The 288,358-nt window shown below is 36.3% G+C and overlaps 1 protein-coding gene across 2 annotated transcripts; it reads left to right on the forward strand.

The window, feature by feature from the left end:
* Positions 1–5,317: 5,317 nt before the first annotated feature.
* On the forward strand, positions 5,318–220,115 carry SPOCK3 (SPARC (osteonectin), cwcv and kazal like domains proteoglycan 3). Of its 2 annotated transcripts, none has more exons than XM_074822872.1 (11): positions 5,318–5,438; positions 6,033–6,206; positions 83,622–83,667; positions 100,115–100,229; positions 136,488–136,614; positions 157,078–157,192; positions 197,797–197,916; positions 208,974–209,195; positions 215,902–215,964; positions 217,201–217,338; positions 218,381–220,115. In XM_074822872.1, exons 2-11 carry the CDS (start codon positions 6,033–6,035, stop codon positions 218,551–218,553), a joined length of 1,293 nt encoding a protein of 430 aa, XP_074678973.1. In that variant the 5' UTR covers positions 5,318–5,438; the 3' UTR covers positions 218,554–220,115. The 2 variants fall into 2 exon arrangements, with proteins under 2 accessions (XP_074678973.1, XP_074678972.1); XM_074822871.1 differs by lacking the exon at positions 5,318–5,438 and adding an exon at positions 5,778–5,858.
* Positions 220,116–288,358: the final 68,243 nt, after the last annotated feature.

Consider the following 288,358-nt stretch of genomic DNA (forward strand, 5'->3'; position numbering starts at 1 on the left):
TTAAAAGCTTTGGATGAAGAACCCAAACTCCATGAAATTCTCCTGGCTTTGAAGGCTTGAGTTCCAGGATTTATCTATATGAACTCCTGTTGCATCTGCTGTGATCGTTGAGGCTATATAGAATGGCAAAAAGATTATATGAGATGTCAGGCAGAGATGTCACACCAGTAAGATGTTCCCTCTTTCAGTTCTAAGCTTGTGAGGACTTTGCTCAGACCTGTCTTGAGATGGTCTTCTGCCCCTGATCTTGGACAAGCCCATTCATCAATGCCTTATTCTGAAGGGTATATAAACTGTCGATAAGCATTGACGGATGTGTGGTTAATGCTGATCACATGAGCTCCCATGCTCTCTGGATCTTTGTGGTTTCTGGCTTTTTGACAGTAGTTGTGTCAGCAGAGATCCACAGATGTTTAGCAATCTAATCATATTCATGAAGAATGAGAACTATGAGCACCTTGAAGCATTTATGCCACAGGAAAAATATTAAGGATTAAATTGCAATAATAGCAGAAGAATAGGGAAAGTCATAGAAGACCAAATATATTAAATCTTGAAGTCTGCAGTGGCCTGAAGTAGAAGATGAAAGTCAAGGAAGATTATGAAAGATGAATATTTCAAAGCAGTTCAAGACACAAGTACAAAAGCCAAGGGGAAGCTGAGATGCAACTAGCAAAAGACATCAAGGTTAATGAGAAATCATTATGAACATAGTATGTATTAGAATAAAGAGGGTAAAAGAAAGGGAATTGGCCTGTTGTGGAGAGAGAATGTAGTAAGCAGAGAAATGGAAGAAACAATCATTTAAAACCCATGTACCAATGGCATGTAAGTGGTTAACTCAGCTATCACAGCAATGACAACAAAAAGCAAGGGCTTCAATAAGACTTTATAACAACTCGAACAACTCCATTTTGTAATTTTTGTAAAAATATGATTGTTTTTATCATCTTATGAACTCTGCCCCTGCATATATACAAAATGGTTTGAAAGGATCTGTCCTGGTTTAACCAGGATAGGGTTAAGTTTCTCCAGCAGTGGGGGGGGAGCTCTAGCCAGGTTATTCAGATACCATGCGGACATCACATCCTGGCGCGTCACATTCCTGGCACAGGAGCGCGGGGCGCGTGGTTTTATACATCTGCTCCTCTCACTCCTGTATTGGTAGATATACTTTGCTCTGTTCATTGTTATCACTGTTATTCTTATTGTTGCTGTTTGTTGTGTTGCTGTTGCTCTTTGTATTAAACCTGTCCTTATCTCAGTTTCGGGGCCTTGTATTTCACTCCCTTTGTGGGGGAGGGGCAGCGGCCGCATGGTCTCAGACCCCAGCAGGGGCTAAACCATTACAGGATCTCAGAATTGTTAGTAGTGGCTTTTGAGAAACTGTAGTGGGGTACCAGATGGCTAAAAAAGCAAATTAAAAGGGTCTTTTAAAAAAGGGACCTTCAAAAGAGTGGGTTGGAAAAGCGTCAGAAAATGAAACTCCTGTTGTCCTACTCCCAATTTCTAGAAAATAGAGTGACAGGTAATTCACTACACTATTTCTAAGTGGAAGATACCAAAAAGGTACATAGCAGCCAACACGTATTTGACACAACAAATCATATCAAGCCAAAATAATTTCTGTTTATGAGGTAACCCTTCTGCTCTGTTCAACAGTGAAAAGGCATAAACAAGGTATTCTAGGGCTCTAGGCACTGACGATGAAAAAAACGGTAGCCTGATCTGAAAGATTCAACATGATAATAGATAAAGTGATCGGAGGTCTCAAAACCATGGTGTAACATTAAAAGAATAGGGTAAAAATATGGTAATAATATCACAGGAAGGAAACATGGAATGGGGTTACAGTAGTTTACAATATGGAAAAGACTGCTGAACGAAGATAGTCATTTGTTCTTTGTGGTTTTGGTGAATTCTTATAAGCTTAAATTGCAACAAGAAAAGCTTGTTTCAGGTATTGGAAACCTCTTTTGAAGTTGGACTGGTAAAAATCACTGACATAGATTAGTGTGGAGTTTCCATCACTGACAGACTCCACTGATGGTGGCTCTGTGGTCTAAAAATAGTTTTAGATTGACATCTGTCAGGAGTATATCTGCCAATGTATATCTGGTTTTGCTTGTGGGCAATGGGATAGCTAGTTGTTCCCTCGGGATTCCCTTCAGCATAATTTTTAAAAATTATTTTAACTGCAAGCCTGTGTTATTATATTTGAATAAACTTCATGCTTTAGTGCCTTAAATGAACACATGCTTCATTTGCAGGAAGCAGGTAAAGCACTTCTGAGACACTGCGTTCAGAGCATAAATTTCTTTGTATTTCCTAGTTATTTCTCAGCACGTCCTATATCATTAACCTATACATACAAAACTTTTCTTTCAATATATCTCTTGGCACATCTATTACATATTCCAACACCCTTTTATATAACATAGATGTGTATACAAAATACATATTCACATGTATACTTTTTTCATCTCTCCATCCTTTTCCTTATGCAACATCCATAATGTTTAAGACAATCATGTAACCTTCTACAACTATACTTACCAGTTACACCATCTTCTTTGCTATCTCCATGTAGGGTCCATCAGCTAGTCAGAGGTAAAGTAACCTGAATAGTTAAGATTTTAAACTAGTAAGTCTTAATATTTGAAAAATCTATATTGCTGAAAACATGGGAAATATATCATATTTTGAAATTGAGAAGACAATTTTTTATTAATAACAGCAATGGTTTTTAACCAGATAGTGATAAAAAGAGATAGTTTCTAAACTCTCAGTTTAATATTATGTACCTGTTACCATTAGTATTATTTTCTTATCACTACTGCAAGTACTCCATTCCCTGTCACATTTTACAGATGCTATTGTTAGACACATCTGTATGTAACAATACTGATACATTTTCTGAGAAATGTATGTACATTTAAAATAAAGGGAAGAACAATTCTCAAGATACATAAATTTAATCTTTGAAAAGCAGTGAAACTATTGAGGAAAAAAAGAAAATTTCTTAGTTTTGTATCCTCAAAATGCCATTTCAATCAAGTATCATTTTTTGTGTGCTTGAATAAATGGAATTACCAACTTGTGTAAAGTCCTTGATCAGAATGAGGCTCTTAAACCAATTATGTGGAGATCAGAGTGCTTGAAATTATAAGGAATACATTTAGAATTATTAAAGGCTTCAAATAGCTTGGTTCAGGCAAAATTACATATAATTGATCATTTAGTATGTGTTGTCAGTAGAAACTGCATTCATAGGTGTGGAAGATGACTTTTTAGATAAATCGCAGTGCAACTTTTGTAAAATCCAAACCATATCAAAGCTTACTTTTCTAAGGATTTTTACAAAACGCAAATCCCAGTCACTTTTACTCCTCTTCGGAAAGATGCACCATAAGTGCTGAATAATATTATCTGGATAAAAGTGTGAAACACACATCAAGCAAAAGCAAAATAGATTACCTTGATTGCTAGGTAAGTGAAACCACAAATTTGGGGATTGGGATGCTTTTAAAAAAGTTTAAATAAGTTATTCTTTAAAAAAAATAGCTTTATAGTGAAATTTGTTCTTTGCCAAAGGGCAAAGTGATTTGTAGGAAATTAACATTAAGACTGACAAATACAAACTGGATTGTCAGAGAATGATTGTAGAAAGGACTGACTCTATAACCCGCCCTGAGAATAACATGACTGTTTTATTGATTCTTATTTAGCCTCTGTGCAGTCTCTCTATCCCTTTGCTTTGAATTTTATGATTCATTTATTACAGAATATAATATTCTGGATAGGTAGCATTTTCTGAGCCAGGCACATAAATCCTAATCTGGCAATCATCCTCTGTATCTGTCAGACTGGTGACAAGATTCTCATTGATTTTAGTGATACAGGTTTAAGAACAAAATGGCATGTATTATGTAGTGTAAGATGCAGGTTAGTGGATTTAATTTATACTTCACTGTCTGTAGTTACAGTTTATGACCAAACTCAAAACTTGCTAAGATCAGTCGCCATCTCATACTCACTTATCTTTTTGCATGAAGTGGCATTTTTCCGCCTATCAGATCTGAGAATCTCTGGAAGGACTTGGCCCTAGTTTAAAATTTGAAAGTAACTCTCAATTTTTACCATGGAAAATACTTTCAGATACTACACTAGGAGTGTTGTGTTCTCTTAACATACTTAGCAACCTTGTGGTGGGTTAGCCTTGGCTTCCACCCAGCTGCTCGCAGCCCCCCCACCAGTAGGTCTGGGGGAGAAAATAGAAGGAACAGGAATGAGAAAGCTCATGCATTAAAAGCAGGGATATTGCTTACCGATCACTGTTGCAGACAAAACAGACTTGACTTTGAGAAGAATAATTTATTGCCAATTCAATTAAAAATGTAATTGTTGATGTGGGTAGTGGGAAACAAGACACATGTTAAAACAACACCTTTTCTCCCCACTTTCCCAGGCTTAACTTCACTCCAGCCTCCTCTCCCTGACCAGCACAGGGGGAGTTGAGTCAGTATGTAACGGTTTCTCTTCTCCTTCCTTCTCACACTTTTCCTCTGCTCTGGCATGGCTTCTGCATGGGCTGCAGTCCTTCAGGAGAACGTGCTCTGGTGTGGGCTCGCCACAGTTACATCCATTTGCTCCAGCATGGGTTTTCCGGGGGCTGCAGTGCTCTGCCATGGAGCACCTCCTCCTCTCTCTGACCTTGGTGTTCCCCCTTGTTTCTTACTCTTTCAGTTCCCATCTCCTCCTGCCACACAGCATTTTCTGCCCTTTCTTAGCTATGCTTTCACAGAGGCACCAGCAGCTTTGCTGACGGGCTCAGCTGTGGCCCGCAGTGCCTCCGCTGTGGAGCTGGCAGGAGCCAGCTGTCCCCAACGTGGGGCAGCCCCATACCTCTCCCCACAGAGGCCACCCCTGCAGTCCCTGTCCCGCTCCCCCTACCAAAACCTCGTGACATGCAGCCAGTACAAACCTAAAAAGCAGAGTGTTACTCGAGTCGAGGGAATAAAACTAACATTACAAAATTAGATGAATTAGGTCAACATGATGGCAGACAGAATTCAAAAGAAATATGGAGTCAGCTATGCTGGAAAAGTAATTGAACTATTTATACACCTTGCTCATTTCTAAATTAAATTTAACTAATTCGGGAAAGAAACCGGATGTCCCTGAAGGCTTTGAGTTAACATACAGCTGCAGTTCAAAAGACGAAAAGCCAGAAAGAGGGGGAAGAGTGCATGATTCTTACAACAGGGAGTAACACGGGCGGCATTACAACGCCAGCATGTACCTAAATCAGCATTCAGAGGCGACGTGACAGCTTTGTGTGTCTCCTTTCTCCTAAGGCACTGGAACTTTTATCTTGAAATTACGGGGAGTTTTGAGAGCTCGTACTCGCCTAAGGATTTTCGCAGACCTGACTGGAGGTACGAGGCGCCAACGCAGCTGTAGAAGAGTCCCAGCGGCTTTCGCCCCCACCTGGAGGTGCTGGCGGCGCAGGAGGGGGGCGACGAAGGTGGCCCGTGTCACCGGTCCCAGAACCGTTCCCGGTGGAGGCAGGGGGGCGGAGGCCGAGCCCCGGCACAGCCCTGCGATGCTCACCTGCGGGCAGGGGCTCCCGGGGAGAAAGCGCCCCCCCCCCCCCTCCGGGACCGTGAGCCCCGACGCCGCGTCGCCGCCGGCTGCGCGCGGAGCGGCACGGGGGCGGGGCGGGGCGAGGGGCGGGCGGAGCGCGCGGCGCGGCGCGGGGAGCGGGGCGGCCGGCTGCAGACGGCGGCGCGTGCGGGGAGGGAGCGGGCCGCCTTTCCGGCCGCGGCGAGGAGCGCGGTTGCGGGGCTTGCGGCAAGGTGACGGGCTGGGCGGCCTCCCCTTCCTCCCCACTCCCTCCGCACCCCCTGCCCCTCCCGGTGGGGTTGAGGGGGCCCGCTGTGGGCGAGTGTCCCGCTCCCCCGCCGGCAGCCCCCGGCTGGGGTTCGGCTCTGGCGTGGGTAACCCCCCTGCTCGTGTCTCCTCTCGCCCAGATGCTGAGGGCAGCAGCCTTCGTGTGCGTGTGTGCAGCAGCCTGGTGCAGCCCGGCGCTGGCAGCGGCGGCCGGGGGCAGACCGGACAGCGGCAATTTTCTGGACGATAAACAATGGCTCACGACCATCTCCCAGTACGACAAGGAGGTCGGGCAGTGGAACAAATTCCGAGACGTAAGTTCAACCCTTCCACCCTGCAAGCCGGCAGCCGCGCCCGGCCCGCTCCCCCAGCAGCCCCGCGGCTGGCGGGCTGGCTCCCGTCGCCGAGGGCATCCCGTGGGCGGCCAGGGCTGGGGTGCCGCCTCAACTATCCCCGGAATTTAGATTTTTATTTCGATTCCCGGTGGCACCTCAGCGGCAGGAGGGAGGTCCCACCGGGTAGTTCCCGGTGCGCTGCCGCCGCTGAGCGGCGAGGACTGCCCGGTGTGCCCCGGGCCGTGCTGGGCGCCCGGCCCGCACCTCGGGAGCTGCTTTCCGCCCCGCGGGTCGCCAGCCGTTAAAAGGTGGCGGCGGTGGAGCGGGGAGGGGGTGTGTGTGTGTTGCGTTTGTCCTTCCTCCTCCCCGTTTCCCGCCCCGCGGCGGGAGCGGCGGTGGGGGCGCGCACTGCCGCCGTTGGGCCCCGCTCCACGCCGAAGCGGGGCCGAGGCCGGCGCGGGGGGCTGGGGGGGGGCGGGCAGGGGGCTCGCCGCCTCGCCGTTCTGCGAGTGCCGCCCGCGGCTGAGCCTCCCCGCGCCGCCTGGAAGCCGGGCGGGACCCCCCGCTCTCACCTTGGCGCTGTCGGAAGTGCCAGGAGGGCGGGCGGGGAGAGGAGGGGGCTGCGCACACCCCCCGCGTTGGAGCGCGGATCGCGGCAGGGAATTCCGCTAAATAAGGCGGTAAGTTGTATAAAGGGTGCGTCCAGAGCGCCAGGCGCGGAGTACGTGAACACCAGACCCAGTCTGACCCGAATCTCGTCGCTTACGAAACCTGCTGCTGTAAGGTAGCTCCCGTCCTCCACAGTGCTTCGCTTTTGCGCTTAGTTGGTTCTCTGTTGCAAGTTGAGTAAAACCCAATCAGTTTTCAAAAGTCCTTCATATCTCTTCAAATGAAAACCGTTTTCACTGATCCTGCATTCTTGCATTCTTTGGTGTCGCTTTTAAAAATCTGAATCCCAAGCATGCAGAATAGTTTTCAGCGTTCTGTGTTGCTTACTGGATTTGATTTGGTGTAAAGCATTGGTTTGGTCTGCAACTTCAGAGTCAACAGGTTTCTTGTGCTACAGCTTGCCGGTGGCTGTGGTTTGCTGTAGCAAACTGAACTAAATGTCTCCAAGAAGTCTCTTTTATGTTTCTGAGAGCTGTAGCATACTTGTGATGCATATGTTTTCTAGCTTTATGTATATGTTGCATGTGGGATGCAAACTTGGCTATTTATGTCTAGTAACTAGAAAAGAAGAGCTACTGTTAGAGTTGTGGGAGAACTTCTTTCCCCAATAGTTTATATTAAACAGCATAATTTTAGCGTTTGAAGACCCTTGAACTAGTGTTCAGATTTTTTTGTTTGTTTTGAATATCTTAAAAGCTTACATCCATGTGAAGAAAACCTCTTTGGTGTACTGTACTTTGGGACCTGTGGTTTTGGAAAAAAAATACGCAGTGCTATATAAATGTTTTAGGATGAAAGGCTGCTGCTAGAAAACTCCAAAATGAGTACATCGGTTATGTTTTATAGTTGAGCAAAGTCATTTATGTAAGGACTGCCCTGCAAGGCTGAAGAAGCTAAGTGCTCTCTAATGCCTGTCTCCTGGGTGCCCACTGACATATACTGTAATGCTGGATATTAGCCAGATAATTTATTCTGTGACAAGTAGGTGTCCCCAAGGGTTTTAAGAGTGACTGCTTTGAGGAAGTACTGCATACTGATTCTTCTGAGGCAATTTACAAATATGCTGGCTTATTTGTTTTACGCAGTTTATGTTTTATAAGGCTGGTACTTCTGTGAGGATTATGCTTTTTTTTTTTTTGTGCAGAATGCTTCCATACTATTGATTAGTATTCGATCTGGAATATTTATGGATGGTCCTAAAACTTCACAAGGCTCTCCTTTTAAAGCATGGATGATTTTCAGTAACTCATAAGATATGATTGTAAAAAAATTAAAAATTATGAGTTAACTTACCTGCACAAGAATGCATTAGAAAAATAACTTTTAAGAGGCACCGATCAATTATCATCCTTAAATATAGCACGGTGGAGAAATTTTATTAACATCCTACAGTTCTGTATAATTGGTAAATTTACTTGTATGACTGTAATTTGTTGGGTTTGAAATTGTGATTAGCAATTTAATTAGTGATTCAGATGTTGCCTCCTGTAAGGGAACAGCACAACTGCATTTTAAACATATGCAGGGGTAACTGTCTTGCAGAGTTAAAATCAAAATAAAGGTATGCAAGGCCTGTGTTTGTAATTTAATTCTCTGGTCAGAGAGTAGCCTATTTTTTGTGAGCTTTAAATACCCTACAGATGTAAGGGTGAGATGGAATTCTGGTGTGAAAAGAAGTATTTAAAGGCTTAACTTAAGACTTAACTGACAGGACTGATTAATGTGGAAGATAAAAACCCTGACTTCTGGCTCATTGGCTCAGTTTCTTAGAGTTTCAGATCACAGCGAGAAAGAACGCAGTCATTCAGAAAGGGAACTCTTAAAAAACCTGATTAACCAGGATATGATCTTTTTTTTACCCCCGCCCCCAAACCAAACCCCCAAACCCCAAGCCTAGCTCTCTTAACATCCTCTAAAATGTCAGATTTGTCAGTAAAGATTATTAACATAATAATATTAGCTAGGATCTTTTCAGTACTTTGTACAGGCAAAACGGTTAACTGGCTCTTCAATTCTCTTGAAAGATCCTGATCATTCTGACAGATCTGTTGAAAATAATGAAATAGGTCCAGGCAAGAACTGTGACTTAATGTGGAGCAGTGGGAAGCTAGGTGCATGTTAGAGACTATCTTCTCACATCTTTTTCTTGTGCAAAAATTGAGAATGGGCTCTTTCTTAAATACGGGACTTTCCATCTTAAAGATGGGGGAGGGAAGTGTATTCTAAATATGTCAAATATCAACTCCCTTAACTTGTATATGAGAGTCAAACACTTTGGGTACTTTTAGCCTGTAGTAGCTCAGAAGGAAGAGTGTTTAACCCAGTCTTAGTGCTGCTGCAGTCTAGTTGCTCAGTAGCTGCAGCTCCTATGTCTCTCACTGAAGTAAGTCTCAGGGTTGATGTGTTTATTAAGGTTTTTCAAGCTGCCTGGTTAGGTTGCTTCAGCAGCCAATGGTGTCATGATGCTGGGATGTCCTAGCCTGTGTGTACATATTCTTTATTTATTCATGCTTGGGAATTGATGTTCTTTAGTAGATGCTAAGTTAAGGGAATCTTCTTTCTTCATATTTTGTTTTATTTATAGTGCTTTGTGCTAATGCTCTTGTCTATGATGGTTGTACCAGGCATTTGATAAAATTTATCTATAAACCGCAGTTCATCCAAGATGAAGATTATTCCTTTTAAAAAATGTAATCGGTTAATGGCATTACATTTATACTCTCCTACTTAGAACATCCTAAATCCTATGTATCAAACCTTCATTACTCATAATGCTGTAAATCTGTGGAGGAAAACAAAATATAGGAGTAATTCTTTATTCTCTTTATGACTTGATATCAAATAATGGTATTATTTTTAATGCTAGAACAAAACACGATGGCTTTGTCATTTATAATCACTATGTCTTTTTATGTGGTCTTTGCAGCCAGTTAGACAAAATTTCACACAACAGTAATTGTCTGTTTATTGCTATCTGAAAGCCTTTTGGAAACTTTAATTTTTATTTCTGTAAACTTATTTTAGTCGTTGGTATTTGCAAACAGTGTCCTGTCCATTTGTGTACATTAAAAGGACTGTATAATAAATGTATTTCATATGGTAAATTTTACTTGACGCTTAAGGAGAGTTATTTATGATTTAACTTGCTTGTTAGTGATTTTTACTTTTTCTTTTCAAAGAGATCATAATTTAAGTAATTCCTGTATTTGCAAATTTAAGGTGCATCAGGAACTCTGTAGTGAAAGATACTTTTAGTATATAAATAAACTCTGCACAACTCAGCTATGGTGTAGTATTGTAGAGAAATAATATGATCATTTGATCAGTGTGATCAGTTGCATCATCCCACAGTGTTACTATCACCCTACCATATTAATACAGGTATCAGAGGTAAAGAAGGTAGAACAAAGTTCAAGTATCAGACCTTAAAACCTATCAGCTATGAAGGGAAATTTTGCACTGGTAATACTACCTGTTACTCTGCTTCACTGTGAAGGGTTCTTACATTGACTGTCAAATAATACTTGCCTTCTAAAATGTTTGGCAAGTTTGGGCAGTTCATGTTGGCCTCCCAAATGAGTCTTTTGAAGATATTTAAAGAATTCGTGTTTTCAACATTAGAGAAATCTAAACCTCTGTGTTTGGAAAGGAGATGAATCAAATACTAGGTCTCTATACCAGTTCAATTATTGCCAGCATTCATTATTCTTTTGTTTGGAGGTTTAAGGCTTCTCAAAAACACCCTCTGCACCCCAACTAAGCTCCCCACCAACTATACACCTGGTGTTTCTTTACTGTTGTGAGCAGAACATCTCTGTCCAGCTATACATCCACACAGCTGCATCTCTGTGTAATTAAGAAAGCCAAAGGCTGTTTTAAAAAGGATTCATCACAAGTTTTTTTTTGCACTTTGTGTGATGACTGTGTAAATGTTTGGAAGGTTCTCATGTTCCCAGAGTGGAGTACTGATATCCTTATTAAGAGGAGAAGGACTTCTGCTAAACAAGTTTTTTGCAGTGGGCCAGAATCCCTCCTAGTTTATGGAGCAACATGAATGTACTTTAAAGAAGTCAGTATTTAGGATTGGCTAGTGCAGCGCTTATCAGTCTTTCTGTACTAATGTTAACTCATTAGCTGAGAAAATAGGTCCAGTAGGCTTATTTGTCCTGTACTTTTTATGGTTCAGCCTAAATAAAACATACCTCTTTCCTTATTAGTGTGTAGGGCAGCTCTTTTACTCATTCATATGTTTTGCTAGAAAGTTACGATTATGACATCAGGAACAAATGGAATTGCAGAACAGGAAAGGTGAAATTCATTATGTTCTCAGCCTAAGTTAAAGCAAGAACTTTCTAATAAGTTACTTTTTCAATTAGGGCACTGAATCTGTTTTCCATGTGCCAGTTTGTTACTTGAAACTTGTTATTAGCTATTATAAAGTGGTATTGGTCTTCCTCTTTTTTTCATGACTTATTTTGTATGATCTTAAACTGCATGATTAAACTGCAACAGGGGAGGTTCAGACTGGACATTAGGAAAAAAATTTTCACAGAAAGAGTGGTCAGACAGTGGAACAGGCTGCCCAGGGAGGTGGTGGAGTCACTATCCCTGGATGTGTTTAAGGGTCGTTTGGATGAGATGTTGGGGTATGTGGTGGTGTAGGGGAGAACTTGTAGAGTAGGGCTGATGATTGGACTCGATGATCCCAGGGGTCTTTTCTGACCTGAATGATTCTGTAATTCTGTGTGATCTTAGTTTTATTAATAGGGTGAAAGGGAAAAAATTTTGAAACCTAGGAGATCTGATAGAATGAGTATTTTGTACCTATAGCTATAATTGTTACCTTTGAAATGAAACTAAGACTTAACCAGTGTTTTTTAAACTGTGAAATATAGGAAAAATTTATGAATTTGCATTAATTCTTATTAATTAAGGAAATTTAAGAAGCTATTTAGTTATTCAGCACTTCTAAATTATAATTTAGGAAATTATAATGGGAAGGAGTAATGGAAATCTTAAATTTTCATTTCTTCTGTATTGTAGAAAAAGGCTTCTGATTTTTTTTATGTGCTTTTAGTTTGTTCTCAAGTATGGATTCCTTTTTCCTTTCATCTGATTACTTTTCCTCTGGTCTGTTTTTGCTGCTTGTTTCTAGTGGCAAGTGTTTTTCATCTGCAAAGGCAGAGTCTACTAATCTCAAACTATTGTTAACATTGAACTCTTAACTGTCTCTTGGAAGGCATTAGTTTGAAAGCTCTTTATATAGCTAATGTTTAGGAATTAAGTAAACTGTAATGTGCTTTTCCTTAGATTGCCCTTGTAATCTAAAGTAAAGCTGATAACATTGTTGCATCTTATCTTTATCTCCTTTCTCTGAAGAATAATCTTTATTTTATTTGCTGTAGGTTGTTTAGTGGATATGGATACCCAGTCTTCTCTTGTCTTACCATTAAATCTTATTGGGATTGACTCTAGCCATCTGTGCTTATTACAGTGTAGTATAAATAGCTTTGTAATACACTAATAGATGGTAACAGTAACAGAAACTGCAAAGGCTGTCTTGGTTTTACAATCAGAAAGGAAAGATGTCTGGAGCAAGAGGTATATTATAAGGAGAAGCTGAATGTAGAACCAATGGAAAAAAAAATCGATGGTGTTAGGCTAAAAACATGGATATTCTAATTCCACTCATATTCCATTGGTTCTACATTCACCATCTATCAGTAGAGATGGACTTCATAATCATTGAAGCATTTGAAGTAACTAGCTGCAGAAGGGAGACGTAATAGCCTGTCTTAATGTGTTTGCAAGTCTTGGCCTGTTTTTAAGCATATCTCTTTCCTCTAAATAGGCATTTAAGTTTAAATAGTTGTGTGTTGTGTCTGTGTTGTCCCATCCTGTCAGTGTCCTGTTCTGCCTTCCCCCCCCCAAGATACGCTGAATGAAATAAGGAAAACTTTGGCCAGCTGGTTATTTTTTCAGGACCTAGCTTTTCAAGTTTTCAAGCATAACAAAACTTACTCTAACCAAGGGATTTCCTATCAGTACATGAAAAGTACTTGTTTGTAAAATAGCTTAAGTTTTGCTTTGTGGACTTTTTTCTAATGCAGACCTCTAAAAGTTTTGACATTGATTTTGCAGTGGTGTTTTTCCTATTGTGTATTTGTCTTAATCTGACATATTTGAATATATTAGTAACCACAGATGAACAGCTGCTTTTTCTACAGCTGATGTTAAGTCTCACTTTGAATATGCTCAATGCTAAAAATCTGCCTTGTTTCTATTAGAAACAAATATTGAGACAATGGTAGTAAATGCTAACATACGACATCATATTAAAAGTTCTTGTAATTTTCATATTTCTTGAAATTTAATTTCTGAAAGAGGGAAGTTTGTGGCTAGTAATATCAGTGTTTGAAGTTTCACTGGGTGTTGTTACTTAATGTGAATGATCTTTAGTTATTTGTCAGGTTTTTTTAAAAAAATTATTTTTCACTTTTGCTTTCCCATGTCACTTCATTTCACAGTAGTGAAAATTACTGTAGGAATTAATGATTTACCTAAGAAATGTGGTGCAGTGCTTGGACAGGACACAAGGAGAGAGCCAGTATGAAATTCTAACTTACAACAAAGCTTTCACGTTACAATGAGGATGTGATTTCGTTGCTCAGTTATAATCTTCACAAAATGGGTTTAAAAGATGTGTATCATCCAAACTTTCTGGTATTTTGCCACTTTTAATAATTGGGGAGGAGTGGCTGGAAAGCTGCCAGAGAGGGACCTGGGGGTGCTGATTGACAGCTGGCTGAACATGAGCCAGCAGTGTGCCCAGGTGGCCAAGAAGGCCAATGGTATCCTGGCTTGTATCAGAAATAGCGTGGCCAGCAGGGACAGGGAAGTGATCTTACCCCTGGACTCGGCACTGGTGAGGCCACACCTTGATGACTGTGTTGAGTTTTGGGCCCCTCACTACAAAAAGGACATTGAATTACTCGAGCGTGTCCAGAGAAGGGCAACGAAGCTGGTGAAGGGTCTGGAGCACATGTCGTACGAGGAGTGGCTGAGGGAACTGGGGTTGTTTAGTCTGGAGAAGAGGAGGCTGAGGGGAGACCTCATCACCCTCTACAACTACCTGAAAGGAGGTTGCAGAGAGCTGGGGATGAGTCTCTTTAACCAAGTAATAAGCGATAGGACAAGAGGTAATGGCCTCAAGTTGCACTAGGGAAGGTTTAGACTGGATATTAGGAAGTATTTCTTTACAGAACAGGTTGTTAGGTGTTGGAATGGGCTGCCCAGGGCAGTGGTGGAGTCCCCATCCCTGGAGGTGTTTAAGAGTTGGGCTGACATAGCACTTAGGGGTATGGTGTAGTTGAGAACGGTCAGTGTTAGGTTAATGGTTGGACTAGGTGATCTTCAAGGTCTTTTCCAACCTAGATGATTCTGTGATTCTGTAATAGGCTGTTACTAAAGACTATCCAATGCTTGACATTTTTCTGCAGGAAATTCTTATGAACTAGGTTTTTATTTTCTCAAGTGATGTGTAATCGTTGGCTCAAAGGAGACTGTCAGTTTGCAGCTTGTTCAGCATCTCTCTAAAAATGTCTGCAAGTCATCAAATAACTCTGTGTAGTGCACTTAACAGTGAGGCCTGCGTACAGCTGAAAACAAACTCCTTTGACATTTTTGAGCTTGCATTGATGATGAAATTCATTCCAGTTGTCAAATCTGTGTAACATAACAATGAGAAGTCCGGAACTTGGTCCTTGGTATATGCTTCTGAGTATGAAAAATGATCTGTGTGCTTCTGAGTATGAAAAATGACCAGTGTTTTAACAACTATTTATTAAAATAGAGGGAAGTTATTAATATGAAGACTGTGGGAGATATATATATATATAATGATGCATGTATCTTTAAGGATTTGATGGTACTTGTGTTGGTGACTGAAACATCAGTTCAGCAGAAAACCCAAACAATGATTCTTACAAGCAGAATCAATTGGCCAATACATAAAGCAGCAATGCCAGGAATCCATTGTATAAAGTGCCCTTCCAGCCTTTTGCAGATGAGTAAGTTAACCAGTTTGGTCAGATTTAGGAAGCCCACGTGAAACTCTGAGAACTCTTTGTATTCATAAAATTCAGAGCCAAAATAGACCATTGGATTTGATAATATGCTTGCCTGTGCATAGTGGTTCATTAAATTTTTTGCTGACAGATTGTATTAAACCTAAAAATTCTGGGCAAAAGCATTTCAGGTTTCAGGAGGCTGTGTTGTGTGCTACTGGCACAGATTAAGATAAAGATTTGGTCTCTAAGGCCTTCAGTGTGAGGGAATTAATTAGCTGCAATATTCCCACATGATCTCGGCATCAAATTTATGCTGTTTTGTAAAAGAATAAGGAAGAATACCATTTAAGTTCATATTAATCTGATCTGGGAGTGTTTCCTTCTTTGGCCCAAATGTGACTAGGACTGTTGCTTGACTAATCTTTCTTATACTAATTTGCTGTTTAAAAGGGATTCTGTTCTGCCACCTTCATAGCATTTTCTTGTGTGTAGTCAATAATTGTGGCCAATTACTTTTATGCAAAAAATCACAGATGATGTTGGAATACAAGCCAATTCAAATCCTAAGGAAGATGGAGAAATGGCTTCTGAATTTCCATTAAGATATTCACTGAGATATATATTCGTTGTCTTAATCTGGAGTGTAAATTTTTAAATGTACTGAGGATTAGGTAGGCAGTCTTGTTTCCAACACCCAGGAACGGAAAGCATGAACATGAAGAGCTCAGTGGGTTCATATGTTCCAAAGCCAGCAAATGGCTATCGAATTGCATAGTGTACTACAAATAGTGTGCAATATTTCTTACATGAACTGAATTAAAGCACACTAAGTGCATGCCTGTTTTTCTAAATCTTAATAAATCTAGCATTTCTCTCCTAAACTGTTAAGCCGTTTAATTTTTCATCCATGTTCTTATTTTGTTTTAAAGATGAATGTATCTAACTTTACTCATGAATTCATGGTAGGCAGTTACAAGGTCCTGGTTTGGTGAACTCTGGTACTTGAGGCATGAACGGACAGAATTTCTTTACACTAGTAAGAAAAAAGACTCAGTTATGTTAGGAAAACAGGCAATTGGTTCTACATGTGATGTGATATTCATGGCCTTTTCAAAAGAAAATATCCTCTCAAAGAATGCAGGGATGTATGGCCCAAACTTCATTGGGATTACTGTAAGTAACAGCTTAACAAAGTGTAACATGATGATGAATCATGGGATTTGCTTTGAGATATACAGGTATAGCCTCATAAAGATGGAGGAGGGATATTCAGCAGTAGACTTAACTATGTAGTTTTGTACTGCTGAATAAACTAATACAGGCGTGTGAAACCTCAAAACATTTAGATGTTCTTCACAAGGACTGAATGTGTATTTATAAACTAGATAATACACAACCTTCATCTTCAGGGACCTCTGTGCCTGGATTGGACAAAAGCTACCATACCTTTCTGTCTCTGCTTACTTTTTACGTATGCTGAATGTTAATGTTTACAATTCCTCCTTTTTTTCCTGCATAAGAATGATAGTTTCTTAGGGCATATGAAACTCTCACTTTTTTCCTCAAGGTTTTCTAGATGTGGATTGCAGCATAGCTTCTATAAGTTAAAGACATGAGTAACATTTTTCCCCCAAAGGTTTTAAAGTACTAATGTCACGGAGTATTTAATGTTCATCACATTGAAAAGTTGAGCTGTTGTGTTTTTTATAATAAATATGAATGCATGCCATGTGCATGTGTACACAATCACAGACTGATATCTCAGATCAATAACAATTTAAAGAGATTTTACTCTGTCCATCTCTCATGCTGGGGAACAAAATACCTCAGAATATTAGAAATATTTCATAGGTCCAACCTCATCATGTCTGCAGATCTTATCTTACCATCAGATTTGCTATCCCATTGATTGCAGATCATTTTTGGGTATATACTGTGTGTGACACGGATTTAACAGTATTTGTGGTGTGCAGAAGAAAATAATTCTGAATTCATATCTCAAATATGCGAGGCAGTTGTCTACAATAGTTGCAGTTCATTGTCTGTAAGAAATACCTAATTTTTTACATATCTTTATCACATAAGAACAAGACAAGTATGACTAAATATGTCTAGAGATTTTCAGAAAATGTGTTGAACTCCAGTTTCCCCAAGAAAGGTAGGAGCAAGTATCAAAAATTTTTTTAATAAAATTTGTGAAGTTATTCTGTGAAGCAAAACTGAAGTTAGAATATAATAGTGCTTGTCTGGTTGTAAAATGCGATAGTATCTTACATTTAAAAAAAATCTTTCTTGTCAAAATGATATTCCTTTAGTTCAAAAGTCAGGGAATCTTGAGAATTTTTTTACAAAGTGTTGGACTGTGACTTTCCAGACAGTTTGAGTGTAGTTGGACTATTCAACAGCATGAATGTTAGGAAACTTTCTTAAAATGTTGCAAGTTACTGTCAAACATTAATAATAATAAAAAGTTTAGCTTATTAATATCTGTAGAATACTGTTTTTTTCAGATATTTCTGCTTTTTAATCTTTATTCTAATGAAGATAAAGGTTAGTAATTTGCACATGCTCAATTCCCACATATATAGATCCTACTCTTGCTTAGTTTTATCAGAAAAAAAATTTCTTACTGAATAAATGTACTGGTTGAAGTTAAATTTCTATAGGTGTGAAATTATACACATTATTTATACAACAGATTTAAAATGTATCCATGTTCATCATTTACTTATACTGTAATAAACCAAAATTAAGCTTGAAAATCAAGTAGATGTACTTACAGATTTGACAACTGAATTTTTCAGTTGCTTAACTTAGGTAGCTTTAGCCAACAGCTTGCTCGTTAGACCAAAAAACCTGCCAAGAGTAATCAAGCATAGGGATGAAACAAAAGACATTGTGATTTACCATTTTATGCTTGGTGTTTATCAAGAAAAGTGCTTGATAGAAGGAAAAAGGAAAAGAAAAAAACAACTTCATAATGCTGAATTAATTATCACAAAATTTTTAAAACCTCAGTGTTGTGTAGTCAACTAACACTGTAATGCCTGAATTATTATAGGAATTCTTTCAAATAGTGTATTTTTAAGGGGTTTTGGAAGAGCTGAAGCACTTCTGCTGAAGTTTTTTTTTTTTTCTACCTTTATCAAACCTTCATTGTGGATTTCACTGGAGTAATGTGAGATTGGATCTCATTCCAGTTTGTGGTCTTTCCTTGTCTAATCAAGGTCACTGAGAATATGTTCACTGATGTTTGCAAGAGATGGAGTAAATCTTTAATTTTTCCAGTCTACTTATCAGAAATCATTACTTGAACATGTAAGTCTACAAAACAGACTTCTGAATATATTTTGCATCTTTGAAAAATGGAAAGAAAGCATACTTGAACTGGAGAACATCCAGTGATAACTTCTTTTCATTAGAAAGGCCTATCTAGTTGTCTGAAGTAGAATACATATCAAGATTGTTGTGTGTTTATTTCCTTTTTTTTTTTCTTTTTGCTTTATTATGTATAAGGGTATTCCTAATTTGGTGCTACTTCTTGGAGCACAGTGAAAACATTGTTTATTTCCTTAAGCTACTGGATTTGATTTGGGATACTATTTCTCTTTTTAAATGAGTTATTTTCCTGAATAAGTTGTTACTTTTTTTTTTGTTCTGTTCCCTCCCCCCCCCCCCCCCCCCCAATTTGTGAAAACAATCTTTCAGTTTCACTGACCTGAATCAAAATATTTCATTTTGTCCAGTTCATCTGAGAGGTGTTCTGTTTGTGTATTTATAGTCTGTGTCTGATTCATTTGCTGCATTGCTTCATGGAGTTGTAGGTAGGTGCCTCTGTGCTGCCTTCCATGCCAGGCTTCTACGATGAATTGCATATTGTATGATGCACTCTGCTTTTCCCTCTAGCTGAATCCCATGTTGCACTGTGAAAAACAGTGCAGAGATTCAGTTAAGTAAGAGGGTGGCAATTATTAAGTAGAAAAAAAGATCAGACAAGCATAAGAAAGCTGTGCAGTGTGTAGCAAGACAATATTACTGAGTCAAGATTTTCATCCTGTATTGGAAAGGCCATTTATATAGATAATAATACTACTAAAAACTAAAGCTGAATAAGATAGTTTGTGAGAGGTATTAAAACATCTGCTGCATGGCTCAATTCTGTGGGAAATTATAAAAGTTTATGGCAAAGCTAAGCACTGGATGGATTTACCTAGTATTTGTTTCTTTTATTGGAAACTGCATTTTATTTTATTTTTCTTTCTTACCCTCCCCCAGGATCTGATGCTGGAGTAGATTGATCTTCTAATATAGTAATTCTTAGATGTCTAAAGTAAGGTGCAAATTTATAGGCAGTGCTTTATCTTGATTTTACAAGTATATGGTGTTTCTTTTTGTGTCAGAAATCTCACATGAGCAAACTGCAATGTACCAAGAAACCAGGGATCTAGAGCAAACAAAAATCTGGTTTAAGTAAGATATACCATAGTATAATGCAAGCTAACTGTTTTGAAATCTGTAGTTTATTCTTTATTCTTATTATGGTATATCCTGCTTTCTTCAGTTGTCTTAAGAGTTTTGAAGTTCTGTTACCCCTGTCTCAGCTTTCTTTTCTTAAAAGGTTACTGGGTCACTTGATGTTCCCAACTTTTGTATTTTTCCCCATCTTTGTTCAGAAATCTGTTAATCTATTTGTTACTTCCCTCTTCTGCCTAGGCAGCACAGAGATTGTGTTGTATATGAAATATTTAATATTTTAATATTAAATATTAATATTTTCTCGAAACCCCAAACATTTAACATCATTTTCCTTTCATGAGGTTTTATTGCCATTATGTCAACTATAGGGATTTGTAGCATGTACGTTCTTTGTATGGAGATTTCTTTGATACTGGTCACGCTGATAAATGTCCCTGTCTATCCAGCTTCTACACCACGTTCAAGTCCCTGGTCATTCCCATAAACATTTCAGTGGCAGTGTCCTTGCTCAGAAGCTCCAGACAAGAACCAGTGATTTTATAGCTTCTTTACACCAGTTGAAATTATTTTTCTGTTTCTGGTGTGAAGGAACTGGAAAAACAGGGGTGAAGAAGAACCACTTTCTCTTTCAGCCTGGATCTAAATATTCAAGATCTCTTCTCTTTTAATCAGTTAAATGTATGAGACTGTAAACTCTGAAGGCCAACAGCACCAACCATTGAACAATTTGGGGGATAGTAAGCACGTAACTTCCCTGTGTTTTTTGAATGTAGATGAGTAGAAAGCTGCTCAGTGTAGTTGCATTGTATCAGAAGTAGAACTTCTTATCTAATGTGGCAAAACTTGAGTTTGCAGATCAGAATTCCAGATCTTATCATCATTTATACCATGAATTTGGAAGAATTTTTAATCATTCTGTTTGAGATTGAAACTTTTAGAGTTCAGTTGGGAGTATTTTTGTCCTTTCTGACAGTGGACTGTATGAGTCTGTAAGTCTTCCTTCTTGCATTCTGGAAGTTTTAAGTTTCTTAAAGAAGGACTTGAGTGAAAGGTGTGTTTGCTTAAGTTAAATATCTATAGCAAAAATCTGTTTTATTTGTGTATTCCATGGAATTTGACTGTGACTCTTAGATAACGCTTTCTGCTTTCCAAAATACAGTTACTGTTGTATTTTTATGTTTTTCATTTAGGAGTTATGATGTGCCTTATTTCTATTACAAACCAGGGCAATTCGGCAGGGAAAACATCCTGAAGACATTGTAGGTTGTTCACTGGGAAAAGGGTTTAAGAAATGATCCAGTTATATGCGATTAAGAGGAGGTTAAGGGCTTCACTTCAACGTCATAAAATTAGTTAAGGACCTGATACTGTAATTTAGCTGTGCATTGCTGCTCCGAGTCATTTTTGGCTTGAGCTGTTAGGAACAGGTAGTTGTAATGACTGACTGGTATCTCTGCTGCTGTGTAGACTTCTAGGATGGGAGAATCCCGAAATCTTTTTCAAACACTGTGTATTAGCTTTCTAAGAAAAGTTTGAGAAACTATGTGAAGTCTTATTGAATAACAGAATACTCTTGAGAGTTTTAGTTGCTAAATATAAAATAGTATTACCCCCACCCCAGTAACCTTTGCTTTGTAGTTAAAAATAGGTAACACAAATATGAAAGAATTATTCCATGTTGTCCTTTGATTTATTGTTTCTCTCCTAGTTTAATGTCCATATTCAGTTTATGTTGTTTCCCCTCTATTTCATTTCTTACACACAGCAATTAAATCAGCACTCTAGGGAGAAAACTTAAGAATAATTTAGAGGGTTCTTAAAAATCACAGTTCTATCATCACATGAAAAGAACAGAGTATTGGGTCATGATTTCTTGTGAGACTGGAACAGCATGATTTGTGACAATATATTTATCCAAAGTCATCTTATCTTATTGGTGTCTAGTTACCCTAGCTAGACAACCTACTATATGTGCTTATTTGGAAAGGTGGAATTTACTGGTTCTTTTTCTATATCAGATTCCTGGTTTATTTCTAGAAGTCCATCCTTTACTACATTAGAAAAATAACTTGCTTATTTCCTTAAAATCTTAGTCATGTGATGAAAATAAGATGAAGAGTGCCAAGTCTTAGTTTTCACGATGATCATTAATATTTGAACATGCAAGTTTACTGCATCCTTAACTAGGAATGATGGGATGGCCTAGCAGACTGATCTGTTGATACAGCATTTAAACATACTCATTTTTAGTCCAGTGCCATTGATCAACGTGATTGACATCCATCTTAGAGTGGGGGTCTGACACTGGGTTTCTAAGTTGAACCAAACTGACAGTGTAGTCATGCTTAGTTACTAATGGGATTGTAGATATTTCAGCATGATGAATTTGAATTTCTCATGTCCTGCGTGTTCTGTGCTCTGTCCAGCAAAAGAGTTGAGGCCTGTGGTTAATGTAAGCCTTATGAGTAGGCTTCCTTTGCAATCACTTGCTATGTTTCAGTTAAGTGAGACTCTTAGTTTGTGTTAAGATCATTCCTATCTGGCCAGTTTCTTTTTCTGCTGTTCATTAGAATAGTTTTTTAATAGGTATAATTGTTGAGTTTGTTTGCTTTTGATATAGATAATGCTATTATTGGAGGGTTTGAAATTTATTTCTCACTAAATATTTTTCCCATAAAGCTTTTTAATAAAATTAACTTGATTTAAAATAGATGGCATTTAGTGGAAAAAAAGTTATGGATACAACTTTTCCACTTGAAGAAAGTATGAGAATTTCTGTGAATTGTTATATATCGTATTGGAGAAAGATATGCTACAGTGTTATTAGGGGCTTTGTTGCTTTGCTAAGCACTTTCCCTGAGACCTTGATTGCAAAATATGAAATATGGAAGCAAGAATGAAGGTAATATTACATAGGCTACCAGGGATGAAACAAAATTACTAACAGGAAAATTAAAAGTTTTTGTTGCTTTTCCCTGAGTTTAGAAGTTATTTTCTCCTTACAGCCAAAGGTTCTTTTATTGTGTATTCTACTAAGTACCAAAAATGGGGTTTGGTGCTGCCACCATTTAAAGTAAGGTATGTAAAGTCTGAAGCTTTGTTCTTCTATGTTGACTAAAATCCCATTTTTTAAAAAATGTATGACTAATGATTAGTAGACCTCTCTGGAACATGTAATGACTTAAGTACATTCAGAAAGAAGTAATGTGAAGACAGAAGTTTTATTATGCCTTACATTCATTTAAATATTCAAAAAGTGAGGAATTCGGTTGGATTATTTGTATTTTGTGTTTGATAAATTTCTTAAATAGCAAAACACAAATATCAGTCTCCATTAATTTTAGAGCAGAAAGAAAGCAAAAGTTGGGGGCATTAATTTTGGGGGGTCAAACAAGCTGTGCCATTATATTTTGGTGGGAGAAAAGATGGATTTATTGCTCTACCCGTCCCATTATGCTACTATTATGATATGATTTTTTGATGCATTTGTCTGAGGTCAGCTTCTTTTTACAAGCATTTAAAAGAAATGTTTGCATTTCTTCTTTTGACTTTTAACAGATGTTTCTGTATTGAAAACCAACAATTTTTATCCATAAATGTTAGTTGTGTGGGAAATTAGATATTAAATTTAACGGACCCAACACCAATATTCAGAATTAAGTTTTTATCCTGATTCTGCAGTAACTCCAGGTTTTTCTGTACTGCTTGGTGTGTGTGTAGTATTTTTACTGTGTAAAACAATCTTGATACAAGAAGATTACTTCAACACTTCAGAAAGTGAAACTCTACTACTTGGGAAAGATTAATTGTGACAGCAGTTTCTTTGTCTAGTTCACATTTTAGACACAAAAAAAAAATACTATAAACTGTCAAACTATTTAAAAAGTAGTGACTGAAATTTTTTGGTTCTTATTTTAGAAAATGTTACTATCAGTGCTTTTGTGGACCAATGAAACTTGCAAACTTCTTTTAAATTAAGTTTCTCATTACTGTATAAGTATCCAAAACATAGAATTTGTGGAGGGATCTGCTGTGCAGGAGCAAGTAATACTACTGCCGGTTAATATCAGATCAGGTGTGTAGAAAACTGTAGATTAATTTCTAGATAGTTATTTGCAGGTATAACTATCCTTTCAGTAAAGCTGAAAGGAAGATTGGGTTTAAATTTAAGATGTCACTCAGTTTCTTCAACTTCAGCTACGTATCCCATCTTTTTAGTGTACTTTTTTGTGCCTGGAAATCCTGTTATTTCCTTTATGTCTGGACACACTCCGCCCATCCCAGCCCATGGCTTACCTCCTCTAAAGTTAAACATGTCTGCAATACACAAGTTGACAGTTTATTTTGCACCCTAGCTTGCAGAACATGGATTTTAGAACTGGCATTATTGTGAATCTACTTCTGTAAATGTGTTTTTGTTGTAGATCTTTCACAATAACTTACTAAAGAATAAGCAATAACTAATCAAGTACAGCAGAAATCAAGGGCATGACCTCAATTTTTTATATCCTAAGGGCATGCTTACTATATGAGGTATAATATGAAGATTATGAGCTATGGGCCAGGTTTCCTTTAGTGACCAAATCCCGTATTTTTTGTGCTTTCATTGCGACTACTCTGAAGACACTCTTCTGAACTAGATTTGTGTGTTTTTTGACTTCCCTGGGAAAGTTTTGTGTTGGTAAAAAATTGTTTTAGATTCTGTAGGACTATTGATAAATTCAGCAGAAGATAAAAGTAACTTTAAATTGAACACATGTAGAAAGCAATTGTTTTTGAGATGGAAAATAACCTTATCCAGTGGGGTTTCTGTATAGTTCTTTTATTATTTTAAGAAAAAGGCGATTTGGACTTTTTTGTGTGTGAAATGATGAATTAGTTTCATCAGATCTCATGATTTACACTGAAATATTTGAAACTGTAAACAGTCAATTTGTCTTCATTAAGGCTTTTTTTTTTTTTTTAGGAAATGAAGGGACAACTATTTGAGAAACTTGGTATGGAAAATTGGATGCTCAAAGGCTTGTAGTATTAAGTATTGCACACCACCATCTGGGGGGAAAAAAAAAAATCAGTGTTTATATGTGAAAGGTTCTCATGGGTTGTGGTGAATTCAAGGTAGAACTCTGACCTAGGAATGAAAATGATGTACGCTATCAGACTGTTGAAAAAACAATGTAAAATATGATGAAAACTCTTGAATGAAAACTAGATTTATGATATATTGCTGTTTACAATGCAGTGGTATTATTCACTCCCAGTTCTTAAAGTTGTTTAGCAATGCTAACATTTATTTGTAGTCTATGCGCTTCTTTGTTGTTTCTGTCAGTATGTATTCTTCCCTCGCTGCCCCTATATCACTGATTTAGTGTGAAAGCATACAACATGATACTGCAGTGTGGTTTCAAAATAGACATATTTCTTGATGGATTTGGTGATTGACTATATGTAGAGGTATATGTAGTTCTTATGCTTGTATTTAAAAAGAAACCCTCAACAAAACAATGAAAAAAGAAACTGCTGCATATAACTAAATTTTCTGGTTAGTAAGTTAGTATTAATGGATTTGTTTGGTGAATACTTCTTTAGCATACATAGTGTAATTAAAGGGAGAAAGTATGCTTACTATTTGCTTTCCATTTTTAAGGGTAATTTCACGTGCTCTACATTTTCGTATACTTTCCCATTTGTTTTTATTGCTTCACTACCACGTTTTTCATATTGTCGTGTCTTGTGATTACTTTCCTGTTGCTTTATTAGGTAACTAATGGAACAAAGGCAGCTGAGAGGTTCTCTAGGGGAAACAGCAAAATAAAATGTTGATAACTATGCAACATAAGCACTAAAAGGATATTCTCAGTGATGTCAAAAATTATAGCAACAGTATGGTAATTTCTTCATAACTGGATTTTTAAAGTCAGTATTATGTGTTTTAGATTTATTTAGGAGCAAAACAGCAGGACAAATATGTGGCTGTTTGCAGCAGGAGCAGGGTATTTTTTTGTGTCTATATATGCACATGGTGGATTTTTTTTTGGCATAGAAGTCCTTTGACTATTAACTATAGGATTGAGACATTAAAATTATTCTCTTTTTTTAGACTGCAAGAAAAACCAGATGAGACCAGATGTTCATTTTACTTTTTCTTTAATTCTAATTACAGAGCTAAGCTTGAGGAAAAGATGTTCTAGGTTCTTTTTATTGGATGCCTTGCCATATATGGTATGGCATAGATTAAGTTTGTAGGAAAATTAAAAGCTTTTTGATTTTTTTTTTTTTTTAATTTCCTCTTGCAGGTAAAATTTCCATTATAAGTTGTTATAATTTTACTTTAAAAGGACTCTTGCAAAAATACAGACTTGTTAAACTTTTGGTCAGAAATAGAAGTTTTCCATTTCAGTTGGGAAGGTTAGAAAAATTCAAATCAGTTTGTGATAAATGGGCAGCATATCATCCTTGCCATCTCAGTTTTAGTGAGCATAGAGAGAAGCTTGGAATTTTCTCCCCAAATTAAAATGGAAGATCTTCCTACAATTCTTTGTCATTTGTTGAAAGAAGTATTTGTTACCAGGACATCAGTCACTCCTGTGGGTATTAATTTCTACTGAGCACTTTTTCTAGCAGTGATGGAAATAAGTCTTTGAGTTTTATCTTGAAGAGTGGTACGAGCTACTGATCCAGGTCATATTTTGCTGAAGTCATGAATAATATGCTGAATTGATTCCTGATTACAAAATTGCTATCAATAGCCAACACGTGTATATGAACAATAGTGTAGAATACGTAGGGATGGAGAGCAAACTGCGATGTTGTAGCTATTCCTTCTGATATCTGCCTGTGGAGAGACTTAAGATGCATCCACATGACAAAATGTTCTCGAGATACATGTAACAAGTGAGGATGTGGAAGTAATAGTAGTAATATAGAAATAGTATAGCTCTAGTAATGCAGGGCATTAAGCAAGCAAATTTATCCTGTTTCTGAGTAAAGCCTACAAAAAGCAATATACAAGCAATATAAAAGCAATCACTTTTATTGATTTTGGTATTTGAATTTGGTGTGCAGAGATGATTTGAATATATATGTGTGGTACTTTGAACAAAATGTATGGTTATACAACAAAGTACTTAAGTGCCTTTGTATGGAGTAGCTTAATACAAAACTCATTTTTACTAATTCCAGTTGAAAAGATATTGCAGAATAGTTAGTGGTCTTGCTTGTACACAGCAGTTAGTTCATTGAGCTTATTTTTGAACAACAGCCACTGAAAAAATTTACGTGTTATGGCTAGCAGGATATGTATTACTGTTGTTTTTTGAAACAAAAAAAGTTCAGTGGCAATGTTATAAAAGTAAATTGCTGATGTGCTCTGATTTGGAGGCAACTGAAAATCACTGCTCTTATCAAAAAGGTTCCAAATATATTTAGTTTATGAATTGTTAAACCTGAAACTTGAAAAAATATTTCTGTTGTTGGTGTGCCTAATTTCCTGACTTGGTAACTGAATTTTAATGCAAACTAAGAAGACAAAATATTAGTTTTTAAAAAAAACATATTTGAGACACTTCAGAAGTTTTGCTTTCTCCTTCAGTAATACTTCAGAGCTGTCCAGATGCTTATGAGTGCCAGAGAAAGACCCCATGGAGATCGATGGCTCTGTTTACAAATAATATTTGTAAATCAACTATATAGCTATAGGATTTCTGATATTTCATCTGAGACTCAATTCAGGACCCCAAAGGTTTAGAAGTGACTATTTTTTGATTTTCAGAGTACATGTTTTCTTTGATTCCTCTTGTTGTAGCAACTGCAGTAGGTATGAGAGAAGGAGAGCATCCTTGGTTTATGGGGGAAATTCTTTAGGCATTTTTTTCAGCCATGGTTAACCTCAACTCTTAACGAAAGAAGTAAGATCAAAGAAGAATTAAATTGAGAGAGGAAAATAAGAGTATACACTGAAAATTCTAGAATAGAGGGGAGAGATGGGGTTTTTCCTTGTCTATTTCTGACAGTGATTGAAGAGAGGAGAAAATTTCAAACAAACTGAGTGAAAACATTGAGATGTTTGTCCATTCCTGTGTACGCATATAATATATAAGTAATTTGCCTGTTTAGCAGCAAAATGAGAGAAGCCTCTTCCTATCAATGTGTTGCTTCAGGGTTCTCAAAGATAAACCAGCCTTTGGGAAATAAAGATATGGGCTCAAATGCCTTTTAGAGGTGTAATTTAATTTACTTTACCCTAGTACATCTTCCCTTTTCCTGTAAGGACAGAGTAGGAGCTCGACCCTGAAGTACCAAAATAAAAGATCATACTCATGTGGGAAAGTACGTGATTGATATTGGATATTGATATCACTGTTCCATGACAGCTTTATGATTATGAGAGTATTTAAGACAAGCTTAAAATTTTTAAAGTGTTTTTATAATAGTCTTGACAGAATTGATATTAAAATAGGAGTTAATATTACAGTAGCCTTTCTACTTTGTTAACTGTGTTTCTGTACATTAGACTATTTTCTGCTTTTCATTGTGAGACTATCTGGAAATGGAGGAATTATTAGACATTTATCTTAAGCCTTTCAACTTTGATTAATGTGACAGTTGGAGAGGGAGAAATTTTGCAAAAATTTTCATCTCCTGAAAGGTCATCCCTTTTCCACATAATTTGAGTTATAATTAAAAGCAAGAGTTGTTTAAAAGGGGAGTGAGCTTAATGGATACTACACTTGATTAAAAGGGCAAATCTGCTATGAGTACAAATTCTGCTTCCCAAGTGTTTGGGTTTCCTTCCCCAGAGATCTTTCTCCTTTTTCCCTGGCTTGCATGAGCCTTTTAAAACTTTGTGTGAGTTTCTTTTTCCCTCCATCCTAATCATTAAGAATACAGTCCGAGTAAATTGCCAGCATGATCATCAGAGGAATGAAAAGCCTTTAAGCTCCATAGATGACCACGTTGGTTTTGCTAACTGGCTGTTAGCATCTCTGCCTTAAATCAGAAAGGGTAGTGTGTGCAAGGTCTAGCCCCAGTATCCTGGTCTAATAACTGTGCACATTATTGCAGCTGCAGATAGTAAATACTTGACTTGCTTCTGCTATACCAAGATATGAAATTTGCTAGGGAATGATTTGCCCAATATTGCTGTCTTTCCCAGTTTGTGTTTCTTTCCCATTTCCCTCCCCATCTCTTGAATGTTTTTTCTTGTCATTTACTTGATCACATATGGCAACAGTCAGTTGGCCAAAATACTTCCATGTGTGTAATTTTCCAGCACTGAATAATCAATCCTAGGTAGGATTGCTTAGGGTCAGTTCCACTGTAGATAGGTACTTATGGCACTAGTATTTGTTGCCTTTCTTCATAGCTATGAACATAGTCTTCATGGAGGAGTTTTGCTTTAATCTAAATGATAAGTACCTCACAACTTCATTGCATTTCTCTATGCTAGGAGGGCAAAAAGCATCCTGTGATAGGGCAAGAAGAGATTTTAATTTTTATTTCAGAACAGTTTTGGTAGTAGGAATATAAATGAAGAAAAAAGCCGCTATTTTCTGCAACCCATCATCCCTCCTTCTAAGCTCTACAAAATCTACTTTTGTCATATTTTGTATCTTTGCCATTGGGATACAAAGTCTTTAGAACCTGAGAAAACCCAAAGAACCAGGTCATGAAAAGTTTTGATAATGAGAACGCTGTTTCTCAAGGATGTCAGGATATTGTGCAGTTCCTCATGGCTAGATATATCTATCACCCTGAAAATTAGGTAGCTAGTAGTGGAAAAACGTTAAGGAGAGACCTGCTTTGTACAGTTCATGTATTTTCATGTATTCATTTTTCTGTGAAAATTATTATTGGGCAAGAAATAAAATTAGAATATGACTTCCATGGCTTGTGTTGGACTAGGAAGGCCATTCAATGCCAGGACACTTAACATGGTTCCTTAAACAATCAGAAATATCTTTCCCCTTATTTCCCTTACCTAATTTCTGTCATTATGTTTCTGCTATTTTTCTTCAAGTCTTCCAAATTATGAAAGTTATTTTCACTAAGACTTGAAGCTAGACATGTAAATTGTCTTTCCTTAGTAGTAGTAGAGAATGTAAATTAGATATTGCCATATTATAAGTGGAGATACTGATTCCTTTTGCCTAGAAAAATGGTATCAGCATTAAAAAAAGTTAGGAATTTTTGTTTAATGGAAAAAAGGAAACGTAAATGAACTATTTTTCTTGCTTGTAGAAAGCTAATTCTGATGGAGGTTGAATTAACTACAATAGCAATGTATTGCTGCTTTTTGTTTGGCTGCTTAATGTTACAGCCTAAAACTACTGTGTAGATTTTAAATGGCACAGTGCTGCGTCTGGAAGAGAAAAAAGTACCAAGGAAGAGCTCCCCCCTGCCCTGGAATAGCCACATTTGTAAAAGTTCAGTTATCTTTGAGTAAATTTTGCAAAACAAAGAAAACTTGTTCATTATCCTAGGTAAAGCATTATTGGGTTTGTGTGTCTTGTGATAATCAGCGTTTCTTTGCTTAACTGAGTAACTATTGGGAAGTGAAACTGAAGTATTCAGAAGGTAAAGCTGAGACTCATCTTGCCTAACTGTAATAGTTTAGAAGTTTAACATAAGCTTATTTTCTTCAGGCTTCCTCTATGGTAAGTGGAGACAGATGTCTGCTTTAAACAGCTTTTTGCTGTAATTTTGTGTATGATGGATCACCCTTTCAAAGTGTTCACCTTTTTCTGTCAGGAAGGCTAGTTCTCCTGGATGCTCCCTACAGATGAAAACAGCTAGCTTTTTAAATGACTAAAATTAGATACAATTAGCCTGTATTAGACCAAGACCCAAATTATAGGTGTTTTGTACAAGTGGATGGAAAGACAATTCTTTTTTCTTCTGTACATTGAGTCTGTGATAGAAGAAAGTGTAGAACCTGCATGATAAAGAGTTGCTTTATATATAAAGTATTTTAGTTTTTTTCAGTGAAGCGTTATACTGCTAAAAAAAAATTTAAAAAAATTTAGCCCTGATATGTATAGTTATTATGTAGTTAGCGGACCTTTCTCTAAAACCTATTATTCCAAACATCTACGGAAGCCTGGAAATTAATTATTTTGTCTCAACATTCTTCTGCTTCCAATCAGGTTTAAGATTATTCCTGAAGAATAAGATAGACTTTGAGTTATTCCCTACAGGGACTTTTCAGGATTTTTATTTCTTTTCTATCCTTTAATTTCAGTAAAATTGTTGATGAATAAATACCCTTTTATGAGCACACCTATGTTTGAGAGGATATATCTCAATATTAATCAATATTAATTATTTCTCAGATTTTTCACAGAAGTGACTGATTTTCAGATTAGCTTGTTTAAATGTGAAATATTGCAGTGTATTTTCTCTATGATGCAGGACTGATAAAGAGCATGACCTGAAATTCTTGGAAGTGTTTTGAGTACCATGGTGCGCTGTGGGTTGGACCTTGAAGGCAAAAGTGCTGATTAATGCACACAGTAGGTATGAATGTCTCGTAACACATTTTTGCCCTGCCCTGCCTGCGATATGGTACAGTACTTTCTCTGGAGTAGGTGTAGGCATATATATTTTGTCAAGAATTCTGTTTTTGTAGTACTGATGCAGTCTGCAGAGCAGGTGTTGCTTTCTTCAGGGAGATACAGAAAGAACATTCTTATGTGTGGTATAGGTTGTTAAGGAAGTGTAGCTGTATAGCTGTGAATTGCTCTTCTGTCACTCAACTAACCACAACCATTTATTTTCAACAGTGTCAGGGAGAACCTTCAAAAGCTGCTGATCACAGTAACGAATTGAAGGATCAGTAGTAAATTCTGTAGGAAAAAAGGAAATGAAAGCAGATGAGGTCAATGTTTAAAGAAACCCAACTTCATAAATGAAGTGAAAATGACACAAATATGATGTATAATATACAGATACATCTGTGCATAGGAGAAATGTTAATCAAAAAAGGGGAAAAAACTGAAATCAAGAAATAAAGCAAACGAAACAGCTTTGTGTATACTAGATGTCATACTCTGGTTATCTAGGGATGCATTATATAGTGTTTATGCAGTTGCTACTGTACATACAAAGAAAAATCGTGAAACCTTTAAGCTTTGCACTGCAACTATTTGTTTTTGAGCCTGAAGTAAAAAGAGAATTGCACAATGTATTAAAAGCCTGTGTAGAGATAAAAGCTTGGGATTTTACCCCAAAATGCCAAAAACATTGAAAAAATGGATGTGATGACTTTTCAGCATGTTTTCTGACATGAAACAGCTTTCACTATAAACGTATTGTTTGTTTTTTTTTTTTTTCCTTGTCCTACATAGCCTTAGCCTGAGAGGCAATGAGAGTTCAAAGTAAAAGTATTCTGAATGTAGGGTCTTACCTAAGGGACTTTGTTTTAGAAAGGGGGGTGGGGATGAAGGTGAGGACATAGGGCTAAGAAAGGATTTTGGTGGTGTATTAGCACCTGAAACATCCTGACTAAAGGCATTCTTTCTCCTTTAGCCAAAAGAGAAGAGGCAGGTCTCTGTCAGTAGGTGTTTACAAGTATTTCTTTCATAAACGTTCACTGATGGAATTTATTTTTCTAGCTGGTCAAGAAGTATTTTATTATGGACTATAAGAACTCTTTTCAGCCTATAAAATTAGAGTGATTTTGGGCCACAGGATACACTCAGGAAAACATTCTGGAAAGAAGACTCAAAAGTAGACTGTTTTATATGAATGGGCTATGTAAAATACTTTTAAAAAGTCGTTTGAGTGTATTAAAGGGAACCTTTATTTAATGGAGTAAAGTGAGCAAAGAAATTGTGAGCAGCTGGGAATAAGTGCTGGTTTTGAATAGAGAGTAATGCTTTTAAAAATTCTTGAGAATTAAAAATGCTGGTCTGTGTTGTGCAGAGGAATTAAGATAATGATGACATGATCATTGCTTTCACATTTAAAAGCAAAGGATAACTGGTACTGTACACTGGAAGGGAACATTAGAGTTTACTTTTTTTTTCTTCAGTGTTCCTTTAGATAAGCTACATATCTTCTATTTTTTGAGTGTTATAGCAAACTTTTCAAAAAAATCTTACTGGGATATGAAGTGTTGATTCTAGATCCCAATCCTTCAGTCTATATGAAGTTCAGTTAAAGTTAATGCTCTTCCCAGTTTGTTTTCTCATGCTCTTGGAACATGCAGGTTTAGTCCCATCTTGCTATTTTTCTCACTGAAACTGGAATAAAATGTGGTATTTGTATTGGGGTATTTCCTTCAGAAACTGTATTTTGTTTAAACCCTCCAGTGCAGTTTCACAGTAGTAATTTAAAAGAATTAAAGCTGCAGTAGTCCTTACAGAGAATAGTTAATCCACCCTAACAGGGAATCAGTTCTTGTGTGTATACATTGTTCTGATGTCATATGGCAAAGCAGTTTTACTGCAAAGTAGTTTTAAGTCTGGCTCCCTTTTAGTCAAACTGAAAGTACCTTAGGCCTTAGACTTGTGACTTCACCTATATTGTGGTAGCCTAAAGATGAGTTCTCTAATTTCTGGCAGGTCCTGAGCTCTTTTTGCAGAGTTCTAGTCACACAGAGCTGTGACCATGTGGTAGTAGATGTTTTATTTCTCCTCCTGGAAGTATATTTTGTCAACTGAACCTAAATATTCTCTAATGCCTTTGAAAGTAATGAACTGTTGTTCTGAAGAGCCCTGGCAGTCCTTTTTATCTAGAGTGCTCCTATCCTCTAATAGTAAATCTGGAAAAGAAAGATTACTTTAGACAGGAAGCCTTCATCTCGATTTGTATATGGAACGATACGTAACTGTCTTTAGGAGTTCCTGGTGTGTGTTTTCACTGGTTTGGAGGAAAAAGGTGTATTTTGTATCCTCATTAGAACTCAGTGTCCTTAGAGCCTAGAATCTGGTATGGTTATTTCACTAATCTGGAAAGTTTTGTTGAAATTAAGTTACTTAATACTGTTTTGCTTTCTTTTTGCCTTTCTAGAGAGCCTTTCTCTTGTTAGCTTAAGACAATATAATTATACAGAAAGTATGTTAATGACTGGGGTGTTATGAAACTATTACAGGACAGCCTTAAATTTCTAAACGATCATAAACAGGAATAATTCTCTAGTTATTTTAGGCTTAATTACTCTTTGGTAAGTACAGAATTAAATTATTTATCTTTTCAGTAAATGTTTTAATTGTTGTTTCTTGTAAAGGAGAGAGGCATTCTAAAAGCTAGAAACAAGAAATATCTTCAATTTTACTGACACAAATTGTAAATTTAACAATTAAGGTGGTAGTGTACACATCTTTATTATTTACATTGCATTTCGTTGTGTTGAAATTTATGGTATGAAAATAATCCTGATGTACACACAGGTCTTACTGTTTGAAGAAAGAGCTTGCTGGCATTAGTAGCTTTGTTTATTGGTAAATTTGCTGTATTTACTTTTTGGTAACAGAATTAAGAGTGCTCTGGCTGTGAGTGTATTTCTTTTTTATACTGTCTTAAAGCACTTTGGAGAAGTTTTCTGGGAAGAAGAAACTTCTGAAATTTATGAGCTAAAAGCCTATCAACCTTCTGTCTGTTTTTATCAAATTTATAGGAAACTGCACTCATCTTGAAACTATAATCAGTATTGTTAAGATGAACTCCAGTACTACTTTCGTGTCTCATGTCAGTGGCCTGTTACTTACTCTAGATTATTGCAGAAGAATCTGAATTCTAGAGAAAAGGACAGTTTGCTTTTGACTATGTCTGTGGGTATGATTTTCTTGAAAAGTGTATATCTATTCAAGAAGAAAATGTGATTTTTTTTTTTTTTAAGAACATCACAAAGTCCTATAGAAAGGAAGGAAGGAAAACAGTGCTTAATTTCTCCTGAAAGGAGGGAAATAGATGGACAATTTCAGAAGGTAGTTTAAAAAACAAGTTACTCTGATGCCAGAATTAATGTCACTGGTAAAGAAACCTTGAATCAGGACCAGTAAAATGGCTTCTCCACTGACAACCACTGATCTTTATATTACAGAATTCTGTGAAGAGAAACCAGGCAGATATTCTTAGGTGTCTTTTTCTCCTCTCTTCCTTTTCAGTAGCTTATATTTCTGGCAAGCATTTGACTTGCAATCTTGTTTGCATGTAATAAAGATATACCTGGTAAAGGAAGGCTTTGTGTAACTTGTGTATCCAAACATCTGTTGTTCTGTGACAAAAGGCTGTCCGTTTACTCCACCATATAGTCAAGTATCAAAACTACTCAAGATAGAAATGCAGAAGCCACAAATGCACAATGCTGTCATTTCAAAATGGTACAAAGGCACTTCAAAGCAGCAAATAATACTACAGACTTTATCAGCGTTGCATCACTTCTTTCCTCCATAAACTCCTTTACTACACAAATCAAAATAATTGTGTATTTGACAAAAGTGATATAAGGCAAAAGATGCTACTTAGCTCCAATATAGTTAAAATGACTGCGACTAAAGATGATAATTATTTCATCATTCCACCCACAATTCCCTAATTCATCTATAAAATGTATTCAGAAAAAACCTTGTAATTTTGGCACTATTCTCATTGCAGGCTGTTTTAAACTAAGTAGTTGGCTCAGGTGCAATAGTATGTCTTATGCGTAAGTCACTGGAAATCTTGTTATTTTGTTCACTTAATTGCACATAAAAGTCCTTTTCCTTGGCTATATTATACAGGCTACAACAAGCAAGTAGTTAGAATTGTTGTTTTAGCTGATGGGCAGTCATTAGAGGGTAACATATATTCTCATCTTGCTTTTGGTCTTTCCAAAAGCTCAGGCAGCTGCTTCTGTGCATTTATTTAGTGTATGAGGTAGAATTGTCAGTTTCTTGAATGTTTGCAATCAGAATATTTTTCTTGAATGTGACGATAATGGGGCTGCAGGTTTGCCTAGAATCTTCATTGGGATAAACTGTTAATGTCAATGTTTTGTGCTGAAAATGCAGCCTTTATTTGCCAACTCTTGAAGTCTTGAGTCCTTTCAAATTTTCCTATACTTGAAACTCTTTGTTCAAAAGAAAGCCCCTTTGAGAATCTACCAAGCTAATTGATTTCAAAAAAGGGTGACAGTAGTGCTGGATTTGATGAGGAGTATACAGTTCATGCATGTATTTGTTTCAGACCATTGCAATTGGGGAGAAGAAAATGAAAAGGAATTATTCTTTTTGTAAACAACTTGGTGTCCTATTGCATGCTGATCAACTTGATGTGTTGTTCAGAATCACAGAGAATCACATATTCTCAAATAATGCTCATCTGAGTGTCTATCTAGAATGAAAATTGTGAAATTTTTCGTGTGGTATTTCTGTGCAGCACAGTCAGACCTGATCGCCTACAGAGTTATGAAAGGGCTTCTCATTTGTCAATTCAGTAGCCACTGTTTATTTTGGGTTTGTTCTGTTCTGCTATGAGTTTCTTCATCAAACTCTACCAAGAAATGTTCCCAAATACTCTACTGAATCAAATGCTCTACACTTGGAGGTGTGTAGTGGCAACAGTCTGCTTTTGACTGGTAGTTATCATCTCTACAGTTTCACAAGTGCTTTTGAGAAACTCTGGTAACTTTCTCTGGAGTTCTCTGCATTTATCCTCTGATTTGCTGAAGTCTAGAGGCATAAATCAGCCTGTTATTTCTGTCCTCCAAAACTGTCTGTTCTCCTTCTGCACCTTTTTCTTTGTCCAGGATGTTAAAGAAGTTAACATTATTTTAGTTTTTAAAATAGCTTAAATCTGGCCAAAGTCTGGATCTGTACCAGTGGTTTGGTAGACACTCATAGGTATGTAGCCAGAAACTGCAGGAGGAATACCAAGTTAACAGCTACAGTTGTGTGCTAAAACATATATGAGGGATTAGATGAAGAACTGAGAAAGTAATTGTAACATACCCTACCGCCTTTTAATTATACTGATGCCAATGTGCATTCTTGTTCTCTCTCCTAAAAGTAGCCAAGGTTGGAATTGGCCACCAGAGGGCAAACTAAACGTACATGCTCCCCTTTTCTATATGTTCTTGAAAATCAGCTACAGTTGTTCATGCCAATATAATTTGCTTTTTCTGGACAGTAATTGCAAATATTTTTTCAAAAAAATCTTCTTTTTCACTGAAGAGGTTGTATTGTCTTGGTTTATTTTGTGGCAACAATAACCTGAAATACCAACTCTGAAACAGCAAGTAGCTGTTCAGTAGAAATTATATAAAACATGAACAAACTAGTTATACATCTTACTGCTGGATGGGTTTTGATGCCACCTGTAAGCAGAAGATAGTCTGTGAATCTTTAGATTCTCCTCACTATCTGGAATAGTAGTAAACAGTGTGAGGCTGTCAAAGAGGCTATTCTGTATACAACAGGAAGTTTTTAGTCATCTAAGATAGGGAAAGGGACTTCAGAGCAGTTTATTCCAGATACTAAACACTGGCATTCAAAGGGAAGTTCCCATATGTTTGAAACAAGATAAAATTTTGGTGTTCTGTAATTCAAAATAGTTCCAGGAGTTTCCTTTTACACTTGAATAGAACTTTGTTATTTACATACCCTTCAGATCAAAACAAAATTTTAGGAAAGTTTTGGCTGAGGCATATACTGAATTGGTTCTCAGTTTGCTTATGAAAGATGACACATCTCAATGTTTATATATTTTTTTTTTTTAGGTCAGTAAAACTAGAGAGAGAATATATTTCTTTAAAGAATTATGTACCAAATTAATATGTATTAAGAATAAATAAAAAATCCACTCTGAAATAACCTTTTAACTGTTGAACAAGAGGAGAATGGGTTATAGTCATTGAATTTAGTAGCTTAAATTGAGATTATCTTCTGTCATTGTGTACTGATAGATTTATTTTAATTTGGCTTTCCTTTGAAGAATATCTTTCATATTTGATACAATCTTCTGGCTGTCAAATCAAATAATATATGTAATGAAATGCCTTTCTGTTGAAATGGAATGTTACAGTGACTTAATTTGGTGTCAGTTTACATGCTGATTTTAGAATATAGTTGAGTGTACTTTCTTCCTAGTGTTTATCAATACCAATCTATGATTTGGTATGTTTCTGATTGAGTTCAGGATTCTTGGCCATGGTTACTTTTATTTCATCAAAACTTCAATATGGCCTGCATCAAACTACTGTGAAGGTAGATGAGGTATTGCAGGATAGAAAGAAATGCTTTGACAGCTTCTATACTGAGTATGTTCGATTTGCAGAAATTTTGGATTTATTAACCCTCGTGAATTTTAGCTCTCTTTGCAAGAGAATGATTAACATGGCCAATATGTTTATCATAAAATTTATCTGTCATTCTTTGTCAACATTTCTAAATTTATCTCTTGTATTTGTTCTTTGGGATTCATGTCCTTGCAGAAATTTTGGACTGGGATCATTTAGAATTGCTCATTTTATAATGAGTCTGCTTAACAGTTGGAAAATGATCCTGACAGAGTAAATTAAGTATTTGACAACTTTCAAGTGGATGTGTTTTGTAGACATTATGTTGTAACATAATTATGTTCCTGTTCTGTCTGGTAGAGAGAGACTTTGAACTTCTACATCTGTATATGCGTACCTGCTAAAATGAATTAAAGGACCATTTTCTTTAGTGGCAGTTTGATACATTTTCCACAACATCTTGCCCATATCCATTACACATCACAAAGCTTTTTTTTTTGAAATAGAGATTGGGCAAGATGAACATGTCATTGTGTGGAGCTGTGTCCCTGAGTCATTAAAAAATCCAAGAAAACAAACAAAAGACTAGAAGTTACCTTAAAACAAAAAAATGGCAAGCTTCACACATTTGTTTCATAAAGAAAATATGTACATTCTCATACATACAGAATTGATTCTAAGGCTACTTCAGACGCAGTTTTTTTGCATTTCCTTTTTATCACGTGACTCCAGAGGTTAGATGCTGTTCTGGAGCAGTTCAATTCAATGCTGAAGGAAGAAACAATCTCTGAAGTCTGTGGAAGAGGAGGCCCATGATGTCAGCAAGCACAGAGAAGTTATCTTAATAGCAGATTCTTTTAGAAATTGCATTGCAGCTTATAAGGTGGAAATCAAAACATCCAGTGTTGTTATTCAGGATTTAGTTACTCTGATAAAAATACTGATTATTCACTTATGTTTATTCCACTTAACAGCTCTAGAGAAAGTGTGTGTGTTAAACTCCGTGTAAGTGAGAAAGCGTGGCTGACTGTTCTTAAGGGAAAGCATATCCTATAAGCAGAATAACTCCTCTTTTATTGGTGGCTCCAGTTTTCAGTAGGTGGGGTTGGAAGCTAGAAAAGTAAATGAAGGGAATTTTTTGTTTGGAAATTCAAGCTTTTCAGAAACAATTTTTACATAATGACATTTCCCTACCTTTTACTTTCCAAAGACTCTTGTAAAATACTCATCTGTTTCTCATCTTTATGATTTAAAGACTCATTTCAATATTTTTTTGCTTTTTCAACAGAAGTTTGTTATCTCAGAACAAAATTTGGTTGGATTTGAAGAAGATTCACCTGAAGATAATCCAGAATTAACTGTTGTGTACTCATAGGTTCTGATCCAGTCTGATTTAAAAAAAAACAAACAACAAAAAAACCCAAAGTGAAAAAACCCTAGTAAATGCTCCCAAGTAAGTAGGAAATGGAAGTAAGTCCTTCCAAGTTTTTGATACGCAGTGACTCATAAAGGCTGCTATTTGTCTGACTTCTCTTTTGCTTTAGAATTGAAACACAGTAAGCATGAGAAGAGTCAAAACCTCTTGTTATTTAGGTCAGTTGCTCTAAAGATGAGGCATACAACAATATTTATTCCTTTTTATTTCAAAGCAAATGAGCACATGAAGATACTCTGTATTCAATATATACACTTATTTTTTAAAACTTTGAATATCTTGTTTTAATATGAATTTTCGGCAGCATTCTTTCAGAATTTCTATTAAATTGCCATGAAATCCCCCCGAGCTGTTCTGTAGCATGCAGCCTTGCATTATAGGAAAGAATTGACTATGTTACAGTTGGAACAATGGCCTGCATTACTCTTCATAACTTTGTAATAGTAATGTGGGAGATAAAATTTCTAATTTTGTATTAAGGCATTATAAAATTAAGTAAAAAATATTCAGTCCGATTATATTACTATTTCATTTTTTAAAACTGAAACAGTGTTTTTTGAATGTGCAATTGAAAGAGGCATACCTGTGCTGTTACACAAGATTCTTTCCTGAATGAATATTGAAACATGGATTAGAATTAATTGAGAAATTGTTGTATTCATATCATTGCTACCAACTCCTGTCCTTTTTGAACTCTCATCTGTATTAATAATAAACATTTCTTTCCCCTCTCACTTTTCCCTTGAACAGATATAGGAATATCTATTCCAAATGACTCCTAGAGAGGAAAAGTATTTTGGAAGGTAACTGCGAAAATAGGAATCTGATGGATTTCTTAGTGTATTACTTGCGTTTCATGAACAGAGCACAGTGAACAACTCCAAGGGAGGTGATTCATAATGTATCAACTGAATTATTGAGATGAATGACTTCCCCGAAAATGTTCTGTTCATATATCAACAAAGGGATTTCCAGATGCATCAGAAAAACTGACATAGATGGCTTTCATTTCTCTGCTTTTTCTGTTCCAAATAGAAGTTCTTGCTGCTGCTGCATGAGATAAGTAGGTGATGGTTCAAGAATGGAACATTGGAAAGAAAAAAAAATGGCTCTACAATATTTGTATTCCTTATGACTACTCTTATATTAAGTCAAAACTGCATTATATATGGTGTTGACAACTTGAACCTTAATGACTTAGGAGGCATGTTTTTTTCTCTGTGGTAGTGTTTTTTTAAAAACCTAGTATTTTTAGATAATCCTAACCAATTTATTATTCTGTCATTATGAACGTATGTTGTGTATATATAACTGTGATACAGCATTTTTGCAATTTTGCTTGTTTAACAAACTGTCTTTTACTTTCAAGGTTTTTTATTATTATTGTTCTAGTAATGTGCAGTTAGTGAATTATAGACTGCACCTTAAAAGTAATTATTGCAGCAAGAAGAGTCTGCGTCTACTTTCTAATTGTTTTTTGCTGGTTAATGCAATCAAATTTGTAGTTACACCATTCAGCTTTTTGTGTCTCTTCTCTAGGGTCTTTTAAGTGGATTGTTCTATAAATAAACCAGTTGGTCTATTTGATCTTGTAAATACTGTGGGGATTTAAAATTTAAGGTCTTCTAGAGGAGAAAACCCAATTCCTTCACTGATAGACAAACCCACACATGTGTAAAGTTGCCTATTGCTTTTTATGATGTTAGCTGTTATCAGTCTGGCTTGTAATTATTCCACATTTGAATTGAATTTGGAGTTTTTTGGGAGTCACTTGATAACCATCGCAGCTTCTGATAAAACATAATTGGTCCTGATCCTTCTGCAGAATAGTATCTAAAGTAACTATATCAATGTCTCTGGAATATTTTCTACAAATGTAACTGAGAGAAAATAAGCAAGACCAATTTTTCCTTAAGTTGTGCAAGAATAAGGTTGCTTGGAACCACGATGTTCAAAGCCATATATCAAACATTAGATATATATGTAACACATAGATTCTGATAAGATTCTATGTAAATGTCTGGATTTTAGTTCACTCCTTCAGCTTTGCTCTCATAATCAAATAAGAAGCTTTAAAGAGTAGGTAAAGTGTATGACATATATGTGATATTGAAGAGCTCTGAAAGAATAGCAGTACAAGAAATCAAGCTTGGAAAATGGCGTTGTGATGACATATTCGTGATGTAAAGCTGTTTACCTACGTATGTTTAAAGTGAAAGGTATGTTAGGCAGACAACAATTGACCAAAGTTAAGAAATATAGAGTACAACTGAGTTACCTAAGCACAGACATCGAGTTTCAGTTTAGATGATATAAATCATTGTCTGCTCTCCACCTGCTGGTTCAGGAGTACAGATTGCCTTTAAATGTTGTCATACACAACAGCCCCATGCAGGTGTGTAGAACGTCCTAGGTAACACAGTGTTTAGGCAGCTGCATCCCACCTCAAGACCCAATATGAACTTTTTTATAAGGTAAGCAACAGGTGAGAAGTATGAAAAGCATTTTTTAATTTGCAGTGTGAAATCTGACTATCATTTGTGCTTCTGAAAGCAATACCAAATAGAGAGACTGAGTTAGCCTTACACAGTCTTTAGTACCTTTTCTTTGAAACATTCTGACTGATTTGACTGCACTGTTGAGTAATAAAGAGTAAGTATTTGGACCAGTTTGTAACCTTCATCGGTCAGTTACCAAGTTTATGGAAGCACTTAATAGCAATCAAGTTTCCCTTACACACCAAAATGTTATCCATGGTATGAAGCAAATTATAAATCTCAGGTTATTGTTTTGTCTTGTCTATGAAAATTATCCTGTTTTATCAATCAACTCTTGCTTGTCAAGATTGCTGTTAGAATACGGTGCTTAGTTCTGGTGCCCATATCACAGTTGAACAAGTTTGTACTGTGACCCCTATCCTCCCATTTAAACTTTCACTTTTGAATATATTTGGGAATAGCTATCCTGTTTGAATTGAAATGTATTTCTTCTTCATAGATTTGTGGCTTTGTGTGAAACTTGTTTGGAACATACACTTTGTTTGCAGAAGGCAAGCCAGTGATGAACAGCTGTAGAGATGTTAAGCTACCCATTGGCTTGCCTTTTGTGTTATTTCTTTCTTTCTTTCATTTTGGCTATATTCTTTTCTTACTATTTTTTAGTATAGAAGTATTGAAAAGATAAAAATTGTATATGGTCAGGAACCTAATGCTCATAACATCCTACCAGAAATAAATCTCATACATACATAGTAACAACTTATTTGTATGAAATTTGTTGGAACATCGCACAAGTCAAGTTCAATGTCCATGTAGCCCAGCAGTCTATGTTTGATAGTTGCCAATAACAGGCATCTAAAATAGCAGATAAAAGCAGAGAATCAGTTACAGATCCTTCCTCAGATTGCTTTTCCACCCTCTTACAAATATTAATTTATTTTCTGAAAATCCGTATTGGTATGGTATCTTTCTATACTTCTGTAGTGTGATACAGCTGTCTCCTTTTTTGTGTTCTGTTTTGCTTTTCATTGCTGTAGTTGCAGCCTTGAATGCAATTTACTGTTTTTATTTCATATTCCAATCCTTGTCTCATGGAAGTATTTTACAAATTAAGAACAGAAGTCCACATAACTTAATTACATGAACCATATCTAGTCCATCGAATATAACCAGGAGCTGACTTGACTATCTGGTTAAAATAGATCATATCATAGAATCATAGAATGGTTTGGGTTGGAAGGGACCTTAAAGATCATCTAGTTCCAACCCCCTGCCATGGGCAGGGACACCTTCCACTAGACCAGGTTGCTTGGAGCCCTGTCCAGCCTGGCCTTGAATGTTTCCAGGGAGGGGGCATCTACCACCTTCCTGGGCAACCTATTCCAGTGTCTCACCACCCTCACAGTAAAGAATTTCTTTCTAATATTTAATCTGAATTTTCCCTCTTTCAGTTTAAAACTGTTACCCCTCATCCTCTCACTACAGTCCCTGATAAAGAGTCCCTCCCCATCTTTCCTGTAGGCCCCCTTTAAGTGCTGGAAGGCCACTATAAGGTCTCCCCATAAGCTTCTCTTCTCCAGGCTGAACAACCCCAACTCTCTCAGCCTGTCCTCGTAGGGGAGGTGCTCCAGCCTCTCGATCATCTTCATGGTCCTCCTCTGGTGCCACTTAAGGGCGTCCATGTCTGTCTTACGTTGGAGGCCTCAGAGCTGGACACAGTAGTCCAGGTGGGCGTCTCACGAGAGCAGAGTAGAGGGGGAGAATCACCTCTCTCAACCTGCTGTCCACACTTCTCTTGATGCAGCCCAGGATACGGTTGGCTTTCTGGGTTGCAAGCGCACATTGCTAGCTCATAGTAATTTTTTAATCCATTACTACCCCCAAGTACTTCTCCACAGGGCTGCTCTCAATCCACTCATCACACAGCCTGTATTTGTGCTTGGGATTGCCCTGACCCAGGTGCAGGACCTTGCACTTGGCCTGGTTGAACTCCATGATGTTTGCATGGGCCCACCTCTCAAGCCTGTCCACGTCCATCTGGATGGCATCCCTTCTCTCCAGCATGTTGACTGCACCACACAGCTTGGTGTCGTTGGCAAACTTGCTGAGGGTGCGCTCAATCCCGCTGTCCATGTTGCCAGCAAAGATGTTAAACAGGGCTGGTCCCAACACCGACCTCCGAGGAATGCCACTTGTCACTGCTCTCCACTTGGACATTGAGCCATTGGCCGCAACTCTTCAAGTGCAACTGTTCGGCAGACTCCTTATCCGCTGAGTGGTCCATCTGTCAAATCCATGTCTCCAATTTAGAGACAAGGATGTTGTGTTGGACAGTGTCAAATGATTTTCACAAGTTTAAGTAGATGATGTTAGTTGCTCTATCTTGTTACAAGTAACAACGTGTCTTACTACTTTTGAATAGAAGGGATTTCACCAGCTATGACTACGTGATTTGGCTTCTACCTAAAGAAAGATCAAAAATTATATTGGATACTTTTGTCTTTGAATTTTCAACAGTAAATCAACAAACATTTCCATCCAATAATGAAGAGAAAACATATTTAGAGTTATATTTTCAGCTTAAATTACTTTAAAGATTGCTCCTGCTTTCCTTAAGTTTCACAGAATCATCTAGGTTGGAAAAGACCTTCAAGGTCACCTAGTCCAACCATTAACCTAACACTGACAGTTCCCAACTACACCATATCCTTAAGTGCTATGTCAACCCGACTCTTAAACACCTCCAGGGATGGGGACTCCACCACTGCCCTGGGCAGCCCATTCCAACGCCTAACAACCCATTCTGTGAAGAAATACTTTCTAATACCCAGTCTAAACCTTCCCTGGTGCACCTTGAGGCCATTCCCTCTTGTTCTATCGCTTACTACTTCGTTAAAGAGGCTCATCCCCATCTCTCTGCAACCTCCTTTCAGGTAGTTGTAGAGGGCAATGAGTCTCCCCTCAACCTCCTCTCCTCCAGACTAAACACCCTCAGTTCCCTCAGCCGCTCCTCATAAGGCATGTGTTCCAGACCGTTCACCACATGCCCTGACCATATAGTTCTCCTTTTTTCCTCTTCATCAGTTATTTTTGATTTTCTAGCACTTGATTTGTATCTGAGGCTGTCAGTGATCCTTTTTCCTACCTTTGAAAACTTAAAAAAAAATTAGTCGTCTTTTCCTCTTATGCTAAAGGGATTTTTAACTGTTATGAATGGCTGTGGGTTTACCGCTATTTGGAAATCAGTGATGTTCTTAAATCTCAGTTGTCACTTACATTGCTTGTTTGGTCTTTGCTGTGTACCAGTAAAACAAATCCAACAATTCTGATCAAGCTACAATCAGTTCTGCATTTTTTTCTTTACCTCTGGTTAACAACTGTTTAGTTTGTTAGATGCAGCACTTTCAAATTAGGAAGTTATCATCTATGATACTTAGAAATTCTAAGGTGTTTACATTTTAGCAGTGCTGTTTTTCATCAGATTATTAGATAAGAAAAAGAATAAACCAGTAATTTATCACAGAATTTAACTGAGTACTATAGTTCTTAATTTCTTACTCTCCTATCATTCTATATTGTATATAGAATATATAGATACAGAATATATTCTATGTTTCTATATTTTCCATATATTCTATATTCTGTCCTCTAATCTTTGACCTTTAGTAATGTATAATATGGTACATATTTTCAGGGTAAACTTGATAGTCATGTTGAACTTAGCTCTCATTAGGTAGTATTGTGGTACTTTAATTGCCTTTTTTTTTTTTTTTTTGAGGAAATCTCTTTTCAGAGAAACAAACCTGTGGATTGTGGTAGTCATGACTGAATTTACAGTTTACTGGCTATATTTAGGCATTTTTTTATAAGGTAGGCTCTTTTATGCTTTTTCTTGGCATCAAGCTTATTAGAGTGAGCGGGTGCATTGCTGTTACAATGAACAGGAGAGACATGCAACAATTCAGGTTGGAAAGACAATTATCTCTAGAAATACATTGTGACAGGAGCTGGTTCATTGTATTTATAGGCAAATTTCACTCTTTATCACAAGACTTTGAGTTGAAATCATTGTATACAGTGATTTATATTTTTAAGCCATGTACTCTGGCTAAGTATTGTTTGTTCTCTTCACAGATCACTGATCTTCATAAAAATTAAAAAGTAATATTAAATTTTCTAGTAATGTAAGGAACAGTCAATAAAGAAAGCAAGGAGAAAAATTTCAAAATTAATAAACTAGAAGTCTGATAGTTAAATGGCCTATTAAATTCATTGTAGAGGAATCTAAAATAATGAGGCTATTGACAAAAATAATGAATTGACAAAACTTTAGTAGATATAATGGGCCCTCAGTGGCCATATGCTACAAAACAGTGAGTTTGTGAAATGTGGAAAGGTGGTGGATGAAAGTCTTAAACTTCGCAATAGTGCCTTGTGTCTTCAGTTTTGGAACACATAGACTTCCGATAGGAGACAACAAACAATTTTAATATTGTGCGGATCAGCTGTAAGGTTACAAAATCAGTATTCTCCACTTTTGCTCCTTTGTTTTTCTTTCTCAAGAACAACATTAAATAATTGAAGCAAAGGGCAGCACAAAGTTTTCAGTAACTCCAGTGTAATTCAGAAGATGAGTACATGAAGTATTTTTTGGAATGTGGTGTTCAAGAATTTTGAGTTTATAGCTCATTTAGGTTTGCTGTGGAGGTAATTGAAGCTAATATTGCGGAGCTGTGTCAGTTAACGAGGAAAAAAAGGTAGGGGATATAATTTGGCAATCGGTGGTGGCAAAACAGAATGTGTAGGCATGTGCCAGAGCTGTGCTACTTTTGAGTGAGCATGTGCATGTTTTTAGATTGATAATGTTGTGTTATATTTTTATCTAGTACAAAAATGTTTGCATTTCATATACGTATGTATATCTAAATCAATAAAGCTACATTAATAGTAAACAGTGAGCTAATCTTAAAATTCAGTCATTGAAGTAAACTGTTACTTGTCGTATACTTTGACAGTACGTTTGAGTTTTATTGAGGTCTATAGAGCTTATGTGGATCTCCTGTCAGTGAGGAATCTTTAAAAGGAATCATCAAGTATTCTTCGTTACTTGAACCTTACACCCCTAAAAGTTCACTAAGAGTCAGTTTCTCTTTTCGGGCTGAATGTTGCATCTAGCTACGGCATCTTCCAATTTCAAGGTTTCTGTGTGGTCGCAGGCTGAAGATCGTTGTTTTTTCTCTCAAATGTCAGAGGAGGTATTCTTTACCTCCAGCAGACCTGTGTGGTTATGGTGTTGTGTCTTCCCCCTGCCATCTCTTTCCCTTGCTGCTACTTTCACCTACCGATATACAAAAGATAAATGTTTGTAGGGCAAAGGCGTCTTTGTATGTGAATTATCTTCTTCCTCATCCTAGTTCCCTCAGTTCATGTAATTGACCATAGAGACTGTGTAGGTAATTAGGTTGTGGTGTAATAACCTGTGTATGATAGCACTGTAGCATCAAAAAAAGATTTAAACTAGAAAGAATTCAGTTTGTGATCCCCTCTTCCTTTATGATGTATGCTGGATTTGGGATTATGGATATTTTAGTTTAGATGCATTCTGTACTCTAAAGAAACACGTGACTTAAGTTTGAAGAAAATAAATCATCTTCATAAATATTGTTAGGAAGAAAATGCACATTGTACCTACCCATGCAATAATTACCTCTATTTGAAATTGACAGGCTGATGATGTGCACTGATAGCAGTATACAGATAGTAGACTTGCACCTTCCAAACATGGACTTGGAGAATGGAGTGATGCATGCTAGTAACCTTAATTTTTCTTCTATTGTCAAGTTAGATAATGCCAGAAAAATAAGCAAACAGTATTAAGTCTGGAAGCAAATGTTTAACAGCTGTAGCGGCTTTACTGATGTCCCTGTGTGGTGTGTTGACCTCAGTCAGCAACTAAACCTCCACCAGCTCCTTGTTCACTCCTGTGTGGGCCCTCCTTTCCCCATCAGCAGGATTTGGGAGAGAACAGGAATACCGAAAGCAAATGAAAAACTTGGATCAAGATAAAGATAGTTCACTAAGTGAAGTAAAAAAAAAAAAAGAGAAAAGAACTGATACAAAACCAATCACTCACCATCTCCCACAAAGTGGCCTGATGCCCAGCCAGTCTCTGAGCACCAGCCACCTTGGAAAGACTCTCTCCTGGTTTTTATTGCTGACCATGATGTTATGTGGCATGGAATATCACTTTGCTCACAGCTGTCCCCCCTCCTATCCACTTGCCTACCTCTAGCCAACTTGCAGGGACAGCAGAGTGAGAAACAGAAGGCTTTAGTTTTGGATTAGTTCTGGGACTAACTGATGCTGTATGAGCACTGTTCAGCAATGGCTAAAACACTGGTGTGTTTCCAACACTGTTTTGGTCATAAATCTAAAGATGATGATGCTATGATGAAAAGGAACTACATCCTAGCCAGACTCAGTACCCCCATGTTGCCAGTTCATATCTTGCATGGCTTCCATCAAAGCTAACTAAAATTTCTGAAGTTTTGAGTACTTTTTTTCTGTCTTGCCAGAGTTCTGCCTCTTCCTTGCTTCTTCCATGTTTGCTTCCACTACTATCCTGCTATGAAGCCTGCTGTGAGAGACAAGACCTTCGCATAATTTCCCTTCATTCTGTCTATAAGAGCACTTTTCAAACTTTGATTTGCTGCTGTAATCATACATTGCTAATAAATGGTTGAAGTCAGAGGTAGCCACTTCTTCCAGAGTCCAGTTTAGCTTCTAATGTAGAAGCATTACATGAATTAGTGGTGAATTACTCCCCCACATGTATTCCTCTGTTAAAAGGACAATTACCCACTTCATCAGTGTTGACCGAGTTGAGTACTTTCTTAGTCTTCTGTCCCACTCAGTTTGCATTACTGTTTTTTTTTTTCTTCTTTCACTATGTGTTCTGTCCTTTTGACCAAAACAGCTGGAGTCATAAGTCATAAGATAGCTTATTTAATTTTGTATGTACTTAAATACCTGTGTAAAACTTGTTTATGATGAACTTAATTATAGTTTCATCTTTAAAAATTATTATTGTCTTTTCCCCAATGCAAAATAAGCACTTTGATTTGGCAAACAGACAAAACAAATGATGACTCAGACATTTTGGAGTCCTAATGAGCCAAACTATCTAAGAAATACTATGAAATGTGTTATTTCTTTATGGAAACTTGGTGAATTCTTGAAATTGTTGAATTGAGAATGGTTGACATAATTCTTCATGGGGTTTTGAAATTATGCCATTGGTATGCATGAAGATTTTAGTAAGTTTCAGGTGGTTTTTTTTTTTTGAAAAGTAAGATGTATCAGCGTGTAGCATGTGTGCTGTCAGATGTTCACACTCGTTAGTGCACCTCAGAGTATAAGAGGGAACTTTTGTCTTTTGGTGTACTTGGCAGATTCATGCTTTACATGAACTTTGGTGTTACAGAAGTTGTGCTATGAAACATTCACTGTAATGGATAACATGTTGCAGAGTCATGTGCCTGACCAGCTTCATGAATTCATCCTTATCATGTATTTATGTATTAAGTGTACTATGTACCCTGATTCTCTGCCAAGGATCCTTTTAGTATTGCAATATGGAAGGCTTTATCCTTTTTCATTGTTACTTGTGATTCTTGTGTACTATTGATCAATTTTTTTTCTTGGTTGCTGTTTGTCAGTGAACTGAAAACACTGGAGACCTAAGGCTTTTGTTTATAATGGCCACAATGCTGTTGAAGTTACATTTAAGCATTCTTTTGCATTTACTCTTTCCTTTCTCCTGGTTGTAACCTTGTGGGATAATTCCATGGAATAAAGGAGAGAGCACAAAACAGTGGAACCACTTATTCCTATAAATGAAGTTTCTGCTTAATTTTGTTGAGAAGGATTTCTTCTGCAAGTTAGTCCAGTTAGTATACATCCAAAATTCAGGTGATGAGTTACAGAATGTTACCACTACTAACAGGAGCCAGCTGACAAAAAAAAAAAAAAAAGTTAAACTATGTTAGCAACTATTAGAAAACAATAGAAAACAAATTAGAAGATATTGTTTAGGTCCTGTCTAATTCTGGGGGGCACATGGTGTCTACTGTCATTCCCCCTCTGCCCACCCCCAAGATATAGTAGAGAAATATTAAAAAGATCAAAAGAAGTGATAAACAGTATGGAAAAGAGCAGATTTTCATAAGCTGCTTAATACTTTAGGACTCTCCTGTATAGAGAAGGAATGGTGATGAAGGAATATTGCTTTGCTTTTTTTTTTCTAAAGACCTCTATCTGTCTGTCTTATAAAGAGTGTAGCTATCTGTTCTTGGCTTCAATTGGAGATGGAACCTGGGTTATATGGTTCCATGGAGCAGGGGTTAGTTGCCTAAATACAATGTCATATTTGAAAACAGAAACATGTCTGTTAATGGAAGTATTTAAATGCACAGGAAATCTAATGGAATGAATACAAAATGCATTAATTTGAAATTTAAAAGCAAAGACAGTAGAATAATTTTGACAAAGAAAATGGGAAAGGTCCGTGTGGCATAAAGTAATGGAGACATTAGTGGGTTCTCAGTCTTGACGGGGACCATGCATTTTGAGAAAAGAGGTACTTTTCATTGAATTTGTGCACAGCTTCACAGGAGAAACCCTTAGGGTCACACGGACACTGAAAAATTTGTTTTCCATGGCTTATGCCAGCCCTAGAAAACATACAAGCCATGTGAATTCTTTAGGTAATACAATTTCAATGTCAATACTAATGATCAAAAAGAATTCTGAAAAACAGGTGGTGATATCATGACATGTTTTTGAAATGTGTTGTTAAATTCATTATTTTATAATAACAATCACCCTCTGTGGAAACATGATCTGTTTCCAGTTCATTAAAACCAAAATAAACGTGTAGTTTGTAATGTAATTTTCCTTGCCACTTGCTGAAAAATCAAGATTGCAATTAAAAACCGGACAAAAGAACCCAACAAAAAGCCAGCAAACAATACTAAGAAAAAAACACTTGTAATTTTTCCTTTAGCTTTTATTGTCTTCACTTACTTTCATGCTGGTTTTCCTATTTTGTTAAGTTTAAAAAAACTAATCTGCAGATCAGTAAGGACAACTATTACCTCCATTAATGAAATGGGATTCATTAGCCCTGTTACGAGAAGTTCCAGTCTCTCATATTTATCCCTCTACTTTCTATGAATAGAACTGTTGTGGTAGGTTTTAGTAATTGAGAAAGAGTGGAATCTTAAGTATGGAGTATCACTGCTGCAACATGGAACTCACTTTTCTTTGGGGAACTGTTGAAAAAAACAGCTGGTGACTGATAAGGGTAAGGAGGACTCTTTTTGTGATTTCACATTGCTTTGTCCTTATGAAGATCTCAGTATCCTTCAGGACTCTCATAATATGGTGTGAGTAGGGTTTGATGTGATTTCTTTTGTTTTTCTATCACTAATGGAGTTTTTAGACTCTGTTTTGGCTTTTAGTTTCTGATTCTGATTATTTTTATCATTATTAGTTTCTGATGATCATTTTCTTTTTTCTGGGGAAGTATGACCAGAGGAGTGGACATTGCACTGGTCCTATAAACCCTGTTGCTGTTATTGATTGTACAAAATATCTAAGAGAAAAACAGAAATATCCTGGAGAAAGACTCTTCCAGGAAACATTGTTCTTGGCAGATAATTCATCATGGCAGAACTAAATTTGAGTGCACTGTCAAAAACTGGGTCTGAACGATGAGCATTGAAGCTCATTGCAGAGGGATGAAAGGACTGGTATTTGGCATAAATTATATAGGTTGCCTAAAGAACTAACTTCTTCCTGGTACACTTGCTTTGAAATAGATGCAATAACTGAATGAGTAATAGGCTTTGCCAGTCAAAGCGTGCACATTTTGTCCTTGTATGAATTATATGGCCAGATTCGGAGGAAATTTGACCCAAGGCCTAAAATGCTTGAAACTTTCAGGTGTGAGAGTAAGCTGAATTCACAAAAGAGAAGTTGGCTGGCAGAGGAGCTGAGCATGTGGAGTGTATGACTGTTTTGTTGGGCAGTCATTTCAGTGATACCAAATACATCCTAAGCCTGTTTGTAGCTGCAACAAATCTGCAGTGTTTTGTTGGGGTGGTTTTTTTGTGGGTGGATTGGTTTGTTTTGTTGTGTGGTTTGGTTGGTTTTTTTTTTCTTTGAGTTCTTTGGTGTGGGTTTTTTTTTTGTAGATTGTAGAGGAAATATATCAAACTATAGTTTTATAATAATAAAGATGCATATTGTTTTGTGGTTTTTTTTTAAAGTAGTTTTTGTTCCTTTTAATTTGAATGAGCTTGGGCCATATATGGCCATAATTTCTCCTTTCCTTCTCAGTATGCTCTTTGAGGATTTTATGGAAATAATAGGCTGCAAATCCTGTAATATTTTGGCATCTTGATTCATATCTGCTTGATGGTGTATGTAGGAGAGCTGTTGCTTAAAGTTGCCTCATAATGGAGATGGAGTGGGAGTAGAGTGTTTAAGACTCTGTTGGATGACTTATTTAGAATCATAGAATCATTGAAAAAGATCCTTAAGATCATCAAATCCAACCAGAAAAACATTATTTTTGAATTATTCTGATCCTTCTCTGGTAAAGCTGGAATAAAACAGTTCTGAGTCAGGTCAGTGGAATTTGAAATATGCATTTTTATGGTACATGCAAAGATAAGCAGCATTATGTTTACAAAGTCTTACTTTCTTTGAACTTGCATAGTGCCATCCATGTGGTTTATAAAGTGTCTCAGGTTAGAAAAAAACCTGATGAATAAACAAAAATGAGTACTGAAAATGAGGAAAACTTAGGTAGCAGTAAAGTGTCTAAAGTTAGAAAAAAGCTGATGAATTTAAAAAAAAAAAGGTACTGAGAATAAGGGGGTCTTAGGTAACAGAACAGGATGTCTTCCATGTAGTGAATGATACACTGACATAAAAGAAATACGGCAAACGAGTTTTTTTCATTCAGTTGAACCTGAAAAAAGTTCCTTCTTCATGTATTTAGCAAGGATTTGTTTGACTAAGGCAGCAGGAGCTGGGCATGATACAGAAAGGAATTTTACAGTGGGCTCTGCGTTAGTAGTGCCCTTAGCAATGTTAGTTTGACTTCCTGGAGTACAAGGATTGATACTGCTAATTTTTTAAAACCCTTTCTAATGTAACCGAATGTTTTCATCTTGAGGTACACTGAATATAACTTGTGATTTACTTTAGAATGTCTATCCAAATTTTGTTTTGTCAAATTATTTTGTCAAGTATTTCTAATAATGTAAACTTCTAAAAAACTTGCCAGTCTCTAATTTTCCATATGCTGTTCCTGAAATATAGCAAGTAGACCAACAGAGAATGTTCAAGGAATGGGAAGCAATGATCTTGATTTATAATTTTAAGGCCAGAAAAAAAAATTAAATCAGTATTTACTTACTCTAATTTCCTGTGTTACATAGGCCAAGTAATTTCACTACTAATCCCTGAAAAAATAAATAATTCCTAAATAATACTCTCAGTCTAACATACAGATATCAGGCCGATCTGTAGAATATGAAAGTTACAAAGTCAAGCATTCGGAAATTACTAAACACTTAAAACTTTCAACCTGATACCTGAACTGGCCCTTTTGTTGATATGCAGTATGATACACGCTGTAACTGCATGCTCATCTGTGGGAGACATCGGCCTGTCAGCCCTGCACAGCCTCTGAATCAACAGCTAGGCTTTGATGAGAAACAGGCCTTGGGAAAAAGATAAGAAACTGCTGAGTTGTGCCAAGGTGGCAGGGAAAAGCAATGGACAGCGGCGACACTGAACTGTGGAAAAGTACTGAACTGTGAGAAGTTACCGCCGTGTGAACAGCACGTGAACAAGAAGTTGATTGGTCTGCACAGCACGTGTTAGAGTGGTCTTATGCTGATAGGAGAAAAGGTTGATAACTGTCTAATTGCTGATTTGCTAATTATGAAGTAAGAGCTTTGGCGAGAGCATAAGTATGTACTATTAGAAAAATGAACGGCTTTGCTTGATAAAATTCTCATAGAGTTGTGCAAGTCTGATATCCTCCCACAACACTCATGTCTTCTTCCTGTTAAGTGAAAGGGATTACTGTGAACTGTTGATGAACCATGCTTGTCTTTTGAAGGACTTTGGGTCATTATACTTGTGTTTCAGTCCTGTTTCAGAGTACAGAACAAGTACTGAATAAGGCATAGAACTGCAGGACGAAAAAGGAAGGACTTCTGGCGAAGGTAGTTGATACTTGAAGTCATGAAACATCTTGAAGCATCTCGTTTCTATGTTTATTTCTTTATAAGCATCTCACTTTCTGAATAGTCAAGCTTTCTAACTTTAAGGAAGTAGTAATGTTCTGAGTGTAACTTAAGTTAATTGAAGTAAATGTTTTGCACAAAACCAGCTATTAAATGTTCCATGAAACAGAAGTGATGGATGTAGCATTGTCATGTCTAATGGAACATACACTTGGTTCTCATACCTGAAGAGAATGTTACATTCAGAAGCCAGACTCAAAGATTTTTTTGAGGAAGGTCCCAAATGGGCTTTGTGTCTGTGAAACTCGAAGAAAGATTGCATATCCCCAGAGTGAGTATACCTGGAAATCGGTTTAAATTCTTAAACCTGATGCTACTTTAAAATACAAGGCAACTGATTAATGTAGTATGTTTTGCTGCAGAATAAACTGCAGAGACTAAACGTAAAGTTCCAATAAAGTTTGTTTCTTGCAGGTTGTCATAGTGAGTTACGGAATTAAAAATCCAACTGAACATGGCCCTGAGCAACCTGTTTTGGTTGACCCTGCTTTGAAGCATGGGTGGAACTAGACAGTCATCAGAGGTTCCTGCCAGCTTGAACTTTTCTTTCTCAGATTCTGTGAAATGCAGATTCTGATAGTTCCCTGAATGAACAGATGAATCTATCAGCCATTATTTTCAAGTTTACATTTTACAGTAGGCTGTTGATAAACCCTGGCATGTCTTCTGTGTTTAGGTTTTGGGTAGTTTGTGAGGGTTTTATTGGTATGTTGTGTTTGGATTTGTTTGGTTGGTTGTTTTTTTGTTGTTGGTTTGTTTGTTGTTTTTGTTAGCAAAGGCATTTTGGCATATCCCAGCTACAGGGATAGGATGCGCGCACACACACACACACAACTGTTTGTATTGTTCTACAAGAATCTTTGATTGTAAAGAATAAGAAAATATACTTTCGGTTCTGTCCAGTGTTCGTTTCTTGCAGACTGAGGTTGTTTAAGATGAAGTAATGCCATCCTCATTTTTATTCAGGATTATATGTAGATATTTTGGTTCCCATGGTAGTTTGTTCTTTTGTTTTTGTAGGACTTGAATACTGTGTTTCTTCATTGTCTTGTCTTTGTATTTCTTCTGGCCGTTCTGTTTCTGTGTATTTAGTGAAATCTTATAGCTGAAAAATACGTACTGTATATGTCATGTAACAATGCAATTCAAGTTGTGGCAAGCACAGTTTATTTCTGATATGTCTTTTGTTATCTATATAGCATCAATTTATACTTTCAGAAAAATAGCATGAAACCTAATATATTTTGATTAAACTGCACGTTATTATATGACTAGAAATATGTGGTAGTAATGCACCAGTTTAAAAAGTTTCAAGTAAAAATGTGGTATTTTCTTCTGAAGAGAGGTTATAGAATAGCTGATTTAACCTTACCTACAAAGCAGCATTTGCTCCTTATGCTTAAAATTATTTTCCTTTAGATGATGACAGTTGTTCATGATTTAATATGAGCCTTAATATGCTTATTCAGCTTCATTTTCATATTCTTCAATTCTCATAGAAAAATGGTTTTTAGTTAAATATAATGCTTACAAACTAAAATGCAGCTTTTTTTAAAACAAATAAAACATGACATGACCAGTGTAGAGGGACATAAAAAAATATTTTTTCTTGAATTGCTGTTAGTAATCTTGCTAATATATGAGGTACACAGATATACACACACATAACAAAACTCTTAGTCTGACATGTTTTGCTGTGGAATTAAATAAACAGATTGAAAGAAAAGCTTCTTTGTGTAAGCGTAATGAAGACATGTATGGATTTCAGTACGTAATTCTTAATAGAACTTCAGTGGTTTTGGTATACTTCTAAAAAATAATTGGCTTAATACCTTATAAGCAGGTAGATAACAAAGGAGTTTCTTAAATTGTATGTATGTTGTACTGGGTCTGGCTGAGCCGGGATTGGTTTTCCCCTGTAGCAGCCCTCATGGTGCTGTGTTTTATGCTGGGAGCTGGCAGGGTGTTGATAGCACACTGGTGTTGTGGCTACTGCTGAGTAGTGCTTACACAGCACCAAGGCTCTTTCTGACATTTCCCCCCGCAGTGGGACGGGGTGGGCAAGATCTTGGGAGGGGACACAACCAGGACAGCTGACCTGAACTGACCAAAGGGATATTCCAGACCATATGACGTCTGCTCAGTATAAAGCTGGGAAAAAGGAGGAAGGGGGTGGGGTCACCTTTGGTCCTCCGAGGCAACCACTACGTGTATTGGAGCCCTGCTTCCTGAGAAGGCCCGACGTCGCCTGCTGATGGGAAGTAGAGAATAAATCGGTTTTCTTTTTGCTTCTGCGCGCGGACCTTTGCTTCGCTTTGCTTATATTAAAACTGCTGTTGTTTTACCCACAAGGGTTGTGGTTTTTTTTTTTTTTTTTTTCCTATCTTATTTTCTTTCCTCTCTTTGCCCTGTTGAGAAAAAAGGGGGAAGAGGTGGGAAGTGATAGAGCGACTTGGTGGGTACCTGGCATTTAGCCAAGGTCAAACCACCACATATGTGCACATACATGTTAAGCCATTAAACTGTTTAGCAAATATGGTAGTTTTCATTGGCCATTTTAGACACAGTCTCTACTTCCTATTGAAAAACAAAGCATGCCATTATAAAATTTATATGAAATATTATTTCAAAATATGTTCCTTATTTGTAATGTAAGTATTGCAGTGCTTTAGTGAAGAATTGTTTCTTGCTGTTGTCAATATTATAGAGAAGAATTCCTCAATATTTAACTTTTTTGGGTGAATTTGGAGAACTCAGTGAAAAGTACTTGTCCAAATTCAGATATTTGTAAATACTCCAGGAGTAGTCAATATTTCAGTGTAAGTAGGAAAGCTGCAATGAGGCTAATGATACGGATAGTGGGAGGATAGGAACTGAAAAGCACTTTTCCCCATATGTTCTTTAGAATTTGGAACTGAACACTGTAGCTCTGAGATAATAAATTCCTTAATATCAGCCAAAGCTCTTCAGATACTAAATCCATATGCAGATACGCTTACAAATAGAGGGGGTGGTATTGTTTCTTCTTCCTTCTTCATTGTAAGCCAAAGCAAATAAGGTCCAGTCTCTTACTCTGTGTTGCCTTCTGAAAATTTAAAGATGGCTTAGTATAAAGGGGCTGGGGGTGAAATGCCAAAGGAGTGTTAGCAGTAAAGGAGTCTCCTCGGCCGGGCATCATAGTTGATTTCAAATATATTGCTCTCCACTTTCAAGGGAACCATAGAAATGGGATCTGGAAGGTGACAAGAGAACTGAAGTTTGCAAATGGATGCAGCTATTGGTTCTGACATGGCTGCAAGCAGTGCTGTCAAGCCAGAAAGGACAACTAAATACTTACTTTCCTTTATTGAATAGATTTCATCATAAAAGGCAATCAAGACCTTTCCATGGATTTAGTAGAAATCTGTAATAAAGATGTAGTTAGCATCATAGAACAGTTCTCCTCTTAGTCTTGCTCTTTGAACTAAGTATTACCATTGGAGTAAGATACTTCAGCAAGATAGATGGTCAGTTTTGCCCAACATATTTTGGAAAATAAGAAAAGGCATTAATATGTTTGAAAGTATTTATTTCATAGAATTATAGAATGGTTTGGGTTGGAAGGGTCCTTAAAAGGTTATCCAGTCCAACCCTCCTGCAGTGAGCACGGACAACTTCCACTAGATCAGGTTGCTCAAAGCCGTCTCCAACCTGACCTTGAATGTTTCCAGGGATGGAGCATCTATAGCATCTACCTGTTCCAGTGTTTCACCACCCTCATTGTAAAAAATTTGTTCCTTATATCTAGTCTGAATCTATCTTCTTTAAAACCATTATCCCTTGTCCTATTGCTACAGATGTATTTGTTGTGCTTCTGTATTTCATAGGTCATTTTATTATTAGCTAAGCAAGAACAATCAATAGCTATCATACAAAAATACCGCACCTTAAAGTACTTTATTAAAAAAAATCCTTGGACAATGATCTTGAAAATGTATGTGTGGCTGGAAATCAGGCTTATCAGTGCTGATATACTGTAACAACTCAGAAATTGGCAGTATATTAATGGGCTCAGCTTCAGTATTCAATCTGTGCTGTAGAACAACAGCTAGCTTGAGTATATTCTAGGGCCTGACAGGCAGAAAATAGATTTTATTTTTTTGTAATCTATAAATTATAGTCAAAAGATAACAAATTTATAGATTGTGATCTGCGTTTATGCACTGTGTATTTTTTAACCCAATGCTTGGAAATCTGTTGTAATACCAAATGTCCAGTGTAATAGAATAAAAATCCATGGACTTACTTACTTTTGCCTATTGTCTCTTAAGAAATGTTTATAACATACTTGAAAAGTGTTTGCATGAGAAGAGGATGAGAAATGGGTTGGTTCAGCCTTGAAAAGTAAAGGCAGATCTTGGTGCTGTTTTCAACTGCCTGTTGTGATAGTATAGAGAAGATGGGAGCCAGCCTGTTTTCCTCATTGATACACAGGAACAGAATTAGAGGAAAAGGACATGTTACAACGTGGGAATAACAATTAAGTAAAAGGAAAAAATTTCTTATGAAAGTGGACAAACACTGGAATGGGTTGCTCAGACCGGGAGTTGGAATATTTGTTCCTAGAGATACTCAGAGCTTGACTGGGCATGACTCTGAGCAGCCTGTTCTAATTGGACATGTTTTAAGCAAGGGTTAGACTAAATGACCTCCAGAGATCATTTCCAACCTAGATTATTTTTTGTTATAATGAAAATTAGTATCAGAGACTCTGTTATACTTATGAAGTATAACTTATAAGGAATCTATAAAATCTTGGTTCACTAAACAGTTTGTGAAAGCATTTTGTGTAATTTGTGAATGCAAATTGGAAGCTTTTAAGTATTAGATCTGGTGCTGTTCTGCTGAGGAAATTTACATGATGTTCTGTCCTTTCCTAATTCAAAATGTATACAATTATCCATTATTTCCTAGCTTGTTGACTAGCAGAGTATAGGAAATATTTGAGGGCGAATGATACAATAGATAATGCATTTTCTTTTGGGATATAATGCAAATGATATATAATTATAGAAGTTAAGTTGCAGAACATTTTTTAGAAAAATGATGTGTATTTATGTGTACATCACACACATAGATACAGGGACTGTTTTACAAACTCATAAATTGTTGCTAAGTGTCACTATCAAACCTAGGAAACTTGCTTTTAGTCTCTAGTTAAAAAGATATGGAGCATAGTGTAGACAAATGGTTATATCTTACAAAAGTAGTTTTCTGTTCATGCCATTTGGGAACAGTAAGTATTGTTTTTTTAAATTTTTGTGGTAAACCTATAATTTTCATAAATCACAGTTTCGTCTTGATTCTTAACTATGATTGCCAAGAAAAACTCATTGAAAAAAAATTTGTTTTCACTTCTAGGTTTCTGTTTTAATTTTTGTTCAGGACATTTTAGTTCAAGTTTCCTTATCTGTTATGGCCTGTCTTACTGTCTCCCTTTATCTGTATGCACAGTGGTTTTGGTATAGTAATTTCCCTGTCTCATGAGAGTAAAGATATCTGCGTGTGTGTGTTGATGGTAATAGCAAAGAGTAGACTATGTCTACCTCTTTTCTTATATCAGTATGTTTTTGTTAGGACTTCTCCGGCAGGGCAGCTTAGAGACATAGTTTTCCTTTGAGCCTATTAACTGTTTTATCTTTGCTTTGCAGCTGAGATTTTTAAATTTAATTTTTTCAGATCATAGTGACATGGGGAAAGGAAAACACAATCTCAGGCCCAGGATTTTTTTGAGGGGGGCTGGTGGAGTGTCATCTGCTTTTGGATCTAACAGCGTTGTTGAAGCATTTCTCTTGAAACCTGAGAGAGATGCTGTTGTGGTTTAAATCCAGCCGGCAGCCAAACACCATGCAGCTGCTCACTCATCCTCCCCTACCCCTGGGGAATGGGGGAGAGGGTTGGAGGGATAAGGAGATTTGTAGGTTGAGATAAAAACAATAATTAAAATAAAATAATAACAATAATAGTAATAATAGAAAATGCAAACGAGTAATGTACAATGTGATTGCTCACCACACCCTGACTGATGCCCAGCCTGTTCCTGGCTAGTGATCCCAGAGAAGAGAGAATCCTGAAACCACAATCCTGGAAGCCAGAGTGAGCTTCCCGATCAACCCTTATCTATATACTGAGCATGACATGATATGCTATGGAATATTCCATTGGCCAGTTCGGGTCTATTGTTTGGCTGTGCTCCCTCCCAGCTTCTTGTGTACCTGTGCACTAGCAGGACGTGTTGAAAAGGCCTTCATTTTCTAGCAACTACTAAAAACACTAGTACTTGATCACCGTTCTTCTCATATCAGAACCCATACTGAATACAAAACACAGCACAATTCTAACTACTAAGAAGGAAAAAAAAAAAAGCGCTATCCCAGCTGAAGCCAGGACAGATGCTACAGTAAAGGATTTGGGAGAATGTATTGTGTTCATGGACACTATGATTTTCCTACAATACTTTAAGGTTTATAGAGAAAACAGGTGTCTGAATACAGAGGCTTGGACTAAGGCTTCAGATCCTAACTGGCCTCATAGTCCAAAGCAGAGAGGTTCTCTGAAGTATTTCGTGGAGAACTTTGTTGTTTCAGTGCAGTAGGTCATAGCTGTGGACCTGGAAAACATTTTCTTCTTTGCTTTTATCACCACAGGAAACTACAGCTGATCCTGGCAAAATTATGAGTAGTTGAAAATGGGAACTCAGTCTGTCTTTAAAGTATCACTGAAAAGAAATGAACTCAAATGTTAATGTACTCAAGTGGCCTTTCAGGCTGTTGTTTTCAGCAGAAGGAAGGTGGCACATATAGGGCATTAGAGATAATAAATGAGCCTTCAGCTATGATTACGATTTTACATATAAAGTGCATTATTACTGAACATTTCCAGTAGACTGAAGAAGGGAGTTGGAATCTAGTCTTAAATGTTAACTATAGTTCTTGTTAGCATTGAATTCACTGCAAAGATTTGGTATGTTGTTTTGTTTTCATTTTGTAACTAGCACATCAACAGCCATGACATTCTGCTGCTGTTTGTTTGTCCCCGTAACTTAAGACAACCTGACATATAGAGCTTGTAGGTAGATGCACAGTAAAGGCACTAAGGATTTGATCCCCAGTCTTGATATGTAACTGTGTTTTATTGCAGAACTTCAGTGACAGAGAAAGGGAATATTCACAGTATAGAGATTAGTTTTATGGTAGATCAAGATTTTCTAAAATGCCATTAGCATTACATCTGTTGCATTGAGCCATCATTTGCTACAAGTATAGCTCATTTTACTACTAAAGTCCTTCTGGTTTTAGTTGTTATGTTTTTTCAGTCTATGTAATAGCTGCAAAACCTGTGCTCTTTACAGGATAAATCAGAATCAAATATTAATGTCTACTTTTCAAGGAAAGGTCAAAGGCAAAGAGGACACACAGACTGAGAAAGTCTGATTCTTCTTCCACTTATATAATGTACCTCTTTTCGATCAAAGTAGAATGAAACTAATATAATGAGTTATCTGTGATGTTTTCTTTGCAGTCTCCAATTTCACTATTTGGAAATGGGAGGTCACAGCTGTTTTCTGCTAGAGCAGTCTCCTCTGTGCCAAGCTTTACTTGGGCAGGGAATCCAGGTTTGTACTGGCAGACTCAGTGGCAGACACACATGATATCTTGTTGAACTTGGTATGCCATATTTAATAAACCTTGGTTATAAAACTACATTTCCATAGTGACATCACTGTAAAATGGAAAGAAGAGAATGTGTTTAGTTAGTCATATGATTTAATGCCAGTTGTCTTTTAATAAGATTGTGCTACTTGGAATTTCCTAATTAAATAAATCCTGAATACAAATGGTCTGTATTAAATAAAAAGTAGTGGTAAAAAGTACCCACCCTATTTCTGCTATTAAAAGATCAGTAATTTTTTTTGGTGTGTGTTACAGTTTCAGATAGTATAAAAAATGAAACTAGATACATGCTGGATATGTGCAAACCAGCATTTTAACAAATTGTAATTAGCTGTACTTTCAAAGTCTTTTCCTGCATATATTAGGTGTGACTCTCCATTCATACTCTTTTTTTTTTTTTTTTTTTTTTTTTTTTTACCTAATAGTGATTAAACTAATGGTAAAGCCTGGTCCCAAGGTGAGGAAAATCTTTGGAAAAGCTTTTATTGGCTTATGTGGATTTCGGGTCAAGTCTATGGGGAAATGTTCCTGAAAGCTAGGCTTAGAAACCTGGAATAGTAAAATGAAAAATGGCATGAGGTAATTTTCGAGAATTTTTCAGTGTAATGCTTTGGAAGTTCTTGCAGGAATAGAATAGAGGTGAGTATATAGACTGGGGTTTATAGATACTATAAAAAGCATATTTAATTTGATTTTTATATCCTTTTAGATCAGTTTGGGCTTTTATCAAAAGTAAGCTTCGGTAAAGTACTACAGAAAATTTCTGAACAGAAGAGACAGCACTGTTTGGTGAGGAAGAGTAGGCAGTGGTGATTTTTTTCATTCTCAGTAGAGCACTGCATCAGGACTTACTTCAGAAACTAAGACAGTGAAAGAAAGTAGGAAGAGGCTGAAGTTCACAAATTGCCTTCTATTTGGAAAGATCCCAAAATACATTGCACTGCTGTACAAACGATTAACATTTGGTAACACTGAAATTAATCTAATTCTGGGGCAGGATATAGCAGATTTTAGTGCTCAGCAATATAATTCTATTTTAATGCAAATTGAAGGCTCTCACTGTTTTTGAAGCATAGGGAAATCTCAAGAATGCAGAATGTAATTTCCTAATTGGACACTAAAAAGGCTAATATTTTTTTGTGTGTGTGTGGAAAGAGTCATGTCAGTTGTAATTACAGCTGCCAGGAATTTAGTCAAAGGAAAATAGTTGAGTCTTCAGTATTAAGTCCTATAGAAGAAAAAATGCTTCTAGCAGCACAGTCCTTTCTAATACACTGCTTCTCCATGAGTTCAGCACTGACTTTGTGTGTCATGTACTGAAGCATCAGCAGGGTTTCCTGCAGCAACTGGGATTATCCTTTGTCAGTCATCCTGGAAAGGTCTGAATCTGCTCGATTTGAGATTAAAGGCAATAATAACCTGACATAAGACCTGAGGGACTGAGATAACAGAATGCTCTTGTGGATTGTAAAGGAGGAGGATGTTAGGGGTGCGGTAAGGTTGTGAAAGTAGGACAATGTAATTTCTTTAACTGTTGACTAACCAGTTGTGTTGATTCTGGTGTTTTATTGTAATAATTTTAAGGTGTTAGCAGAAATTTGATATTGGAAGTTTGCAGGTAAGAACGAAGCTTTGTGATAAACCTAGCTTTTCATTTCCATGTGAATAAGCTAATCTGTTAGTAGAATCAATGAATGGGATTTAGGCATTTGAAAATTTACCATGTTTTACTGAAGTCAGTGAAAACAATCCCGCTGATGTCCTTGAGGTATGGAGAAACCCTAAAGGCTGTAGGATTTTACAGATTTACTCTGTAATGATTTTGGCATAGTGATACCCAGGGCACTTACTGATTTGGCCAGGGGGCTCACTGAATTCTCCTTCTCTCTAGCCCCCATCTTGTAATTCTCCTTCCACTGTGTACCTCTTGATTTGAGTAGTTACATTTCTCCTCTTCAACTCCACCTAAATTAGCACTGTTTCTATTATGAGATGTGTGTGTAGTTTTCTGCTCCTATATAGGATCTATGGAATTAATTATAAACATCAAACAAATCAGGTTTTTGGATAAGAATTTGTAAGTGAGACTATTAGACAGTAATTTAGACAACAGTAGTTACTGTGGTGTTAAAAGTTCCCAGTAGAAGCCATTGCATTTTATTGGAATAAAATTGGCTAGATTATAGTGCTGTGATAAACAGACTGAAAATTATGCCAGAAAAATTGGTATTTCAGAAAATTTCTTGATCCCAGTAATCTTTGGGATCTTTGGATCTGTGGTGGTCCTCGTTGGTGAGTTCTCTGCGGGGACACCAAAGTTCCCAGGCATCTGATTTTAGATAATCAGCATAAGGTTGCAGCTCTTATGCAAAAATTCAGCAGGAAAGCAAAGAATATGGGAAAGAAACATAATGCAAGATTATGAAAAACGAATGTGGTGGGTTGACCCTGGCTGGACACCAGGTGCCCACCAAAGCTGTTCCATCACTCCTCCACCTCAACTGGATGGGGGGGAGAATATATAATGAAAGGCTCATGCGTCAAGATAAGGACAGGGAGAGAGGATTCACCAATTACCGTCACAGGCAAAACAGACTCAATTTGGGGAAAAATTAGTTTAATTTATTACCAATCAAATCAGAGTAGGATAATGAGATGTAAAACCCAATCTTAAAAACACCTTCCCCCCACCCCTCTCTCTTCCTGGGCATAACTTCCCTCTCAATTTTCTCTACCTCCTCCCCCCCACAGCACAGGGGGATGGTGAATGGTAGTTGCAGTTAGTTCATCACACATTCTGGGTTGCTCCTTCCTCCTCAGGGGGAGGAGTGCTCACACTCTTCTCCTGCTCCTGTGTGGGGTCCCTCCCACAAGAGACTGTCCTCCACAAACTTCTCCAACGTGAGTCCTTCCCATTGGCTATAGCTCTTCATGAACTGCTCCAGTGTAGGTCCCTTCCACAGGGTGCAGTACTTCAGGAACAGACTGTTCCATCGTGGGTCCCCCATGAGATCACAAGTTCTGCCAGAAAACCTGCTCCAGCATGGGCTCCTCTCTCTATGGGTCCACAGGTCCTGCCCTGAGCCTGCTCCAGCACAGGCTTTCCATGGGTCACAGCCTCTTTCAGGCATCTTCCTGCTCAGGCATGGGGACCTCCACGGGCTGCAGGTGGATGCTCCACCCTTAACCTCCGTGGGTGCAGGGGCACAGCCTGCCTCTCCATGGGCTGCACCATGGGCTGCAGGGGAATCTCTGCTCTGGTGCCTGGAGCACCTCCTTCCCTCCTTCTTCACTGACCTTGGTGTCTGCAGAGTTGTTTCTCTCACATATTCTCACTCCTCTGTCTGGCTGCAATTGCCCATGTTCTTTTTCCTCTCTTCTCAAATATGTTATCCCAGAGGTGCTACCACCGTTGCTGATGGGTTCGGCCTTGGTGGGTCCATCTTGGAGCTGGCTGGCATTGGCTCTGTTGGACATAAGGGAAGCTTCTAGGAGCTTCTCACAGAAGCCACCCCTGCTACCAAAACCTTGCCACACAAACCCCATACAACAAAGAATGGGATAATATGTCAAAAGGCTGAAATAAGCAAAAAGTACTTTTTAAAGAAAAAAAAAGCTGAAAAATTTCAAGGAAAAATTCAAAAGAGGAGGAGTGTTAGGATAGAGAACGATTAGTAAATGAAATGTGGAGAATATGATAGTGTCCCTTAGTGCAAATTGCAAGATGCTGCTGAAGCAGTGATACTAGCCAATAGGCTTTTTTCATTCAAAAAACTGGATTCTATTCTCAAGTTCAGGATAATTTTTCCACCATCAGTCTTATCCCAACACAGGAAAAGAGACTTTCTTTACTCATGCTGGGTCTTTGCTGACATTTCTCACTGTAGAACTTTGTCCTGTTCTACATTCAGGATGTGTGTAGTCAGAGAGAATCTATACCAGCATTCAGGGAACCATTTAGGAATGGGCTGCTGCTTGCTCCTCATTTTGCTGTTCTACAAAGGGTGCATCATGAAGGATCTTATGGCACCGCTGGCCAAAGTTGATTGGAGTTTTCCATATAAAGCAGGAACTTCATGTTATACTGCATATGAAGATGTGATATATTATTTCAGAATAATGCAGTCGCTAATGATCTACAAGAAATGGGTCAGTTAGTTCGAGTTAAAGTTAAATTGCATGTAAGAATAATTCCTTTAAGAAATTCAGCACTTGATGACATACTGGTCCATTATCCTAGATGAGTCTAATAAAAGTATAATGCAGGTATTTCAAATTTTTTTTGTGCTTAAAATTCAGTAGATTCCTTCACTGAGTTGTCTTTGAACACTTTTCTTTCTTTCTTTAAGCTTCATCAGTTAAAGTTACTTCTTTAGGGGCTGACAAATAGTGTTCTCTTACAGAGACCTGCATGTTGAGTTACTCTTTTTCTGAATAGCTGCTGTTATTTGCAATGAGAATGAAGCCAGTCTTTGCTCTTAACAAAAATGACTAATGGCTCTATTTTCTTTAGAAACAGTGAAAGATAGCCATTTTGGAGGAGAACAATTCTTCATTACTTTCCCTAAAGAAGACTGTTCTTATGCAGCAGAATTGACAGATAACATTTAGTGATTAAAAACAGTTGTAAAAAGTATATGGTACCAAAGTTTGTTTTTGTACATATTATCACCTCTGCTTAATAGAGAAGTTAAGGATGAAGTTAAGGGTAGGACCTATATATGCATATAGGAGAAAGAGACAGCTGAGCAAGCGAGGAAAAGAAAATGAAGGTAAAATGTATATAAATAAGCAGAAAAATGGAAGTGCAGAAAGGATATCTGTCTAGCACATGTACATGCCTAAGAGAGTAGGACTGTAGGAGCTGACTTACAGAAACTTTTTTAGGGCTATTTCCAAGCATTTGGACTGGAAATGGGGCTAGATCAGCTGCTCTGAAAATGAATGGGAAGGAGGGGAAGGCAAGCGTGTCATACAACAAAGATTGCATGTTATACCTGGAAATATTAATAGAGGAAGCTGAACCTGTCTGAGCCCCCTTTCTGCCACCACCTCTGCTGTTAGGAAACCTACACCTGCCATTCCAAAGACAGAGGAAGGCCACTGTGTCTCAGCTGATGTGGGTTCTGCTGATGCACAGTGGGTGGGGTGTTTTGTTGACTCCATGTTTCAGTGGAACATACCCAGATTTTCTTGGTAAGTATTTTATGAAAATATTTATTAAAATAGTTTTAATACATTTTTGTAGTTTTAGGATACAAAGTGTCATAGGCAGTATTACTTCATGTGAGAATATCTTATTTTCTTTTTTGTGACATTTTTCATATATGAATGGAATGAGCTGCCCAGGGAGGTGGTGGAGTCCCCATCCCTGGAGGTGTTTAAGGGTAGGGTCGACATAGCGCTTAGGGATATGGTGTAGTTGGGAACTGTCAATGTTAGGTTAATGGTTGGACTAGGTGATCTTCAAGGTCCTTTCCAACCTAGATGATTCTGTGATTCTGTGAATTTTGCACATATGGTTAGGATATCCAAACAACCTTAACTCTCAGTAACACTTGCATGGTGGGTGGAGCTAGGGAAGAGAACATCAGCAATTTCTTTAAAATTAATTGACCTTTATTTGGATATCAAGATTTTATAAACCCTTGCTCACTTCCGTGTCAGTAGTATTCAGCCTAAAATTCTTGTCATGTTTATAGACCTGGTATCACCATACTGTATTTTATTTGAAACTATGGAAAGTCTTTCATGTTATCTCCATTTTAGCATAGCTTTTGTCAAGGGAAAAAGTAATTAGAATGTACAGTGTTCTCAACATTTTTTTTTATTTGATATTTGCAAGTAGAATGAAGAAAAATGTCACAAGAAAAGTGTTCCTTAAGGGATGAGTAAAAAGCACTTAAATTAAGGTCATGCTAGAACTAACGTTTGAGAAATTGGAACATCAGAAAGCTTTTTGAGATGGAAACCTCTGCTGATTTATCTCAAAAGTATCATAGTACTATATTAATCTCTGTTAATGAACACAATTTTTCTTGGAAAGAAAACATTAGTTCTGATTAGGCAAGGTTCAGAGTAGGTGAAATAATTAGTGGTATTTTGTATTTTAGACCTAATTTTCACTTTAAATATAGGTTGAATGAGCCCACACCTTTCTGGTTCTTGTTACAGACTGGCTCATTCTTGAAAAGAAGTTTGTAGTGAAGTACATATCCTAAGGAGATTAGCTAAAACCTGTATTTCTTATTAAGCACAAGGGACATTGGGCTTGCAAATATTTTTCTAAGAAATAAATGCTGACTTGGTTTTCTTTAAACAAACAAACAAAGACATACCTGTGAAATTCCTTTCATCTGTAGAGTAACTGTTTCTTTCCTGTGAGGCAACTGTTCTTCTCCAAATGTATCTGATAATAGAACCCAATTCAAGTATGTATTACTCGCTGAAATATTTTTATTTTCGCAAGCCACATGATACGTTACTGTTACTCTACTAAATAACATATGAAATCTGTATGTACTTTATCTATTGTGTTCTGCAAGTTGCTAAATTTGTGCTTCTCTAATGTTGGCCAGAAGTGTGGGATTTTTTTTGTATCCCGCAAATCAAAAGGGATGACTGACTTATTTAAAACATAGTTCTTTTTTTCTTATCAACATTATTTTCTCTTGTCTGTATACTTGTTCTGTAATCAAGTTTAAACTATATGACACCTTATTTACTTTCCTTAATTGAAGATGCACATTGATGATTGTATTTTCAGAGTACTCTGAAATCTACTCATGAAACTGCTACTGTTTTTAGAAATTAAAACAACTCAGCTATCGTAATACCAGCATGATATCTATAGTATGTGTACAGATACAATTTTACAAGTAATTAATATAAAGCTAAATATACATAAAAATTTAAAAGTGATGTAATACTTGAGACAAGTTATATCATCCTTGCAAATACCTTTGATTATGTTAGGATCCTGCATAGAAGGTACTAAAATAAACAGTGATTTTTTTACTACTTCTAAACTTCACAATGTGTATGTTCTCATTTGGATAAAGTAAGTGTTTTGAATGAAGGTTAGCTTCTTGCAGCAGCAGGGAATATTGGGAAGGGGAGCAAAGCGCAGCTTTAGAAAGTAGGGGAAAAAAAAAGTCACCTAGGTGATGAACACACTCTCAAGGAAAGGATGCTAATTGTATCCACTAAGTAATAACATCAAAATTGAAGTGGGACTGAATGACACCTAACTTCATAACTATATGTGTGTATAAACACACATATGCATATGTACGTGTGAATACAAGTTACCCTAGATTTCAATGAGGGTAAAAGTAATTCAGTCTGGGGGTTATGAGGAACACCACTAAGCTTACACAGGTCTGAGGAGTTCCCCCATTCTCTTCAAATTTCAGTCTACTAATCTGCCACTCATCATTCTGTGCTGCAAAAGTAGTCCTTTGCCGCAATTCCATGTTCACCAACTTGCTCCCGTATAGTTTTCATTTGAAGACTGACCCTCAGTCCAGTTTCTGTGTCTCACCCGTCACTACAAATGGCTTGGGAATTCCCAAGTAACAGAAGCTAGCAAACACAGTCTTGAAAGAAGTTGTTAACACTGCTAAAACGGCAGCTGAAAACCTGTTTGGTCTCAAGGAATCCCACCTTATCAAAAGACTTCCTTTGACTCTGGCAGTTGGATAGCCCATAACATGTATCATGCCTTTTACAACTACCCTGAAGTAGAATTACTTTATATAGTTAAGATACAAAAAAGCATCTAAGCTGCAGACTCTAGAAGCTAATCAGCCTCTTCCTAGCTCCAATAAGCAAATCATGTGCTGCTTACTAACTTGATGTTAGAAGTGGCAAAGACTGAAGAAAACTCCGAAGTCTCTCCCTCCACCCCTCACTTGTGCCCAAACAACACTTTTCTGAGCACCATTTTAGGAGTAAAATCTTCAAGAAGGTGCCAGCCTGAAAACTCACTGCTATTGGACAGAGAAAGCATGTGACTTTTTATTGTCAGAGAGTGTTGTTTATAGTAAAAAATTATACTGTTTTTTCCCCCCCTGCACACTAGTTCAATCCTATATAATTTTAGCAAGCCTGAGGTGCAGAGAGGGCTCTCCAGTCATCCAGACTCAGTGTTTTCCCATGCTTCCGGATTAAGTGAACTATGACAGTAACCTGCACCCTCACAGGAGATCTTGTATAAAAAAAAGAGTTTATAATAGTTCACGAATATATATACACACACACACTCACACATTTAGCGTAGGGTTTTGGAATCACACATGTACTATCTCAAATCCTTCATTACCATTTTGATTTTTTTCCTTTTGTTCTTGGAGATAATTGACACTTATTTTATCTAAGCTTGATAAGACTTCTCTTGGAATTTCTTTAAGTTACCAGTATATGCAAAAGTGTAATCAACATCAAATACTGTCACTTAGTTCTTGCACAGTTTTGTATCACAGTATCTTTACTGGTTAGGAGTTGAATTTATTTTTTCTTCTTTTGATATGGCTGTAACTGCTATTGTTTCATTGGTACAGTTAAATAGGGCTTTAAATCAAGATAGTATCTCTTTTCTGCAGGTTAATGACATATCTATAAAAGGATTCAATGAAAACATATCAGAGATTTGAATGACTTTTATTGTTCTTGAAAAAGTGTTATAGTTTTGTGTGTCACAGGTGTACATTATTTTAAATACTTCGTTGTGCAAGTTCTTAGCTTGTTATGCACAATTTAGAAATGATGATAAGGGCATATAACTGCCTGAATAGTTCACAATGCTGAGGTCATGTAAAGGCTATAATTCAAAATGTAAGAGAAATTGGATAACATTTTAATGTGTTGCATCTGAATTGCAACCAAGCCTCAAGGATGGGATACTGTTATAAGCAGTTGGGATATATACTTCACTTTAATGATCATATTCTACAGTGTAGTGCTACACATCCACAATCAGTTTTGTATTCCCAGTTCTGAAGTCTGGTGCCAGTGCAACTAATTGTTGCTTGCTATTGAAAGACATCTTAGCCTGTGTCAATTATGGGTAATTCTATACATGTTCAGCTTTCCTTCTAAAACCAGTTCTACCTGACTCTTGCTTTGAATTTCTTTAGTGATCAGTAACTGGTCATTTTTGATTTTATTTTATAGTCTTTGATATAATTCTGTGCATGTACTTTGAAGGCATCTTGTATTATTGTCATCTTGTTCTTTTGGGGGCCCTGTTACAATCTCCTGTTTTTCTTCAACAGCCTTCAAGTTGTGTTTTTTTGATAACAGAACTAATGTTTATTGACACAGCTTAGTCATGTGTGTAGCCTTGTTCTAGTATCTGTAATTATTTCACTCTACAAAAGTAATGCTCTATTAGAAGATGCATCTATATGTTGATTTATAGATACTTAGAGGTGTCACAGGTGTAATGCTTTAGTAACGACTTTTTAATTATGGTGATATCACTGATAGGTTATTAGAATTGCTTAACAAATGGGAATTGTTAAATTTTATTCAGCTTTTATGGACTTTTGTTTTTAAAACAATTTCAGTCTCTTTCACTATTAAATTGGCTGTGTGTTGCTTTTTCACTCTGTCATAAGCATATAAATGTACTTAGTTTTTCAGATGTATCTAACCAGTGCCAGTCAATTTCCTTGAGTGCGAAATATTGTCCTATGATAGTCTTACAGTTTACTGTGATATGTCTAAACCAGAATGTTGAAGATGTAAAGTTAGCTCAAACTTCTACTACTTCTGTTCCAGAACTGACTCCTGTGAGTATTGGAAAAGCACTCTATTGAGTTGCTTTTCAGACGAGCATAAGAAAACGTTTGCAGAGAGAAGGAAGCAAAAGAGTTTTGTTTTTTCTTTGCTGCCTGCTTGTGTTTACTGTTTTGCAGTAAAAACAAACAAATAATAACCAGGAGCTTTATGCTTGAGATCTACGTGTCAAGGTCAGTTCTTCAGTATAGCACAGAGTTGCATGCCTTGGAGGCAGCCTTGCTCTTCTCCTTAGAATTCAAAGGAATTTGGGATTTGAGCTGGTGGACTTAATAATATAAATGATTGGAGGGAATAGGCTTTAGGGGGATCTTAATGCTGACACTGATTATTGATATAGCTATAGGTGTTAACCCGTTTTTCAGCTTCTTTAGGGCATTCCTTCTCCTTGATGCATTTAATCTTCTGGGTCACCTGGGAACCATAGCTGTTACTGATTTGAGTATAGTTGTTGCTCACCGTGTTAAACCTTGTTTCATGACCCATTACACGGGACCTACTCCTCCCTGTTCTGGCCTTTTTTTTTGGTAACACCATTCTGCTTCTCAGAGAAAAATTACTTTTCAGCCCTGAAGAAAAACACTCAGAATTTAGTCCTATGCTAATGAAATACATATGACTCTATATGAGTGGGTAAGATTTGGAAGAATAAATGTGTGTATGTCAATTTTTCTACTTCATGCTCAGAGTACAAGATCTGTTGGCTTACTTGAGCCTTACAGCCCAAGATAAGGCTTACTCATTTCTAGTGATTTTTGTCCCACTCACTAGTGAGGGAGGGACCATAGAAGGAAAGACTAGTTTTTCCCTATAAGCACAAACACAGAAGACATTTTTGAGAGTTAAAGCAGTAAAGCTGAGACTTTACTGCCTGCAAAGCTCTTTTATTTTTTTAAAGAGTTCAATTACTGCCAAGTATTTTTTTTTTGTAATTTTTTTTGTTCAGCTGCTGCATATTATCTTTTGTCTGTCAACTTTCCTCAGTCCAGCTAAGGCAGATAACCCCAAACAACAGTCTTCAATGCAGTACTTTCAGACACACAGAGCCAAGGCCTTCTGATCTTTGAGAAATATCTAATATAATGGTATATGGCCTTGATTTGGGTGCTGCAGCAATAAAAAAAAAAATAATTTCTCAACATTATAACATTTCAATCTATCTTTTAAATGTTTCTCTGTGAACCTTTTTCTCTTTGGACTGTAACTATCAGCCTTGTGAACTGTTGACAAGATGCAGTTGACTAGCAATTGCAGATATGCAGTTCCAGCAGAATTGGCTCGCTCTTTTGGTTACCCTTCAGTCTGAGCTCTAATAATTCATTAGAACTGAGGAGATAGCCTTTTTCATTCTGTTCTATGGTTATCAGTATGTTCGGTATGTTTTACTAATGACTTTTTTTATTCTTTGTATTGGAGAATGCTATATCTTTTTTCACTTACAGAATGAGACCAAAGAACTGTTTCTTGTCACTGGGAATGCTTTATTTCATATAATTAAATCCATAGATTAACCCACCATGAAGCACAGATTAGGTTCCATCAAGGAGAACAGGTTGTTCCTCATGAACACATACTGACAAGACAATTTTGAGGGAGCATTTAAATTTTCATTAATATTTTTAAAAGATAGGAATAGCAAAAAATTAGTGGTAAAAATAATACTGGTCTGTGAACAAATTAGGGATTATGAGGTGCTGATAAATAGTTTGTTTTGAAAAAGTCAGTATCAACAGAACTATGTACAATTAGTTCTGAGTTGGGGAAAATGTATATGCATCACCAATATATAATTAAATGCCTATGTTTAATATAGAAAAATATTTAAGTATATATCTCTCACCTATATGAAACCAATTTTGAGTTGAGAAAAGTACATTTCCTACCCCATTATTTCTTATGTTGTCTGCTACTGACTTCTGGGTTTGTGCCAAACTGATGGAGCAAAAGATTTTAGTAAGATATGGAATGACTGTAGAAGGGAGTCACAGAAGATACAGGAAACTGGTTTAAGACTTTCCCAGCACATCCCAAGGAAGCTTGCAGGATCATTTTCCAGTTACCGATTTTGTAGCTAAATAACTGCTTATGTTGAAAAATGCTTCGCATGCCGTCAGCATAAAAGGTAATTCCTAACATCTTTCTCAGTCTTGTGGTGAAGTTTTGAACACTTCCATATATTAGCTCTATTTCTCATTTAAAGTATGTAATGGTTTTATGTGAACCAGTAATATTTTCAGTCTAATGGTTTGTTATTTTGTCTGTGGTGAGTGCTTAGGAAAATTTGTGTGTCTACCTCTATTACTATGAAAGACTGACCAAAGGCATATGGTAACTGATTCAAGTCATTCATCCAGACATATAATGTATTTTGTACGCTTTACTACTAGATTTGTAAATTCCTCACAACTTAGTGGCAGGCTACGTAAATTTATGAGCTACAAACTGCTGCATTACAAGTAAATGAGATTTCCCTTAGAGGACAAAGATAGCAATAATATCCCAAGAGAAAGTAATTAAAATGGGTTTCTTTCTGCATTTTGAATCACAAGTATTTAATTGGTTATCTCAGTGTTCATACCTTTCTCTCTTTAAGAAAAAGAAGCATTTGCAAACAATGAAAAATGTTTACGTTCTGGAAATCTGTAAAGCAGCACATACATGACTCAGCATTGGTTTCACATTACATAGTCTGATTTGCGATTTCTAAGCGCTGTTAAAGGGAGAAGAAACAATATGAAAGACAATCTAACTTAGTTTGTCCTTAAGTATGGGACCTTATTTCATGTAGGACTTGGACACAGTTTACCAACTACTTTAAGTATGTACTTGTCCAGACAACCTAATACTATTCAGTTACCTTTTGCATGCATATATCAACTTCTGGGATATTGAAATGGAATTCACTCATTTTGGCACTTGAGTAAGGCACTTGAGTAACTGACCTCTGCCCTAGCATTTAAGGATGTGCAGTGGTCTGCAGACAGGGCTGCACAGCTTCACCTCAGATAAAACAGATACCAAACAGGGTGGGGGAAACACTAGCCTTTGCTTTCTAAGTTCTGTGAAAAGGTGTAAAACATTGCAAATAAGAAATTTTCGAACAGTGCTTAGTTGTTTTTAATTTATTAGCCACGATGGAAGCACTGGGACCTGAGCAAGTGTAGTGGCAAAAGTTAAAAATTAGCATGAGATGTATCAGTTATCTCATTATCTGCTAGAGTGATTGGGTAATTTCTTACAAGTTATTTGCTAGAAGACAAAATGTTTTCCCTAAAAAATTAGAGAAGGTATTTGACATTTAAACAAGATATGTCAGAGTATGGGCCTGTAGGATACCTAAGGTAGTATTTCTCAATAACAAGAATGAGATAATTTAAGGATTATAAAGGTATGTTAACTACTAAAATCCAGCTATGGTACATCAGTAACCAAAATTTATTGTCAGGTATTTGATCTTGTTGAAATGAATTTAGTTATCTCGCTAAAATTCACTGTACACTTGCATATACTGTTTTTTTTCTTTATCTCTTCAGTTAATTAAACTACCTTCTTAAGCTTTTATCTAGGAACTTCCATGAGCATTTAATTATGTTCCCTTATACATCTTACAAACCTATTCTTGCCTAACAGCATCAGTAAAACATTTTAATGGCATGTGTCAGAAGATACAGCATTTCTTTGTGTATTATTAATTGTTTGTATAAAAATGATTAAATACAGTGGCAATAAAAAGTGTATTTTAAAAATGTCCATACTGTTTTCATTGTAGTGACTCCTTTTTCTACAGTTTTTTATTTTTGTTTAACTCAGCATTCACGAGGTTTGCTGATTCATACGATGTTTTTAAGCTTCTATATTACTGACCATATCTGTAAGTTCCATAATTGCCATAGGGCCACTAGGAGCAAGGGGGCATAAAAACTGCATTGAACTTGATGCATTTTTTCAGCACATTTAGGACATAACTCTTGAGAAATCTTGAATCAAAGAATAGTTTGCTTACATTATGAGTAGCTTTAACAAAAATAACATCTACTAGGGTGTACTTGTATAATGATTGAATTTCAGAGCATATTCATATATATGCATATAGATTTGTTTCATATTATTTTAACAATAGGTATTTTTGTCATTTTACTGTCTTCACTGCCTATGGATCTACCCAATTTGCAATGTTCCATTCCCACCACTACCACCCCCACCCCCCCACACCCCAATCTCGTACAAGCCACATAGGTTTGACTATAATAAATACATGTAAAGATAATCATCCAGTGTTAATATTCACAAAGAACATTGACTGAATATCTCTATCACTGGTTTAATTACAGAGTCTGAAGAGTAGCTTATGTCTTCACAGATTCTAAGTTCAGGTATTTGTTGATTTTTCAGAAGTCCTCAACTTGTTTAAAAGAGATATTTTTCTCAACAAAAATAATCATACAGATCATCTAAAAATAGGTCATATTTCTTTCAGCATAGCTTTCTTTCACTTCTTGAAATCTGTTCAGCACTCTTCTTAAACTGAGACCAGTAATTTTAACTTCTCCCTTCTATTGTGTTACAAATATATTGTCCTTAGTAGACCTGTGGTTTTCCTTCCATCCCATTTTCTGTTGCCACATCTGTTCTTATTTGCTTTGTAATGATAATTATGCTGTAATGTCTCTCATAATTTTTTGTATTCCTTAATTTCTTCCATTTTGGACTGTTTTCACACTACGGTGTTCTCTGTCTCCATGGCAATGAGAGGTAGACCAGAACATTGTTCTGAGCCTTGGCATAAGAGACTACTTGTTGTGAAAATTATACCAGAATCCTGTCTCTGTGACTGGCATGATATGGCAGACCTCATGATTATCTTTGTAATAAATTTTCTCCAGACTGAAAAACAAAAAAGCATCAGCAGCAGAAGTATAGTATCTGTTTTGTAACTTATTTCAGATTTTTCATCTTGACATGCTAAAAATACAAAAACTTTGAGCTTCTTGAAAGAAAGCTAATGAGTAGCACTTTTCTTTTATCTTGCTGTCCGCAGATCTAGTTGAAAAAATGTTTTTAGAAATTGAGTAAGGGCCAAGGCGTTTGCAAATACCTTTCTTAGACACTAACTAGACCCTTAAAAGCTACAGTTTGTCTTTGTGCTCTCTGTGTCCTTTGCATCCTGAACACAACAATTTTATTAGCTGCATTATACCAAAAAAAAAAAAAAAAAAAAAGGTGAGGGGGCAAGAGGAGGAAAAAAAAGGCAGACAAGTTACATGAGCTGCTGTCATTTGTGGAACAGAGCGACTCTTCTGAACAGGCATGTGGAAGTCCCACAGATGGCCTTCTACTTCATGTGTTAATCTGTTTTCATCTCTCCTCTCAGCTCTGTTACAGCTCCTGTAGTCTAACAAACCTGTTTTAAGGCTCTCCTCACAAGTTGAATCTTGACAGCATAAAAGGAGGTGCATGGCCAAAACTTTTTGTATGTGTTTGTAGTAAAAAGATGGGGTTTTTTTTTAATTCATGATGAGAAATACGAGATTCACTTTTAAAGAAACAATGTTTTGTATTTTATTGGGATTTAGAAGCTTATAATGTTTGTACTTTGATATTAATTCATTTTCAAAAAAAGTTTTTCAGCATTTTCTCAGCATTTCTGAATAGAATCTTTAGCAAGCATTTGGTATTTCTTGGCAAATGATTTCAACACTGTGCTATTCAAACCTGCTGTCAGTAATGCTGCTAGTACCAAATAGACAGCCTCCACAGAAATCTTACTGAATGAGATCTGTGAAACAGCGAGAGCTGAAAAGTAGTGGCTCTTAGCCCAGCCTCATGAATGGTACTAGAAGCGTGAGGCAAAGAAAGGGAGCGGGATAAACAGAGAGTGTGGGGAGCTGAGTGCCAGAGTTGCTGGAAGCAGCTGTTGATTTTAACTGTGCTTTGCCAGCCCCGTGAGTACAGGCCTCTGTGGGGTGGTGTGGCCCAGGAGTCTGAAGCAGCAGAGGAAGCTGACATGAGCCTCTCTGGAGGCTGACACTGAACAACAAACTGGCATCGTTTCACTCCAGCACTCAAGGAGGCTGGGTGCTGAACAACTAGGAAGGGAGTTTTGTAGCAGGGCTCAATCTTGCCTACAGGTGTTAGGTCCTTCACTACTAGAGGAACAGGTGTTACCTCTGTGGTGGTTCATTATTTTGAAGTTTATTTTTTCATATTGGTTCTTTGACTTACTAAGCTGATCTCTAAGATTATCTGATTCCCAGAGGTACTGGATGTGAAGTGCCTTTATCTGTGTCTGAGGTGCTTTATGCACTGAACTACTTCTGCTGGTTTTGGCTAAACTAACTGTATTTCTAATGGAAGACTTAATCTGGGGAAAAGGAGTCAAATCTGACAGTAGTCACCTTTCTCTCACCTAGCCTATAAAAATCTTCTAGACTTTGTTTTTTCTTATTTCTCAAGTAAGTAATGAATCTGATTGGTTTTTCTTTAAACCTTGATTTACTAAAGAAGGGTTCCTGCTCTGTGCTTCTTTGGAAAGGAGTCCTCAAAGGTGGCTTCATGGGAAGCATAAGAGGTATCTCAGCTGGTGAGAAGCGGATCTGGTTGAAAAGAAAGTATAGAGCCAAAAAATGCGCTAGGCAAACAGTCCTCGCCCTCCTAGAACTAGTTCTGTTCCTAGTTATACTGCAGGTCCTTAGCTATGTGGCGTCCATAAGATACGTGCATATCGTCCTACAGATTAAGCAACCTATTGAATACATCTGGGACAATTAGTAAAAAATGTGCTCAGGAGCATGTGGTCCATCCAGACTTCCTGCCCTCACAGATTTTCTGAGACACATAAGATGCTGCAGTAGTAAATATGGTGTTGGGGAGTGTGGTAGCTACCTTATTCTCTTGAGTGCACTAGGCTGCAGTTAACTGGCTAAACTAATGCTCCACATTTATATAACAGTGCTTACATGACTTATGATAGATCAGATGTCTATGCAGGTCAGCAGAGATGAAAAGCAGCACCTGGTAGGCAGGCAGGTATCCACATGCTGCTGAAGAGCATGTCTGTATCCTGGATGAGGATTCCAGACTGGCTTAGATTTCAGGTTGAAGAATTTCCCAGTACAGAAGCATCATGCATTTTTATGGTGCAACTTATACTTCTCCAGTTATGGCTTATGTTTTGGGATAGTACTCTCCTTAGATGAGGTTGGAGTATCTTAATTATTCTGTGTATGCTGCCTGTGGCCCTCATCTATTTGGGGAAACTGCAGTGTTTAGGAGTGGTAGATTTTCCATATGATGGAAGCTTTGATCGTGTCTTACCTTTTTATTGCTGTAACACTTCTCATGTGACCGGCAATTTAAGACTTTACAGGGTAACGGCAGTCTTGCTGATGTTAGACTGAACGTCCTGGAGCAAAATATAAGTGGAAAAAAAAAATAATCTGCACACTGTTGGTGCTAACTTTCTTTTTCCAGCACTGGAAAGAGATTGGGACAGAGGTATCAGGTGACAACGCTACCACAGCTCTTTCAGTGAGACTTAGAATATAAATATGTGTTACGTAGTCACTGGGAAGGTTGATGCAGATGAGTCAAACCCTGTGCTATTGGAGAGGTGCAGAGATGTGAAAGGGAGATACTTGGTGAGCTCAAGTCTGCTGCAGAACTGAGCTTGAGGCAAGTGGAGGGCTGCTGTGTGGGACTGTTGGCTCATTGAAATGGAGTCTGAAAATAGCATAGCTACCAAATATCAAGGACCTAGCCTAAAAGACATAAAGAGCTTTCAGATCAGATGAGAAGCAGATGTATGTACTTGAGATGCAGATATAAGAAATGGAATAGAAAAACCATTAAGAACTCCTTGAAATGAAAAACAGCAAAATAGTCTCACAGCTAATGGCAGCAAGGAAAAAATCCGAATCCGATACTGTAGCTTTTAAGTTATATTAGGGAACATGCGCAGCCTGAAAGACTTTGGTTTCAAAATTGTCAAAATATGATTTCATGCCCATCTACAAATTGGAGTATGTAGCTGCTCTTTGATAAAAACAAACCGTTATATAGGAATAGGGAGGCCAGCAGTAAAATGTAATTTTTGCATTATGCTAAGTTGTATAAAATTTGAGTGGAATTTTGTATGGGTAGAATTTCGTTTGGTGTTGAATGAAATTCAGGAAATCTTGTATCTTTCCTGGTTTTGTAATTGGCAGAAGTATTGTTTCTTGAAAAGGCATTATACGTGAAACAGTACCTCACATTAAACAGTTGCCTATCAGACTTTTCCCTAAATTGGTAGTTTGTAAGTCACACAATTAATAATATCTCGGCTGTACAACCTGTGCTGTAGCAGTGATGTTACACGTGTATAAAATATGAATTCAGAAAACTGCTTCAATTTCAGTGGATTCTCTGACATAAATCAGCTTTGGTTTTAATATATAGGTTTTTAATGCATAGGCCATACTAGAGATAAAATGTGAACATGAAACAAGGGCTGGATTTGCTTTATCCATTTTTTCAGGTCAATCTTGGTCTGAAAATATTTGTGAGGAAGCTGCCCTCCTTGCTCAAAGACACCTGTTGTTGTTGGAGTCAGATTCATCATATCTACCATGTATCTTTAGCAATATAGATTTCTGAGGGATAATAATTCAAGTGATGTCAGCAATGTATTGCAGCATCTACAGAACATGTTGCAGAGGAGAGATCAATAAAATGATGTAACAAATGCTCTACACAAGAAAGAAAATTAATAGGATCGTATTTTTGTATCCCTATTGAAAACTGAAAACTTCTGTTGCATAACTACATTTTCAGATACGATTTTTTTTTTCTAGTGAGCTTTCTTCTCTTTTACTGTACTTAAAGGGATATTTGTTAGAACTCATGTAGTAACTGCTTTTTTAAGAATGAGAAGAGTTCATACAGAAGAATATAGAAAATACAGAAAATACCTTTTTTGTTTGTTTGTTTTTAAAGCTTTTCTGATTAAGCTGGTTTTGGTAATTCTGAATACTTTTCTTTAGGCTGTCAGATTTTCAGTCTACATACATGAAATTTTTTTAAGGTAAGCCATTTTCAGAAGAAATAAAAAATACTTATCAGTCTCAAACTGCATATGTAATTGTAGCATGAACTTCAATTCTTAGAAACTCTTCATCACTATGACCCTGATTGAGGATAATGCTTAAACATGCATAATTTTAAGGTATGGATATTAAACTCATTGAAATCCGTCATATGTGGCTATTAGAAGCGATTTATGTGTCTTTTACACAGAGAGAGGCTTGAAAGAATTACTGACATTTCAAGTAGTTTCAACTAGAGCAGTAAGGATGAATTTTTTATTTAAAATGTGTGGATACCTTTAGCTAGAAAATGTTGAAAAGTTGGTATGGTTACTGTGACAAATTTGTGACTTTATTCTGTATACTTTCACAACCTGCCCTTTAACATGCTCAGGACAAAGGCAAGGAAGCTTCTGAAGAAAATCAGAAGTCATAGGCTCTGTCCTGAGACATTGTCTTTTGCATTTATAGATTGTTAAAGCATACTTTGACTAGAGACGCTGTGATGCTACTCAACCTTCACTGTAAACTGTGTATTTGTTCATTCTGGTTTTAATTTTATATTAAAATTATGAAAAATGAGACTTTGTAAATTATACAACATTTTAATATTCTGAAGAGGATGTTGAACATTATAATAACCAAACTCGTATTGACTGATAATCAGGAAAGGTCTGAATGTAACAGGAAGCCAGGTTCTTCAAGCGGTAGGTTAAATAGCTTTAGGAATATTTGTAAAATTGTGGAACTGCAATGTATTGAAGCAATTTCTTTACTTACTCTGTGAATCAATTAACTATTTTATTTTGGTTTTAGAGGCACATAAAGATTTTGTTTAACATATCCAATAATGGACTTTAACAGGTATAGGTATATATGGTATATGGGTATATATATTTTGGATTTAAGATAGAAAATTCCATGCAAATCATACCAAATTAATTCATTACCTTAAATGCAACACCATCCAAACCATAGTACAATTCAAAGAAACAAAACCAGACATAATGAGAAGAATACAGAACAAAATAGTGTTATCGTGTTGTATATAGATACATAGTGCTGCTTCATCTTGAATGCTCTCCACAGTTCTAGTCATACCATAGCAAAAAAAATAGACTTGGAAAAGATTCAGAGAAGGGTATAGAGTGGCTTTGTAGACAGAAGTAAGTCAGCTAAGGCTCTTATTTCTAGAAATGCCTGAGGGATGTTATATTTGGGATCTGTGAAGTTGTCTGCAGTATAGAGATGAACAAGAATTGATTTATTGTCTGGTTGGTTTGAGGCCAACTTGAGAACATGTAATTTATACAAACTCCACTTCTACGTTCTTCCTTAAGCCTAATGCAGGATGCTTTGCCTTAGGGATTTTGGTCTCACCCAAGACTGCTCTTCCGTTCTAACATGTTGCCTTATGTTCTAGTTATTCTAACTTTTCACCATTTTAATAATAAACATATTGTCCAAATAGGCTCACTGTAGGTAAACATTACTGATTTAGTAGAAATGAAAAGAGAATCTATCACTTTTATGTTTTTTCAAGAATTGAAAGTTTTGGCAGTGTGATTTATGGAACAGCATTGGATTAAAGCTGGCTCAAACCTGATCAGAACACTACTGTAAGAGTAGCATCTCCATAGTTACTATAAGGAGGGATATAAATGGAAAATACAATTATAATTGTAATTTCTGCTTATCTCTTGCATGTTTTTTTTAAATCATTTGATATGCATGTCTGTATTTATTTACGTTCCAAAAATATTAATTAAAAGGGCAAATAATGTACAGTGATTCACAGATTGTTAATCTGTGCAGCATCAAACTAAAGGAATGCATAAGTGTTGGTACAGAACTATGGTTCTATTGTGCACTTCCAGATTCTGCTCATTTCTTCCTCTTCCAAAGCATGCATTGCCATAACAACATTTTTACTAATAAAACTTCATCAGTGAAATATAGTTTAGGCTGCAACCACTTTTTTTTCTGTTGAACTATTAAACTGTTGAACTATTAAAACCCAAAGAGTGTTTTATTTCTGTAAAGATGAGCTTGATGCTTGACCATTTTTGAGATTATGTGTCTTTGACAACTGTATGAGACTCACATTTTCCTAGTAGTTCAATTTTTTGTGAATTGAGGTTTCTTTATGGTGGTCTTGGTGATCTTTTAGCAAGTGGGATGGAACTGGTGGATGTGACAATACACCCACTTCAGTTTGTGAACCTGGATTTATGGAGATATTAAAATGTTAGGTACAGTCTTTTTAATGTTTTGTTTTAGAGAATAGTGAGTTAAATTAAGTCATAGTAAATAATTCTAGTCATTTTTCTGCTCCATCTATTATCTGAGGTGTGGGGATCAATTTATTTACATGTCTCAGCTATGAATTTGTAAGTTATTAACAAATTTACTAAAATCTTGAAAACTACTTAAGTTTTTCTTTCTTGAAATTGTAGCCTAATACAGCTGATGACATAATTAGGAGGTTATTTTATGTTTAGGAAGATGATTTATAGAAAATGGAGTATTTAATATTTAATATTTAATGACAGATCTTACTGATGCAGTTGAAAACTACATAGCAGAATATTTATTTTTCTAAAATTCATGTATCATTCTTTAAAATGTAGTTATTTTATTGGTGACTACTTTGGAGCTTTGATTTTGAAAAATCATTAATGGAAAGTGTAATGAAGTTTTTCAGTACCTTAGAACTTAAAGTACTGGACAATTGCTGTAACATTTTAAAAGCAGTGTTAAAAACGTTACCTGTGTAAGTACTGTGAGAAATACTTTTTTCTAGTTTAAATACTAGTAAAGTAACGTTGTTTGAATAGCATTTTTACTTAATGAGTGCAAATGGCCTCTGAATGACACTGTTTTATTCTGTATGAGTAATTTGTCCCATTATGATGACTGTAATATTTTTCTCATTTGTTTTTTACTGCTTGCCTTTTCTAGGAAGTAGAGGTTGGTATACATCTTCTGTCTTTAATGATTCTGTGAATTGTTCAAGTATACATTGATTTGTTACATTTTACTAAAAGTAAGTTGTTTCTCCCTCTCCAGGATGATTATTTTCGTACGTGGAGTCCGGGTAAACCATTTGATCAAGGTAAGATTCTGCTACTAGTTATTTGTATGGGATAAAATTTAAGTATTTATAATCATCATTTTATATCTGTGATTTTTACAAACTTTTTATTGATTAGAGGCAGAGATGGGAGCATTAGGAATCTCCAGGGTAGCTTAAAGTTTCCCTCATATAAGCAAGTTCATGGGGTTTGGGAGGTTTAGTTTAATTTTATTTATATATTTAACTTTAGCACTGTTGTGTTTTCAGTAGGACATTTGAAGAAAAACAGGCGTGCAATCTGATATTTGTTTTTGCAGTTAAAAAAATGACATTAAAATGTTGAAAGTATTTTATATATGGCTGATAAGATCTAGAAAAAACAGTTCTGGAAGTCTCTGTCATGTTCAAGTGATCTGTCTTGAGGCAAAACACAGATGGAGCTTTGAGAATGCTACAGTAGAACAGTTTGAGCCTTAGAGAAGTTTGAGCAAACGCAACAAATTTGTGCATTAAATATTCCCTCCTCGGGCATTGGAACTTAATACTTACTGTCAATATAATACACCTCATGGATGTTGTTTCAAAGTGTATGACTACTCTTGTGAAACTACTGAGAATCTTGATACTTTTTTTTTTTTTTAATTGCTACAAGGAGAGCTTCAGAGACTGTCTTTTCTGATAATACCAATGGCACAAATGCAATAAAGAAACAGTGTAGGGGCTTGTACACAACAGACTGAGATAAAATTACGTTGCAAAAATAATGTTTATTCAATTTAAACAACTTTCTCCATAATGGATACTACCTTTTAATGGAGATTTATAATGAATTGTGTTTTACAACCACATCTCTTAGAGATGGACTTTCCACCAAGTTCTATGCCTTTGTCACTTTAATTCAGGATTACTGTAATAAGCCTGTGAAAGGGAATGCCTTAATTTCTCTAAATGAATGCACCTGGCTTGTTTTAGCAGTTTGTGGGAGAGAGAAGTAGAGGGAGGGGAAAAAAGTCACAGTTATGTTATCACTACTCTCTGAATTGTGGTGATTTTCTGCGGGTTTGGTGGAAATTTGTAAACATTAATTTAGATCCATGGCAGCCTGAATATTTTAGAACCTTCCAATTTCACAGACCATGCGTCTCTCCTCATTATATACTAATATATTAGGAAAACGTACTTGACTTTAGTCTTCTGACTTCTCAGAGAAAAAGATTCCTTTCTTTTGGTGAAGTACTTCATCAAAGAAGCAGGCTTATCACTTCACTACAAAGTACCTTTAGTCTATTCCTTTTTTTTTTTTTTTTTGTTTTTGATAGAGGGGCATAGTCTGCAAATACGTTTTTAGTATGAGAACTGGAATAGGTTACACTTTAATTAAGGACTTTTTGGTGCAAAATCTTTCATCAGAAGACATTGAATTGAATACAGTCTAGTTCTGCTCATGTTTTTTTGTTATCGCATACTTGATATGTTTTGGGTTTGGTTTTTTTTGTTGTTTTTTGTTTTTAATTGGTTGCTATTTTTTCAGAAGATACACTGAAATACTATTTTTTCCCAACAGATTTACACTTTTATACACTCTGGCTTGTTCTATTACCCTGAGTTCTTTGGGGATCCTGATACTAATGTTTGTAGAATACTTTTCTGAGTTTACAAACAACCCAACTAAGAAAACAATGTTAAGGTTATCTGTCCTACCTTGTTTGCAAAATGAATTGTGTATTGGGTAGTGAATATTTTAAAAGCATGCCTACAGAGTTTTCATATCCTTGTTAACTGAAAATTAACATTAAAAGAGTGAAATGCATTTGGTGAGTAGTTTTATCTACATTTTACTGTGTAATTTATAGCTGAAAAACAAGTAATGCTACTTTTTCATAATAAAAACTACACTGAAGTTTTATTATTTAAAAATATTCCTAGTGTCTTAATTTGTCAGTCTATCATTTAAAGACTATCAAGTATTTTTACCTGCCATGCACTGCTTTTCAGTTTTCCTGCAATAACTACTACAGTCTTTGTATTGAATTTAGCAATGATATTGAAATGAGCTGTATGTGAATGGATTTAATTTCTCAATAATTAAACGTTTTCTAGACTCTGACATACAGATATTCTTTATTAATCAGAGGCTGGCGTGCTGTTGTTATGTTTTTGAAAGTCTGTAAATAACATTACTGACTAGATCTGGGAGATACACTAAAAGATATAAGAAGGTTTCCCAGTCAAAATCTTTCTCTCCATATTTGCAAAACTGTCTTCCTCTTACTTTTGGGTATAATGTGAAATGATTTTTTGAAACATAGCAAAATACTCCTGAGAATAAAATATAGCTATGGAAGTACCATGTACTTGTTCGTACATTCAGGTCTCTCTCATCAGATGGGAAAAGTGATCATGTGTGATATTTTGTGGGAAGATCCATTCATACTTTAAAAGCGTGCCAACCTTGCAAATGTCGACTCCTTAGGAGCGAATGTAATGTTCATGATTTACTGAAGAAATCAGATCTTTTATGATTCCCTCTGTTTGGGGAAATATAATAAAAGACATACAGCACATTTGTTTTTTCTCTCGTATTATTTAATGAGATAGGAAAAAGTGAGAGTTGGTAGACTATGAAAACTAAGGTTTAGGTTTACATTCTGATAGTCTCTGTAAGTGTTGTTCTAGGGCTGTGCCGTAAGCACTGCACCAGTGCCATTCCTCTTCAGTTGTGTACCACTTCACTACTAAGTTTAAAAGAGATCAGGTTTAACTGTTAATTAGCTCTTCACCTCAGTAACCATATGTGTAGACTTACGGGGGCTTGCATTTTTTTCTTTTTCTTTCACCAAAGTGAACTATTCAAAACAATAAACAGGGACATCGTGAATGACTGACAGTGGAGTCCTGTGATCTGTTAGGGCTTGTTGCCAGCCAAGCAGTCTGTGTTAGAGAATCTTTCCAAGGGTTTCCCCTTCAACCTTCTGTTAATGCCATTCTGGTTTGTGCAGCAGCTTCTCTTACAAGTGAGAGCATTTCATGAAATGTGTTCTCCCAAATGAAAACATGAAACTCTTAAGTGAAGCACAAATTTTTAAAATGTAGAGATAAACTTGCAGTAAGAGACTAAAATTGCTCACTAAAGGTGGTGTTTAAACAGGAGCAGTAACAACTTCCCATGTCTGTTGTGTTAAAGTTTGTAATAATACTCCTGAAGATGCAGGCAGATAGGTTCTTTGAGGAGAGAAATAAATAATATCCTTAATTTATCAGTGTTTTATTTATTTTCATTTGTTTTATCAATATTTGGCTTTTCAGAAACTTACTTATAAATTTGTGAAAGTACGGAATAAGCAAGAAATCTTTTTTGCATTAAAAGATCTGAAGTCCAGGTCTACTAGCCTGGATATTTTTTTCTATTTATTATGAAAATAATGGATTATAGGAATTACTAGTGCTTTTACAGATTTTTTTTTTTTTTCTGATTTAAATTATAGCAGCTTTACATGATAAAATTACAAATAGATATTTGAAGTTCCAAAATCTATATATGAACAAAATATGAAGACCTTTAAACTGTATAAACCCCAGCTAACTAATAGAGGTGGTGGTGGAATATTTAGCTGTATGTCTGTGTTTTTAAATCGTTAGTTATCATTTTAAAAAATACTGTCTGTTACACCCCTTTGTCTTTTAGGCTGTGGCATAGGGACCTGGTACACATGTAACTCCTTGCCGATATCATTAGTAGTCAGACAAATGGGTTCTTGTTTACATTTATTATTTTGTGTATCTGTGTTCTGCTCGAAATCAGCAATATATGGGGACCTTTTTAAAATTATTTTTAGCCAACATATTAAACATATTAATTTGCAGGTAGTATTTTTGAGGAACCAGTGCTTGCAATATAGGCGTATCTTTGAGGTCTACACATAGTTATTATTTTCTTAAGATTTATATGATTATTAAAGCCTTTTCTGATATTTTCATAGATTTACTGTATATGGATAATATATATTTTTTCAATATGCATCCTTAATCTGAACCCAAATCTTAATGCTAATATTTTGTTGTGATATTTGAAAAATCTGGTTCAAGGAGTCAATAGTTGTGCATATGATAGTAAAATGAGTGCCTAATAGAGTCTTAATTTACTCTTCTATACTTGGTGTATTTTGAAAGGCATTCTTATGTTAATATGATTAAGCATGTCCAAATTGCTCAGGTAGACAGATCTGTGTAGTTTCATTGGTAATAATGGTTAGAGAGTGGTTATATGGAAATAGATGTCTAAACATTCCAGGACACTAGCCCTTACTATGAAAATGTATAGTGATATTTACTCCTGGGCTGCAAAATCTAAGTTATTTTAAAAGATGGAAAAATACTATGACTTGCATTGCAATCCACCAGTGCCATTCCTTAAAGCAACATCTGACATTTGTCCAAACAGTACTTGTTCCCATTGAAGTCTTATTTGCTTATATACATATAAGATAGAAAAATGTATTTAAATAGCTGTATATGATATATATGTACAAACATAATGTTTATGTATTTCTATAAATATCACAATGTAAATTCTTAATAAACAGTCATGTGAGGCAGGTGTTACTGTTGGAATAAATCTGAATGTTCTATTAATCGTAATTAGTTACTGCCAAAAGGCAGGTTTTGTCCTTTACATGGTGTTAGAAACAAGCAATTATGATGTTTGTGTTTTGGACTATTCCAAGTTGAATATTTTAGTAGCTTTAATGTATGTTTTATCATTGTTTTCTCAAATTTAAAAAAAACCCCAACACAGAACTTATTAATACATTTTCCTCAGATACCACTTTTACATCACACAAAAATATTCAGGATACTTTTGGTACATTTTATTTTTAGACTACAGATGGTAGCAGAGCTTGGAGGTTGAAGCTATTGTATAAAATTGCATACACAAAGATACTGGCATAATTTTTTAAAGTGGAAGGGGTGTTTTCCCTTGCTCAATAGAATTACCTTGGAGGAACAGTGAAGTATTTTCATGTAATGGGAAAAATATGAAATGACATTCCCATGGAGGATGAACACCCTGAAGGAATCGTTGGTTTGTAGAGATATTTATAACATTTCTTGTAGACCATTCCACTGAATTATTTTTGGCTTTTATAGTATCAGGTTATATTAGATGTCTGTTTACAGCAGAAATATTGTAGATACCATTTTACAGCAGAAATAGATTTTGAAACAATTTCAAACACTTATATTTTAGTTGAGTCTTTGCCTTTTAGCTCTGTTTCATCTGCCTAGTTCTGCAATAATTTGGGTAACTAAGGATATGCAAATACATGCAAACACACCTCTAATTTGTGAATACGTTTATACGTTTGTACTGTGAACTGAAACCCACTTAGAGTCATATTCAATGAAATGATTTGATTCACTCATTTGCAAGCCCTGGGAAGTCATAAGGGAGTTTAATGAAGATCCATTAGTTGAAGACTGTGAAAACAGTTATGTAGATTTAACTTTGCTACATTTGATACGTGCACTCATGATCTAGTTTTTATAGCAAAACTATTGATGTTTTTAAACTAGAAACATATATCCATCACTTTCAAGATAAATTGCAGTACCTTGCAATTAAAATGTATCACATATCACTTTAAATATAGTCTTAATAGTAAAAAAGCATGAAGTATTTTTAACATCTTTCCATTCTGTTATTTTTGAAATTCATAGTGTCCTCCTACAAAGACACCACTTCTTTATCTCAGCCAACATTTTCATCTGGTGAACAGTTTCCAGCTTCAGGTATTTAGGTATGTTTAGGATTCCTGTTCACCAAGAAAATACGCCAAATCCTGTGTTAAACTGATTCCAACCTGCTTTTCATTACTTTCAGCCATCACTTGCCTCAAAAGATACTTTGTAGATGTCTGAGGAATGCTTTAATGGTGCTTTTTGTTCATTATCTGATGCTGTGCTTTAGTGGTTCTTTTACTATTTCTCTTCCATAAATTTCTCTACTGTGGTAACACCATGAAAGTTTGCAATCTTGACTCCTAATGCAGGTTCATGGGGTAGTACACATCTACTTTTCTAGTTATGGATCTCTGATTGTTTCAGTATTTATTTCTGTAGAATCATTGAATGGATTCTAAATTCTTACAGCTATTTTAAGAAAGGCTATATAAAGGATTTTTAGTGAGGCTAAATCCAGCCCATAATATGAGATGTTGCTTGCCTCCAGTAGCAGTTTAACCCCTTGTTCCTGCTTCCCTGCCACCCCTGCTTTATGCCCTGATGATGGGTGTCTGTAGATAGTTTTAAACTAACATTTCATTCATATAAATGTCTTCATGGATGGAAACAAATAGATAGCCGCATGTATTGAAATACAGATCCTGTGAGATGGATATATACATATAGAGAGAGAGATTCGGTGAGATGGAGAGGTACAACCTTAAAAATTTCAAAACAGGACTTAACTAAAACTGCAAAAAATATCTGTAGGTCAGATAAAAGATGAATACTGGTCCTATAGAAAATACTTGTGGTAATAATAAACGCAGGTTGTTAGTAAAATGCTCACTGGTATTCATTAGACACTTTTTTGAATTTATCTGCTAATACAAAAAAATAAATCTAAGCTGTCAAATTGTTGTATTGAGTCATGGTTCCTTCTGGAGAGAGACCAGGTTTGGCTGTGGAACACCCTGTCTGAAGTACTGCGTGCTCTGCTGCTCTGAAGTCGCCTTATTTGACTTCTTATCTCCAGTTTTCCTTCCAAGCTGCTCTCCACTCCATCCTGTCCGTGTACAGTGAATACACAACTTCTTCCTTTTCTGTGCTACGTCGGGTGTGATAGCTATGAGTCAGGACACAGGTGCATACTCAAAAGCGACTAAAATTGTAGATTTTTTTATTACAAGCTAGTAACTGGAGAACACCTGTAGTTCTGTATTTCCAAACTACAGGCTTCTCTCAGTCTGGAGACTAGAAGCGTTTCATGCAAACATGAATGTAGTGATCCAAGAGAAACCCTGGAAGGTGAATTTTTAATTGAGTAGATCCAATTTCTTTACATTTACAATTTTACAGAAGATAAACTCTTACGTTTTGGTTTGGTATATTTGTGGTTGTTAGCTTGTAACAGTGGAATATCTTTAAATACTAGAAAACTGAAGCATTTGAGATTTGCCTTTAATTTCAGTATTTTAAGCTCAAATAACTTCTCATAGATGGTTTGTCTGAGCCCAAATGTATACAAAAAACTTAAAAATTAATGTGCCCTCTATATTGTGATGCAGGATGTGATTTCAACTTTTGTAACTTCTTTACAGAATGCATTTTATGTGGGGATCTTAATTCAGTTTTATCACAAGTACTTTTCCTGATTCTTTTTGTTATGCTAGGCTTCTTCAAAATACATATATATATATATGATATATTAGATACTTTATATGAATAGTCTACTGGATTATCTTTTAGTTGGTTTAAAAAATTTAAAAGTTGAAGTGGATTACAGTAAAAAAAATTTCGATTAAAATGCCCTCTTTAACATAAAAATACATAATTAAATACAGAAATTGACCAGTTCTCCAAGAGACTGGAATAATTAAAATACATCTTATAGCATGTTGTTTTGCAAAACTAATCATCTTGGCAAATGAGATAATATGTGGGATAAGTTTCAAGAAGATACCTTTCTACTGTTACAGATATACAGCCGTTTCTTTCCCCTGATTGAGCTGGAGAACCCAGAAGTCAGTTTTGACGCAGCCAGCATGTTTCTAAATTATGATTTAGTGTATTTAGGAAAAGATAATATAAAGCTTAACTGTTTTCTAGTGATACATTATGATTGTGAACTTTCAGGTAGTCTTAAGGTGTTATTTCTTTCTACCAAATAAAGGAAGTGGACATTATGATTTAAAAAAAAAGAAGTGCTTCACTAAAGCTGCTGAAATGTTAAAGGATGTCAGCCAAGTATGCATGTGTGTTTCTACTAGTCATAGCTGTTTGGATATTTTTGCAGAAAATTTGAGAATTTCTTATTCTGTGTAGAAGAAACTGGATATAATTGTCCTAATTTTGTTGTCAGTTACACCAGTCTGAATCCAAAGTAACTCCGTTCTTTAGCAATTTAAGTAAATAGGAGCTTTTCTGAATTTGCACAGCTATAAGCAAGGGTGGCATTTGACTTTCACTTTGTGGACTTTCTCATTTACATCAACTTTTGAGCTATGGGTAAGCTATTCTCCTATAAACTTTGAAGGAATACCCAAAAGAGAGAACACAAAATTGTGGGAATGTTTTTGAAGCAGAGCTCACAGATATTTGTGAGGGGGAGAATTGTATATAATTTAGAAATTACAAAGCCATTACTGCTAACCATTGAAAAAGAAAAATGTAGTCAGTTCAGGCTGTGAGCCTGGGCAAAGATTGTCAAAGGTAACTAGGGATTTTGGGGACTCTTGAGGTCCAGAAGAGTGTCTGGTTTTTGTTTTGTTTTAGTTTTATTTTTGGTGGGGGTCTTTGTTTTGTTTTTTAAACAGTATTAACAATCATAGGAGTAGGCTGCTCAAATGTCTTTTGAAAGTCTGAAGGTAAGCACTCAGTGTTTGAGAAATTTGGAGTCAGTAATTTTTCTTAAAATCTTGATAGGAAAGTTTTAGATTTCATATTTCTCCCACTTACACAGCCATACTCACACCCTTGCCCGAAACCTGAATAAATAAGTAGGGTTAAGTATAACCTTTGTTCAGGTAAAAACCTCTGTTAGGAAAACTACAGCCTATGGTAGTGTAATAGCTGTTAATTTCTAAAGACTTCAAATGAGAGTTTAATAGTAAATATATCAAAACATTTAATAAGCATCAGTATATGAAGAGTTGCAACATCTCTGTTTCATAGATGAGAAATCTAAGGCACATTGGTTACTCCAGTGCTGAAAGATGTTGGGTGCATTCGTTGGATGTTGCAAAGAACACAGTTTGAATTTGAGATGAGGCATGTAGGCCAGAAATGTGGAACTTGAGAAGAAGTGGTCCCAAGAGATTGTCTTTTTGATGATTTTAGAGATTTAGAAAATAGAAATTTATAAGAAAATTAGGAGATCCTTAAATAATATACCAGTTATTTGGCAATCAGCAGTAAGCAGTTCTGTTTAAAAAAACCCAAGTGAGACACGGATGCTTACTAGCTGTTTTACACACCTTTAGTCATGCAGGTACGTGCACCCACACAGACATATTTTTATGGTTTAAATTATCTTTCCTAGCTGTTCATCCTGGAATCTGCCCTCTTGAAAAACTTGCTCTCCCTTCATATCATATTGTTGAGGTTGCTGAGAATAAAGTTTCTCAGTTGGAGACTACACTAGAAAAGAAGCTGTTGGTGGAACGTGTCCTATGCAGTTTCCCTTCTCCAGGACACACATACCTACTCTTCTGTGAGCTAGAATGGGGAGGGTGGATTAGGACATATAAATAAGGTTTCTGCATGAGTGGCTAAAAATGTGTGGCTCAATGAAGATGATTGTTTTAAAGTGAGTGGAGAAAGAATGAGTGAAGTATTTTGAAATTGTGAAAAAGATGTCAAGCTTTAGTGGGCTTGTTCCAGAGGAAGAACAGAGACTGCCAGCTTTTATTTTATTTTTTTGATCAATTATTTTAACTTATGTTAACAGTATCCAGAATAGCAGTACCATATTATGAATCAAGTATAAATGCATTTTTATGTACATTTTTTTGAAACTTCAATTGCAGCCATGAGCAAAAAGGAAATATGGCAGTGCTTTATTTTATGTCAGATGGTTCTGACTCATTATTAGATGTTTCTTTGCTTATCAGAACTTTATCTAGCATAACTTCAACCTTTGAAGGGCGACTTGACTCAGTGCTAATGTTCCAGAGCTTAGTAATATAAAATGCTAGAACAGCGATGCATCTGAACAGAAACCTGGTAAGAGGCTTTACACAATGTTCCCTAATACATCAGTATGGAGATTTCTGAGCACTCACAAGAGTAGGTATTTCTAGAGTATAAGCAACCTCCATGCTTCATTATTGAAGCATTTGCTCACCAGTCAGAAACTAGACTTCTAGACAGCTCATGACATTCAGGGGTTTGAATCTAAACTCCTAATTACTTGCTTGGCCACCTACAGAAAAACCTTATCTCTGTTCTTCTTACTGAAGTTGTAGATCCATGTGGCCAGATAGAACAAATATACAAGAAGATGCCTCTTGTGAACATCCAGCTGTAGCTACCCATTCTGCTTTTCATGTTATGTAGTGAATCTTAAATGGCAAATACAGTCCCTGGGAGAAGAAACAAAAATTAGAGATTCTTGTTTTTCAGAACATCCCTATCCAGGTTACTGAGTTAGGCTATTTCTTGTTGATTCTCTTATTTTTGTTCATGAATCTCAGATTGTTAGCTGCACAATGATTCGTTTTCTTGGTGAAGTTAAAAGGTGTTTATTCTCAGTAGATATGTCGTGTAGCAAGACATGGATGTTTTACTATGAATCTACAGCAGTGTAGATTGAAACCATCTGTGCCTGAGGAGGGCCTATATACACGGATGCAAATTTTGGATGCTGATCACTATGCAATTTAGGCAAAAAGTAACCACTATCACTGTTAACTGTAATTAAACATTTATCTGGATTTCATGTTAGCTGACAGTATCCACTGTTTATTAGCGCTACCTTGCTCTCCTCCCTACTGTTTCTGGAAATTGTGGTGCTGGAATTCAGCTCATCACTCTAGAACTGACACATTTCCTAGTGAGAAATTCTGTATTAGGAGGTGAGAAATCACCATCTTTCAAAACAGAGAAGGAAAGACACTGGTGGTCTTTAGATGTCTTCAGGAATTGTGTGTTTTATCAAAGCAGGCAATATGAGTTATTGCCTTCTAGGTGTCTGTCTGCCTAGAGTTGTAACCTAGGCATTTGACCTAATTGTTAATATTTTAGTTAGAACTTTTAGATAATTTATATTTTTCTTAACCCATTGTCAAATGTGAAAACTTTATAGGCAAAGAAGTCAGACATACCTTTTAAACTAGAGGAATTAAACCGCTCATGGAATACTCAAAACATAGTTTAAGTCTTGGTAAGTGTAGTAAAGCAAAATATCTAGCTGGTTCTTACTTTGCACATCAGAAATGAATCACAAAACTTTGGCGCAGGGAAATAGAATTTAAGTCTGAAAAATTTGTGCTTAACGTTTTTTCCCCTTTCATTTTACTGGGAATGGAAAATCAGGAATATGTCAGAATGCACTCAGCAGGTTGTGAAATAATGTTACTTTACTGTGGTTTCTGCCACAGAGATGATTCCTATGTTATGTCTTGCTAATCTTGATTTCCTGTTATATTCCCAATAACAATGATGTTCTGGCTAATGTCAGTTTCCGTGAGTGCTAGCTGTAAATTGACTTAAAGAAGAGATGATGAGAAGCTTTGCTGGATTGCTCTTCCAAATTTGAATTATAAATAAATAGATCCATTAGTAATAATTGAATCAATTTTTGAATATTAATTGCTTCCTTAACATGTGAGAATAACAAATCCATATCCATCTATAAAAGTTACCAAGTGATCCTAATTCTGTTCCATAATTTTTCAGCAGAGAGCAAATTATTTTTCATTTACAATATTAGTTCTTAGAGAAATAGTAGATGTTGCAAACCATTTCATACTTTTGTGACAATTATATGTTTCTGCTTGTTGAAATTTAATTAACATGACATTTGGTATTATTTTAAGCAAATATATGGACAAATGTAGGCATATAGGCAAATAACCTGTAGCACGCACACTTTTCAAATAGTAGGAGCTAAATAAAGCTGAATATTATCAAATTAATAAAGCTAAGATCAGACCTGCATCTCTAGAAGCTGGTTGTATCTGATTTTCTGGGAAGTCAGCTGATTCATTATAGCCACTAATAAAGAAATTATTTCTGGCAAGTCTTAAATAAACATATTGCTCATGTCTAGAGTCTCCTCACCATAGTGGAAACCATCACCTATTTTTAATGACAATATAATTGTACTGTACAATCTACATTTTCACTTCAATTATGAAAAAAAAAATGCCTCTAGCCATCATAATTATGAAGATATTTTAGTAAATGTGAATTGGATAACAACTCAGATTGATGTCTGTTTCATGCTGAAGAAAATATCTGAGAGATACATAAATGGCTCCACAGTGGGAACTTGTCACGTGTGATATTTTTAGTGTGAACATTGTGCTGTTTCATAGCTGCTTATTTTAGCAGAAACAGAAAGGAATATGTGTTGTCAGAACAAGTCTGCATACTCTGAGCTGGGGTAAAGCAGGCACATTTTGTCAGGGATTGCTGAAAGATGCAGTGAAGAATTAAAGACTCAATGGCATGTATTTCCTGAGTTAACTGTTACATGCTTACATGAAATCAATGGTACTTTTCCTGGAATAAATTTATGCATTTTCATAGTAATTTAAGATATTTAGGATGACTTGATGTAGAGAGTGGACATAGTCAGGTATGTCCCTGCATTGTAAGGAGAGTCCAGTTCTTCCCCAGCATGAAGAACTTCAGACTATGGTTTTGGAAAACGTTTTTCTTGTGGTTTAGCCTTCACTTTCCATGAAAATTGTCCATTTATCTGTTCCAAATATGAAGTAAAACAGGTGTAAAAAAAAAGGCAAGCCATTTACATGTTTTCATAAATACCTAATTTTTTTTTAGTCCTTTCAAAGCTGGGAAGATCACTAATGCAACCCATAAGTTTACCATTTTTAAAAAGCAGATTAATAATTAAGAATGTGAGATTGTGCAAAATAGACTCATAAAATTTAGATGAAAGGGAAAGGCTTACACTGCTTTCCACAGTTTCTAGCAACATTTCTTTCTGTATTTTATCCTCTGGCTTGATAAGATACAGTGTCAGTCCAGGCAGACATGACCCTTCAGGTAGCTGACTTCTTCACATTCCAGAAATGTGTATTTTTGTATCAGTTGTTTGTTTGGTCTCTCCCTTGCTGTTGTAAGATACTGCAACTTTTCAAAAAATTTGTCCAAGGACATACACTCTTCTGTGACTTGTGCATCACTAAAACTGGTTCAGTAACTAATAAATTTTTGCAATGTATTGGAAAAAGTGTAACCATGTATCACACGTAAGATGAGGAAAAAAAGACCTCTGTAGGGGGTTCATAGCTGACAGAGAACAAGAAGTCCAGCAGGTCACTGAATGTAATGTGAGTTAACGTCAATGGCAAGACTGTGAGTGTTGAATGTGCCTTTGAATCTCAAGATGGTCTTGTGGGTTTGGCACTCACGACTCTGCTGGCTTACTCTGCTTACATAGTAGCTCCTGTACTAACACAGTCCCATAGCCATTCTTGCTGTATAATAAGTGTGTATCACATCTCAGGTGATGAAGAGTTCCATGCAGGACATGGTAACTACAGAGTCAGCAAATACTGGAAGATTACACTGCTACTCTAAGGTTTGGATATACTCTAGAACTGAGTATGTGTCCTGACTTCCAGTCCAAGTGGTGTGTGTAAACCTTTGGTAGGAGAGGACCCAGTCTAGCCCAGGAAATGGTTCACTTTGGAAATATCCAAACCAGTTCTCTTACTCAGACTCTCCTGTCAACCGTTAGCTATAAATACCTCTGAGAAGTTAATGAACTCACTGGTATATTCTTCAATGTCTAGTTGGTATAGATGGTGTCAAAAATCACTTGAAATTCTTCATTTCACTGCCACTGAACAGAGCTGCCAGTAACAATGCCAAAAAGATATGTTATGGCTTGCTAAATTTTGATGGAATTGTCAAGACACACCTTCAGATTCCCAAGAACTTGGGAAAAGAAATAATCATTTCAATAGGAATGAAAAATTACACAATCTCTTCCATTCACCCCCTTTCCTGAAATACATTTTCTACTTGATACTGAACTCGGCATCCTTATGTGATTCCAAATTTCTCTTGCTTGTGTATTTTTGTTCCATAACCTATTCAGTTTCTGAAGATTTGCCAATACCATATTCCAGTATTGCTACCTTAGTGACTCCACCAGGGAGCATTCTGGAAGAGGTACTTGGACCAGTACATTAAGTGATAATCTGTTCATGCTTACTAGGGGCTGACATTACATTTTGCCCGACTTTAAGCAGAGAAAGTATTTGACATGGATTCTAAAATCTTAAGTATGTTGGAGAAGGATGCTGAATACACTCTTGTTAATTTTGACTCCAACTCTGTTATCCTAGTTCAGTCATTTTTTGCTGCACTTGCTTCCCATTTGTTTAGAGTTGTAATCAGACTTACTTTGGATGACTCATTGTGGTTTTATGGCTGGTTTGCTGTAGAAATAAAAATACCTGGAAGACGAATGCATCTTTGCATATGTCTTATGCTGTAATTAATAAAATATTTATTTTCTGCTTGAAGTATTATTATATTAATGATTCCATCACTTTTCTGCTTTGTTGGTAATATGATGTATATATTTTGTACAGCTGAATATATTGTTAAGAAGGAAATAAAACTGAAAAAGTCACGGTTTAGACTATATTTAGTCATACTTAGCACCATAAAGTCATGTGTCACAACGGCGGCTTAATTATCAGCCTGGTTCTTGTTTCCTGGGTAGATGGTTAGTCAGGCTTATGTTGATATCATCTTGCAATTTAAATAGAGGTGTGGTTAAAAGTTTGCTTTTGATCATGAAGAACAGAAGAAACATAGCTTTACTTTCAGAAAATATGTATGCAAATATATATTTTATAAGCAAATGTGAAAAATGGGGGAAGAACATTTCTGAAATACTACAGAAGAGTGGACAGTAATATGCTAAAGTGAAGATGAACACTGGAAAACTGAATTCTATTTGTTCATATCTTGCTTGCTGGATTTTACAATTTAGGATTTTCAATACTGTGTCTTCAAGCTGGGCTTTGATATTTAACTTACTAGGGTGGGTTGTTTGGTGGTTTTTGGTGGTGTGGTTTTTTTTCTTTTTTGGAGGGTTGTTAAACTTTTTTTTTTTTTTTTTTAAAAAAGTGCATCCCTATAGGGCTAAAAAAAATAGTGTTGGAATATTTAGATCTACCTGAAAGACACCATGGAGATCAGAGAAGGGAGAAGTTGATTGTTTCTTGTGAGAGCATGAATTGGCAGAAACTCTTCTGTATTGTGCTGTAGGCATGGTTACTCATGAAATATGCTATACAAATTTAATAATAAGTAACAAATGGGATTGTTTGGCTCTTCTAGTATTATGGCCAGAAATTAGTATTTGTAGTTCAAAGATGAGTATGGATTAACAACTAAAGGACCAGGATGGAGTCATACAAATCACTCACCTGCATATTTTTGTATACTTTTACTAAAATCTCATCTGATTTATAATTTCTCATTAAATTCAGACAGTGACATTGTTTACCATTTAATGTTGAGTTGGAAGAGCCCAGCTGTGTCTTAGTAAGCAGGAAAGCAAAGCTACTTTCAAGGTAGAAATAGCAGTATCGGGGCATTACAGTGAGAAAGTAGCAATTGTTTAAAGAATGTTATGGTGAGTACTTAGCTACACAACAGCAGAATTTAGCGAATGGTTGCTTTTCCTCTTCTCTGGGTTAATTTGCTTATGGACCAGCACATCACCATTTATGTCTTACTGAATTATTACTGTGCAATGTAGCTTAGTAAATGTTACTGTTTCATAGTAGGAATGACAAGAAATGGATTGAGTGGAAGTATGTTTTTTTTATGAGCATCCTGGCTTACAGCTTTTAAAAAGATATTGTATTTGGGAGATGTAGCAGCCAACATCTGAATGAACAAATGTTCCAAACTTCTGATCAAATGTCATTTGCCTTTCTGACTTCTTTTTCATTACTTTTTGGCTTACGGCTTTATTGTGATTTCAGAAATGCAGTGGCTTCTGAGCTATAAAAATCACAAACCTAATTCTGTTTAGAAGTGACATGGCTGAAATGGAGAACTGTAGGCAACAGAATCAAATTCAAAATTGTTTTCTTTCGGAATTTGGTGCTCTGAATGACATAATGGGAATGCAAACTTCCTAAAAGTCCTAAGCAAATTCTAATATTAGAAAAGTGTTTTCAACTACAGAAAAAGCCAGCAGCCTTTTAATGCCTTTGTTACAAATATTGACCGAGAGAGTTGCATAGGGCACTTAGTATTTTTATAAATGAAAGCCAGTGGTATTGTATGAGAATATACAGAAGTATTCATGTTCCATGAAGATCCATTTTCCTTGGTAAGAAATTTTGCACCACTTCATTTTGCGTTATCATTGAGTGTACTGCATTTTATCCCGGTGAAAATCAGTGCCTGTCAGTCCAGCATGCTGAACAAGCAGCAGGCCAACCCCGCTCCACATACTTGGTGGGTTGTGTGTGTGATGTGTTTCTTATCTTAATTGCATGTTTCTAGATAATTGTTAACAATTTTCTAAAATTATTTTTAGCTTTAGATCCGGCTAAAGATCCATGTTTAAAGATGAAATGTAGTCGCCATAAGGTCTGTGTTGCACAGGATCAACAAACTGCTGTTTGCATTAGTCACCGAAGGCTTACACACAGGTAAATACTTTAAAAGTTAATCCTATAGACTTTTTTTATAGTGTTCGTGACTGACTGTAAACCATAAATACACTATAATTAGTTTAGTTATTTAACAACATGTGAGCAGAGTAGGAGTGGATTTTAGAATTAATTATGTATGCATAATTTGATTGGAATGTTTAATATTTTATTTTTTTGATAGGTTGGTAGGCTAGAGGGTGTACATATTTATCTCGAGCTGCTGATACAAATACAAATGCATGGTGCAGGTACCAAATGAATATAATGATTATGATAATGTCCTGCTGCTGTACATTACTTTGACTTCATCACTTCATATAGGAAGCTAGAGAACTCAAAACTGCCTGCTAAAGTGTAGGTAAGGGCCTGTTAGAGTGTAAATATATGTGGTGTTAAAAAGTGGGGTTTTTTCTTCTTTTTTTTCTTCTATGCATTCCAATTTTCCTTGCGTTCTGGACTGGTTAAATACAAGAAATAAATATATGATAAAGTTATTCTGGAATCCAAATCTAGATTATTTTTAGTCCTACCTTTTTTTGGGAGAACAGTTCCAGATGCTCTATTTATGTAGGTCTTTAGAGCGGCACAATATTAATGTACTCCTGGGGCTGAAAGTGAATGTGTAGGGGCCTGAACCATACACTTAGTTGAGTCATGAGATTGTTGTTTGCTGACGAGATGGAGTCCAGTTGCATTTTTGACTTGGGATTGTTCACTTTTTTTGCACTACCTTATGGGAAACAGAGCATAGTACAAAGGCTAAACTTCAATAACTTGATTGAAATAAGTGTGCGTTAAAGTGCTTTGCTCAGTAGAGGCTGAAAAGAACTAAGGGAAGTAAGAGACTTTCTTGTCTGAGGATCATTTCAAGCTTTTTAGAGAGCCAGTACAGTTTTATGAATGATACAAAGAATGTTCTTCCGAGTGTCTGGTTATGTTAAATACACCCATCTGTAGCTTTTCAACAAGCAAGACAGTACATAGTGAAACGAAAAGTTTAAACTATTCTTGATCTGCAGCTGCAGTTAATTAACACAAAAGTTCTACATTATTTGTAGAGCTAAACTCTTTGAATGAAACAATCTCAGTGTAGAGCTAGACATTTTCGTTAAAGTATTATATAAGGTGCAAGAATTACTGTCAGACAAAGCTAGGTAGTCTAATTTCAACTGCATGTGAGCTTTCAGGGGAATATGTCAGTGTCAGCTCTGAAAAGACAACACAATTATTTGAAATTTCTGAGAGGTATTATACACATCATTGAAAACAGTGAAAAAATGACATCTCCAAGTTAAGTATACATGCAGCAGGTAAGTCCTGAAACCTCTTTTAGACTAGATAAAGCTCCCTACAGTGGTTGAATTAATAAACATATTGGTATCTGCCTTCATACCTGTATTATTCCTCCCACAGCCCCTGGAACCCTTTTAGAAAAGTAATATTTTAAAAGCCAAACTTGTCTGAATATAATACAGTCTCATAATGGAAAACTTTGGAATGGCAGCAACTTGGTGATTGTAAAAACCACTGCAAGTCTGGTCTTGTAGGCTAGATGAAGCAGTTTTCTACATACCTGTCCAGGGCCAGGATAGGGATTTTCCAAGTTGAGCTCTCCCTGTTTCCCCAAATTACCAGGTTCAAGGAGAAATCAGTTACTTTGTGCTTTCTTTCTAAAGAGGTTTTCTTCATGCAGTCTCTGACTTTTCTGTTGTATGGTGGGATAAGAGTATGAATAGCATATTCACAAGCAGTCATGTCTACTGGTCTGTTTACCACTATTAATTTTTTTAGCCAAGATTTTATTCCTTCATTGGTATCTACAATTTGCGTATTGATTTTCAACAGAGCCATCTGTTTTTCAAGTTCCCAAAGGAGTAATCCACTCTTAGAAGTCTTGATAAAAATTAAATGAGAAAGGTTATATTATCAACTGTCAGGTTATATTTATCTACCTGTGTCCATTTCTAATATATCAGTTGTGTGTATTCAATTTGTTGGGAATAAATCTTTACAAAATTTCATCCCAGTAATTTTCCCTTTCTACTTCGTCTGTGTGCGTGCCTATGGTGTTCTTCAAAGATTAGATAATTTGAATAAATTCTTTCTCTCTCTTTTTTTTTTTTTTGTTTTGTTTTTTTTTTTCCTTTTTAGAAAAGGCAGTTGGGGGATTTCTTCTGGAAAAATAGTTGAGGCCTTTTTCATGGGTTACTGGGAACTCTTTATAAAGAACTAGCCCACAGATTTCCATTTGAACATATTTTCTGTATAGATCCATAGATGTTCCAGAGATTATTCCCAAGACTCTTGCACAGCAAAAGTAGTTTGAAGCATATGAAATGACACAGTGGCAAAGACTATCCTCAAGAGAAAGTCAGGGAAGAGGAGACTGCATACCTCCAAGATAAATAAAAGGTTTATGGGCACCTTTGGGTTACTCCAGGGAAAGAAACATGAAATACAGTTATATCTATACAGATTATTCTGTAGTGTCATCAAGCTGAAATTCTCAGATTTATAGTTAAATTCTCTGTTATTAGAAGCAGCATTTCCAAGTAGCCCTATTACCTTGTTCATAAATTTCTGTATATGAATTCTGTCACGCTTTGAGGTAATAGCATAGACAGAGAGGTTGCTTATCAGTAAAGGCTGATAATTGTGTCAAATGGAGAATTACATTAGTAATTTCTTTTGTTGTTTTGGTAGAAATTGACTGGCAGAAAAATCATACATGTTATTCAGTCCATGCTGTCCCAGGTGTTCTTATCTGTACAGTACAATTTCCAAACTATTGTAGCCCTGTATGGATTACTGAGGATAGCTCAGTACCACACAATGATCAGTGTGATATCCCAGCCATCTGTAAGGCTGTTGGTGATGTGGTATGACATGTTGCCAACAGGATTAATTAACATGACAGTACATTCTACTGATGTGATGATTCTACCTGTATTAAAATTTGTATTAGCTTGGGGATCTCAGCACTGTGCTCTTGCTGCAGTGTGCCTTTGCATGGTTTCAAAACCAGCTACTGCATCTCAGTGTCCTTTTCATGGTGCTGTGGGTTGGGCAAGCCTGTGGTTTTGCTATTTCTTCAGTTTCCATGACAGCAGAGATCATGGTTTCCCCTCAGTTTTGAGGTGCTGCACACAAGGCTCATTTCCTTTTCTGGGACACTCTCAAGATTTCAAGTCCTCTTCTAGCACGCTTCTGAGTGCCACGGCATCCTGAATCAAGAGCTTCCCTTATGTACTGTCCTGGAAAGACTGAACAGTATTTGGCAAAAAGGTGAAGTAAGTGTTGTAGATCATTGGTCATGGGAGTAGTTTGGAGTATCAGAGCTCTAGAAGGTATGGGGGCATGGTTAGAGGTGCCAGATTTTGTTGGTAGCAGGTAATTGCATTTGCATCTCTGCTGGCTATAACTGTCTTGGAAGTTGTGTTCTGTGTGCTATACTCCTAGCAGTGTCCTGTGAAAGAAAAAGAAGTACTTTAAGAAAACATGCAGGATATATATTGTTATTTATCTGAGTACTTCCATGTGGATTGCTGTGGGAAGGGATTAGCTGCCTGTACTAGAGTGCATGAGAAACAAATAATTCAAAGTCTGGTGTAAAATAGAATTTTTCATTGATTCTTTGAAACTCTGGAGATAGCCATTAACTTTTCCTTTTGCCTAAACACTGTTTTACCATCCCATTGTGCTTTCCAATTTATCTTTATTGGTTAAGTGATAGGCTTTATGGGGAGAAGCAACCTTGTAAAGTGTCTGTACATGCAATAATAAAACGCTTTGGAGTATAACGTCATTCAGTTACAAGTAAAACTTGTGCAATATTTGATTCCAGTATTGCCAATACTGTGATACAATGATGTGAATGTTATGGTGACAAACAGGATATTCGTCACACTAATAGAAATTTGTCTACTCATTTTAGTTTTCTATCACTTCACTTTCAGGAGTTTTAATCATTTGAATCTGCAGTACTGAGAATCTCTGGGAACTGTGAGTTCACCCCTGTGAACTTAGGGAAGAGGAAAAAAGTTACGTGAATGTTCAGCCAGAAGAGAATTGGACAGGAAATAAAAAGGGATGGGTCAAAGGAGGAGGGCTGTTAGGTGGTAATGGATATTTCAGAATACCTGCAGTAGAGTGTGTGCTCTTTGTATATGCAGAGCAGCAGGTGGTAAAGAAAAATTCTTAAATCTTCATATGATTGTGGTTGCTACTTTGAGCAAAGAAAGAAAGAATTTGTGGTAACACCACAACACGTAGGAACTCATTAAGGCCATGGAAAGCTGGTAGCTAACCAGGCTCAGAAAAGTTGAACAGTTAGTCCAGCAATGAGCTGTCATAGATTTGAGGGTCCTGATAAACAGTCTGTTAATTTATAGAATCACAGAATTATAGAATGTTTTGGATTGGAAGGTAACTTAAAGATCATCTAGTTCCAACTCTCCTGCTGTGGGCAGGGACACCTTCCACTAGACCAGGTTGCTCAAAGCCCCGTCCAACCTGGCCTTGAACACTTCGGGGGCGGGGGAGGGGGCAGTCACAGCTTCTCTGGGCAACCTGTTCCAGTGCCTCATCACCCTTACAGTAAAGAATTTTTTCCTTATATCTAATCTGAATCTACTGATTTTCATCTTAGTTTTGAAACAGACAATTATAATATGAAGAGACACATCATGTAATTTGCTCTAAGAAGAACATTCTGTGAATCATAAGGCTACGGTACTAAACTAAGTGGTGTATAGGTGAAGTACTAAGCAAGTAGGTTAGCTGCACGTGAAGAGCAAGACTCTAGAAGACTTGAAAAAATGGGACAGGGTTGCCACCCAGCAGAGGATTTTCATGTAAGTGTAACAGCAAACAGGATAGTGCCTGTGGTTTAGGTTGGATTACTTTTACTGGAATTCTTTTTTGGTACTGCATGTTTGTCAGAACAAAAATATTTAAGTCTAATACTTAAAGGTGGAATAAAGGAGTGGGGTGGAGGGGAGAAAGCATCTATCTCCTCCAAATGTTTCTCTTTGCTTTTATCTCAAACCAGCTACAGGAGACAAATACAAATGAGATTGAGTTGAGACCCAGTCATTATGCAGTCCGTTCCAAGATTCAGCTGCTTACTGTAAGGACCTGGTGAAGTGATGACTTGCTCAGTAACATACAGAAATGTGTTTTGGGTATAAGCTCTGAAAGTGAGGAAACTGAGAGACCGTTTTGGGCCAAAAATCATGTTCCAAGTAAATCTGAGTGTCTTTGATAAATTAGAACCTAGTGATTAACCTTGCACTTACTGATTGATCCTAGTGGAATCTGATAAATCAGTCTCTTTTTCTTCTTCCATAAATAAAACAAATGTACTGCTAAAACTGATTGGATACATTAAATCAATCAATGCTTGAATGCATTAAATTATTCAGTGCATTAAATGCATGTGCAATTTCTCTAGGTAAATGTAGATCTGTGTCTTTTATGAATTCCCCACCATACATTATGCCCCCTGCTGTTGTTGAGAAGGTCCTGCTATGCTTTTTATTGGTTTGTTTATGTAAAATGTGCAGATCAACACAACAGTTCCCTGCTATGGGAGAAATAGATTGCTCTTGTCTCTGTTATGTTATTTCCATAGCATGTTAAGATGGAATTGAAATGTTTAAAGACTGACAGCTATTACTTGAGTAAGGACCTTGAACTTTTGCTTTATTTCTATTGGATTTCTTACCCTCTCCAATTGCTAGGTTTCAGAGTAGGAAGCAATTGTAACACAACTCAGGTATTCCAGGTACAGTTTCTATTTCACATATTAGGTATAGGAAATCTTTAGGGAATTACTTAGAAATAAGGGATCATTCCTTTTGTAGCACATCTTTTTATTTATGATTTCTTTTCTTTCTCTTTGCAGATTATGCCTTACAGTCATTTACAGTCCCTTCTTTGTCTTGTCTTTGTACTGTTTTTTTGTTGTTCTTTATGGTAGCAGCCTATACCTATATCTTATTCTAATAACATAGAGAAGGTGTTTGTAAGAGGAATAGAGTTGCCATGTGTGATGGTTTAGCCCCTGCCGGGGTCTGAGACCACGCGGTCGCTGCCCCTCCCCCACAAAGGGAGTAAAATACAAAGCCCCGAGGCTGAGATAAGGACAGGTTTAATACAACAGTGCAACAGCAACACAACAAACAGCAACAATAACAATAACAGTAATAGTGATAACAATGAACAGAGCAAAATATATACCGATACAGCAGTGAGAGAACCGGCTGCGCCAACCCACGCGATCACCGACTCTTCCTGCGCTCGCGCCAGGACGTGAAGTCAGCATGGTATATGAATAACCCGGCTAGAGCTTCCCCCCACTGCTGGGGAAACTTAACCCTATCCTGGCTAAACCAGGACACCATGTTATAGAGGTGCACTGCTTTTTGGATCTTTACAAGTAACTGATTCCCAATAAATATTAACTAAGCAATAGATTCTGATAATACTAGCAATTCTAAAAAAATTAACCCCTTTTGTGAAAGTAAAGGTTAAGGTAGGAGAGGTGACTTAATCATGGTAAAAGCATTTTAGTTACAGATCATGATTTACCTGGAAGATGATGACAACTCACTAGTCATGGATAGAGAGTCATAACAAGTAAGTGTTTAACTAAGTTAAAAGAAACAAAAAATTACAATTGTTCTTTTTGTATTTGGGCTCCACAAGGCAGGTTCCAGTGAAGTGTGCAGATTGGACCTCTATAAAATATGAAGCTGGGTAGGAGGTGAGCAGTATAGAGGGCCTAATGATACAGAATTCACTATTTTAAGAATTAAGGAAAGAGTGGTCAATGCTATCTGGGTAAAATGTTTCTTCTCTCTTTCTTAAAGAATTCTATGAAATGAAGTTAGGTTTAGTGGGAATCGTTCCCTGCCCCTAAACTTGTGTGGAGTAGGACCTGAATTTAGGGATTAAGAAAAATTTTCTAATATTTTTGCCTGTAGGTTCCGTCTTCAAATTACCATGATTTCACTATTAAAGCATGTTAAAGAGTGTCACTTTATTATAGACTCAGAGAAGCTGATAGTGGTAAAAATGTTATATCACTGAATCAATCTAATTTACTAAGGTAGGGTACTTGCATAGTTTGATAGATTTCGTGCTAGCACTTAATCTTATTACAACTTCCTTTAGGCTTTTAAGTTAAATGACATTTGGTTCAAATCATTGGTCATCTAGTCCATTATCTTGCCTTGGACTCCTGCCATCTTACAGCGTTTTTGAAGAATGTGGAAAACGAGTCTAAATACTTTCTTATATGAGGTGGATTATCAGAAGTTCTTCCCTGGGTATGTTCACCTTAGTATTATAACATGAGGAAAATATTCCATCTCAGCTTTGAAGTGATGAGTGTTGGGCCCTGAAGCATGAGATGGGTTAACCTTTTCCTGTTATGGATGATGTAACAGAAGCTCAGAGTAAATTTCAAGTGCTGCAGAACTGTAACTCTGATTTCACTGCAAAAGCAAACTGAAACCACCTCTGTTTCCATGCCGTAGTACTGCTTGGCTGAGATTATGTTCTCAGGCATAAAAAGTGACCAAGTCCAAGTACGTGAGAGGCCCATTCAATAAGAAAAATGCACATATGCATGTACACATGTGTGAACATACAGATATAAAAATAAATATGTACACATGTATATGTATTTTTTCTGTTCATATTGTATGAACACTTCTGTCCTGGATTTTCAAAACATCATACTTTGGAATTTGAGGTATTTTACTATCACTTTTATTTTACAATAGAAAAAAAGAGGGTTTACAATATAGACTTCCTACTACTAAGCTTTTGCTTAAAAAAAAAAAAGAAACAAAAGCTATAATTGCAAATCTGTAGTTGTATGAAGTAGTCCGAGCAGTTTTGAAAGACAGTCTGTTAGAACTGTTATGGAAGATGCTCTATTTGATTAGAATCAAATAGAGCACCTTGCTCTCTGCTTCTTTTCCTTTTTTCTGATCAGATGAGAAGGAACAGTATAGCTTTTCTGTATCTTTAGGTGCTCCAGCATTTTATTATGATTGCAAAAAAAGACTTCCAAAAAACTGAAGCAAAACAAAGGTTTGCTTTGGGCAGATTGTGTGAAAGTTGCAAACACCACTATTTAGGATGTCATCATTTCACATTATAATGCTGCTGAAGAAGGACAGCTGGTGCAGTTAAGTCCCTTATTGGAAATTTTAGTCTGATTCATTACTGTGATTTGTAGTTGTACACAGAAACACTTAATCATTCTTACGCTCCAAGCTCTATTGAATCTACTGAAGGCTTTCTGGTTCTTTGCATAATTTGTGCTGCCAGTCTGCCAGCTTGGCAACGTTTCAAGCTTGTTGCATTATCTGTGTTTGTTTGCACAGGAAGTGATGCTGCACGTAGGCTGAATTTACAGTAATTCTTTTGTAATAGGCTAATGAGCAACACTATTTCATTCACAATACTAACATTATATAGCTTTGATTAGTCCAATTATTGTGTAACTATGCCTTTGTGATCATGCTTACACTCTACAAAGTACTGAAAAGGAAATTGGCTTAGCCATAGCTTAATTGAACTTGTTGAGAAAATAATTTGGACTTTTATGTGCTTTAAAGAGAGGTGAAAATGTGAATATTTTGGAGATTTTTATATGCTATGCAATTTAATTTATTAAAGGAAAAAAGGGAAGCTTCTTTTTTTACTAGCTGTTTCATTGCATTGGGAAGGAAAAAGGGTGACTAACACTATGCATCATACGTTTTGCATATGTTGTGAGGGCCTATTCTTTCCTTAGTGTGCATGTGTTTCTTCCATTCATTTTAGTGGGAGTTATGGATACACAGATAGAGGAAAGGAGTATCCTCTAATGGCATTCATTCTCTCTCTATAAGTAGCTTTTGATAATACTAATTGAAGATACATATATAGATTGCAAGAATGTATATTGCAGTACCAGTGTTGTACATATCAGCCTTACTCTTTGTTAAGGTAACTTGGTCATGCAATATTTATATTTTTTTGCAGCCAAACTTCAAAACTCAAAAATTGCTGTCCTTAAGAAAAAAAAAATACCACCCCACCCCATGTCTGTCGAAATCTAAAATAGAAATTTTTTAGCTGTTAATGCATTTTTTATCTCCTTGGTATGCAACATATGTTTTGTAGGAGATCAAAGCAACCTTGAACTTCCCTATTCTATTTATTAGCAGAACAGGTATTTTCCACTATACTTTTCCCATTCAAAATTCATGATACACCTATTTTTTAAGGAAAATATGGAGTCCTGCTCTAGACTAATGCAAATGGACTTCAGTTGATTTATTAAATCTTAGGCCTACTCATGTTTTACCTGCTCCGGTAATCTTGTCCAGATTTTCAGTGGCCTGTAGAAGCAAGAGGGTACACTGAATAATCAGTTGGCGTGATGAGTTTTTCAGTGATCATGAGTGCCCTACTTTTCACTACTGCAATGAAATTATGAATTAGGATTGGGATTTTTTTTCAGGAAAATGGATCCCAGCTTGCTGTATTTCTTTCTGTCTTGCTGACAGTGGTTGAAGGCACTCTCAGTTGTACCACCTCCTAAAAGGCAGTAAGTTAGGACACTTCTGTTCAAAACTAGAACACAGGTAGGAAATGGGGCGTCTGATCTAGGAAAGCATTTTTGTTAGAGTGTGCAACTTTTAACTAACCCTGAGGGATGTTAATGTGCTGTCCCATCAATAAATATGGTTTGTGAGTTTTTATTTTGTTTTTGCTTTAAAATGGTCTTTTCCCTCACAGTATTCCTGAGAATCTACTACTTAAGAAGATTGCCTTTTTGTTAACAAAATTAAGAAGAATGGTGAAGATGGTGTTTATGAATGATTTCTTTGTCCTTAACTGTGAAGCTGTAATTGTAGTCCATAGCAATAATATTCATTGTGGACTATTATGTAAACATTGAAATAATACAAAATAAGAAGAGTAAAATCTTTGAATATTCCTATATCAGAATAACTATGCAAAATGAGTTCAGGAACAGCTCAATACCCCTTCTTATAAATACCTATCTAAAGTAAAGATTGCTGTTTGTTTTTGTAGTGCTTTAAAAATTAGCTGTCAGTATCAGTTTTCAGTGTACTTTATTAGAATACATTATCAATTGTAAAATAGCAGATGCAAACATTTGTAATCAATTAGTGCTTAAGTTAGAATTTGGTGGGTTGTGTGTTTTGGTGGCTTTTTTTTTTTTTGTCTTTCAGTGTTACTGAAATACTCTAACACTGGGTAATGGAACCTCAGGATGCTTGTATGTGAGGGGTTCTTTTACAGGTTTTAAAATTTTCATGTGAATCTGGATCTGATTATTATTATGTGAAGGTCTTGCTTCATAAGTTGTGTTTATAGGCTCGGAATACATCTGTTGTTTTGCTTACATACCAGTGGTGAGAAAACTGTTAAGTGTGTGAAATTGAGTAGGAGTAGTGTTCAGGGCACAGAAATCATTCTACTCATTTCCATTTGTGTAAAACAATACATTTAAGGTTTCCAATGGTGAAAAATATATTAATTGTAGCAGCTGGAGATGTTTGTCATCATAGAGTGAAGTATGTGCATATATTTATATGTAGTAAAATATAGTAGTAAAATATACTACTGCTTTTGAAAATCAAATAGCGTACTTATGACAGTAAAGGCATGTCAGGAGTCACTGAATATTCATCTGTTACGTGGCCAGTTATATTAGGGGTTTTTCTGTCTGTTTGGTAGTAGTTTTATATTTCTATTTCATTTAAAATCAAACACCAAAACCTTTTTCATGTGTTCAGATTGTCAAAAATCAGTTTATAAAATGCTGTAGTCTGCTACAAGAGAACAGTAGTATTATACTTACAGGTATGGCTTCTTCCACAGACTACCTATATTCTATATATCAGATTCTTACTGCCTAAAAAAAATACATATTTTTTGTTATTTTATGGTTTAACCTAAATATTAGAACACTTACACTATACAAATACTTTTCCTAAAACCCTTATGCAACTTCTGTATTAGTAGTAGTAGTAATAATAATAATAAATTCTCACAATCACAATACAGTTAAGGTTGGATTTAAAGCTTCCTGAATCTGTGGGATCCACTGCCTTCATTCAGGCAGTTTCTGTACAGTTGTTTCAGGGGTGCTTTGGGTTTATTGCACATGTGCAGACCATCCACATGGTGCATACCACTGTAGATTCTATGTCTGGAAATCTCAGACAAGTGCTCAAATTCTGCCTAGACAAAGCTTCTGGGTGAGGAAAGGAAGAGTTTTTACCTGCGGAAACCTGCACTTGTGGTAGGCGTGACTCCAGTGTGCTCTGGTTTAGTTCCTTTGAGGGAGACTTCTTTCAAATACAGACCTTCGGTGATATATTTCAACATCCAAGGGTAACTTTGGGGGTAAAATTTATATGAGCATTTTATAGTAGTAGAGTGTTGTTTTTTATAGGATTGCAAAAGTGCACAGAATTCAGGATATATAATAATTTTATAGATTGACTGTTACCTGAAGTTGCTGTTATGATAGCAATAGGTTACTACTTATAATGTAAACCAATTTTTATTTACCAATATTTATATTTACCAATAGATACAGACCTGCAATTCCTAGCCTCTTCCATAAAGCAATTAAAAAAAAAAAAAAGTTGTCTCAATTCTCTCTTCTCTTCAGGACAACTTTTCTCTACTAACTAAAGGAATAGAGAGAGTAACCAACTGCTAAACTAGTTCATAGCACCTATGGATCAAGCCATCTAGAGTTATCATCTTAGAGAATATACAGTAATCAACACTTAATTTTTTTACTGTGGTTTCAGAGTATTTAATTCTTCATGTTTTCAAGCATGGTGACATCATTTATCTATTCTGCTTTCTAATTATTATTCTTTCTACCTTAACTCTAGATTACTGTAATGCAGAGACTAAAGTAAAAACTGTTGTAAACTACATCTGTTTGAATCTTAGAAATAATGCCTCTGGGAAAGATGTTTCACAGAGGAATATGCCTAGGTGAGCTTTTTCTTGTCAGAGTTTGATATATGTAAAAATTTTAAATAGTTAACTTTATTGTCAATGTGGGATCAGCTGAAGATCTGGACACATAAATATTTCTGAGAACATTTGCATGTCTTGAGAAATGAATTCTCCTTGATCTTCCCTTCACTACTTGCACATGCATTTTCAATGAATGTTTGTAGTACCAAGATTTGCATACTTGTGAAAGTTAATTTGAAGTATTGATCCCTAAATTCAACACTAGTCATGTTCTAAGCTTTTGCTGTTGGGCCTTCTTTTTGAAGAAAACCCCAAACATCATCTCCTTTCCAACCCCAAACTCATAGGTGGAAGGAAGAGTCAATATGAGGAAAGATTATCTGAGAGGAGATTTAAGCTGGGGAGTAGAGCAGTAAACATATGACTACAGGAATCGGATATCCTGAGGCTATGAACCATAGATTTTTTCATCTTTGGGACATGCTACTGGAGTCTATAAAAGGTATGAATGCACAGCCAAGATGATCTGGGTCAGAATTAAACCCCTTGCTCTTAGATGTCGTAAAACAAACTCGCATGTTACGAAGTGGGATGTGAGGGCTTGCTTATCCTTATTCATTATTACAACCAAAGCTGGAGACCCATGTACTTTTGACTCTTCTACCCCAAAAATTCTCCTTCATAGGGAACCAACAACAGCAACACTTCTAGGGTGACTTCAGCCCTGTGTCTCACAGATTTGAGGCTTCTGAAAAACTTAATTTCCTTTCATATTCTAGAAGTATACTGACATCATGTAACCATTTACTGCAAAGTACAAATGCTGGAGGTTTTTTACTGACACTGTAAGACTTCTGTCATGCTCTAATTCACCTTTCCTATCTTCAAATTGTAAACCAAGGTAATTTATGTTAGAATGAATATTTTCTATATGTTCTGCTGAGAAGCCAGCACAAAGTGCCATTATGAAGAACTTGGAAAAGATATGCAGGTGCAGTAGGTAAAAGCAAACAAAACATTGAGATTTGTGAAGAATGGTGAAGAGAATAGTCTATAAATGTGAAACCGTTTTATGAGTGATGTCTCACAATTTGTTTCTTAATAGCCCTGTTATCTCTGGCCACCTTGATATATGACACATGGCAGAAACAGAAACACTGCAGAGCTGTTAAAAATATGGTTGAAGACATAGACTTCTGGATGAAAAGACACTGAAAAATGGGCACTGAGATTAAAGATAATTTAGTAAGAAAGACTGTGATAGGATTTTATTTCTGGAATCGTTGCTCAGATAGTTTCATTTACCCTCTCATAATGAAGGAACAGGGAGAATACATCAGGCAGCAAATTCAAGACAAATTTTAGGAACCTGCTTAGTTTTGACATGACACTGCCACCACAGGACTCTTGATCAGCACTGTGGTTAAAAGGAGGGTTTAGAAATCTGTCTGGAGTGCTAGAACAGTCCTCTAAGCTAGCATACAGGTAAGACAACTAATTTTTCTGACATGTGGCAAAGCTGTTGATGGCAACAGAGGTGTAAGTTTTGCCTGTGGTTACTTTCCTGGTAAGTTTTTAGTACAGCTGCTGTCTAAAAGGAGGTCAGCAGACTGGACACCAGTCCAATTAGATACCACAATTTACTTTCTTACAAAGCTATTCAGATGCCAAAAATTGCAGTTATTTACATACGCTTGAACCTATAAAGACTGCAATAAAAATAAAAATTGAGCTAAATTATGAACTACAGACGGAGAAGTACTGCTGGAAGCACTGTCTGCTCTCAGGGTTTTTTAAAAGCAAAAGAGTAATTCTTTTTTGCAAATTATGAAATGCTGTTTGTGCCCTACAGTGGGGGCAGAAAATATCTGCTTTCATTTATGTCATCTCTCAATACCTAATTTTATTCCTTCCCCCATGTAACCACGGCCTTTTTGTCACACTTACTACATTGTAATTTTGGGACTTTAAAGCTGGATTTGTGGTTGATCTTTTAAAGCAAAGTATTTGGAAACATGTTCAGCTCTGAGGCTAAGAGTGGTGAATTCATTGTTTTGCAGACTCCTGACTTTTAAGATGAAATTAGGCAGCTAAATTAGGATAGATGTTGTGTTTTGGTATGCAGCATACCAGGGGTGCCCAGCTGGGGCACCAGCAAAGGCCCCAGTTATATGGAGGTGGAGTCCTTTTAAGGAGCAACCAAGCAGAGCAAAAGCTGAGGCCTGACGTATCTTATTTTTCAGTTTTTCTGAACAGTTTGAAATAATTTTTAAAATATTTAGGGAATTTTCTGAACTCTGCGTGATGCAGAGCGAAGAAGTCAAAGTTTAAACAAAACCCTATAAGGTGAAACATAATTCTCTTCATGTTAGCATCATATAAATATTTATTATTGCTATTTTACCTTTTATAACATGTTTTTGTTTCTTTAGGATTTGATCCCTTGACATTTTTCTTGTAGTTTTCTTAACTGTTGTTCTCTCTTTTCAAATAACTCATCTCGATTTTTATGTACTACTTTGCTCTTCCACAGTACTTTATGTTTTCATTCAGCATGTCTTAATGTTAATGCAGTCACACCTGCAAACCTGAAATAAGCTCCGGTAATTAAGGGATGCTTTATGGGTGCTTGCATGGAGAAGGGATAGATAATGTATTATCCTGTAGGTACCATTTTATGGAACCCACATTAGAGTAATTAAGGAAAGAAGAAAGAAGAAGGAAGAAGCTAGTCTGAGGATGCTTGTGTACATTAATAGAAAAATATTCAAATTAAAATAGGAACCTTACCAACTTTCTTAATGACAGAAGAACAAGTTATATCTGGCTTTTTGGCTACCACGTTATTTTGTGGAATCAAGTTGAGGTTTTCTTAAAGACATAATGGGGAATATAATGCTGACATACATAAAAGAGAACTTCTGTCATGCTAGACTAAATAATGGGAGACAACATGACAGTAGTTAGTAAAAATACTTTTGGCAGTCTTATTGACAATTTCTTTCTCTTTCATATCCTGGCACAGATATTTCATCATGGATATTTCTGTTTTATATTAAATTTTAATCTTTAAAATGACCTGTTTTATTTATATATGTGAATTAGCAGCCAAGAAAACCTCGTACATTTAATCTATTTGGTTTTCTCACCTCAAGCAACAGCACAAATAATACTTTATGTTTTAAAAATAGCTTCATTTATAGATGCCAATGAAAATAGTGAGGTTTTGTTTTAAACTTTTTTTTTTTCCCCAATACAGCACTATCCTATCTGTGTGGATTTCATATATCTATGACAAAAGCAGGCTAGTAAGTAAAACCACATATGAATTAATTTAAATTGGAACTTTTTCAAGCTGTAGAATTCCACACTTACTATATAAAAAAAGCTAAATTATTTCCTAACTATGAAGGCAACATTTTTTTTCCCCAGTATGAACCTGTTGACGATCCTTGAATTTGATCAGAGAGAAAAAACAGTATTATAAATTAAAACTAGCTTTTGGAGGATAGCAGTATTGTTGCAAAATAGGATTAAGTTTCAAAGAATAAGGACAAACACTTGGCAATATGGGGCCAAAATGGAGGCAGTGTGTAAGCGTTACTGTTTCTTCTAGTAAGTTTAGCTGGTGCAGTGCTTTGTTGAATTGGGTTTTATATTTATCAGAGTTTCCTCCTCTCCTTCCATGAAGTTTGTCAACACAGGTTTTGATATTTATTCAGCGAATTTCTGCATATTTGGCAATATGGCTGACCACAGTGTACAGACCTTTTGCACAGTCAATGTGTAATAGAAATGGTACTCTTTGATGTTTTGGGCTTTCTATTTGTATGAATGAATTTAATTGCATAGGCAGACTCTGAGGTGAATTGGCTATCTGAGATGTAAGGAGAAACACTCCTGACCTATGAGAAACAGCCTGTCTTCAGGCGTAAGCAAAAGAGGAAAAAAAAAAAAAAAAAAGGAAAACTTTTTTTAGTGTGAAAGAATATCAGTAAAATAATTTGGTACAATCGAGCAGATGATCCTCTGTGAATAGTTTGACCACCCATTTTTGCTCAGCTATCATTTTACTATACACTTGTGTCACGTCCAGTTCAAACAAGGGAGACAAGTGACTTAGATTCATAAATCCCCAACAGAGTAGACAGTGGTGAGACAAGTGTCAAAGTCCAGACATTTATTAATTTTCAACAATGTACTAATTGGATACATGATAATTGACTAAGTATATAACAAATTATAATAAGGAAGAAGGGAAAAAAGCAAAGAAGAGAGATAGAAGGGTAGAAATAGAGATCACTGGTCCATGTTCCTGCCTCAGTCCTACCAACAAGGATTCAAGAATGCATCCCTCTTACTCGCTTCACTTCACATCTTTCTTTTCACTCCTTGCCCTCCCCTCAATTTATACACACTTTCCTTCAGTCCCTCCCCTAGGTTGACCTACCTATCAATGTATCCCATGTAGGGGGAGGGGCTAGGTGCTTCACGGGATGATGTAACTACCAAGATCTTGTTAATCTTCATTAGCATATGCAGGGGTGTCAACTTTAATATGGATTTTCGTGGATGATGAAGCAAAGGTCATTCACTGAACAGATGGCCCTTGAAACTTTACAAGATGCACCAGAACCATCCTTTCTCCAGCTGCTTCCTGTGATATACAGGCAGCCTTATCAGGTCCAGCCTCCACATTATCCATCCTGTGACTGTACTTCCGTTACTTGCAAGTGTTTGAGACATTCCTCAGCTTGGAGGACCTCTGCTCTCCTCCCATCCCATATCTTTACCAAGTCTTGTTTCAGGGAGCTACAAGTCGTCTCTCACAACTTGTTACTATATATTTTTTATGAGCAGACCTCTATGTCAGCTTGTGAGCTTTATCTTCCTGTTTTTTGATGTTATCGGACACTGTTCATAAATTCAGAAGATACCATACCAACAGAAAAGGTAATACCAAGTTGAAAGCCTTTCTGTCTCTTTTTCATTTTTTTTCCTCTTCTTCCCCTCCCTCTGGGGATATGAGAAAAGTGGTGCTGATATGTGCTCTTCCATCTATCTAAAGAGCAGTTGGAAGATTACAGTACAATAAGTTGACAGTTGGCTAGATGATCTAAAGAAATTCTTGTTTTCGTAGAAATGCCATAGCTGTTAACTAGTGCCAGAATACAGAAGTTTAGTTTTGTGAGGCACTGATACACAGACATACAACATTCTCTTAAAAACTCATGAGCTGTAAAGCAGTGTTGTTTGCAGCTTGCAAATGCTCTTCTAACACCTGATCAACATCATCATCTGACACATCACAGCCTTTGTCACAAGAGAGTTAATATAATCACAACAGCAAAAGCAGTTCAAGTTAATACTGCTTCATTTTTAAATATTGTATAGAGATTACTTGTAATCCTGAGCACCATTGGATAAGACAATTTTCTGTCGAAGTGTGTGCTATGCCTTAGAATCTATAACTACAGGCATGATATTGTGATGCTTTTGAAATGATTTTAAGAAGATAATGCCTTTTGACTGTAGAATAAATGGCAAGTAATACTAGGACTAGAATTATCAAGACAGCTGGCCCATTTCAAGCCTTACTGCTCCTCAGCACCAGGCAATAGATAGTATATAAAGAGGCTTGGTTCTGTCTATTATGTGGTTTTCTTGTTCAGCAGAATTATTCTTGATTTAGACTAGTATGAGTCCAGTTTGAAGTTACAGTACCTGTAATACAGCAGATTAATGTAAAAAAAACATTTATACTGTTTAAGCAAAACAGGTGTGGTACTTCTGGAGGTGGGGAGAACAAGAATTTAAATCTGGCAGGTTTAAGAAGTTGAGCTGTCAGGGGGTGGGAGCAGCATCAGCCATGCAGAGGAACACACTCATGAATGGAGATAAGTACTGTAGAGTGAAAGTCAAAGCCAGCAGAGGAAGTAGCACTCGCTGTAAAGCTGTGATACAGAGCAAAAAACATCTATCAAAATGGATGGCTGCAATGTTGTGTGCCAGAGAGAGACTCTGAAGGAACCCTGATTCACTTACGAAATTAAGAGATACTCAGATACCTGAACATTAATACTTTGGATGTATTCTTTGTAAAAGTGGCTTATTACTCCTCACAGGCATAATGAGGAGCTTGAAATTGCTAAATACAATCTGGAGAGGCAGATACTTCTTTTTGCCTCTCCTTGAATTAACAATTTTGGCTTAAAATAATAAGCAATAGAACAAGAGGTAATGGCCTCAAGTTGCACCAGGGAAGGTTTAGACTGGATATTAGGAAGCGTTTCTTTACAGAACGGGTTGTTAGGCGTTGGAATGGGCTGCCCAGGGAGGTGGTGGAGTCCCCATCCCCGGAGGTGTTTAGAGTAGTGTGGTCTTAGTGCTGAGTGATATGGTGTAGTTGGGAACTGTTAATGTTGGATTGATGGTTGGACTGGATGATCTTCAAGGTCTTTTCCAACCTAGACAATTCTGTGATTCTGTGAAATAGTTCTATGTTACATATGCATCATAAGAAAATAAGCTACTGAGCTTGAAATAGACTGATGTATGTGGTGTTATTAAACAATTTCAGGTAAATTTTGCCCTCTAAAGAATGGATTATTCTCTGTTCTTCTGCCCATGTTTCAGTTCGTGTAAGAAAAGACATGATGATGGCGGAAATGTTATCAGTATAAATAAGGTGGAAAAGGAGAGACAAATGGCAACTGTAGTGAATGCAACAGAAATTTGTTTTAAATTCAGAGCTAAGAGACTCAAGTGAAACATGCTGATTTTAGGATATTTCCAGAAGTTATGTTGTGCCATACCCTTTTCCTATTGAAGTGCTAAAACTAAAGCTGATATACTTAAAAACAATAAACATATGAAAATGTATCAATACAGTAAAACATTCAAAGATAAGTAATGCAGCAAATCAATTTGCCAGTTGAACAATTATTAAAATGCATGCTTTGTTTTCTCTTTATGTAGGAGGAGAAAAAAAAAAGCCAACTGAGGAATTTTTTTGCTAGTTTCTGGCAAGGGAACAGCTGCATCCATTAATGTCAAGCATACTATATTTGTTTTCATTTGTTTTCCCCTGTAGTCTCATGATTTTGTCAGTTAAACCTGGGATGTGATGGAGAAGAGTCAACTTTTGCTTTGCTCATTATAAATCAGTGACTTGTCATTTAAGCAATGTATATGAACAGAGATAGTGTGTGTTCTGCTGATAATTGCAAAAATTATCACAAGCTATGCACTGAGGAATCAAGACCAAAGAACTCGTGTGTATTTGCAATATATATGTGCACCCAAGTGTGTCTATATCAATAAATATTAATATACATTTTGGTACAAATGTGTCAAATTGTTAAGAAAGAAGCGTGCTATAGCAGAGTGACAAACTATCACATCTAAAAGTGTTGAAAAAATATTTAAATAAATATGTAGTATGGCATTTGGATCTGAAATGATAATGTTGAATACATAATTGGAATGAGTTAGGGATTTGTGAGTACTAGTAAAAATCTATAAGAATAATTTTAAGAGTTGTTACACTAATGTAGTCATGTTCTAGTGATGCAATACCTGGGTGTTATAAAGCTCCTACTTGAGAGAAAGAAGTTGTGTATTTTTATTTTCTCTTTCCCCAGCAGAGAAAGTGAGGAATCATGGGACTGGCATAGTAACCTTTTCATATTCTTAACAGTGCTTAAAGTGCTAAGACACCATTGAGTTGGCTATGACCTTAATGATTGCTAGATAGTGGGAGGATGCAGTAGTCAGCTTCCAGCCCTGGATGGCAAAGTGTGGTTTAGCAGACACATACAAACATTGTGCTTTCTATTCCTCCATGATTTACAGTCAGTACACAGCATGGGAGTAATGTTAATGGTATGGAGCAAGAGGTAGTAGACTGTATCCTGATGTATTTGGAACGTAATGTCCCCAGGTCCTTTGAGCAGTCTTGCAGCCTCTGTGGAGCATATACATAAATACGACCAATGTAATCTTGAATTAGGTTGTGGTGGTTTGACCTTGGCTAAATGCCAGGTACCCACCAAGTCGCTCTATCACTTCCCCCCCTTTCCCCTTTTTTTCTCAATAGGGCAAAGAAGGGAAAGAAAATAAGATAGGAAAACAAAACAACCCTTGTGGGTAAAACAACAGCAGTTTTAATATAAGCAACGCGAAGCAAAGGTCCGCGCGCGGAAGCAAAAAAAAAGAAAACAGATTTATTCTCTACTTCCCATGAACAGGCGATGTCGGGCCTTCTCAGGAAGCATGGCTCCAATACGCGTAGTGGTTGCCTCGGAGGACCAAGGGTGACCCCACCCCCTTCCTCCTTTCTCCCAGCTTTATACTGAGCAGATGTCATATGGTATGGAATATCCCTTTGGTCAGTTCGGGTCAGCTGTCCTGGTTGTGTCCCCTCCCAAGATCTTGCCCACCCCGTCCCACTGTGGGGGGGAAATGTCAGAAAGAGCCTTGGTGCTGTGTAAGCACTACTCAGCAGTAGCCACAACACCAGTGTGCTATCAACACCCTGCCAGCTCCCAACATAAAACACAGCACCATGAGGGCTGCTACAGGGGAAAACCAATTCTGGCTCAGCCAGACCCGATACATAGGTGTACAGCAGTTGTAATAGGTCTAACTATTCTAGTGGAACTGCTCCCACAATACTGTTTCATCTGAATGCCCGTAATTGAGCAAGAATATTGAGAGTTAGAGAGTATTCAGAAAGAGTCACAAGTATAGCTGAAAACATGCCTTATGAAAGACAACAGGAACATCATATGTATTTGTTTGCAATGGGAAAGAGGAAGAAGGCTGTGCAGTTACTGTTTGAATACTCATTTGGAGACAGAAATTTTTTAACAGGCTCCCCAAAGAGGCAAAGATGTGTTAAGATTTCCGAGGAATCCAGATTAGAAAGTCTCAGGGTACCCTCTTCTAACTTTGTAATATACAAGTTTCCTAATGTGTTATGCAAAGCCTATTGTTATAAAGCAAGTGACAGCAGAAATGGTATCAATATTGTCAGACAAGAAGTACTCTTCTGTAAATAGCGTCATACCATTATTTTTCTGTGTTTGCTTTGAACAGGGCATGTTGCCAGACTTATCAACATGTTTTAATACATAATATGAGACATGCAAAGATTAATAATGAATTCTAAAATAAATATTGCCATATGATTGTTTGACCAGCTGGCAATTCAGTATATATTCAGTGTAAGCTTTCTTTCAGACAGGTGTATATGCACGTAGTTCAAATATCATATGGACAGCACATCTTGATAACAACAAAATAGAAAGTAACATGTAATTGTACTTGTTTATGTAGGTTTTGCTGAGCAAGAGATACAGGGTGTGGTTTTGGGTTTTTTTTAATAAAATAGAACACATCTGCAGATGACTCCAAACCTTCCTGAAAAGCCTTGCAAATAGAAAAAATTTAAAAACTAATGTCTGTGACCATATTTAAGTTTTTCTGAAAAGAGCCCTGTAAAATGGAAGTCAAGATCATAAAAGTATTTGTAAGGGCCTCATGCTTTATCACCAGATCTGCTCATTTATTTGTATATTGTATTCAGCTGTTTACGCCTGATTTACATTGGTAATGGTGATATCTCAAGTCTAAATATGTTTGAGAAGTGTCCACATGTGCTTTGTAATTTACAATAAATTAATGACCACAAGATTACCATACAAGAAGATGGTCAGCCAAAGTCCTTGAATGTGGTCAGCAAGCTCCTTGTGATGGTAAGTTGGTGTGATTTATTTAATTGTAATTAACTGTAGCACTTTTCATTGAGAGCTAGGCTTTTGCCCTTGAGTGTGGTGGTGATTAAATCTTTGGTATTGTTGATGTTCTTTTCACAACAAAGTTGTCTAGTAAAAATAAGTTCAATAACTTATACATAAATTTAGCAGCGATGCTGATTGAACCATAGGCCTCTGTTGTTTTAAGTCTTCCCAAAGAAAGGATAAAAAATTCAAGAAAATAATTTCAATTACTTTAGTAAGTCCAGAAATAACCAAGTTCAAAATTAAGAATTGATAATTAAGTTGTTTGTAAAAAGTGCATTTGTCAATGTTTGTATGAATTCGAAGGTGTGAAAAAGTGGTCTTTGTCTTGTGGCTATTGTAGATCAGCTCTTGCCTCTTGCAAAAGCTGTAGAGGCATTTTTAAATACGCAGTTTGGAAATGAATGGGTCCGTAAATTAATTACTGAATATAAATTACAAGATGCGAACAGTTTCATATAAGTTCTGTGTAAATGGAAAATATATGTTCATGTTCCCTGCCAGCAGCCTTATTCTTACAAGTGCTTCTGTGTGGGAAGAGGCATCACAGGACTGAGACAATATTAATACATACATTTCACATTCCTGATGAACAGTGAGGATACAAAGATTATCAGTGTTATTCAAAATAACAAAAGATGATCTTATTAAAGTTTATGACATTGCTGTCTCATTTGTCTGCTTCGGTATCACATAGTGTAGGGAAGTATGAGTAACCATTCTGACATGTAATGACATTATTCCTGAACTATATTTGCTCATTTTAAGTAAAAAAACCCCAAAACTGCTTGTTTCTCTTCTCCCTATCCCAGTCCACTTCAGGCTGAAAAATATCAGTTTGATTTTTGTAGAGACTCTTGCTTCTTTATATATCTTCACTGATAAGTGTCCTGGGTCATATCGGAATGCATTTGACTTCTTCAGTGCTGACGAGTGAAGCTGGTTTTAAGGAAATCGGAGATTTTTTTAACAGATTGGGCTGACCTTATAAAGCAAAGAGTGGCAAATATATTTGTCTGTGAGAATTAAGAAATGTGAAATAGAAATCCTAAGAGAAGGCTAAAATGTTATTTCCTCAGGTATTTACTACTTTTTTGTGTTTACCATTTTATTCTCTCACTGACTACTCTGTCAGAATAATGTGTAACACTCAACACTTAGAACTCTCTTTCTTCTTGTAAAAAGCTGAATTTTATGACAGCGTTTAATAAGATGATCTTAGACTCTTCCTTATTCCATGACCTGAAAAATAAAGCAGGTCTAAGATCATGCTGCTGTCATAGGCAGTCCCAAACATTGCCTGGTCTGACTATGCAGTCTCATTTTTAAGCTTAAGTTAAAGATATGATTAGGTTTTAATATGTAATATATGGTAAAAGCACATAAGTATTCATAACCGCTTCAAAGTTAGTTGAGAGCTTCTCAATCATTGGTGTATGTGGGGGAAAAAAAAAAAAAAACACAAAGAGAATAATTTGTGTTAATAACGATTCCATAAAAATTGATAGGAAAAGACTCATAAGAATATATTTTACTGATTTTTGAATATGCAGTTCATGTGTAGTGTACATAAAACTGAAAAAAGGGTTGATTCTTCAATCATATAGAAGAACTAGTACAAATTTTATCACTATTTGTCACTTTATTTAAATATAAAGCTGAATCTTATGGCTGTATTGTGTATTCTTAGTTCTCATAGACCAGAGGAAACAGAATCTGAAACATCTGTCTTAGGATAACAACACAAGTCCAAAGAAGTTTTCTTGGGGAAAAAAAAGTAACCTTTCTGAGAGAAAAAAAACCAAACCTCTATTTAACCCATAGGAAAAAAGAAGGTATTAGAGCTGCTAAGCAGTTCTAAAATCTTTGGAGGTGCATGAGAAGGGAATACTAATGGTTTTTTAGAATAAGAAGGTTTGATCAGATACATTGTATAAATGTGTAAGAAAGTGAGAGAGGGTTTTATCACTTGGTGTGGGATTTTGTTTGGGGTTTTTTTGGGTTTTTTTGTTCTGTTTTGGTTTGTGGGTTTTTTTGTTTGGTTTTTTTTTTTTTTCCTCCCAAGGTGAGTTGCATCATCTGAGCATTTATGTTATGTCATTGTTAGGAGGCTGATGTGTTTTCTACAATATTACAAATGCTGTTCATGAGCACATACCATCATCTTGAATTAATTTTAGCATTGGTATATGAATATGAGAATGCCTTCTAGTAGATAAGAGATTAGTTTGGTACATGAAATAGATCTTTTTAAAAAAGTAAATAAATGGATGAGTTTTTGGAAAAAAATGAGCAAGTACAGAAAGAATGAGAAGCTTAAATGATCAAGCTGTACATTATTTTAACTCCTACACTACATCAGTCACTTCGCAGAAACAATGTTTCTTTAGTTATGTTCTGTACTTACTATTCAGAAGGAAAAAAGGCATGTTCTTTTGAAATTGATCATTAACTGGTATTTTCTACCTATAAGCCTACCTAAAGAGTTGAATATAAAGTTTTGAAGAATGCAGATAAACTTTTTAAGTGCTCAAAGAGATAAGTTTTAGGCTGCCTGCTCGCTTTCAAATTCAAGTGATTGACACTGCAGGCATGTATGATGATAATATTAAAGGGACAAAATGGAAGTCCTTCTTTCAGATATTGATTACTGTGATGCTTGTAAATAGACTTTTCTTACTTCTTTTCTGTCTTCATTTTCAAGCAGACACTGTGACTGATCCCATGTGAGGGAAGAAAGCTGGGAGCATGGGCAGCAAGAGTGCAACTTGCACTTGCAAGGCAATGACAAAGATGAATTGCATGAGAATCACTCTGTCTACAGGGTTCTGAATGTGATGAGTGGGATATCGATTTACTTTTAGAATGGCGAAAGAACATTTTTATGGCAGTCAGTGTTTTGAGCCAATAGGAAAATCAGCTATTTTCTAGTGAAAATTATGCTGTAGTTATGCTAAACGTAAAATAGTAAATCTTGTAGGAGTGGCAATTCTAATAGTAATATTAATCAAAATATTGCCACTATCTTTGGGCTGTAGAAGTGATTATTAGTTATTTGATTATCTTTCATTTATTTTCATTTATTTTTTGTGATTCAGTTATTTTTCTTCACTCAATTATTTTTTATGAATCATAGGCATTAAGATGCTTTCTGATGAGAACTGTATCTGTAATTGGACTATCAAATGCAGGTAACAAAAAGCATCATATTATGCAAAACAGGCTCTGAATTAATGACTTTGACCTCTCTCTCAGTAACAGATACATAAAATTAAAAAATAAAACCAATACCCAACCCTGCAGTTTTGCAAATATGAAACATGCAGATGCGTAGGACCCACATTTAAATGACGCTAACCAAATCTGATTATTGCACTTCACTTATTATTAGGGACTCTTTAGATTCCTGTTCAACAAGCTCTTCTGGTTGTTATATCTAATTCTTAAAATTATTTTTGTTGACTGAGGAGAACTGGTTTCTGTCTTTAAAAATAAAAGTATTCTGCTTTATTAAATAATGTGTAAAAGAAAAAGGAAATTATTTTAACTTCTGTGTTATCTGTATAGGAAAACATGTTGAAGAATCTGTTTGCTTTCTTCTGGAACACAAGTTGATCTCTTTGTTAAGCTTTTTCCAATAACACTAATAGATAGTGATTATATTTATATCCGAAGAGGTAAACTATGCAGGGCTGACACAAAATCTATGTAATGTTCTGTCTTTGCAAAACAGAAAATGATGGGTTTTAGAGCTGTTTGATAATTTTTCAGCTTTACAAAATGAAAACAGTTTTGAGAAAAAGTGATAGTTCTGCGCCACCTACAATATGTGAAAATAATACCTAGCAAAGGAAGCATTTTTATCGTTTAGATGACAATATGTTTTCATATAATTGCAAGATAATTAAAATATCTTTTTTCTGTAACGTCACTGTTTTTTCCCCACCTTATATTATTTATTTTATTTTACCTTTATCCCTACAAAATAAATTCTTCAAAATGTTGCATTAGAGAGGAGAAGAATCAGCCCTTGAGTGACATTTTGCTTTGCATACTGAATATACACAGAGCTTTGATTATAGTAAACTTCTTTCATGTACAAGGGTCTTTTTCTGTTTTGTACAGTTTCTGAAAACATTAATCCTTGAAAACGTTAATCCTTGAAAACTTCTAATAGTAGTTGTTCCTACTGTCATATGAATCATTAGTAACTCTTTCTTTTGGCCTCAGCTTTGCTGTATTATTTTATGATGTATTTTGTCAGAAATTATTATTTGCTATGGTAATTTATCTCTGTTAAACCCAGCAGATTTTTACCATGATTGCTAAACTAGGTGTCAACCCAGATCATTGTACTGATTTTAATTTTGTTCTGCACATAACTAACAGTTTAGGATAAGCAAGTAACTGTTAGAGAGACTGCCTTCTGCATTGTTATATAAGATATCTGAAAGAGATACAGAATTTGCATTAAACTGTGTGGATATTGCAGAGTCTGGATTCAAAGCCTATGATTCTTTCACAGTTTGTATTCCTACAATTTGATTTTACTTGTCAATGCCATGGGGTTTTTTTGGAATTATACTGCCGTAGCCCTTTTGGCTCTATCTGCCCCTGGGAACTTGGTAAAGAAATAATTTTCACCATGAAAAGGGAGGAAACAGAAGTGAAGGCCCCTGTTTGTCCATGTATTTATAGGAATTGTTGTCGAGTATGGGTGGAGGTGTGCATTGTGTCTTAGCAGCTTTCCATATGTCTGCTGTCCAACTCTTTCTTCCTTTGTAGATTCATGGACCTTTCTTCAGTCTCCATGGAGCCTGGAGAAAAAGTGTGGGAGGAGAGCGTAGGACATGCTGGCACTAGTTAGCTGGTGGTATTTTTTGTGTCGTTGGGAGGGCAGTTTGGTCCTCAGAAGAAACAGGGTTCTGACAGTGATGGTGTAATTTACAAAGATACAAACTTGGTAAATTGTTGTACTCACTGAAAACAAAACAAAACAAAAAAGAATAGAGGCAATTTTCTTTCATTTATTGATATTATGCACTGGTTGATTTGGGATGCAATGAAGCTAATAAAAAGAGTACTGTAATGTTCTTTTGGAAAGAAATATTTTTCTTCCTCAAAAAACATATGATTAAAAAAGGAGGAGGAGAAGGGAAAACTGAAGCTTAAAACCAACACAGCAGAAAACTCCGTATGTCTACATTAGTGTTTTGATTCAATTGGGAGTGTGCTACTGTGTGAAAATCTGATCATCTCGCTTACCTTGCTTTGGTTTTAATCGTGGAGTGGCTCTCAGAGTGTATGAAATGGATTCATTTCCAATGAAAAAAACCACAAGAGCTCTAGGATCCTACCTAATGTGTGCCAGCATGCCAGACTAGAGTGAGTTCAAAGTTAAAAAACTAAACAGAAAAAGAACCCATCACCCTAGTCTCTCCCAAAAGCATGGGCATTAGGTTCTCAGCACCAGGTGTTTCACTCTGTGTGTAATCCTGTAGTACCTGTTTGCTAATGCAGATACACTAGTTATGTTCATTGGCAGATTTCTGTGTTATTCTGTGATCCAAGGTCTATGGCTAGTACTGCAGAATTAGCCCCAGAGACCTTTATAATCTCTAGGAATCATTGTCTTGTTGCTATAGAAACACAGCATCTTGAACTGTAGCTCTGATACATGAAGACCAATACAACAGACTAAAACTATCACCCACTGGCAGTCAATAGTTTTCTTATTGAATTCAACAGCACCAGGATTTTGTCTTCAGTCTTTAAATCATAACCTACACACAACTGATACAAATTAAAAATGTTGTATCTTAACTTTGCTCGATGAGAATTTACTGACCATTGTACTGTAGAAGTCATAAAACATGAAGTTTGTGTTTGATGATGTCAGCTTTGAAGGATGTAGGAAATTAGCTTGTCTCCCAGGATATGTAATTTTTTTTACCTTTTTATATTGCATATATCTATTAAAGTAATGATCTTTGCTAAGTAATGACCGGTGATAAGAGGATTTCTTAGTGTGTCCTCTAGATGGCACAGTGATTTGGATGTCCTGTATGTTCATACAATGTCAAATGGATGCCTGCTTAGAAAACAGCCTCTAGAGAAATGAGATCCCTTACTGTAAAAAAAAATAAATAAATAAAAGAAGATAAAACTTTGGTGTTTCCTGTTGTTTTGCTGAAAGAAATTAAAGATGTAACAAAACTGCCAACATTAAAAGAAGTGAAAAATATATGGATATTCTAGAGATCAACCAATACATACTTTAACTGTCTTCTAGAGGTAGTGTTGTTTTTATACATTATAGAAGAATTTGTCATATGTTGGAGGCCAAAATAATTATGCTGAAGAGCCAAATCAAGCTTTCTGTGATAGGTGAATCACTCTTGCCATGCACAAATGCCTGCTTTGTCCAAGTTTTTCTTTCACTGTGTTCCTTACTTCTGAACCTGTCATCTTCCCTCTATGGACCACTTCATTCAAGCAGTTTTTACAGTGCACAAGGGCTCTCTGAGCAAGGTACATGCTACCTAAAAGTGCAAAATTATCATCAAATAGACACAATATGTAGCTAGGACTAATTTGCTGTCAGACTGAATGTGAAGATGCTCTCCACCTCCTGCAAGATACCCAGTGAGTCCTTGCTGGCCAGACAGTTCAATCAAGTTTAACAAGTGTTGACTTCCATTGCTTCTTGAAATGGGCTGATCCTCAGCGTTGTTTAAACTGAGAATCAGTTTAAGCCTCTGACTCTGTTTTTTCCTTTTATGTTTTCATAACTTTTCATACTTGTGGCTTGTTTTCCCCCACCCCTGACTGACCTTCTCTCAACAATCTTAGTTCTGTCTGCAGTTTTACCTTTCTTATATTGCATGGTTCCACTCTACATAATTTCTCATAGCTCTTTCTCACAATTTAGTAGTTTCCTCAGAAGTTTGAGCCAAGGTTATTCAGTCATACCATATCAAAACCTCAGTCCTTAGGAGGAAAGTTAGGCAGTTAGCCGTGGGTTAACTTGGTGAAATATGTGCCATTCTTTCTTATTCTGATGGTCTAAACTGCAGGTACTGATGGCATGTACGTTGGTCCATTGACCTGCAAGTCCAGATTTCCTCCTTAGAGACAGTGAGAAGATGGTTTATGCTCAACTCTCACCCTTAGTGGGCAAATCTAAAGGTTTGACAGCTTCTGTGGCTCAGGACTTCTAAGTGGGATTTGTGGAGTAGACAGAAATAAAAGGCAAGAAGTTCATAAAAGTCATACAGAAAATTACTTAAATCTGTGACTTTCTTATTAAACAAAACTCCCCAGACTCTGCTGTCCTCTGACCTGATTATCCACTAAGTAGTTCAGTATGTATTCTGAAGTGATAAAAATAAGGATGAAGGATGTCTCCAGTATCACTAGGTGGAAATATGGTCTTGATCTTATGCAGATTTCAAGGAATTCAACATTTCTGGTGTTGAAATATTATCTGTAATACTGATATTCTGTGGGAAGATGCAGTCTTGTTCTTTATCTTCAACAATACTTTATACCAGTTCGTACAAACAAACAAACAAAGAAATTGTTCGTTGTGTTCAAAAACGTGAAGTGTTCAAAATGGTAAGTACTCATTTGTTTTTAATTGTCTTATAATTTAGATATTATTGGTGCTCATGTGCCTCACTTTATTGACATAACATGTTTCTGCTAGTTCAATCAGAAAATGTAACAGAGTTATTACAGACATTCTTGTTAAGGGTCAGTTTAGGTCTCTATCTTCAGAAAAGTTTGAGTGCACGGTTTCTGTGAGAGAAAATAAAGTCTGTGATATGCATGAATGCTTTCCCCATCTCCAGTATCTGCCAAGAAAAATCCAGTTCAGGTATGTGTATGTGACCAGTTCTAGTTAAATATATAAGAAATGCATGGAACTACATCAGATCATTTCATAGAAATGTAGTAGGCGTATCCATAAATAATGCTGGACTTTAGTGAAAATTTATGATATTTCTGACTTTACAATGTAGATAAGTGCCTGTATTATATAATGTGTTAGATAGCAAAAATCATGCTCTCTAGAACTGGGACTCCAGAGCACGCTGTCTCTGTAGTCTGGGATCTGTGCTGGAAGAAGTGATAGACAGGAGGAGTATGAAGAATGTGCTCATTTTTGTCATCTAGATTTTACTAATTTTCCTAGGGTGTTTAGGAATAGTGTCAGCTGGGAAGGAAAGGAATTTATATTTGTGGAAGGAGGAGAGAAGGATTCTGATGCAGTTACTTGCTATCTCTTCTAGTACAACTGTCTTCTTAATCCTTTACCAAGTCTATATTCTGTCATTGTCTCTAGGTAATATTTGAACATCCTTTTTCTGTCTTTTTTCTTTAACTAAAACTAAAGTGTGTAATCAGAACTTTTTAAGGAATAGCTACAGCTGGGAGATGTTGAGCTCAAAAGATCTACTGCCTCTTACAATTTTGAAGGAATATTTGGAACCTTTTTTACAGAGGTCAATTTTTCCTTCAGATTTCAGTAGTGTTCTCTTACCATGGACTAGCTTTTTCAACACCACATATACATAATTGCCTACCGTCTGGAAGTTAGAGGCCTTGGTAAAAATGTGACTGATAACTTTTTTTTTTTTAAAGTCTCAGCCAGGTTTTCTTTCCCTTTATTTGCCCATTATCTGCCAATTACCTACCCTAAGTCTCTCTCTTCCCCCCCCCCCCCCTTCATTTAGGTAATTAGGATTTTCTTTATAATTTTTTGTAGCTGTATGTCCGCTAAAGATGTGACTGACCATATAGTAGTTCTGATCAGAAAACTGTGATAGCATGTAATGATTTTGACTCAAGCTTTTTTTAATGTTCCTTCTAAGTTATATTTTAAGTGTGTTAGAAAAATGTGCTAATCAGTGCCTAACTATGTAAATTACAAGTGTAGCAACTTAAGAGGTCCTAAGAAAAACCTTCAGTCTACTTTGTGCCGATAACCTTTTCTTAAAAAAAAATCATACAGTATTGATATCTCTAATAGGCATTTTTTTATACTTCTCTAATCTTCAGCACCCCCCTCCCCTGGTGAATTACATAGTAATTTCTAACAAATTCCTCCCTGAAATGCCTGTATTATTTGCCAACTTCATGGAAAAGAAGGTTGGCATGAGCACTGCATTCACCTGTTCGTGTATTGCATCCCTTTCACCTCTCAAGCAACTCCAGATAAGTTAAATAATGGGAAAACTAATTTCTGTGTTAGTGTACACTCTTTGCTTTTCTAAAATGCTATACTAACTAATTTCACTCAATCAAAAAGAAGCAAATACTATTACAGAAAATTTCAGCAGCATTACTTAAAACTTTTTTTTAAATACATATGGCTGTTTTCTTTAGATTTTAGTTTACTGTATAAACATTTAGAATAAAATACTGGTTTTTTTGCTTGGCAAAAGCAGGCAGAATGGTACTGAAAATAATGGAGCTGTATGAAAACAAGGCAAGAAACTACCTTAAAGTGTAAACTTATCTTTTTAATAATATATGTAGGTGGATGGAGGTAGTAAGGATTGTATCTTTAAAGATATCTACTTGTTTTTGTTCTCCAATGCAGATGAGTAAATAGCATTTTCTTTTTACATTCACAGAAAGAAATATTCTTCTAAATTTTGAAATAATACTGAGTATTTATGCTTAGGGATCCTGACAAATGATAGATCATACATAATTTTCTAATCTAATGTTTTGGGTACAGATGTTGGGGAAAAGTAATGACTGAATTTATATAATCTCACATGCACCTGCTAAACATTATAATGTTCCATCAATAAAACATCTTGCCAACACTGTTAATTTAAAGTTGCTAAAAGGTATTGTATTTTGATTCCCATATTAACTTTATTAACCTTTGCTTTATTTGTCTCAGATTTATTCAATCATTATTAGTTTCTTAAGACAAATTTTTCTTGTATTTCTTAGGAACAGTGCAAAATAATGAAACAAATCATAATAATATAGACACACACACAGACTGGCAATAACGTCTTCGTTTCTTTTGACATTTGAAAGAAACATCTCAACAATGTATTGACAGCTATAGTTTTCTTCCAGGATGCTTGAAAAGGGAACTTTGAAGGAAATCCAGTCAACTCTAATAAAAGCAAATTAGATTTTGCGATACAAGTGGTTTTTTTCTGGTTATGATAATCTGACACAGCCTGATGCTGTCCCCCAAAGGCCATGGCAAAACATTATCAGGCAGTCTCTAAATTGGAATAATTCTAAAATCTCTAAAAAAAAATCAAATGGAGTTATCAGAGTTGCAAGAGTTCTTTGAAAGATAAGGTTTTTAGTAACTCAGATTTGTTTCTGTCAGTCTGTATTTGAAGACCTGTGTTTGAAGATTCTCAAATCTGGCTATAAAATATTTTTTTAAGTGCATTGGGCAGTCATGCATTTTATAGATATCTTTAAGTCTTTTGCCAGAGAGTTGCTTGCAGCTAAATTTTCAGTGGGTTACATTAAGCATTCTCAGAGTATTTGCAGGCATGATCACTGTGTATACAGGAAGGTAAGTTTATGTATGCAAACAGGTACATAGGCTAGAGTAATTGGGCAGATTGGCTAATTATGTTTTTAGGCATGCAGTTGCATATGCAGTCTAAAAGCATATGTACAATTTGGTGTATGCAAATTAATGCAATCACAAGCATTGCTGGTAAATTAAACCCATATGTTTAATCTTACTCTTTAGGTGTCAACAGTGTCAGATAAGGCAGAGCTTGTGTATTCAGTAATAGTTATTTTATTACTAGATAGATCCCAAAGCCCTTTTCAGGAAATTTAGAAATACAAAATTTGTCAGTGGAAGAGGTTGATTTTTACATGGCATCAGATATTTATTGTGGCAAAATACTAACAAGCATAAGAACATTTACAGTGATTGTAGTGCAATCACAAAATTAAATGACAGAATTTTAGTAACTGGAAGTTGCAGTGGTCTGGGTCTTCTTCTTGCATATCGAATTGAAAAATAATAAATACAAGGAAGAGAAAAGCAAAAAATTATTTCCTATAGTGAAGTAACTGAGTTCTTTGTTTACTATTTGTTTACCTGTCTAACATTTTTACATGTAAAAATATATTGCTTTATCTGCATATCTAAAGTAAATGGTAGCAAATTATTTATATTGTAGTTAAGCAGTCTTTCTGTATCTTATTTCGTGACATTGTGGACATACACCAATGATCTTAATTCAAGATGATTTATATCATCACAGTAGTTTCTGTTATTTCCATGTCAATAGTTTGTATGTACGCTCATTGCCTAGCTGTAAAAAAATAAACACAACACCTTGTAACAAATAAGTAGTCAACAGGAACAAACCTGATGCAATTAAATCATGGTGAAAGGAAGTGTTTGACTACATAAGTAAAAGACATTATTAATATATTTTATGAAATACGTGCATCTACCATAACTAGTATTACATATGTTCTTTATTGACTTTTCATATTTGCCTGTCATCTCAGTGACTGACAAGCAAAAATAGTTGTTCAGCAGCTCTGGTAATACAGAATCTAGTTTCTGCATCATTGTACTAAAGTTTCTGAACAGATGTCACAGAATCACAGAATCATCTAGGTTGGAAAGGACCTTGAATATCAGCATTCTCATGACCAGGTATCTCTGGGTTGATACCTTCGAAGTATCATTATTTATAATTTATTTATCATTATACCTTCCATTCCAAGTTTGGAAAAATACAGATATTTCTGTTTTGTAGAAAATTATTATTAGTGATACAGAAACTAAGAATTTGAGAAGAGTGATCTGCTGAAGGTCCCAGGTAAGTTCTGTGTATAACAGGAAACTTCACTCTCTTCACCCTAAATGAGTACCCTGGGACACCCTGCATTTAAAAGCCTAACAAAACTAGTTGACAGAAGGTAATCTGGCTGCATAAATACTTTCTATTTTCTTCATACATCTCCACTGGTTGTTACAGGCCTGCAATTTCCATGTCCTGGGCTTGTTCTAGTGTCCAGCCCCCTACCCCCTTATGGTCCTTCTTGACATACATCATTTCTTTCTTCCTTTAGGTGATTTTACTTACCCATTTTTCTCCATCTAAAAGGGCTTTTTTGATTGTTGTCCCCCCCCCCCCGCCCCAATCCCTTCTTGTCTTTAAACTTCATTGAGGTCACGTACAAGGGTGCAGATATGTTAAAATGCTGTAATCACCACTACACTTTCTTTGATATTTTTTAAGCATCTACACCCAACAGCCCCTGTGTGTCTCACAAGTCCTGCTTCCAGTTTCTGGGTTTTGCTGATATCAATGGGGTTCTCCTCCTTGATGTCTGGAACTTTTGCAATTGATTTATGCAGCATTTTAAAGTTTCTGTATCTCAGATAAACAGAAATTGGTTGATAGTTAGGACTTTGTTCCTGTCAGTAACCTCAGGCTACTGGCGCACTTTTGGAAAATTGTGAGCTATAAAAGTAACAGGAAGTAAGAGAAAGATGCAGCCATCTAAATAATCTAATTACGCTGGAGCTCATGTGGATGACTGGAAAACTCTGAGTCAAATAAGAGAAGTAGCAATAGTCATATTATTACTATACAGAAGCAAAGATACAGTTCAGCTTTGCTTTTCTTTACTATAATAGAAATGAAATGGTTTGTACTTGGTCTTCAAATGATGCAACTCAGCAGAAAGGATTGTTATTTATTATTAATTAGGGTGGTATGTTTGAATTGTTTCCTTTTTATATACTTCCTGATGGATATAAAAACTTCCTCAACAGATATTTTACCACTCGTTATGCTACATGTAATTGAAGCTATTACTGGCTTTTTCAGCAGTAACTGATAATTTCTGTGTATAGCAGTTTGGGTTCATGTTTACACTGTAAAAAATCTGTGCAGTTTAAAATTTTTCCACATGTGTAATGTACACTTCCATAACTTTTTTTTTTTTCTTCTTAAAGACCACATTTACAGCCCAAATTATGAACAGCATAAAAACATTAGCATAGCTGAGAAATGGAGTTTTGGTTTTGATCATCACCAATTTAGTGTTAGGTGCATGCTTTTAGCCTTTTACTCTGCACATCATAAAACCGTTACTCCAGACAAATTCTTCTCAAAGAGTGATTCATGAATAATTAGCAAAATAGTTCTTGATTATCTGTAGGTGAACCACGCTGAAGGATTTCTGTTCAATTAAAGAAGATTTGATTTGAGGTTTTTATAAGTTTGAACATTTACTACTTGAGTGTATTATGATAAGTCATGGCTGTATTCTAACCATAATAATTTTTAGATTCCTCATTAAGATTTCAAGCAGAAAACACATTATAAAAATCATTATTTTTCTATTTTCTTATTTATATGGAAGCTGTTAATACATAAAGCACATTGTAGGTCAGTCTATGAATTAGGCAACTCTCATGAAACAGCTATTTCAGGATACAAGAGCTGCTAAATACTTTCATAGTTGCAAAAAGCAATTGGAAAAATTTGTGAATAAAAATTAATTCAAAAGTACAGAGAGAAAACATGTTTGTCTCAGGATGGCCATATGCCACAAATTACTGAAGGGTAGGAGAGTATTCTGAAGAAGCATCAGTAACTTAGTTTAGTCTTTTAGTCTGACCCCATTTTTTTCTGGGTTAAAATGATTCCTCTGCCTGTATCTATCTGTTTCTATAAGCGTACACATACACACTTATGCAGATCAAGCATATCGACCTCATCTAGTGGGAGGCGTCCCTGCCCCTGGCAGGGAGTTGGAACTAGAGGATCTTTAAGGTCCCTTCCAGCCCAAACTATTCTATGATTTTATGATTCTGTGATCAATTCTGTGCTCCAGTAGATTACCTTTTTTTTTCCTCTTTGAACTTTACAGTGGGTGCCAGAGTCTGAATTTTACAAAATATAAGCTGTGAAAGACAGTGGTCAAAGTGGGACAGACAGTACTCTGAAGGATCACCTACCTGTTTCTACAGAAGTATTTACAATACAATTTTCTAATACTTAAATGTTACCTCCTTAAACACCAGTATTAATACAACAGCTGCATTCATGCTGTTTAATAACAACAAAGTAAATACCACACAAGTCAGACATCTTTCACTGATCAATAACAGACACCGAAGCATCATCTTAATCATCTTTTTCTACTAAGATGTCTTAAAAAGTGAAATAATACACAGGTATCAAGTATCACTACAGCGAGTAATGTGCAAAGGTGAGCAAGTGTATACCAAAGACTGTGGCAGCTCTTTACTTAGAAGAAAACTTGATGGCTGAACTTATGTATGGCTTTCTGTTTGTAAAGGCTTATTAAAGTAGCCTGAATATGTTCTATTTTTACTACTGCTTATCAGAATTACATACTTTCTGTTTACTTACAGTATGAAAGAGGCTGGTTTAGGCCATAAACAGTGGAGGGGTGGTCCCATTTCATCAAACTGCAAGCAGTGTCCAGTAGTTTATACCAATCCTGTTTGTGGATCAGATGGTCACACATATTCTTCTCAGGTAAGAATTAAATAAAGAACTAAATTATTCTGTCATTGTTCCAGTCAATTCCAACTCTTGGAAAATAAAATACTGTATTGTAATGCAAATCAGCATTTATTTGTTATAACTATATATTACAGACTGCAACCTACAGCAATTCCACTATATCATAGGACCAAAAAGAAAAATGTTAGCAAATCCTAAGCAGCATGGAACAGTAGTACCGAAAGAAGCACGGTATAAGAGTGCTCAACCATATAATGGAGCTCCAGGTTAAGTCTATCTGTGACAGACACCAAGACAGAATTTTGAGTAAGGAAAAAAAGTGTTGCATGTCCCCAATTTGGAGTAGGATAAACATGTTAAGTCAGATTTTCCAGTTGACCATTGAGGGGATGTTTCACATTCTAAGCACCTAGGCTTGGATGTAACATACCCTGATAAAAAATGTAATAATGTAAGTAATTGTTGCATAGCTTTCCTTCTTGCAACAACATTTTATGTATTTTAAGACCAGAATCAAATCTTCCTTCTGTATTCCTGAACCTTCCTGTCTTTTCTGTCATATGAAGACAGAATAGTAATTAAAAAATGTTACTGTCAGTTTATCCAGTCTTTTTTGAGAAAAGATTTTGTGCTGGTCATGTTGAAGTCCAGAAACCTGGACATTAGTACATTAGTACAGTGCTCAGGTGAAACTTGTGAGATGAAGGTACTTCATAATGCTAAAAACACATCAATTTGTTTAGCATGCTCTCTTTAAACTTTTAGTAGAAGAATATTCAGCCGGTATTAACAACTGAATCCTCCCTAGGAGAAACAAATGTGTGCTTTTGATGAACCCATTTTTGTCAGAAATGGTATGCAATTCAGTAGGGCAAGAGAAGCAACTTACTCTGTCATTCTGACACCATGTCCTTTCACTAACAAAATGTTTCTAGTAGTAGATAATATCCAGTGCTTCAAGAGAAGTATAATAATAATGCTGATTGTTCTAGGTTAAATTGCCAGAGATGGAGAAGCTTTGTGTTCGTTACTTATAAAGAAAAAATTTCCGTATAGCATTTAAAGCAAAATATTTTTCTAATATTTTCCAGTATTTAAAGATTTTAAGAGTTAGTATTTGCTGTATTGAATTTTCTTTTGTTTTTTACTGCAATCGCAAAGTACGTCTGAATTTTACAAAAAAGGATTTGAGTTTCCAGGAGTGACTGGCTATTGGATTGAACGCTAAGTTCTTCTTGATAAAATAAAAACATCAGAATATAACTAGTGCTTCCTCCACCTTGACAATTTGTATGCTTTTATCCTAAATCTTACATTAGAAAATGTTTTTCTTACAAGCTGAATATTTAGTTGTAGGAAACTGGTCAAGAATCTTAATTTTCCTTTCAAAAAAAAACCCCCCAAACTTCTAACTCTTACACCAGGATATCTGAGGCCCTGCACATGAATTTTGGATTCTTTGTCTTAGCAGAAAAATAATTCCTTTCTAGTGATGATATGACTTAAACTTTTGTTTTAGGAATTTGAAAAAATTCTTGTTTTTGTTCGCAGTAATCTCTTGTCTATGTTTTACCAAGAGCTTGGAATGTGCTTGCATCTTACTAGACATTAGATGATACTGTCATTTATCATTTCTTTTGCTGTTCAGTGTGAGGGTTCAGTCAGTCTTTTAAGTCCTAAGCCTAGCCTGCACATAGATATAAACCAGACAGTAGTCTCTGTGATTTTACAATTTAGGTAGACAAGGTAGATAATTTGATATAGGTAATACTGAATAAGCAACTTTTTTTTTTTTTTTTTTTAAATATGGAATACTTTATCCATTACACTCTCTCTCTTTGTTCTCCCTAATTTATTATAAACATCACAGCCAGTTTTAACCTCATTGCTTATTTCCTGTTTTATCATATAGGAATGCTGTATTCTAAATAATCCTATAGGCAGAAGTGACCTTTACGCCTCTTATGGTCTGGTCTGAAGTAGATGTACAGAATTCTATAAATAGTGATGAGATGCAGATATTTTTACATCAGTTCATGTGTTAAAGGTGATGGTGTGCTTCTCAGAGTGATGAGAAATGAGTGGATTGAATAAATACACTCTACTTCCATTCCAGTGCATTATCAGAGCTGCAGTCAGTGCAACAGTACATATTATCCAACCTCTGTGTCCCTTACATGCATACAATGCAGAAGTAATGTAGCATCAGAGAGCTTTTGCAGGGTTTTCCTTTTGTCTTCCACTACCTTGTAATGGTAGATTTCAAATCTAAGTTTATGGCAACAAAATGCTTAAAAAATGCTAATGACCACAGAAGATCTGTATTAGCCTATAAATATTTATTTTTATTTCTTTCCAATGATGTTATGATTTCATATTCTATGGTGCAGTTGCATCAAGATAGAGGTCCTTGCAAGGTTATTTCAGGAGCAGCCGTTTTAAAAATTGACATAAAGATGAATATTTGTGTTCCTTTACTCCAGGCAAAGTTTAGTTTCATTGTATCATCAAGCTCCAGTAGGAGTTTATATAGCAATTTTGTTGTATTTAGAATGCATTTATCAATGACTGTGGCAAATTGTAGAATACATTTCCTGAAAATAAGTCAGTAAATAGTAAGAGTATTGCAGAACACAGCCAGGCAGCTGGCAGTTATTGGATGGACGCTACTTTGGGAATATGCCCTCCCTTTTCAGGTCAAGCCCATGCAAATGTTTGTCTTAAATTATGTAACTATAAATATTTCATACGTGTTTTTTGCTTTTTTTTTAAAAAAAAAAGATACAATGGGTAGACAATGTAGAAAGGTTAACTTCTAAATTGAGCTTATCCAGAGTCAGGTAAGGATGTTTTGTTTCCCATTTATTTTAGCAGACCAGGTTAGGTTTACTTGTGTTCTCAGCTCACAATTCAGTCATGTACAGTCAGTGTAAAGGAAAAGTAGCAAGTGTAAGATATTTATTAGTAGCATTACAAGAATGTTGAAATAAAAACTTTACATGCTGAAATTTTGAGTAATCAAAATGAACATTAATTATTATGTGAGTAGAAATTCAGTATAAAGAGATCCTGTTGTTTCCTGACCGGGGTGGTGGTTTTAGTTAATAGACTTTAAATAATACTGCATGTGTGTTACACTTCATTAGCCTGGTTTTACCTTCTATATTTCTCTAAACTTTTGCACTTGGAAGTGCATTGTTCATTTTAAGTCTAGGAATTCTCAAGTAGTGCTGTAGCATAGGGCTTTGGTATACCCCTACGTATTTGGCATTTCAGCCATTCTCCAGGAAAAACGTGGTCATTGCTGCCAGGACAGCTTTTGCAGCCTGTTTCTAGCTTCATCTTTCCTGGGATTAATAGGGAAGTAAAAAGGACATGGAGTGCACCTCAGACAGGGTGTTTTGTGGCAGCAACCCACCTTCTGCCATTGTTTAACCCGGGGATGTAACTTGCCTGTGTCCAGCATGCATACAATAAAGCTGTTGTAACTGTGGATGAGATTATGATGCTCACGCTTGGATGCTTCTGTTGAAATAATTCTCCCATATTGTACTATACTGTAACTGGGTCTTCTGAAAAATAGCTACAAGGAAAAAGAATATACTCACACATCAGCTGTCTTTTGAGTGGTTTTTGCATATTTAAATTACAGCTCTGGTGTTTGTGTAATAAGCTGAAGTTTTCTCTCTTAGATTGAACATGGTTGACAAGTAGTCCTCCTCTAACAAAATCTAACCTTAAATAAAAACAATTGAGTATTTTGAAATGAAAACACCACAGAAGTAAATTAATCTTTAGAATGGGCCTGTTGCCCCATGATTATATTCCAGAATCATCTTGGCAGTAAGACCTAGATCAGTTTTATTGTTAGCAACAATTTGCTCGAGTGGGTTTCATATTGACAGTGAATTTTTTATGACTTTTTTTTTCTCCTACCTATGAAAACTTCATGTGATTGATGACATCCCTATAGGTATAAATAGCGATAAAAATCATGTTTTGCAAAAATAATGGGTCTAAACTAGCTTCTCACAGTAAGATGGAAAAGGTACATAAAAGCAAACAATCGGAAAAGAGGATATGAATTCTTGATATACTTTACAGATACATAGGTATGTGGATTTAGATTTAATGTTCAAATATTTTCTTCAGTCTCCCAAATTATGATTCCTTTCTCATTAGAAGGGCGAAATAGAGCCAACGGATAAAATCACACTGTGTTCGGAGGGGGAACTTTGGTACTGGTTGCTTACTTTATCCAAATTTTGTTTATAATTTTAGAGAAACCTAAATTCCTACATTTTTATTCTCAGGTTATACCATATTTAATATTTGTCTTCTTAAAATCATTGTTGCTTTTATTAATTTCAGGTGTTTTTAAGACTTTCACTTAATGATCTGTATCTCTTAGGTATAAAACAGCTTATTTGGAGGAAGCATAAAAATAAGTAATATTTTTAATCTTTGATGTTATTTTAAATATAGTCCTATTATAAAAGTTAAATTGATTGTGAGTTTTCAGGTCACATGCCTGAGCTGTTGACAGTTCCTTTCTATTTCAGAAAAGATTGCTAGAAATAGATTTTGAAATTGAAATGAAAGTAATTTTCACAAACCTGATTCAATGTATCTCATTCTTACTTTTTAAATCAGGCTAACCCACTATGCCTTTTGGTTTTTATCTGCATTGTCACTAAGCAGTCTGCTGTATACTTAACTGTCAGTTGAAATGTAGCCAAAAAATAATGTTAAATCATTGCCTGCCATCTTTAGTAATAAAATAATATAATCTCTCTGAAATAAATTATTTGATGACATGCTGGTCCATATTTTTACAGCTGGAAGATGTGGCTTCTTCCAGGTAGTTTTTGTCAAAAGGGACCTCTCAAAATTAAGATTCGTATGTCTATCCAGCTCCCAAGCAAGACGTAGCCAAAATCACCATGTTCAAGTGGATAACTTTTAAGGCCTTCTAGAGACCAAATCTACATTGGACTGTTACAGTGAAGGGCCTGTGGCTGAGATACATTGGGAAATAAAAGTTGTTGGTAAATGGAAAGAAAAACCCCAAACCAACAAACCATGACCAGCCCTCCTTTGGCCCTAACTCTCCCCCTCAGCCCCTTCCCTGTACCACCTGCCCCCGCTCCCTCCCTCCCCAAACAAAAAGCCTGATTTCTTGAATGAGGCTGACTAGTAGTCAGTGAGATAAAATGTATATGGCTTGATTGATCCATGGAGTATAATTTCTCAGGATAAACTGATCGTTACAGAATACCGGAAACTCCTTGTTTATTGTTTAAATGCTTAAAAAAGGCTAACAGGAAAAAATCAGGAGGTGAGATTGTCTGGTGTTCCATCTTCCGCCATCAGTGAGTTTTGCCAGGAATGCCTGAAATTTTATCTGGAACCTTTAAAATGATAGGATGTGGTATTCAAAAAAAGGCGTAGAAATGACAGAAGGGTGACTTTACTTAGTACATCAGCCTGTTTGGAAAACTGAATTAAAAATTCCAAATTATATATGATTGATCTCTTTTTTTATTAATTGCATTCAAAATAAATAGCTGCTGAAGCTTTAGAGAATGGAGATGGTAGCTTAGATGAAAAATTACTTTATAGAACCTTCAATATTTTGAAATTCTGAGCAGCTCGGTATTTCTTAGACTAGGATGATATATTTATACCAGCAAGAATTGAATTTGATTCCCTTTTTTCATTTCCAGAATACTATGTTTGTTTAATATAAAATTATATATTCAATTTACATTAAAATATACATAAACTTTAATAGTTCAATAAAAATTTAAAAATGCTACTTTATGGACTGGAAATTATTTTTTTCAGTCTTCATCTATGTAATGTTTTTTAAAACAATATTAAGTTTCCTCTAGAAAATCTAGGCTGTGGAAGGACAAACCAATAAAAGAATAGGACAAATAGGGAAAAGTGAAACAAGTTCAGTGTTTATTAAGTAACTCTTCTATCACAGCAGCAGTATCCTGATACAAAATAATGAATGTAGAAAGAACTCAGATTCAGAACCTATTCATGAAAATCTAAATTTGTGTGTTAACTGTCAAACAGGACAGCCAGTAAAGCAAGAAAAATCAAATTGCTTAAAGTGAAGTTGAGAAGACAGTTGAAGATTCAGATTTCTTAAACTGTTAGGTTGCATTAGAGACACCCATACTTACCTGGAGAACAGTCTTTATCTGAATGGTAGCTTTAACCAGCAGAAGTTAATCTTCTGAAAATAGTATTCAAAATGTAACATTACAGCTAAAATAATGAGAATAATTTTGGCACAAGAATTCTTTTCCAGGAGAACGTATTCATACATTCTGAACACAGGAGCTGCCAATGGCATAGTTATGCTTGTGGAGTGATGGTGGGGAGCAGAAAGCAGTTCTGAAGAGAAACCAATAGAGAGATGGGTCTGGAGTATTAAGAGACAGTAAATAATCTTTTTAAATTTGTGTAGCTGTTTGAGACAGTAAGACAGCTTAGAAAACACTGAAGATGATACTGATGAGCTGTGCTGGTTGCAAGAAGATCAAAAGAAAAGATTGTCTCAGATTTACCAAGCGGAAGCTCATTAGTGAGCATGGTTTCAGTGGAGTGGAGGATGAAGAGGGTAGTTGTTGAAGACGTAGTTAGGTGGGATAAGAGGATTTTTATGACCTTGGGAAGCTTTTGGGCATTATTTTTGAAAAACATGGGAAAGAAGAGAGAGAGAGGTTACAGACAGTGGGCATGAAGTAAGGTGACATCAACCTAGGAAACATTTTCAGAGTTAGTAGCATACAATCTATGATAAGAATGGGATTAAAGAAGATGAGATTGAAAGTGGCAAATGGCAAACAAGACAACTGGCTCAGGTCTTGGCTTAGTGAAAACACTCAAATATTACAGTAATAATTCTCTGAAAAAAGACCCGAAAGATTGTGCCAGTGTAGGAGATGGTATGGAAAATGCATGTAAGCACATATTAGAAAGGAAGAAGTGTGCGTGGTGTATTTCTTTTCTTGTGTCTCTGACAGCCTTACACCCCATTCCATTCTCCTTGGAGCATTCCTTCCTGTGTCCCAGAAGCAAGGGGGAGCCATGACCACCTAAATTGTCCTTGTACACAAGATGGCACTCCAGATATGTGAGGAAATGGAAGAAAATGCAACAACAAAGACATTTCTCGTTTTGCTACATATAAATGGGGTTATTATACTTTCTTTTTTTCAGAAAGCAGTCTCTCTCTTTCTCCCTATCACCAGTGTGCCGTGCACGTCAGTTTAGGTCCTTAAAAGGGATCATTTCCCTAAATTTATCCCATAGGATAAAATTTATAGCTACACAATGCTACCTTTAAAAAAAAAAAAAAAAAAAGGGCCAAAAATCTTAAATACCTGCTTTGTTTTTTCCCTCTGTTATTTTCTCTTAATGCTGATGCACCATTTGTTTTTACATGTGTATTTAAACCAGACGTTGCTTCCCACTGCACTGAACCATGGGACCTTGTTCAGTTTTTTCCTTGAATGTGTCTCTTTGTCTCCTCTTAGTCATAATGGAATTTAAATATATGCTTATCAAGTTGCAGTGAACCCATGGATCATTTTGTTGCTTTAAAACAGAGCCTGTTCCGTGTACCATGTGATATGGACAGTTATAATGTATATTGATTCTAATTTCTTTCCCTTTTTCTGTATCTTTAATTTGCTTCAAAATTAATTCTGTTTTTAAAGAAGGGTTTTGGAACATCATAGATGTAGCAGACACAAAAGAAGATGTACTTAGCATTACTTAGCCATTTTGGTTTTCTTTAGCAATTAACAGAACTGTAAGCATTTGAAAAGCTGCAGAACTGCAAATGAAGTGAAAATTGCTAGAAAAAATGTAATTATTCAAATCAAAATTTTATAGAACTTGCAATTAAATTTAGTAATCAAACAGAACAAAGTGTTTAGCTTCTGAAAGGATATTCTTACATACTGTTAATGTAGGTCACACTTGCACTTAGCAAGGAACTGAAATACTGTGAAGTTTCAAGTAGTAACATCATACACCATAACAGAAATTTAGACCAGCAGTGCTATAAAGTAGTTATGCTATCCCAGAGAAAAAGAAAAGCTTCAGTCCTAGTAATTTAGCAGATGTCAATGAGGTAACATTAAAGAATAATCTTCCAAGTCTCACTCTTTATTTTATTTGTAATTTTGAAAAGATTGCAATGAAATGTTGTAAAAATGAACCAATTACTATGTAGGTATTTCACTGAAAACAAACTCAGATATATCAGGATTGTTTGAATGTTCCTTCAATTTTTCAGCATTTCTGGTGCTCTAATGCCAGTATACTGTTATATTTAAGATTCTCTGCTTAGAATACATCTGTAGAATTTAAAAAATATTATTAAAAGGGGGATGATGCTTGTGTAGTCTTCTGTTATATGCATATTAATCTTACTAATGGGCTTTAATAACACACATTTAGCATTCAGCATTGTGACACTAAACAAATACATGTTATCACAGCTCAGACATATTAAGTTTATGGCTCTAAAATAATACAGTTCTTCAATCGAACCACAGAAAACTGTCTGGGATTCAGGTTTTCTAATGGGATGCCTGATAACAGCATTCACTTCCCTCCCAAAATCATGTCACTTTGAATTATCCAAAGTCACATATGGAAACACACATCCAGAAGTTTCTGGGTTGTGTGACTTTCACAACACTGGTTGTTGCTCTGAAGTTCCTGTTCACTTCAGGACTCTTTGAAGCATTAATATACACCTACCATCCTCCTTCGGGGGGCGGGGGGGGCGGGGGGGGGGGGGGGACAAACAACAAACCACAGCCCGAAGAAGAAGCCTTGAAGAAATGAACAGTTGATACTCAGAAATGTTCAAAATGTTTTAGCCAGCTCAAACAAAATCCTTAAGGTTCTCCTGAGAATATGGAGTCCTTCAGGAAGCCTGCCTTCTTTCTACCTTCATCAGTTTTCTTCATGGGTGTGGTTGTGATCTGTCTCAGCTTCAGTCATTTGTAGCAAAAAGAACTGTCCAACATGTTTGTTTACATGTCCAATGACTTTTAAGCTGCCTGCTTTCTGCTAAATTTACAAGAAGCGAATAATAATAGACCCTTCTTCCACAAGCTAAGATATTGCTGCTTGCTCTGCTTGCCTGTTTTTCTACATTAATCTTGAGATCAAAGTGAAACCAAGTATTTCTAAACATACAGATGTACTCTTGGGTGAGATCTTGAATAAACAAGAAAAAGAGTGTGAAAGTAAAATAACTTAAGTCCCAAAAGAACAGAAATGGGCATTGATGAGATCTGAGAAACAGGGATCTGAAAAACATGACTGAGTATCAGAAGTACATCCTCTGCATCATAGCAAAGTTTCAGAAAAAAAAAAGAAAAGGAGCATCGTAGGCCACCATGGACTTACTGGAAGAGAAAAATAAAAGATTGCCACTCTAGCTCTTCATTCAGAACATGGCATATGAAGACTTTATGTTGTCCTGATTTTAATCCGTATGTGTTTGACACAGAACAGGGAAATCTTTTGTATATATTAGAAATCAAGCACTAAGAGCAAAAACGAGAAAGATTTAGGCACAGTTCTGTGTGTCTTTATACAAGATATATCTCAAAGTTCAAGAATAAATACATGTAATTCAGGGAAAAGCAACCATGCTTTGGAATATTAGCTCCACTTGCACAACAGCATATTTCTTCCCTGACAGGGTGAAAACCATAATGAACATGGAATTTCATAAACATTTCCTTCAGTGATAGCACATGTAGCCTTCTGTTTGGGACTGTTTAATAGATAAAATCTAGTGCTTTGAGTTCAAATGAATTTTAGCATTTTAGGTGGGCAAAAAACCAGAGAGCTGTAGAGGCAATGTGATGGTAAGAAAACAGAGTGCCTAGGTGTGTCTAACTGATCCAAAGAGTGATTCTGTAGTGCACTGGTTTAAGGTTTCACCTAAATGTAAGTAACTATACTGAGTTTCTTTTTTTCTTTCTCTTTTTTTTCCCCAGTTGACATAATGTAGTTAAAACGTCTTAGAAACCTGGAAAGGATAACCCATCATGGACCAACTAGGTCCGTGCACATTACTTCTATTGCTTTCATTATTTTTCCTGTAATAGCAGACTAACGAGCACGCCCTTTAGATGCTATTTTAGCTCACATATAACTTTATAAATATTTCAACTTAGATATAATTAGATAAATTGAACTTGTTTAATTAGTAATGCAATCAGCCAGCATGGCTTAGGAAGCCATATCACATTAAAAATATGGTGATAATGCATTTTAATAAGCAATAAGCAGATTCTTTTAACAAAAAATTCCATGCTTTTACAAGCTATTTGTGTCTTACTATAAGGCTTTATAGCTTTGCCATTACTTTTATTTTACCATTGCCATTACTCAGAAATTTGCATGTCAGCTGAAAATCAGTAAAGATCTTTCTTAGCTGATTTTGAACCAAAATAGTCAACTGTTTTTAAGATAATGGTTTAGGAGAATTAAATGGTTTTGTTCACATTTTAAATTTTTCTTTGAATATTAATTTTCAAATTTGAAGTGGGAACTTGAAAAATGTAAACTTAGGTTTGTCTAAGCAATATTTCTTTTTCTATCTCTCAAGAATTTTTCGCCAAATTACAAAACGGTGAATGCCAGCAATGAGGTGTACCAAGGATCTCATGTACATACAGTGTTGAGTGACATTCTGTGCATCTGTAGCTTGGGTCTGTTAAAAATGATGAAGTTTGAAACAAGGAGCCTGATGAAGTACTGAAATTTGGACTATGTGGGCGAGAGCTCTGAATAAGAGCCAGAATTTATAGACTTAAGTATATGCATGTATATGTCAGAAAGAGAAAATTTTTTGTATTAAGCATGCTTGCAAGAAGTTGTTAGTGTATGTTCAAACTACATCAGTGTTTATAATTTTTGGAATAAGCCAAGATCAGAAGGAATAATATAGGTAGGAGTAATACGATTATATATTTTTACCCCTTTTGTTAATCAGGTTTTTTTAAGGACTCTGTAAATATTTATTTTTTTAATATATATTTGAAATATCTTGTTTTTTACAGAACTTACTGTTTTCAAGGAATATTGAAATATTAATTTGGGTATGAGGTAATATATTACTTTTTTTACACAAAAAATGACTAGAAGCATTATTATTAATACTTTTAAATTTACTGGAAGTAGTATGTTTCAAGTAGGGATATCACAGGTTTTTGTCATTTGGCATTAAGATTTACATTCTCATTTGATATTAGTTTGCCTGTTTGCAAAATGTATAGAATACGATGGCGATGTATATATTTACCAAACTGAGTAGGTGACTAAAAATTCATATGGTTGATTTAAAAAGCAGATAGATCCTTAGAAGGATTTTCAGAAGCTCCTAAGCATCCTGTCTCTAAAAGCCTCTAAGTATGAAAGCAAAGACAGGTAGGTGCCTAATTTAACTAATCCTAGTAGGCATCTGTCTGCATTTTTCTGTGACTTAATATGTTTTCTTGGGTGTCCAAAAAAGATTGAATAGCTAGTTGACCTGATCTCAGGCTTTTCTTTTTATGCTGTTGCGCTGCATAGTGCTGAAGAAAACAGGCAAGAGCTATAGAGGTGAACAGGAAGAAAACTGTGCATACAGATATTCATTTTGTCATGTAAATTGCTTTCTCTAGTTCATAGCTTTATAAACAATGTATCATCAGTTCTCTTTCAACCACAAAAGATTTTCTTTGCTCAGGGTCTTGGTTCAATAGGCATGTTTCCTTTTGTTCTCTGGTCAAAATGCTAGTTACATGTCTTTATGGTTAATATTTTTTAAATGTAATTTTAATTTTAAATAGTAGTACTTGTTTGCTGAAAAGCTTTTTGCCCAAACTCTATTGTTTAGGTAAGTAATACACATGATTAACAGGTTACTGATGGGACAAAAAGGCATCAATAGATCTGGATGACACTTCATAGATAAACTTGCACATTAATTTTTAATTTCTAAAGCTTGAATTAGTTGAAAATGTGGTATCTTGGCATTACATTTAGCTGGTTTTAGTTTGAAATTTTTTATTGAAACTGTGCCTTTTTGGCTGCTTTTTGTAAAGAATTATAAAATGGCATAATAATTTCAAAATTAGATTTACCACATTAATGTCACTACCTCTGGCCATATTTTCACCTCCATTTTAAGTCAACCTAAAGTGACACCACTGCACAAAGAAGCAGTACCAGCCATTGCCTGGAATCAGCCCCTTGCATCAAGCAGTCCTTTGCCACTCTTCCATGTTCTGTATCAAGTAATGCTACGTGTTGAACTGGACCTGGAACATAACCTGAGCAACACTCACTCTGCACACCCCACTCCCATGATTGGTGACGGGAATCACCAGCCCAGTTAAAGCATATTGTAGTTTCTTACATATTTTAGTTTAGGAGACCCAAATCTGAGTCCATAATTTGCAATTTGCACGAAGTACAGTAAAAGCAAATTTTGAGTAGGGGAATGTATGTAAGCTTTGTGAAATAGGGGTAAAATGAGAAAACAGGGAATGTCGATAAGCAAAATCATATAAAACGAAGTTGAAAGTACACAGTACTGTGTACTGGTAATCAGAGATTATCTGTTCAACTGTCAGAGATACCAGGTTCTAAAAACGGAGAGAATACAAAGATCTGTATTGGTGCATGAATGTGGAGCTCTACAGGAGGCATTTCTACCAATAAGACACATGATGATATTGGAAGAAATATTTAACACTTAATTCTCTTCTTCAGCATCTGTCTTCGTGGTACTCTAGCAAAGAGCTCTTTTCTCAGAGATCCTGTTGTTTGCATCATACAAAAATCTCCTAAGTACCTGATGTTCCCCATCTAGAAGATAGGGAAGGAATAACAGTGAGCTTTTTTGGTAGCAACATATAAATTTGAGAGGATATTCAAAATTCAGCCATTCTGTTTATTTATACTGTAACAGCTAGATTTCTCAGCTTGGCCTATGAATATTTGGTTGGTAGGTAGCAGTGCAGAAGGCTGTGGTGTACAACTTGTGGAATATGGTGATAAGATTTTTGAATTCTCTAAAGCCTACTAATATCCCCAGTTTCACCTGCACTAGATCACTTATTCTCCTCTTTTGTACACTGCAAGGTTGGTCAGAGTTGAGTGAACAAGGGTGTGGAAGAGTTGAGTCAGGAGTTGGGCCTCTTACTCTCTTCGCACTGGTTAGTGTCAGAATCATTATCCATGACCACAGTAATAATAAGAAAAAAACTCTATTAACCTTTTCCCTATATGGAAGTATATGCTCAAATTAAGTGTTTGTAACATACGGATTAATAATTTTCAGATTAATCTGAATTTAATTATTTATCAGTGGTTTTTTTTCTCAGAATTAGATGGCATGCCTTGTTTAATTTTAAATGCAAAAAAAAGTCATGGACTACTACAGAGCTCCCATTATTGAGATAAGGTACAATTAAAGGTGACAGTTACCTTTCAAAGATGAAACACTTTCTACAGTTCCATATGTATTGGTTATTGGTTGTCTAAAAAGTAATTTACAAAATGCTCAGCATTAAATGTGATGGTGTTCTAGAAAGCATTTCTGTAAGTGTCATATACCTCAGCACATGAAAATTTCTAAAAGAGTTTAATTCACATCCAATTCACACTTAATCTGATACTGTGAAGTTATGTTTTTATGGTATAAAAGGGTGTGTTGGCATATCTGGCCGAACTTCAGTCTTTCAGTATCAAGGGCTTGAAGCACCTAATGGACATAGTATGCATTGGAGGTCCAGGTGAATAAATACCCTGGCAGCTAACTTCTGCTGATTTGTATACTGCAGGGGTGTACCAGATCTGCTTCTGTCTGTTCAGTATGTTTAAGGTGAAGGAAAGGAGGAATTGGTGGGAGCATCTGCAGACTGCACCTGAAGGCACTTGCCAGAGAAATTGCTTGTATCCTCATTACTTAGCTTTAGTTAGTTTGTTTAAAAGCCGCTAGATATTCCTGGCAAGACAGTACTATGGTGGAAAAATATGTTATCTTGCTACTTGAGGTAGCAGCATTCTCAAAAAGGAACAGTATTAAGTCTGTGAGAAAAAGCACATTGATAAAATGCTGGGAAATGACAAAGTTAATGTTGCACAAGCACTGTTTGTCTTTCTTTTTGGGTAGACATATAATACAATCTTAATTCAGTTGCCATTTTTTCCACAGGGCTCTTCACTCACTTAACACACAGAATGGACATACCTCTCTTGTATCTAATCAGTAATTCGTTTTCTCTGCACTGTTCAGTACGGTCTTATGTCTTTTATTATACAGTAGCCACACAGTTAAACTAAACTCATCAGCTTTAGTATGTCTTTATTCCCTGTAGATTTTGAGAAGTCTGCGAATAGTGACTAATTTACCCTGTCTCACACACAGTGCCTCTGTGTGATATGAGTGTTGTTTTACAGATAGAACATGATTCTGCAGATAGATGGAAGCAAACAAATTGTTCATGAGATTTGGATGTCCAATTAAAGGATTGATTTTTTTCATGTTTCACATTACAAAGCATTTATATGTTCAATTCATTTTTTGTTTAGTTTATCTAAAAATATTTAACGTGCTCCCAAATTAGATCTCAGGTTTTCAAGAGCTCAGGAGAGCATACACTCAGTACCAAGCAGGATTTTGCTGAAGTTATCTAAGATCCGTGGACCAGCATAGCATTATTTTCCTTTTCTTTCATGCAGTCTCCCTAGTTCATTACACATCTTTCAATCTCTCCAGCAAATGAACAAGATTTATGCAAGCAATAGTCTCTTGACACTGGTTCATTCATGGAGCAGGTCTATCCTGTACTTCTTCATTGAATAAGCTTCATGCCATCTGGTCCACCCATTTTCTCCAAGCAAGATAAACTACACAGGTGTCATTCCTGACAGATTTAGCTAATCCTGATTGTAAAGACAATGATTAGGAGTCAATAAACTTCAACAGTTTATTTTAATGCTTCACTACCCCTATTATTAGAAAGTCTTCCTAGTATCTAATCTGAAACTTTTCTGCAGCAGTTTAAGCCAATTATTTCTTGTAACATTCGTCATGGTATTCTTTTCAGGTATCTTTCAGATGCCTTTTACCTATCTGTCAGCTGTTGTGTGAATCCTCGTTTCTCAACACAGAACATCCCCATCCCTTGAGCCTCTTTCTTGCTGACTCTATTTTCTAGGCCTCTGATCATTTCGGTTACTCTTTTTATGGACTTTTTCCAGTTAATTGCTGTCTTGTTTGAAACCTTGTCACAAAGCTGGACAGGGTGCTTTATTTAAGTGCTGCCAGAGCCTGTGTGGAATTATTTTACATGTATTGTAGGTTGCAGTCCTGTTTATATATCCTGGTATGGTAATATTTTTAAACACCATTCAATTGTTTATAATGATCACTAGATTTTTATTTTTCCTTTGGAATGGACGTCTATCCACTTATTCCATAGCTTGTATTTTAAACATGATTATTACGTCTACCTAAGAGTAGAACACAGCAGTTTTCTATATTGAATTGCATTACATTTTTAGCCTATTTCAATAATATGAGTATTTTTATTATATCCTATATTATCTATTCCAGCCTCTTCCATGTTTAGTAGGATAAATTTTATTTCATCTTCCAAGCCATTAATGAAAGGTTGTGACTTAGCCTTGCAAAAGTCCACTCAGTACAGCCTTCCATTTTAACGGTGAGACGCTGATTGCTACTCTCTGAGGATCACTTTCAACTAGTTTTGTACTCATCTAACAATATGAGCACACAAATAGCGTACTTCCCAATATGGCTTACCAGGTTGCAATGTAAAAGTGGGTAAGAAGCCTTGGTAAAATCAAGGTACTTACAATCTAATGTATCTCTGTTTCATAGAAACTCTTTCATAGAGTGAAACTAGATCTATTACGATTTGCCTGATAAAACCCTATAGTATAGTCCATCTCCTTTCTTCTTCTAAGTACCCAGAAATGAAATTTAAAAGCTGTTTTTTTCTATAAATTCTGAGATGTTCTTTTCCTTCCGTATTCATTTTCTTCATCTTTCATTCATTTCCAGTCTAATAGTACATCCTTCACAATTTCTCAATGGCTGTAAGTTTGCTCAGCCAGTTCAAGTGTTCAAGGATGTAAATATCAAATTCAAATAATTTGAAAACTTCTAGACTGCATAAATATTCTCTGAATATTTTTTTTCACTCAACATGGAGATTTTACCTCTGTATATGTGACAGTCATGCTGACATATTACTCCTTTCTGTAGAACATTCCTTTGTATTTGAAGTCATCAAAAAGTTTTCCCAAGTCACATGTTTTATCATGTTCTCCCCATAAATTAATTACATGCATACTGTCATTCACACTTGAAAAATTCGGGCAGTTAGTCACAGGAAGATGATTTGGGGGTTTTCTAAAGGTAAACATGTGCACATGGAAGTGTATGATATTTACCTGGAACTTGGTTTACAAATGCAAGGGAAGTTACGATTGTTTGGAATGTAATAAATAAAATATATCCTGTCCTTGTATTCACATCAGTCAAATGCACAAAAGATAATAGGGTTTTTTCATTGTATTTTCATTTTTTCATTATTTTGCCATGGAAAAGTAGGTGGGTTTTTTTTCCATTTGGGGGCAAAACTATGCTCTTTATATGTACAATATACAGAGATCCGTTTGACAGCCTTTGACAGGTAGCTGCTTTGGAATGGAAGGTGGCAGAGCTTAATGAACTATATTACTGTCCTTTAATCTTTCCAACTCTGTAACAGTAGTTCTAAGAGTAGGACTCATTTATATCAAAATAACATACACTCTAGAGTTATTCCAGAAATATAACTATTCTTATCTCTACTGTAATAACAGTAAAGCTGCATGAGTCATGTCTAAAGATGACATATATTCTTTGATGTTCTTCCCACAGATTTTAATTGCTTGTCTGTAGTTCTCTAAACAACTACTTTGGGCAAATGTTGAAGAATATTGAGTCCATTTAAGACTGAACAGGTTTTCAAACAGCCAGAATATGAATAAACAAATAGCATGTATCTATGGGACACTTGGCAGTACAGAAATGACAATTATTCATCCTGAAATATATTGCCAAGAGATCCTGACAGGTTACATATTCTTTGTCTGTATTGAAATTTATTTTTTTTAAGCACTGTGCAGCATATAGCTCTGAAGTCAGAAATACCTTTTCTTCTGTCTTGAAACAAAATGTGTGAAAATCCAAACAGTCTTAGAATCTTCAAGCATTCTTAGAATCAAACATATCAATGAGACATAGTGAAACTCCAGTGTAGAAAACTGATATGCTAAGAGGAAAGGGGAGTGAAGATCAAAAGATAAAAAGCTAGATATATTCAGAAGTAAAATGGTAGTTTTTTCATGCATATAAGGGACTGTGATGAAAGTAGCACAAGCAGTTAACTGTTTATAAAACCAATATAAATAAGGAATATTGTGAAATCCAACAGATGAGTTTCTTGAAAATTTCATGACAATTTCCCCATATAGAAAAGTCACTAATAAAGCCAAATAAATTGGAATTATTTTATTGCTATACATAACATAATAGTTCATGTATTTTTCTGCTATTTAAACCATTCAGATACTTTCCCCACAAAACAAATGATTTCACCAGTGTTCCCAACACTACCTCTCCTTTGTACCACAACTTCTTATCACGTTCTCATATTCTGTATGCCACAGATTTATTTTTCTGTGGAGTTTTTTTCAGGTATGTTGCTTGCTCTTCTACCAGTTTGAGAGTAATGTTGAGGGACATCTGACCTGCCTTTATTTAGCTGAGCTGCCTTTGCAGTATCCCAGTGCATTGTTTGTTTGGGGAACAAGGACAAGAGATTTGAACCAGAGTTACCTTCCTGGTGTCATTAACTGCTGATATGAAATTGTCAGAAAAGTGTATTGATTCGTTTCTGACTTATGCAAGCACTGTGATTTTGCTTTGTTTCTGGAGACAAGGAATATACCTCTGCTGCCTGCCTGTCCATAAAATGAGTCAGTGAGTGTAAAATTCTAGCATACCTGTGAATAGGAGTACTGATTTGGAAGTGTTATATTCTGACCTTGCTCTCACTAACTCTGGTATCAGTGCCTGCGGCAGGTGTCAAGCTTTAAGTTTTTCTTAACATTTAAAAGGACAATGTTATTTGCAAATTGGACCGAGTGGACATCTTTAAAGAAAAATAAATCAAAAGGACTAAACTCACAACTAATTATGTTAACTCAAGCAGCTTTGAAGTATTTACTAGTTTCTTCAGCAACATTTGAGTGAAACAAAATAGAAGCACTGGAGTCTGTAAAAAATAATCTCTCAAGGAAAGGATCAAAGAAATCTTCAAAAAATACGAAAGTATTCCTTTGTTTTGCACTCTTCATATTCTCATTCTCAGTAAAACAAATCTGAGACAGTTTTAAATGGTGGTCTTATTAAGTTCAGTCACCAATATGAGTAATCAAAGCCTAAAGCAAAGGTATTTGTAGGTTTGACTCCTTAAACTACTAAGATTGAACAATTAAAATTCTCAGATCTTAAAAAAGGGAAGATGTTTCTTGTCAACAGAAACATGTATTAAATTTGGGCTATGATCAGTTCTACTAACTCTGAAGATTGTTTCAAGTATGAATTAGGTCATGCACAGGCTGGAAAGAGGTCTGGTGGGCATCACGGCCAATGCAAGTGCTCTCCTGTACAGCCAGGATAATTGTGCCAGGGATACAAAAGGTATCCAGTTGTTTCATAGTCAACATAAGCATAGCTGTTTCCTTTGCTTCAGTTTTCTGGTCCTTTATGAGACACTGGTGCTATTCATATAGGTTTCAATTGAAGCAGATCTTGTTGTTCCTTTTTGTTAGAATGAAAAGATTGGTTTAGCCTCATTGTTCTTCAACCATGCCTTTTTGGCAAAAGGTAACACATTCAGAACTGAACTATAATAATGATTTTATGTAAATACACAAAATTTGAGGTATTCCTTTCTCTTCTAATATGTCTTTTTGGTATTGACAGTGGTGCAAAAAGGTATTATTTCAGTATGGTGATGCACTTCAGCTTGTGCTAGGTAGAGAACTGCATGGTTAGAAGTTTGCCTGCATGAAAGGTTAATAAAGTTCTGTAAATTCACAGTGCTTGTATCTGTGTACTAGTGGAAATCTCAAGTGCAGTCTTTCAGGAAGCTCCTTTATTCTTACATAGCTACAGTGCTCCCACTGCTTACTCATTTTTAGGAGAGAGAGAAATTTCAACTTTAGAGTTTGCCAGAAATTGTATGTATACAGTTGATAATTGTATAATGGAATTGCATTAAACTGAAGTTAGATACCCAAGCAGAAGATGAGTCAGGGAATATAAGGCACAAATTCTGGTGAGCTTGTTCTTCTGAAGTGTTGTGATGCACAGAGAACACTTCATATTTTTAATTTGTTACTTGAACTAGTTTTCTGACTCCTATACTTTTAAGTTCTATGTCCCTTTTACCTGACTGATGAGACATCTTCCATCCTTTGTTCAAGGATGAAGTCTTCTCCATAGCCATCTTCCTTCTTTCCTTTCCTTTTTTGAAAAAGCTCTTTGTAGATACTTAACTTCTTTTTTTCCCCTTTGTTTTGGTTTGTGTTTTTTCTGATACTACATTGGCAAAACATCCTGTAGAAAGATCTGTATGTCAAGAACTTTCCTTTTGGGATAAAAGTTCAGCTTTTCAGTAAGAACGACAATGCTTACAAAATGTTATTTTCTATCCATGTGGTCTTTAACTATATTATTTTTATATGCTTGAACCAACAATTCGTTTTCCTGGTTAGATTTAGTCAATTTTTGTATGCTTTCTGAATCAGAGCTATAAGTGTACAGATCAGACCCATGCAAATTAATCTGTTTGTATGTTGGAAAAGACTGTCACAGTGCAGAACTGCATCAAGCACAGCTTTCCATTTTATTTTTTATTGCTTTTTACTAGTATACTGTCATCTTAAAGGTAGAAATAGAGTGATAAATTCTATAATAATTCACTGTTAATTGCTTCCTGTCAATAATGAATATTGTTGCCTTGATTATTTGCTCATATAGTACAAATAAAACCAATGCAGTCTACTTCCATTTAGTATGGATATTCAAATCAGTCTTAACACCACAAGTACATTCATGCTTGAATTGAGCCTGAAACTGTAGCCAGGTTAGGGAACAAAAACTTTCTACCGTTATCTAATCTAATTCTTAGTACAAAGGTAGCATATACTGCAGAAAATTTTTCCTAGCACTTATGTCTGCAAAGATCTAAGCACTTCATGAAAGATTGCTTCAAAATACTTAGAGCTATAATTTTTATTATAAAAGATGTTTATATTAATGATAGTCATTCTCTCTCCTTACAGTGCAAATTAGACTATCAAGCCTGTGTCTCAGGAAAACAAATCTCAGTGAAATGTGAAGGACGTTGCCCTTGCCCTTCTGACAAATCCACAAATGGAGGCAGAAATGATAGGAGAGGTGAGTGATGGTAATTTGTATGATATTTTTAACAGCTTGTTTCTAGAAGGAAATAAGATTTTGCTCACAGAAGGGTACAGTGATCACAAACACTGATGATTCTTGAATAAAACCAGCTTTATTTTATTCAGGGTTGTTTTCTTTGCTGTTTTGAAATTGTGCCTACAGTAAAATACCACTGTATTTTTCAAATAGAGCTATTGTAGCATAAGTTACTGTTGTTCTTTATTTACTCTTTAATATTCCTCAAGATGCTGTACTTAAAAAAAAAATAATTCCTTGCTCCTCAGTTTTTTCAGTTGAATATTCAAGAAAATTAAGTGTTATAGAAAAAAAGGAAACTTAAAAGTCCGTGTTGCTTTTCATAGAAGCAAGTAGTTGTACTTAAACTATGGAACTATAAGTAAGGCTGTCATATAAAAGTCAGCTTTTTGAAAAGTGTTTGATAGGAATAAATCAGCTTCTTTTGGACCATGCATGAGATTAGGCTGCTGGAAAATGCAGTTGCTTTGCATTGCTTCTTAGCCATTGCTGCAAGTGGAGAAAAAAATTTGTGGCTAAGCGTATTTGTATTTCAGTGACTCCCAGGTGACTTCGAAAGGTTGTTAAACAAAACAGGATACCATTGTTGGTGCTCCTGAGTAGAGAGTCATAGCATGAGTTTTAGGCCACCATGGACCTGAATTTGCCAAGAACAGCATGACTGGAGATCTGCATTTTTGTATTTCTTTAGACTAATCTGTTAGATGTATTTTTTTTCTTCTTTCTGGATAGTCACACTTTTGATGAATAAGCTAAAATCTATGCATAAATATCCTGTATCCTCATTGGAAATACAACAAAATTAGTTCTTGAAGATTTTTTTTTTTTTCCTGTAGCAACCTCGTAAAGATGAAAGAAACCACCATTACATTCCTGGATTATGTTAACGTTGGTATTTCATTATGGTTTGATGCACTATTCCAAATTTATTTTCCAAGAGAATCTTACCATTTCCATGATAAGCTGTAGCTGCTGCCAAAACTATTCCTTTTTGCTAGTTTAAAAAAATGAAATAATGTTCTTTTAAAAATGAATAGAAATGACCACTGCAAACATTGAGCTGTGTGCAGGCATACAAGTGAATTAAAACACTGCTCTGAAACACTCCTTTAGGTCACTTTTTTGGTCTTTGGCAATATCATTGACTGTGTAATTAAATATTTCCTATGCTATAAGCCCTCTACAAAATGATACAGCCTTGAGGTTTTTTAAAACATTAATTTACAATTTCATGTAGTAACTGTAAATAAATAGATAAATTTGTCATCTGCTCACATTGCAAGCCCAAATGAAAAGCACTGGAAGACCCAGCCTTATATGGTTAATGTGGCCCCTTTAATAAGACATACAGTATATTATTAATGGGGTTGCAGTTTTCACTAGCAAGAATTTCTGCATCTCCAGCATAGATGTGGGGATATTTGCTTAACAGTGGGCATGAAGTGAAATTAAGATAATGACCTGAGAAGCATCTCTCTGTGATTAGTAGGCTTACCATTCTCCAGTGTAAGTTTTTTTTGATATGGTATCATTGCCCTCAGTTTTTACCAAAATAAAATTAGCATTTTCTCTGCTGGAAGCTGTTTTCACCTGATGCAGTTATTTTTGTCTTTGTGTGTGTTCATTCAAGCACATTCTATTTTGGGTACTCCTGTACTTAAACACTGAAAACAATCTATAGACAAATTTTATTGGCTTCAACAAAATGGAATTGTTTTTAATTAGGAATGAACTCCTAGGAATGAACTCCTTTTTGAAGATTTATACTGCTAAGGGATCAAGATTACTTGTGCTTAGTTATGTAAAAGAGAAAGAAAAAAAGATCCTATATGAATATGGGAATTAACACTAATCCTGTTTTGACAGATTGTCAAGACAAGCAGACTACAGGGCTTTTCCAATTGCTACGTTTTACAACATTGAAATTTGAATATCGTTTCTTTACAAGGCCAAAATCCAGGAGACGTGAGAAATATGAAAGTGAGCTGAGTATCATTACTGAAATTTCAGCCATTATTGTAACAATGCAAAATTTGTTATAAGTTTTGTACAAGAATTTTTGTTGTAAAAATACAATTATTTTCTTTAAATGGAACTCTGTTAGGTGCTCTAAGCTGTATAAACACATCAGTTGCTTAGAAATTTGATGAAGCCAAAGAGGCAAAGTAGTAGAGTGCTCCAGTTTCAGGGATAACTTAAGTGAGGGTTTTCTAAAATACAGCCGTTACCTAAGGCAATTCTTCATTTTTTCAGTTGACAAATTCTATTGAATTTTTGGTGTATCTAGAGAGCAAAGCATGTCTCTGAACTTTGCCAAAATAGTCTTGGTGTGGAACTCTACTACTTTGGGAAGCAAAGTAAACCAGTATTCAGAAAAAACAGATTTGCCTCTTAAGATATATGTGAACCTAATCATAAAATCATAGGAAGCTCTTAGTTGGAAGTGAACTCTGAGGTATATCTAATCCATCTCTCTGATGAATGGATGAGGCAGGTGAAGGCATCCTGGTTTTTATGAGAGCAGGCCCATTTTACTGATACATTCAGTAACATTGAACCTGACTGATGTGCAGGGGCTATCACCTTGAATCCAAAAATGAAAGGGCTAAGAAAGTGTTCTAGAACTGGATGTATAAGTTGGTAATGAAAACAAAACAAACAAGCAAAAAAGGACATAATAAAGCTGTGTCTTCGTCATATTTTTGGTTTTTAGTTTAGAGAAAGCAATGAGTATCACATAAACTACAGCAGGTGGTCTGGTATTTTTTAAAAAGAGAAAGAAAAGAAAAACAGTGTACTGCCATAAAACGGGAAAAATATGAAGAGCACTTGGAGGCAGTGTTAGAGGGAAGGATCACGCAAAGTTAGAAATAAATGAAGGTGGACAGTATGGAAGAGAGAGATGACTTAGGGAGTTGCATAGAAGCAGAATGAGGAAGGTAAACTGGAATGAATGGAAAGCACCTCCACTAGTGACAGAGTTGTTAATTGAGAGACAAGTGAGGAAGCACTTATAAGACCCTGTCTTACTTTCCAGGCGTAGCCATTGCCTCACGTCCTTATTTTTGCCCTAATCTCCTTTTCAAGTATGTTCCAGGATTTGGGGTATCCAGGTCATGCTGACTTGCACAGTTGTGAAAGTGAAAGCCGTTTTGTACTGGTTCTTAATTCTCATGGCATAGGTCAAGACCCAAGTTGTCTGGTTTTTCTACATAAATAAGTCAGTCTGTGGAATCTATGTCTTAGAAATAAGAACATAAAATTTTAACTGTGTTTACTTCTTACATATCATTTAATATATATGAGGCTTACATAAATATATTTTTACAGTGTAATATCTTACATTTTCTAACTGACTGAAAGAGCAGTTCTGGCTAATATTAGATACTGGTTGAGGAGTCAGTGTAGGACTGTCATGAGCCAGGATTTGGATTCATCTATAATCTCTTTCTGTATGAAATTTACCTTGTCTTAATATTTCCTTGGATTTCTTTTTAACTAGCATTGTACTTACATTACTGATTGAGATACAGAAAATTAATGATAGTAGATTGGTAAATATTTCTTAGGAAAGTAGAGATTGGTGGACTGAGGAGTTTTATACCTCACCTTCCAGAAAATGTCTGGGAGGTCCCAGACAACAGCTTACTCTGTGATCAGCTGTAGCATTTAACATTTCTCAAAAGCTGCGGAATGATGCAGAGGAAGGAATGTGTCAGTCTCTGAAATAAAATTGTTTCACATCTATTCAGAAACTGAGATGAAAAGAGATTATTCACTCTGCCTTAAATGATACTGCACTCATTGCATCATTGCAGACATTTCCTTCTGTTTCTCCTTTACTTGTTATATAGGTTATATAGAGGCTTATCAACTAAATAATAGTTTAAAAAAATCTATAAGATATTAATAACAGTTAAAACCTTCAAGACACAAGATGATGTTGCCGGTCTGGTTTGGTTGGGTTTTTTTCTTGCCTGAACTAAATACCTGGGATATGTCTCTTTTCATTGTCACAGCACCCTAATATGAGACATTTGGCAATGCAGATGACAAAAATCCCACTGGGTATGTCAGTTTGAAACAATATGCTCAATGAAGACATACATGTCATTTCTGCATTTACAAGAAGATCCTCACTAAACATGTTTTGAATGCCAGGGCAGCAGATGAGTGTATGGCTGACAACTCTAAACCTTTCAAAGGTATCTAAGAAGAGCTTCCATTGTCAGTTGGCTTGAATTTGCTCTACTCTAGGGTACATACATTGGGATAGTTTAATTATCCTTAAATCCAAAAAGCTTGACAGAGTGCCTGTGTTTTATGTCCCTGTTGAGCTACGCTAACACTGTGATAAATGTGTGCCATGACATGGCTAGGATCCTGGTCTCCCAAACAGTCTATTTCAAAGAGTTGGCTGGTGTGTGATACAGCATCCTCCTGGATTATGTCTTTGGATAGCTTCTTCATAGAAACAAGGTTCAGATGCTGCCCTGACATAGAGATAAGATGCAGCTGGGACATGCAGTCATACCCGAAAGCTCAGAATCAGTCGAAGGTCCTGCAGTTTAGATGGAAAAAGCTATAAGATTGTGGGTAAAGTATTAAGTATCCATTTTCATTAGCTATTGAACTAGAAGAATTTGCTCTCAACAATTTTTAAGTTAATTTCTAATAAATCCCGTGGTAAGAGCTCACTTGATATTTGCACTAAAATAAGTTAGATTTATATTCATGAAAAAAAAAATCTGATCATCTGAGGAGGACTATATAGGTAACATAGGAAGCTGCTATAAATGTCATACTCTTTGAGTCTAAGCTTTTGCCAGAAGGAAGTGAAAAGGCAACATTGCATGCTGAAAGCATTTTCAGTTAGCATATCTGAAAGACTTTAATCACAGAACATAGCTGCTCTCTCAGCTGCATCCTATTTTATAGTGAATACTGCTGAACTGTTAATTGCTGTGGAGAGACGAGGATAAGTAACAGTAGGATTAAAGACACTGTGGATTCTGTTTCGTTCTGTGTGCATCAGTGCTTGAAAAACAAATATAGGTACTCTTTTTAAACAAATAGCAAAACAGCACTCTCCCAAATCCTCTTATTTGATTTACATAGCAGCATCTTCTCAATACATGACCTCAGCCACTCTTCATATAGTACAGGTATAGATGCCAGAAAAGAGCTTTTGTTTTGTTTGCATTCAAAGAGAACACTGAATGGTTTCCAGACTTCACAAATAAAGAGATTTAGGGCCAAAAGTAACATTTGTGTTAACTCCTTAAGCTCTACCTTGTATTATTACCTTTCAAGGATAGATAGTACTGGTTTGAAATTCCCTTTTTCTCTTTTGAAAGATTAACTCCAGGACATCAATAGAATAAAATCTGTATCCAAGCCAACAAGTACTAGATCAATTAGGCCTGATATTATCAGTGATCAGTTATGGGGTAGCCAGGAGAAGCCATTTATATGAGACAATGAGCAAAGTTCCCATCTGTAAGATGTTTGTGTTGTGTGGTTAAGGATAAAATTTAATTTTCAAACCTCAAATAAGACAAAAATAACCCACCAAAGAAAATTACTGTTACGTTATAGTGCTGTTTGGGGTTTATTTACAAATATGTTAGTATGTTATAAAATATTTCCCAAAAGATCTAATTATAGCATCTAATTTTACACTGACATGCTTATTACAGAAAATATATGTAAGTGACTTGCCTATAAAAAGAAGTATGAACATCGGCATGCTGGTTTTCATCATGGAGAAACTACTCTCAGTTGTTAACTTTCTCTGAAGAATATGAATGGTAAATGAAAGCAGGTGGTCTCAGTAGTTTGGGAGTATAGACAGTAGCAACATTTTATACATGTGAGTTAAATTTGCATTAGGTAATTGTCATGTTTCTAGTCTACTGTTTTCCTTAGCCATATATTTATGATTCAATAAAATATTTGTTACCTAATTGCTACTGCAATTGTATAGAATGCAACATTAAATGAAAACCTCTGTGCTTTTTTAGTTGCTTAATTTTCATTAGAAAATTTTGCTGATTTTCCTTAAAATGGTCTTTAGATAAACCCTGAAATACAAGTGCACAACTATCAGTGGAAGCACTCAAACCCAGGAATTAGTCTCATCTGTTTTGGGTGTGTACTGTTTGAGATTGATGGCACTGTGGGCTGACCACCAAAATCAGATCTGGGCTAGAATTTCTGCTCTTGCCTTTACTACTGGCATTAGTGTGAATCTTGCCACTGATTTAAATGTAAATAGGCTCTAACACTGTGACTCAGTTTTCCTTGTTAGAGGAAAAGGCATTATTATAGGTAGGCTTTCTTATTCTACTAATGTTTCTGAACTCTACTAATGTTTTTGAAACAAAAAACTGCTGCAAAACTAAAATGTATTATTGTATATCCATTTTAGTTCTCTAGAGGGTATTGACTTAGCAGTAAATGTCCATTTTGCTTTTATTGCTTTTTATACTGTAATACATAGTATACACTTTTAAATCTCAAACCTGTTCATCTTAGACCTATATTTGTCCAGCCATGCAAGTTAGAATACTATTTTTTACTTTGTTTAATCATTATATATGTTTACAGTAATGTTGAGCTGTAAGTATACATTATATATGAATAGAAGTTCTTTGATGGTAAAGTGAAAATTGTTGCATTGTAGATTTTTATGCTTTGAAATTCTGTCACGGTAATCCATTAAGAATGTTGGGTTTTCTTTCTGTTGTATGTAAGGTGAATTATAGACCATTTTTTATTTGATTTTTAATAGGAAGTACTATTGTTTAATCAGATTTTATTGCTTTAGTATCTTTATATTTTATAAATGTTAGTTTTTTTCCTAAGATAACAGACTAATAATCTTAGCAAGAATTCATTTGTATCTGTAAATGATTTCCATATCTTTGGTATGATGGGGAATTTGCTAGCACAAAAATACCGTATTATTGTATTTGTAAGAGACATTTATTTAATATTCATAACTGTGTTTGTGTCATAACTGTGTTTGTATAATAACAGAAACTTAATGGAGACAATTTTATTGTTTATTCTTTCAATGCTAAGATAAATTTTCTGCATGAATCTTTTTTAGATTCTTAAACAGAATATTTTTTTTTGCTTGAGTGAAGCTGAGCCAAGTAAATTGTCAGCAATATTTTCTTTCATTAATCAAACTCCATGTTAAGACTTTCTAAAAAGAGACTTCTCGCCTCATAATCAGTAGTAATCTAATGTAGTGTGATTAGTAGCAATCTAATGTGGTGCAGAGTGACAGAGAATGTGTTTGGAATGAGAAGGTGTTTCTGACCTGCATGCCCAAAATCCCCTGGTCCCCTTGTATCTAGCCTGGGTCTTAGCCAGAGCACACCACGTACCCAGGCTTCCTTCCCCTGGAACCCAGGCAAACGTTGGAAATGAGGGATATAGGCTGCTTGCCGGGTCTTGTCCATGTGTGATGTGGAAAAGTGCACCTGAATTTGGCAGATGGGAAGCTTTGAAGACCGCACAGTTTAGTCAGATGGCTGAGACTAAACAGTAAAATGCATGAGAAATACGAAGGGCCTGGTAAAATGGAGATGCATCTGTGTAACCTATTGTTAGGCTGTAGAGGTGAGTCCGTTCATCAGTTTTGCTTCAGTTATATGAGTTTCTTCTGTAATTTGAAACTTCTCTTGCATGGAGCAGAGTGTGTTCATTTTGTTTTAAACACCTCTATAGTTCAAAAAAACCCCTAGATTTGATTAGTCATTAATAGATGATGTTTTGGCTAAAAAGAAATTTTTGCTTTTGCTTTCTGTTCTTATAGGGGTTAAAGTATTTGGGAACAAGGGATAGAAATATATGTCTTGCAGAAAATAAGTGATACCACAAATGCAAGTAGAGCAGCGAGGCAGAAACATTCTAGTAAAAAGTGTACTATGAATTGGAATCAGTGCAGCTGATAGTGTTAAAAAAAAAAAAAAAGTAAAGAAGGTAGAATGGATTTGAACAGTGATTTATATTTTTTTAATTCTCTGCAATGAAGTCGTAATTGCAGAACAAATTAAAATGCCATTGAACTTGACTGTTAGAAGGAAGAAGTGAAGGAAGGATTAACAGGAGACTGTCCATTCCATACTAGTATAGTTTATATAAAAAAGGCTAGAATGCAAGAAACTGTTTATGCTGTGTTTATGAAAAATAACCCCCATAACGCTGCAAAACATATTCAAAAATGCTGTGAAAAAAGAACGTTTTATTGTTGCCAGAATTAAGTGAAATCCTTAGAAAGGATTGTTAGCTAAGTGCTTGTTTTCAATATTAGAAAGAGCTGTAACACTAAAGGGAAATCTGGAATATTACATACCTATCGCTGGAAACAGCTCACAGTTCCAAGCATCTCTGCAACAGCAGTCTTCTACAGAACCTCTTCGTCTTTGCTTTTCCTTTGGGCTGTTTTGTTATTTCCAAGTCCTTCCACTTTTTATGGCTGCTTTTGGCAACCTTGGATACTCAAATCTACACAGCTTTGTCAAATCCAGGTATATCACGTCCCCAAATTTACATTTAAATGGAAAATTCCTCAGGTGTCAAGGCTGTGAAAAGCAGTTCTAGCCTGCTGTGGTGGGCTGCACTTTGAGAAGTTGCTTATTGTGTTTCTTCTATTACACACAAATGGGCATTTAACTGGCAGATCTGGCCTTGTGTTAAAAGTATTTGAATAATGCAGTTTTTAATTTCCAAGTGTCTAAAATAATGTGAGTGCTTCATGTCTGCTCACTGTGAGACTATTTTTGTCACAGGACACCAAGGGCATGTATGTCCTTGCCAGTTGTGGCTTTGAAAACCAGTGTGCATGTTTAAGGACAGGAGCACAGCTGGGATTCCTCAGTGCCCTTGTCCATACTGTGCATGGGGAGCAATTTCAGGATGAACTTCCTAAACTTCATCTCAAGCAAAACTAATTGGTTCATTACAAATTAGTACTAGGGAGTGAGCTTACACACATGGGATGGACACTTAAGACTTAGGATGCATTGCCTTCTATTTTTAGTCCTTGATTTCTGTGCAACTGTTCAGACACTCAGCCATTTAGACACTGGTTCTTCTTAAGAATATATACAAGATGTGTAATTCGTCATTCAGATTTCTTTCTTACTACTGCAAAGTATTCATATACTTTTCAAAAAGAAAAATATAGAAGATTGCTTTAAATTGATTTATTATGAAAGTTTTGATTAGCCTGGTGGAATTTTCTTTTCCCCTTGTTTTTTAGTAGGGGAAAAAAAAAACCTAAATCTCATGGTAAATATGTTTTTAGAGGCTAAAATGTTACCTTGAGTGTATCATCCTGTGATTTTGTGTGTGCTGCTGCAATTTTAAGTGTTACACAAGCCCTTGTGGTGAAAGAAGATAATTAATGCTGTTTAATTTTATGCTTGATAATAATTAATTCTAACCTGGGTCATTAAACAATTCACGAGCAATTTCAGTCCTAGAGTCCCCAAAACATCCACATTGTTAGGAAAGTTTAGTCTGTGTAGCACAACAAACTCTATTAAACTATTTTAGATAGTCATGAGAGCATGCTTTTTTTAGGATATGTTAATTATCTTCTTTTGCTCTCTGCCAACCAGTTTTTATGGATTATAGAGCTGGAAGCTTAAATATAGTCCAGACCATTAAAATGGTGTTGCATTCGATTATAATGGCTATAATTGCCTTAATTATGTAAATGAAGGGGCCTTGCCAATCTTATGATACATTAAAGGCTTTAGAAGTGTGTCACAGTAGTTCCATTGAGAATAAATAACCAAAGAGATGCAGATCATATGCTAAGTATCTGGATCAGCATTATCTTTCTGTTCATGCAATGTATGAATAAGCTAACAGGATGCTGCTATGTTTGTGTCTCAATTACTGATGTGATGGTAATATTTTTTACTGATACTATTTTTATACCATCAATATGCAGTTATATTTAAAAGTGTTTCAGTGCTCAGCAATGGGAGATAACTGGTAAAAAAATACTTTATCAGGTAATTATTTTAAACTATTTATTTGCCCCTTCTGCTTATTTTTGGAAGGTAAAATGTGGTGCCAGTTGTATAACTTACTGCCGAGTTATTTTGTCCTGTAATTATGTCAGAGCTTATTGGATAGTGGAGCTACTTGAGATCCTTAGGAAACTCAAGAATGGACTGATGACAGTTCAGTAGTGTTCTGAAAGAGTGTTGGATTAGGGAGTTTCACTGGGTTGTCTTCAAGTAGGATGTAAACCCAGTGGTATTTAAAGAACATGTCATATCCTTTTTGTGACCAGATTTCAGTAACAGTAATTGAATCTTTAGTAGTTTAAGTTCCTGTTTACTTAACTTCAACTGTGATATCTATGCTCCCTGTTAAATAGTTGCAGTATCACTTTTCTGCAGTGACTTTTTTAATAGCTGGTAGAATTTTGATATTTTCTGTAGAATATCAAAGTCCTTTAAAAACCAGGGATTAAAAAGTCTGTCTGTAGCAGCTATTGTTTCTGTAGTTTCTACACTGAAATTGACAGATGTCAAAATGTGCTAGTTACAGAGTTAATATCCTGGTGATATGACGTCACTTTCCAAATTGTTTTTTGTTACTTTTTTTTTTTTTTTTTAAGATGCATGTTGGATCTCAGGCAAAATTTAAACATTTATTTTTTGAAGCTGACCTTGTTATGAAAATTAATTTCTGCTTAAGCTAACTTTAAGCAAATACATCAATAATTTATTATGCAAGAAGATAATCTCACTTAGTCATGTCAGATATATGTCCTTACTTTATTACACAATTTCCTCTTTCTTCCAATATTTAAAATAAAATAATTTCTCACACATAGAAGTACAAATTTTCACTAAAATTTTCACTAAAACTTGCTCACCTCTCCTGAGCATGCAGACAGAACAATATTAATTTACTGTTTCACTTTTACTTTCTTTGTATAAATATTTGAACTATCTTTCATAATTGAGAATCATTGTTCTTCTGGTTGGTGTAATGTTTTGAGGCACTAGTGGAACAGTTTATGTGGCTTGTGCATATTCATTGATGCACTGAAAACATTTGTCTGTGCAGTGAAAGTATGATTACACGTAGGCCATGTTCATATCATCTGATATTCCTACTAATTTCAGACTGATGGTTTCTGAAAATTTGCAAAGGTGATGCAATGCTAAAAAGAGATTTAACAATGTGCCTCCTCTCCAGGGCAATCCTTACATGCTTCTGAGTGTTTGTCTTTGAAAATATATCTTCCTCTTGCTTAAAAAACCTCCAATGCCTAATTATCATTTTACAGTTTTCTCCAAGTCCTGCTAGCTTTGAGTCTTCATGTAGGTTACTGTAGCTTTAATCAAAGTTTCGGTAAGAGAAGTTGAACAAATATGCACTAGTATCAGCATGATCTAAATCTGTTTCAGGTGATATATTTTTATATCTCCACTCATTTCACTACCAGGAAGGCAGATTTTCTATTTGTAAATAAAAAAACAGAAATTTTTTTTTGTGTACTCTTGATGAATCAGCTTTATGAAAACATATATTAATTAAATTATTAGATTAGGTAGATACTCTGTAGCTCCAATTATCATAAGTACCCAACTGTATTGCTTTTTATGAGCTTCACAAAACACAATATTATTTTTTTTTCTTGATATCTTAATTTTATATCCCAGATGCAGGCTACTTGACATGTCAGAAATCCTCTAAATAAAACATTACAGTCTTCATGGAAAAGGAAAAAAACAACTTCTTCCCTGATGGCACCAAGATCCATGAAATTAACTGTGGCATCTGTTTTAACTGTTGTTCCTGCTGATACTGCAAGATCAAGTGCTATAGCCACCTTGCATGCAAGCATCAGCAGTTGTTCAGTTGTATCAAATTGTAAGCTTTGGCTCATTAGCAGGGTGGCACCTTTATAATAGTCTGAATGCTAAATGAAAAGCATTCAACTTTAAAACAAAACTACTCCCTAAAATTAAATGTCTTTGAAAAAAAGGTTTGTATCGTGATTTGCTAGTACTGAAATGCGTTTTTGTAGAAAAAATGCCCAATCTTATATTTACCATTGATAAGAGTGCAAGACAAGTCAGAAGAAATCCTGAATTGATATATATTGAATAACAATTCTTGTCAAAATTGTTTGCATTATTTATCCTGTTTAAAATAGAAATCTGTTATAAATTCTTCATAGCAGGAGAGCATGAAACATTTAAAAAAGAGTTGTAAACGCAACACTAGGGGAAACTTAAGTAATTAAGATGGTTTTGTTCTGTTTTGTCTTTTTAGCAGGATTGTCTCCCTATCTGAATTTAGGTGTAGATGAAAGTTGTAAGCAGGTTTATAACACAGTTTACTATGTCTCATAGGAATCTGATTTGGTTTTGTCTAGTTTCCTTCTAAGGTCGGTATTTGAAGTTGATCACCCTCTGTAGTATTGCTGTATGCATAGTTTAAGAGGATTAAAAGATACCTCAGAGGCCACTAATACGCTGTATTTTTTAGTTACCTTCTTTCCAAAGGTTTAACTTCAGAAGCAGGAGTACAAAAAGAGCATATAGTTTTAGCAAAGTGAACATGCTACTGCTGCAGCTCGAAAAAACAAAGAAAATAGAATTACTCGTTATGCTCTTTTCTTTTGAAACGGATAAAGCAATGGAAAAATGAAACAGAGTAAAGTTTCAATAATGTGAAACAGGAGCAACTTGTTGCTAATGTTTTTGTCCCTGGCAAATTCAAGAAACACCAACAGGCCTTGCTCTTAACACCTGTCAAATGCAGTAATAGGAAAAAGGATAATAACAAAATTAGGATCTTAATTATTGTGTTGCACCATATTTGAATCTATCCAAGAGACAAAAACAGCTGGTATGAGTATGTCCAAGTTAGCTGGTATGTTTCTGATAGTTTAACTGGTCATTGGATCAGAACTTGACTTTGTAGAAAAAAGGATACGTAACATCAGGAAAACAAGTTAAAAATAAAATGACGTCAGGTTGGAATTGTTTGTCTTCCTTGAATTCAGGAATTGTCTACCAGCTCTAAAGTCTGCTGAGAAATAGCATAGAAATATTTTTTTCTGAGTCAAAAGCTGAAAGTAGCCAACAGTGTAAAGTGTGTCAAGGCTAAAAGATGCAGGCAGTTGTCAGAGACCAGCATCTGCGACAGTTTGCTATTTAGAAAAAGCAAGCCAGAAACCAATTCCACTGTTCACAAGATTACTGTGTACTTGTGTGTTTTCCTTCACATTTCAAGAATTTCATTCTCTAGGGTTAAGGGTAGATTTTGTAATATAAGCATTGATTTAATATGTCCATAGTTGATCCAGGTAGTCAATTATTAGTGAGAGCTGTCACTGACAGTAAAGATTAGCAGTCTGAACCTGTTACAGTAAGCACCTTTGTAGTGTTTATTTGTGGGTAGTGTGAATCTTGTCATGTAGGGTGCGGTGCAGTGATCACTCAGAAACACAGAATCACCTAGGTTGGAAAAGACCTTGAAGATCACCTAGTCCAACCATTAACCTAACACTGACCGTTATCAACTACACCATGTCCCTAAGCGCTATGTCAACCCGACTCTTAAACACCTCCAGGGATGGGGACTCCACCACCTCCCTGGGCAGCCCATTCCAACACCTCACAACCCGTTCTGTAAAGAAATACTTCCTAATATCCAGTCTAAACCTTCCCTGGTGCAACTTGAGGCCATTCCCTCTTGTCCTATCACTTATTACTTCATTGAAGAGACTCATCCCCAGCTCTCTGCAACCTCCTTTCAGGTAGTTGTAGAGGGCGATGAGGTCTCCCCTCAGCCTCCTCTTCTCCAGACTAAACAACCCCACTTCCCTCAGCCGCTCCTCGTACGACATGTGCTCCAGACCCTTCACCAGCTTCGTTGCCCTTCTTTGGACACGCTCGAGTAATTCAATGTCCTTTTTGTAGTGAGGGGCCCGAAACTCAACACAGTAATGGAGGTGTGGCCTCACCAGTGCCGAGTACAGGGGCAAGATCACTTCCCTGTCCCTGCTGGCCACTGGGCACACTGCTGGCTCATGTTCAGCCGGCTGTCAATCAACACCCCCAGGTCCCTCTCTGACTGGCAGCTCTCCAGCCACTCCTCCCCAAGCCTGTAGCGCTGCTGGGGGTTGTTGTGGCCCAAGTGCAGCACCCGACATTTGGCCTTATTGAAGCTCATACAGTTGGCCTTAGCCCATCGCTCCAGCCTGTCCAGATCAACACTCCCACCCAACTTGGTGTCATCTCCAAACTTACTGAGGGTGCACTCGATCCCCTCGTCTAGATCATCAATAAAGATGTTGAACAGGAGTGGCCCCAAAACCGAGCCCTGGGGGACACCACTCATGACCGGCCACCAACTGGATTTAACTCCGTTCACCACAACTCTTTGGGCCCGGCCATCCAGCCAGGTTTTTACCCAGCGAAGCGTGTGCCCATCCAAGCCACGAACAGCCCAGTTGTGCCAGGAGAATGCTGTGGGAAACAGTGTCAAAGGCCTTACTGAATTCAAGGTAGACAACATCCACAGCCTTTCCCTCATCCAATAAGCAGGTCGCCCTGTCGTAGAAGGAGATCAGGTTTGTCAAGCAGGACCTGCCTTTCATAAACCCATGCTGACTGGGCCTGATCATCTGGTTGTCCCGCATGTGTTGTATGATGGTACTCAGGATGAGCTGCTCCATCAGCTTCCCGGGCACTGTAGTCAAGCTGACAGGCCTGTAATTTTCTGCATCATCCTTCCGACCCTTCTTATATATGGGCGTCACAATGGCCAATTTCCAATCTGTTGGGACCTCCCCGGTCAGCCAGGACTGCTGGTAAATGATGGAAAGCAGCTTGGCGAGCACCCCAGCCAGCTCCTTCAGCACCCTCAGGTGTATCCCGTCCGGTCCCATAGACTTGTGTGTGTCTATGCGATGCAGTAAGTCACTGACTCTCTGCTCCTGGATTGTGTGTCGGGGGGTGTTCTCCCAGTCTCTGTCTTCTGGCTGAGGAGGCTGGATTCCCTCAGTACAACTAGTCTTGCTATTAAAGACTGAGGCAAAGAAGGCATTAAGCACCTCAGCCTTTTCCTTGTCACTTGTTACCATGTTTCCTTCTGCATCTAGCAGGGGACGGAGGCTCTCCCTGGTCTTTCTTTTGCTGTTGTGATACTTCTAGAAACATTTCTTGTTATCCTTGATTGCTGAAGCCAGATTAATTTCCATCTGGGCTTTAGACCTCCTGATTTCTGCCCTGCATAGCCTCACAGCACCTTTGTAATCACTGAGAGTGGCTAGCCCCTTCTTCCTAAAGCTGTAAACTCTCTTTTTCTCCCCGAGTTGCAGCCAAAGCTCCCTGTTTAGCCAGGGTGGTCTTCGCTGCCCCCAGCTTCTCTTACAGCACCTGGGGACCGCCTGCTCCTGAGCCATAAACACTTCCTTCTTAAAGAGTGTCCAGCCTTCCTGGACCCCTATACCCTTCATGACCATCTCCCGAGGGATTCTGTCAAGCAGGTGCCTAAACAAAATAAAGTCAGCCCTTTGGAAGTCCAGGGTGTCAGTTCTGCTGCCCCCTCTCCTGGCCTCTCTAAGAATAGAGAACTCTATTATTTCATGATCGCTGTGCCCTAGTCAGCTGCCAACCACCACATCATACACCAGTCCTCCTCTGTTCACAAAGAGGAGGTCCAGCAGGGCACCTTCTCTGGTTGGTTCACTCTTACCTATTCAACCAGACTATCAGGATGTTCTTAACATATACCATGGGGGGTTCTTAGAAGTTCATTGAGCTGAGTGATGCCATGGGACTGATTTCTTTAAATTGTTGAAAAATTTCCTCAACATTGGCAGGAATTTAGCAGTCAGTACTGAGTAAATATAGTAAAGGAAAAATATGCATCTTCCTTTCAGTAAATCCCCTTTCTGAGAACATCCTAATTTTCTTAAGATGACAAACTACATTACTACTTTCCTTGTCCTTTTCCATTTTGTAGGCCAAAATTTTTGCACATACTGTGTAACACCTGACACTGCAATGAGAAGTGTAAGGTATTAATCCTTGTAAGTTAGAGTAGAAGAGGGTGAATTATAAGCATTAAGTTATTCAGTTATCTGAAATAGTTTGTTTTGATATTTTAGTTTGTTGATATTATTTGAAGTTACTTCAGTCTTTCACATAAAGATTTGTAATAAGTGATCCAAATGTCATAAAAATTGAAAGTAGTTTCCTTTTTTTCTTTTTTTTTTTTTTTTTTTTTAATTTAAGCTATTTCTAAATTTTTCCAAAATATTGGGAGAGGTTTATAATCAGTTGTGTTTTGTAACAACAGACTTTAATGTGACCATGGGGCCAGGTTTCTGATTTGCTATATTTCTCTTCGCAAAACCAGAAACAAGTACAGAAACAAGCTGGGGGAAAAACAAAACAAAAGAGATGGAAAGCTTTGCTTAGTGTGAAAGGAACAAGGAGTCATATGAACACCCTTTTTTCCCAAAGTAACCTGTTCAACCAACACAGAGAATCTGAACAAAGATCCTGTAAATGAGGAATTAAACTACACCATCACTTGACTTGATCTTTGTTGAGATGTTTGAGATTATCTGGGAATCCTTTTGCTACCATGTTTTCATCAGGCTACACAACAATATTACAGAATCACAGACTCACAGACTGGTTGAGGTTGGAAGGGACCTCTGCAGGTCATCTGGTCCAACCCCCCTGCTCAAGCAGAGCCACGTAGAGCAGGTTGCCCAGGAACATGTCCAGATAGCTTTTTAATATCTCTAAGAAGGGAGCCTCTACAAACCTCTGTGGGCAGCCTGTGCCAGTGCTCGGTTGCTCTCGCAGCAAAAAACTGTTCCCTGATGTTCAGAGGGAACCTCCTGTGTTTTCACTTTGTGCCCATTGCTTCTTGTTCTGTCACTGGGCACTACTGCAAAGAGCCTGGCTCCATTTTTGTTATGTCCTCCCTCCCTGTATATATCCTTTATATACATTGATAAGATCCCCTTGAGTTTTCTTCTGCAGGGTAAACAGTCCCAATGCTCTCAGTATTTCCTCATATGAGAGACAGTATTGATCGACAAAAAGTAAAACAGGAAATGCACATTATAATTAGCTAGCCAAAGTTGTCTCACTATCATAATAGAATCTCATGATTGTTTTTGTCATATTAGTGATGGTGAGTGAGAAAATTTTGGTTAGCTGTGATGACCTATGAAAGAGAAGAAGCTTTAAAAAAATGGTGTGAGAACTATAAGATATATATCTATACTTGTTGAATACTAAACTTAGTTCACCGTGCTTCTGTTTATATGTGCAAATGTGTATATATACTCCTCCGTCAGCCAAAACCTAGAAAAAGAAATACAATCTGATCTCACATTGAGAAACAAATTGAAAAATGTGTAGCTTAGCATATAACATGAAATGTAATTGTGAAAATGTGATTTATAGCTCAAAATATATTTATCACAAAAAATTATTTGCAATTTTAAAATTGTGGTGTAAATCCATACATTTCCTAGAAAGCTTGATACAATTTACAGTGCTTCTAGATTTATATGTTAACTTATGTCAGAGTTCCTGATTATGAGTAATGTCTTGGAAAACAAATGTATTGTTTGGTTACATGCATACAGAATGCAAGTCTATAATGCTTCATATATATATATATAAAAAAAATAAATAAATTTCAGCTTTATATGCCAAACACAAGGAGGTCTTTTCCAGTAGCTAGTAGAACATGGAAACTATTCCATGGAACTGAGCATTGCGATTTACTTCGGAGGGTACAAGATATACTGAAAAGTATAGTCATTAGTAGTAGTCTAGAAACAATGTATTTTCTGGAACATGAGCTCATAAAAAGTGTTTGCAAATAATAAACCTGAAAAACAGCCTTTGCTTTCCGTTTTAGCCACAGTGATGTAACATTCAATTTAATCTGACATAAGCTTTTTAATAGAGTAATGATTTATTCTTGACATTTGGACAAAGGACACAAGGAGCCTTGGAAGTAATTTTTAAATTCCTAGCCATATATATTTATATGTAGAAGAATGTTGACTATACATGGCATAAGGATAAAATTATACTGAATTTCATTACTGCAGAGGTCATTGGATAATTGCCGAATCTGCTATTCCTTGTTACTTACGCTCAACCTCTAAGCAAGATTGCTTCAGACTGGAAGAATGCCCCTTTTACCATTTAGAACTTCTGTGACAGAAATAGAAATGGATATATCCATTAAGAAGGCATTTGCAAAGAGGTTGATGGCATTGGCATGCATTTTTTAAGCACTAAGCATGTAGCCAGTGTATATGTGCAGATAGTTGTACTTCATATGTAGTAGTTTGGTGTATCCCAGATGCTTACAGCTTAATGACTTAAGATTTGAATTGTACACTCTTCTGGGACAGCTAAATATGAAATCGCCTGGTCAGAGCTACTGCTTTTATTCTGATATGGTCTGAAATTCCTTTTTTATTCCCAGAGTTTTGGGGTAGATAAAGAGCAGAATTCTAAAAAAATGAAATATGGTAACCCTTGTCCTATATAGTTGAGCAGTTTGTTCCAGTGTATCACATGGAGGCAGACATGAGTCATTCTTTTAAAATAAAAAGTGAATAAAAAAATTTTATCAAACTTTATAACTGCTCATCAACATTATTCTGAATGATGAAAAGTTCCTTTTGCAGTGGAAGCCAAAGAGTAACTATGAAAACAAAGTGCATCTGCCTGTTGTGATCTTCATAGTTTAACAGACAGAAAATACTGAGTGTAAGCTTTTCAAGGAAGTAACATATACATTAATACTCTAAGACAAGAGAGATTCCAAAGTAAAGAGTTTAAAGTCTTTATTTTTTGTAATAGTTATTATTGCCGATATATTATTTTTTGCTATCAGACTCTCAGTGTTAAACTGCATTTTTTTTTAAATGTTGAATATGCTTAATGCATGAAATACCAGATCATATAAAAATGGACATTTTCCTAAAGACTTATTTCCTTGCTTCTTTCATTGCTATAAGGGAAAATGGTTAGACGTGACTCAAAAATTATGCATAACTACATTTGTTTTCTTTGTAGCAATTGCATAAATGTCAATCAATTAACTTAGATTAAAATGGTCAGCATCTTACCTTTCTGTAAAAAAAGTATTACTTTTTTTTCAAAAAGAGAATATATATTATTTTGTTCCAGAAAAAAATCTGCTCAGTAACAGTATGATAATTGTAAAAGGTATTTTGGTACAGAAATGCATGCAGAGTGACAAATATGTTATTTCACAGAAAACTTTTCAAGACCAAAGTGATTAAATGGGACACCTGTATTACGTTTTGTGCAAGAAAATACAAAAAAAATGTGTGGCTTATTAGCTCTTGACACTTCAAAATGTGAGTGACTAAAGAAAGAAACAGCTTAGAAGGGAGGAAAGGTGAAAAAAGAAAATGTGAATAGCAAGCTGATGACAATTCTCTAATTATGCCTTTGGCTCAGGAGCACAGTTTTGTGCCCACCAGGCAGGTGCTTGGCTGCCTGGTGTAGAAGAAAGAGAACTGGTTTTCTGTGTCTAGATTCAACCATATATTTATGTTCCTAACTTCTGCTGAAGAACTTACCTAATTTTTTTGTGTGTGGTAAATGAGAAATAAATAAAATATAGATACCTAATGTACCTGGTTGATCACTTTTCAGAGAGTTTTTGGAGAATTTGTGTGAATTGCTCCCCCATGGGTCATTATCACTGCCTGTATTCTCAGCAAATTTTTTCTGATTATTATCACTGTTGAGTGACTGAATAATCAGAGCTGTTGCCTACATCTTCTTCACAGGTGATGGATGTCAGTGTCTTTTGAAAATGTCATGGTTTCTGTTTCCTTGTTTAATAATTTCTACGAAGATACCTAACTCTCTGACATATGTGGGCTTAAAGCAGTGACTAGACATTCAGTATTCATTTATTTAATTTTGGTAAGTTATTCACTTATGTCAGGTATTTTATACAGCAATGTCATAGTGGTAGGAGGAGCATTTTTTAGTTTAATGGACCAGGCCTTATACAGTGCTGTTTTTTGAACATGGCACCCTCATGCTGACTCACGTTGAAAGAAACAGTATTGCTAAGTAATGCTGGGTGCAGGTTTAAGTGGGGAGAGGAGTGGCTGGAGAGCAGCCCTGCAGAAAGGGGTCTGGGGGTGCTGGTTGCCAGCAGGCTCAGTATGAGTCAGCAGTGTGCCCTGGCAGCCCAGAGGGCAAACCGCATGCTGGGGTGCATCAAACACAGCACAACCAGCCAGGCAGAAGAGGTGATTATCCTGCTGTATTCAGCCTTGGTGCGGCCTCACCTTGAGTACTGTGTGCAGTTCTGGGCCCCACAATTCAAAAGGGTGTGAAGGTCCTTGAATGTGTCCAGAGGAGGGCAACAAAGCTGGTGAAAGGGCTGGAAGGCATGTCCTGTGAGGAGCGGCTGAGGACTTTGGGCTTGTCTAGTTTGGAGAGAAGGAGGCTGCAGGGTGACCTCAACTGCTCTCTACAGCTTCCTGAGGAGGAAGTGGAGAGGGAGGTGCTGCACTCTTCTCCCTGGTATGCAGTGATAGCACACGTGGGAACGGTTCAGAGCTGCGTCAGGGGAGGCTTAGACTGGATATTAGGAAGCATTTCTTTACCAAGAGTGTGGTCAAACACTGGCACAAGCTTCCTAGAGAGGTGGTCAAAACCACAAGCCTGTCAGTGTTTAACAGACATTTGGACAATGCCCTTAGTACCACCCTTTAACTTTTGGTCAGCCCCAAATTGGTCAGGCAGTTGGACTAGATGATCGTTGTAGCTCCCTTCGATCTGAAATAGTCTATTCTATTCTAAGTCAGTAGGCATTATTTTAATCTGAGTTATGATTCTATTTATAAATCTGTCCACTTACTTTCTTGTTTAATAGGTTTGCCCATAATACAATATCACGTGTCTTGAGGCATCAACAGCAAAATTCACAAATGTACTTTCTGGTATCTGGAAGATAATAAAACCAAATTCTGTTCCATGGGGATTAAATATTTTTTTTCTTCTTGGCCTGTACAAGAAAACAAGTTTCTTCTAAAGTTTAAGGCTTTAATGAGTTTTCTGTTCTATTTTTATGTTCTGAGGCTCAAACAATGATCTTATGATAGATAACCATTTTAGATTGCAAACAAAATGCCTTTGGGTTTGGTGGCCTGTCTGTTCTGATTGTAACTTCTTGTATCAACCTGGAAATAATAGGCTTCAATGTAATTTTTTTAAAAAGAAATCTTTCCACAGCTCAAGTTACTGGCTAATTTCAGAAATTACTAGTTAAAGTTGTACTAATTTTTTTTACACAGAAAGTTAAACTAGATTACCATAATGGCAACTACTGGCCATGCTACATGTCCTGCAACAAATTTATTTAATCTTCTTAGATTCTCATTTTTCACTTACTCATGTGTAATTATCAGTAGACAACACTTTCAGCTGTCTTTGATTTTTTTAACAAGTCTTTAGTCAACTGTGTCAAAAAGCTTAAAAGTGGCTATAACCTTTTTGCATACACTGCAGTCCTATAATCACTGCAGAATTGGTGGCGATGCTTTGAATGGGTTTGCTCTCTGCTGCTGCTGTCAGGGCTGAGCCAACAGAACAAATGCTGTGCTCTTCAACTGGTTCTGCACAAAGTCAGATACCTTTACTTTAATAAGATTTAAACATAAAGTATCAATAAATGTAAACTAATTAGGTTTTCCATTGAAGAGGACCAGGAATACTCATAGCCTGTTCTGCCACATGTGCTGAGGTGCTAGTCTGTGGCACTGTGGCAAAGGAGCATGTATAGGGCCTGCTGTTCTCTGTCTCTGTATGTGATTAAAATCAAATCCTTAATCCATTTTGGATTTGTATTCTAGGGGTTACAGTAGATACTGTTAAAAAAAACCCACCACAACACCCAAAAACCTATAATGTTAAGACACTTGCAGGTTTGGAAACAACCAAGCTTCTAAGTCAAGTTTGCACAAATGTTAAACCAAGTTAAATCAAAAAAGCTCTACAGTGGTCACATTTCAGTTGTCAAATATTATTTAAAGCAATTTCCTGCTGACCTAATACTGTAATTCAGTAATTACTGCATAGTATTATTTTAAATAAAATTATTCTCTATACTTAATGACCTTTTCAAAGTACTTACTACATCCAGCCCTACTTTAAAACAATAAAACCATAAATTAGTTTTCCAGGATTGACTTTAAATTATAAAAAAAGGTACTCTGTGTTGTGTACAGTAGGTTATATATACATATACAGTGTATATATATATACAGGATTATGTTACATTTATTCTTCCTCATAGTTACGAACTGTTATTAATCGATGAGCAGCCATAGAAATTTTTTTGTTGCTAAAACAGGAATTCAATATAAAATGAGACTAAACCAGAATTTCTCAATATAAGTAGCTTGCATGTTAAGAAATAATAGCCATCTTGTCTCTTAAAGTAGGAGCATATATTGATGATGTCTATTTGTAATACATACAAACAGCAACAACTGAATAAAATGCCAAGTCCACTCAGGTATTAAAGCAATACACACACTATAGCCTTCAAATACAAATGTCCAACCAGGAGGAAGGGTGGGCTTAGTGCCATAGAGTAATGAGCTTTTCATATTAATTGAAGGAAAGACTGGCCTTACTGAAATCAGTGACAAAACTCCCACTAAATGAAACCAGGATTTTTGTTTGTTTAATGAAATAAGAGCTATGAAGAAACTCTTAAATTTGGACCTGCTACTCAGCAAGTAAATTTTCTTGGTGGTGGTACCCGCTGTTGAATCCAGTAATCTGTGTCTGCACACGTTTGCTGTGCCTTAGCTTCACCTTGCTAAACAGGAATCTGCTGTAGTCTGCAGATCACTGAGGTGCTTGAAACCAAGGCAATGAGCCATGCAGACAGGAAAGCAACGTCATTCTGAGCTCAGCGCAGTGATACTGCACTTGGTTCACGTGTGACTGTCAGTGTCTGTATCTTTAAAAACTACCTGAACAGCCTAGTGATCCAGCTGGCCCAATAGAATGTAATAGTTTCTCAGGACTCTGTAGTGCCATGTTAATCTTAATGGTGATCATTGTTGAAGGAAGACTCGAGAGTATCATTTTTACTACTTTTGTGTGACCACTGAAATTCAGATATCACTGTGATACATTTCTGTACATTTCTCTGTAGTTAATGATGTGTGTTCAGAAATACAAAATACTTTTAAAAGCATAGCCCACAAAGGGTAGAAGAGAAACATGCATGAAATTGAAGTTCAGTAACATAAAATATAGTGCTATCTGAATAATAACTAGAAAATTATGTTAAAAATCTTCTGACAGGGAACAGAAGTGTCTCTGAAAAATTGACATAATTCCACACTATAAATATTTCTTACTGCTCTTACTAGGATATCTTCAAAACCATTATCAGTAGACAATTGATTATTTCTTAAAATAATTAAATACTTGTTTTGTTTTCCACTTTTAAAGCCTCAGCTACTGATGCATTATTTTCATACTCTTCCTGACCAAGTACTGATGTCATTGACAGTTTAAACAATTTAATGAATTTTGCAAACAGTACAGAACAGTGATGCCATTATTGGGGGTAATAGTTGTTTTGAAGTCTCAGATGCAGTGGTGAAGAGGTTCACAGTTGATGGTATCTGACAGTTCTTTTCAGGTATAGGCAGTAGTGCTGATAATCAGCACATCCAGTTAGTTCAAATACCTTTCATGCTTTATGATTAACAATCAAAATTATAAGTGAATAGATTACTGCCTGGCATCTCTAATTGTCTATGCTCTTTTTGTCTTGCAAGGTCCTTAATCACCATATGGAAAAGCAATGTACATTCTTACTGAATAGATTTTGTCTATAATACAACAAATTTTATTGTATAGATTTTTTTTTTTTTAAAAAAGTCATATTTAAGCAAAAAGTTTATATTTTTTCTTTCAATAAATTCTTACTTAGGAAATGTCATTTTTCATTGCAAAAAAAGTCAACAAAATTGTTTAAACAGCCACCAAGATGTCTGCTGATGAGTGTTACCATTCCATTCCTCTTCAAAGGACCAAGTAGTTGGTCTAGACAGCACCAAAGTAGGGATGAGATTCTGGATGTACTGAAATCAGCAAGAATTTTACTGCTGATTTCAATATGATGATAATTTCTCTAAATGTCAGAAAATATGTCAGGATTCTCAACATACCCTAATATCATAAGAAGTTTGCTTATACATATAGTGGTCTTTGTTAGCAGTATTAACTTTGTTCTGTTCTGCGTACAAATGGTGCCTGCTCTAAGCAGGTCATTTCACAAACTTTTGTACATGCAAAATAGCCATGCAGATAGACTGCAGCTTTAAAAGAAACATTTCCTAAAATACATCATGATACTGAGACCGATCCCTCATGGTGCTATTTTGGATCTGGAGTTATTTAATGTCACAGAGCACCTCAGTTTACTCTGTGTATTAAAGATTCTTTGTAACACATCCATCTTTTATGAAGATGCAAACATATGAACATGGCTTGATGTTTTTCTTCGGACCTGGGTCCCCTGAGAATCATCATTTCTTACCTGTGGTTTGCACTAGTTGAGTTGATGGCTATACAGATAACATTAATATCCCTCAGAGCTGAAAGAAACAGTCAAAACGTTGGGTGTCTCAGTGAAGACTTAGAAATGTTTTCGGGACTTAAGAGCAGCTGGTTAATGGTAAACTAGCATTGTATTTTGTATTCAGTGTACTTGTACTCTTTTGATTCTAGTTTTATATCTAAAAGCATGACCTGAAATTTTATTTAAAAATTTGTGGATTTTTTTTTACTACATTACATTACAGGCCACCAAGAGAGAAAACAGATTAGTTTTACTAACTGTAGATTCCTATCTGGCCTTAGAATTCCCTTGTACACAAGTGATTGGAGACCAGGCATATACTTTTTTGTTGTTATGTCTCACAATGATTACAAAGATGCTATGAGGCTATGCAGGGTGAAAATCAGGAGGTCTAAAGACCAGCTAGAAATTAATCTGGCTTCAGCAATCAAGGAGAACAAGAAAGGGACAACAAGGGTAGGGAGGCTCTGCAGAGAGACCTGGACAGGCTGGAGCAATGGGCTAAGGCCAACTGTAGGAGTTTCAATAAGGCCAAATGCCAGGTGCTGCACTTGGGCCACAACAACCCCCAGCAGCGCTACAGGCTTGGGGAGGAGTGGCTGGAGAGCTGCCAGTCAGAGAGGGACCTGGGGGTGTTGATTGACAGCCGGCTGAACAGGAGCCAGCAGTGTGCCCAGGTGGCCAAGAAGGCCAATGGCATCCTGGCTTGTATCAGAAATAGCGTGGCCAGCAGGGACAGGGAAGTGATCTTACCCCTGTACTCGGCACTGGTGAGGCCGCACCTCGATTGCTGTGTTCAGTTTTGGGCCCTACAAAAAGGACATTGAATTACTGGAGCGTGTCCAGAGAAGGGCAATGAAGCTGGTGAAGGGTCTGGAGCACAGGTCGTACGAGGAGCGGCTGAGGGAAGTGGGGTTGTTTAGTCTGGAGAAGAGGAGGCTGAGGGGAGACCTCATCGCCCTCTACAACTACCTGAAAGGAGGTTGCAGAGAGCTGGGGATGAGTCTCTTCAATGAAGTAATAAGTGATAGGACAAGAGGGAATGGCCTCAAGTTGCACCAGGGAAGGTTTAGACTGGATATTAGGAAGTATTTCTTTACAGAACGGGTTGTTAGGTGTTGGAATGGGCTGCCCAGGGCAGTGGTGGAGTCCCCATCCCTGGAGGTGTTTAAGAGTCGGGTTGACATAGCACTTAGGGATATGGTGTAGTTGAGAACGGTCAGTGTTAGGTTAATGGTTGGACTAGGTGATCTTCAAGGTCTTTTCCAACCTAGGTGATTCTGTGATTCTGTGTTTCACTATGCATCCTTTTTTTTCCCATTCTTGGAGATTGAGTACTGGGCTAGATGAACCTTTGCTCTGACATACCACTGTCACTCTTACATTCTTCCATAACCCACACAGACCAGGTCTTGTCAGGGGCTAAATTTTGAGAAGTTGGTTCCAGTATTTATAGGCCATATCCATTTTACAAAAAGAAAATGACTGGAGACACTACCTGCTCAAGCAAACAGTAGAGTCTCATAAATAGTAATACAGATTTCTATCCCTATTCTGTTGTGTTTGCTACAGAGCAATTTCTTAATAGGGTTTGCAACTTGTACTTCGTAAGTTTACTCTTATGGGATAACAAATAGTGAATAGATTTCAGGAGGATCTTGATCAAGCAGATTTTCTCACCTTGTCCTGTCATAGAAATAAAGTCTTTATTTCCTTGAAACATGAAATCTGCAGATAGTCAGAAATGATCAGGTTCTGCATTACTTACGCATTTAAATTCTGTGAACACAAGACATCTCTGAGCCATGGATCAAGCAGGAGCAGAAGGCTTACCATGAAAATATTGCTCTCCACAGCACCTGTGAATAGCACCTCTTGGAGACAAAACATAAGGTTTGATAGAGTTTGGTCTGACAGTAAGCAGCCATCCTTGCACATGCAGCCACTGAATTATGGGACGTTACTGTTTCACTGCATTTGCTGCAGTCGGGATTTTCTTCTGTCTCCTTTTCCCATCTAGTAAGCTTGTTCCCCCTGCAAAGGAGGTTAATGGAGTACATTCACTTGCAGTTTTACAGTTCTTTCCTTAGTTTTTCTTACTTTTGCAGATTTTTTGACTGAAGCCTGATCTTCCTCTCTGACAGGCTCAAATTGTAATACAGACCATGGTTCTTGTTCAGCTGCTATAGTGTTCCCAAGGAACACCATGCATTTCCTAGATGTCATAGGAGGTATAGGTATCAGAAGAATGTACTGAGCCATTTGGAGACTATTCATCTTAACAAAAGAAATGCCATCAAATCTTCTGGAGAAAGTTTATAGATTGCTGAAATCTTAAGTGGCAGTGTTATAACTGTGGATTTTCTCAACATTGTATTTTGTGTTATTGCAAGTGACAAAAGCTACAAAGTCTCTGATGGCCTTGCACATTAGCTTCACTGAGTGCTTTGATTTTGTTAAACTTATACAGGGTCTTTTGTTGCCAATTCAGATAACTTACTTTCTATTTTTGGTGTCTCAGGTGACAATTTTTTATCACTGTGTTTAAGAAGAGGTCTTTTTAAGAGTTCAGGAGAGTTATTCAATGCAGCTGGTCAAATGGCAAATGTCTTCTATTTCAACTCTTGTAGTCTTTGTTCAGTTTAAATGGAAAAGCTATATAGATGAAGAACTTCATGTTTTGTTGCTCACTGACAGGATATATTAGAGTACAAAAGCATAGTTTAAGCTTTCCAAAAGTGCATGCTGTTGCTAGGTTCAACTCTATATCTGTATTGTGTCTACATGCATGGACCCTGATCTGTAATGGGAAAACAGAAACCCTGGGGTTAGAATCCAGTCAGCTCAAACAAAACCTGTATTATCTCAGTACGTCAGTGAGTAGAACAGATTGAAAAAAATTAATTTTGATGAAAAAAAAGAAAGCATTCTTAGTGTAAAATTTTCCCTTTTTCACTAATTCTATCTTGACAATTTCATTTTGAAAGAAGGGTGCCAGCCTCTGGAAGTCTTATTTTCTCTTCTTCTGTAGAAAGTTGAAAGCTTTACTAAGGGTAAACTTAGACATATTTATTTAATAATTGCTTTATGATAAATCAATTTATTAGGGTACTCAGTTCATCTTCAGCATTGCAGTTCAAGATCTGCCCTGAAGAAAGGTGTTAAATCTGTCCCTTGAACTAAGAGAGCACCCAAAATGTATTTCTCCTCTGAATGTTTTTATGCCTTGCAAAATAGTTCAGTGACCATTAACTTGCTCTGGAGCCATTTCTTCTTATACTGAACATGATATGGTCTCCATTTCTGGGCCACAAACTTGGAGTGAAGGAGTATGGGAGAGCACATAAGGGTATATTTGCACTGTCAAATAATGTAGCTCATTGGTTTGCTCCTTGGCTCTTGGCCTTGACTATCCACACTATTAGTTCACTGCCAGACTCTCTGCTGGGTTAAAGTAGCTGTTCCCCTTTCAGATGTACCTCTGGCAATAGTCTTCTCCATGGACTTCCTGCAGGCTATATGAATGAAAAAGCAGCAGCTTTATAGTCCTTTAACTTGCAAAGTCTCCCAATGGTATCGTGTCAGACACTGTACCCTCTAATATTTTCACATGCCCACATGCCACACCAGTGCATGCTTCTCATACCCTTCGTATTTATAAAATGGCACTTTGAACAAGTTTCCCCTTCCTCTCCAAAGATAATAATTGTAATTCAGTAGGATCACTGTTGGTAATGCAGGATTTTTGGATTTAAAAGATGCATAGGAATAGCCACATTAGGCTAAATAAATTCTTGTTTCTATGAATATTCATACACATCTCATAAAAATTCTCCGATCTACATCAGACATTCATGAACAATCCATTTGGTGTTCAGTGCATAGACTAGCAAAACATAATTGCACTTTGCTAACATACTTCTTGTATGCACGTGTAAACATTTCAGATATTTGTACCCTAATCATCTCTTTTTAAAATCATTACTTTCTTCATTTCTCCTTCAACTTTTGATTAGTGAATTTGTGTGGAGACACAGCTGCAGATTACATTTACTTAACTAGAGTTCTGATTTCAGTGAGGTTGTGGTACAGTGTAGTAGAGTTTGCATCTCAGTGCATGTGATTCCTGTGCCAGGGTGAGTGGGTCCTGCTGTTATATTACTGATTTAATGGATTGAATGCCATAGTTTTCTTCAGCGGTAGAGAAAGAGCTTGTCTACCTCTGATGGCCTCACTTTAGGAAAGACACAAATAATTAGCTAAATTGGAGTGATTCCACCATCTCAGTCCTCCCTGAGATCTGCAGGCAGCTGTGCTTTTTAATGCAGTTTTAACTGATTAAGAGCAATGTTAGTGATGAAGCATTGAAGAAGGACACATAAGCAAATAGTAAAGGTACGTACAAAGTGGTTTAAAACATCAGATCAAAATCTAAATACAGAAAGAAAAAAACACTTCAATGCCAGCCTTAAATCTGTCAGACTTTAGTGGAATCCAGTGTGATGTAAAATTCCTTTATGCCAGACACTTGAATAAGAAAGTTTAGTTAATTCTATGAGTCGGTGATTGTTCGACCCAATGTTCAGTTCTGCTGTCCTTCCCTGCAAGAGAAAAGGTACAAACCAGTCCTACCAAGACTGCAGACACTGCGTGCTGCAGACAGTCCTACCAAGGCACAATGGTAATTTTCTCTCACAGTAGAAAGAAAGGTCCATCAGTCCCGTACAGGTTTTGTGCACAGAATTACCTGGTGTGGTAGACTGTTTAAGCCTCTTACCAGCACAGAACATTTCTGATTTCAGAAAATGTATAATTTGGAATATTGGCATTATATTTTTTAAAAAAGTTTTCTTATAAAGAGCATTGTTCAGTGATCTTTTTATCCTTGTCTACTAGAGTTCAAGAGGTTTTATGTCAAATTCAAAAAGTCTTTGTGGGACCCTGTCAATCTTGTCCTTGAGAGGATGAAAATACCCTGACTTTGTACGAGAGCTGTGTACTACTTTCAGGAATCCTTGAAACTGAATTTGGAAAACTACCTCACCTTTGGGGTATGGTTGGCTGTAAAGCTTTCACCACTAAGAAAATTACTGTTCTAGCCCTACTTGATACTTTCCATATGCTCTATTATGTGAAATACTGGATTCAATCGAATATATAAATATATATATAAATATATAAAGATATCTAGCTTCATAAGTATGCAATTTACAGATTAATAACATCGGTTTTATCCTCAGAAATTAATAGTTCAGAATAACAGAGCATGCTGAGAAATGATAACCAACACTAAAGGTTACCAGCAGTTAGCAAAGGAAGCCATATATATTGACTGCCCTCAAGAAAATAAATTAATAAATTCCACAATAGGTCTGTGATACTTCTGACAGATTAAGGAATTACTATTGTCTTATTTAATTGCAATGTTTTAGTAAACACATATTTTAAGTTGAAAATAGTATCTTGGCACACAAATTCTGTATGTTGTGGTTACTACTATTTTTCCTGCACTCAGAAATGGCCATTATATTTAAATGTGAAGTCTTTAAAACTGTGAGGACCCAAAGAGATTTTATGAAAATGTAATTTAATTGAAATAATTTTAAATTTTATGAAACATTAATCATGAGCAGAATGTCTGTATGGAACATTAATTTGAGGCAGTAAGAATAAGCAGCTGCCATTCCCTGATATAGTATCTGCAGCATTTATATTAATTATCTCGTAACATAGACTAACTGAAGTAGAAAATTCATTATGTTTAGTTAAATAGTAAGGAGATCAGAATGCTTTTATTTGTTAATTTCAAGGTATCTTCCTAAAATCGTTGGCCTTAGAGGTAACAGATGGCTAATAAACTTCATGAGCTCATGAAAATAGAAATATACATATGAAGTTTTTCAATTTACAGACTTTTTTTTTTAAAAAAAATCTGATTATGCATATGGGACTGTAAAAAGATGACTGAAATGACTGTCCCATTCTTTAGTTAAAAGTTTGAAGGTCTTTTGGTCCTTCTATCAAATTTATTGTTTTTCGTAACCACATTTCTTTTTGTTTTTGCTATACATTATCCTTCCCATTTGTGACAGACGATACAGAGCTGGAAATGCTGCCATATATTGCAGGAATTTTAAGGCCATTTGCATACAATTCTAGTTCTGGTCTTCTTAGACATTTAGTTAGCCCAGTGGGGACTAGCCCTTAGTCTGGAGCCAGGAATTTTCAGTTCAAGCAATCAGTTTCTTAAGGCTAAATTCATAAACTTATGCATAATGGCAGACTTGCAGAGCAATGACACTGAATAGGTATGCTCTGTATAATGTTCCAGTTTGCTTTAATAGATACTGTCTTTAAAGGCAGCACTGAATTCTAATGGCAGTATAGGGTTACCATATTTTTGCACAGGGCCCTCTGGAAAAGAAATATATTTAAACGCGTATACTGGATGTGCAGTTCATCAGTGCATCTCAGATATATGAGATTTACTGTGTAGCCATATAGTAGCGCGTCAATGGTAGGTGATACATTGGAAGGGCATTGGACTACATAAACATCAACTGTGGACTAATGTAAATAATCCTTCTCCCAGTTGAAGTGAGAATTGCTGCTGTAACCAGGTTTCTGGATGTCTGAACAGATGGGTGCAATCCTCAAGTTACAGCATGAGAAAATGCTTTTGTACTTTTCAGGAAAAACAGTATAGAAGTGCAAGATAGTAGATAGTAGTATATTGTTCCTTTTAAAGAGGGGTACTCTTTCATAAAGTGAGGGATCTTCATGTGAATGGCATGATGATCACGGAACATGAATGACTGGACACTGCCCTGAGCAACCTGATGTCATTAGATCGGCTTTTAGCAGAGGGTAAGACTGAATGACTTCTGGAGTTCCCTTCCAACTTAAATTACTCTGTAATCATATGCAATGATTCCAACATGTAGAGAAAGTTGGGATGATCGAACGTCGTGCTTTAGCACACACTGATTGTTAAGTTACTCATCTCATGTGGAGTAATTCCTAGTTTGCTGTAGGAGGTGGATGATGTGTACCCTGTTCTTCAAATTGTCCCTATGTTCTCTGTATATTTACTTCATGGTTATTCTATTATATACGTGGATTTATGAATATAGTACTGCCAGATTGCATGCATGAGATTGTATGTGCTGGGGATGATCTTCTGCAGTTCTTGTTGCAGGGGGGGTGTATCTTGAAACACATGCTAGAGTTGTGTGGCACGCATAACCACATGATGTGATAGTGGAGTACCACATTGTCTTGGAAGTGTGCCTTCTGACAGGACAAGGTACTTCGTATCTCACTCTGAAACAAAGCCTGAATCTTTCTGCTACAACTGATTCTCACTGGCCATATCATCAATAAATCATAGGTTTCACGCTAACTGGCCATTAGTGGATTCGGGAATGGAAATGTCATATTATGTTATGTTATATAAAGACTTCAGGAATATTCTGGCTGCGGAGCACAAAAGACAGATCAGTGGGTGAGTTCTACATTTAAATTACTGTTAAACTGTGTGCTAATAATTTCTTTACGTTTATATATCTTTCTTCACAATTGTCAGGCCTTCTGCTCTTAGAATTGAATGTTGTTCTGAGGTCTGCAGCTGAAAAAGTAGGTGGAAGTAGCTCTCTTACCGAAGTAAACAGAGACACAAGTTCTGTCTACAACCTTGTGGTCCCATATATTATTGTGAATGGTGCTACATAGTGTGGGCTGTGTTTATCGCTGCTTTTTTTTCTTTCTAAATCACCTTTTGACCCTTCGCTTAACAAAAGCTACTCAATACAACAGTATTTCAGTGTGCTTATTATGTCAGTATGGTAATGATATACACTTGTTAAAGTACAGATAATTTTATATATGTCTCTGTGTGTTTATATAAAAAGTATACACTGTTAAAATAAATTACTTGTTATGTCAGAAAACTAAGACTGGTTTAAATATGTTAGGGAATTCAATCCATTATGTTAGTCCCAAAATATGTTCTGCATGTCTTTATAGCTTTCAGTAGCACTATTTTTACTTCTTCATCAATTAGCTTGAGTTGAAAGGCACTGAAAGAACACATACTGATTAGCATTTTCAAATATTCTACTTCCAATCAGTAAATTATATTCAAATGCCAACACAAATTGTAACATTTACTGTATGTGAAAACAAATTGAACAGTTGGTTCCACCTAACATTTAAATAATATTTATTTGTAAAGATATTTCTGGATTGGGTACCTATAAGTTTTCAGATTCCTTCATTTTTTGCATAGCTGTATATGTTGGTTTTAAAAAACAGTTTTTATTACTTCAGATGACAGAAGACTCCAGTAACCTTTGAGCTAGTAACTTCATTTTACCCCGTAGTAATTCTCTTAATGGCTACTAGAATAGATTGTAATAGCAGGAATGCCTTGCATTGGCATTAGACAAAACCAGAAGTATTTCTTGGCAGGTTTCTGAGTGAGTGGATTCATGTGATTTAATATGCATTTTTTGATTACTGTCTAACCTTCTACAACCTTTGCTGTCTGTCTTTCGCCATTAGAGATTCATCTCCCAGTCTATCAGGTGAAATAATAGTCTGAATAGATCTGAATTACCTCATGTTGACCTATTTTATTTAAATGAGTACAGACCAATGCATATAATAATTTCAGCAACATGTATCTTTAGAAGCTGATCACCAGAACAAAAAGTCCCTAAACATACTCTAAAATGCATCAACTCATTAATTAATATAATTTTTCAGCGTATAGCATAACCCTGAGCAAGCACATTTCAATGGCATATAGTGTTCTAGTGAACGGAGTGCTAGGCTGATCCTCTCTGTTGCAGAATACAAGGATAATTCACCTTGAATAAACCTGTGAATTAAGGTGGAGTGCTGAGGCAGGTACTATACTGAGACAGGATACAGATCAGAAACAAAGGCAAATGTAGACATTTTCTGTAAATATACCTGAATTCTTTCTGTTACTTAAAAATTTTAATTAAGCATAACTTAGGGTTGTGTTTTGCAGCTCAGGTCCTCTGAAAAAATATCGTGTGTGTAATGGTGATAATGTCTGAATATTATTCTCTGTTTCTTACGACTTTCTGAAAGCTACTTTTTAGACTGAAGTCTTTTACCTCTGTTCTGTGTTCGTCTGAATGTTCTTGGAAAGTTGAACAAAACTTACTGATAAGTTTCTGTGTGAGTGGGATTTAAATTGTTTATTATTTTAGAGGTTATTTTACTACTTCTTCTTACATCTCAAAACGGGAACAAAAATCTGAAGTGTGATAAGTGCTTTAAGAAAAAACACTTATGTTGAAGTTGAGGTTATTTGACATTCAAAATCGTATCTTTAACGTGGAAGATGTTAGAAAGAATTTTATTCTTTTTTAAAAACCCTTGTGATAAGAATATTCGGTTTGTCTGGGTATGTATAGCTGCCTTGATACATGGAACATTAAGTGGGATTCTTTCTCTAGTCTGAGGCCCTCAGTTTACTCAGAATGTACAAATATTGCCTTAGTCATTTTGGCCACAGTATAGAAATATGACTTTAATATTAAACAACAAGGAAGGGAAAATTCCATAATATAATATTATACGAAGAAGTAATATGGAATCTGTGTACTAATTTGATATAGAAATGCTCAAAGAGCTGATAATGAATAAAGCTAATATCTAAGCTCTACCATTTTTTATTCTTCGAATGATGTAACAAATTCTGTTCTAGCAAGTTTAATCATATGTGTTCATGGGCACTGATATATGTGCCAAAAGTCAATGTACTGTTTAGCATTACTTCTATATATGTAGCATTCTTTTTTTGCTGGACTGAATGTGTGAGCAATTAGTCTATACTCACATTTTGTGTGGGCAGAAATACCTCTTGTTAACCAAAAAACTGGCTGTCCATAGTGACTTGGATCCAATGAAGTCATTGATGGCTATCGCTCTAAGTATGTATTTCTTCATAAATGAATTTACTAACTAAAAACCTATGAAAAAAATGGAGGTAGGTTTCTCTAACTTTTGATCAACGCTGCTTGCTTTATGCTTCTTAAATAAGACGGTAACATACTTATCACATGTTCTTTTGACAATGAATTGGCTGTTAAGTAATCTGAACTTTGTATATTTTATTTTATAGTCTTGTCTTTGTTTTGTGCTATGAAAGTTGGATGCTTCCTACTTTTTAAAGTTTAAGCAGAGAACATTTTAATTTCCAAATAATTTTCAAATCATTTCAGACATGAATTGTATTACCTGCTGTCTGGTTCACTGAAACTGTAAGCTATTTTATAGAGTAAATAATCTTACCCTAGGCTGATGCACAATGTAACACCATTGTGCTGTGATCAGTTTACTACTGTGCAAGCTTAGTTCAAGGTATTGGTGAAAGAATGAAGAGGTGGGTGGCAGGCTGCAGGAGGAGCAGGACCCTAGCCCAAATAGCCCATCCCACAGTTTCTCTAGAGACGTCTCTGCTACTCCTGTGGAAGAGATAAGGTGGTAAACCAGGAACAGTGCCAGTGACAGCTACATTCTTGAAACTGTAGTCTGTGCATACCTGAGACAGGGACGGGAATGAAAACAGAAAGCTGCTACATCCTGTTCCACACCTGCTTCTTAGAGCAGGTACATGTTACCCAGATGTTGGCTCCTTCCTTTTCCAGGGCATGAAGCATAAGACATTGAGAGGACAAGCAGAAAGCACAGGATTTTTTTAGGAGGGGAGAGAAAAGGAAAGAAGAGTTCATCCAAAAGTCTCAAAACAGTGAATACTCCCCACATCTCACTTAACCTTCCTTAACATTAAAGCTCACAGGCCCATCACCACCTCCGAAAAGTTCTTATGCTACTTCCTGAACTTGCTTTCACCCATTTTTTTTTCTTTTATTGCCAAAAATATTTTCTTCCTGAAAATAAAATTTTTTTAATATTGGACCTTTTGTAAGGTGATAAGACTTGAGACAGATCTGTTCAGCAGATATTGATAGAGGAACATAGATAATTTTAGGGCATATTTATTATTCAATAGTCTATTTGAAGTTTGCACTACATATATAAGCTCTTAAGGCAAAATTTACCCCTAGACTGTACCTAAGTACGGTACTTGCCCTGTAAACCAGAAATGATGTTGTTTTCATAACTTAAGAGTGACTGCTTGATGTGCTGCTTACACTTGTTGTGGGGTGGTGAATAGTCTGATTGATACAAATAAAAGAAATGTTAAGGTTTAAATCAACATTAAAACAAGCAATATTCATGATGTATTACATTGTGGTAGCCACTATTCTTATGAATAAGTTTTGAACCATAGTTGTAAAGCACAATTGTACAAAAAGCTGTTAAAGAATAACATTGGTCTTGAATTGTCCTAGAATTTGCTTTTAGCTATTCATGCATACCGTACAAAAGCTTTTTAATGGAAAGTTGTAAAATCTGACTTCTACGATATAACACTAGAGTTATAGTCAGTTTTGGAATTTGCAATGCATACATATGATAGCTGAGATATATACATATGTGGATACATATGTATGTATCATAACTTAATATGAAAGCAGGTTCATGTGAAGTGGACTGTTTCATGTGTTTAGTTGATTAAATTTATTTGGAATATCTTTGAAATATCAATCATAGTATATTTAGAAGTAAAATATTTGAAGCAGGAAATGTATTAAAGTTTAGCCCCGGACCTGAGGATACTATAGTTTCAGAGTTTTTCTTTTTCATATAAATATATAATTTTAATGGAGAAAATATTATACAAATTTAATGTTAAGAAGTTAACTTTCAAGATGCCACCTGAATTGCTACTTAAATATATTGTAAGCACCATTGTGTGTGACGAAAGAAGTTTATGTAGTTTTTCTTTTCTGTCAAGTTTTGGCACATGTCTCTGTTGAGATAGGATCAAACTGGGGTTTTACTACCTGATTTACCTTTGTGAACTGTCAAAAGATTCAGTCTTTTCCTTTGAGAAAATTTCTCTGTCAAGCCACTAGTCCTCAGCTTCTCTGTGTTAGCCGATGGGGTAATGAGTGCAGCTTTCCTGCCACTGTCATGGCTTAAGTAGTCCAAGCACCTTGTAGCTAATAATTTAGGAAATGAGTGGTCTTGGTCCAAAGGTGCTCAAATGCTAATCTCTAACTATAGAAATATCTGTACTAATTTAAGGATATATTTGCCACTACTAAATATCCTATGTTCTTACATACTTATGTAAATCTGTTTTCTGCTTTGTCATTTCCCAGTTAAAAATACCATGTTGTAATAAGGTCTCTTTTAATATATTTTAAATCTTGTGTCAGGATAGTACTGGCTTTTTCTCCCAGTAATCACAATATAAAAACCTGATTTTCATCAGATTGTTTTTTCTGAAATGCTTCAAACAATATAATGTAACAAAATATTATGCAAGAGTAATCATGGAAGTGAATGAATACTGGCATCAGATGGTAGGGAATTAACCTTAAGTAGTTCCAACCAAAATCATTTAATAGGAACCATAAAATCAAAACTGCATTCTTAATATTTTTTATAAATTATTATTCTGCTATGTTAATGTTTGGATAGCTAGATCTTGAAAGGCATTCTGGAAAATGGTAAGTATACTGAAATCTGAAAATTTAATTTCTCAATGGAAAAATCCAAAATAGAGAAGAAAAAAAAAAAAGGGTGGGGGTGGGGGAGTGGGAACCAGAAAAAAAAAATCCAATGTATTTTACTTGCCAGCAGTCAAAATTAAATTGCATGATTAGCTGTTATTTAACCAACTCAAAATTTTAACATATTTTAAGCAACGCTTGGAAATGAAATAATTGATAAAAAGTTTTATGGCAAGAATTGTAATTTGCTGACTAGTTCTACCATTTAAATCTTTTTCTGAGTTGCTAGTAAATTAACTAAATGTTCTTTGATAAAAAACTGATACTCAAATATTGAAATATGAGACATTGTTATAAACCCATGCTTTAAATCCTTGCTGAGAACACAGTTTGTCCTTGTAAATTATTAAGTGTGTGGTTTAGTGTAGTTCTGCTACATCTCTTGTGCATATTTCACATATAGAAGACATCTGCTTTTACTTGGCATATTAGAAAGGTCATGAACCAAAAATTCACTGTGCATTTAAATTGATAATACAGTAAATGTGATTACCTGCCATCTTTGAGAGCTGACTCCAGCACGAGTAGCTATGGGGTGTAAAATAGGCAAATGACAGTTTTAATCAGTTTGGTTTGCATCGCCTTGATTTTTGAAGGTGATCTACTCCCATGATAAAGTTATCAAAATCATTAAAATGAACCAAATATTATTACAGTTTTCTCATTCTTTGTTTTGAGATAAAACCCATAATTTAAATAGTCAAGCAAAATTTGTGGAAAGGTTTATAAGAAGTTGAAATTGAAGAATGTCTCTAATCTGAGATCTGATATGGGATGTGTCTGATGCCCAAAATGTGCCATGTATACCTTCCATTTTGAAAGGAATGCAATTCACAGGAGCACAGAAAATGTCATTTTATGTCATATTGTGCATGACAGTGGCTAGTACCAGATGCTGATATTCTTACACCTAATAGCCAAAGAGGCACTATCTCCTTTTCTTAGTGCTTTGTTTTTACACCTTAATGAGCTTAGGAGACGATTAACTTCAGTGTGTCTATTTGGCTGCTTCTACAGAAGGGCTGCCATGTGCATCTTTCTGTTAATGTTATTCAAGCTAAGTTTTTACTTGTAGCTTGCACTTCCTCATGCTTTCCCATTTATATATATATACACACACACACACACACAAATATATGGATATATGTGTGTGTCTGTGCCTGTAAATGAGCTTATATGCTGGCTCTGAGTAAGTCACCTCAGCATCAGAGGTTAATCAGAGTAGCACTGCATATAGACAAGTTAGAAGTAGATGAAAATAGCCAGGTCAGTGCACCACATTAATGTAGCTATGTTATTGCTGGGACCTGTGGTGGTATTACACAGTAGTGTGCCGGGTAGATAAATCAAAGCAGTTAGATGGCAGGTCAGGCACCCCTAATGACTGTGCTGTGCTCCATACCCTTTGATTCAATTCTAAAAGGCTTTCTCTTAAACCAAGGGAGGGTAGTTAGAGAAGGGAACAATATTATTCTATTTCACCTGTAATGGGAAGGGAAATTAAAGAGGAGCAGGGTGTCCCAGGTTAATACCTGATTCTTTATGCTGACCTGTCAGCTGGTGCAAGGATTGGTAAAGGAAGGTGTCATTGTAGAAAACGTAGAAATCACACAAGTTTGAATTATCATGTGTAGTCTTGGCTCAGGAGACCATTTTCATCTAGTTGTTGTGATATGACATTTTTGAGCATACATGCCCATATATCATTAAAAACATTTTTTCCCCCGGTTCCCCATCAAATTATCAGAAAAGAAATTGTTCCATTACACAAGAGAAAAGCACTATACAAGTTTTATAAAAATGTCAGTTCATAATGTATGCAAATGTATGTATAGATTGCACCTCAGTCTTTCATGGAGAGAATCAAAATCTCAAGAGAGCCTTCAGCAAAGAATGAATAAACAAATGCTCAGATGCCTGCTGTTGTACAGGCATTGATAGTTGTTGACATAATGACATGTTTCAGTCTTACTCTAAAATACAAATAGGTATTTCACAGTGTTGTTCAATTTAATAAAGTGTGCTGAAGGCTATGTCACCAAGTATTATGGATTGCTACATAATAAGGGAAAGGTAAGCTGAACTGGAGATTTATTTTCAAGAGCATCACTCTGAAGCTCTGCTAACTTGGGTATGAGCTATTTAGATTGTAGCTTAGTCAGTTACTGGTAGACCTGAAAAATTACCCTGATTTGGAAGCAATAACTGTTAACAAGGGCAGTGGAAGGTATTTTGTTACCTAGGGAAGGATACATCCAGTGCCTTTCCCACTTTTGTCATCTTTCAGATCCTATTATTTCTCTTGTCTTCTCCCAGCTTCTCTCAAACACATGAGATGGGAAAACAGAGTTCTGGAAGGGCTATCTGCTTGCTCCAAGCAGGCCTTTTCTTTGTCTTCTTCAGCAGCTTAGTAGTGAAGGTGAATAGGCCTCCTCACTGCACATCTCTATTATCTGCTGCTGCTGCTGGCTTCAGTGCTATCAGTACTGTACAACACTTCAGCCAGCCTGCTACAGATGCTCTCTTTGGTCTTGCATGCTTTTTTAGCTTTGCTGTTTCTGGTCAAAGAAGCCATCCTTTCCATCACCCAAGTGGCCGTACAGCTGCCTGTTTGCAGTAAGGTGCTCACAAATGTTGGCTTGTAAAACTGCATTCAACCAAATAAGCTTTCAGGACACTCATGAAGCACTTTCTCTGTCAACCCTATTTCCTCTTTTCATGCTTCAGCGTAAGAAAGCAAGTTGGGTGTTCCTGCATTATCTGCCGAAATCACATCTCTGACATGTTCTGATAGGGGTTTCATTACTATTGTCTTAATGAAACTCCAAGACTGTCATGGGTGTCTGCCATACAGCGTTGTCTACAGTAAGATATGAAAATGCCTGTGCTAGAACTGTTTATAGTAGTTTGCAAAGGATGTTTTTAATTTCTAGATATATATAATTGCATAATTGCTTTATACATTAGGCATTTATTTCTGAGGACCTTAATTGGATTTTGAAGGCATACCTAAGTAACGAAACTGAACTTTATGAATTAAAGCAAGCTGTGGAAAATATATGGGGGTTTTTTTGTGTGTGTTTTGCTTGTTTTTTAACATGGTTTGAAAAGTTCTATTTAGCACCCAGGAGAAAAACATTAAACTGCTCTGCATTTTGTTTTCAGTGTGCAGTGACCTGGAATTCAGGGAGGTTGCAAACAGATTGAGAGACTGGTTTAAGGCACTTCATGAAAGTGGAATTCAGAATAAGAAGACTAGGGTTGTTCAAAGGCCTGAAAGAACCAGTAAGAAATTTCTACTTGTCTTATTTGATGTTCTCTTTGATACTTTTCTGTACTTTTGTATTTCTATTGTAAGTCTTGCTTTATTCTCCTATGCTTTAAATAGGCATGTGTATGAAACCTTAACTTTGTGCTTTTCTAAAGTTAATTTCTTATTTATGGCTTAGTACTGATATAAGATGTTCTCTTTAAACTTTCAACATTATTTGGCACGACTTTTGCTTGTAAGAATGTATGGCAGCTACCATTCACAGTGCTTTTATTTGTGAATGCTGTCAAATTGTCTGTTTAATAAAGCTTGATAATTAGCTGCTGTATAAGGAGACAAAACAGAATAAACAAGTAGGGATTTTGAGCAACTTTTTCATTGAGAAAAGTGAGTTGCTGACTGGCTAGCCCTAAGAAATAATGTACAGGAGCTGTGACCCCATCATGTGACTCCATCGTTGCTAGTTGATGCCACTGTAGGTACTGGTACAGAAGAACACATGGAAAAGAAGCTTGTAAGTGAAAAGGAATTTTCATGGATATGCTTCAAATTGGAAAATACTCAGGAGTACTAATGAAGTGCAAACAGTAGGGGCATAATTTATTTTTAACCCCCTCAAATATTTAAATAGGTTTTTTGTTGTGGAAAGTAGTAAAGTTTTAAAATGTGTTTATCAAACGGCTTATTTAAAATAGCAATTGAAGTGTGCAATAATAGTTTTGAGAGTGATGTCCTACTGTGAAGGAGAGTCAAATCAGGTTTCATAAAGCAAACTATGAATTCCTCCAGAGTATGTTTCACAGAACTTAGCCACCACTGGCTGCTTACCTTAGTTCCTTCATTATTAAATTTCCGAGTATTTGGGATATTTTTTTTTTTTTTTAGCTTTTGTTTGATTGTTATTTTTTAGCATCACTGTTTTCAAGAAATCCATTTATTTCATTTTTTTGTGTGATTTTTTCATGCTAAGGAAATACAAATAATTCTGTAAAGCACAATGAATTAAAGATGATTCTGTGTTATCTGGGAATACTTCTCAATATTGAGAAAAAATGTTTCTGAGGTAAGGTGGTAATACAGTAATACCACTTTTTATTGATACTGAATAAAACACATTTAAAAACATTTATTTCCAGTTTACATTCTGGTTGGTGCCCATAAATGGCATGTGACCTACTCCTCATCCAGTAATGAAAACAGCAGAAATACAAAGTTTGCAGCTCTTAAGTAAGCATTTATTGTATAGTAATAAATAAAATCTATCTAAAAATATAGCTAGTGTTAGCATATTGCTCAGTTAAAGGTCAGCTGAAACATTACATAGGGTCCTGTTTCTTGCTGAATACTCACTTTGTGGAGGGTAACACACTGGATAGGTAAGGTCAGAAATGCAGCACAGCTGTTTAGAAGCCTGATAATACAGTACAAGTTCAAAAAGAAATTTGGGCAATGTTAAATGAAGCAACTGTAGAGCTATTAAGTACTATGGCATACATAAATAAAGAATTAGTGTTTCGAGTAATTGGGTTCTGTGTAATACAGGAATGTAAGGTTCATAATTAATATATTGAATACATTGAAATGTAGTGCAAGCACAAAGTTCTTAAGAGTGGGAGATTTTTTTACTTGGACATTTTCCTTGGCCTATTTCCTTAAGCACACAGGTGACACTGATAAGACCTAGTTTCTATACTTGAGACACATTTTTGTATCATGTGTATGTGGATATATTATGCGCACATTTATTTTATCACTTGTTTGTTTGTTTGCAAATTTTTACTTTATAACAGCAATCAAAGACTGTGTTTAGACTTAAGATCTAAGATTTTAATATGTGTGACTAAAAATGCAAGTGTCTTGTGGATTTTTGGATCTTGTCAATTTTTGGACCTAGAAATATGTTATGTGATCCAAACCAATTGGTTTGTTTTTAAACTTCAGTGACCACTTACTGTAACATCAGCAAGATTGAGTGGTCTATCTAATGTTGATTTTACATCTAGTACATCCTAATGTTCATGGTTTGGCCCTTCATGTACAGTGCAGAAGATAATAGCCATCTGCTCAGATTATGTAGACCAAATCAGTTGTGAGATATGTAGGTATTCTTAGAACAGGTTGTTCAATTGCATGAAGCACTTTGGTCTGTGAGCATGAGGAGCAATTCTGCAGAAAATGTTATGGTCTCATTCTCACTAGCTTCCTCCAAAGTTTTACGATCTCTGGGATCTTTCCCACCTAACCTGAGCTAGTAAAGGAATCTTTCTAATGCAGTTAGAGAGATGTATTTGCCTTTAAAAGCCTTCAGGTAAGGATCTTCTCTACAATTACAATTATTCCAATGGAGGGGAAAAAAATGAGTTTATGTCCCAGTTTCCAGAATTCCCTTTTGGAAGCCTTCGAAGTCATAAAGTTCTCTCCTTTGATGGTATAAAGAATTTACATGTACTTTAGGAGGTATATGAAATTTTAGGCACAAGTTAGCCTGGATCCTACCCTACCAGTTTTTTGAGACAGAATCAAGTGTTAATTTGGATGGCTAAGAATAGTCTTTTCAGGGCTCCTTTTCATCAACAGGTAAAGAAATATAATCTGTGTGTAAAAATCTGTTTTCATTGTACTACTGAATAAATTCCCTGTGAACATGGTGCTGTCAGAAATGTTTGACTTATACTTTTAACATGGTACCAGAAATTAATCCTAAACAGCTAGAATGTTGTACCAAATATTAATTGATTACTATGCTGGTTTTAAATTAGATTTTCTGATTCAAAGAATTATACCTCATCAACCTTAAAATAGAGGATGTGTTACAAGAATGTTGAAAAGTTTGCTATTTGTTATAGGCATGTTAGGATGTAAACATAGAAGTTTGATGATAGGCTTTGGCATGCTTATTTTCTTTTTACTAACACAAAGCAAATCAAATTGTAGAACATAGTTACATATGAGACAATTACTTTGTCCTATCTTTTCTTCTTTTCTTTTTCTCTTTACAAAAGAGTTTTTCGACAAAACCCAGTGTCTCACAAAAACATTTGAACAATAACTGTTTAGAGTCTAGAGTTCTAGCACTGTGGTCAGTTACTCCAATAGCATATATCTAATTGTGAAAAAAATTTGGTTTCAAATATAAAAGATCCTATTTGCACAATATTTACTTGATTTTATAAATAGCCAATATTTACTTGATTGAATTAATTTGACAGGCTACTGCAAAAAGGCCATCCGTCTATAGACAGAAAGTGATCAAATGAAAATATGATCAGTAGTAGTTTTCTTTCGTTTGTGGATTTGGGGATTCAAAAATCGTTTAAAAACTGGTTTCATTATGCAACTGTATGTTTTTTCTGGTATGTACATTTCTGAACTTCAAAGTTTCTCATTTGAGGCAGCAAAAGATATTGCATCTTAGGAGAAATTAACACGTTTGAGGTTTAGAAGGAGATATTAGGTCACTATGTCCCTGTAAACACACAGAAAAACAAAAATAATGATAACCATCCAACATGATAATGTCCTTTCTGATACCATTAAGAAATTCTTAAAACTGTTCTTCAAGAGCTAAGCTCTTGAGTAGTATCCCTAATGAAATCCCTCAAAGTCAGTCTCCAAAGTCATGGCAGATCCAAGATATCAGGTGTATTAATTTTTAAGTATAGCAGGGAGTCCAGCTCCTGTTTTGGGGTTGTCTGAGAGCTACACCTAGAAGTAGATCTTGTAAAGAACTTCTTAATCATGTATAACAACCTTATACTTAGCACACGTGACTTGATCTGTACAGAACGACAGCTACAACAAAAAGCCACCTGAATGTAACTTCCCTTTTCAGAGTCCTAATTATTCTAGCAGATCCCTGCAGCTGTTCATTACCCTTGCAGAGTTAAAAATCAGTTTTGGCACCCTTTTCCTCCAGGATGTCCTTTATTCTTGTCATAGAGTTCCTTCCTCACTGAAAAACCATTCTGCATTTAAAAAAGCAATTTATGACAACCTTTCTGATTGTGTGTTTGCATTTAGGATTTTTCATGTTTCAGTCTCTCTGTTGGCACTTGGGACAGGATTCATTAAAAGGCCTGGGCACAGTCCTTCTGACCAAGGTAGATGTGGTGCAAGTTTATAGTGCCGTGCTGGTGCTGGTGCTTTTCAGAGTTGTTCCAGCTATTAAATAGTCCACATTGATCTTTACAATCATTATTTCTAAATAAACCAAACAATAACGTCTAATTTTTTCTGCTAGAGCCATCAATATGCTGATAACAAGTTAAAAATGTAAGGTGCCTACATTGTTGTGTTTTTACAACAGTTGCATAATTTTGTTTAACTGACACTTTTTTCCAAAGCTGAGCCTTATTAATAATGACTAAAATATTTCAAATAATTAATACGGGTTTATTTCCAAAATCCCTTTTGTGTCCAGATGTATTCAGATTGCATATATCTAGAAGTATCGGTACTAGAAATGTTATATAAACACTTAAATCTTGTTCTCAGGCCATTTATGGTCTAAATAAATGACACAAAGGGGAAAAGGATACTACAGTAATACTCCCATTATTATTCCCTTGTGGATGGGGAAATAAGAGTTGAAAAATTGAGATTTTACGTACCTCTTTTAAAGTCTTTTAAAATATTTGTTCTATTTCTGTATTAATTTTGTATGATAAAACTCTAGGGAATTAGTGCATCAAATGCAAAGCACAAAAATTACTGTAGTCCCACAAATATTTCTGCTAACAGGCAGTCTATTTCTGAAGAATACTTGTGCGCCTTGTCATGTTAGAAGATGAAAGACCAGAGGCCAAAGGTAATAGAAAATCTTCTTACTGCTTGGGAATAATATGATTATTTGGAGTATAATGCACTAATAATTTTGAAAATAACAGAAAAGTAGAAGTCTGAAAGAAAATTACTTACAATTGGCTTGTCTGGAACTAGCACGGGGAGATATTATCACACTAAAATTGCCAAATACCCTTATAGACTTGCAGCAGGAAAAGACCAATTTTGTATAGAAAAGTGTAAATAAAATTAACAATTTCAGATATTTGCTTGGAGGTTTTTACTCCATTCTGACTATCCTAAGTTCTTTATCAATGAACAGACACAGGTGACATTATGCAGATATAAATTAAAGTTCCATGATCTTCATTGCTGAAGTATATTTGGAAACCCTGATGTACAGACAGAACTCATAAGCAGAATAATAAGTTTTTGCTTACCCTGTCAGGACTCTCGATGCAGTCATTGTATAGTTACAAGACATTAAAAGAATTGCAGTTTTAAACATAATTTTTGATGTCTTGAAAATGCTGACTGCCTGAGAATTTGACAACTTCCTGAGATTATCTCAGAAAATGGCCCGTAAACTGTACTGCAAAGTTGTACAGGCTTGCAACCTGAACCATAGCTCTAGTTTCCTAGAAAGAAAAGGTTCTTCTAATGACTTTCTGCATGTGCCAGGTTAGTGTAAGCCCAGGCATCCTTAAATCGAGAGTCTAGAAGAAATCCAGCCTAGAAGTAATTCTGAGCAGGAATGTTATGTTAATCCATCTTTCCTTAAAAATAAGACTTTGATTGAACTAAATCAGTATTGTTGACTGAAGGGGTTTTTTTGACTAAATCTTTTGTACAGAATTATCCTTATACACAATGAAACATATATAGATATATATTGTAGCATTTTATTTTAATTTTCCCTCCTCAGGTATCTACTACTTTTCCTTAACAGTCACTTCTATTAGTAAAATGGTCAGTCTGGTGTCCCACAGAATACATTTCATCTGAACTGTCAATCTATGAGCAAACTGGTACCCTCCAGCAATAGGATTCATCTTGATTACTGCCCCCCCTGCCCCCCCCAATAAAATTCTCTAACACTTTCTGGAAAAGGAGAGACTTCAGGATGCACACTTTCACAGGTATTTAAGGGGCTGCTTTATTTCTTTCCCTTGTACCTTTTGTTGTAAAATGAGAGTCAGATATCCTAGCTTTATTCTAAGACGTTTGGTACTTTTACCATGTCTTGCCCTAACACAGGCTCCACTCCTACCTGTGTAATCATAGTAAGGGGGAATATATTACAACTTTAGAGAGGTGACAGAGAATGTTACACCTAATGCTATCTCCTTTTTGGGCTAATATGGAGTCAGGTGAGTCTCACCTAGATCGGCACTTTTGTGAACAGCAAATATGACAGAAAGCATTCATGTCTGCTTAGTCCTCTCTTTAGTGCTTCCTGCTCAGGTCTGTCCTGATAAAAGTACATTAGGAAGGAAAACTTATTCCCAGCTTGTGCACAGTAGGCCTCAGGTGTGAGATGCTGTTAACTGAATATTTTCTGACAGCCAAAATATTAGACAAATCCATCACAAGTGAAAACCTTCTTGCCATACGGCTTGCATGCTGAACAAGTAAAAGCCAATGGTCTAGATGGCAGTCAGGGTTCTAGCAGAGTGCATGTGTGTTTACTCACATGTATGATTTGTCAATGTCTTTTATTGTACTGGACAGGGTACTGGTATTGGAAAGAATCACGCAGTTTACTTCTCTTGGCATATTAGATAAACAGTTTCTTATATAATGCAGTATGTGAGCCATATGTATGCATGCTGTTTTCATTTCCACGTAATGTCAAAAGCTATATCTCTCAAAGTACACAAGGATTTATTACTTATGAGTTTAATAAGCAGGCAAACAATAGTTTTACCTTGAAAAGCAGATTATATTTACTCAGAGTTAAAATTCTCCATGATAAATAATCAGAAGCACGAGAGCATTTCTTTTGGTTCCTTTTGAGGAAATGTTTTGAATGCTAGTGTCTAAACCATGGAGGAGGGGTATATTTCTCAATAATGTATCCCTTGGGATTGTTTTGACTGAGGAAAAGAGCTTGAACTGGTACTTCACATTTTTCTAGACAGTGTTCAGAAATAGCTGCATAAAAGCTTATTTCATGATGGTATATGGAAATAGATTTCAACTAAGTGGTTAAAATGAGAGAAAGAAAATCTTCTTTCATAATTTACACATCTGAGCAGCAGTTTTTGCTCTCCTCAGTATAATGTCCTGGTTCTTAATCATCAAGAAGGAATTACTGTCCTTCAACTATACTACTTTTCCCCCTTTAGTTTCTGCTTTTTGTTTTGTGTCACAACTGTGAAAAATGTATAAGAACAGCATTACAGTTGGTGCTTAAAGTGGTAATATATGTAGTCTTTGATTTGGGTAATTAATTTCCTAGTTCTAGGTCACCTGGTGATTTTGCGATTCTTAGTTCTGTATCACCTGACCCCTTTATGTGTCAAACCATGTTAGCAGAGTTAAACTCTGTATATGTACTTAAGTGCTTTGCTGACTCTTTTTCTCAAGTATATCACCTTCAAGAGTGACACCTGTATTATTTTATCAGTATTATGGTAGAGGAAGAAAGTCATTGCAGAGAGAAAGCACTTCTGATAATCTTAAATTTGGACAGTTCCGTAAAGGTTCTTTAAAATTGAATCAAGAATTTTACTTTACCACAGTAATCTCTTAAGGGTTTATAATGTGAGTATGGAGCTGAGGTGATGATCTTTATGTGGTGTAGCAGTTCTGGAGGAGGTGGACTGCTCCATTTTAGATCAAACAAAGCTGCTTCTGTCTCTGTCAACATGTGCCTGGTTTATGTCTGAAATACTTCAGCCATTTTTATTTATTTCACTTAAACTAATATTTGACATAGATTTCAGACATTTCTACACCATACTGCAGTGACTGATGGTTGTGAAAGAGTTTGGCTTGGTGAAACAAACTAAATGAAAACTAAGAAGAGATGTGATTTTTCTCTATTTAAAACAATACCAGAGAAGAGAAAGAACTAAAAAAATAGTAAAACCAACAACAAATGTATATCTGGGCTGTAAACAAAAATGCAAACTACTTCAGAAGCAAATTGTGAAAAAAGACATAAACTACTTTCAAGGTAAAGCGTGATTAGTTTTTGAAATTATTACGTCAAACAGCATTTAGTAGAAAGCTAAATGACCCCATGACCCACAGTGCTTTTTCTCCAGTATATGATGCTATTTAATAGATAGGTTATGACAGCTTTAATTTAGGTAAACTTTATTTTTCAGGCTTGGAAATAACAAAAGAAATCAAAATAAAAGTTTCTTATATCAAATGTTATTGTTTGAAGTATGTTCATTAATTCTGATATGCCAGTTATATTCCTGTTTACTGGGAAGTTTGTATCATACCTATCAGACTTCAAACTCTACATTTAAATATTAAACTATAGTTTTGTTGAACTTTAACAGAAGGTAATGACATTTTTGTGGTCCTTTCCTGTTGATATCAGTGATTTGTAGTAAAGTAATCTGGTTTTTAATAATATTTCTGACTAATGCAAATGTTTCAAGATCTGTCCTTAACTAGGACAAATGTAATAGATAAAAATCCAATGGGACATCGCTGTTAGACACACTTTTTAAACAAATCTAAAAGCTATATAGAAAGAAGTGAGAAAAATTGAGGAATGGGAATAGAAGATGAACTCAATTCACAGTCTAATTCTAGTTAAGGGAATCAAGAAAAAATAGGGATAAAATCCTCTGCAGATATATATCGTTCCAACCTTAATTTGGTGATGCATAAAACTTTTGAAATGTTCAGTGGTTTTTCACTATTTTTCAGATAAATTTATTTCTTTTTAGAGTAAAACTTGAAACTGATTGAGAGAAATAAAATAAGCAGGCATTTGTTTTTTTCCCCCTTAGTAGAGTTTATTAAATACATAACACTAGCTTCTAGTGCCCTAAAATACAAAGTACTTAATGATGAGACCTTTACCAGCATGGACCACAAATGCCAGTTTAAAAATATTTCATCCCAAGCTTGAAAGTGATGCCCCTTTCAGTAAACCTATGCTTAAAATTTCACATGCAGATATATTGTCTACAGTTATCTGTTTTGGCCCACAAGATCTGTCCCTGAATACACCTTTAAAGTGACTTTTGTGTTATATTCCCTTCTAGCTGGCATTTTATTCATTGAAATCTGTCTCCTCATGGTTGCTCTTTTCTGCAACTTGTCTTACAGTTTGGTGAGCTGGCCAGAATGCCAAACTCAGAAAAATTTTGTGAACACAAGAATTCCTCCCTTCATGCAGGTACACAAAAGGCAGGATAGGAAACAGTATGTTTCACATCGACCCCTTTCTGAATCCAAGGTCTTGAGGAGGATCTCTAGCTAAAAGCAGGACTAGCAGAGAAAAGAGAAATATCTGGGAGATGTTAAGAGGCCTTCAGGAACAGAGCCTTAGAGGTAAATAATGTTATACTGAACATTCATTCTTAGACAAAATGTTTTAAGGTGGAGGAACCTTCCAGAATTTTTCAAATCGGAAACACCTGTTAAATAATTCTGATATCTTTTACAGATAAAGTTGAATAATATATCTGTTCTATATCCTTATTCATTCAGTCAGGTCCTGTCTCTCTCTGCTCTTCCTAATCCACAAAAAAAATAAGTTGTTTTTTCTTGACGTTTTATCTGGGACTAGAGAGGAAGGAAGAGCGAGACCATTGGTTGAATGCTTGGCTATATTTTTTTAATTGTGTTAAACACATCAAAAATATCATAAATATCAAATGGCTTGCTTTATAATTTTGCTTTCTTCTTTTCCTTCTGTCAAGCAGAAGTAATAATGAATGTGACAAATCGTCAGGGAGCAGGAAAAAGTGAGACTGCACTGATAAAAAGTCATAGTTAATTTAGGATTTCTGGGGGAGTTTATGTGGTTGTCTGACTTTCACGGGGAGTTTTTGATGCTATCAGCTTTCTTCTTTGCCTTTCCAAAGTGGTCATTCTACCATAGCATGGACGTTTCCACATACATACATATCTAAAGGAAAACCTACTGATTTCTAAATCTGATTACTGAATTGTCTAAGTTGTCCTGTTCTAGCCATATAGAAACATTTTTCAGATTTCTTTATTGTTTTTGGAACAACAATTAAGGCACGCAGGCTTGATTTTAACAGCAGTAGAAACTAGGAATTCCTGTGTGCTCTCATGTCAACTTTTCTATAGCCATATTCACCAATCTCATTTTTTCAGTGCTCAGTTTTAGCTTAAAAGTTTTTAGAATAGTATTTAGTAGCACTAAATCTTGTTCTGTATTGGTATGTATAATCAGCTGCCTGGCCACATGCACCATAAGCCAGTGGTATGACCCATAGCACATGAACAGGAAAAAACGTGTGTGTATATCAAATGCAGCTTCTACCTAGGCAAGAGATCTGGCGGTTTCTGAATTTCCCATCCATGTCCATATGCAAGTCTGCATGTACTTTACAGCTGATGCAGGAAAAACAAACATGAAGTCTGAGCTCTGGCTACAGGAATAATTAACTCAGTCTGTTCCTGATGGCCCTTTTTCCAAGCAGCAATTTAGGAAGATGCAAGCTGTATTAGTAGGTCGGGTACTGGTAGCTGGCTGCTCTTAGCAATCATGTTTACCATGGCCGCCTCCAAGATGTAAAGTACATCAGGTAAAGATAAAATAAAACTTTCAGGGCATTGCTGAGGCTGAGTATTGTGTTCCTTTTTTACAGAATTAAATGTATGTTATACAAAGGAAAAATGAACTCCATCACGTTACCTGGAATTTATTATCGTCTTAGTTCTGTAAACATTGCAAACCACTTAAGCTTCACTATCCTGATTTATAATATCAATAAAATTCCTCAACATAATTATTTTCCAGGAAATCACTGTAGATCTTTTATTACCGTACATAATGTGTGTGCTATAAGTATAACATTTGACAAGAAAACTCATATTTCTAAATGCTTTGAGACTGATGGCAGGATTAATTTCTTTAGCAGGTCAATTCAAGGATATTTTAAAATGAAGCTGACATATAATTTATACATAGTATTTCAATAGTATACACTGTTTATGTACTGTATCTATGTACCACTGGAGAAATTTCGATGAAGTAGCATTCTTTTGTGTTGGCTGAGCTCAGCAACTACTGTATCTTTCCTGCTATATGATTTTTATTTTTATTTTTCTTGCTTCTTAGGATTTGATACCAGCATTTTGCCCATTTGCAAAGACTCCCTTGGCTGGATGTTTAACAGGCTTGATACAAACTATGACCTGTTGTTGGACCAGTCAGAACTTGGAAGCATTTACCTTGACAAGAATGAGCCATGCACCAGGGCATTCTTCAATTCTTGTGACACATACAAGGACAGTTTGATATCTAACAATGAGTGGTGCTACTGCTTCCAAAGACAGCAAGGTAAAAGATGAGAACAACCTGCATATGTATATGACTGACCTTTTTGTAGTGTTTTATCTTTTTTTAACGTATTAAGAAGATTACAGTGAACTACAAGCTTTTAAATGCTGTACCATGAATTTGTGTTAAGGTTCTTGACCTGTTATGAATACTTAAAAAGAAGTTTAAAAAAAAGCCAAACCAAACAACCCACCAAGCTAAATGGGAAAGGCTTGCTAGAAATTCAAGGATTCTAAATAAAGTGCAAAACAGTGGCGAATGCTTTTACAGCAATATTGTTGCTCATGCCAACTTCCAGTAAGTATGCAAAGAGATCAAAATAAAGAACAAAATGACTTAAATTATTTCTTTCCCAATCTACTTCGCCTACATTATAAAATAAACTTTTTTATTGCTAAAGTAGGGCATCTTAATGTTCTATTTTGTGAGCCTATTAAAATAACTGAATGAACATTATGGATAAAGTTATTTCCAGTCATTTGGACCTAAAACCAATTGATTTTTACTGCCTAGATGAATCTCTTGTTAATGTCCTGATGTGATTTGATTAAACAAATAAACACAACATAAACAAGCATTATTTTCCCTGAGGATCATATAACAATTTTAGATCTAGGTGAGACACCATATAAATTAGATAAGTTGTAACGAATCAAATAATTTACTCACTAAATATTGGCTGAAACTGGGCAGAATTGCCCTTTCATTTTTCTTGCTAACATGAGGGAGATTTTCAAAGGGATAAATAGCAACCAGGGTCCAAATTTCTACTGTCAATAAAGGAGATAAGACTGATTCGATGGACAGTTTGCAAAGTCAGTTCAGCCTTTTTGAAAATTTTAATACCAGTTTTTAAATCTCACTTGTGCCCTTAAAACTCTCATGGTAAATTCCCATTGGCACTCAGCATCTATAGTTTGACACTGATTTCTGTGGAAATAAAGATTTTTATCATGCCACAACTACCAGTTGTAAGTCTCAACAAAATAAAGCTGTACTTCTGTAGATACATACTAAATAGCAGACTTACTTTCTTTGGTAACTTTGTAGTTAAAAAGTTAACATTTAATCTTTCAGAACACCTTTTTTTTTATAGTAGAACAATATTTTGACTTTTATTTTTATAAGCATGTATGTACTTCTAACAAAATTAGTAAATGAAAAATAACTCATCCCAGAAGTAAAGTAGTTCTTAAAGTAAAGAACATAACGTGTTTTGTTCAGTTGTCTTTAAAATAAAAAAACACCACCACAATCATTTCAGCTTAATATATGAACACCCTTAGTCTTTGGAGGGCAACATAATTCTTTTCAGTTGTCAGAGAAAGTACCGCACATAACATGTGGCCTAGTATGGTCCAAGGTTCTTCTACTAATTGGTTCTTCCACCAATTTCATTTAATGTTTGTACAGCATAACCAGGGCATTAAGAAAGCACTTCCACACATTAGTTTAAAGTAGTTTTGCATTCTATAGCCTATAAATAGTTTGTCTAAAATATTTGCTCAGCATAGGCCTAGAACCCAAGGATGGTATCATAAAGACTGACCTAAACACTACTGAATTATGTTAATGGGTACACCAAAGGCTAAAATCAGTGACACTGATTTTCCCCATTGCAGAATCTAACAGAAGAGAAGCTTTTCTTCCCTTTTTACCAGTTTCCTCACTGTCTTGACCATGGTGTTGTGATAAGGTGCTAATTTAAAACAGTTTAGATAGCTTTTGATACCACAGTGTGTTTCAGCATGTAGTAAAAAAATATATATCCTCAACATTGTAAATGAGGTGAAATCTCAGTTTTGGCAATCCTTGCACATTAAACATGCCCTCCATCCCTCCAAATTAACAATGTCAACAAAATCTGTATTCTTCTTTTTTTGAAGGTGTAAGGAGAAAAGAAGGTTGTAGTCTTCTTTTGTCACATCTTATTGTTAGCTCTTGCACAACTATCTGAATCCTAACTCCCTAGTGTATTCGTGACCCACTGAATTCTCTATTCATAATTTTCAATGTTATGCCAAACCTTGTAATAAGTTCATGTTTGGTTATGTTTTCCTTGAATGAACAATCTAAATAAGACCTTTAACTAAACCTTTGCTATTAATAGCAAAGAGATGGCTAGGTAGAGAAATTCAGTGGCTTCTTTCTGAAGTTTACTAAAATAAGTTGTTATTAACAGAATGCTTCAAGCCATGTAGACGGATCTCTACTCATTGAGCTTAGTAAGTGCTTTCTGGGCAGATCTACGGTTTTACAGCACTGCTGTTGATTAACAATGTTCAAAGCAAATACCAAATTTAGTCAACAATATGTATCATACTGGGATAGAAATTCCATTGTGCTTTTTTAAAATGTGTAATATTTGCTTGAGTCATTATCTGAGAAGCCCTCTTGCTCTTTGATCTTAGCTTCACAGTTCAAGACTGTCAGGATCAGATAAGTACTTGCAACTGTTCTTCATTCTTCCTTCCTACTTGAGGTCTGTCATGATGCATTACAGTACACTAGACCCATTACTGCACATTACTCACAACTTCTAGTCAATATAATAACTTCTTACGAATACTTAAGTTAGATCTTTCTTGCTCGGAAAAAGATCTTTCTGTAGTAGCTGTCCCACCTTGACTAATGCTTAAAGTATGGCTCAGTGGTGCTTATTGCATTTTTTCTTGGCCTTATTCTGCTTTAAGTGTAGTTCAGTATTTCTGAGATACATCCAAAAGGCTATAATGCATTTCTGCAGTACTTCAAAATCTGCACTTTGCCAGTGTTCTTTACAAGTCTTCCTGTACACTTTGGTCACTATTGCCCTCTAGTTTCAACTACAATTCATGAAAGTGCTTCAGTGCCCATCTTCAGAACTTACTTTCTTAGTTTGATGGTAGCTTAACGCTTTAGTGCTTATCTAAATGCTGAGGCACTTGCAGTGTTGGCCTTTTTGTAGGTTGAATTTCTTTCTGCCAGTGCTTCATCATTATTACAGCCATGTTTTCGTTGCATCACTGCTTCAGAGTAGGAGAGTAGCCAATTTTGCTGGGAATATTAATGCTTAGCACCTAAGGCTCTGCATGGATCTATTAGTCCAGCACTTCTCTAAATGCCTTTTTCTTACATGGTCTTCTGTCTGTCAAGGCTAGAAGACATCTTTATGATGTTAAAACTAGTCCATCTTACAGAATAATGATAATTATCATAATTAGTATTTGTTACATCAGTCTCTTCAGATTGCAGGACTTCAAATATATTTATAGGTGGTTCTAAAGGAAGGTTTAACACGCATTAACACATAATCAAGGTCCCCAGAAAGATTTCTTGAAGTGCAGTATTGATGCTTTAAATCCCTAAAGTTCAAGTCTCGGTTGTCCAAGATCAAATATAATACTTGATCCCAAGCACAGTCAAGGTGCAACACAGCAGTCTAATCTGCAGAGGACCATATGCCAGAAGCTACAGGCTTTTCCAAATATTATCTACTTGATAGACGGAAATTACTGTTTTATAACTGAATAAGATGGAGAATCTGTGAAAGCTGGAGGCTCACTGTATGGGTAGCAGCTCCTTCAGACATGTCTGTTAAAAATCCTAGACGTTCTTTGTGAAATCTACCAGTTTTGCTCCAATTGCTTTGTTAATATACCTCTTTTTTGTAAATTGAAGCCTAATCACACTAGCCTTGCAGCACCTCTTGACACAACTGAATATTGATGTCTCAGGGGCCAGTATTAATACCATGGGATACTCTGGTGTACATCAGTTCTTTGAGCACTGAAGAACTGTGGATGGCTGCTGTTAAGTGGTTCATGAATCACTCATAACAATGCAGTGATATTTTCAAAAAGACAATTCCTGCCACATCTATGGAAGTAGATTAAGGATGGATATGATTAGGTCTCATGTTTGTATTCAGATTATCAGAAAGACTGATGTCAGCTTCATTTCTATTTCAAAGAAAGCCACCACACAGATTTTTGTAAAGGAATTTTTTCTCCTTGGCTCAAGACTCCCAAAAGTTGTCCAGTGACACTGACTTTTTTTATCGGAATAACTTAAAGAAAGCTTTTCCAAACTCAAGAACTAACTGGAAAATAAAGAGGGGAGCATTATGATTTGGGGAGAGAGGAAAAAGGATATGCTGTGGACCAAAAGGAATTGGTTGAACTTCTAGCCTGCCATTTTCTTTGACAGTTTTAAGCACCAGAGTGATTTAGTATTGTTAAGAGTTTTTGCTGCTTTTATCCTGAGAGGAAAAGCTTAAGTGTGAATCTTGAAGACGTAGCTTCTGAGAAGAAGAGAGTTTTGGGTAAGTAACTTTCTCATATTGCCTTGTTACCTTTTGGTTAGTGGTATTCCTTTTTGTACTTATACCACCAAAGATTTATAGCTTATATGAGGATTTTTTTTCTTTAGGCATAGTCCATCATTTTTACATTTCCACATGTTAATGATCATATGTGCAAATTTAGGATTTTTTTCCATAGAACAAAATACATTTATTTTTCCTACTTGACTAGTTCTTCTCCTTCAGCATACTTTGCATCTTCTTTGAAAGATAGAATAAAATAGAATAGAATCATTTAGGTTGAAAAGGACCTTTAAGGTCATCGAGTCCAACTGTTAACCTAATACTGCCAAGTCCGCCACAGTCCTAGATCCTTCTAGCCTGTGGTACTTGTGTGCATAAATGGCAGTCATTTTTTAGATTACTGATTAATTGGAAATACCTTTGGTTTAAGAAATAATTGATCCTCAGAATGTTAACTCTTTAAATATCAGGAAAGATAGAAACCTTAGTTTTGAAAGGTAATGAACATCTCTGGCATAATAGTGAGCATGATCATCATCAAAGTACTTCTTACAACAAGAAATGTAAAACTTTATTTAGCCTCAGCAAATATTCAAAGACCAAATACTTAAAACCCAATACCCCCCCAATGATGTCAAGTCCCAGTGGTTTTCAAGAGCACAAACATGAAATTGCCTGGTTGTCTGGAAAGACATCTCTTGAAAATTTGTTCTGGCACTAAGACTCGTGTGAACAGTATTTTAAAAGTAGAGCCTACTTTCAAGGCCTTCACTCTAAAAAGAGCCATTATAGATTTAGTGTGAAAACCTGGCCTACCAGAGTTGGGGCCACTCTAAATGTTTATAAGCTTCTTTAAATGTACTGGATATGCAAATAGCATTTAAAATGTAAAGCCAAGAGAAATTAACAGCCTGCTCTCAGTAAGTGGTTATTATTGTCTTCTAGTTTCTGTTTACTCTGCTAGATAAAAGCTCTGTTAGATAAGGCCTATTGGTATATCTAGGCTATGCCAGCGAAGAGGCTCTGTGTTCACCAGAAATATATTTTCTGATACTCAGTTCATCTAGGCATTTATCACCAGAGTTTGAACATTTCCTCAAAAAAGGCACTTACATGTATTATAATGTATTCTTGCCGTTCCTGCATTCCTTTGTGCATCTTGTGCTGCTCTCAGCTGGTTAAAGGGTGAGCACTCTTGTTTTCCCTTAGGAGGACTTCAGGAAAGGCTGCTTGGGACTATCATCACTCAAGTGATTTTTGCCTACCTGTTGCCTTACACAATGACTGGGTTCTGGTTGAAGTGTGTGCTTCATCAATAAGCTAAGACAGTCTTACTCATCTTTAAACTAGAGTTTAACTATATTTCAGAAGGGAGCCTTAAGTTAATCGCATGGCAAACGTGTATTCTAAATAATCAGAGTTTGCTAAAATGGAAAAATGCATTTAATATTCATAGAACATGAGATTTTAGTGAGATGTTATCAGAATATTGTCTGGACATGGTATGAGCTAAAGACACGTGAGTAAACTCAGTACTACTGCTGATTCAGAATAAGAAATGCCTTTGTGCTAATGGTCTAATGTAGTATGCGATATCAACGTTCAGAGATTAGTTCTTTGCTGTCTTTGATTCTTTCACTTATTCAACAGTAATGTATATACTTTCACATCTTCCTATTCATTGGGCATGCTGTGACTTGCTTTTATAGACAGCAGAGAATTAAATTATTCAGAACTGGAGTAAGTTATAACTCTGAAGAATGGAAAACTGAATTTTAATACCTATTCAGCCTCTTAGAGCCATCATAAGTTTGGCCACTGTTTTTAACTTAAAGTTTGCTGAACATGGGGCTTTGTACCCATGGGATTCAGTTCTAAATTGTTGCAATAGAATCATAATCTTGTAGAATTCAGTGGAGAAAATTCCTATTTTCTTAGTGTAGTACGTGAAATACAGAACTTGAACATGACTTCTAACAAGGATAAAAAAAAAAGAATTGAAAGAGCCATCCTGTTTCTAACCAATACATGAGGCAAGCTTCACAGTCACACTCTGATTTCTGTAGACTGATAAAATGGAGTGTGATAGAGTTACTATTGTGGTCTAGCATTCCTCGATCCTCCAGACTAGTGACTAGATGCTCACTTACAGCTGGGTTAACTGGGAGTGGCCTTCTGCACAAATCCATGGTGGTTCTCTAATTCATAATTCTGGAACTGTAGCAAGGTGCAGTAATTCTTTTATTTCAGAGCTGAGAATATGACTACTAATGCAGGATGCGTGTGTTTCTTAAGATCGGTAGTTAGAGTTACCTTAGAATGTAGCAAACTGTGAAAACTTAGTCATCTTTCTTTCCTAGATACAGTGTAATCTGTTTAACATTTTTTATGTCATTTTAGACCCACCTTGCCAGACAGAACTCAGCAACATTCAGAAGCAGCAAGGAGGAAAGAAGCTCCTAGGTGAGCCATAGATCATTCTTTTGAAGGTTTTATTGCTTACATAAATAACCCTAGTGAAACAGCAACATAAAATCAATATTAATCCAACAAAGATAGACCACAGTAAATTCCAGCAACAAAATTTATGAAATTTTTGAAAGCTATTAAACTTAGTTTTATTACCTTACCTACCAAAAGATATTACATCTGTTTTATTACCCCAATAGAAGGTATGTTTTTACAGTTATAAAGGGGACAGTCTAATGCACTCCTGAATTAGTATCTCTGCTGATCCTTTACCTGTAATATTCTTTAAGTAATTGAAATCTTTGTTGTGAATCAGTTTACACTGTATCAAAATTACTGAAATGTAAAAACTTCATTTTACCGTTAGCCACTGTATAAAAGCTGCAATAAAAGGCTTGGCCCAAAGTAGTCAAAATTGTATTCTGCTAAGGATGGTTTCTAACACAGCTATACACTTCAAAATGCTTTCATAGGGATGTTTTGTTTATTGTGGCTTGTCTACATTTTATGTTTTTTTTCAAAAAGTCTCTGTTTGTTCCAGATGAAAAACAATGGATTATTCAGCCTTAGGCAAGTCACTGCCCCACAAAATAAGTCCCTGATTGTGTCTCTTGTACTCTTGGTGGGGAACTAGGCTTAGAGCCTAATTTGCCTAGGTATATAAATGCAAATTTAACATTTTTTTTTTTATATTAGTTGTTGATAAAATTGGTGTTGAACTGAATTTGTCTTCTGTGGTGGAGTAATTAAATATTAGTAGGTAACTAAATGGATTGTAAAATATATATTTAATAAAAATAACTTCTAAGCTTTGTAGCAGATAATTTGTTAATCCAGGAAGCCTGGCCCTCATTCAGACTTTTTTGTACTCCACAGATTACAGAACATACCATTCAGGGTTGGGTGCTACATTTGAGCTGTTTCCCCAGAATACAGTGAAGATCTTGACTGAGACATTCGGGGAGTAAGGAATATGTATCACAGGATCAATGAAAAAATTAAAGGAAGCTTGGTCACTTATTTCTTGAAATCAGTCCAAGACTGATATGTGTTATTTTCCCTCCCACATTTGATATATTCAGTCACTTTCTGCTTAACTGAATTTAGTAATAGTAAACCAGTCAGTGTAGAGTCTGGAATGAGGAAACAGCAAAAGGTAGTTACTTTCTGCTATAATTGTTACATTGTCCAAGAGGCAGTTTTTAATACTCTCATATTTATTTATCACAGGGCAGTATACCCCCTTATGTGATGAAGATGGTTATTACAAACCAAGTCAGTGCCATGGAAGTGTAGGGCAGTGCTGGTGTGTGGACAGATACGGTAATGAGGTAACAGGATCCAGAACAAACGGTGCAGCAGAATGCGGTAAGTTAAGAATCCTTTGTGGCATTTGGTTTTAGAGGTGTTATTCCCTTTGATTACTAACCAGATTAAGTTTGTTTGGTAAGAACAGATGTGGGACCCAACTACATGGATTTGGAAACAAAAAATAAGAAATCATAATTTGTTATTGTTATTACTTCATTATTTTTTGCAACTCCTATCACTGTGTCAGCTATTAATAGCCCTTGTATATGTGCTTAGCATAGTGTATATAAACCTAGGGAAAATTAATTATCTAGATCAGCGTTGGACAAGCCCCAAAATGCTTGATGAAATTCCTTTGGGTAATCAGCATGCTGGTGAATTCAATTTGACATTTTTTTTCAGTTTGTTTGAGGTAATTGCCAAAAGTTCCTAGCACACTAAATCTTCCTTTATTTTTCCCTTCCCTGCAGCACTGTGCAAGTTCTTCCAAGAATTCCCCTGTCACCTTTATTTGATGTCCCAGATATAAAGAATGGCAATAAAATATTTTCCTTTTCTTAAAAAAAAAAAAAGTCCTACATTACTCCTTTCCACTTCTTTTGCAACAAAAGAACATAGCCTGAAACAAAGGGTAAATCTGACACAGATTTGACATACAGGCTCAGGCCTATTGTCCATCTAATCCAGGATCCTTTCTAGATAAATGGACAGTTCTAGATAGTTCAAGGTAGTATGTAAGAACTGAACAATAGACACTGTATACTATCAGTAGTCCTTATTGTCATCTTTTAAGTTGGACTTAAATCTCTTCCAGTTGTTCCTGTCACTCATTATAGTTCTACAAATCCATAATATTTGTCTCCTTCTGTTAACACTGAGAAATTCATCCCTATTCAAGTGGTTTTCTTTCAAGACAAAAGAATTTTTATATTGTTTATGGTTTATATTATTTATGTTTTATTTCTATGTCACACTGTGTAGTTTAAAATAAGTCCTGAAACCAAATATTCTGGTGTGCGTTTTGTATGCTTATGTATATTATACTATAAATGTGTAGTGTATCTTGTGTGTCTTTTCTGTAACTATCATACCTTTTTAGCTATCGATATAGAGACTTCAGGTGATTTTGCCTCTGGCGATTTTCATGAATGGACAGATGATGAAGATGACGAAGATGCAATAATGAATGATGAAGATGAAATTGAAGATGATGATGAAGATGAAGGAGATGATGATGTTGATGATGATGATGATCATGATGGATATATTTGATGATATTATGGGGTCTATGAATTGTACCTTTCTAAAATTCACAAGATGACATTTCATAAAATCCCTTTGCTCTCCAAGATCAAAAGGATTCTAACAAACATGTATATTTTGTATGATTACTTCAAACATTGCAGCTGGAGTCATAGACTTTTTTTGTTTAAATAAGAATAATTATATTATGTGCTTTTGAGTTTTTAAATGCCTTTGCGCTGAAGAAAACACATTGGAAGTCTAGCCTGAAGAAAGAAATGTTATGTGCTACTGAAAATATAAATGTGCAAAACATACTATAAAGACAACCAGTCTCTTTAAAACTCTGGTGAAAAGATATTTGCCCTTCCTTAGAACTGTGCATGTCCTCTTCAGAACACATACTATAACTTAACTTTAGTTCCGTCAGTGTTTTACGCCCTGCAGGCTTTGCAAATTGTCCATTTAATAAATCAAAATGTGTTACAGTAGAAAAGCATTGGTGCACAAGAAGCAACTCACCAGCCTTTAATTAACCAAAGGTATGGAGAAAAATTATCGGGAGAGAAAAATAAAGCAAAATTCTCCTTTGTGTTTGCATTTGTAGTTTTGTTTTTTATTAGGAAATGGCTAGGTTATTGAAAGGATTTTTCAAAAGCAGTAGCATGGACAAGCACCAGTTCTGTAATTCTGAAGTTTTCTTGTCCTTCCCTGGTTTTTTTTCTTTCATGTCAAGGTCGTATAGGCTTTATCATTATTTACTCAAACATTGCTTCACCCTTTGTTGTTTCTCCATATTTCTCTCTAATCAGATTAGCGTAAAATATTTCACATTGGGAAAAAAATTGCTTAAAATTATATTACCTTTATACATGACTGTATTTCAGAGTATTGGCACTTGCCCCAAAGTAGTTTTTAATAAATGTATAATGATACTTTTTATTTTCTTAATTCAGGAAATAGTTTTGCATCTTTATCTTAATTCACGTTGCTTTCTGTTACTAGTGCAGAAACTTAGAGAACGTATTGTAAAGGTGCCTTGCAAAATAGAAATAGAGAGGTTTTAGCATGCATACCAGTATAGGATGTTAGGCAATAGCTAAGCACACCCAATTACCAAATTAATACCAGTATAGGTACTGCTGCTGGAATGAAGAAAATGGGTTATTTTAATTTTTTTCCTATTGTTATGTAATTACCATGTGGACTAGATTATAATTATTGTGTAGAGTAGCACTTAAGATTTGACTGTAGACAAAATTGCTTTAATCACTGTATTTATGTTAGCATGTTAATTAATTGTGTAGACATTTTGGGACTCCACCATCTTTGTTCATATCATATCTATTGCTTTCTGCCCATAATAAAATTGATGTGACCTGTATAATGTAATACTACAGGTTGTATAATTTCAAAATTGGATCACTGGTTTCCCATCATTAATTAAAAGGAAAACCAGTTTCTTATTTGAATTAATTTCTACACATTAAATACTAAATTTAATGTTTATCCTATGTAATATTAAAAAGTATAATGCATTTTCTTTTTTACTGTTTCTGTATAGTTTGCAAAATAAAGACTCTTGTAACCAACCTTTGGCCAGTATAGCCCATCATTTTGACTTTTTTGCATAGTTTGAAATTTTGAAACAGGAAGAATTCATGTTTCAGATACATGTCACCTATTAAAATATATATTTATTTGTATAAAGCCATTTATTGTTTTATTTCCAGTAAAGAATTTTTGACTAAGGCAAAACCCATAGGCAGCTTTTATTTTTCTGTATTTTTTCCTGAATTTTATATAGTTTTGTTATGTACTTTTATGACATTGTCTTCATTACATAGTAAAGAGATACTTCTTTTCAAACTCTGTCATAATTTGTGGGGCATAGTTGTATTATTTTCTTAAATAAAAGTAGTTAAGAGTTTACCATTACAATATAGTGGGATTTTATCAGAGAACAGTTTCTTATGACTGAAATTAACTGATATATAAATTGATTTTAAATAAAGAAGCTAAAGCAAAAATGTTGTCATTATTGGCTGATGTAGCAAGTACTGTTGTGGCGGGTTTTTCCTGATGTGACAAATGGTCACTAGATGACAAACAAACTAAAAATGGATTTCATTAAAATTTGTGATATTAGGAGAATTAAAGTATAGAAAGAGAATTCATAATGTGTTTAGCCTAATGGGATTACAGTATGAAGAACATTCTAAAATGAACTGTCATGCAGAAGAGCACAAAAGAAGTTTATATTCTTTCTTCCCTGTAAATTCCCCACTGAACTGGAAGAGGAGGGAATATGCATGAATTTTAGTCCCTGAGTATCAAAGCTACCTATCATAAAGTCAGAAGTAAGTCAAGATAGCTAAATTTACTAAAGAACAGTAACAGTGGAGGTTCGGGTTGATTTTGGAGAATTTTTGTGGTCCAAAGCTAAAACAGCAACAGCAAACACTTGAATTGTTTCTTCATTCATGAGGAAAAGCCAGAGAAGAGATTGATAGTGTGAGACTTCCTTTGAAAACATCCTTTATAAAAAAAAATAGGTAAATTTGTCTATGGTTTAGTATTATGGTGTTGATTTGCTTTCATGATACCAAATGAAGTGCAAACTCCTTCACTGCAGCGTTGAAGAAATGCATGAAATCAGGAGCAGGTAGAATAAATAAAGGCAAAGACTGATAATAGAAAATCACTAAATTACTAAACCATTCAGAAGCTTTTTCCTTCTTTATGTCATATCCAAAAATTTGCACAGAGGTATGTCCTCATGAGTACAGTCAGGCAGAAAGCAGTAGGGAGCCCTTGATTTTAAAACTTCATTATTTTTACTGTGTCACTGTCATTTGTTGTTGTTTTTTCTTGATCTTATAATTGTGCACATACATATGTACTTATAAATGTGCAGAGACACTGCCAAATTTGGACGTTTTCAGACATGGTGATTAATCCTTGTATTCTTCTGAGAATGTGGATTTATAATTCTCAGATTCATTGAAAAGTAAGGAATACCAAGTTAAATGAATTAAATTATATCTTTGAAGGGAATATTTCAGGTCAAGACACATAGATAAGCTTAGTTTAAAAGCAAATGAATTAGCATCATTAGTTTGCTTGTACAAAAATTAGATTATTGTAGAAGACTGAGGAATATGGACCATAATGATAGTAGGAACATTTTTACTTGTTTCGTGCACATGGACAAGAACAGGATTTTTTTTTTTAAAGAATCCAGTGCTAGGTGGAATAATAAAAGTTTATCATAAAGTGGATTAATTTTATGCTTCATAGGAAATTAAAAAATACCTGTATTTACAGGGTTTCTTTGTTAGAATATTGTATATAATTTCTAAATACTGAAGCTTTTAAAAATGGATTTAAATAGACCTGTGGCAGAACAAATTTATTTGAAATACAATAATCCTTTTTACTGTTTTTCCACTAATCTAAATATAATAGTAGCAAATCATCCACAATTTTATTTCAGCTAGTTCAGCGGACACTAAGTAGTTTGTTACCAAGTTTCTGTTTGAAGAAACAGGTTGGAATAAACATGGATTGGAAGAATCTCCAACTTAACCAGTTATCACTGGGTAAGTGTGGGAGGCATCGGCCTGTCAGCCCTGCACAGCCTCTGAGAAGCAGCAAGGCTTTGATGAGAAACAGGCCTTGGGAGAAAGATAAGAAACTGCTGAGTTGTGCCAAGGTGGCAGGGAAAAGCAATGGACAGCGGCGACACTGAACTGTGGAAAAGTACTGAACTGTGAGAAGTTACCGCCGTGTGAACAGTGCGTGAACAAGAAGTTGATTGGTCTGCACAGCACGTGTTAGAGTGGTCTTATGCTGATAGGAGAAAAGGTTGATAACTGTCTAATTGCTGATTTGCTAATTATGAAGTAAGAGCTTTGGCGAGAGCATAAGTATGTACTATTAGAAAAATAAATGGCTTTGCTTGATATAACTCTCAGAGAGTTGTGCAAGTCCGATATTCTCCCGCAACAGGTAAGTAATTAAAATATCAAAAGTTTTAAAATAAAACCAACCCAGTCCTGAAGGCAAATACCATATTGGACATGCTGAAAGTATGCTGAAGGTAATAGGGTAGCCCTTTGTCATGAGTAGATCTCTGCTAACACAGTGTCATTGTACTCATTGTACAGGATGGGTGCAGTTTGCTAACTTGTTAATTCATCCAGTGAAATGGCAGTAGAAGTGACTTTTTGAAGTTATGGAACCAGAGCAGGAATGGGAAACAGAGTTGCCTAGCCTAAAAGATGACACCTCTGCTTGAATTTTTTGTTGCATTACAGATGCTAATTGAACCAAATCCTGAAAAAGAGACTACTGCTCAGTATCTGTATGTCCTATTGAAGGTGAGTTTTACAAGTGAAATGTGCATGCCTATTTTTAAAAAGAATCTCCATGCTATAACGTTAGTAGTAATGAAGAGCATTCTACATCTCTTCACCACCTTTCCACATGACCCTATAGAAGAATTTTATTTAAACTTCAGACAAAGGTATCCACAAAACTCGTGCTCACGCCTGTAACTATTTTTGCCAAGATGGTTGAAATTTATCAGTTAAAATCAAGATGGACAGAGAAGTGGCCTGTTGTCCCTGTCTGCCCATAGCATTCACAGCTGCTTTGTAACTCATAGAACATTCTGCAGTCTGCTGAATTAAAAAAATATCCCTCCATCATGGGTTGTTATACTGCTTATCAGGCAAGTGCAGTTTTAAAAGAGCTGGCTATACCCAGCACATGGCACTGAGGGTGTGCTCTATAGGTCTTGCTGTTAACATCAGATGCCCATTTTTAGAAAGACTTTCAAATTCCTTTACCTTTACATAGTTTGTCTCACAGGCTTATCTACCAATAGGTTTTGGTGAGATTAAGTTGTCTTCTGGACTTTAGTCCCTGTGAAGAAGAGGAGATTGGATCTCTTCTACTGTAACTCTAATGTTTCTGGTTGATTTCCATGTGCCTGAGGGGGCTGGAGGACCACACCAGGCTTTACCGAGTCTGGGGTGCTAGAACAGAGCGGTGATTAACAAAATACTTTGTTGATTTTGTTTGAAAGCTAGCAAAGATGACTGAGGTTTTCTATTCTTTCAAAAAAAACCCAGCAACAGCAGTCTATAGTAAGAGTGCAATTTTGCAGCCATAATGCTGTGATTCTTTTTCCTTGTTTCTTAAGAATAATGCAGTTATTTGAAAGAATAATTCAAAATCAGTTGGTTTTGAGTATTATGCAAAACACCTTTGGAGCTTGCTCAGTTGTATTACACTTCTGTATATTCCATTGTGCTGCATTAGTGTTAAGGAACTGAAACGCTTTAATTCAGAATCTGTTGTGAAATTGTTTATGTTTTCTAGTGTAAGCTTTCATTCTTGAAGAAAACAAAATCTAGAGATGATTTTAAAAATGTCACCCATATAAATCCAAGCCAAATCCCCCAAAGTAAAAAATTACTATAAAAACATGCTTGGTTCATATGAGGCATGTATTTTAAAATTGAGGTTGAAATGGTTAAAAACTGTCTTAAGAATTCTTATTGCTCTAACATCTGTGAGAGCTACCTAAAAAGTACAGTTGTATCTATATGGAAGTTTATGTGTTTATTTTGTGTTGGGAAGTTTTCATGTTTGCTCAGTATGATGAAAAAATTGTGCAAAGCCAATGTCACAGGGCTGTGTCTTCATTGTAATTAATTGTGACCAAATGGATGTCACAAGTTTATATGTTAGGGTAACTCAAATGAGAGGATACACAGTGTGAAATAACACTGTAACAGCACAAGGTGATGATACTAGTCCATGTTTCTTCACATGGAAGTGAACTTGCTTCCCTCAATTCCCCCACATGTTCTGAAACATAGACTAATTTCCAATGTAAAGAGGAAAACAAATGTTGAGTAGGGCTGCTTTCTTCATCATTAAGAGCTCTAGGAGCTGTCCCTAGAAATCTTGCCAGAACATAGTAAGGAGGCTCCTGTGAAGGCACAGCAGCTTAAAATGCATGGTTTGAATAAGACTGATGACTCTTAATAATTTTATAAAGAAAACCTACCAACAGTTTTAATTTATACCTTGAATATGTACCTGAACATAATCTTTGCTCATGGGAAGACAACTTTATTAGTTATAAAAAAAAAAAAAAAAAAAAAAAAAGTAGTAATGCTGCAAGTAAGGCAAGCACAAAAGAAAGGAAGACAGGAGAAAGATTGAAATGAGACAGTACTGGGGCAGCATCTATGTATCTGAGTAACTGACTGATCCTGTCACTGAATAAAAAAGTGTGAGAATTCTAAGTTCATTGCTCATGCTGCTCTTTCCCCTCATAATTTCCCTCCCACATGTTTTTATTAGGCTATGTAGCTTTATAGCATATCATTCACATCAGAAATTACATCTGAGTGGTACGATGAGTTCAGCTCCCATAGTGGCATCATGGCACAAAGCATCTATAGCAATTACACCATTGACCAGCCTAGAAGCTGAGAACATGTTACTGGCACATTAGAGTTCCTCAGAAGAAGCAGTTTATACCACATGTTTGCCCAGGATGTAATCTATCACATCCATTACAAATGCTTGCCTGACTCAGTGCAGGGAATTGTCCAGAACTGTTGTTTATATAAATGGCAATTTACTTAGATTCTGATGTAAAAATGGAATAATGCCACTGAAAGTTGTATATCTTGCCTGTTAAGATAGTTTGATTTTTATGTAGTAGAAATTGCATTACTGTTTTATGTCTCTGCCATCTAAGTAAATTTCCTGTATCAGTTTTGTAAAGATAAGAGAAATATCAGTGCTGGCAGAAGGTACATCTTAATGCCAAACAGGTAGTGAGTAGATCCCCTAATTTACAGTTCACTCCTCTGATTCATAGATCTGACTTACACCATAAGCACTAGCTGCCTGGTTAACTGTTCTCTGGCCATATTTAGATTTCAGTTATTATGAGAAAGTGAGTGAAAGAAGCTCTTTTTTTCCCTTTCAGGTCTGTAATACATGTCTTTTACTGTTAATTAGAGGTCAATTTATTAAATTCTCTTCCACTCCACTGCTCCTTGAATGCCACTATATAATAATGGGGAAAAAAAAAGAACTATTAATCTTCAACAGGAGGAGTAAAATTGCATAAAATTCCTACTATTTGCTGCTGTACAAGGATAAGTCTTTTTCTTTCTACGTGCAGACAGGAACCTTGCCATGCATCGCCCATCTTCTCTGACACAACGGAGTGAATGTCGCTATCATGAGCAGTACAGGGTTTCAGAAAACTACTGGCACGTCTCGATGTTATTCTTCTCCATGCTCCTGTGCAGCTTATTTAGTTATATTGAGACCTGACCACAGAGGGATCAGCTCTGCCACAGAGTAAAGGTTTGCTGAAGGGCAATTGCATAAGCCTAAGGGCTTTATGGTGGAGCTGCGGCTGCTGCCGCCTGCCCGACCATGATGGAAGAAAGGGAAAGATTTTTCTCTTTTTCCATAGTGAGGTTATGCAAACTGGATACTCCCACAAGAGTGGCCTCTTTGGGCTCTGTATTTTGTCTTCATAAAAGAAATTTGCTCTGTCAGGTGTGTCAACTTTCCATTTCTCCTGGCTGAACTATAAGCACAGAATGGCTAGCTGCTTTTCCCTACCATTTTATCTATTTCAAAAAGAAATAAATATTGTGTTTGTGAGGTTTGTTTCTAATTTTTCTTCTTTGCTTTTCAAGTGTTCTTGGTCCAGCTATTGTTAGAAAAATAAAGAAATGATAGCAAAGAGGAGAAAAAAACAAGGTAGAAGTCTAAAAAAAAAAGTAAACTACTACTTTTTCAGAGTTCTGAAAAACAGTAACCTAGTGAGGGTTAGAAAGCGCTGCAGCACTCTTGCTCCCCGCTTCTTTTTCCAAAGTCTCTGTTAGTGTTGTAATCTTTATCTGTAAGTCTGTAGCCAACGCTTTATCCCATACTTCTGGGATTATACCTGCTCATGAAGCAAACATCTGTAAATTACCAAAGCTACATTTTTCACATGGGGAGAGATTCCAGCCACTCTCCCTCAGGATGGAAGAAATGATACTGCAGCATATTTACACAAAAAAAGTCAAAAGTTGCAGTTTTCCTTTGTGTAGCACCTTTTTGTGATAAAAACACTTAAAAAAATCACATGGTGAGAGTTATGTATTGTAATCACTGTCTTAAACAAAATTATCACTTTCTTTTTTTTTTTTTATTCCACATTAAGAATGCTGACATTAGAGCATGTCAGGTACTTTGCTTAGAAAACAATGGCTTCCAATAATTTCCTTTAGTTGAATCCAGGAACCAAAAGTGTTGATATTTGAAATGATCGTAGAATCATAGAACGGTTTGGGTTGGAAGGAACATTTAAAGGTCACCTAGTCCACCCCCCCTGAAATAAGCCAGGAAATCTTCAACTAGATCAGGTTGCTCAGAGCCCCGTCCAGCCTGGCCTAAGTGTTTCCAGGGAGGGGGTACCTACCACCTTTCTGGGCAACCTGTTCCAGTGCCTCACCACCTTCACTGTGAAAAATTTCTTCCTTATAGCTAGTCTGAATCTACCCTCTTTTAGTTTAAAACCATTGCCCCGTGTCCTATTTTAACAGGCCCTACCAAAACCCAAGCTTTCTTAAAAGCCCCCTTTAAGTATTGAAAGGCTGCAATAAGCTCTTCCCAGAGCCTTCTCTTCTCCAGGCTGAACAACCCCAACTCTCTCAGCCTGTCCTCACAGGAGAGGTGCTCCAGCCCTCTGATCATCCTTGTGGCCCTCTGGACCTGCTTGAGCAGATCCATGTCCTTCTTATGTTGGAGGCCCCAGAGCTGGACACAGTACTCCAGGTGAGGTCTTGCGAGAGTGGAGTAGAGGGGGAGTATCATCTCCCTTGACCTGCTGGCCACACTTCTCTTGATGCAGCACAGGATACAGTTGGCTTTCTGGGCTGAGAGCACCCATTGTTGGATGATGTCCAGCTGTTCATCCACCAGTACCCCCAAGTCCTTTTCTGCAGGGCAGGTCTCAATCCCTTCATTGCCCAGCCTGTATGCATACCAAGGGTTACCCCAACCCATGTGCAGGACCTTGCACTTCACCTTGTTGAACCTCATGAGGTTCATATGGGCCCACTTCTCAAGCTTGACCAGGTACCTCCAAATGTCATCCTGTCCCTTAGGCATGTAAACTGCACCATTCAGCTTGGTGTCATCAGATGATTACTGCATCAAAACGCTGCAGTGAAATTTCCAGAGCTCCCTGATTTTTTTTCATAGTTATGTTGCTAAGAAATGAGCTAAATTATGCAGTTTCAAGGCAACTTTAATTTTAAAATCATCCCAACTGAAAGTTAAGAAACATTTAGTAAGAATATCAGCTGCAGTTAGGCAGAGATATGTGATCCAGTGTTGTGTTCCATCCTGGCTTAAGTTATTTGTCAGAGCCGAAATACTTCCCTGATTTTCACAGTCCACCTCACAGACTGCTTGTAGCTTTACAATTTTCCACTCAACAATACATGTTTGGAAGGTGTTTTTCCCATCTCTGAAATATAAAATGAGGTTTAGGTACTAACTTTATATACATGGCAACTTCTAAATTAAATAGTACTAGTTCAGAAATGGATAATGACTTAGAATAGATTTATACACAAAGTTCTTTAAAAACATCACTTGAATGCTCAGTGACAGTCAAAGAAAGCCAATTATATGAGGAATTATTTTGGGAAGAATAGAAAGAAATAGAGAACATAACCCAAATAACATCTTTTATGTCACTGTATAAGTAAATGCTGCTCCTTTTCTGTGCTAACCTCTGTGTCTTCCCTGTTTCCAAAGAGTATAAATGTTACAGCAAAGGATGACGAGGATAATCAAAGGTAAGATTGGTTCATATGAAGAAGATAAACAGGTTGGGATGCTCAGTCCTGGAATAAAGGTGATAATTGGAGATATGATAGAGTATGATAAAATCATGGGTGCCTTAGAGAAAGTGAATATCAGTTTTTCAAATCCCCTTGAGTTCTGGAGGAGCAATTTCACATGCCATTAAAGATATTCATCGACTCAGTATAAGAATACCAACACATCTAAAATGGGACACACAGAACCAAAGGCACTGATGTCCATTGGGCTTTGCCTTTACCCTATGGAAGACCATTACAGCTGCCATTTAGTAAGAAGCATTATGCTTAAGCAGTGCTATCTAGCAGACACAATCTGGCAAATAATAAAGAAGCTAACAAAAGAAAATTATGAACAGTTATCAGAATAGTTACTTTTTCTATTTGTCCAGTGCAACAACATATTCTTCAGTGTATGATCTAATTGTAGTGGTAATCTGAGCCCTTCCCTCTGAATTTTACCAGACCAGATACTGTTTTTAGACAAGGTACTGTCATTTCATCCCTAAAGTAAATTCAGAAGATCAACACATGGACTGCACATGCACAAAAACCCAGCCATTATGACATTAGTAAGACTGCCTCTTTTTGCAGAAAATTAATTCCTATAGCTATATTTCTAGTCATTACTCAGGTGTCTTGCTCCAGAAAATGGCTTCCAGTCTTCTTTGAGCTATGAAAGTGTATAGCAGATCCTTACTTTCCTCCCTGAAGCTGTTGGAGAGAACCAAAACAGAGCCTTTACACATCCTTCCTGTCCTACAAGCGATCCTTCAAGTGGCATCTTCTCAGCAGGCTCATAAAGCGATCAACACATCCTCTAAAGAAACGGTCTTGACTACAGAGGGAGCAGGTATGACGTTCAATTATACCTCCTCTAACTGTGCCAAACTGTAATATGTTTTTCCTTTTTTGAAATGTTACTTTAGTGGGGAGACTTTCCTTGTGAAGAGCCCGTTCACTGTCATTCTGCTCTCTTAGGCTATTATGTATTGAAAATCATCACACTAAATAGCTATCTGCTGCACAAGTGAATTCTCCATGCATCTGGATCTATTCTCCACCTTCATTGCATCTATTTCACCACTGAATAATTCCAGTCTTCTAAGAATTACTACAGCTGTCAGGAAGTTCCAAGGTTGCTCTTGGTCTCAGTTTGTCATATGGTCAATAGATCTCTTTCAGCAGAAGACACTTCACATATGATTTGGGCAGCAGCAGATGGGCAACTTTCATACTCCTTGGGAACTATCAGTTGACTCAGAAAGTAAATATTTTTGCAAGTACTTCACACTGTATTGTTTGTTTTCCCTCTTACACTGCCTTTTCTTTGCTCTCACGCTTGTTCCTCTGGCTCATTCCTTGAAGGAAAGCTTGTGTAGTGGAAATTTATCAAATGCTTTATAAAAAGAACAGATAATCAGGCTGTACATCTTGCCATTGTTGACCTTCATCATAAATTCTTGAAAGGGAAACCTAGTGTTAGGCAAGAGCTCCTGGGAGGCTTATTGGCCTTTCCTTTTATTCATTGAATGTTAGGACTAGGAAAACCACATCTGGATCATATGGAAAAAAAAATTCATTACCTATTGGCTGGGATTGGTTCATGCGTAACATCTTGCTTAAGGATCTCATGCAGTAGTATTAAAAAATGGATGTAAAAATAGTAAGCTTTCCTTTCACCAAGCTTTTTGACATTAATAGCATTTGACTGGCATAAAGGAGTCACTAATAATTTACTCTAACATGCTTGTGAAGAAAAAGACCTTTATAGCAGTTCAAATGTAATATTATTTTTTCATGAGAAATCATTTAATACACCATTCCTGTTAGAACTTAAATTTTTATTTCAGTCTTGGTTAAACGCTGAAAGTTTCAAAGAAATTCATTTATCTGACTTCTTTATTATTGGGGAAAAAGTAATGAATGCCTTTTTAACTAAAGCAATTTTAAAATATTTTATTACTTTTTCTTTCTCCCTTTTTTTTTTTTTCCCCTGGAAGGCAAAATGTATACATACAAAAATTTATATCTCATGTTTACTTTAATTTCGTTTTTCAAAAAAACTCTGTGGGTAACTGCACTTGCTACCATCTGCCAGATCCCATAATGGAAGTAGCATAAGGCCATAGACTGTGCTGTCAATGATAGAACTAACTTGAATGTATTGTTAGCCTTGCAAACACTAGGAAACAATACAAATCTCATCTGGAAAGCTTCTCTTACAATTCTCAGACCTAAAAGTTTTCAATAACTGCCAAACTTCTTTACTTCTTAGAGTCAAACCTCAAAATTTTCTCATTTGGCACTAGCTCGTTTCAGATCAAGTGCATTTCTTCAATGTGTACAGCGTGTATGTAGGGACAAGGCCAAGTTCAGCTGGAGTCAAATCCTGTTTATATCCCTACAGGGACCTTACAGAGAAAGGAGACAGATCTGTCCCTAGATTTGTTAAGAGTTAATTGTTTTTATTTAGCCCATTTGGGCTCCTTATTTTCTTTGGGGAGTCATTTATAAGACCAAATGTGTGTCGATGCATGGAAGAGAAGAAAGATTAGTACTGTCTTCAGATTTGCTTTTTCGTATGTGTTTTTAGGAAATCGTTTCTTCAGATACAGGACTCTACCTATTAAATAATTGTTAAATTTCCTTTAAAGACATTTTTTCCCCCTGATCATGCCCCTTTCCTCTTCCCATTTGCTTGCTTACTTGGAGTGGAATGACCAAAGGTGTTTCACATGGTGATGGTGAAGTTTTACACTAGTTTGTTTTTAGGATTTGTTCTTTCTCAGTTGCTAGTCTGTAGTCCACTGGAAAATACTGATTTGGCATGCAGATATAGAAAGGTTTCTGAGATGTTATTCCACAAAAGTGTCAGTAAGTGTCTTCCTGCACTCTGCAGATTCAGGTATATTGATTGTAGTATCTCTGGGACACCAAAATTTTTCATCTTCATTTTTGAGGGAGAAGTATGAAGCTTCTTTTCAATGTAATTTAAAGGCAATTCCATTATTATTTTAATTTTTTTTTCAGTTTGCAGGGTTAGGATCAGGTTTATGATTAATGCTACCTGTAAAGGCAATGTCTGATGAAAATTTTCAGTAGATAAGGATAATGTCCCAGTTACTAACTTCAAAATGTGATTTTTTTCTATGAAGAGGTGATTCCAGAAAGGCTGTTGTAGTGACTCCTCTTGGATGAACACTAGATGACAGAGCAAACAGAATATTACATGCATGTGTTTGCTGCCCAGAAACTAAATTTTAGCTTCATTTCCTTAGAAAAGAGTGATCACAAATTCTCCTTTGCAATACACAAACAGGAAGGCCTTGTTTCTACACAAATAAATAAAAAGTAATAACTGTGGTAATTAAAGTTTTTATTATGTAGCATATGTTCCAGATTTTGGTAAAATTAAGTGGCTGCATAATTGCCCATTTTGCTTTTAACGTGCAAAATACTACATAAGTGTTAGTGTAATAAATACTAAATGTGTGCTGTGCAATAGCTTGGAAAAACCTATCAATGTTCTATTTGTATTTGAGTTCTGCTCCTGACCATATAGACCACTAATCTTGTTAAAATCTTGACCATCAGTGAATGCCCTAAAAATAATTTAAAACCCACAACAAAATTATTTGGGAAAATTTTTATTTTTAATTCTCATTAGAAATAAAAAAAAAATCACAATTTATTTTCCTTTTTACATTTTCCTAAAGTGAACTTCATAATGTGTCTGGAGAACAGAGCTCTGAAATGAACTTAGAGAGGTGGGAGAATCTCCATCCTTGGAGGCATTCAAAAGCCATCTGGACATGGTCCTGGGCAACCTGTTCTAAGTGTTCCTGCTTGAGCAGAGAGTTGGACAAGATGACCTCCAGAGGTCTCTTCCAACCTTAGCCATTCTGTGATTCTGTGAAATGAAATCAGAAAACCATTTTCTAGTCACTGCTTGTCATTGATCTTAGATGGGTTTTAGCACATGCCAACCCTTGTTCCTGATCTATTTCCTGTTAGACAATACTAGAAGTCAGTATGCATTATTTAGGGTCCACATTATTTAAATACCACTTACTGAAATGGAGCCAAGATCTTTCTGGGGCCTCCATGTGTTGCTGTGACACAAATCAGAATAACCAACTGCTTTACATGTAAAGCAGACACATGTTGCTATTTGAACTACAGGAACAGATAGCTGTAGGTTCTTTGGGCTAATTACAAAAATAATTTGGATTTCACCCGGCAGTATTTAAGCAAATGTCTTTAGGAAACTCAGTGACAGGAGAGAGCAATCCTCTCCCCATTCTTTGACACTGGAACTCTCAATAGCCGGTTCTTAGCCAATATGAAGGAAAGGACTAGAGAAATCCTTGAATGTTTGTGGGGTTTTTTTTTTTGCTGACTGTCTCTATTAGGTACCTTCAATATTTATTGCATGTTAGCTGTCAGGAAAGAAAGGTTATTGTGGCTAAGCAATAAAGAAAATCAGGATTTGAGTAGCACCACACTTCTGACATGTTTGTTAGTGACAGCAGGGACTGGGGTAGACTGGCAGTGTGCTGCGAGATGTCTGATAGTTACAATGTGATGTGGCGGCTTAAGGATAAAAGAAGAAACTATTTTTTTATTATTTCCAATGTAAAGAATGATTTATGGGAGGCCAGATTTTTTTGCCTATTCTCTACAATTTTTTTGTGATTCAGAAGCAAAATGCAGAAGAATTTACACAATTTGCAAATAACTCCTCACAGTCTGATAAATGGCATTTTTGTCTGAGAAAGAACTGAAGAATCTTTCTTGAGTAAATTTAGTCTTGCCTTATTACCTAAATATTGCAGGATGTACCTGATAAAGTTCCTAGTAAGGTAAGTGCTGCAAGTCATGTTTGCTCTAAGGTCAGATTCCTTCACGATGGGATTTTTTAATGCCATTAAAAAAGCTCAGACTACCCCATGGTGGCTTGATGAGTTGCCATTGGACTGGTAGGAGAGCAAATTTCTCAATTTTACCATTCTGCAAAAAAGCCCCTAATGGGTCTAAGGAACTTTCATTTGCTTTGCAGTCAAAAATTGGCAGATTAATGACAACACACACAGCAGCATTTTATTACTGAAGACCTCAAGATGATTTGCCTATCAAATGTAAGAAAAAGAAGGCTAGCTAATCGCCTAAACACATAATAATTAACAAGTTCTCACATTTTTACACCTGAATTGCTGTAAAAAATAAAGTGGCCTAAAAAAACCACTCTTTTTTTCTGTTAATGTGGAAATGTCCTATAATGAAATTATTGGCAAATGAGTCTATGTGGTGTCTAGAATATATTTTTGGAGAAGCAATGAATATCTGTTACAGAAGGATTTATATTCATTTCCACTATGACAAGGTGGCTGTGCTGTAAAATCAAATAAAATATGGACATTAACGTGTGTGATCCACTTCTGGACTCCATGGGCAGCATGTGTCCCTTCAGTTAGAGATCAACACTACAGTCATTCTCAGCTGTCCACATCTAACAGGACTTGGTGGTTTTTTTATCCCGCATGCTGCTCTGCTGCAGGGTGATAGAGTTGCACTGCATGGGAAACTTGATTCTATTCCTCATTAGAGCCAATAGGAGATTTAGAAAATATTTTTCTTTCCAGACTTCCAACTTCTTTTGAAAGTATACCATGGGCAGGAAGGGAATGGCAGAACTGTACTTTTGGGACTGCACAGTGATGTGCAAGGACAGAAATGCAGGACAAAGGGGGTAATGGCATTTTTGTTGGTCTAGTGAAAAGTTTCAGATATATTGGTCTAATTATAGTTAAATACCAAATGCGAGTGGGAAGTCATTTAAATTCCCTAAGCCAGATGGTCTAATTCATCTCTCATTTAAAGCACTTTGATCTGAAAATTTTGAAAGGGTCTAATGCTCATTTTTATCACATTTCGTTCTATAGAAAGGTGGGAAAGCAATGTATTTCATACTCAGGATTTTACAGTCTGGGTGTATGAAGTGAGAACTTAACCACAAAGAACTGCCAGCATCTTGCTTTTATAGGAATAAGCCAGACATGCTTTCCTACTGTGCTTTTCTAGCTCTAGATCAAAACGACTAGGAAAGCAAAATGTCCTTAGCCACCCTCTTTCTAAAACATGTAGATTTGTACTTTTGTTCTCCGTGCAACCTAAAGTGGATATGGACACTGCAGTGCTCCTGATCAGTTTGGTTTTCTCTTTTTAAAACAAAAAAGAAAGCCTCAGTAAGTCAAACTTGATGCATAACTGAACTCTTGAGACTGGTTAACTGACCTTCTCTAATGACTGTGGGATCTGAAATGGGTTATCTCTGAACATCTACCAGACATTTGCTTGCTGGGGAGCTGGATATTTTCCCCTTAGCATGTTGACTGGCCTTTCCTCCAATTGTTTTGTAATGAATGAACTTTCAAGCCCAGGGAGACTAATGGATTAATCTATAGGCTGAGCCTTGCTTTCCCAAACTGTGTTGTCATGTACACATGTGTATATCTGGAGAAAACACCATCAGGGTAAAAGTATTTTGTATTCTCTATAGTTACAAGGTTTTGGAAAGGTTTACTGGGGCCATCAGCAAAGAGATTGAAATGAGTTTTCTGTGGTCATCTGTTTACGTTAGTTTAATGTGAAGCCTTCAACTCATTTTACACAATAAAAATTTATCATTAGTTACTCATCTGTTTCCAATCAGAGGTGATGTATTATCTGAAAGAGATTATGTATTCAGATATACATGTTCTGAAGAAAGAAAAGTCCTAGCTGTTTTATGCATTTTTTGTTCAGTTATTCAGGGTCAAACTTTGGTAGTGAGTATTTGCATGAACCTGAATCCCTTGCTTCTTAGTTAGTTTTCAAAGTGAAGTCATTATGCAGCTTTAAATTTTGTGCTATTTTGGCAAATTTATAAATGTGTAGGGACTATTTTACTGGAAATTTTTTCAGAATAATTACCTGACCTTGGCATTTTTGGGCTTACCATGTAATAATTTGTTTGATGGCCTCAATAAAGAGTTTCTAAACTTTTTTTTTTCTAGTGGACTGTCAATACTCCACACTCAGATTTACTGTGGAGTTCAAGAAGAGTGCTGCTCTTTGCTTAACTTTCTCCCGTGACTGATTTGCTAGGTAGCTACATTCATAACACTCCACTGTCTCAGCTTGACAGGCTTAGCACCTTTTTCTCTCCCTCTGAACTTCCTTAACTGCCATTCTGGCATATTTCAGGCTTAGATACTTGTAACTCATTTTAAAGGCAAGTTTATAATGATATACTGGGGAAAATAGTTCTCAGCAGAATTGTCAGAGCTGGTGGTTGGAAGAATATATGGATCCTTTTAGTAACAGGAAAGGTGGCATCTATCTGAATGGGTCTGAGAGGGATAAAAATGAATTTTGTCAAGTGAATTCACTCCAAGTATTCAAAAGCTGTTTCCCTTGGATCCATATTTTAAGTCATTGATTTGTTACTGATAAGAATTACTTACTATTGATGGCCCTGGTCCTCAAGGGCTTTGTCTTGGCTCAAATTATACTTTTTTCTTGTGCGTATGTGTCCTGGTTTCGACCAGGATAGAGTTAACTTTCCCTGGGTTGAGAGGGAGCACAGCTAGAGGGCTGGGTCCCGATCAGTGGTTGGAGTATTTCATACCATGTGATGTCATGCACTTGAACTTCATGAGGTTTGCATGGGCCTATCTCTCAAGTCTGTCCATGTCCCTCTGGTTGGCATCCCTTTCCTCCAGTGTGTTGACTGCACCACACAGCTTGGTGTCACTGGCACACTTGCTGAGGGTGCGCTCAATCCCCCACTGTCCATGTTGCCAACAAAGATGTTAAACAGCAGTGGTCGCAACGCTGACCCCTGAGGAACACCACTTATCACTCTTTGAGTATGACCGTCCAGCTCCTTATCCACCAAGTGGTCCATCCATCAAATTCATGTCTTTCCAATTTAGAGACAAGGATGTTGTGTCAATACCTTTGCACAAGTCCAGGTAGATGACATCAGTTGTTCTTCCCTTATCCACCAAAGCTGTAATCCCATTACAGAAGGCTACCAAATTTGTCAGGCACAATTTGTCCTTAGTGAAGCCATGTTGGCTGTCACCAATCACCTCCGTAATTTCCATGTGCCCTAGGAGGCACCAGGAGGATCTGCTCCATGATCTTCCTAAGCACAGAGGTGAGACTGTGACTGGCCTGTAGTTCCCTGTGTCTTCTTTTTTTCCCTTTTTAAAAATGGGGGTTGTTTCCCCTTTTCCAGTCAGTGGGAACTTCACTGGACTGACACAATTTCTCAAATATCTGCCAGTTCCCTCAGAACCCACAGATGCATCTCATCAGGTCCCATGGACTTGTGCACCTTCAAGTTCCTTAGATGGTCTTGAACTTGATCTTCTCCTACAGTGGGTGTACTTCATTCTCACAGTCCCCACTTTTGCCTTCTACTTCTTGGGAAGCGTGGCTGGAGCCCTTGTCATTGAAGACTGAGGCAAAAAAGTTATTGAGTACCTCAGCCTTCTCCATCACATTACCTTTCTATTTATTTTCTTATCTAGACATATTAAAGGAAAGCAGAATAAACACAGGTATGATTAAAATTGGTATCCATAACATAAAAGATGCATGAGCCCTTCAAGCTTGGTCTGTAACTGTGTGTGGCTGGTGATTAAGTTACTTGGTGCTCTTCTCAACAAGTTCTTGCTAAAAGGTCTTGTCTCCTTGTAAACATGTCAAACCAGGAAGGACAGTGGAAACTTGCATCTTCTCCACCACTAATGGCAAAACCAGAAAATAGTGACTCTCACACTTGTGCCGAGTCAGAATAGTTGTACTTGTGCCGAGTCTCTACACAGCAGAGGGTTTAATGTGCTGCTTCTAGCTTGGTAGTTTTTGAATATGTAAAAGGCTTCTGGGTTTATATGGGGAGAAAAAAACAGATTTCTTTTTTTACCAAAGCCCAGGCACATCTTTCAGATTTTTTGAGACCAATGTGTATAGTGCATCACTGATTTTTCACATGTAATTTTGAATGTAGTCAGGAAATAAAACCTGTACTGGGCTGAATGTTTGTCTGAATTTGGTAGGGAAACCCCACAATCTGTAACAGATGCAGATTTCCTAATATTAAAATGCATATGCTTATATGCATTCACCAAAAAAGAAGTCCTGCTTGTGTGCTCCAGCACTGTCCTTGCCTTTGAGCACAGGTCAGTAACTAAGGACAATAAAGCACATCCTCAAGGAGCACTCCAGGTCTGAAGTGAACTGCCTCATATAGGTCCACTTCATCTCTTCTTTGCTTCCATTAATACATTGTGTGCCAAAGTGCCTCAGTGTACCTTCTGAAGTGTCTGTGTGTGTCTCTGTGCACAGAAAGTTGGCTTTTTTTCCCTAAATATAGATTAAGTATTTATAATGGTTACTGGCTTGTGCTATTCATTCCCAACTTAGCTGTCCAAAATGAGATCTCAGCTGAAGGCAAAACACAAAAGAAGGGCTTGTATGTGAGAGAGTGTCTGAAGAAGCAGCATACTTTTCCTTTGGTTATTTTTTTTTTTAAATATTTGGTAACACAAGCACACAAGCTGTAAAGAATCAACAGTAGTGACTGAAGAATAGGGTGTTTCTTGAAGGTATTGATACTGAAGATATATTCATCTTCTGAAGTTCAATAACACTTCTTAAATAAGATCAGTTTGAAAAATCCTTCACTGCAGAAGATGATTTATCTGTGTGCAGTCTGAAGTGAAACAGGTTAGAGTTTACATATAAACCCAAATGAAAAAAAAATGTTATACATTTGGGTTCATGCCAGTAGGTGGACACTTTGAAAGTCAGAGATGTGTTCAAAAGTGAGAGTTATTAGGAACTTCTGGAAAGCACTCCCTTTTTTTGGCATATCAAAGGCCTGTTTTGTGGTCAGCAGCTGACATCTGTTTCTGTGTACTGCTATACCATAAGTAGCTTTTCCTGCTTTCATCTAAAGATTAGAAGATAATGCTCTAGGGCCAACTCTTATCCTAACTTAAACCACTGAAGTTAATGAGCAAAACTCTTCTCTGTCACATTAGTACACCTGCTGCCCTAAAGTGTGTTTCAATCATGGAACTTATAAAACCACAGAATGTATTACTTTTTTTTTTTTATTATTATTTTCTTTCAGCAGCATGGATGCAGCTTCAGGAAAATCAGTGCAGGTGGTCCCTGAGGTTACACAGGGTGTAAAGTCAGCAGAGGATTTTGTCTCTGAAGTTGCCATAACACATTTTTACTAACCTTCAGACAACTCACTTTCTCATTGTATCTTTTTTTAAATATAGCAGGCATAAAAAAAAATCCAAAGCAGTAACTAATTCACATGGGAACAGATAAAGACAGTGTTTTGGAGGACCTGCTTGTGCACAACTGAAATTAGAAGAAAAAAAAGACATAGAAAACATTCACTAGTAGGAGGGATCTTCAAAGAAGAAATAGTAGCATAAAATGAAAGCCCGTAGCCCATAACTGGAAAACTGGACAAACCATCCACAAACTGCATGGATTATACTGGGGAAAGGTAGGGTCATCAAGTGATAAAGGCTTGCCTGACAACCAGAAGTTCCTTTTCAGTTCCCTGCTCTGTCACAGGACCTATCAATTAGAGTAATTTTTAGTGTGACAATACTCACATTTGTAGAGGTCTGATCCATGGAACAGAATTATGAGGGGAAATATGAGAGTTTCTGAGGATGTTGAGATGTTTTATTTTAAAAGTCTTAAGAGAAAGGATTAAAGAAGTTCCTGGTTTTTGGATTCAGCCCCAGGCTAAACCATGAGATGGATGCTGATTTACTCAATCTGTCATTTGAGGAGCTTTGCAAAAGGACTTGATGCACAAAATGGTCTGAAGGAGAAGTAAATGGGTTTTTGTTGACATAGATTCTGCTCCAGTCCCACAGTATCTTCTATATGGGTATGATCATTCATCTTGCTATGGCTCATTTATTCATCTGTATAAAAGATACTAACTATTTTGTTTTCCTTGAACCCTGAGAGACAAAGAATACTTTTATAAAAGATTCAGTACTCAAAAGGAATTGTAGCAATATCTATATGAGTTAGTAATAAATTGTTTGCAGAGGTTTAACAAAATAGACTTTTGAACTTCAGACAACTAATAATGTTCTTACTAAAAGAAAAAAGTTCTGAACTAAGATTTCAGAAAGATAATGTCATAACCTGATTATAGGCGAGTCAGTCAAATACTGATTTCTGTGGAGGGGAATTGTGTGACTGATAATGGTGTGACTCTCTTAATAAAGCATTCATAATTTCTGATGAGATTACAAATTAGTTGGTAGGGATTATAGAAGTACATTTGATATAGACTCAAACTGATGGACACCTATTATTTTACCTTCCATTAATTCTTTGGTTTTGGGGACCCATATCAACTACTTAATTGTTTTGTGTACTTTGTTGGTTTTTTGCCAAGAGCACTGAAATTCTGCAGATGACACAAAGACTGGTGGAGTGATAAATAGTGAAGACAGGCCACAGTCCCCTGGTTAGCTAAATCCAAATTTCCCATAAGAATTTTAATATAGGCAAAGGTTCAGCCATGTATCTGGGAAACAAACAAGGAAGGGTGTGATGTAGAGGGTGGTCTCTTCTCTCTTAGGCAGAAGTGTTCTGAAAAAGTCTTGTGAAGAATAATTAGCGGATCACAGTCACAAAGTGACGTTTTGGCCAAACACTGCCTGGATGTAAATACAGTGTACAAATAGTCTAATATTAAAACGACTATGGCAATGTGTCTAGGGTTTCCAGCCATGAGCTTCAGGACATTGTTGGGCCTTGCTGTACTGTCAGCCTAAGCATACAGTGATCTGTAGGATGAGTGGATCTGGACTCCCTCCTAACATGTGCATCAGCACTTACAGCGACTCAGGTTGAGAAGGCTCACACTTCACATGTTTGCCCCTAGGGAACACCAGTGTTAAGTTCTATAAATAAGTAGTTAAAACTGTAAGGATTGATGACCAGAAGCTCAAGCAATATGAACTCTGTCTTGCTTAATGTTGTAGAATGTTAATAGTGAGAAGAGGTACCTGCTGAAACAGGTTGCCATGGGCCACAAAGGAGTCCCTCCACACAACTGCTGCAGTCAAGGCAGGCTGCTGCCTGCTTGAGCAGCTCTGTTCAGCTGGAGGATTCGGACTCGAGGCAGAAATTCAAGGAAGCTCCAGCTTCTGTTTTATTCAGGTCAGACTAAAGGTTTATACAGATCCCTTTGGACTTAAAAATCTATTAACTTGAGTTATGCTCTGGGTTGTTGGTTTTTTTTTTAGCATAACACAGTTGCCGTCTGTTAGGAAACAAACAAACAAAAAAAAACCACACCAAACTGAGAGTCAGGCAATATGAAAATGCATAGATTATAACATTTAATATTTTCCCACAAAATATAAGCACAAATACTTCTATACTGTTATCACATTCCAGTTTGGTGATAGTCTACAAAATGTGTAGTGATGAGACCTGTTAAGCATAAACTTGATGAATTAGGCAAAATTCCTATGGCTCCCACTGGAATAAACCTGTAAAATGCCTATGAGTGTTTTCTGTGCCATGAGTTATATCCAGTAGATATGGAGCACCAGACAGAAACTAGCATATGGATGTCAAGGACCAAGGCTGCAATAATAAGCACAGTTTTCACAGTCCCCACACTGTAAGGATGCCTTAAATCCAAAGTTAGATGCAGCACTCTTTCCAATTACTATTGTATCCTGATATATCATGACATAAAAAACTGACCTTGATCATGATTCGACTTCAGGGAGTAAAATACATGGTCTGTTCATGGCTGTGCCTACCTGGTCAGCTGCTCTGCCCCAGGATTGCTGCCTTTGAAGTTATAGGTGCACTGGTGGTTCTTGGGGGATTTTGTTGTTGTTCCTAATTAAAAGGAAGAGAAGTAGAAGAAAAAGGAAGGAGAAGGAGCCCACAAAGAATACTCTATATTACCCCATATGCAGAGTTCTTAGACCTCCACTCAGTTCTCATCACAGCATCACATACAGGGAACACCAGGTACCACAGAAACTGTTGCATACATTTGTATATACCTCAGACACGTTAAGATGTTTAGGCAAAGTGCTCTTCCCTGACAGCTCTGAGAGGCTATGATGGGATTATGACTTTCGTAGAAATCATTCTTATGTTCTCATGGAGATCATGTTGTCACTTCTACTTAAACCAATGCTGTTGGGAACACTTTGTTTCTTGCCATTTGATTTGAAAAAGGAACATAGTCTCAAATGAATTCTGCATGCGCAAATTAATCTACTTTATGTCATGATGGTATGGATTATTGTTTAATAAAATATCAGCAGGCATTTTTTTGCTACATCAGAATAAGAGAAGGCATAGTTAGTACAGAAAAATGAGAAGCGTATTTGCTTACCTGCTCTTAGGTATGAAAGTGTTCATATGAAAGAAGGGAGGCAAGGAGGAAGTGAGGAAAATAAAATCTGTGGGTTTAGAATCCCGGTTTATTACTATTTTAAAAAGATCTAGCCAATATGTGGCTTTTCTAAAATATTTATTATTCACCTTATGGCTTTCAAAATAGTACACCCAATACATTGTTTATGGAAAGGTCTGACTACTGAGCATGTTGCCTTCTGTGTGCTAGTAATGAATGAAGAAACTAAGTCAACACCACCTAAATCCAGAGAAAAAAAAGTAAACTAAAACCTGTGGAGCACAGAATAATGAACATATGGGGAAAAGGCAATTACTGAAAAGCTGAAATGGATTCAGAAGACAACTAGACTATTTTCTTTAGAAGCAGAGTACTAAAACAGTCTGGTAACATACAAGCGACTGAATGTAAACATAAATGGAAAAAGAGCAATCATTTTTAGCCAGATGTTTCCCCCTGCCCCAAAATGATTTGCAATCTGCAATGTAGTACATGCTTTGGGTAAGAAGTGGTGGGGAGAGAAGGAAGAAAATAATTTGTAAACATCTTAAATTTGTGTTGCAGTTTATACTATGCCTCCTGTCATACTTTAAATGCAGACTCAATTGTCCCGGCAGGCTGAAGTCAGATGCTGTGCTTTTCTAGCAAAGCCACCCTACCTTTCTTCAACTAGATGAGGCATGTAATTGGTGATGGGTTATATCACCAGCCATGGAACTTACTCATTTGAGAATAGACCCCGAATTTTATTTATATTGTTGGCTCAAGGCAGGATAGTGTCTGAATGTCAAATCAAAGAGTTTCACATGTTAGTTTGCACATCTTTAACCTTTTGTATACAGGCATAAAAAGAAAGGGTACTCTCAGAAAGGTTCACATCTCTTGGAATGTTTAGTACTCAAACGAAAAATATCTCTGACTCAAAAGGAGGCAATGAAAAGCTGTGTTTTCTGTCTCTGAATTCTGAACAATCTGGTTAAGGATATGCTCATCCAAAGCAAATCCAGCTGCATGACAAACTCAACTCCCTTTACAGAGGTTTGTTCATACCACTATGTCTGCTGCACCCCCCGTGGGATTTATACCTTTCAAATATTTACAGTATCATGTTATGCACCCTTGAGAGCATTGCCAAATCCAAACTCAGCAACAGGAGTGCCAACTTCTTTCCACGTTTGTCCTTCTCACTCTTTCTTAATAATCATGCAGGTTACAATTCTCTCCCACTTACTCAATATTTTTCTTGTATTTACATGCCTGGAAATGAAGGACGGTATTCCTGCTACCCTTACAGCTGAGACGCATGTTGTTTTGGCCAATGTGAGTGGGACTTTTGCAACTTCAGACTAAAATTCTTTCAATTGTCAGCTATTTTTCAACATTTGCATGTAGTATCTATGTCACTATCACGGAATAAGTTTTCCTGATATATCTAAAAATCAAGTAGCCAGTATTTTTCAAAATTTAATTTACTGTTTATATGATTTTCTGTAGTTCAGTTCTCTTTTTTTGTTTCTCTTTTTTAATGCTTTGCATCCCCTTCCATTTTGGCTTAATCTTTATATATCATTCTGTGCTGTTTATTACTTTATTGTAATGATTAATGAAGATGGGCAACAACACACCTTATATTGGTTCCCATGAACTATTCTCCTTTGCTGTCTCGATTAACCAGCTCATGATACAGCCTTTCTGCTTGTGAATCTATCAGGTGAAAGACTTTTGTTTAAGTGAAAGCCTTTTATTACCAAGTCAGTGTGTTAATATCAGTCTGTTTACTATGGAAATGGAATACTTTGAGATGGTGAAAGAGAAAAGGAAGAAGGGAACATACTCTGTAGCTACTTAACACAGTTCCTGTAGGGTAGGTTGGATGGGTTTTCTTTTACAGTTCATTTCCATAATATTTTCTTTTAATAAGTCCAGTAAGATGACAAGGATGATGATGTGACCATAATTGGCTTCTGGGGAAAGAAATTGACTTCTGATTAGCAGCTAATGTTTTGGTGACTCAAGCATGATGAAAAACTGACTAGAGGGCTACAGAAGTAGAAAGTTCTTCTGTTTTCACTGATTCATATACTACATTATTGTGGTCTATTGCTAACACTATTTCCCTAACCCTAGATTATTTTATTTCCTCGGGAGCACTTAAAGTTTTCTCAGATAGCCTTTGAAATTTGCCTCTCATGGATTTCCACTGACCTTCAATGCCACACTGTCCAACCACTTCATAAAGTGTTGAAAAGTAGCTACAATGCTGGAGGAGAACTGAGGCAAAGAAAATAGATTAAGGTCATAACATGTTCATAGTAAAATGAAAGCAAACCATCTCTATTCATCCTTAGCTGAAGGTTATCCTATTTTCCCTAGGAAAATATATCATGTCAAAATTTCTGTGAAACTTAGGAAAGGTTCCCTGTGGTGTTTCTGACACCACATTTCTGGCAAAACAGTGCAAGCTACAGCAAGTACTCTGACACACTGCTTTGAGGTATTTCACTATCTTCCTATCTTTCCTCCAATTTTATTAATTAGACCAATAAAAATACAGTTTTCCTTCCTACAGGGAAAATGGTGGAAGTGACAGTGATGCCCAATTCTCACAATGCTTTCCACCTGAATGCTTCTTTACTGCAAACAATGTGCCTTTGTTTTAAAACAAGACAGCCAGTTTCTTTGTTAAATATTGTTCTTCCTTGGTTAAGGAATGCAGTTTTAGTAGAACAATACAGTTTTAGTTAAGAAACATTCGCTAAAATGCCCCAAAGAATGCACCATTTTAATACTGAATCATCCCATTGTGAAAGGGAGACTGGAGTAATCTCTAGATGATTCTTTTATTTTCTGGACACAGTTATATTTTGTCCTAAAAGAATTTTAGAAAAAAATGTGTGTCGTACTCAAATGTGTTTCTGTATGCATATGTAAGATGAAATTCCGGTCTTACTGAAGACAGAAAGAGTTTTGTCTTGTCTCCTAGAGAAAAGACTCAGGACCTGAAAAACCTAGTATGTCCTTAGGGCTTTTGTAATGTACCACAGCAATTTGTCAAGACTGAATCCATGTTAGGAGGCTGATCTGCATAAGCATGTTAACATATTTTGATGATGTATTTTTGATTTGGTTAAGTTGTGAATTCTGTGGTGCCCAAGAAGTTGGAAATAATCTTTCATGTGGTTTTCTGTTTTACCAGTGGGTGATCTATTTCTCTGTATCTTTTTGGATATTTGTAGAAATCCTCATGCTAGCTGTGTATGACAATTTTTCTCCTTATTCTAGTCTTGCTGCTTTGAGTGTTTAAAGCTGGTAAGCAAGAGAGGTGACTTTTAGCCTATTGAGTGGCTGACCTTTCTGGCAAAGCAAATGGAGGGTTTATAACAGATTTTACATGTCTGCTTTTTGAAGTATGGTAGCATAGCTCAAAATAATATGTGATAGATACAGTGTGCTGCAAAGGGTAAGGTTGTGTTTCAGTCTATACTAGCAACATTGATAATCGTATTATCCTCTGTTAATTTGTACTTCTGTTGACATTTTGCCATTTGAAACTTTATTCATTTCCCTATGGTGTTTTACATTTGTTTTATAAATGGCATATGCACAAAGCTATGCCATGGTCTAGAAGAAGGGGGAAAAAAATCTAATATTAAGCCCTAAAGGCATCTGTTCAGTAACCTGTATCTGAGAGTAAGGCAACCATGCTGCCATCTGTTATATTTTCTGTATGATGGCTATTGCCCTCGTTGTAGGTTATTGCAGGTCTCAAAGGGCTATGCTCGCTTTGCCTTTGAGCCATTTTCTAGAAAATAAAAAATATCTTGCATTTTCTCCTGTCACTACACAAGCTGTATTATAAAGATTGCTTCAATTACTAGATCAGTTATGTTATTTTTAAACAGAATTTATTTTGTTTTTATGTTGTATACATGAAACTGAGCTCTCTAAAAGGTTTTTAAAGTGTTGTGTTGTACTTTCAAGTACCTGAATGCCTTGCATGACTTTGCATAATGGTATGACATTATTTACTATTTATTTCAGATATTTAGTCAGAAAAAAACTCTTCTGAGAAACTATCTGCCATCTGTGTACAACAAAAGGAGGGCATTCCTTAGAGTTGAGAGTTACAAAAGTATAAAAAAATGTATAGCAGGAATTTTTTCAATCTCATTCCAGCCACTAATCTGTCATGATCTTTGTCAGACTAAATCAGATGTTTTATGAGGAAAAAAGTGACTCTCTCCAGTCACTATGTTCATGGCTCTGCTAAGTGTGAAAGGTGGAATACACTGCTGTGATCCTTCTCAGATAGTAATTTCATTTCTTTGCCAAAACTAAGAAATGGGGAGAAAAAGCCCCTGCCTTTTCACCTGTCAATATTTGGATTTAAACTGTGGCTTTTCTTTGCAGCAAAATTTTTCCCACTTTTCTGAGTGAAAGAAAAAAATATTTCATCGCTCTGTGAGGGTGAAACACCTATTTTTGCGGAAAGAGTCCAGAATTTTCGTAGCCCTTTTGTGTCCCCCAGTTCATGAAATAACAAATGAATGGCAGAAATGTCCTTCCCCCACCCTTCTTTCCTTGATTATTTTTTTAAGAGAACAAATGACATTTTCTCCAAAATGCAAAAGTTATTAAAGCTAATAGATCTTTCAGGGAAAAAAAAATATTCCTAGATTAAGTCATAACATTGAAAGAGACTAAGGTGGGGATATTTATAGTCCTTTTCTTTAAATTCCTTCCTGGAAAATCTAATCTGTTAAAATCTGAATGTTTTGGAAGGTGCAGGTGTAAATTCAGTACTTACAACTCAGTGCTTCAGCTCAGTCCTTACAACTCAGTGATGTTGAGAGAGTAGGAGGAATGAGGAACAACAGACCTTTTCATCCAGACTACAACGGCAATCTCCTGAGCCAACCTCTCTGTTGTTTACCACCAACTGAATTCCTGTAACAACAGCAGCAGTTTGAAACATACTATTATGAAAGCCTTCAATGCATCATTTAGCATCTCTTGTCATTTAACAGCTGAAAACAAAGTCAACAATCGGCATCCTATCAGGCAGTTAGTGTTTGGCAGACTAGCTTTAGAAATAAAACTAGAAAATACTTTTTGAGTTGCAGTTTACAGACAAGTAATGTAGGCCATCTCCTTGCATATTTTACCTTATGATCTCCTGCATGAAGAAATGAGTTGTAAATATACTATTTCTTGTTTCTTGAGTATGATTGAATGAAAGAATGACATTTTTTTAACCAAGATATGCAGTTCCTCTGAGGTGAGCATTAGATTAGTTTAACCAGTGTCTCATTTCAGATAGAACCCTTATCTCTCTCCATTTCATCTGTTGTAAATTCTTTCATGTAATTTAAAATGGTATTTCAGGGTTCAGGTCAGTGATGTATGTATCCATCCTGAAGAGCAAAGGAAGACAAGCCTGTTTGGAGGGGGAAAAGGAAGTGGAGGGTCCTGCAGCAGGGCATGGAAAAGGGGAAGGGAGGCAAAAGCACCTGTTTGAGGTGGCCCAGCCACCTATGTGTTTCATGTTTAGTCCCTGTGAACCTACTACATGAGAAATATGAAGTGTTGGGACTTTAGTTAGATGTAGCTTTGAGTTAGAGTGGATTTAGAGGCTGCTCTTTTCTGAGCCAAGATGAGACAACCTATGCTAATGTAGATATTTTGAAAAAAATAGATAAGAAAGTCTAAATCACTTGAAGAAATGAAGTATGGACTCAGTTTCTGAGATATTTCCCTGTATTTTCCTATGAGCAATGGCAGATTTAGATTTCAGTTCCACCTCAGCAAACAGTTCAAGAGAATCTTAGTGTATCAAACTTTTCCTTATAGCATCTATAGATTTTCACTTTTTGGTGGAAAGATGAAAGGCAATAAACAGAGATAACTATTTCTCCCTGTGGTGGTGCAATATACGTATGTTGAACTTTAACCACTTTCAGCTGTAGGAAGGATTATCAGGTAACCATTCCTCCTTCAGACACAGTGTGAGGACAGCAACAGTTCAGAAAACGGCAGCTAGTTCCATATCTGATTATCTTTCTATCCTCCATGACAATGCTTTCTCAGTGTAAAGTTGATGAATATAAAGAGAACATGAAATGTGAATGAGTGCAGTTATTCTTTTCATTGCTTCATTAGTGCTGGTTTGTAACTTCAGTAAAGTTTGTCCGAGACTAGGAGATGTGTGATTAAATGAAACTGGCAATGTTTTCTAGATGCAATGAAAAATCTGTTTTAGAAGTGATAGAAAACAGCTATTAAATAACGCAGTCCGTCTCCTCAAAGTGGACATTTTGCAGAAAGCTGTCATGAGAAAAGGAGGCAGAAGATACCTGAAGAAGCATGTTGTATTGCTCAGCATAGTTTTTTACATATTCGAAAAGCAAAGGTAAGGGAGGCTAGCATAAAAAACATGGCCTCAATCACTTTATCAATGCACAAGATTATAAAATGGAATTGAATGTGAGTAAGAGATGGTAGTGGGTAGAAGAGAAACAGCTTCTTTTAGACAGTGTTACTTAATCTGGGGTTTTTTTTCATCATCCAAGTTACCAATTCTGTCTTGGTACCAAGTAAGGAATCTAGACCCACATGTCAGTCTTTGGAAAGATGAATGAAAATGCAGTGGTGACTAAGTTTCTATTTTTATAAGGGCTTTTGCAGTCTTTTGCCTATTTGTTACTGAGGCTATGGCTTAAAAAGAAAAATTAAAGAAGTAATTTTAAAAGGAAAGGGAAAGGGGAGGGGAAGGAAAAAAGGAAATGGAACCATTTAATTTTAAAACTCGTCTGTTGGTTCAGAATGACTGGTATTTAAACATTTAAAGCCTCCTAGGGTCTCTGATACTTTTCTTTACTGCTGCACAGCTCAGTTCCTAGTCTACTAAATTCCCTTCCTGCTCACCTTCTCTGCTTTCAACTTGACAGGAACAGGAGACTATGTCCATAGTATATTTGGAAAAGTATTTACAAGGCTCCCTTTGGAATTATTGCCTACATTTGTTCATGGATGGGGTGTCTTGGCAGCTGCTCATGCTGTCAAACTGTGTGCACAGTGTGTCCCATTTTATATGTAAAAAAGATTAAGTTAAAAAGCCATAAGTCACAAAAGATGAAATCTCTGCTAAACACTACCATACAAGATATAGAGCCTTTTATTACTACTTGTAAAAGAGGAAGAAACAAAGCTTTTCTAAAAGCAATCCTTTCAAAACTGACTTTAAGAATCTAGCCTAGAAAACTGTCTTTTCTTCATTGCAGACACTTTTTTCTTCTATTGAGAAAAGGCTATTTAAAATGAACCTTTTGAAAATGGCTAAGGGCAACTCTAATCTGTTATGTGATGTCTTCCAACTACATGTTTTGTAATTAATTCACTGTAATTGCCCATCTGTTTATCCCCAAACTCATCTTTTGATACATTCAGTCTTCTTTAGCCTTTTACCATTTACTTCATAAAGTTTTCTCCTGGCTTTTTCTGCTAAACATAGGCTGCTTGGGAATCACTTCATGCCATTTTCCTCTCCTTATCCACTTCCTGTGCTTTCCTCATTCTGCAGACATGTCCAAGGAAGAGGTTGCTGATCTGAGGAAGTGACACAGCATTGAGACTGACAAAGGCACTTGCAAGGAGTGGAAGAAGAGACCCTGAAGAGTCATCACAACTGTAATAGTGGAAAGAGGGAGAGAGCTAGGTGCTTGTACAATCTTCTCTTCCTTCAAGTTTATAAAAGAAGCCTTTTCAGTAATTCACTGCTCCTTCTATTCTGTGGTGTCCCTGAAGAGAAGGAAACTTCCCTCGACCAGGGAGGGTTGAGAAACCATGGACCTTTTGAAATAGGTTGTGGCAAATTATTCTCATAATAGCTCAGAAAGGATGAAGGAAAGGTGATTATAGATACAGAGATGTATAACACTGCATTGACTCACTCAACACTGCTGCATACAGTGTGCCCTGGAGTACCAGCTGCCAGGACTATGACACCATTAGAGTTGTTGCCACATTTATTAACCAAACCATCTGTCACTGTAAGATAAACTTGACGATTTTTCTCCCAAGAGAACAGAGAACATCCAAAAATCAACAAGACCTGATTATACAGTGTGACAAAGCCAACATAAATGCCCTTGGGACAACATATTATTTGATATCTTTAGGTATCACATAACAGGGTTCAAAACACAAAATGAAAAAAATATTAATTGGTCCTGCCCACAGAGATGCTTGCTAAGTGAAAAGCATTTCAAGCTGTTGCAGGTAGGAAAAAAAAAATCATTCTCAAAGGATGCTATTGTCTGTCCCATCATTGTCAGAATTTCAGATCAAGTAGGTTCAAATCTCATGAGCTGAAAATACTAAATGACAGTATCTGATACACCAATTGATGTGACCAGTGCTGGATAGCTTGTGTCATTGTTGAAGAAAAATTACTTTTCTGTAAAGCTGTTCCAGGACTCTCAGCAGGCTAATACCCATTTCAGATATTTTAGAAGACAATCAAAGATATCCATGAACAATAGGTAGAACATTCAATAATCTCCCCAAATAGTGACAAGTCAGTGACAGAAAAGAATGATAGTGTGGTCCTTCAAAAACATTACATAATACCTTATGAATTCCCTACCTTACAGATCTGCAACCTTTTGATGCTAAACAAATATCTAAAAAATGGTATCAGGTTCCCTCTGGAGCCCATCATAGTGTATGACCTGAGTGTTTAGAATTACTTTGTGACTACACAAGTTCTTGAGATGTTTTTGATCGCACTGCAAAAAGATACCTGTGGTAATTGAAAGAATTATATCAAGATCAGAAGTGGGAGGTTTCCTCATGAGCCAGTAGTCTGTCCTTGTCTGACATCTTCAATGATGCAGTATCATAACATATTTGAACTGCTTTGCTGACACGTTCGGCAGCTAAATGAACTGCACTATTTCCTTCCTGACTGAAATATGCATGGCAGGGTAGAAGGCTTGGGGAATGGCCTCCTTCAGACCAAAGGGAACCTGCAGATTGTTTGTTAGTTCTATTATAATAGTTAGACTATTTCCCTTGTAAACCATGGAAACCAACACCAGACAGAACATCTCTGATCAGGAAGAGCTTCATCTGTTCTTGTGAGTGCTTAATTTTAATGACCAAATTTAATTCCTGGTATGTCTCTGAGAGCAAAAATATTTGGTTTGGTTTTTTTTTTTTTTTTATTTGCTGTTAAAAGTTTAGGGAAGAAAGGTGAAAGAGGAGAGTTTTCTTATGTAGGAAAAGTAGTTAATAGTTTAGACAATTTAGACAAAACTAGGCCTTGGGCCTAAACTTTTCTTTGTACAACAGGGTGTTGCCAGAATTATCTCTTCTCTGTGCTTCATATTCTGAACTTCTTTTTTTCACTATAACTGTTTGACAGACAACTGCATGAAACAATTTCTAAATCTTTCAGGCCCAAGAAAGGTCTCAGTTTTCATATGTATGTCTACAGTCAGTTGCTGACATACATTTCTGTATAGCCATTCATTTTCAGATGTTTTTCTTGCTCCTAGCTCTGTCAACACTCTTGGTTGCTCTGCTTTTCATCTCTTGCCTTTGCATCTTGAGAAAGTGAGGAGGTGGCCTCTCTTCATTCTCTTTCCTCCCCTGTGTTGAAGCATTGAGGTGCTATGTTTCCATCTTACAGTAGAAGGCTTATCTTGGACATAAACGGGCACTGCATATACACAATTCCTGGCATTCAATTAATCCCATAAAATTCATTATTTATCCAGCAGTTGAATAAGATGACATTAATTCTCAGATCAGAAAACACAGCATCACCTTCAGCTTGTTCTGTTCTTGGAGCATGACACAGGAATTGATGGTGCCCTTTTTATTCACACACACACGCATACATATATATATGTACGTATGTGTGTGTGAGCTTAAGAGGCAAGAAAAAAAGAGAGGGCAGGCTTATGGAATTAGTTCTTAAATTATTATAATGTGAGACAGTGAGATACTGCCTGAACCAGAGGCATAACCAAGGGTAAAGATAAAGCAAAAATTTCCATTAAATCATATATAAATATAAAAATGAAGATTTCACATTGGTGAATGTCTTCTTTTCAGAGTTAGGGAAAGGGTCTTTGCGATGCTGATTTAAGAGTTAGAAAGTATCAGAGATACTCTTTAGAAGCAGTCTATAAAATGTCATGTTTTTTGGACCATCCTTTTTCTCACTTCCCACAATATATATAGATGCTCCATTCAGACTTTGCAGGTTTTCCTTTGAGTGTCTCAGCAGATATAAGAAAAGACAAGTCTATATAAGAAAAGCAACCTTTACTTAGATTTTATGCCAGTATGTATCTGTACACACTCTATCTCTGCTTTATGTCCTGAGTACTTCTACTCTATGTCTTTAGATAGAAATTTGCCCAACAGATTTACTATGTTTCAGTTGCAGACCTCATTCATTATTGTATGTGAACATTTTTCAATTTTAAATTATTCTCTGCAGCATGACTTTGTCACTATTTAGAAACTCCGGAGCTCTGAAAAAAATGGATTCATCAGCTGAAATGACATTGGCCTCTACTGAAGTTTCTGTGCTTTCTCTTGCACAATAAAGAATTTTACAAATAAATGTCAGGAAAACCTTGTTGTTGAGAGGAGAGATTTAAAAGGAGGGTGTAGCTGAGTGAGGGCAAAGATTCTTTGTGTTCTAATATGAAGACAAAAATCAGTGAGTGCTAGTGAGAAGACCTTGAATTTGGGATGTTGCTGCCAGGTGCTCTGCAGAGCTCCAAGAAATTAATTTGCTTCATTTATCGTTGAGGATTCACCTTTTTTCACTCAAATGTTATTTTGAACAGATACTTATGTTGGTTTTTTGGTTGTTTGTTTTGTTTTGTTTTCCCCAAAATCAGCAGGCTTACATGCAGCTGTAGTTTCAAGAACTGAACGTGATTATACATGTGCAAAATATCAGATGGTAGAGACTCAATGAAATATACATGTATATACATACTGAAAAAATACCTCGTTAAAACAAGAACGACAGTATTACTGCTAAGAATGTGCTATTATTTTCTCTATTTTACTTCAGAGATTTTTCTAAGTACTTCCTCAGCTCTTTTCCATATGTCTCCCTTTTGCAACATTTAAGTAACACATGCCTTCAAAATAGTGATGGAGAAAATCTCCCTCAAAGGAGAACTCATTCTCAGATACAAATACTTTGAAATGTGGAGAATGTTTGGAGGATAAAAAGGTGCTTGCTATGTCTCTTTACAGCTTCTCTGTGCAATATCTGCAGAGAGCATATAATAAAAAGGTCTTTATTCATGAACAGGGGGTTAATACTAATAAGCAAATTTTGTGGTTATAGCTAGTGATATTCCTGTATAGAATGTCTTTATAAATAATGCATCCTTGCACACAGTTTACATATATAACACAATATAAACATTGCAATCACAATTCTTTCAGTAATTAGAATGGAAAGATGTCCTTGATGCTTTCCTGCTTCTTTTTAATAAAGCCTTCAGTTCTTGTTTGATGTTCAGTGACTATAGTCTGAAGCGGTACATTCAGCAAGTATTTGTTTCTTCAGCAATAACTTTCGAACTTAAGAAGTGTTAAGTGCCCCTAAGCGTTGTACAGAAAACTCTTTCTAGGAAGAATGAAGAAGTAATTGTTTTGGCAACGGCATCTTGCCTGTAAGATATTGAAAATACTCCAAATCCCACTGAAATAGGTGGAAAGATTTTCACTGACTTCTGTGAAATTTAGGATCAAGTCAATTAAAAGCTGATAGCCTCAAATGCTCTCCCTAGTTGTAATAATACTTAATACCTATTACACTGGTAACTACTTCTGTTTCTCTATTCTCCTTGCTTCTTTCCAGATGTGATAAGAACATGCTGTGTTTCTTTCCTCTGGCCCTGAAATGTTAACAGATCTCTACATGATATGTGCTTTGACTCTAAGATACTGTAGGTAATGCAGAAAAGCAAGAGAGCTTTATTTTTGTGAATACATTAAGGTTAATTCTCATTAATTACAATTAATTTGCTAATTTTTTTCTCAGTCCCATTATTGTGGCTACAAAACCCACTAACAATTTTATATATAATAGTATTAATATAAGCTGCTTTTCCTGTTTTGTTCCTAGATTCTTCACCTGATCACCTTTTATTGCCTCTGCTACATGAGGAAGAGATTGCCTCCTGATGGGGCTTCATTGTTGGAAATCAGAGATTAACTTTCATCATTAATGAGAGAAGCAGAGAAACACCAGGGATTTTTTTTCATAATGATAATGTATTCCATTGTGTATGTTCACAGCCACTCTGTAATATGTTTAGACACAAATAAATTAGCTGAACTAGTTTTTAAAATAATTAATAAATTAAAAGTATTTTGATCCTCAGCTTTTCTGCTGAGACATACATTATCCTTTCTAAATGGCAGCAATAAGACCTGAGTGGCAGATACAAAAAAAAAAAAATTATATGCTTGGCAAGTCAAAAAAAAAAAAAAAAGAAAAAGAGATTGAAAGAAATTAAGTATTTTTATTTAAACTATTAGAAAGTGAAATAAATGGCAAATCCAAGCACGGGTTGAAATGGGAAGTAGAAGTTCTGATTTATTTTTTCACAAAGGATTTTTTTACTGAATCAACCAGTAAGTCAAAGGAATGCAGATTCAGAAAACTCTTCACTGTTTCCTAAAGGGCATGTCTGATCATAAAGAAAAGGTTTTCATAGTATTTTTCACTCACCTGTTCTGAAGCAAGGGATGCTGCTGTAGTTTATCTTCAAGGGGCTCCACCAGGTTTTTGAATGGACCACAACATGTGTACAAGCCATATCTCTGAAGATTACTCATTGTGTCATTTCACAGAACTATGGGGGTTATTGGTATCTATTGGTGCTATTGGTCCCGAAGCTATTGGAACTAACCAGTGGACAGACAAGTTCTTTCATTCTGAAGTATTCCATATTTTTAGGGCTTTCTGTTTTCTCAGAGAAGAGGGTGGACAATCAACTGTAACCAACTGTAATCCTGTGCTTGATTATTTAACAAAATTTTCATCCATTTTCTGTGGTTCCCACACTCCCCCCCTCTTTCCCTCCTTTTATCTCTCTCCTTCTCAGTGGTCATGAGTAAGCAGGAGGGCTTTGCTCCTTCTTTTTTTTCAAGTTATATTGTGGCAGCTGCCCAGTGTGTAGCTCAATATGAAAATCATTGCTCTCCAGAAGTTAAAATTTCTGACTGTGGGCACAAATTCTTCTTTCTGCTCATGGAAATGCTACTAGATCCACAGTGATTGTGCCCTGTCTGATACTGCCATCGCCCATCCTGCTTATTCTAAGGAGGAGAGCTGGAAGAGCGAAAGATATAAAGAGGTCACTAGTGAGTTTGTGGCAGGGATTCAAAGTGTGTAGCTTTACCTTGGTTATTTTGGGATTTCGTGAGCTTCAGCTTAAGCAAGGGTTTTTTATTACTATGTGGTCCAAACCACAGACAGGTGTGGTCCCTTGGGCTGGACTGCACTGTGGCAGCCTGAAAGGGTAGGATTGACAGCCAGGCATCTGTGACCCTTCTCAGGCAGGACACACTGATGGCCTGGGCTTGCTTGTCACTGCATACAACTCCTTGGATAAAGGGGGGAAATACAGAAAGTTTTTAAATGTTAATTCTGAAAATAAATTAATTTGAAACTTTGTATAGTTCTATTAAATCCTCAGTGTAACAAGAAATGAAACAAAGCGTTAGCTTTTGCACTTCTTGTTTCAACTCTATACAGAATCATTAATCTTCATTCAAACATTTACTTACTGAATGATTAAAACATTAAACTTGAGATTTTCTTACCAGGCAATTAAGTAAAGATTTTTTTCACACATTTGTGAGGTCCCAGCATAGGTGATATTTGCTTCAGTACTGGCATGTATACCTAGCCCAGAAGAGGCTTGGAGCTAGAGAGCTCCTAAAATACATACCACATTAAACAAGTCACCTCAAAGGGAAGGCAGGTGGAAAGTTTTTTGCAAAATCATTTCTCAGAATGGTTCAAAAGAAAAGGTAAATTTGTAAAACCTGGGAAAATTCCATCTGGTCTTAAATAGTCATTCAATAGATTTTTTTTTTTCTTTCTTCTTAGAAAATCACTGTCTTAGCAAATTCAAAGCTATAACAAACAACTTGGTGATAGCACAGTACTCTAAGAGCTCTTAAAGGGGGTTGTGCAGTAAAAATGTGCCTGAAATGTAGTTGAGACAGAGGAAAAGCAGTAGTTTTCATAACATGATTTGATTTCTTGGGGTGGAAGAGGGAAGAAAGTCACTGAGGTACATGGGGAAAAAGATGGAAGGTTTGTTATTTTCAGATTTTCTGTTCTTTTCCTACAGATATTCTTTGATGTTCAGGCAGTGTCTTGTCAAGTGGAGGCCCTGAATGTTGCTAAAATGACCAACTTTCAGTTTCTTGTTCTGGTCATAGGACTTGCACTTGAGCAATAATTTCAAATCTTCATGGCGTCAAATTGTTTCAAGATGATTTTTCTCTGACCCATTTAATTTTGCCTTTAGGAAATGTCAGGTCTGCCTGCTAAAATTAGGTCAGATTTCAGCAAGTTTTATATACTGCAAAATAAAGGAAAAATATCCCTAAGGTCTATATTATTTCCCATTGTTTTGCAAGTTTGACACAGAGGCAAAATATTAATAACCTCAGTATTGATTAAACTGCTATGATTAGCATTGTTATCTTTGGGTTTTTAACTTTGCTAACTGATATTGAGCATTTCTTATTGCTAATACTGGGAAACTTTTAAGGCTGCTTTGAAGGAGAATGAGAATCAATTGTGGATCTTCAGTGTAGTGACAAAAGAATACCCTTTCTGAAAACCAGAACTAGTGCTTGAATATTGACTTGTAAGTCCATTGCCACAATACTTTGCTCTTCCTTTCACAAATTCATTTTAAAATCCTACTAAAAATCTAAAGACTCAGAATTCTTCATGTACTGAGTAAATATAAGAAAACAATTGAAAGCAGTTGCATCTGAGTGGGAGGCAGCAGTCTGTGAGTGCATAAACTCTGCTGGCTAAAGAAAGAGTATCTCAGTAATTAGAGGATTTTTTCGGATGGTGGCCCCCTTCAGGAATCACACCTGTGTACCCATAGACTCTGGGTAGCATCCCAAACATGACTGACCCATCTCTACTGTTGTGACAGTAAGAAGTCAGATTTGCAATGGCAGTTGCAAATGATGCAGAATTTTCTAAAGGGCAAAGTGTCAATTCTGCTCCTACTAGAGCCAGTGAGACTTCACCAGAGAAGTATTTTTGGAACCTCCACCTGTATCTTGCTGTCAACGTGAAATGCACATTTTGGAGTCTATTTTTCATGCCATAATAGACCTCTAGAGAGTGCAGGAAGAAAATAGTACCCACAAGAAAAGAAAACCTACAAAAATCAGTCTTGAAATAATGGCAGTCTAAAAACCAACTTAGAAAACCCACTGCATAATGAGGAAAGAAGTAATGCAGAGGTGATTTAAAAGAAAAGAATATTGAAAGAGAAACAATGTTACAATGACCTTCACTGTATAGTTCTTTGAGGCATGTCACCACAGCCATTGGTTAGTTTTTTGCAGCAACACGATCGCTTTGATCTCAGTTAATCAAGGCAAAGGAGCACTTTCTTCCCCCTCATTGAACTGTTTCCTCCCATGGGCACAACATAAGTCAGTAGATTTTCAGTCATATCAGTGGGATAACTTTGCTTAATAAAAACTAGCAAAAGCTTTCAAGAAAGTGGCAGACAGTTAAGTACCTGATTCTCCCTGCTGCAGAGGTTACAAGTTACAGAGGTCAGGTGAAGCTATTTTGACTCTTTAGGCAAGGATCCCAGAAAGATACAAGAAGGCAAATGCCACCAAAAAGTGCAAGTACCAGAAATGGATCAGTGCTTAGCACAAATTTCTGCATGAGTCCATTAATCACATCAAGGGACACTTCCATCCTTAATGGCATTATAATGAGGAAAAGCTTAGTATTAACTAACTTCAGCAGCTGGTAATGCTTGTGGAGAATTTTAATGTATTACAAATACAATATGAATTGCTGGAAACAGACATATACAGAAATCAGCCGAGATTTGATTATTTGTTTCCTATTTTTGGTAGCAACTAAGTTTTCAGCTGCAATAATAACAAAGACCGATATCAATATATTCTCCAAGACACATTAAAACAAATATTTCACTAGCACCCCTTAACTTGCTACTGCAAGATTTACAGGGTGATGGAAAAAGCATGTATTAACTTTATCCTGGTTTTGCTGCTTCAGTAACTTCAATGGAACCTGATGCTCTAAGCAATGATTGCCACCTTTTCTACTCTAATAGGATACTGTGAGCAACAGCTTTTGCATTCAGCCTGTGAGATGAATGGTCTCATTATTATTATATGATTATGGACAGTGGAAGGTACAAGCAACCTGAGAGGGTCTTGTGGGCAAGATGTTGCCTGTGAGCCCTAGCTTGGGAATCACAGATCTACACCCTGGCAATTATATCAATGTGATTTTGAGCTGCTTCTCTGAATTGATCTATGCCTTTGATATCAGGGTGAGTCTCTCTCATTAATGGAGGAGTGAAAAAGAAGGAAAGAGACAAAGTCAAAAAAAGGCTCTGACACCTCCTTTTAGTTTATAAAGCTAGTTAAAATACCTGCATATTTTTAATTAAAAGTGATTTTGCTTAAAATTTTGGAAAAGAAATTTGTTAGCTAATCTAGAAAATAGCTTGGCTTGATTTTTACTATTTGACTTTTTTTGTCAAGAGTTAGTCTTTGGCAAAGACCTAGTGCTGAATACATTACAGAAATACTAAGTCCATGAACAGGGGGAGTGGTATAGCTTTCTCTGTCAGAGAGTACCATTGCAGTTTAATAAAAACATCTGTAACTATATCAAAGGAAGCTTCTCAGTCACCACGTCAGGTGACAAGTTTTTATTTTTTTCTTTTAGTAAGCAGTACACCAATGTGATGGTTTTTCCATCCTGGTGTATATCAAAAGCAGTGAATATTTAATGCAAATAGACATGTTTATCTGCATCAGAGCCAAATGTGTTTGTAAAACTAGTGTCATTATTTCTCCTCTTATTCCCAGACCTTATCTTCTATTGCCATTAGTATGCAGCAAAAATTAAAGTTGTCATCCTTTCCTTCAAACTAATGCATAGCCAAGTAGTGATTTCACATATAATGGTGTTGACCATCAAATTAAAATGAGATGAGATAGGATGTGATATCTTTGCTCAATTCAGCCATGAGCTATTACAGAAAACCTAAGGTTGACTTAAACAAAAACAGGAAAGTGTCATCATTGCCCATTAAGATCAAAGAAGCAAACTTTTGATAGCTATCTGTTTTTTCTTGAAAACTCACAACCCTCTTGATATGGAAAAACATGATAGCAAACAGATGTAAAAGGTGACATGTTGGGAAAAAAGCTGCTTAAAACTCTTTTTTAAATGTTCTTCTTTATAACTCAAAGCATCTAATTAATTAATACTTCCTGATACATTATGTTTTATGGCCCTGATTAAATATCTATTACACTTCATCTTGCAATGTTGTTATGATCCTAATTATCTTACAAATATTTTAGAAAATTGCTCAGTGTGACAAACAAATTATAATTCTCAAATAATATCAGAACATCCTCATGAACCTTAAAGTATTTCTAGTCCAATAAATGAGTATGTTATGCCTTGTTAACAAAGTAGAATCATTCTGTTGACTTCTTTTTTTTCATTTTTACTGCCCACAGTTTCCCAACAGCTAGATATCTATGGGTATATATTTAAATATTTTATTATTTTACATATTTAGAACTAAGATGAAATTACTATGGCAAGACTACCTAATACAGTTGCCTGTGATAATAGAGGACTAAGTTAAGGAGATCCCTCATCTTGTAGCTTGATGTTCTGTTGCTTGCTACAGCTTAACTAACATATGGAACCTACATATGAAGGCTACATATGACACACTGGTTAGAACACGTCATATCTTTCATCAGGGATATGTGACTGGACCTTTTCTGCATGGGAAGAAGTGTGTGTATAGGGAGAAAGGTTGTATGGCTAGTTCTCACTCTAATACTGAGCATAGAAACAGCTGGGATAGGCATAGCAGATATAGAAATGAGATGTATTATTGGCAACAGAGACGGGATGTAGGCTAGATATAGCTTTTATGCTCCTCTCTTAATTTGTCATAAAATGGATTCATATGATATAAAGAGCTATTTGGACAACCTTGAAGGCATGGAAGTTGAAAGCAAACAGAAAAACTTAATGCAAATTAAGTTTAAAACAACTTTGATATAGGCAACGCAGAAAAAGTGAAGGGTGAGATTCTTAAAAAAATGGTGCTTTCATAGATCCCAACAACTTCATTAAACCTTCATTAAAGGTAAGATAGATACAAGTTTAAAAAGATTAGTTGCTTGAATGAAAAATCATTTGTTTATATCTATACTTAATAAAATAAATATAATTTGCTTTAAAGATAATTAACCTTTTCTTTTGATGGAAGCAATTATGAAACTGATTTATTTTTTAAAGTGAGTAGATGTTTTAAAACATATTGAGGACTCAGAAATAGTGGGTACTTTAAAGTCTGTGAAAATCAGAATCCTTAAAGCTCTCAAAGTGAGTCCACTATTGGTCATGTTATAAAGTTTCTTCCACCTCAAGCCTGACCAGTATCTCCTTCAGCAGAATGGTCCTTTGCTGTCAGTGGAAAGACTTCCTTCAATCCACGAAACTTTGTGAATGGTTGCTTTCAACATGAAAATACTATTCGTATCTTTTCTGTCATTTTTAACATTAGAGCTTGGAGATGGGGTTATCTTATCTTCCGCCACATCACAAAGGGTTGTCCTTCTACAGCTGAGATTCATTTCACTGAAGGTGGTATGAGGCACACATGAAGGAGGGCAGAATGAAAAGCCTTGTGCTATGCCTCCACATGATGTAGATAAATGTAGGCTTGTTGTGTCTTTAGTGTTGTTGAGCCAGAATATTTCTCAACTGCCAAAATCACACAAAAATAAAATGGATTCACAACTGGCATAACACTATGTATGACATACAAACTACCATTTTCACAGCATGCCATCAATTTTAAAGTCTATCTTTCTCAATAAGCCTCTCACAGGGGAGGCTTTCTTGAATGAGAAATCACCAGCAACGTGGCATTATTTATGGGATTGGTCACACACTACGTGTGCCTTGGAAAGAAAAATACTATTGTTCATGTTACTGTATGCAGTATTATTTTTAATAATGTCCATGATTTTAAACTCCCAGAGTAGGGTCCAGAAACATATATCCTCCATCAGTTTTCAAATCTAAAGTTTTATAAGCTTCATATTTACTTGTTAAATGTACACTCCCTCTTAGCTTTAAAAAGAGTGAGGTGTGTTTACTGTTCAACTTGTTCTTCTTAAAAAAATACATGACATTTATTCTGTCAGTTTGTATACCTGGCTTGTCTGAATAATTCTTCACAAAGAAGAATGTATGGCAAGTTTGTAACTAGAGTAATTACTCAAGAGTAATTATTTTCTTCAGTCCGTTAAGCAACTTTACAATGGAAACGTGAAACTAAATCTTATTTTTAGAAGCTTGGATTGTAGAAAACCCTTGAAATGCTACAGTGGAAATGGCAAAATCCTTTTGCATAGGCTAACAAACATTTTACTTGAAGGGAAAACAAACTCTACATTAATAGAGGCTGTCATAAGAAATGAGAAGTGTTACTGTGTGCAGTTTATCACAGGACACACTTTTTAGTAGATGTTTCAGGAGACGGAATTTCTAAGAGTTTCCTGTACAAATCCTGAAGCTGCAGAACCCAGAAAGGATGAATTTTAAGGTAAGATAACAAGCTGAGAAACGTGGATCTATTTTACGTATGTTCCATGTAAACTATGAATTTTCATAAGTAAACATCAATACTGATCAGCAGGTTTAAGTCTTCTATATTTACATGCAGTAAAATATATTCTTGTTTGTAAAGGGCTAAAATTAGCATTGCTTGTTTTCCCAGGAGACAGTCCCATCTGAAAAATTTAGCCCACAATATGTAACAATTTTTTTTTTTGTGCACCTTTTAACCGATAATTAAATATACACGAAGATTCTTTGTTTTGAAAACAATGCAGAATGGCATCCCTGGGTGCACTGTGCTATGAGTCAGAGTGTCAGGGCAGCTTTTTCAACGGTCTAGTGTTCAGCAGTTCGTAACCAAGCAGTGCTGAGTTGCAGGTGATTCCAATCCCCATCTCTGCTTTTGCCATATGTTTGCATTTCTCTCCAAGGGTATATCCATCAAAGAGTCTGACAAGCAGCACTAATCAATGTATATCAGAAAGGACTTGGTTACGGTTCTGGTGTGAAGCTTAGAGTAGTTGTGTCATGGGAGGCACAGGAGGTGCTTGTAGTTAGCATTTAGAGCTGAATAGGTTCATCCAGGGAGGAAGAATATAAAACCTGCAGTAGCTGTCTTTTGGGGCATTGAGATTATTATATTTTTTTTTTAAACTATCTGTGCCAGTAAATGGGAGTCAGTTCCAGGTGTCTCTTCATTACAGCAATTTCTAGCCTGCAGAAAAATACATCAAGGTATTTGAATAGCAAATGATGTAGTGATAGGAAGCACTTGATCATTATTCCTCAACACAACAGGAAGCTAGCAAGGTGACATTCAGACTTAGTGCAGACTCCATAACATTGTGGAGTGCTAGCAACTACAAGGTCCATTTTTCCAGATAGAATCTGTAATAACCAAAGAGAGATAAAAATATTATTTGAAATACATTTTGTACATCTTCTTCCTACAAATCTACAGTGTTCTTTAAAGACAATAATAATAAAAACTTATCTACTTGTGCTTCTGTTGACTTCCAGCCTTACAATTGACAGCCCCTAAGTGAACTAAAAGCAGCCTTCTGTACTAGGCATTTATTACAGACCTGCCCATCAGTTCTTTTAAAAACAAAAATCTGAACTTTGAACACACTGCTTCATATGGGACTAATGTTTTTAGTTGGTTTGTGACACATAATGGGGGCAGTGGCTGTTTATTCATGGTATTGATGTATATACTGCTGTCTGTCGATGACTTTTAATTTTTGATTTATGCATTTTAAATATTACTTGTAAAAGGTAGATTGAGAGAAAGTTTATTTTTAAAAGCAGACTTTTAAACAGTTTTTTTAATAGGCATGGCAACTTCTCTGCTTCATTTGCATGACTATTGTGATAAGAAACATATAATTACATTTGGTTTGTCATGTTTGGAACCCATAGCTCTTTGATGTCCCACTTCAAGATAACAGAACAATTAGGGGCATGAATAACAAAAGGTATGCATTTCCTTGCATGATTTTCACTTGCTGTAGTATAATATATATTTATTTCTTTTTCTACTTTCCATTAATTTTGATTTTGAAATCTCATGCTTCTATCATAGTCTGTATGTACAAAAGCTCCATAAAACTAGATGATCTGAGATTATTCTCTATGAAGTTCTTTCACAGGTTGAAGAAAGGAGTTTCCCACAATGACACTGAAAACCAACTATATCTTCCTATAAAATCCATCAAAGTTCAGAGATTGTGTATGAGGAAATAGGGCCAGAATGAAAGCTGAGGAGCTTCTGCTCCTTTTTCTGCTTCATCACTGTCTGTGTGAGACCTTGGCTGTGGTGTCATGACTCACAGCACTTCTGCTCATACGTAGTGCCATAAACAGCTCTGCCCCTGGACAGTCTAAGCTAAGCTCACATTCGTCCAAAACAATGACAACTCAATCTGGCTTGTCTCTAGTATAGTTGTCTTTTTACTTCATACTTCTTTTCTTGTATGATAGATTTTAAGGACATTTCCATAGTGTTCATGGCCAAGATGAAAGAGATGGCAGGTATTTCCCCCAGCATCTTCTTGTCTCACTCATAATTTATGTCTTTTTACTCAAGTTCACTCCACAGCTAGCACTGAACTGATGTTTTCCTTTGGGACACAGTCCTTAACCTCCTTAACAAATGAGGTATTTACATGGTTTACACAAGGCAAGCATATAATGGAAATTTTTCTGTTATAATAATTTTCTGGACATGCTGTTTGGTAATGCAAATATTCACAGCTGGTTTGGAAGGGTATTAAAATTTCCTAGCCAATATCTCAGAAAAAAAGGCTGAAAGAGAAGAAAACTTAAGTGGATGTGGGTTTTTTACAGTATGGATAATTATTGATGTCAGTCTTGATGTGGTTGAGAAGATTGCTTCTATTTATGTGGAGAGTCTGCTCCATATGCTGACAGTTTTGAAGAATTTAGTGTAGCTGTGACAAAACTGGTGAATGAAGATTCCTTCCATTGTATGCTGGAACTAACAGATGCACTGTTTAATATCAGATAAATCTAACAAATCAAATACTTGACCACTTACAGCATATTGGAATACTAGAGAAACAAGCTTGCCTGAGACCCAGTATCTTTTCACTGTAACCATTTCTACATCACTAGTAGACCCCTTTAGATTTATTTTTGGATCAGTAAATAGATATTACTGAATTGAGTCAGCTGATACAAACCCATGGACACAGGTAGAAAGAAAAGGAAAACTAATTGAAAAAGCATGGGCATACTCTTACGAATCTTACTGTAATGCTTAATTAGAGAAAATATTAAAAGAGTATTTAAAAAAGACCTTGAAATAAAACCTGGAGTACTTGTAGGTGTCAAGACAGAGTGCTGTAACTCATTTGTGTTGACACGGGGATTGGAGGAAAGATATGATTGTGGGTTCATTACAGCCAATAAACAAGTTTTGCACCTGTGATTTGCACCTGAACTATGATTTCTCCTACGTAACAACTGCAGACAGAGTCTTTCTTTGATTTCACAGTGTAGACACAGTGATTACACATTGTTTATGCAAAAATGTCAGTAATTTGTTTTAAAGAATTTATATTTTTGAAATTTTTTTTCTTTGTTTTGAAACTTAGGTGTTCTAAAAGAAAAATGGATTTGGAATGAGAAAACAGGATTTTTTCAGTTTGAAAATGTTAAACTGAATATTTCAAGCATCTAGTTCCAGAAATGTATTTGATAAAACAGCTGCACTTAAGCTGTCCTATTTTGTAAAGATTTTCAGTACTGATAAGTCAGCATTTTCTAACAGAAAAGTCTTATTGAATTTTTAAAACCTTATTAAAAACACTTAATGAAAAATTCTGGATATGCTGTTTTAAGTAAATCACCAAGATGACAGCCTTTACATCTCAACTTTTTATTCTGGGCTTCGTTATTTTAATGTAAATATGACAATTATTCATATAAAATATTCCCCTAGAAAAACAGCTAATACTGTATTCACTGAGGCAAGGTAAATTTGCACCTACTGAGTTCAATGTAGTTGTGACTACAATGCCACCGGTCTGTGAGCTGGATATTTTGTCTATGCACGTTGCACTTCACTCATGTATATATATGGTACTGATATTTGGTATGAAGTGAGAAACAGATCGACTATTCTGAGTAACAATTGCAAGAGTTCCTAAAATTTGATTTCTGGACTGAATGTTGTGACTTCTCTGCAGGCTTGGATGTGAGGATTTTTACCATGATTTAAGATGAAAGGCACAACTGCTCCTGCAGACTTGTGCAAGCTTCCTGGCACAGACTTGTGATTTGGTTCTGCTTTGGGCAACTACATGATATCCTTACACAGATGCTATTTTTGCAAAATTTGTGATAATGTCTGACAGGGCAACAGGCAAACAGAAAGTCACGTATCCACCCTGTCTGGTTTCACAGATCTATCTTACAAAAGAAATGGGGATAACAAGCAGATTTGGACCCTGAAACTGCTAGCTCTAGGACTTTTTTGTTATGTGGTTGGTGGTATGTTGCTTCTATCTACAGTCAACCTGTTACCTTGAATTTACAGGTTGAGTTATGTTACATCTGACAGAGTAATACATATGTACCAGATGTTTAAAACTATGGTTGACTGTGATGAATATTGTCAGATAGTGAGTTTTTTAACTCTGACATCTATATGGAGAGATAGGTACAATTTCCCTCTCACTGAATTTCCTGACTACTTCTAACTTAAGTGGTAAACCTTCAGAGAGATGCAAACAGATTTAGTAATACAGCTTCCACTTAACACTAATAGGACTTTTACAGCTAATTTCCTGTGCATCAACTGGGAAATATGCCACTTAATATAATCTAAACATGTATTTATAGCTTAATTATTCTCTACCATTAGACAAAATGCAACATTACATAGTTCCATAACTTATTTTATATGATATCCTGCAATATATAATATGCTCATGTTGGAGAAAATACTTTCAGAATGTTTTGATTTTGAATCTATACTACTAAGATAAATCTGACCATTTTTTTGTGTACATAGTTTGTGAAAAAAAACCAAAACCCCAAAGTGCAATAGAAACATATCAGTCAAGCTGGAGAATTTTATTTTGGAAACTGTGATGACAAAAAAAATGAGAAACACTTCTGAAACATATACTAAATTTGAACCTACTGGAATCATATAGGACATAAATAACTGTTATTTTCTTGGTGTAAGTAGTAGAAGAGAACAGATTTTGTAACTGAAACAGCAGAGCATCCCTGCTTTTTAGACAAATCTACCCAACTGATGAAAATACACTGTCCCTACTTCTAACAATGTTCAAAGTGTCTGTCCTGAGTGATCATCGCACAGAGTGTTTGAATTCTAAAAAGTACAAAGTTTGACAGTGGCAGTAGGAAACGGGACAGTTAAAAAAATATTTTTTTCAGCTCTGTCTTCCCCAGGGTATGTTTGATCAACCAAAGTCAATTTGAGAGGAAACTGCAAACTTCCATGAAGCAGCCTTCAAAATAAAAAAAGGTAAAATATTAACCTGCTGAGAGTATGTAAGACTGTAAAGTCCTGAAAATGACTTAGGGGAAGAGTAATATGCAAGAATTCCCAGTTATTGTACAGTGGTCACACTTGGTATAATATTGGATTTCAGAGTTTGCTCACACCAGAGAAAAACTGTGGTAATGCTGAACTTGAGCTGTCCCTGATACCCTGTAGGCCTGTTATACCACACACTACTGATGATCAGAAATAACAATTACTATGAGCTAGTAGAGGTTACTGAAGATAAGAATGATTAAAATAGGCTGAAATTTTTGCTGCTTAAGGAAATCTGAAGATTACTGCAAACCTCAGGAAAAAAAATGATATTCCAAATGGCATGTGGCATGACTACTAGTGTTAGGAATACCAAGTGAACTATCTATTTAGTACACAGACTAGAAGAATGCAGAAATGACAATGAAAACCACATGATAAGACTGACGGATCCAATACCATTCAGTGAATACAATTCATGCAGCTAATGAAATTACTTTTTCTGTGCTTAAACATATTATGCTATAGCTCCTTAATATGTTAACAACAAAGATGATTAATAAGATGAGTGATTGTTCTTGTTTCATACCTTCATTTGTGCTTGCTGAGAATCTGGCCTTTAAACGTAATGATTTCATTTCATATTTGATCAAATACCTTTTAAATTTGGGATTAGTTACTTCTTCAGACAAAACTCAGATTTATGTGAGACTAGATTACTAATTGTATGTACTTCAATGGTCTGACAGGAGAGTGTGAGTTACGTTGTGTAAATACCTACACATTATTAGATACAGAAGTACACTTTTTGTTTCCTAAAAATAGCTCTGTGCTTCAGAGGCTACAAGATGGCTAATCAGCCTGTTCTCTGTTTTCTAGAGAGTAAATCTGCATGAGTGTTCTATGTCAGAAATCAGAAAGGGTTATAGATATTCTTTGTGGATTAGCACATAAGTGGCAAAAGTTAACATAAGGAAAATCAATGTGGCATACACATCCTTCTTTTCTGTGTTATTAGATGATGGGAATTAATGGCACTTACTGTGACCTGTAGCTGTGGGCTAATCTTAAGAATTACATAATCGGTTTCATGGATTTTTTACCAGAACTTGTATAGACAAACCTGTTTGCTTGGGCACGGTTTAGCTCTGTGAACAGATTATTACAGCGGTTTAGACCAACTGAAAGACCTTCTTACCTCCTCTTTAGACTGTCTCTGTGGTGAACTGCCACAAACTCATGCATTAGGTGGGGAAATTTTCTTCTCAATCACAGACATTTTTTAATGCATTTTTAAGACTTAACTTTTAATGTATTGGTTTTCCAAAAGCAAACATTTATGAATATTCCCTGTGTTTAAGGGAATGGGGATCTCATGCCCCTTATAAATCAGTTCCACCTGGAACAAGGAGATTCTGTATGAGAATGACCAATACCTAAATGTTGTTCCAGTATGGCACAGGCTCCTTATATCATTGTAACACCCTTCATCAGTGAAGACCATAGGGTTTTAATATTTCCAATGCAAGTCTTTATTCATTATCACTTTTAAGCTGTAACAGAAAATGCCACTGGAACAAGCCACTATTTGCCTTGGTTCAGCTGTCCTGTTTCAACCCAGATCCGACATTTCAGTTTTCTGCATCATTTACTTTATCAGTGAAAGATTTACACATATCATCACATCTCGGAAATTTAAGTTGCAAGGCAAAAATGTAACCGTGAAAGTCCTTAAAAACTGAGTTTCAGTGTCTGTAAGAAACCAACATGTAGACTATTACAGGCTGTATGTAAAAACCTTGCCCTCAGAAGTGGATCACACTTCCCTTAAGAGTATTTGCAGATGCAAATTATCTTTAAATTCAGATTTGAATTCAGTGCTGCTGGATCTAAAATATTTCCTGCTACTGCTCCCTAAGACCTGTGAGCATTTAAGATGCTAAAGAAATAAGTTTCAAACAACTTTTGCGTCTGATGTCTTGATATATTCCCAATTAAGAAAGGCATTTTGAATTACAATATCTTCTTTCTTTTTTGGTCTATATCTAATTGTATCTGAGTGAGACTGTGATTTGTGCGGCTGGATGTATCTGTCTCAAGCTTAATGAAAACATAGCTGATGATATAATGAGATGTGGTGGGTTGACCTTGGCTGGACGCCAGGTGCCCACCAAGCCACTCTATCACTCCCCTCCTCAGCAGGAAAGGGGAAAAAAATATAACGTAAGGCTTGTGGGTTGAGATAAGGACAGGGAGAGATGATTCACCAGTTACCATCACAGGCAAAACAGACTCAACTTGGGGAAAAATTAACTTAATTTATTACCTATCAAATCAGAGTAGGATAATGAGAAATAAAATCCAATCTCAAAAACACCATCCCTCCACCCCTCCCTTCTTCCTGGGCTTAACTTTACTCCTGATTTTCTCTACCTCCTCCCTGCCAGAGGCTCAGGGGAACGAGGAATGTAGGTTGTGGTCAGTTCATCACACGTCTCTGCTGCTCCTTCCTCCTCAGGGGAGAATGCCTCACACTCTTTCCCTGCTCCAGCATTGGGTCCCTCCCATGGAACACAGTCCTCATTAACTTCTCCAACATGGGTCTTTCCCATGGGCTGCAGTTCTTCATGAACTGCTCCAGTGTGGGTCCCTTCCATGGGGTGCAGTCCTTCAGGAACAGGCTGCTCCAGTATGGGTCCCCTGTGGGGTCACAAGTCCTGCCAGCAAAACTGCTCCAGGGTGGGCTCCTCTCTCCACAGGGTCACAGTCCTGCCAGGAGCCTGCTCCAGTGTGGGCTTCCCACAGGGTCACAGCCTCCTTTGGGTGCAACCACCTGCTCTGGCGTGGGGTTCTCCCTGGGCTGCAGGTGGATATCTGCTCCACCGTTAACCTCTGTGGGCTACGGGGGCACAGCCTGCCTCACCATGGGCTGCACCACAGGCTGCAGGAGAATCTCTGCTTCAACATCTGGAGCACCTCCTTCCCTCCTGCTTCACTGGCCTTGGTGTCTGCAGAGTTGTTTTTCTCACATATTCTCACTCCTCTCTCCCAGCTGCAAGTGCACTGTTTTGTTTTGTTTTTTTCCCCTTCTTAAATATGTTATCACAGAGGTGGTACCACCACTGCTGATGGGCTTGCCCTTGACCAGCGACAGGTCCATCTTGGAACCGGCTGTCATTGGCTCTGTTGGATGTTGTAAGGAACTGTATTAGACATTGTTTGTCTCTACATTGCTGCTCCGAGACCACCACTTCCCGCCTTGACATCCTGTTGCTCTAGAGGAGTACGCTACAGAGCCCCGACAAAAAACCACGACATCCGCCCGAAGCAAGAACAACAGCAGCCTCGGCCGTGCCTGCCGTGCTGTAACAAGCTAGGTGCGAGACAAGGAGGACTTGACACCCCCCTCCCCAGCACGACCACCATGGACACCTGGGCAAGACCACGGGGTGGCACCTATTACAATGAGTTCTGTGGAAACGGGTGGACCTTTCGTGGAAACAGCGAGAACTGGGGCTATAAAAGGGTCGCGTACTCCTCTCCAGGGTATCCTGGTCTTCGGCACCTGTTACTTGGACCTGAGACCCCGGCGGCGATTGGAGCTCCTCCACCTACATCACGACTGAGCCGACGGAACATCGCTGGATTCCTGGTGGTGGCGGTAACTAGTTGCACCTCTACTGTTTTTCTGGCTTAGGGATTCTGACTTTCTCTTTCCTTTCCCCTCTGTCCTATCGCTGTTATCAGTTGTTACAAAAAATAAAGTTCACAAGATTGTACAGCATCTGACCTCGTTTGTGTCTTAGTCTCGCTCTTGGGATCGTTTAAGAACCCACCCCGATATTGGATCGGGACAGATGTAGGGGAAGCTTCTTGCAGCTTCTCACAGAAGCCACCCCCAGCAGCCCCCCACTACCAAAGTCCTGCCACACAAACCCAATACATGAGGAAATAATATGCCATAAAAACTGACCTAAAGAGTTTCTTGCAGTTTCCAGAAGGATGTAGGTAGAGGGATTAAGAAGTCCTCCACAGTTAGCTCACCAGTTGAAGGCAATTTTAAAATATTGTTTTGGTGCTTAAAATTTATCTCACATTACCTTTCTCTTAAAGGGGTGAAAGTCTATTACAAATATGAATAATTAGAATGCCATCTGCTTGAGGGACATAAACTTACAATATAGCACAGACACTTAATACGGATTAAAACACTGTCAAAGCTGTATGCCAACAAAAGAGGTTGAGACTTTTTCTGGCAGAACACTGACTCTTAGTAATTTATCTTAATATTCTATTTATATAAGAGCTGTAAGCTTAAGCATAAAAGATTAATGAAGGTTGATTTGACTGCCCTCTTTACTTCCTGTGCCTTCCACAATATTATAAAGGTGGCAGATTGCTAATCAAGAATCCTTAACACTGTCCAAACTCAGAGGTGAGTTTCTCAGAAATTATAATTACCTGTAATTCCAGCCATGATCTCTTTGACTATGAGTCACAGTTAAACTATTTATCTTTTCCACACACCTTCCTTACAAAATGGGACAACACTAGTAAATAGCATTTCATTACTCAGAGAACTGTTTCTTCTTCCATAGTTTTAGTCCTGACACTGCATCAGTAATTTTATTGAAACTAGAGATGGCAATAGTTCACAGTGACACTCTTATGTACTAAATAGGACACTAGTCTGTTTTCTTCATTTTTTAAACTGTATTTTCATATGTTGTACTGAAGTGTTATTTTGCACTTGCAGCTGAAGCTTATAGATTCAGATCATATCCAGTGAAGGTGTTTTCTTCTGAGTCTTTACAAGTCTTATATCATTAGAAGATCATGTCTCTTAAACAGATGTTAACTATTCTGAACTAGCATAGTGTTACTGTTTTGTAAACTCTGTTACTTAAGCAACCCACTAACTGGATAAGCCCTTACAATATCTGCTGTGTCTCAATCAATGCAAAAGCAAATATATAAATTACTCATGTTTCTTTCATTGGTTCTGGTCACTTCATGGAAGAAGGTGCTGATTGTCAGGCACAAGAATACTGGCATCTGGCCAGTACCTCATCTATGGGTGTACTGGGTCTGGCTGGAATGGAGTTAGTTTTCCTTATAGCAGCCCTAATGATGTTGTTCTTTGGATTTGTGACTAAAGCAGTGTTGATAATGTATCCATGTTTTAGTTGTTGCTGAGCAGTGTTGGCATGGTGTCGAGGTTTTTTTCTTTTTATTTCTTTTTGCCACTAAAGGGATATTCCATACTATATGGTGTTGTCCTCAGCAATAAAAGTTGGGGAAAAGCAGGAGGAAGGGGGGATGTTCATGGTTATGGGGTTTGTCTTCCCAAGTAACCATGACAAAAGCTGAGGGCATGCTTTCCAGGAGGGCATTGGACATCTGCCTAATGATGGGAAACAGCTAATATGTTCTTTCATTTGCTTTGCTTGTACACACAGCTTTGCTTCACCTATTAATCTGTCTTTGCGTCAACCCACCAGTTTTGAGATTTGCTCCTCTGATTCTCTACCCCATCCCTCTGTGGTGGGAGTGAGCAAGAGACTGGGAGGCAGCATTGCTGTGGGCTGGGATCAATGCAACACAACAGACAATAATATTTGTTGTTGCTTTTATCTTTTAAATATATTAAGCTAATAAATAGCCTAAATCTTCTATAGATGGGGATATTTTGGGACAGAGTCCTGAAATTTTGTATTTGGCCTTAGAGATACATTTCTTCTGATGATGAGGTAAATGAAATGGATGGATTTGTTGCCCCAGAATGGCATTGCAATTTAGTTTTTCTCCCTTTCCATGTTATTTGCTTTTATTAAAGTCTTTCTCTATTGTTTTTCAGTTTCCTGCATTTCTCTGGATTATGAGTCAATTGTTTCTCTCTTACTTCACAAGTTGCTCCCTTTCACAGTCTAAAGAGATGTGGATCAAATATGTAAACTGAAGTGTTTAACTTTATTTTGTGCAATTTTATATTAAGTGAAAGAGTTTGTTCACCAGTGCAGGACAGCAGAGAAATTGTAAGAAATCTTAATGTCTCAAAATGGTGCATGAAGAATGCTTCTGTCCACAATTGTTCAACAGGACTGTACTTTTGGGCAGCCTCATCTCTAATCTTCTATTTTTCCATCTGTTACATAATCCTGAACACTCTGTTTCTTAACACTTCAAGGGCTACAATGACTGCTCAGAATGCATTATAATAATTACACTTCTGTATCAAGGTTTTGTTCTTTTTTTCACTGTAAAACAGACCTATGCATTAGCAGAAGACAGAAAACATACAACTGTTATGTTAAGCTAAGCAAAACTTTATTCACGTGCTATTCATTTTTGATGTATTAGATTTTCAGAAATATAGACTGCAAAATATAAACTGATCTAGAAACTAATAAAAAATGCTACATTATCAATAATATATCGTTACTTAGGATTTCAATTCTATTGATTGTGTGTAATAGGGACATTTACTTGATTTCAGTAAGTGCTGTTTCACAATGGTCATAAATTAAGATACTGTTATTGTAAAAATTCAGCTTTTCTTGTTTTGCAGAAAACCAAACTGTCATCTTCAAAGCTGTGTAATAGAGTCCTCAAAGACTCACATTAGGCCATGGCTTAATGTATTTGCTAAAAACCTTGATGCACTGGGTGAAAAGGGAAATATCAAATTTTTTTCAGATGTCACCCAATTATTTAAATTAGTTTAAACCTGAGAGGATTTTTAGGGACTTTGAAAATACCTAACAAACCCAGTCAGCTTGATCGAAGAAAGTAAAAATCATGCAGATTTGGTACACATTAGAAGTAAAATCTTTTAGCTGTAATTAACCAGGAAAGGACACGTTCATCAGTATGAGTAGTTCCATGAAAACATTTGCTTTAAGCATGACAAATATATTCTCCCTCTACCTCTTTATTTTCATTCTTGACTTCATGAAAATTGCTGCCATTAAAACAGGAATATCTTAATTTTAGTTCCCACAAAAGAAGAGTGAAAAGCAGGAAAGATTTTAATTTCAATAGTGATTGTTATTCCTTTGTCATCATCTATGATGTCCTACACACCTGCAAAAAATTTGGTAAAAGATTTGAACTACTAGAAGACATTCAGAACTGAAGGACAAATAGGCAGATGTTACAGGAAACAGATAGTGGTAATAAGAGATTAATATACAGTGAGAAAATTTGTCTCCATAAATTATAGACATTAACGTTGCTATGGATGGGCTGGCATACAAAAAAAAAAATTGCATTGCAGTTTCTTTGTTTCAAAGGTCAATGTCCCTATAGTGGCTGCAATGGTATTTCAGGATGTTCTTCACAAAAGACATTTTGCTATTACCTTTATTTATCCTTTTATCCTACTCTTTCTTTACTATCTTGCCAGCTTTCCTGGCACCTAACACATTGATTACATATGTGCTATGTAAAGAGCTACTGTTTCTATTTAGACTTTAGAAACATTTTAACAGGAGGAATTAAAAAAATAATTAACAATAGTGATGGGTAAATAATAATTACATAATCTTTATTACATGAAAAACTCTTAACACCAGGATGAAATAATTTGGTACTCTTTCTAGCTGCTCTCCTCTCCTAATGTGTAATGGCTTCAGGCTGGTTACTTTAATGTTATGCATTTGCTTCTCCCTGGTGATCTCTGCTTGTGTTGGTTATTGTGACTCTTGTTTCACAACAAAATAAAATTTCTTCTCCTCATTCATGCAGTAAATCCTACTAAACACTCTTGATTCTTGTTTGCTGCTGTTACAAAGCAAACAATAATGATAATAAATGGGGCCAGACAACTGCTCCAAAGAATTGTTTAAGATACAGTGATTATACAGGACAGACTTTGGGATGTTTGTAAGGGCACTGAACTAGCCAATTCACCCTTTCCTCTCCAGGCTTCTTTGTCCCTGAGAATTTTCCATCTCTTTCTAGGAGTTTTCCCTTTGTTCTCATTACAGTGGACTTTGGTCTCCTGCCCTTTAGTCTGTGCGCTAGAACTAGAAGATGTACATCCTTTTGGAGGCAGAAGCTTGACTTCCTTCTCCTAGGGAGACACAAGTAGCATCCGTTTAGTTTTTTGTCTAACAACAGACTTTAGAGGACAATAGGTAACTGTAAAGTTAAACCTCAGGATTAGATTACATATACCTGAGTAAAATTTATATAATTTGATTTTAAAAAGGTAAATATATGTCCATGCACCCTTATATGTGCACTCACCAAAAATTCTTCTGTAGACATCTGTGTACACACACAGACTCTTTATATTTAATAAAAATGTTGAATATAGGATTAATTAAAAAAAAACCTGTTTGGCTTATATATTCAATGTCCTGTACTAATATAAGGGTAAAGAAAAAATATCCCAATTCTGTTGATTAATTTAGTATTATAATGTTTTTTGGGAAGGTGTGGGTGAGATTCATATGTTCTAGGAACACTAGGAAATATTTCTTTTTCTGATTCTCTCTCATGCATCGTGAATTTCCCTGTAAGATGCCCTTCTTCATAAAGGTTTCAGTATACCTCATTCTCCAAGGAGTAACTAACTTTCACACCTATTTGCTGAGTGTGCATCTGCAAAATTTCTGTAAAACAAACAGCAGAATAATGGCTATAAGCAGTGTGCAGGAGGGAGAAATCTCCTTCCCACAGAGCATTCAATATATGTTTGGTGGCACATTGCATATTCTGACAACAACTGAGTAATACCTGTCTAGACTTTGTACCTTGTAATAGTCTTTTTCTTCCAAGTGCTTGCATAACTGTTTTGGGGAGAGTTTATGGTAACAGCTATTGCTGCTGTCTTTGGTGGTCCATTCCACATATTAATCACCACCTGTGGAAAGACATTATTTCCTAAATGCCTTTCATGCCAAATCTCTTCTCATCTTTGGTTCATGCCTTCCTGCTTTAGATCCTGCATGATCTCACTGAATAACTTGTTGGCAACAACCTTTCTCAGGAATGTCTTTTCAGTACTTTTCAGAGACACATAAACTGAGGTATTTTTCTGTTAATCTCAAATTTATCAGGTGCAAATTAATTTTATTAATCTGTGCTCTTGATATTGACATCTCAATTTTCTCTTTTTTTTAGTTTCTTCCACATTGCAAAGCATACTTCATGGAAGTCTAAGACTGTGTGTTAGACGTGTTGAAAAAGTTAAGAACAGCGTCTTCAATGTATTTTGCTTCATTTTCCTTATCTACTCATTAATGTTCTTGACTGCATTTGATGGATCTCAACATTTAAGAACCTCAGTGCTGAAATACCGCAAAAACATAGATACTGTTTTTGGACCACCTCAGAGCACCATTTTTTGTTTTGTTTTGTTTTGTTTTATTTTTCAGTTTACAACCTTTTGCATGAAAATTTAAGATTCTGATATTAAATTTTAACTGAAGATATAGTCAAATCTCTTCTTAACATGAAGCATTAACTACTATTTTCCTTGTAAGCACATAACTTTTACAAAATTAACTACTCAATCTGTTTCCGATATATCTCCTCCTTTTGCTCTTCTTTCTCGGTACAGCACATTTCATTACATATCTTTTCCTATTACTTACTGCTTCTTGCTCTTCATACTGTTTACAATTTACCTTTTTACTCTGCTTTTCATAATTTTTCCTGCTGGTATATTTTTATTCACTCTTCCATTCTTCATTTCCTTTCATATATTTCTACTTTCTTTTCTATTTTTTAATGTAGTTAACACCTCTTTTGTTCTCTTCATGTAATTTTCCATATTGCCATTGTCAATCAGTTTAAACACATCTTACATTAATTTTCTATCAGTCATGAATTATGTACCAGGAATACATTTCTGCTTTCTCCAGATACTCTGTGAAATACTTTCACATTTTGGGGAAGGGGGAGACAGTTCTCCAACAAGAGTACTGATATTTCAATGTTAGGTTAACATATGAGAATCAGTTGATATATTTTATCCAGCATTTCTTATGTGTGGATCCACGCGAATATTATTGCTACCAATTCATTTTCAGATTTAGGAACACAGTGATAATGATCCATAAAAGACCATCTTCCACACAGAATCACAGAATCATCTAGGTTGGAAAGGACCTTGAAGATCATAGTCCAACCGTTAACCTAACACTGACAGTTCCCAACTACACCATATCCCTAAGCGCTGTGTCCACCCTACTCTTAAACACCTACAGGGATGGGGACTCCACCACTGCCCTGGGCAGCCCATTCCAACACCTAACAACCCATTCTGTGAAGAAATATTTCCTAATATCCAGTCTAAACCTTCCCTGGTGCAACTTGTGGCCATTACCTCTTGTCCTGTCGCTTATTACTTGTTTAAAGAGACTCATCCCCATCTCTCTGCAACCTCCTTTCAGGTAGTTGTAGAGGGCGATGAGGTCTCACAATCACAAACCGTAAGTGTTTGATTATGAAAACTGGTGTCATCAGTATATATTCACATATACTGATCTACAGAAAAAAATGAAAGCTACAAGGAGAGAGCAGGAAAGGTAATGGTTCTTTGTTTTCCAGAAGCCCTTCAAAAGTAGGTGTTATTACATAAACATCACAGGGATTTTTTGGGTACTGGACCATACCTCAGCTACGAAAGGAAAACAAAACACCAGACACCCTCTCCCCCCAAACTCCACGAAAAAGTGTTCCATTTCTGTCTGAGCTGAGAAAAAGTCCTTTCCTCACTGCAGATTTGTTGATCATTTTATCACTGAATGTTAGTGACTGTAGAGTTCTTGTGTGATAACTCACCTTTCAAAATTCATGTAGATAGAATCCAGATCAAATAAGGCTATAAGCCAAATTCTAATTTCTTCAGTTAAGTAAATATGTGCTTTAAAAAAATTACAATATAATATTCACCCTTGTTTATGTTACTCAATTACTTCTTGGTCACTACTGAAAAACACCACCATTTGAATTTTTTATATCCGAACCTGGTTTTAATTTTGCAAGGAGCCAAAGGGAATTTTTTAAGTTATTCCTGAATCGTGAATTTCAGCTATAACCTGGTAACTTGGCTTTTTGTTTGCATTGTAAAAGGCTTTTCTTTTATTAAGAAAAGAATACTTTGTTTATAACTTTAAAAATGTAAGACACCTATAAATATGTGGCAAGTAGAACCAAAAGTCCTTGAGGAACATATATTGAATTGGGCTTATTGTACTGGAGTGGTTTTATTCCTGTTTAGCTTTGTACAAGCTGCAGCTACTAAGGGTTCCTTTGCAACAAACTTCAAGTGTCTCCAAAGGTCAAGAACAATCTTGCTTTTAAATGGAAAAAAAAGTGAATGACATTTCATTGGTTGTAACTTCAACATTTATGTCTCTAGCTTTACTTTTTATAATATTCATTGACATAGTGGTTGTGTACTGAGAACTTTTAGTTTGAAATCACCACTAAGGTTTCCTGCCCTTGACTTGTTTTTAGCAGTGGTGTATGGTATTCCTTAAAATTTCTTTTTTCCACATAAAATGACAGTTGTGCTATGCTATATCAGAATGAAGGTACAGAAGTGGGAAGTGTTTGGTTTTAATGCAGTGACATGCACAATTTCTGATGAATAGGGGAAAGATCTGACACTGACCTGTAGTCTAAATCTTCGACTCATACAATATTACAAGTAATGTATTACAAAAATATCAGTCCATCATAGTAGTTAATTTGTATTGAAATTAATAAATTGCCAATTTAAAAAAAAATTTAGTTAGAGATTAAGATTTATATTTCGAGATTAAGATTTAATATTTTAAAAAAATTAGTTAGAGTTTAAGATTGGCTTTAGCTTGATGGTTAGGCTGATCATGCACATGAGCAGCCCAGATTCATGCTTGCCTGAACAGAAAGGATGGGTTTTTTCCATACTTTGGTGATGAACAGTGAAAGAATAAGATGCAAAAGTTGCAATTTTTGTGTATTTTAACAAAGGAAATTGAGATTAGACATAAGAAAAAATACTTCACAGTGAGAGTGGTTAAGCACTGTGACAACTTGACCAGAGAGGCTGCAGAATCTCTATCACTAGAGGTTTTCAAAACTTGACTGGCTGAAGTACTGAACAACCTTTGAAGTTAGTCTTACTAAGCAGAAGCTTGGACTAGATGACCTTAAAGGGTCCCTACCAGCCTAAATTATTCTGACTCTCACTCTAGCATTCAGAACCCTTACACAGACTATGGGAAATCCAAGTTCAAATTCGTGCTCTGTCCAAATTAAAGGAGAGATCTGAATCAGGGGATCCCATATCCCACTGTATGCCAAGTCCACAATGTGCTTAAAGTCAATTTCTTTGTTTCTTGACCCTTACATTACCAAAGTAATTATCAGTTGAACAATGAAGAAAAAGGTTGTTAAAGACATCCCTTAATCAGCCTCTTTCTGCATTTAATTCCTAATTAGCTGAATCTACTTTTCAGTCTGCTTTCTGCAGATTCCTTCTTGAGATACTTAATTTTCTTGCACTGCCGATAAAGTCAGAGCACCTAAGACAATGCAACAAATGCCACCCTGGGTCCAACCCCAGCTGACACCCAGTAGCTCCATGAACTTGGTAGCATCTAGTGGTCCACATTTGGTACATCAGGTGCTTATTTCTCAGAAGGTATTTATATTTATTACAATACAGGCCCCCCAATTTTATCTGTTTGTTTTCACTTGCAGCTTTGCCTCAGGGGATCTAAAAAAACCCTAAGACCCTTTATCACTTTTCCATCTGTGGTCCTGGTCAGTTTGTTCCAGCATTACATGGAAAGGATGAGAACTGGTGTCCATTTGTACAATCAGAAATAGTTATTTCATTCTCTGTGATGTGCCTGGCTGTTATGTTGAGGGCAGCATCATGCTTTTTATTTTCTAGCATTGACGTTTCTTGAAGAATCAGAGGCAGAGTTCCGGCTTGCTTTTTGTTAACATGTAGGACTACTACAGTTACTTTCACTCTGAAAGTAATTGGGTGCAAAGTAGGTAGAGGTGAATGCATCTTTCCAGTTGGTGTAAACAGGCAGAACAACTGTCTTTGCCTGGACACCAAAATGTCTGGACCCAGCCCCGCTCTACTCTAGAAGTAAGCACCCCACTTCATTTACCCCACTTTTCGGTAGGGCTCATTAACACAGTCACAGGTTACCCAGATGCTTTCCCACAGTTTCAGAGCTGACTTGCAGCTAACCAGCTCCACTGGTACATAGCACATCTGTACGTCTGTCTGTGAGCAGCCACATCAACACTTCTCAGTGTGCAGGTACATGGAGCACAAGCACAAGCAACAGGTTGCTCTCCCAAAAGAGGTAAAGGTGTCTTTCTTCCCAGAAGCAAGAGAGATGAAGATCTCAGTAACCAACCCTTTTTTTGATCTTTCCTCTAGAGCAAATAGTTCATTAGCAATAGATTACACCAGACACAGTCTAGATGATCACAGTGATCAGGCACATCTATCCATGTATTGTATCAGTGCCACCCTTACTAGTACAGATACTTGGAGAACTACAGGGACCTGTGAGACAATGTCAGTCTAGTCTAGTCTAGATGAAGAAATAGGAAATATATCATTTATCATTCCTCATCTTGTGAGACTGCCCTCTCCTCAAGCTGTTGGCTGAAGAGTCAGCAGGTGGGGAGAGGAAATAGACTGCCTGCTTTTCCTTACACTGATTTATGTCTGTTCACTGCAAACAAGGCAGTATATATAATGGATGTGCTCTTTAATTAGACTGTTCTAAAACACACAATTACAGCTACTAAGTGCACTTTTATGTCTGAATACATAAATGATTTCAGGATTGTCAGTAAAACTTCATAAGGGAGTAAGGTGATTTCCAAAATCTACATTTATGTGTTTGTTTTTTCATAATCAAGAATGCCTTCAAAGTTATGTACTTTATATAAATTTGCTTATTACAAAGAACTGGACAATACAGGTTACACAATACTTTATATTAGCTGATGATTTTGCTTTCTTTTTAGTGTTAGGCTTTTAAAAGTCGTTAATAATTCCAAAGAAGCAATAAAAAAAGTGCAACATTTTCTCAGTCTTTCATAAATAAAATGATTTAGGCATTTTCTTTCAGTATGTGGCCCACTGAACTACATGTTATGCCAAGGATAACACTGAAATTATAAGAACAATTTACTCATACTACATGCAACCATGTAGTTGACTTGCTTTAGACAAGCAAGTCAAAAATATTTCCTATGTTTGTGTTAGCAAACACTCTGTTAGCAAACACTGTGTATCTTTGCTGTGTGGAATTCAAGTGGTTTTGTGTTTCCTATTAGTCTTTGAACTCATGCTGCATCTTCAGCTGTTACTTAGATATTGTAGCCAAAAGGAAGCCTCATGTAGTCTCATGTTTGCACATGAGGAAGATGATGAGAAAATAGTTTCCGTAAGCCAAGAAGAAAATTGCCTTGTTCTACACAAAACAACTACATAAATGAGCTTTTCCTCTTGACTGCTATTTCTTATGTTTTCTTTCTTTTCTTCTTCCCTTCCCAATCATCATATGAAAGCCAGCATAGAAAATGAGAGCCAAGCTAGACAGTAGCAGATTTTGTAGATAGTCCTTGAACAGGTATGAGGAAAGGAGTACAACTCAGGAAGACTTCTGGCTTTCTTCCCGACACACAGAACTAGGGCTTGCTGTGTCTACAGCCATAACATGGTGCTGTTGCAGAGGCATGCAGGCCTACCTCTGCACTACAGCATGCTGTAAAGTCTCTAGTGCTCTATTGCTGTAGCATCGAGGTTACACCTGAATGCAGTAATTAGTGAATTTGACTATGTCACTTAATAAGAGAGGCCAGTACAAAAGCTAAAACTGAATTTCTAAGCTGTGTGATCCATATCAAATATAGTCAGTATTCCATTACTCAGAGACTGAGGTATCCAAAGAACAGGAAAACTGCATAATGAAAACACTTGAAATACAAAGAAGATTGTGGTGTGGCACTGCTCAAAGGCAAAGGGTTCATTTTGCTTCAGCTCTTGGCCAGCTCCCTCGGCACAGGCAGGGTCTGCTTACATGCATCCACTCAGAAGATCATTTTTGTGCCCAGTGCTTCAAATTCTGGGGATCTTCTCAGGTTTGCTAGTAAGTGTGAGAACTAAGTTGGCTTCTGTCCTTTAGGCAGCTGCTCTGGGCTAAGAGCACAGTGAAGTACAGTGCAGAAACATCTGAGTGGGGACCAATAAACCCAACAGCACCCAAGCTAACTGCATACCACCATTTGTGTCTCTGCATCATATTTTTTTGATACTTCCATTTTATGGAGCTCAAGATAACAAATCTGCAGTGAATATGAGTAACTTGGGTCTTTGGGTTTGATTTACTAAGGTTCTGCACAATGCAGAAGTGATTAATCTTTTTCTGTACATGAGGTGGCCTGCAATCGACCAAATACATTTGTTGCACCACACCTGCCCTAAGAAGGCAAGCTGATCTGACCTGGCTCTGCACTGAGCCAGCTCTGACTCTTCCTATCGAGGGCATGATTAATCCACCTGGATTTGATTATATATGGTTAATCCCCTTGGATAAACCACAGATGATGGGGACTGACTAAGCCTCTAATGCATAAGAAATATTGTTATTCATTGACTCTAATAGCAGCTTGTGTGATCTAAAATAGAATAGTCTGTTTTACCAGAAAAATAAACAACTACAAAAATAAAATGGAATTGGGTTTTTATCTCAACCAAGGATTACATTTGGAAGGATTTTAAAAAGTGGATTTTAAAAGATTAATTTAAAATAATCTCTACAGTTTGATGGGATTTAAAATTGTATTAATTTATTTTAAAATGTATTTAAAGTCCTTTAAAAAGTAATTTTCTTTCTTTCTCTCTTGCATGAAAACTTACCTTCCAATTTGTATCATACCATTGACCTAATGTTAGTTGATAGGTATTTTAATTTTCACTTTAATTAATATTGATTCATAATGCTGTGCCATTAACTTCAGTCTTATACCTAAATAACCACGAATTATGAGAAAACCCCCAAAATACCAGATTCAGACCTGAGCCTTGGTGTTTTCTGTCTGATGGAATTAGAAATCCATCTTCCAAATATTGGTTTTATATCGCTATTTACACAGACAGAAGTCAGCAAGAAATCCTTTAAAATAAGTAAAACACTGGGGGAAAGGACATTTCTATTGTTTTAGCATTGCTGTTGTTACTTGAGGAAAAACTAATGAAAATGTTTTGAACAAAAGTGTTATGGTGTTATTAGGTGATTACCCTCCTTATGAGGTTAGAAATGTTCACAAAATGCACTTAAAGACGATGGAAGTTGGAATAAAATGTAGGAAAGAATGTGCTGTGAGTCCTCTAAAGTCATATTTCTTGAAGTATTCCAGATGTCTTAAATGAGTGCTCCTTGTACTTGTGAAGGTGTTCTTTCTGATTCCTACTAGGTTTATACATTTAATTTTTTTCCCCTCTGATTTCATAATGAAATGAGAGATATGGATCATTGAACAGATATAAACCTTCTAAGTAGGTGGAATTTAGGTCTGGGATGAATAATGGTGTGGGGAGAGGTGACTGTTGTGTGGATAGCACAAGGGTATTTACATTGCATTAATTCTGTGTCCTCTGTATGGTACGGAGGTCACCACAGTTCCAAGTTATTTGTTTAGCTTTTTTTTTTTTTCCTTTTCTTTTATGCTTGATATTAGGAAGAATAAAAATCCCTTTCTGGGTAGGGTCAGAAATATAATTGGGAAGCAAGCCATTAGGAACTTAAATATAATTTTTCTGGATGAACTCATCCATGGTGAGAAGAATCAGAAAATGGCTTTCTTTGTACAGATTTTTGTTCAGAAAATAAAGGAGTATGTGCATAATTCTTTATGAAAACACACTTGGATGATCCAGAGTATCAGACCTGGCAGAATAATGAGATATCATATTTTATTCTTCTTACGTGCTTTCCAGCTGAGAAGAGCAACAATACTATACCAAAGTAAGTTCTTAATCAGTCCAGACAAGGTAATGTGAGTCCTAGCCTGCCAGTTGTCTGTTTGTTTGTTTTTTTTACTGAAGAGCAAGAGAATCATTCTGTCTTGATGTTTACAATAACTTAAAGGCCAACTAGATTGTTAGCTAGTTTAGATTCCACTCATGTAGGCAGAAAACAGTCTATCCAATTTCAAGGTATTTCAGATACGCTCTCCAGTCTCATGTATTTGTTATACAAATATATGATTTTTCTAATGCCACCTCTATAAGCAGACATCTCCATGCCATTAATATGATTTTCTGCTCACAACAGTTATAGTCCAACAGACCCATTGGTTTTAGTGAGCTGTTTCAATATTTATGTAAATATCTTAATAAAATGAGAATGGTGCCTAAGGTTTTTTCCCTGTTATAAAAGTACAGCAGAAACACAATAGACCCAAAAAACATTTACTGCAAAGTAACCTCTCATTTTCTTTCTATCACATGAGCACTTCTTTATTTTCCAGCCATTGAAAGATGATCATGAAGGGAGCAAACTACAGCTGACCGTGATCAAAATCCTTCCATGCTCTGTTGATTGTATGTGACAGTGGGAGCCCTCTGCCTGGACACTGGATTGCACCTCTTGTGCTGCAGCAGAGGGCTATCCTGCCGTTAGGTTATCATGTGGCCATTGCGGGCAGAAATGAGGTGCAGGGCTGCTGAGGCTGATGGGTCTGGCATCCCTTGGAAGTGGGAGCATGACTACCATGGCAGCCCCAGCTTCTTCCCACCCGAGAAGCTTGCCCCAGGCCCACTGCTGCCCTCAGGCTCAGAGCGAGGAGGTATGGCACTCCTGGCTCTGGGCATTGGGTGAGTATTTCACAGTACAAAACCTGTATGGTTGGGAAGGTTGATGTGGTTTTCAGATATCGTCCCATTACTTGGACTTCAGACATTTGGTACTATTTATCATGCCCTCTGTCATTATTAACATCTTACCGTCTCCTGCTAAAAATCCTTAAGCGACCACTGAAGATTCTTTGGTTCTCAGTACTTTTCATCCTTTCATCCCTTTTTTCCATGCCTTCTCAATTTTTCTATGCTTTAGAATATTTAATTGCTCTTAATTTTAATTTTTTTCTTTTCAATTCACAATGTATGGCTACTATATTTCTAACCACTGTGGTTCATTACTTTGTTACTGAACCAGAAGAGCTTCAGCTACACTTATCCCTTCTTGGTTGTGCAACTATGACTGATTAGATTAGCCACCTAAATATCCCAAGCTAAATAGCTTGTACTCATCTTCACACACACATTTTTCTATTTACATTGTCCCTTCCAGTTGATTTCGTTTCCAGGCTTCTCTAGCCTTGAGTAAGCAAATGTTTTTTATGTAACTATATGAAAGTGTTGTCTGTTTCTCTGCAATGATTACAATAAATTCATGATTCCTGGTCTTGTGGCAAACACTTATCCTTGGACTAACCAATGGTTATCTTTACCTTGTAGAAGGGGAGTGATATAGAAATATGCTGCATACAATACCTCTTTGTTGGACATTTTCTTTAACTCATAATATTTTACTTCAGCCTATATGAGATGCCCACCAATGTCTCATAATTCTCCCCACATTTGAAACTTTCCACATATTTTGACTGCCTTTGAGATTAACTCTTTCTCTCCAGTTTGAATCTGGTTAATTCAAAAAGACACAGCCATGCCAGTTCTCCTCCTGCTTATTACTGGTAGCACACTGACCATGCATGTTAGAGACTGCGATTAGGCGGTTCAGATTTCTCAGAACATGCAGATAATGGATGTCCATCTCTCTCCTCCCTTCCCCTTGCACCATGTATGCGCTCACTGCTTTTGCCCACTCTCCATCCAAACAGTGATTTTAGCCATCACATGACTTGACCTATGGACTTTCATGGGGTGTCATTATACCAAGGGAAATTTTAAGTTCTGCTCTAGGTAGTGACTCATCACAAAGTCATATAAGCAGCTTGCTTTTTGAAATTACTTCAGCTTTGTTTGAAAGGGGATGTTTGCCTGACAAACCTGATCTCCTTCTACGACAGGGCCACCTGCTTATTGGATGAGGGAAAGGCTGTGGATGTTGTCTACCTTGACCTCAGTAAGGCCTTTGACACCGTTTCCCACAGCATTCTCCTGGTGAAACTGACTACTCGTGGCTTGGATGGGCACACGCTTCGCTGGGTGAAAAATTGGCTGGATGGCCGGGCCCAAAGAGTTGTGGTGAACGGAGTTAAATCCAGTTGGTGGCCGGTCACGAGTGGTGTCCCCCAGGGCTCGGTTTTGGGGCCACTCCTATTCAACATCTTTATTGATGATCTAGATGAGGGGATCAAATGCACCGTCAGTGAGTTTGCAGACAACACCAAGTTGGGTGGGAGTGTTGATCTGCTCGAGGGTAGGGAGGCTCTGCAGAGAGATCTGGACAGGCTGGAGCGATGGGCTAAGGCCAACTGTAGGAGTTTCAATAAGGCCAAATGCCGGGTGCTGCACTTGGGCCACAACAACCCCCAGCAGCGCTACAGGCTTGGGGAGGAGTGGCTGGAGAGCTGCCAGTCAGAGAGGGACCTGGGGGTGTTGATTGACAGCCGGCTGAACAGGAGCCAGCAGTGTGCCCAGGTGGCCAAGAAGGCCAGTGGTATCCTGGCTTGTATTAGAAATAGCGTGGCCAGCAGGGACACGGAAGTGATCTTACCCCTGTACTCGGCACTGGTGCGGCCGCACCTCGATTGCTGTGTTCAGTTTTGGGCCCCTCACTACAAAAAGGACATTGAATTACTCGAGCGTGTCCAGAGAAGGGCAACGAAGCTGGTGAAGGGTCTGGAGCACATGTCGTACGAGGAGCGGCTGAGGGAACTGGGGTTGTTTAGTCTGGAGAAGAGGAGGCTGAGGGGAGACCTCATCGCCCTCTACAACTACCTGAAAGGAGGTTGCAGAGAGCTGGGGATGAGTCTCTTCAATGAAGTAACAAGCGATAGAAGAAGAGGGAATGGCCTCAAGTTGCACCAGGGAAGGTTTAGACTGGATATTAGGAAGCATTTCTTTACAGAACAGGTTGTTAGGTGTTGGAATGGGCTGCCCAGGGAGGTGGTGGAGTCCCCATCCCTGGAGGTGTTTAAGAGTGAAGTTGACTTAGCGCTTAGGGACATGGTGTAGTTGGGAACTGTCAGTGTTAGGTCAATGGTTGGACTGGATGATCTTCAAGGTCTTTTCCAACCTAGACAATTCTGTGATTCTGTGATTCTGTGTTGATGCTTCTCTGTTATGCTAGGCTATAGAGCATGTTTCTATGCTCTATGTACAACAAACGTCTGCTAGAGGTGCTAGGATTTTAGTCAGTTATGACATAATTGCACTTGTGGACTAAAGCTTCAGTTTACTGCTGCCATTTATTCAGGGGTAGGTTCACTAGAAGGAGTAAGAGTGTTCAGTAAGTACATTTCGGTGCCTTCCACCCTCCCTTCAGAAGTAACTCAAACACTTGCACCATATAATGCAACTGTGGTCCTGCAGACTTCTCTGTGTAAATGGCTCTGTACCAGACTTTGCGGCCCCTGGTACATGGTATTTAGAGATTTTTCAAAACATGTGCCTGTATTTGAACTTTAAAAGTCCTCTGGGAGCACAGGTAATCTGAAGCCCAGAGCTAGCAGTTTATTAGCAATGTTATTTCCATTTCAATTAAAACAATTAGAACAAAATAAAATTGAGGTAACTAAATAAAATAGTAGCTACCCAAAGAACAAGTATGCAGTAAAAAATTCATTGCTTATGAGAGATTGAATCTCTTCCATCGACTCCTCCTAAAACTTTGTGTGATTTGGCACAGTTTATAAGAAAGGTTAGTATCTGTCTTGTGTGCTCTTGAAGACTACACTACTGCATGTTTCAGTGTGGGTCAGCATAGGTTTTTAGGACTTTATAAGAATGTCCATGGTATAAGATGGTAATATTGTTACAATATATTCCAAACCAACATGCAGTAATATATTTGCCAATTGCTTTGGTGTTGCAATAGAAGATTTTTTACAACGTAGTTTCAACTGTCTCTCAATTTCTCTATCATAAGCAATTTAGTGATGTATTTTCTTATGAAAGCACTAATTACATGCCAAACTTTTATATTTGAATTGAAATATTACTGTGAGTGTTTAATGGCAGAGGAAAATGCTGAATTTTATTAATCAGGGTTAATGATTTATGACACTGCACACTGAGTTTCTTGTGTTTTCTCTTTCGGATTAAATCAAATACACACAAGAAATCTATTGCATGAGAAAACTAAATGTCCTTATAGCAGTGTTTAATTTTTTCCTGACTTATGAAATAAGAAATGGTAAATGTGATACATACATAAAACCATGGTGGGAGTAGTTGCTTGAGA

Source organism: Strix aluco, chromosome 4, assembly GCF_031877795.1.
Source record: "Strix aluco isolate bStrAlu1 chromosome 4, bStrAlu1.hap1, whole genome shotgun sequence".
Lineage (NCBI taxonomy): Eukaryota > Metazoa > Chordata > Aves > Strigiformes > Strigidae > Strix > Strix aluco.

Excerpts from the sequence above, each read along its gene's own strand:
- SPOCK3 (XM_074822872.1), top strand. The coding sequence starts at position 6,033 with ATGCTGAGGGCAGCAGCCTTCGTGTGCGTGTGTGCAGCAGCCTGGTGC. Across the intron at positions 136,615-157,077 it reads GTCACACATATTCTTCTCAG|TGCAAATTAGACTATCAAGC; the intron begins GTAAGAATTAAA and ends CTCTCCTTACAG. Across the intron at positions 209,196-215,901 it reads CTGCTTCCAAAGACAGCAAG|ACCCACCTTGCCAGACAGAA; the intron begins GTAAAAGATGAG and ends ATGTCATTTTAG.